Source organism: Andrena cerasifolii, chromosome 14, assembly GCF_050908995.1.
Source record: "Andrena cerasifolii isolate SP2316 chromosome 14, iyAndCera1_principal, whole genome shotgun sequence".
Classification (NCBI taxonomy): domain Eukaryota; kingdom Metazoa; phylum Arthropoda; class Insecta; order Hymenoptera; family Andrenidae; genus Andrena; species Andrena cerasifolii.
In genome coordinates this window covers 3,785,298-4,068,321 of record NC_135131.1, presented here as the reverse complement: position 1 = coordinate 4,068,321, position 283,024 = coordinate 3,785,298, and the positions used below count along the sequence as shown (strand labels likewise).

General features: G+C 41.5%; 1 protein-coding gene across 1 annotated transcript; it reads left to right on the top strand.

The window, feature by feature from the left end:
• Nucleotides 1–84,780: 84,780 nt before the first annotated feature.
• Nucleotides 84,781–281,290, top strand: LOC143376532 (uncharacterized). Its single transcript, XM_076827009.1, has 6 exons — nt 84,781–85,438; nt 184,234–184,442; nt 190,805–190,940; nt 210,578–210,711; nt 267,103–267,349; nt 277,399–281,290. Exons 1-6 carry the CDS (start codon nt 85,387–85,389, stop codon nt 277,482–277,484), a joined length of 864 nt encoding a protein of 287 aa, XP_076683124.1. The 5' UTR covers nt 84,781–85,386; the 3' UTR covers nt 277,485–281,290.
• Nucleotides 281,291–283,024: the final 1,734 nt, after the last annotated feature.

Sequence of the window (283,024 nt, the reverse complement as noted above, 5' to 3'; positions counted from 1 at the left end):
GGAACAAAAGGAGTGTACTGCGTTTATGTATTTAGGGGAGGCGTTATTATTACATATGTTGCGAAGCGTCAGAATGGTCTAACTGTGGCTAGGGACCATGAAACTGGCAATACAATTTGGTAGCATGTTTGTAACGCTGCTTGCTGTTATGAAATAGGTTATAATAATATTGCATGATAGTATAAACGATTATGATTAATATGTCTACATTATTGTCAACAATGGGATGGTTTAAACGTGAGTAGAGACGATGAAACTGGCAATACAATTTGGTTACATGTTTCTAATGCTGTTTGCTGTTGAAATTAAAAAGGATATAATAATATTGCATTCCAAGAACATATTAATTTGTGGTATAACAAAGAAGGTGGCGATTCTTCGTGTAAAAATAAATGCAAAATGTGCAATGAGATTTTTTGATAAGTGATTTTAATTTCCAGATATTCGATTGTGAAGATTTATTGGGCGCGTCGAGTACGTATGGCTGACTAATGTGTCTGACCAGTGAATGTTGTTTCCACTTTTGTGCTGGTATATGCATAAGTACATATAACACAGTGTCTTCCAATCTTTTTTGAGTCGCGAATAAGGTAAAGGAAACGCATTAAAAATGGGAATTTCAGAATATAATTCTAACTTAATAACATTTAATTATCTTAATGCATATATTAAATATACTTAAAGATATTTAATATATTTAATTAGCTTATTTAGTGTGATCAGAGCTTCTTCTTTTTATCATAAATGAAAAATCAGGGCTATATCATTAATAGAATAGGGCAATGTTACCATATTAAAATAAATAAATGCTAAGAATCGTCAAGTAAAAATAACTCCGAAAACACTGTTTGGGAACCACTGTGATAACAAATGTTAGAGTTTAAATAATACAACAGACTTGTAAGGAATCAGTGCTATCCTTTATGTAAAACATTCAATGTGGATTCGCCAAGTTGAATACATACTCCATGCCAGTCGAACGCACAAGTAGATACAGCAAGTACTAGCCAGACATGTTAGTAAAGATGTATTCTACTACTTGTCAGTCGAACGCTTACCCGACGAATATTCACGACCGATTTTCTTAAAGAGGAGAGCTCCTATGAAAACATGTTACTCCACAATTTTTGTTTATTTTTGGAGAAAGAATCGCCACCCTTTTTGTTGTACTGCGAACTAAGCCCCACCTGAAGTAAATATAGATTTTTTCAATTATCTGTAAGGAGACTGGGAAGCTTTCTATAACTATCTAGTAAACTTAATATCGTAATGCATGTTCAGTTAGTACAATTATCTGGAATAAGCCACTGCATGTGGTACGCCGAGTTCAAATGCAGAGTTCTTGTTATAGGATATCCGCGTGCCTCAATCTCTAGCATATTCGAAATACCATTCGGTAACGATATGCAAAACCCACCGCTGCTACTGATTGGTGGTGAAATCAAGCACATCGAAAATGTTATCTGCACTTGGTAGTGTATGGTTACATTGTATTTCAGTGTATTGAAAATTAATTATAGTATTTACAACGGGCACATGAACGCAACAACTAATGCTCACACTTATGGAAAAGCCATGGAGAATTGGAATAAATGTTAGAATTCAATCTTTCTCAATATAACACGAACTATCATTAGAATTTGTATCTCACAATACAAAATAACCGTGTTATGCGAGGGTCACTTGTACTTAGGGTTGCCAACCGTACTATAATATATGTATAGTATTGTACTATATTTTTTCTAGTGTACTGCATACTGTTAGAAAAGGATATAGTACGTAAAAATACAATATTTCAGACGCTACCCTAAAATTCTACAATTTTTACTTAATACTTATTCCATGGCAACATCAATTCTTTAATTTGCGAATTTAAACTTTAAACTTTCGGATGCGACTTAAAAAAAGGGTTGTCTATGATCCGTTTGTCAAAATTTATATAAACTAATTTCATACTTCTATCAATTGATACTCTATACAACAAACGCGATCACTTTCAAAGTAGCATCCCCTTGTTTGCACAAAAAATCTCCAACAGATGAAATGTATCTTACGGTATGCGGTTCACAGCCCACGTCAGAACTATCTCGACGCATCGTCAACTTGATCTTCAACCCCCAGAAAATATTTTGCACAAACATGCCCCAGCATTGAGAGCACCTGCGAAGGTAGTGGAATAAGAAGACATTCAAGTATCGTCTATTTAAAAATACCGCGGCACTGCTACATGTTCTTTCTGAGAAGAGAACTGCCGTTGCTTTATTTTCGGACGCTGTAGACACGGCTGTATGAAGTGGGTTAGAGCTGCGAAGGGGGTGGATCGGGGTTCGCCGTTTCCCTCAGCACAAGTAGATTCCCCCTGGTGGTCTGTCATCCGGTCCACCGAGAGGATCGTCGCAATTAGAGCGTCGGTTGCCACCGATAGAAAACCGGGTCGGTCCTTTCGAGGTTAGGGAACAGCTACGTTTCGGTGCCACGGGCGGATAACGATAAAAGAAGGGGGCCAACTCGTAGACAATGCGAAACGATTTCCATCCCCGTGCTACAGGCTGGCCTCACCTCGTGGCTCCAGGAATTCGGTCGTTCCGAATTCATTCAGTAAGGAAGGCAGGCCTGGGGTTGGGGGAACGAGGAATGGGTAGACGGACGAGCACACAGGGACATGTAGATGGGCGGGCAGAAGTGCATCAATAATGCAGCAGGGCTAAGCACTTTTGCGACAACGTTGACAACGTATGTCTTCGCAATTCCCCGCATTTTATCTATTACAAAAGCTTCGTGCTGTTCCTTCCTACATATATAATCAAATAATCTGTGTTTATTATTAATACTAATACTAAATCTCGTTGGAACACTGAAACGGGAGAATCTTCGTTAATTAATCAAGGAGTCTAAATTTAATTGCCATTATGTGCGTGTGTAACCATAAATGGGACTTTTCACCAGCGAACTAATTGCGCAGATACAACCACCGCAAATTATTCCCTCTAAAATTATTTATATTTCGCAGGCGACTTTGAACCCGACTGCGCATATTTCGCGTAAGCAGCGGGTATGCTTCATCCCCATAATAAGGGATATACATCTCGAGGCGTGCCCTGTACCCAGCCCACGTACCAAATCCTCTGTATGCAGTCGTACTCCCGCAGCAACGGAAGGAGAAGGAAAGGCAGACGTAACGTTCGATGTGAACTCGTCAAAGTGCCAAATCCCCGCGGGTACAGAGGCCGAGGGGAGAGAGAAAGAGGGAATTGTGTGTGCCACGGTCCCGTAGATTCGATCAATGGGAACAACGCGACGTCGGTTCGCCGCTTCATCGGCGACGTGATCAAGCTTCGTTTCTCATCCCTCTCTGTACGTAGCCTCCCATTTTCTGTCTCGTTTCTCCGCGCGACTCCGCTCGTCTTTCTCTCGCCCGCCACTCTCCACGCTCCCTTGAACCGTCAATCTTCCAGCAACGACCCGGGGAGAGGCTTCCTTTTGCGCCCGCTCATAGAAGCAGCCGAGAACGATGTACGAGTCATTTGCTCGTCCGTATATATATATCCTGACCGGGGTCGGCTCCGTCGCTAATATATTCGACCGAGCCGAAAGTGACCGGAACCGGGAAGGGAGGAGGAAATTCGGCGCGCTGGCGGGCTTGTATTTAATCACGGCACCTGCTGTAACCCGCCGGATGTCCCTCGTTCTGAGGGAATTGGAGCAGAAGGGTGACTGAAATGTAATGGGAAAATTCGAAGACTTTTTGTTTCTGAGGAGCGCTGCGGAAGCTCGAGGAGTTTCGAATTGAAATCCGCTGGAAGGATAGGGGCGACGGTTGTTGGAGCCACTTCGTGCACGTAAATCACTGCACGCGGTATTGCACGGTGCACGTGGGTCATCAACACGTGACACATGCAGGTCATTTCCGACTTCTTTCACGGAACGGCCAGGCCTCCATGTCGAGCTTCAGAGGAACATAGAAGGGGGCGAAAAGGGTCGCTACTTGGTGGCTTGTGTTATGCTATCTACGAGCTGAAAATCTTGCGCTGGGCCATAGATGTGGCAAATTAAAAAACGTACTGGGTAAGTGCACCAAATCGCGCGGAATTAAAGGGTGATAAATATGTTTGTATTTAATTGGTTTAAAGAAAAAGAATAAAAAACAAGACAAGCAGAAATCGGGATCTTGAAGCAGTGCACGTATCGCCTACCTGAGAATTATTGATTAATTCAAGTATTTATGAGCTTTTAAGGGGAATCCTATTTTTTGGGCTAAAAATATAGAGGAATTTTAGATTTTTTTTAAGACACTAGCGATTCGAATAATCTGAAATTTGGACCATGCTTTTATGCGTCTTTGAAGAAGTTGTAATTTTTTTTATTAATTTTTAATAATAAGTATAGAAATTATGCATGATCTACCATCACGCCGCCGTTGTTCGCTAATGTGCACAATATTAACCCCGTTTCATTTTTCTATTTATACTTGTTATTAAAAATATGGTCCAAGTTTCAGATGAATAAAATCACTAGTTTCTTAAAACAAAATCCCCAATTTTACTATGTTTTTAGCCCAAAGAATAGAATTCCCCCTTCTAAGGTTATATTCACAGGTGCGTTTATTATTTTTAACCATATAAATATTTATTAGCCTTTTCCCAATCTGCAAGACACAAAAAATCGGTTTTCATTAACAGAAATGTTGGAATCAATTTTATTGCTTGAGTATGTCATTGATTAGGTACTGCCAGTACATATTTCATGCGTTCATAGAATTTTTAAACTTACCTTCTTCCAATAAAATTGACAGGGTTCGATAAATTTTTCCCCTAAAATGTTTCTCCGGCAGGGGATATTACGAGTGGCGATATTACGTGCTGGGCGATATTAAATCTGGTACTTGGAAAATAGTTTGCAACGTGTGATATTTATATAAGCTGCCCTTGGGTGGATCGTGGAATTTACGAGTAATTTAAGGAGCACGGCCATGTGAACCAGTCTGTACATATATTTGGAGAAGCCAGACCGAAGGAGTGTCATCGTTAGAAACGGGAACACGGGGTGAGACGAAGACAGCGAGCGGGGCTGGAAAAAGGAAGCACGGGGCGGGAAAGAGACAGAATCCGGGCGATCTTCGAATTCTGTTCTCGATTCAGCTCGCAGAGAAAGAGGAGAAGGAGCGCTGGAAGTCTGTCGCAGCGAGTAGTGTGTCATCAAGTTCAGCTCGGTCGATTCACGACCCTATCACCGAGCTTTTCGTAGCTACGGAAAAACACAGGTAGAGAACCCTTTGACCGGTCTTCCTCCTTCGAAAATTACGGACTACTATTTTCTCTCTCGTCCCTCCCCCCACTCGTTCTTCTCCTTTCCGTTCCGTTTCCACTCTTTCATTATCATTCGTCTTCCTTTCTCGTGGAAAAGCACACATCACCCCCGGTTCCTGCCGGCTCGACTGCGCTATTCGATGCTGTGCGTGAAACGTTACTTCTGGCGAAGGAATGGAGACGGTGAAATGCCATTTGTGTTCGTTAACCTTACACGTAGAATATTGCCTCAACGCTTCACTCATTTCCAGAACAAGTAGGTTGTTGCATTTTCTTTCAAAGGGAACTAGGGTAAACTTTGTATCGCGCGCAAGTAAAGTGGAAAGTAAATTGGCCCAGAAGGAGCCCCAGAGCCCTGCCTTCCAAAATAATAATTATGATTTCATCCGAACGATATATTTCTTTTTGTTTCCCATAATTTTCAAACCACACGCGCCTAAATTTTTTCTGTACACGACACCTGGTCCATTCTCCTCAAATCCACCACCGCTCATCACCCGCAATCCCAGATTCCCCAGGAAAAAACGTTTCCCTAATAAAAACAACAGAAGCTCGAACCACTCGCGACTCGTTACGCCGTGTATCATATCGCGTGCAATTTATTCCACAGCGTAACAACGTCTGCCATTTCTATGAAAACCCTTTAACCTTTTCAACCTGGGGGCCGTGTATCTGTTCATTCTGTCTGGCTGCGGGGCGGGAGGGGGTTAATTGAGAGGAGCTTCCGTTTGATCCGAGAAACTTAGGATACGCAAAACGGCGGCTATTGACAGCCGCGGCTCCCCCGCTGCGCGGAGCACAAAGCTGGTCCCAGCTTTTGTGATTCTTACGGTCCTTTGCAGCCGAAGTCCCGCGCGATCGGGCTTCTGTGTTACGGCGTATCGTCAATTAATTTTTGTTGCCGGGTCCTTTTTCTAGCTGGAAGGCCGGCGTCGCTGCATGCCGAACGGGAAAACCCGACGTCGAGGGAAAACGAGCGCGGGCCGAGCGGAGGCAGCCGCGCCAATATCGGATTTTGATATTTAGGGGGAAGGGAGCTGTGTCCATAGACATCTCGAGACAGGAATTTATTACGCGAACGGCAGCCGTATCTGTTGCGGCGGGGCGTTTCCAACGGAGCCCGGGAACAATCGACTAATTTAATTACTTCAAAGTGGCTACTCGTACGGTTCAATCGAACGGGCGCGGCCGATATTTAAATCAGTCCGCGAGCCCACTTCGGCTCGCTTTATTGTTATTTCCCATCGATCGACAGGTACGTTTATAATTCACGGACGCACCGCTTAAACGGCGAATATCGATGTTCCGTCTGCCATGGAAATTGTTCTTGGCTGAGGCACCGCCTTCGTCACATCCTCGCCGCTACCTAAGGCCCGACGCGAGTCGTCCTTAGAGTTTGAGGGACGCAAGGGAGAGCCTGCAAGCGTAATGCCAAGTGGCTTTTTAGCTGCAGGGAGTAATTGAAGAGGTAACTGGTTTCTCATATATTTAAATGCTCGATACGAAAGTAACGGAATGGAGCGTTCTAAATACTAGACATTTGAGGATCGCTGAAGGCTTGGCAGAGATAGATGAACGAGCTCTGCGTGAGTCGAGCAGAATGCGAAATATTAAGGGGATGAACGTACAATACAAGTAACCACCCCCTTATGTAAGAAGAACGTAATATAGTTGAAGAGTCCTTGTAGAAAACACTGTAAGTGGCAAATTCAAAGTGGTAAAATCAAAGTTTCCGGGAGAGCGAAAAAACCTCCCTAAGCTTAATTTATTTACGAAATTTGATTTATTTTGATTGCTGAATATGCTTCAGTGTACGATAACCCAAATGCTTCACAAATTTTTCTACTTTTTGTATTAATATATTACAAAAGAAAATTGCGTTAGTATAATGCATAATTTTCTATTTTTTTGCGTTAATATATTACAAAGGGAAATAGCATTAAAATTCTATATTATAGTATCTTCTTTTTTTTCAATTTTGCCACTTAGTGTTTTCTACAAGGTCTCCTCAGTTGTTTAGTTCAGGTTGCTTCGAAGAATAATCTCCCCGAGGCACATGAAATTAAGAATAACGCAACCACCTGGCGAACAAAGGAATATGCAAATATACATAATGACTGCTTGTAATCATTCAATCTCTAAATGCAGTTCACTCTGTTTAGTATATTTCTCTCGCACGCCACCTAATGATCGCACGGGGTAGAAATAAAACAAAGAGCCAGTCGGCCAACCCACAGAGGCAACTGCAGCTGTAAAGCGGCCTCGAGTACACACCGTTAGGGGGATCCTCTTTCAAGGGGGAATAACTATGAGAAACCCATGCTGTGTGTACGTAGCAGGTGGCTATACCATCTTCGAAGGGGTGAGAGTTCACTGTTCTGCCTTGCAGAGAGCTCACCGGGCCATTGTAGGAGCAACGAACCGGCCAACCGGGGGCAAAGACGCCAGGCGCCTACTTGCTGCCTCGATCTCACCAATCATTTGCGCATTCAAGCAGCTACACGGGAACCCAGTGGTTCTCCAGCGTCTCGCATGACCGACCTAATTCACCCACTAGCGGATCTGGCGATATTATTATTTCGGGGCCGTCGCCGGAACATCGGATCGACGCGCCCCCGGAAACGTATTCATAGGGGTGGTTTCCTATCGCGCTCAAGGATCCCCCTCCCACAGACGTTCCTGGAATTCCATCAGCGCGACTTGTGATTTTAATGCCCCGGCCACCTCCTGTTTGGCGTTAGGCTCCATATTCCTTGCAATTGAGGACCTTCCAACAAGGGGGTGCAGCTCCATTTTTTACAGGTTTCGAGTTATGACGTGTAAAAAATAATTCGATATCGTTTGCCGCGTGTTTGATGCAAATCCGATAACAAATGAGCGATTTATTGCAATTTTTTAATTTTGCACCCATTACTGTTGTGCGCAAAACGAATGCTCCAGATTTGAACGATTCATCAAAAATAGAAATAGAAACTTATCAACTCAATAACTGGGTAGTACTTATTGCGTGGAAATGTATATTTCTCAATTTGTTCTTTTAATGTTAAGTCAAAGCAATAATTTTGTAAACCGTTTTTTCTTATTTACTCGAAGTTGGTGAAGATGGAGCTGCACCCCTGCTGCTGCAAGGTCCTCAGTTCAGGGTTACATGTAACAGCAAAGGAACCTGTTTTCGCTGAATCTCACATTTTATACCGTGGGGATGTTTTTAAGTCAGTTTCATTTCAGATCTTTTGTTACTGTGTTGTAAGTATATCGTATATGGGATACATCATAAATACAGTGAGTGAATCATAGAGTGAAGGGTTTGAAATGTTGAGTTGTTGGTAGTTTGAGGAATGTTTTAAAGATGTTGGGAAAATAGGGTGAGTGTAATTATGTAAGTTCTTAATAGCAGTCTCTTCATTTTGTACGAAATACTTTTGGTGAAATTCTGTGTGCATTTTACTGTGCTCAAAGCAGAATAATGAATTTATATATGTGCAATTGGAAGATTGGATGTTTCGAAAAAATTTCAAGTGCAAGTGCCTTTACGTTGAATAAATTATTTCTACAAAGAAATCAGAATGAAGGGAGCGTATTTCACAGTCCTGGTGAAGATAAATCGATGATCGAATCAAGGGGAGACCGATGTGGAGCGAGATGTTTCATATTCGTGATGAAGATTGTTGAAAGAATTTTCAATTCCATTCGCAATAGGAGGCCGAAAAACTGCTACTTCTTTACGTAACCATCGCCGCTTTTAAAGCCATGGAAACTCGTTGTAATTAACACACGTTATAATGCAAGATCATATAACCCGCAGTAATTCAATCACGTAGTTTCCTGCATACCTGAAACTGTGCATAACACACCGTTTATATGCATTTAGCAATGAAATTGTTACGTAATATTGATACTTACAGGATTTAATTAATAACGTCAGTAATAGATTATAAGCTAATGTTTAGGCAACGATTTTAATACAATATTATTACACAGCAGTGAATCACTTGTGTTAATAATACGTCGATAACATTTATTATTTATTTTTCTACACCAAAATTATTCAGCAACATTCATAACGAAACATTTCCACGTGTATAAATAATGAAAGTCGATTTATCTTCTGCTGGGCGCATGAAACACTAGGTCAGTCTAAAAAGGGATTGAATTATTAAAAAGACATTTCATACGAATAAAAAGAATTAGCTTCTGGGTGATGATATTTCGTTTACGTGGCAGAGTATTTCTCAAACGATAACGTTCCAGAAAACGTTTCAAGTTCGGTAATTTTAATTAGGGGAATAAAAAGGGGAACAAGTACGCGTAAAAATGACACTCCATGTGATGCAAATGGAATTTCAATCCTGTGCTCAGCAGAGTGTTAAATAATGTGCTCACGGTCATCTCGAGTCAGGGAATCGAGAGCAAGGGGTGAGATACATGTTCCCTCTCACGCGTGTAATCGTGGCCCGAGAACAAGCACCTGTGTTACTAGACTACGCTACTTACTACGCACAAGGCGATAATAAACTTGAGGCCTGTTTCAGTGAAACCGGTAATTCCGTGTAGGAGACTTAATCGCAGGGAAGCACGCGTTCTCCAACGAACCCTCCCATAACTAAGGTACCACGCGTAAATCCATTTACGATCTCTGCTTTGAAGAACCACGAATCGCTGTGCAAAATTACTGTGTCCCATAATAAATTTCCATTTTATCAAATTACTGTCTCTATTAGTGTAGTTCAGAGGGTTATTTCTTGGGGTGTAGAGTAATTTTCATCGCACACTTGTCGTTGTGGAGATACAGAGGTATATTTATTTATTACTTCGATTCTGTGATTCCGTGCTTGATTTTATTTCGACGTTATCTGTGACCAGGTACACCGAGTACTTTAGGAATATCGTTACTTGAAACTCGCAGAGTTAGATACAGTCCTATTCATTGAAACTCAGATTACGCATTCTGGTTTGTTAGTTATAATTTTTTGTTACAATCTTCCTTCTGCTGTTTTTATTCCTGTATCGTCGACGCTGAGATATAATAAAGATGCAAGAAATAATCGACACAGTATTCACTTCTCTATAATAGTGGAGTAACGAGATAGCCAATTAATTCTTGAAAATTATTTGAACTACCTACTGAAGCCATTCTCAAATTATTGTTTGGTAATTAATATGTTTACAATTTAATCCTCGTTATTCTATACTCGCATGCCTACATCAATAATTACCGACAAACAGAGACTCTACGTATAACAGAATGCTACTGGATTTCATCAAATAGGAAAGAAATAACAAAAATCAAAACATATACGCTGGAAACACTTGCGTCTTCTTAAAAATCCTGATTCTATTAACTAGAACAGTTTGTACCTATCTCTAATAAAAAAAAGTATCCAAATTCCAAACCAGTCACAGGTATTTCACTATATTCTTCCACGACTCCATAACGATCATTTCAAAAGGGACTAAATAATCAGAAAATATTCCAAAGTCACGTCGAAGCCTTCCATTAATTTCACCATTTCGAATGATGACACCTCAGTGCCTGGTTACCCGGTTTCAAAGAGCAAACGACACGGACCGCTGAGCCTTATTGAGCGCGGCAAGAATATACTTGAAGTGGGTGTAGAGCACAAGACATTAAATTACTGTGAGAAAAAGTCACGGAACATTCTGCGCGCATAATGATCTCCGGCGTTTCGCGCGATCGTTGCTGCTCGGAAGTCGGATGAAAATCGAGGCTCACACGCCGTGTTCCGCGGGGTCGCGCGTTTTAAAAATTTACGCCACAATAACTTTCTTAATACCTTTGCCAGCGGTAGGAGCACGGAACGGAGACCGTTCCCTTCTTTTTCATTCGAATTCTTTACGGCGGCGTTACAATGCATCCGCGCGAAGTAAATCCGTGTCAGTTATCGCATTTCGCGCGGCGGCGACGTAAATGAATGTGGGCCAAGATGACGAACGAGGCAAGATGACGAATCGCGATCTTTTCATCCACCGTGATAACCGCGCTACGATTCGGCGAAACAACGTCAATGGAAAACCGGGCCAAGTGGAATTTTAACGTGGGCAATTTTAATACCGAAGACGCCAGGATCGCTGGCAAGGGGCAGGGAGCGTCTTAAATATTTCTAAACGTATCCATTTGTAAAGGTCCGAGGTGAGGGATGCAATTTACGGAGGGAGGAAGAATGTAATTTCATGTAAACAGGGGTGGTTCTTCAGAGTAAAAAATTGGTGCATTTCGGGTGTCCTTTTCCAATTGATTGTTGTTTAAACATATTTAAATATTTATAATTCAATAATAACTTACATCGTTGTATTCACGAGGGTTCATAGAATAATTTGCCTGAACATGCAACCGAATATCTATTACTGTTTGAACACAAAAGATGTTCAAAGTTGAAAATTTGCATTTTTTTCAAAATCGAATTTCTCGAAAACTGAGGGTGATGACGATAAACGGTTTGCGGTTTCGATTTCAGCGTACAACAATCCATAAGAAACGGCTATTTATTATTACAGAACAGGAAAAAAGTTCAATTTTGTTGGACATTGTTACTTCTTCCTTACTTCCTTCCTATATTTATTTTTTCTAATGTTATTTCTACTTATTTCCAATTATTTTTTGCTGGATAAAATACTTTTATATACGTCCAGGAAAAAACGATTGACATAATTAGCTTAGCTGGAATCGCATTTTAAACCACTGTGAGAGGTGCAAAAAATTAAATTACTTTATTAGTAACAGTGACTTCTGAAATCAACTTAACACAGCTTAATTAATAAACTGGTAATTATAACCGATACCATGGAGAGACAAGAAAAAACAAAGTGCACGAAAACTAATCAGATTCTTCCTTAAAAACGTGAACATATATCACGCATTAGGTGCATTAAAAATTGATGAGATTATACTTGGGAATGTTCCCCTGTCCGCCGTGGGAACGCCGCCTCCTACCAACATTAGAATCGAAACTTTTTAACAGGTTCGAGCTATTCACCTTTCAGCTCCACGCGAATGAAATCCTCGCGAAACTCAGACTTCGTTTTCACCGTCGACGGGGAATCCGTGGAGGACTTTATTTTAATAATTGAACGAACTATCCCGCCGCTGGGTAGCCGAGTCCCAGCGAACCCGCGAGCCCTCTTCATCCGCCCCGTACAGAATGAAATAAGACACCGACAGTCGAGGGCCGTTGATCGATCGTTCGACGATCGGCTCGCTCGCGTAACGCAGACAAACGCCGGGCGCGAAAGTGTTGCTGAATAGCGAATAGCGAGAGATTCCCGCAAGTACCACCCTCGGAGCAATACTCGGAAGGTCGGGCTTCATTACGGAAGTTCAAACATTAAGACCTCACTCGATTGACTCCAGCTTCCGCAAGTTCGTTCTCCCCGATTTTCCCACCCCTTCTTTCCACGCTCATCGGATTCATCAGGTCGCGCCCCGAGGACGGATTACAACGCGTTACATTCGAATAACCGCGAAAACTTTCGAATCGTTACGGTAACGGGATGTTCAAGTGTTGCACGGCGAGCCCGGCGCGACCTATGGAGCTGAAATAACGAGACGTTGCTGAACATGCTCGCTATAATCATGCATTTCGAAAAGCGTCTTTCGCAGATTATGCTAAGTTTTAAGTAGTCTTACTCAATGGAGTGTGGTTTTTTAATGAGCGCCATGGAAATGTAGTTGAGAGCTCCAGTTAGTGTTTCGAGGGTCCCGGCCATCGGAGTTGGAATTCGCAAAAAAATTATCTATGTTACGTTTTGTGACATGTGGCAGGGTGCGTGATATAGGTCGTTATAAAAGAGCATGTGTAATTTTGCACCAGCATTTTTGGATGTTTTAAATTGCAGCATGTAATGAAGCATTAGAGTATGCATGGGGCGCTTAATCCTCCCTCTGGTCGTTAGCATACTGATAAAATGTTAATATGTCCCTCATTACGTCAGGCTTGCAAATTATTCGTAAATTATTAATTACGAAGCTCGATAATTTCAATAAATATGAGCGGACCGGGTGGGATACGAAGCGCGGGGAAAAAGATGAATGAAATAATTATTGGAGTAATTAGAAAGCGGACAATTATTTCAAGTGGTTACCTTAAATTTCTGTTTTCGTGCCACTGTGTACTGCGTACTATCTATTTCTGGATTCATTAACATTGCTAGTCGTTTATATGGGGAAGTCATGAAATAACAAGGGAATATTTAATTAAGTAGACTCCTTTAAATATTAAATCATCACTCGAATGACTTCCTAAGTAATTATTCGGTACTGAAGATAATTGCCTACCACCTGCTGCAAAATTAACACCTGTAATTAGTGCTTGCAAGAGAATGCGAGAAGTGTGAACACGTAAATATTTATGTAATAAATATCTAATTCGTTCATCTTTACATTACACACTGTCGTAGACGAATGTTAACGAGCCCGTTTCACCAATGCGCAATGGGAGCCGAAGAAAGATAGCAAACAGTGACGCACGTAGCAAGAATTTTGCGGAAAAAATTTTCGAGGGGCCAGGCGCGTGCAGGAATTGCCTCGCGGACCACGTTGAAATATGCATCGCGACTGTAATCATTCACCGGCGCTTTTATTACACATTTTTAAACAAACGCGTATGCGACGCTCGCCCTGATACTTTGCAAATAAAGTGGATATTTCAAACGTTCGTAGCTGTGACGGGACAATCGCAATTTTTGGTCGGAGGATTCGATTCCATTTTAAATGAATTACATTTAAAATTCGTCCGTATAAAATGACATGCGCACCCCCACCGAGAAGACATTCACACGGACGCCCGACGGCCCTATACCTATTAATTTTCAGCGGGATGCACGGCGAAATTTATTGTATCGCTGCACCCCCAGACAATCCGTTCCAAGTGATCATTTCGCGCAAATTGAAACGGCCAGTGGCACCGTCGCCGTTCCGTTTCCGCTGCTGTTTCACGCGAGCACGCGCGATTAATAAAATATCGATGGAACAGACGGAGATATCTGAATAAAGAGCTCTCCTAGCTTCACAATCCGCGCGCTCGTACGCGAATGCGCCGTAAGTAGCGCGGATCGCGAAACGCAACGATGAGCTGGAAATAGTGACGAACAGTGATTCCGTCTTGATCAACGATTTTACACCGAATCAAATTGATATTTCGTGCTCAATGCAGGGGCGGATTTGTGTGTGGACTAAGTGGACCGCAGGGAGCGAGCCCAGAGTTTGCCCAGATGGGGACATTTTTGGACAAAAGAAATTGGAAAAGGTTTAAACACAGAGTTTCGTGGCAACTTTAAAAAAAACTCACTTTTTTATGTACAACCATAGAACGGCTAATGAAACAGAAAAATAGGGCAAAGAAAGTGAGAAGGAAAATCTTTTCTTCATCATCATCTTAATCAGATGATATCTAAGTGAAATGTCTTTCAAGAATTAATTTATATTGTTTTATGTCATAGAGTTTAAATTTTCGGTTTTATTTTTTCAGTAATTCTTTCAAGTTAATTATAGTTTACTATTTTTTTTATGATATTCCCTTTATTTCATGTTATTGACTAAGATAATAAATATTTTTTTAGAAACAAGTTTCCCTAACCTTTTGATCAAGTCTCCCCTTCAGTGGGGGATACTTGTGCAGAGCGTCACTGCCAGAAAATGTTTAAATTCAATCATTACAATTAGTTTTCAGCTGTGAAATTTGTACAAGTATTTTGAGAATACTCTAAGAATCACAACTTAAATAATTGAATACAAACAAAGCAAACCATTATTATTATTTTAATAAAACAGCAAAACTGTGATTAACTATCCCACCTTTCCTCTACAGTTATATACTAACAATACAAACCTTACCAATGATATTTTTTACAAAATACAAATTAAAGCACCGACTTTAGAACCTGATGCGACTTTAGAATTTCATTAGCCGTAATTTCAGAACAAAATTTGCAGATTTCCACCACTATTGCGCTGATAGACTCAGTTAACCTCTGAGCTTTCATTCCCGACAGATTGGGACTACCTGCATCGCTCGTCACCCTCACCGCAAATAAAAAAGCACGCGACTCCAAGTCCCCCGACTTGACGCATGCCAAAGAGCCCACCCCCTACGACCATACGCCACTAAACTGGATCTACGACACCGTACCCTCGAAACAAAAGATCGGCAAGTATTAATTTTCCACCAGAGCATAAATCCAAACAGCCAGCAACCTCAGCGGGTACCGCAACGGTAACATCAATCGCGGAAGCTTCTAGACATGCCCCACGATCGTTCGGAGCCGTGATTACAGTCGCGCTCATATACGCGCAGATATCATACGGACACATGCGATGCCCATCTGCGAACGGGGGCACCGTAGAAGCGTGCAAACAATCGCGCGCGGGCCTGCGGGTAGCTACGGCCGCGACTAACGGTAAATACCAGCTACCGAATCAGCTGTAGCCGAAATTTCCGGGAGTTTTAAAACCCTTTCAACGTACCGGTTAGCCACAATGTTTACAATACAAGTATCCACGGGGATAGGGAGCGAACTAAGCACAGGGTGGGCAACGGTATCGGGGCGGCTAAAAACTAGGGCGGGGGAGGGTAGAGTCAGTCGATGCGGCGCCATCGAAAATTGTGCATTCACACGGCCAACGGCGTGCATCGGTACCGTTCAATGGTCGCCCGGCTGAGTTTTCAACGGCGGGGAATAACGATTCGCGGTATAACGTATAATTAACATCCGGCAGCGTCATTAAGCCAACCCTCGGTGTGTTTTAAACGCCCTCGGAGCGCTAACGCGATGCAACCGCTTAATACCCCGCCGCCCTAGCCACCCCCGTTCTGCCCTTCGCTATCTAAGCTGGCGATTTATGTCCCCCGAGCTTTTATTTCGGCCGGCAGAAGCAATTGCGATTGGTATCGGTGCGCGCACCGTGCTTCGATATCCTTCGTGTTGGTGTTTTTCAGAACCTTCGCGATCGTCAGTCGAGTAATTTCGGATTTATCGGTTCGCGAGGGTGGTTGTATTGCTTGTGGTGAGGGGCATGCGGAGATGGATTAAGGAGCTAAGAACTTGAGCTAACGTTGCTGGTAGAACGAGCATGTGGATGGCTTATTCCACAAATTTTGTATGTCAACTTTTAGTGAAAGAGTTTTTATACGACACAAATAGTTGGTGGTTGTTTCTTTTTGGTGTGTGAAAAACAAATTTATATCTACTTCAAAAATAATATTTCTGTTCGTCATAATATGTACCTGGGTACCATTCCTACCTATCAACCTGTTTTTCTTGAAAACGCTGAACGTGAACATACAATATTTGTGCACGAAGCCCACGATATGTTTCCTTCTTCTTGCAGTATGTCATTTAAGGGGTTAGACCACGTTGGCCAGGTCAAGAAATATCGCATCTTTGGGAATTTATTTCTAAGTGACAAAAACACATTTATCGATAAAAATGTTTCAATGAAGATAGGGACATCTTTGGATAATATATACAATTTTTTTTTTAAATATCAAATCATTCCGAAATCTTTAAATGCGTTTTTCTCGAAACCACGTTTTCCGAAACGGTGTAAGCTGTAATATGAGGAAAACTCTAAGGATTTTTATACAATTTTGGACAGATGTTCTTAAATATATTCTCTATCGTCCGAACGTTAATTTTTTCGATATTTTAATTTTTATCTCACTCATGCGTAAATAAAGTCCATTTTCTTACACACAAAAATGAGCTTTTTGCGTCAAAGTGTAGCTATTTTGTTATTTTTCAACCAATCGAAAAAATTGACGGTCGGACGATAGACAATACATTTAAGAACATCTGTGCAAAATTTTATAAAAATCCATATAGTTTTACTCAAATTACAGCGTACACCGTTTCGGAAAACGCATTTAAAGTTTTCTGAATGTTTTGATATTTAAAAATAAAATTGTATATATTATCCAAAGATGTCCCTATCTTCATTGAAACATTTTTATCGATAAAAGTGTTTTTGCCACTTAGAAATAAATTCCCAAAGACGCGATATTTCTTGACCAGGCCAACGTGGTCTAAACCCTTAAGAGTACTGTCGAAGTGTGAGCAGAGAAGAAGAAGCAAAACGACTTCTTCTGAACAAAATACCGTTACAGGATTCTTACGTGCTCAGTGGAAGTATCTCAGAGAGAAAGGAGCAGGCTAGGTTAGAAGATCTGTAGCACAAACAGTAAATAAATTCACACGAAAAGAATAGAATAACAAAGAATGAATATACGAAGTAGTCATGTAAGAAGAAGAGTGTGATGAAGAGGAAGAAAGTAGAGTAAGGGCCTTTTCACACGAGACACTTCAGCTGATCATCACTGGTCTCCCACAGTTCCTATCTTTCTAGTAGGAAGATAGAAAGTTTCTACCTAAACTATCAACCTATTAGGGGTATGCGGGTACCCGAAATTACTGGAGACGATTTGCGACTGAGCCGATTCGATTTTCTTGCTTAAAAATACTCTTAAACCCCAAAACTTTTAAACTGTAATTTTGCAGTGTGATCAGACGTAAGAAATGTTTAAGCAAGAAGATCGTCTCCCGAATCGCAAATTCGGTCCCGTAATTTCGGTTACCCGCACACATCTACTATCTATCTCTCTACACAACCTTGACCCACTTAATTCAATCTTGACCCACTATTCCAGCTACCCCTTCCACCCCACGCAATCAAACGAGTGCAAACTTAAATTACCCCACAAAATTCACGCGCAACGTGCCCAAGACACCGTCGACTTGTACCCTCCCTTAAAGAACACGCGCAACGTCGAAGCCGCACGGCCAGAAGGCGCGCGCAGACCTGACCGCGCGCACGGCATTATTGGTTATCAGTAACAAAGCGCAGGGTCACGGGGGTTCCGACGGTAAATCTGTCGGGCAGTTTGAAAATTGAAAGCTTATCGATTTTGCATACGCGCCCGGCCAATTATACCCGCCCGAAATCGTATACTCTCGCCCCGTAATGCGAGGGGCTGGGGAGGAGGGGTGGGTGGCGGGAGCGGGCAGCCGGCGACGTGCTGTTATCGCGCCACATAAAACGACTGCGCAACTACTCGTCGCTCGAATCGTCGGTTGACAAATGGGCCGCGAGTCGCGGCGAATGACAAATCGAAGCTGCAGATTCCAGCACGTGGGGAGGCGAAATTACGGCTGCGATCCCACCGCCGCCAAACGGATCCGCGCCTGTAATGCTTCTCTGTCGGCCGCTCCAAGTGAGCCGTTCGCCCCCACCGAGCTCAGAACCTGTTGGTGAGGGGCTGCCGCTTTATCAATCTATCTGTAGCTTCCGGTAATCTTGGAGAACGCGGCCCGACGTCCGATAAATTCGACCGTGATTCACCGTTACTAGCGTCGAACCCGCTCAGGGTTGCTGCTCGCTCGTGCGCCACATCGCGACCTCCCCTCAATGATATCCTTTTTTTATTCTCCACGTTTTTGTTTTGTTATTTTTATACCGCGCGTTGACTGGCTGGTGGTCGGTCAGTCGATATACCGGTATAACGATTTCTGTGCCCTCGCGCGCCTGTTTGCACGGTGTGCAAAACAATCGTAGTGGGACACCCGACGGACGTGATGAGAATGGATAAATACCTACCACAATGTGTCGCGATACTGGGATATGGGACCAGAATGTGGAAAATTATTGAGAAGGGGAGGATTGATGGTGTGGGTGGTGGAACGCTGTTTTTCTGCGTTCACGGGGAACCAGGGATGCACTGGTGTCAGATGAAGGATTTTGGGAAGTGGAGTGGCGCTTTCTGAATCCCCCGTTTGGAAGTTGGGATCTTGAAGTGAGATTCGCTTTGGTGGTTGAAGTTTGGATTTTTGGAAAGTGTCAAAATTCGGATTTTTTTACATATTTTCATAGATTGATGCTTTAGAAATATTATAAATCAAGTCCGATGTAAAAATTTGGAAGCTTGACGAAGTTATTGACATTTGAGTGAAATAACCTAGCTAGCACGGGGTGGCGCAGAGCGGCGGCACTACCGATCGCAGCAGAATTACATTTTTCATTACGGTGGCCCTAAAAACTCGCGCTACGTTCCACCAATTCACTTCCAATTTTGCATGCAGAATTGGAATAAGATTCCACATCGATCTACGGCGCCTTTTTTTATTCCGATTCCCCGTTTATTATTTATAAAGAAAAAACTTTGACTTTTCCCTTAGAAAAATCTATCCTTATCCTTTGATCTCACCATTTCTTTATTTTTTAAATTTTTCAAAATCGGCGCCGTAGATCGTTAGCTATTAACATATTTTATAAAAAAAAATTACTGTTTTTGATTTCAGACACGACATACAGCTTTTTTCACGGCCACCGTATAGCCGTCTAAAATCCAGAGAGTTTCGGATATGTATCCATAACTTCCGAAAAACAATAGTTTTTTAACTGAAAAAGTTAGTAGTTCATAATACTATGTAAACATATAACCGAAACGGTAAATCTTCATCAAGCCGTTGACTTGTAAAAATATAAAAAAAATGTACACATTCTCCGAGCGTTCAAACGGGTATACCACCCTGAGTGTTCACTGCACTGGTCCTTCTACTTGCAGTACTTAATTTCCCCTAAAATATTCCGTGCTTAAGATTATATATATAAAGATCATACTTTCAATACGTTCATCCCACTATATAATACTTTCATACACCTACACAAGACGCTTACCACGTTTCACCTGGCAAACCACCACAATCACAGCCCACCAAGCCACTGAATAAAATATCACAGATAAACAATCGTTCAGGAGATCATGTTAAAGAAGAAAAACTACAAGACAGTACGTCCGCGTGTCCCGTAAAGCCCATCCACTAGTACGTGAGCGTGCAATAAACGTTCAGCGATACATTTAGTGTCTCCTAAAATAAGATACAGCTAAATGCTCCGGTGGTCGACGTTAACGATAGTCTTATAAAGATAGAAGGCATCTAACGCGTATAGCTTATAGAGCACCTCCTATATTTAGTTTTCACGCGGGACTCGCGTTTTCCGGCTAAAATTTCCTCGCCCAAGCTATCCTTCACGGGCCGGGGTAAAAATAAGACGCGAACGTCACCCCTTTCGCGCGACGAGTGCTCAGAACGGCCGTCCCCGAGCACCGTCAACGTGAATTACGAGGCCCCTAATTCGTCCTGGCGGCCGTGAATCTCGCCCCCTCGTCCCGGGGTTAAAGAGTGTGATCCCCGGGAATCACGGTCGCGCGTCATTGCGGTCTGCCGCGTCTCTTCAGAACCAGGGAGAGGTGGTGCAGCGCGTAGGCGGGGGGTGCCAGAACGGGCGAAAGGTGACGGATCCTGGAACGAGGAAACAGCCTGAAAATGTGTCTCCCCCCGCTCGACTTCCGCTCGGATAGAGTCCCGGAACTCGGCAAGTAAGGCAGGTAGCCGGGAGTAACTTATCGCCTAATAAATTCCAGCCATTAGACTGCGGGAAGTAATGGATGTACCATTTGCACCCTCCAGTACGCTTCGTGGTAGGTAGCTCCGAGGGTGCGAGGGGGCCGGGCGAGCACAGAGGAGGGCCGTTGTGCCAGCTTCCTCTAGCCTAGACGAATTCCAGATATCGATTTAAAGTTTGGCGTTACTCGGTTACCGCATACATTTAGGCAAAGACTCGATTAGAGGTAGCAGCAGCAGCAGCAGCACCCCCAGCTATCCCCGGCGTTTCTGGCGCGTTTATCGCGCCGGCCGCGGAGGAAGTCTGCGCGCTGGGAACGCGGTTACCTGTTATCGCTCTCGCGGTAACACGATTTTCGAATTGAATCGGGAATCGATACGGCCAGTAAATCAGAAAAGGAATCCGCGGACAATTTTCACGACTATTTTATGCGGCCTCAAACGTCCCCGCCGATAAGGGGATGACGGATAACCGAGCAGAGGCTGCGAGCCAGGTAACAAGATACACCGGCGTCCATAAGTCTCGGATCACGCATTGTTTTATTGCGTTACATAAAATCGTCGGCGGCGGAGGGGGTAGGCGAACAAATTTGCGGCTGCATTCGTTCCCCCGGAGTCATGGAGGACGGCAATGTCTCATGTGTAAGATTCATGTTACCGGTATGAGGCCTTGCAGTCGCGTTGGTGATTACTTTGAATGTGGCAGCTGATGGTAGTGTTGAACCGAGGTTGCTAATTGGGGGAGACCGGGGCTAGATGTGACAGTGGCAGGTTGTTACAAAGCTGTTTTTTTGCTACACGTTGTCGTTTCATTTCTTACTGAAACGCGACTATTCCATACTCTACAATGTTCAAACTGTGTATTCTAATTTTTGAGACTCAATTGCACTGATACCTTTCGTACGGTAACTGTTTAAAAATCGGCCGGGTCCATTGGACCCAGTGGGACTACTGCGGAACTTTAGAGAAGTTTGACCACGAAGGGTTAATTTAATCTTGGGAGAGTACACAGAGCTTAGGGAGCTTTAACGAGTACTATTGAATCTATAATGATATCAGTGCAAATCCAGCTAGCTTCTGCAAGAGGTCTTACTACACTGCTATTCAAACCTGTTCAATGAAAGTTGAAAGAAAATTGTAATCAATGCGGTAAACGTGTATGTACGTCCTGCTACGTACACTGTTATGACACAGCCCATCGAACGAGCTCGAACGATCGCGTTGCCTGTTTACTCGCAAGATCCGTCAGTGAAGGAGGCCTCCTCGACCTTACGTCGCGAACTTTCGAGGGGGCACTCGAGAGTGTCTTTGCAGTTACACGTAACGATCGGTCGCCATCGTCTCTTGGCCACCGTTACTGCATAAGGACCTTCGCGGGGAAGTTGCGCAACGGAGATCATCTTAAAGAGTGATAAAGATGAAAACTTTTTGGCTAATGATGCGACCTCTTTGGAACGACGACCAGGCAAGTGGAAAGTAGACGAGTATGTTCGGAGAGCCCGTCGAATGGGCTAATAGTGGAAGTCTTTCGAATAACGAGGGCTACTTACAGATTCGATATCCGCCGAGGTAATTACCACCACCGATTTCACTGCGATGAAAGCACGATACAGCGACGATGAGACATTTTTCCTGTAAACAGCTCTGAGCATCTGCCTCGCCGCGGTGCAATTACGTCTTTGTGAGCGAATATTCAAGTTAAAAACAGGAACACGACAACCATGGACGGATGGGAGAAGCTCCGATGCGAAACAGAGGGGAAATTCTGTTCAGGATAAACAGTGGAGCAAATGGCAAGTAGAAGTGTCATTGAAATTGATGTTTCAAATTAATTATTTTATTTGCGTTAAATGAAAGGCAAGTACTCGTCTTCAATGATTGTGTAGCGTCTAATAGTTACTAAGGTGATAATAGTTACTAGAGTTTCCCCCCTAAACTGCAGGTTGTTAAAAAGCGTTACTCTTTTTATAAAGTAATAATTGGTTGGCAAGGAATAATTAATTATGAAAACGTTGTATTTTGTCAGTTTTTTCATGGCTGCATATCAGTTCCTTGTTTATATAAATAATGTAAATTTGAAGTTTGCTAATTGAGTTTATTGTAACTAAATGAATATTAAAAACTGGCAAAATAACAGCCAAAATTGATGTAAAGAGTGTGTTATTGAATATGTCTTGTGTGTAACTTTCAGTGGAGAAAAGTTATAGAGAATTTTGGGAAAGCAGGTGAATTAAAAAAATACCATTTTTTTAGGGTGTAGGTATCAATGAAATTGGTCAGAAGTTTGGATACGAGCTATATTCCTTAGATTCAGTACATGAATCTTATTGTGAATTTCCAAATGCAACGAAAGGTGCCAGGCAATTAAAAGTTTCGACATTGACATTAATTTCACAGTGTCCATAACTAAAGAGTCCCTGTAGAAAATACTGTCAGTGCCAAAACTCAAATTCTATACTATAGTCCTATCTACTATTAACACGTAGAATATTTTCCGATAAAATTTGTTTTTAATTTTGGCACTTACAGTGTTTTCTACAGGGACTCTTCAATTATCAATTATTATATAACTAAATATATACTATATAACTAAATATAGTATAATAATTGATAATTAAAGTAAATATATACTAAATATAGTATAATAATTGATAATTGAAGGGTCAACAATATATTTCAAAGAGCCTTCGTAAGATCCACAATTTTTAAATTTTGAGAAGTCCTTCGAGATACGTTTATATATCACTAAAGACTGCAACGTATTGAAGTTTCAGTGAAATCCGAAATGTTACTCCAAAAACTGCCCGATCACGCGCGAATGACCCAAATACCTAGCAGCACGGTTTGCGCCAGCCAATCCTACACACTTCCTCTGTGAACTATCAACAACCACAAATCTCTCCATCCTTTGCCAAAGGAATTTCGACTCGTCGGCTATTCAATGGCGCAAACACCATTCACAATAAATTCCCCCAGTTACCGCAACGTTAACGTGGTTATACGATTATTTAAAAACGCCAAACGGCCGGTGGCGAAGCAGAGCGACCGGTTCCGTTCCACGATCACGAAGCACACTTCTTTCCGCTCGAATCGTCGTCTTCCTCTAAAGTGCATATATATAACTAAACGGCCGAGCAGTGGGCCGTTGGAACAATGGCAAGTCCAAAGGAGCAGGGAATTTCAAACGATAAGCGTTTCCACGCACAGCGGACCGTTTTACGTCCGTTTCTATGAACTCCTATTTTACGGGCAAGCTCGGGGTCTTTGGGAATGATCGCGCGGCAAAATTTCTTTTGATATTTAACGTCCGCGGGAGCGCGGCTGCCCGACAAGTCTGCTTGCCAAAGCAAACGCCCCGCAGACTGTATTGACAAACGAAATCTTTCGGTCCACAACGAAGAATTCACTCGGCACGGTCGAGAATCCTCGGCGAATCACGCCTCCGCTTTTAAACTGAGACGAACGTCCGCGCCTCTGATTTCTCCTGTATCGATGTACGCGCATAGAAGCCTGAGAGCATCGCACGGGGGTGCCGTTTGTACATATCGGCAGAGCAGGGGGAGCACGGTATCGAAATAGTTGGCGATGCTCTAAAAGCCATCAGCTACACGTGTAGGAGGCGTTTGGGTTGGGTTGTCCGCACCATTCTCGCTGTATCTTCTCATCATACGTGCCAATAGGTAACTCCTGTCTCCCCGACTCTCTTTCTTTCCCCTCATGGCCCGGGCTGTACGCGCTGCTCGCTCCCTCTCCCTCCGAGCACATACATATATACCGGTCATGGGGTGTACCAGCCCGCTGGATTTTACGATCCCGGGTTTTATGGTTATATTTATTGCGTCGGGCTTCTACGGGGCTCGTAGAACGTTTTCCCTGGGAGCGATTGCGACGTAAGTAGTCGATAAACCAATTCTCAATGAGCGAAGGAAACTCTTGTACACCGCGGTTATGTTTGTACCCTCGCTAAACCCAGACCTAGCCGCTCCGCTGTACGACCGCGCACGTACGATCGCGCGCTCTCGTATGTACCTTGCCTTCTTTCTTTTCCTTTTTTTTTTTTTTTTTACACAAGCGCGAGTGTGGTGGCTGCGTGCAGGGAGCCATAGGGCGTGTATCGTCGCGGAACGAGAATAATTGCGTGGATGCGCCGCGACGACAGGTCTCTTAATATCGATTTTGCGATGCAGCAGCCGCGGGACCGCTGGGAATCGCAAGTCCCGCCCGCGTCGATCGATTCTCGTCAACCTGTACCCTACAGGTCATTTGTGCTTTCATGAGCGCCACGGTCGTGCTTACACGACCCCCGGGAGTCTTTCAAACTTGGACTGCGCATTCGAACCGCGCCAGTGATCTTTCAGTGCGGCGTGTATCTGGGTCATTTGTATGCATGCGTCACCATTTGCTTCATTATACCGGGCCTCGGATATGCAGGCCTCCTCCCGCGTGCGCTCACGTCTTCAGGTAACGTTTAGACATCCCCACGAACGTGGTCGAGCATCTTCGTGCCTGTGTTTCTGAATCCGAGTACTTTTGCGCTGCCTTATCTGACAATAAGCGAGCAGGGTATTTCTCGTGCACCCTAGTTAATAGTTTGTTATGATAAGACTGCCGTAAAGTTGGTGGAGGGTTTGTTAAGTAATAATGATTGAAGGAAGTAAGGATTTTTTAATTGACACGTGTGAGGCTAATGAAATTCCTGAAATGCAATGAAGTGTAATCGACGTGGATGCGGAAGGTTCTGAAGGGACACGTCGTTGTATAAAAGGGTCTTTAATTTCTTCTAATCTTAGTATTAATTTAATCCTATTAGCGGAACTACAATTCCCCCTGGATGCTGCGAGTAGCGTGGATTCTAAAGATTAACCAAGTTTAAATTTTCATAAATGCAAACATTTCATCCATTTCCACGCTCCAAGCACTCTGAATCCAAACTTCGTTGTTCGAGTATTCCAAAAGTTCTAATGCCATCGTCGCTCTAATTCAACGCTATAAATTCTAATTAGGTACCCGTTTAAAAATAGTGAATACGCGACACACTGACGCACACCTTGATCTTAAATTCCCATCCTCACCCATTCGAGGCCTGCATTGACACCTACCAACATCTCGCAGACAATAACATTAACTCAGCAACGAGTCTTTAACAGTTTCCGCTGAAAGACGCCTCAGATAATTCGCTGGTACACAGCAGTCTTGAGAATTCCTCGAAGGATTACTTGGAAATATCCGAAATAGTTTCACTGCCACCCCCTAGGGTTAGCCACGGTTGCTGGGTTCGCTGCATGAATATTGGAAGCTCATCGTGTAATTAGACAAAAGCTCTGCGTGCCTACTCCGTGCCCGCAAAAAAGAAGAGCCGCAGTTACGCCACACGCGGAATGGCGTTTCAGTGAAACGGTTCCACCTGTGCGACTATAATTTTGTAACGCGTAAGTTCCCCTGTGAACCTGCCGCGTGTCCTCGTCAAAAATCACGGTAAACCACCGTGGATCACCTATGTGTCCCAGTTTCCATTCTCTCGACGCGGTAAGCTCTCTCTCGAGCCCCGCCGTCGAGAGTTCGTGAAACCGAAGGCACCCCGAAGTCTCGCCCTTCGAGCTGGATAAGTGGGTATTAGGAAAGTCTGCGGGGAGGGAGGGGTTGAACAATAACGTGGATCGGTTAACTTAATAATGGACATTAGAGCGTTACACTGGCAGGGAAGAGGAGTAGCCACAGGTTCACTCCGAAACTTGCTTCTCGTGATGTGGGTGATTTGCTTCCAACATTTTCTCCGAGCACTTTGAGAAGTCGACTTTGCTCGACTAATGAAGACGTGCTCTTTCCCTTCCTCTGTCTCGCCCCTACCTCCCCCTCCGGGTTGCCCCTACATCCCGGCTTTGCTCCCCCCGTGTGCCGCGATGCGATCTCGACTCTCTTTGAATTTAGCTGTACCTGATGAAAAAGCCTCGGAAGCACGGCGTGATTTTCCTGGCGTTTGCTTTCGATGATCTCGTTTGCCGGATCTGGGCTGCATTCGGCTCGGGTGGGGTAGACACGTTTGGGTTCGCTGAGTTACATTGGATGCGTTCCATATGCGCGAGCGTTCGTAAGTCACGCGGTGCATGGTAATAGGTGAATGGGGAATCGAAATCATTAAAGGGTAACACCACGATGATAGGCTAAAAATGGTAGGATAACTTTGGAGGTGATTTTAAAGAAATTGATGGGTTTTAGTAAAAATGTAACGTAAGGTTCTTATGATATGTATAATGAAGAACAAAAAATTTTTTTCAGATTTTTCCTCACAGCCGATACGTATTTTCTATTTGTTTCATTCCGCGGTGAAATTTTTCATGTCCACATTGTTCTGCCCTCCTTAGTTAAAATGTCCTATCTAGTAGTTTGAAACATCCGAGACAACTGAAGTTTTATCATTTTCTTTGTGCCCTCCTCGTAAAAAAGTAAATAAATTTAGACTGTTTCTATATCTCTACGAAGCACGTAGGGTTTTCTAACTTTGCTAATTTTAACATTTCTTGAAAAATGATAAAATTCTAGGTAGGACATTTTAATTAAAGAGGCTAGCGTTGGAGATAGAACAAACAGACAAAAAGTTTTGTCAAAAGATTTCGAAAAAATATTGACTTTTGAAGGAATGGCGATCAATTGAATTTGCTCATCATCTTAAATTTTCTAGCACAAAAAAAAACGATTATAGAGATCAGTATATGCAAGGGGAAAATAATTTCAGACCGTTCAGGAATTAAAAGATTGCATCGAGCGAAACTGGATATCATTAAGCCGAAAATGTGTTAAAAATTTATGTATACATCTGTACCAGAGCGTTTAATATTAGTTACACAAGCAAAAGGTGGAGGTACAAAATATTGAAATAATATTTTTCTATAGGTATTAAGTGTTTTAAGAGAATTGTGTTATCTTTTTGACGCACCGAGTTTTCGCTATTTTTCAATAAGTTGTAAAATCAAATATTCTTTTTGTAATACATGTATTCAAGTCCATTGAAATAATTTGTTATTGTTACTAAACAATATAAACGTCAAAAACAATATATTGTCATGCAATATATTGTTTCAAAAGTTACAAAAACTTGTATTTATATAGTGTGCTATCTTTTTATCGCGGAGTATATATGAAAACGATGGAGCATCAGAAACATCTGAATATATAACGCAGAAAACGTTTGTGTGTTTGTCTGTCGCCTAAAAACTTTCGAACGGTAAACTCTGGGTCCCGAAATGTGTCCCAGCTCATTATGCCTAGCTAATCCAGATGAATGTGACTATTTTCACCCCAAAAATAAACGAATAAAATTTTTTTTTTATAAAATCAGAAATTAAATTTCGGGCGAAGCCGAGTAGTAAAGCTAGCAACCTACAACCGAAGAATCAACTTGCATTTTATATTAAAAATCTTACGAACAAATATGCAGAATTACCTCGGTAATCTGAAACTGTATTACATTTCTTAAAACGAGTGAGTGTCTAATGGCTACTGACTCGTCGACTGCAGCGTTCATAATGCCCTGAAACTGAGCGACACATGCCGCGAATGGTTAAATATTCCAAACCCACAGTGCCTACACTACCTACCCTGCGTCGGGTGGATTAATTTCGTTTTTTTTTTTCGACACGTCACACCTGAGTTGTACTGCACTATCCAAATGAAGTACACCAACTCCAAGCTCGTAAGCCCGATGATTGATTACATTCCCCGAAATATGATGCTCCATTAATCAGGAACAACGTGTCCCGATAATTCGATAGCTCGCGCGGTAGATTACACAGCTTTGTTCGGCAGGAAGAATATAATTGACGGTGTAGGGGTCGCGTCGATACACGCGCGATAAAAGTAAAGTAATTAACAAGACGGGACAATGGCGTGATAGCGAAATCATTATAGTCACGGGGGAAATACGAGACGACAAAGGACGGAGAAATGCAATTAGCTTAATTCAACTTTAATTAATGTAATGCGTATCGGGGAGGAGGGGGAGGGGGATGGAATCGGGGTAACTTAATGAGGTAAGTACGCCTTAAACTCGCGCGACACGCAACTACTGTTCGTGACAGACAGACGGCGTCTGATAAACCGGAAGCCTGGCTTCAGACAGCAGACTGTTTTGCATGCTTCCGATAACACTTTTTGTCCATTAACGTGATTAAACGTCACGCTGTATTACCGCGCCGGTGTTTTCTAAATATGCCCCCGCCGTCCCGCGGGCGTGCACGTGATCGCGTTTCGCCGTCGGCTTCAGGGATGAGTATCGTTATGATATGACAGAGGAAGATGAAATGCGTCCAATTTATCTCGTAATTTCTGTCAGCAATTTTATCTGACACGCAGGCCCTTCGTTTATTTGAATCGAGTACAGCAAGTGTCAAATTTCGAGCCTTTTTAATAATTCAGATATTGACGCCATTAAAAATGGTATAATAAATCGTTAGAGAAGTTCGAAAACATCTTTCTCATTTGTATGCTTAAGGCTTAAGGTATTGTAATTATTTTATGCTATTTCAGTGAAATTAATTACCTATATATATTCTTTAATTTTTGGTAACTTTAAAAATACACCCCGCTTTTGTGTTTAACTTTAAATTTTAGTATCATGTGTGACAGGAGCGTAGCTAGGATTTCATTCAGGGATGGAGAATAAATAGTGAAACGGATTTTTTTTATTTTGCAATAAATTAATTTAATTTTGGGCGAACTACTAATTTATTTATTTTATTGCCTGCGCCGGGGGGAGGGCAAGCGCTCAACCCTATCTCACCTTCGCTACGCTCATCATATGTTGGCGTACAATTAAGAATTCGAATAGATTATTTATTTCATCGTGAAATACAGATACTTTTGTGGCCTGATGTATTTCAGGTATCTCTAACTACAATAAACAATCCGTAGGACATATATAACGTCTTCCTTCTGTCCTGTGCAACTTTTACCGGGTAAACTCTTGTTTTATTTCGACGGATCCGAAGCTGCTTCGGATAATAATTAAATTCGGACGGTAATTAAAGCCGTTATTGGACTGGTTCGTATTTTTCGCTGAAAAGCAATCATAAACAAACTGGGCACAGTAGAGTATTTCTGTAAATGCGAAGGGAAAATAATGGAATGCATCACAACTAGACTTTAATTACGCGAGATTCCATTTATCTGATTGTAAGTGCTCAATTGTACGTTTCCCAGCAACCTCGGCTCCAAAAGCGAATACTCCACAGTACACGTGCATCCATCGATATAAATTACTTTGTAACAACTTTTAGAGTTACAAACGATTTGATTCCCTGCTGGCGATCAAAATTAGTTATACTTCGCTTGTTAATACTTTAATACCGAAGCTTTATTTAACAACTAAAATTGCCCATTATATTTTGTGTTTAATAATATTTTAATTGACAAAACAGACGACGTAATTTATGTCCCTTTAAAATAAAAATTTCACTTACTTTCGCAAAGCTGAAAACAGTTTTTACTGCATCCGTGTGTTATTTCAATTTAAACTGGTAGTGTTTACTAAAAGTTACTAGATAAACACACCTAGTCTTCCCCGCTGAAAAATTAGTTTTGATATTTGTCATTATGCATCTAAGAAGAACTCGGTACTTAATCCTCTAATTAGCTCTGACAAATTTAACGCTCCTTCTCATTACTTCATCTTTTAATTACTTGATACTTCTATTTAATCATTTGATACTTCTACTTTAAATGTTGTTACTTCGCAGAAGAATCGTCAGATAGAACAGCAACTTTCTTTATGAAATTTATTGTACGTAACGTTTGTTATTTTGCTAAAAAGAAATGATTTATACCTGAATCATCCCTTTAAATCAGGAATATCCCTAATAATATACAAATCGAAATGGCCCCATGTTTACGTATTGCATTGTATATTTCACTTAGAATAACTCTCGCCTTGGTGTGATCATTACCGCCCCAAGGAACTGGTATTGTCAACATTCATAATGCAGCGCATTAATCGCAAGTGTGCCTTAAGGTGGAGCACGATAAGGCAGCTGGTAGCTGAGACCTCCCTCAGTATCCGTGCAGAGTTAATTAGCCACATTATTACCAACATTTACACCAGCAAATGCCTCTATCTAGATTTCAATAACCCTCTCGACACGCATCTTTGTATTACAAGAACATAATCTCCTCCCAACGCTCGCTATCCAAACCTATAACCGGAACCCGTTATCACGCCAGTTAATGTAACACTATAATTAACCTAATGGACAAAGATGATGGGGTGTTCAGATTCGCTTATTGAAATTGTTGTTGATATCCCTATATTATACGCACCTCGGAGACTGGACGGCATTGTTAGCGCTGCAATCTCGGCAGCTCGATCTCTTTCAGCAAAGTGTGACGTGCACACAAGCTGTCAGTGAGCTGGGATCGAAAAGCTTGCAAGCTAAGGACCAGACGATGGAAAATCCTACACATGAATTAGAATACGTCCGTTGTAATATATTTACGATAAAGAGGGTATCTGCATCCTTATTCTCAAAATAATGGTTTCATAAAGTTAGCAGCTCATAGGGGATGAGACCCTATTGACAGCACAGAATATTGTCTGAAAAAAAAATTGCTAGGTTTGAAGGGACGATAATATGACTGACACATCATTTTTTTCAAAATTGGAAATCATCGATGCTTTTTTAAATGGGGTAAATATATTCTGATTTCCTTGAATTATTAGTAGGTTATGGGTATATCAGATTGGTAAGATGACCTACGCTTAAAAACCAAAATGATTCAAAGTTTGAAGTTATGGAAGCCATTTAAGATTTACGGGGTTATACCTATTATCTAAAATATTATCTAATATATTAATGTATCCTGTGATTAACGGATGGAATTTCCGAAATATTAATTTAAAAAAAATTCGGCTATTAAAAGTGGAAATCCTGATTTTTGCAAGAAAAAATTAGGATTTCCACTTTAAATAACCGCCAATTCGGTTTAAATTATTATTTCGGAAATTCCCTCCGTTAATCAGAGGACACATTAATGTACTAACGAAATCTTTTTTGTTTTTTGATTTTAGAAAATCTGCTTCCGAATGGCAGTGCACTGCGTAAAACCAAATTTTTAAAAAGGCTTCTTGGATGTGGGTTGTTACTTTATTATAAGCGTAAATATTTTTCTACGAAAAAATTGCCAAATATTCTTTAAATGTTGCTCTTTTAAGAGCAAAAAGTTCTGTAAAAATATATAACTCGCAAACATTAGCCTCTTTTCGGCCGCCTGACTAGGTATAACCCCTTAAGTGGACCTCATTCTGTCCCCCTTTCTGTAAAGTATGGTTTAACCGTTACCTAGCAATGTGAAAAAAATGTGACAAAGCGCTTTCGCTGCGCAGACAGCACCGTCCCTGCAAGGATGTCGAGAGTGGAGTTCTCATTTACAAATTGGATTCCATTGGCCGTGGAAATCGCAGCTTCAATGTCTTTCCCGGCGCGGAGGTGGAAACACTTTTCAAAATTCCAGTGCGATTCAACATAATTTGATTGTGCGTTGTTCTAACAGTTTGCCAGCAGTCTACGGCCCCATAAAAGCTTTTGTAGGGCAATGGGTCCAGTTCGTCATATAATTTACGTAATTGCCGTCTGCTTTGCAGAAAGCGCGGGACAGATTACAACTTCGCCCACGAACATTGCCAGACGGTATTGTCTAACTTCGGAGGGCACTCCGCTACAGGGTGGAATCTTTGACGATAATTGTGTAGTAACCTGTACCGACGCCAATTAATTTCGTTGGTAATTTGTAAGGAGTGTATCATCCACTTTGTGCGAGCTGTTCTTCTAATGGAGATTAAATTCGATGCGGGATTTAGTTGCAAGAGAGTCGCAGGATGTGAACTGAACTAATTGTAGGTAGGCAAAAAGCTAAATGCACGGAAATGTTTCACCCCCTAGGTCCCTTCGTTTCAAACGATACTGTGCCAGCAGAAGGGCATAATACATCTAAGTATTGTATTTGTATGAAATACATCGAGGACGCAACGACGGAGCATGTCACACACAGATATTAAAGTAGATGAAGTAGGGATTGCCATTAGAAAAACATTTCTGCTCTCTCATCCTTCCATTTGAATAATTGACTCGCCTTCGTACAACAGTCAGGAAATGGTTCATCGACCGAAAACGACAGGGGCAGAAATTCAGTCTTTCATTAACATACAGGGTGGGCCAATAAGAATTACCACCTTGACTATCTTCGAGATCACGAGTAAGAGAAAAATCAACCTACCTATTCCACCTACAAAAAAAATCGTTATGTCCATTTAATGGCCCTTCTTGTACCAAACAATTTTCATTCGAAAAAATGTTCTCTTACTTCCACTGTCCCGGAGATGTTCGAGCTGGTATTTTTATTGGTCCATCCTGTATTCGTCATTGAGGAATTAATAAGATTAAGTTGCACAAATGAAACGTGATGTGAGTGACCGAAAATGTATTCGCGAACTAAACGGAGCTACTCCAGACATCTGGCGCAAGCTTCTATCCTTTCACGATGCAAGTTGCGTAGATTAAAAGAAAATGTACATCTGCGGTGAAAGTACACCGGGACAAAAGAATACTTTCATGCTGTGCGATGGCGTGCACGATGAACGGTACACGAACTCTGCCTGACGTCCATCAGATAGCAGGCAAGTACACCAGGAAAACATGTTCCGCCGTAATTCCTACGGCCCTCTAATTTGTCTGAGGTAGTAGAGAAATTAGATTAAGTGATTACTCCAAGTGCCCAACAGAATACTCCCGTCTATGGGCAGGTACCGACTAAATATAGATTGATGAACCTAAAATTACTTAATTTCGCGCTACTAGCTTCGGACAAATGAATACGAAAGTTTAAACGAGGCAGCACGCGAAACTAACAGCCCGATAAATCATAAATGCATAAACAGTTCGAGCAGATTCTAACACGTCGAGAGCCACGCGATTCTCCCACGTTCTGTGTTCATTCACACTGATTCGAACATGTGTTATGGAAAATAAAATTACCACGTGGTCAAATGGTGCATTTAACAGGCTACATTATTCCTCGCGGCAGTAATATTATTCAGAAGGTGGTGAATCCGAAGGCTCGTTTATTGCAAATATTTTGAAGAGAAATTGTAATTACAGGCAGGCAAAGTGTTAATCAAGAAATTTCATATCACTGTCCAACAGCCATTTTGAACGGTAGCATTCTATAGCCGTTTCTTGTTGTAGACTTTTGTGCGCTGAAAACGAATCCGCAAACCGTTTGTCGTCATCACCCTCAGTTTTCGAGTAATTAGATTTTGAAAAGAAATGCAAATTTTCAACTTTGAACATCTTTGGTGTTCAAACAGTAATAGTTATTCGGTTGCATCTTTCGTCAAATTATTCTATGAACCCTTGTGAATACAACGATATAAGTTATTATTGAATTATAAATATTTAAATATGTTTAAACAACGATCAAATGGGAAAGGATACCCCAAATGCACCTATTTTTACAGATATCTTTCAATATATTTTAAAAACTAAGGGTCTACGAGAAAATCTGACTATTCCACGCGATGCAGCAGACATTTTTCCTCAGGAAACCATCAGCAGAAGTGGTAAAACACCTTTTGTTTTCAATACAGAAACGAAAGAGTTTGGCAAAACGTGCGGCGCGGACAATAGTAGTCACGCGCGTTACGCGATTGTGTGACGTTGTGCGGCCCACACGCCATTGATTACCACCATCGGCGCCGCACGTTTTGCCAAACTCTTTCGTTTCTGTATTGTAAACAAAAAGTGTTTTACCACTTCTGCTGATGGTTTCCGGAGGCAAAATGTCTGCTGCATCGCGTGGAGTAGTCAGATTTCCTCCTAGTTTATAATTCAATAATAGCTTATATTGTTGTGTTCGCGAGGGTTCATAGAATAATTTGACGGAACAAGCAACCGAATAAATATTACTACTTGAACACAAAAGATGTTCAAAGTAGAAAATTTGCATTTTTCTTTTCAAAGTCGAATTTCTCGAAAACTGATGGAGATAACGACAAACGGTTTACGGATTCGTTTTTAGCGCACAAAAATCCATAAGAAGCGGCTATTGAATGTTACCGAACAAAAAAAAAGTTCAATTTTGTTGGACAGTATAATTCAGAGGTTGAAACGGTTCGGAAAATAACTGTTTCATACTGTTATATGTATACCTATCGCTTCTAACTGAAGCAGTTATGAAGACCCGATATTCTGAATAACTGTTAGAGGGAACCGAAATGTCTGACTATATCGATTTCGGTTCTACAGAGCCGATATTATATCGGTTCCATTACAGTAATGTATGCATCGGTTCCGAGAGTTTAGGTACTGTATAATAACCGATATATAACCGTTATGGAACCGATTTAAAATCCGTTCTGTAGACCGATATAGGCCAGAACCTTATTCACTCGTAACTGTTTCAAGATTACTTCGGTTCTTATAACCGTTTCGAGAACCGAAACCGCTATAAAAACCATTTTCAACCCCTGCTTCATATTCTGCATAGATTCCTGGGAAGAAATCAATTCCTCCGCCATCCACGACCGTATAATAACACCCCAAATCCCCTTTCATAGGCCGATCGTTTATCCTATTCCTCACAAACAGCCCGGTTCTCCGCGATTGTTCGTCCCTCACGTGCCGTTGCCGGCCAAGTAGGGGGCAGCAAAAAAGCCGCGGTAACGTCGGACCTCGTGTAGCTGCAATTCTATCGGACCGAAATTCGCGTAAGTCGTCCGGCAGTTTCATCCAGGCTCCGCTGGAATCTCCCAGGAGTATCCTTTCCACCCCGATGCCGCGCCAGCCCCCGCCGCCGCGCGCTGGATGTTTGTGGTTTGTTAGAAGGACGTAACAAATAAGGTAATCTTCCACACATATAGCCGGTTTGTTGAGGTCGGGTGCCGCGCTGACTCTAAAACAGCAACCGAGGAAACTCTTTTTCCTTGTCTCTTCGCCCTCCCTGCCGCCCCTTAGCTGGCTGCCGGTTGAAGCCGAGCGACCGAGAAACCGAGCGACCTGGCGGACGCTGGAAGGTGCACGCCGGCCCGGGGGCCACGCGTCTACGTGTGTGCACGTGCACCAACACTTCGGGATTGCGGGGTAAAGCGTGACGCGGCTGGGGGGGGTTGGGGAAGAAAGCAGCGCGCGGGGCTGCGGGTGAAGTAGTTAAGGCGGAGCCAGGGGGTGTGGGGTGTCAGGCGTGCAGAGAGAGAATCGTCAGGTTCATGCATGCAAGAGAGAGCCGTCGGCTATACGTGGCCGGAAAACTGGAAACACAGCCCCTATATTCTCCGCATTTCTTCATTACGGGATCATACGCGGGGGCACCGAGTGGACGTGAGCGTCCGCGCAAGCGGACGAGGCGCGTGTGTCGTTAGGCAGCTGGAGGAATTTTCAGCAAGAGCGACGCGCAACCCCGCGGTTCACCGGTCAAAGCTTAACGGCGTTTTCATCGCTGCCAGTGCACCGAGTCCGCGCGATTCTGCCAGCTCGAGTTTTTCCATCCGTTATGCGCGCGCCCGCGTATTGAAATAGACACGCGAGGAACGCATCGCGCGATTACTGTCGCTCTTTTCAGCCGGCCGGGGATGCGACTCGAGGAACGACTCGCGGAACTTGTGGTTGATGGGTGTTCGACGCGGGTGAGAGGGGTGGTTCGTTTAACGAGGAACGCGCTGTAGCCGAAGGTGCAAGTGGAGGGCAGCTGGACGACTTTCGGTTAGACTACTTTGCAACGGAAGTGGGTTCATAGGGCAGGGAAAGTGGAGGCATCAGCTTGTTGCTTCTTTCAATCTTTGCATGGGAAAATTAAAAATTATTGGTTAATTTAGTTCGTAGCATAAACGAGGCTAGGTAGCTTTAGGACTAATTTCGCCTATCCAAATTTAAATGGCTCTCATTTAAGGGGTAATTCATATTATTGCTTATGGTTTGTCTGGGATAAGAAAAAATCGTTTGTCACGCAAATTTCGTGTCGCCATCTGCAGCAGCTCACCACGCTGAAAAATTATTTTTTACTTTTCAGTGCATTTTTATTTTTTGAAGTCGGATTTAATTTTTTCTTTATTACTGAATACGTAATCATATATTCGGCGAAAAATAGTGTCCTGCAGTAGACACTGTTATTAATGTCACATTGTTGTTACATTCCTTTCGTTTCGCTAGATGCCCATTCCGAATTCCGTCATATATCACTTTCAATAACACCTGAGGCACTACGCAACACATATTGAAGAATAAGTATCATAATTCTCTGGTGGGCGAGCAAACGAGTATAAGTGAAATTAACCTTAAGCTGAAACAGCTTCTCCTCTGTTCTGTTTTGTCAATGGAAATTAAAGATAAAAGTGTCTTTTAACATATACATACGTCATCAAACCTTACGTCCAAAATTTAACACCTGATCTTACATGCCACTTTAAATGTTCCAAGTGTCTCCGTACAAAACTAACATTTCTGACTGGTGCTAGTTTTCCCGCCCACCAGAGAATTATCAGATTACTTTGACAAAACCTACCATTAAAAGAGTCCACCGAAGTGACAGAGAAGCAATTGGTGCATTCGCCACCTAGCTACAAACCATTAGGGACCCTTTACAGTGCTATCACGCTTCGCGCCATAGCGAGGCGGTTTTCAGCTGTTGCGGAGGCAATCTTCCGCAGCTATGGGATCGATTTTCGAGGGCCAAGGACGTCGGCGATCGCGGAGCCGGAGAAAAGTCCTCCGACCGCGGACGTGCGGGGATCTATTCCGGGATTTGCCAAGGGACGATCCTGGATCGGGGACAACAATTACCGTGTTACGGTGTCGCTGCCTCGCGCTAAACGACCGTGGCTCGTTAGGAATCCGCAGTTGGCTTCGCCCCTACGTGCGAATTTGCTCGATAAAGTGCGAACGTACTTTATACAGGAGATGTCCCCAGGCTTTCGCCGGGTTCGCCCCCCCACAGCGGGGCCAACGTGTCTCTACGTGGCGCGGGTATTAAGCGGGCCTCGGTTATCATCCTTTCGCAAAGGAGGGGACTGCCGTACGACCGCGATGTCACAGATTTACGCGCGAGAACCCGGCCCTCCGCGGCCGTTCCGTCAAATATTGCATCCCCTCGAGAGGGGGTGGAAGGAAGCGCAGACGTGCCGATCAGGTGACGGCTGGCAGGGAAAAAATTCGGCGGGCAGGGGCGAGCCGTGGCGCGCGAGTTTACGGTTGGCCTGGAAAAAAAGCGGCCGTCTTGATCGATTTTTCGCGGATGCACGCGTCAACTATATTCCCCGCTGAGCGGAGCGCGGCCTGCACGCTCGGAGAAACCGGGCGAGAGGGAATTTTTTCGCGGGGAAAGTTACTTGGGCGTGTTTTATTGGCAGTCCAAGGCGAAGACGGGTACGGCGCTCGCCCGGTTGGCTCGCTCGTCGATGAGCACTTGGGTTTGATCGTGCGCCCAGTTTTGCGTGTGAATGGTTAATGGGTTTGGGGGATTAATTGATCGTTCTGAAGTGAATTGTGGCGTAGGTGTGTAATCTGGGCTGGGTAAGGAGATCGTGGCTTGAAGGTATGGTTCGGTATGAAAGTGGACGGTTTGATTGATATTTTCGTTGGTGTTGAAGGTAAAAGGGTCGTAGTTTATGGGAGATTGTATTTTTTTGGGAACTAGCATGATGCCAGCGCTGCGCTACGGTAGAATAATTAAAACGAATTATTTGTGTGAATATAGATAAATAGGTGAGGGAAGAGATATATAGATATTGTATTTTGAATAGGTATGCTACATTAGGGTAGTCAAGAGATGGATTCATGTTATTAGGAATAAGATTCGCTGAGAGTTTCTAAAAAATTATTTATTCTCTTTACGCCTAAAACTCAAGAAGTACCTACATACTGATTTCGCGATATCTGAACGTATTCTTTTCAATTGACGCTTTCATAAATACAAAAATACCCCTTTTCTCCGCATGTTCACCATTTCGACACAAATAAATGTTCATGGGTATCCATATGTACTTCTTTAATTTTAGGCATGTAGAAAATAAAATTTTTTGTTTTTTTTTGTATGGTTCAAACTGTAGGTATAGCTGCGAGGTTAAACACCGCGAAAAACGTCGCTCGACAAGATGTTAAAGTACGAAAAAAAATACAACTTTTTCCGTCGAGAGTTTTACAATAATATTTTCTTCATATTGAATTTTCCATTTACTTCATTATCTCAACAAAAAAAAATTGAGGAAAATGCCTATAACTTTGTTTCGTCGAAGGTAACCAAACCCCTTAAGATGAATTAAATTCTGGATTTGCTTCTCAGCAAAACTATCTAAACCACTAATTTACAATACATTTATCCACATCTATTTTCACCGATTTCTTCCCCAACAATAAATCAGAAGCGCTACGTATCGAATACCTACCCAAGTAGAGTAGCAAGCACCGAAAAAAAACAATTAATAACAAATTGCCTGCATCGAGTAAATACGATACAGATTAGCTCTATCAGATTTTCAATAAAACACCTGACTGTTCTTTTCATTTAAATACTGTGTCTGTTTGACTTTGATACACCCACCTCACAGCTCCTACCGATTTAAAACAACGCAATCGCTTGAGGGTTAAAGATTCAATAAATCGGTCTGATTGAATGGTAATCCCACGGCATGCCTATAGCTGTGGTTTGGAGGAGTGGGAGACGCGGATTGATGAAAATTTTTATTGAAATTTCAAGTAAGGCTGTATCCATCCCCTTCGATTGCACCCACGCGAGCCTTAATCCAGGTCGTGCTGGAAAACTGTATTTCTGCCTACCATACGCCGCGATTCCGGCGCTACTTCTAGACCCTCGTTTCCATGCAAGAACATGTGGCGAAATATATTACTGATCTAAAAAAATATTCCTCCTTTCGCATCTATGGTTCCGAAATGAGATTGACATTATTTTAAACCTACCGTGATCGAAAACTCGCCAGCTAAATAATAATTAGAACCGAGCAGGAACAGTGAATAATAATAACGCTTTTATTAATATTTCATCAAAATCCTCCGCGCTGCAAACTAAAATATTAATAGAATTAAACTTAATTCGGGCGGACGTAACTTTAAATTGGCCAATTTAATAAATATGTTGCCCGTTCTGAAAATTTGATAAGAACACACGAGCGTTAATACAGACAATTACTGAAGCAGCTGTAATCAAATGTGACTCTGCCAAATGAATATAGATACCGGGACTTATCGCGAAGCTAGAGTCACCGTAACCCGAAAAGCAGGGGGAAACAGGTTAAACGAAAGTCTTCCTTGTTCCTGAAAGGGGATTGTAATATCACGGGACGTCGTGCTGAATTCAGCGTTTGAATAAACACGGATTAAACATGAGAAGGAAATGAGGAGGTTTCCCTCTTCTGTCTTTCATACTTTAATCAAAGGGTATCGCTCGTGACAAAGAGATTTTAATAACCCTGCCCAAGAAGCGCCGGCGTTACCTCTTAACGACCGCCAATGATATGGGAGGTGGCAGGGAGAAGGGAGGGAGAACGATTTTGAAGCGCGAGTAAATTGCAGCTTCGTGGAGGCAGCCATAAATCTCCTTCGAAGTGAAAAGAATCGGAAGGGGGATCCCGCGGAAAGTCGGAATAAACGAGGAAACGCGAGAACTAGAAGAACCAGCGGAACGGCGCACGAAAAGCTGGCAGATGCATCAATAGATATCAAAAATAGCTTACCGAGAGGCAAGTATCTATCAACTGCAACTAGATCGGGGGGCTATCGTCGGAGATCGATCGTAGTTCCTAGTTCTTGTTGAAGCTCTTCTGAAGGACCACTTCGATCGCTGGAACTTCTAACTACCTTCCATCAAATTATCAAGATATTGTTTCTGAGAGCGGAGCGATCCGCGGGATTGCCAATCACGCGACACATTTAATCGAGATACATAATACGCCAAAGACGAGGAGGAGGGTGTACTGTTCGTGTTCCGACGAGCCCGGGTCATTCGAATATAATATTCCGGCGAAAATCACCCCCGGAGCGTTACTGTAATAACTGGCCTGAAAATTATTAGCCGAGCGTGGAAAAATGACCGGCGCAAGGTTTAATTAAAACATTCGCGGAGATTCGCTCGATCGTCGAATGGTTTTATCCGTTTTCATTAATGCGCCGTATTTTCGCGCTCGCCGACGAGAAGCGCGAAGAAAATTCACAGGGCTTCTGCTGAAGTAATAATGAGATTACCATTAATTGGGTACTTTGCATTAAATTTTATCGGGCGCACGATGAACTGGCCTCGCTTGTGTGTTATCGACACAATTTAAACACCACGGAACTGGGCTAAACGTCTGCGTATAATCGACTGTGTGCATAATCAAAATAATACGCGAAAGGCGCGCTAGGTTTATTAACGCGAGTCGATGGAAGCACTTTGACGAACAATTACGTTGCCAAAGCACCGGTGAATTAAAATAGCTAAATAATTAAAGTTTCTGCCGGCGGTGGGGAACAATGTGGCAGAACGGCACGTTCCGTGAATCACGTTAGCCACCGGATGATGTTGCGCCTTTGAAAGTTTAATAATTCATTCCATTACCTATTTACATCGACCTTATATTTATTTTCTTCTACTAGCCTGGTAGTTCTCCAAAGGTTCCATTAGACGGGATTTACTTACGCCACGCTTTTTATTTACCCGCTGCAGGTCTTTCACGCATAAAATGTGTCCCTGTGAAAACGTTTTAAGCGTCGTTCCGGTCGAAATAGACTTCGCCCGAAATTAGTTCGGAGTACCATCCCTTAGCTGCGAGTGAAAAAGTAAGAGAAAATTATTTTCCCAGGCACTCGCCGCGTTCTACGCCAACACCCCTCATAAATCCAGCCCCCAACACCCTTAATGGAAGTAATTATATTTAACAAGACTCAAAATCAGCGCCTTTATTCATGCAAATTCCCCGCCGCGGGTGTTATTGATTATTTAAAAATAGTTCCGCCACAATGTACACACAGGCCTCGAGTTGCGTTTCACGTTTAAGGCGCTGGCATTTTCTCTGCCACTCTGCAGAAATCTTAGCTCAACGATTTCAATATTAATTATGTAAAATAGCAGGGAATTAAAAAGTTTTCTATATAAGTGCCTGAAATAGCGTTAATGGCGACGGCGGGGGATTTAATTAGATTAAAAATATATTTCCCCAGAGATAACAAACCTTTTAAGAGCATGTAGGTGGAATTTCACCCTCGTTCTACGTGCCCTTAATTTTTTGGATTTTATACTGCTCTCCCTTTTCGTATTATTGTTTACTGAATTCTCGAACCCTGCTCTAAATAGTAATAAATGGTGGAACGAGAGATAATACAGTATTCTAAAATAAGATGAACACACCTATCGCCTCTGCATACTCAATTGCGAATTTACAAAAATAATTCTTCCACACCACCCAGTGCAAAAGTTCTGTTGTCTTTTTGTCGTCGAAATGTCTGTCTTCACCATACCTACTTGTACTTTCACCAGAAAACTGGGCAAACATCACAAATAGCCAAGGAAAATACTTTAATTCAGAAAAACTGAAACATATTTTGACTTCTAATAAAGACTTTAGGTCAACAAAGCGAACCTGTGACCTAATCAATCTTGAAAAACGTTACACTAACATTTAAGCATCTAACACCCCCGAAATTTAGATTCTGATTTAAAAAAAAAATATTTCTTGCGAAAATAGTCACATTCATCTGGATCAGCCAGGCACAATGAGCTGAGGCACATTTCCTGACCCAAGAGTTTACTATTCTAAATTTTTTAGGCGACAGAAAAACAAACAAACGTATAAACTTTCTGCTCGATATATTAAATTAAAATATGCAAGGGTTTATTTTCCTAGACATTCCTCTGTACTACTCTGCAGCACCAAAAGCAGCAGAGGTACTTCATACTTCATTGCTAAATACCACCCCGCACACGATACCCAACATCCACACAGCGCGACACACCTCGTAACCCCATAATGCACAGCAATATCCTTTTTTTTTTAAGTTTCTCAGCCCGATACGTTCGATGCGTGCAGGGGGTGCCAGTTACGTCCCCAACGACAGAGGGAGAAGAAAACGTCCGCCGTCCGGATTATCCGTGGAAATAATTAGCGCGGTCGATCACTGTGTCCACTTGCCGGGTGAGAAATAAGTAAACCTATAAAAATACCATTATCCGAGTGGCGCAAGTGCGACGGTTCGCACACAACGGCCAGCAGGAAGGGTGGAAAACGAGAGTGAGGGGTAGAGCGTGATGTAGGGACGGCGGGCGAGCATGAGGGCGGGGGGAGGAGGGGAAGGGGGGCTGCAAAGCAAGGAGTAGCACCGTTAATGAATTTCGAACCTGGAAGCGCTCTGTTCCTTATATCCTGGAGACTCTCATTACGTGAGAAGCTTTAAGAATCCCTGGTACTCGTAATTTACGGCGATTCTGGGAGACAGAAAGGGTGCTAGAACTGAAACGTACTCACGGCGACGTTGGAACCGTTCGTTCCCGGTTCAACGTCTTTCTAGACACAATGATAATCCATTAATCATTCTCCCGGAGCGACATGGAATTTTGGATGGCTCGTGGGCTCAGCCTGCTAACGGAAGCCTGCGCGGAACGTGAAATAGTCCTACCGCGAGTTCCCATGCGGGGGATAGAAGGATGCGTGACACAAGGTGCGGTTCCGCGATGAGGCAAAAATATCGTGTCTCAGTCTCATACGAGACTTTAATCTCGCGAGACAATTATTTCACTATTTTAGCATTTTTTAATTAATTTGTCATATCTTCAAAAATCTCATCTCTCGCGACTATCTCCGTTATTTACATTTAGTTGTTGCTGAGATTTTCGTCTCATGACAGAAATGTCTTTATGTAATATCTATAGAGCGGTAGTTGGAAAACAGTTTAGGTAAAATTAATTTTTGTACTTGTGTTTTGTGTGGAATGAATATTATTTGTTGTAGCTAGTGTCTTTGTAGTAAATAGTGCGATGCAAAGTGCATTTTGCATTTGGAATAATGAAGTGTTTCCAGTAGTTTTGTGGTAATAGTCAGCTTCAAATCACAGTTCAGGGGAAGAATTGATTTCTGATAGTTGATGTTTATTAAAATTGTTAATTCTCAGGTTTCTACATAAAGTTGGATTAGTTTGTCGGTTTAATTCTCTTATCACGGTGTAATGGAGCCCCTCGTGCTGCGCGGGAAACGTAACTTTACGCTTCTCTTCGAAGGGCGGAAGGAAGTGTGATTTAAAAATTTATATGAAATTGCTATTAAACTTGCACATGCTTCTGAGGTTCCTGTTACTCTAGAGTCTGGATCCTCCTCTCTGACAAGAGTTTTTGTGAGACCGGATCCATGGAATGTTATAGGAAGAAATAGTTCCTGTCACATCGGTTGGAAAACGCGTTTAATCGCGGAAGGTCCACTTCCCCTTGCTCTCTCACATAGCATCTACAACGTTGTAGTGTGTACCTACGCTCATCGGATAACTGAAACGATACAAATTCCTCGGTGATTATTTAAAACATATTTCGAGGTCGTCAAAATCGGTGAGGAATACCTAAAGTAAATAATTATCCCAATTATCAAGCACTATTGCGCATTTAAATCTCTAAAATATAATTTAATATGTACTCATCGTTAGGGTGTATAGAAAACCCGACTTTTGAAAAAATCAGTTTTCGAATTCCAGTACTCCCCAAAAACCGGTTTTCGAATTTTTGCAGAAGAAAAAAATATAATTGAAACAGTAAAAAATAATTATACTTATTTCAAAATTTTTCAGCTTCTTAATATTTAGGGAATTACAGAAATATAGGAAAATAAAATGTACCGTATCCGAAACCAAGCAACAAAAATCCGTATTAAATATAAATAATAAATCTTTATTTCATTTAGTATTTTTCTCCCGAAAATATGAACTCATGAAGATTAGTTTTACAGTAAACTGTTACCAACTGCAATATGCTTGACGTTTTTAATTAAAGAATTAATGAATTTTTACATATTAATTCCAGTAAAACCCGGGTTTTGAAATGCGGCAAACCCTACACACCATCTTTATCCAGTAAGATTCTTTCAATTTAATGTTACGCTGGCAAGTAGATATGCTATTTTATGCTAAAATACACTACATAAAAAAGTGTTTTTACTGCGACTGAAAACGGGGACGCCTCACGCAATTTCATAATAAATACATTTGAAACACTACGAGCAAAAGATGTTTGAAATTTCTTGCGTGACACGTCATCTGGTCAAGCGAATACATTCGTTGCAACCCTCCGAAGCGTATTAGAACGTTTACTGCTGAGGCTAGAACATACGTGGAACTACATCCCATTTATGAATGCACGTGTATACCTCTGCCATTTGAACATCGCACGTCGGAAGTCAGAGTCCTAAACTTTAATTGCTCGCACCCTGAAAACGAAGCTTCACATTGTGAAGCGAGTAAGTACGTACTTTTCGATTTCTCTTGGCGCGTGAAATTCCCATGCTTCGTCTTCTCCCATATTTCTGAGACTCGTGCTACAGTATATTTATATCTCTTACTGCATCCCTTTATGACTACTCAAAAAATTGTTTCGAGTGAAATTTCCACAGACGAACAATAGTACTTTGAGGGTGTACAAATTTATTAGTAATTCAAGTTATACTATACAGGCTTATATAATTCAGAAGAGTTTAAAGGTACCCATATCAGGCGAAAGATCTGTTTTTACGATGAAATTTAAGAGGCAAGTATTCTGAAGTATTGAATGCCTTCGTAGGAAATTCTTTTGAAAAGTTACATAAAACATTTTGTACAGCAGCGTGCTGCACACGGTGTCTAATAAAGGCACGTACGTGTATAAGATTTCTCGCGCAATATCCGTCAGCAAATTACAAAGAGTTCAAACATTTCCACCCCATCGGAGGGCAAATAAACCGGCCCCAGTATTTAAGGAGCAAACATATCCACCGAAAGTGTCCATACGCTACAGAAGAAGACGAACGATGTTCACTTTCTGTCCCGCCTTTCCTTGCCTTTTCCGTTACGAACTTCGTTTGTGTATTATTGCATTGAAGGCAATGCGCAGGACTTCATCGCAGATTCCATTTACCTATTAGAGAAGGCTCCTTTCTAAAGCAGGCTGCTAATAAAAAATTTCTTTACCCTCTGCTTTCTGATCTCAGTCGTACTTTCCCCGGTCGTGTATTATTTTCCTCGGTGAAAGACCTTGTGGCCAATATTTCAGCATTCCCTTTGCCTCGGCGCAGAGAAAGGGCGAGGAAAAGAAACCCCTGACTATTGTAAACAGTTTAACAACGATAGTAGTGCGATTCAAAGTATGATTTTTATTGCCGACCTTTCTCCGTGGGTTTAGGAAAAGTTCCTCCACAATGAACAGCTATTTCAGCGAGTATCGTTTTTAAATCGTGGCGCAGCTGGGGGGAATGTATGATTTTTAATGAAAATATCGGCAGAGGGTGGAGCTTTCCGTACAATTTGGTTGTCGCGAACTCGAAATTGAAAACTGGTCGAGCACCGAGGTATTTCATTGTACTTGAACAGGGAATTTCAGATGAGCGCTGTTCAGCTGCAAAATTTCAACTACATTATAGTACGCGTTCATTGAAATTAAGTCACGCGAAAAGGTACACGTGAAAATCGTACAAAATAATTCGATTATGCTACATTTTATACAAAAAACAAATCCCTCGATTAGGTACCCAATCGACTGAAATTTAAGCCGACAAGCGGTAAACCCAGGTTCCGAAGTATTTAATGCTTAATCGTAAGTGAACTTTCTTTTGGTCCAACCGTTCGCAGCGGTTATCGAGCTCGTATTTATTTCGTTTAATGCGCGCGATACGTTGCGTTTGAGTTGCAACAATATTCTTACTAACGGTGTAGGGTTTATCACCACCGTGTCATTTAGCGCGCAAATGGAAGGCAGTGTACGTACGTTACAGTTTAAAACGCACCACCGAAACATATATGTAGTTTAAAAGAGCAGAGGTCTGGCTCGCCTGACTCAACTTCATTGCTGACAGCGTAGCAATTCACCGTAGCCGCTTGCATAAAATTTCGAAATTAACGCGTTGACTGCCGCGCTGCTGCCTAGGGATCTACGCGAATTTTCGTTAAACCGATGTACCAATCCCGCAGGACTCGCAGGGTATATTAAACTTTTCAAGACTGCTATGCTCGTCGTTCTGTATGATTAAACGAGAAATCGATGTTATTAGAAACCGCTGGCCCCTTCAGGAATACTTACCTATGTGGAATTTACTCTGAAACTCGCGACAGAATTGCTTTCGAAACAATAGCGCACCGTAGAATCCATCAAGTCTTATCATTTTTTAATGGAACCATCGTAAATACATAATATTTCAATGTTTCTAGTAATCGTGCCACATTTTCATGCGTACTTCAGGGGGAACAACACCTTGAAGCCCGGAAGAAAGTGCAATTTTTTTTAATTTTATGTTGGATATCCATACTTCGTAGGGAAGTCTTTGATGTGGGGTTTAAATGTGCATGTAGTGGACAGTATTTTAGAATTTTTGTGTGACAAAATATACAGTTTTAATCAAGTTATAGAGGTTCACGTCGTGTTCATCTGAAAAAAGAAGGAGAGCATTTTTTAATCTATATTAATATAGTTACAGTTAAGATTTTGAGATTTTACCTGCACCATGTGAAAAAATGACGTTTCGAGAAAAACGCGTTCAAAATTTTCATCTATAGAGGCCGAGCCTCTGCGCTCCCTACAAGATGCCTATGTAGAAGCTAAAATAATTGAAATTTTTCCATAAAAATTGAACAGTACATTGTTGAGGGAATGTACTTTCATAGTAGAAAATAGAGTCACTTTTATGATTTTTATTTAGTATAAAGAAACGTCATATTTAAAAATCAAGATATACATCTCGCTGTATATAAATTAAGCTGTACTTTCCTGAAAAAAATTTGATATCTTAAAAAACGGTCTGGGTTAGGTCTGAGTTAGGTCTGGCCCCTTCTCTCAAAGCCTCTTCATAGTTAGGTACAACATTTGCGATACCGAAAATGTCTCAGAGATTAGTGGACCGATTTGAATAAAATTTTGCACGAATACTCTCAAGACTATAATATAGTACTTATCGACACGATTTATCGATTACTGCCTTTTTTCTGTTTATTAAGAACAGAAGACGAAAGCTTATATAAAAAATCACATGTTTGACTTTGAGTAGCTGTCATTTTTGAAAAATTAAATTTCTCCAAAATCGGCGCCGACAAATACTACCTTCTTCCTTCCTCAAAATTTCAACCGAATGAAGCTAACTAATATTATCGTTCTTTACTCAAATACCTCGCACACAATCATAGTAAATTAAACTCGTTTATTCAAACCAAAACCACGTCGAAGCCCCACAAACTCTCGAAATTGGCAGGTATTTTCGATTAAGAAACCCCCTATTCACCGCACATAGACGCAATAAGCACGAAACACGGGAATTAACATAATTTTTGCCACCCCCAGCCCCACGAACGATTACCATATTCGAAGCCAGGTGAATTCGGTTTACAGCAAATCACGACGTGACTGTATCCCGTAATCAAATGAAATGCTCTAGCCCCGAAGCTCCGCGGCTGTTCCTCCTCGCCTCTGACCCGCGCGTCGCGTCGCCCGCGGAGATCGTTGTACTTCCGATCGGTTCGGGATGCTCGCGATAGTAAATTCGCCATTTAGCAAGTTCTCAACCGATGAATATTCTGTCACGTGACTGTATAATGGGATACACGCGGATTCACAGGGCACCGCTCTCCACCGCCGCCCTTATTGTAGCCGCCGCTCCATTTCTATCCGGGCTCTTGCCGAGTCTCTCCAGCTGCAGCAACGCGGGGCTCCGCAGCCACCCTGCGGAGTCCCGATTCACGGAATTATTTGCGGGACAGGGGCTGTTGCGCGTACACCGAGCGCGACAGGAATCGATAAAGTTCCTATTTACCTGGATCGCAAATTATACCGAGGCTATTATACCAGACAATGTCTTCCTCTTTGGGCTCTTGACTTGTCCGCGCGGATGTATCGATCTCCACGTAAATAACGAGGCGAACTAGCGAGCATTGACAATGTCGTAAGCACCCATGGCTACGGCGCAACTACGAGAAACCTGTCGAGGCATCCTTTGCCACGAACGAGGATTTTATTATTCTAATTGCAAGAAGGAAGCAGGAAATGAGGCTTTCTAATAGCACAGTGGCCCCCCTATTATCGTTCTGCTTCCTGTTTCGATCGAAAGGGAGGTAGGGGCAAAATGGGGACGTTAAGGGTGAAGTCTCATAACGAGATCATTCGAATAAATATTTATTCGCTATTCTCGAATAACTTCATTTTATTCGAAATTTCTATTCGAAGATTATTCGAATAACTTCATTCTATTCGAAATTTGTATTCGAAGATTATTCGAATAATGATTTATTCGAAATAATAATTCATTCGAACAATGCCAAAGTCTGGTCTTATTGTGTATGCAGCGGAACGGCTTGAAAACTGCAATTTCAACCTGAATTTCCGCTGCAGTAGGTATCCGAGGGCGTCGCACCCTCTGGACAGCTGCGGACGCAGGCCAGAGGAGCTTTCAACTCTGGGACAACAAATTGCTTCGTCTAACGTAACAAACAGGTTGCGCGGCAGCAACGTGTCGCCCGTCCCGCCCCTTGCAATGCCCCAGGGTGCTGGTTGCGCGGCAGCAGAAAAAATTATCGCCTCGAAGTGGCCGGCCCCTCGAACCTACCTGTGCATCATGCAATACGAATATCGGGCACGCAATATGAAACGTATAGTGCCTGTGTAAATCATTGGGCGCGGGGCCCCAGCATCTAGACGCGCCTGTTCCGCGTCACCAGCGGCCATTTGTCGTTCGAGAGGGACTTTGAACGGGCGATTCGTTTAACATCGAGTCAACAGCAGATAAAGCCTGGATCGATCGCGCCGTAATGGTCGATCGGAATCCAATGCCGCGTATCCCCGCATTAGCTTTTTGTTTCTAACGAAGGGTGACCGATCCCGCTCTCCGGAGGACGGCCAACAATCTCGTTTATTTTTTTCCATTTCCACGGGAGAACACGCACCCCCTCACTGCCCTTCTGGCTGGGGAAAAGACACGGTTCTATGGGATAGAATTTTTCAGGGCAGCAGGAAGGAGGAACACAAGTGAGGGGCTGAAACGAATTTTACTGACAACATTACTTTACGAGAATATCATTTTATTTTTCAGATCCATCGATGGTTAACCTTCGCTCTGTGTACTAATAGTTTAACGTTAACCGTGTACAGGGGTGTAATCACACCCCACGCATTTTCAGTCCAAAGTGTACAGAAAAAACTGTAGCTGTTTAAGTATTTGTGAAGTTTTATTAATTTTTAAGGAGATAAGTGTAGGAGGAATTATAACATTTAATTTAAAATACAAGAATTTAAAAGTTGTATATCGCGACTAAACGTATGTAATACCTTAAATTACTGTAAAGATGTGCAATGTATGAAATAATGAAAATGGAGAAAATGTGTGAATAAAGGATGTAAGATAAGTATTTATTTTATTTAAATAATAGGAGTAAATGTGTTGATGGCTTTACCTATACTTTGGTAACTCTTCTGTTCGTTCAGATGAGGTACTGTACGAGTTTGTACCAGAGATGGGGAAAATTTTTATTTAAATAAAATTTCGAATAACGAATAAAAGTTAAAAAAAATTATTCGTCACTCGTTCCTTAGCCCGAGTTAACTTTACTCGACACATGAAGAATAATTTTTTTAACTTTTATTCGTTATTCGAAATTGTATTCAAATAAATATTTCCCCCATCTCTGGTTTGTACAATGTATTTTTATTGATTTTTCTTTGATTCAAGGATGTATCAATTCAAGACTCTCTGAGCAATTTTTATCTCCATTACTAGAAGCGCACACTTGATTATGTTTAATGAACGCAGACCCATCAATTCGATCCATACACGAAATTGTATGCATTACCTTATTAATAATATGACCATATTAAATCAATCAAATAATAAATTCATTAAAGTAAGAAAATTTCGTTTCACCAATTAACGTAAATGATATGTATTTCCCAATTACAGACTTACGTGTACACAATAGTGAGATAAACTTAGCTCCCATCACAATTTGCCAATACTGCAATGCACATATTAAATTAATGTACCTAATGCATGAATTCAATTCGATAGAACCTGAGTATCGAGGCAAATACTTTACGGTATACTCCGAAACGCGTATTTGTAATTCATAATTGTATAAGAGAAGGGAATGAATATTTAGCTGCAACGTGCCGTCATTATTTTAATCCTTTTACCAAGCCCCGCCTGAGTTCAGTTCGTTCTGCTCTTCTCTTTGTCTCTTTGTATCATAAACAGGCCGGTCTAATTTACGAGGATCACCTGGAGTACTTTCGATTTATAACTCGAGTAAATCCCATCATCGGCGAAATGAGCGGCGACGAAACGGTGGCCCCCTTTCTTCCCCGTTACTTGGCGGAGCGGGCGAAGAAACTGAGACCCTTTGGCAGAACTTATGAATAATGAGGCAGTCGCTCGTTTCAATAAACGCTTACCTCGTCGGCAGTAGTTTTTTAGCCTCCAAAAAGACGGGAAACTTTGTCCCTCCTGTAAACGCAATAGACCTTGGAGACACGGTCCCACCTTCCCAGCTCTGTCGTCAGTTGCACGCGCCGTTCTCGACATTAAAAAGATATTACGCGTCGTTTCACTTCTAATTGTGCTTCGCTCGGCGACAGACAAGCAATTCCGCTCGTATCGCCGTTATGGGCGTTGATTATTCCTCTGTCCCCGATGGGACACGCGCATTTTTACAATCGACCCTCTCACGCTGCCATCTACCTGGCTGGTTGAGTGACATTTACGATGTACTTCGACAGATCGAGACGTAGTTCCTCTTGGTTTCAAACATTAGGTTTCGTCCTTAAAGCCGAGAATCCACCGGGAAGCTAAGCTAAGCTATGCTATGCGATGCTACGTTTTAACGTGGCTTCTGGTGGAAACGGTTCCATAAGAATGTAATGAAGCTAATTTTTTTTAAAATTTAGCATGGCATAACGTAGCTTAGCTTAGCTTCCCGGTGGATTCCCAGCTTAACCCCTTAAGGGGGTACACGGATATTAGACAGCTAAAATGAGCGCTTCCTTTTGGGTTGGATCGAAGGACGACTAATAATTCATAACATTCGCACGTTTTGCAATACTATATTGTGGATATAGCACGCATTTTAAGACCAGGAAACTGTTTATGCAAAATAACACTGTATAGGTATCTCTAGATTGTTATTACTAAATTTTACATAGGTTTATATGAAAATCGGGACTTTCAGCCCTACCCTACCCTGCCCCCTTAACGCCCAGTGTTGCACCGGTGCCACACTCGTTTTAAAATTGCGTAAAATTCTATCGCCTGTTTATGTTTAACTTTTCTTAGCAACCAACAATAATTTTCCCGGTGTTAAAGTAGATTTCAATGTTTCCGGATTAGAACATCAAATATTCTCTTAAAAAAATTTCCATTTCAAAACAACCAGGTACAACATATACATCAATCTCACAAATTTGAAATAACAGTTCAAGGGTCTGGGCGTTAAAGGGTTAAATTGCGTAAGGCTGTTTGGGGGATTGGAGAGGAGGTCGCGAATTTCTTACGTTTTCTTAGAAAAGGAAGAGAGAGTGAGGTAGCGCCTTACGTAATTTTTTTTAACTTAATTTTCAGTATGGGTAACCTCAGTGCTGGATTAACCAATAAGCTAAATAAGCACGTGCTTAGAACGTCAGGAGAAAGGGGGGACTATAAAATTTTTCTGAATTTTAAAATCTAACTTTTGCTGGAAACGCTCTTTAAATTTGAATTTCTTTTTAATTTGGGTAAATGCACTAAAAATTCTAGAATTTTTATTTTGATGCTTGGCCGGTAATGGGTTAAATAGGACGTAATTTCGAACTCGAAACTTTCGGGAATAAAGCTGTTTTATGCAGTGCTCATCAAACTATGAAATAAACGTCTCTCCACCGTGGTAGGTTCTCTAAGAGGTACTTAGAGGTACTTATTACACGACTGGCATTCAAGAATATAATAATATGTACTTTATGCGAAGCTACCATTGATACCACGCAACGTAATTCATGGACTAAGTAGTACAAATCAATCATTAAGGGGACTAGGCAGTCCTCGCAAATCAAGTACTTTTTGCGAATTAATTACAAGCAGATGAAAGCAAGCACAGACTTTTCCTTTTATACAATGTTTATTACCATCACGTAGAGCAAAAAAATATTTTTTTTGTCTACGTATCTATTTTCCAAATGGCGCCACACAAGCTTGATTATCCAGTGGTTTAGAAAAAGTGTCTTTGGTTTTGCCCTGATATGGAGCTTAAAAATAAAGATACAACAGTTTTCTTGGAATATGTTTCTCCTAGAACTGGTAATTTTAGAGGAGATCTCGGAAAAAAGAATTCAATCAAAATTATTAAAATAGCGACTAGGAGAAGGCGATTTCTTTAAGAAATGTCGATTTTTGGGGTGCACAGATAGCATATTTTTTATCTCGGAAACTAGAGCTTTTACACTTTAAGCTGAGGTACACTTGAGAAAAGAATATATTTCGAACACGCTGCAAAAATTTGAAGTCGATCCGAACCTCGGTTTTTTCGCAATCAGGGCAAAACCGCAGGAATAACGCCTACACATCAGACAACTGTAGCGCCGTCATATGCATGTATATATTATACAAAAAATATTTTACAGTTCACAGTATTAATAAACATTACCCCAAAGTACTAGTAACAATTTGTATTTACCTCCTTGAAATTAATTCGCAAAAAGATACTTTTGTCGAACGTAGTTGTCACGCTGGCTCCATTCGACCCCAAGCCAATTTTCAATCGGCTGGTTTTTAAAAACTATCCGTTAAATTAAGTCGCAGAAATTCTGTAATAAATTTTCATCGTCGAAAATGAATATTTAAAGAATCATCAGGTTTAAACAGTAGTACCATTTTCAATAATACCTCAAAGATATTTTAATACCTCAAAGTGAAATTATGAGCAAATTTGACCCAGTGCAACAACCGAAGGTCAATGAACCGGGTGCTTTAAATATGGTGTCATAAAACATCCAATCAGATTCCACGTCTTAAACTTAGAGAAAATGTTCGAATAAACATGAGGCAATAATTCTTCCCTGTCTATTGGATTACAGCAAACGCTTGAGGTTATTGCATTAGCTCGTAGTAGGTGTACGATGCGGCCTCCATTGGCAGCCGCACACGCGTTCAAACACTCCCAGCTGTATTGCATGCATTCTCTATGCGTTCCTGCAATTCCTGAGGAGTTTGTCGCGAAGCTGCACATAGTTTCTATATCTCCTTAAAGATTGCTTAACGGAGTCCTGGCTGCGCCATGAAGTGTCTGCATCTTTGAGACAGAAATTGAGTAACCCTTTAGCCAGATTTTCCCTCGCCTCGCGCAACTGCACGGAGCACAATTAACAAAACAATCAACAACAAACCAATACCCAGGAAAGCTTCACAGATTACATCCAATTACTTCCCCGATCACACCATCTACCCCGTGGAGTGGCTGAAGTTTTCCACACATCGCGGCGCAATTCCAAAGATCTTCGCGGTCGCGAAACAGAAGGAGCAGTTTACACGACACGGGAACCTTTTCTACCGAACACTTTGTAAACCTTTTGCCAAGGTTGCCGGCGTTACGGTTCAAGGTGTACCAAGCGAGCGCGTCGCGGAAGCGAGGAACCCTCCTTTTTGCTTTACAACCGGCGTGGATACGCCGGGTACTTCCTGCGAGGCAGCCTCCTTTCAGCCAGACACGCGTATCGCGTTTACGCGGCGAGAACTCGCGGCCCAGAAAAGGGATAGATAGTCGAAACAGTCTCGACTCCAATCACAAACGACGAGGAACGAGAGGGGCAGAGGGGGGAGGGTGGAGCAGGAAAAATACGCGGCCGATGCAACCGTGACGGGAAAGTTTCGCGGTAGGGAAATCGCTGGGATGGGCATCAAGTTCCCAGGAGCAGTGGCTTTTTTGCGATGCGGGTAATATTTTAGCATGCTATTCCGCTCATAGTTGCCGCGGAAACTTTCTGTCATACTCCAGAGAGGACTTCAACGATGGGGGAGGTCGCGATTCTCGGGGATGCGCTTTACTCCGTAAGCCGAGGCTGAATCGAACGGAACGCCGGGCTGGTCCATGGTACCCGTGCTCGTTTCGTCCACGCGAAAGTTGCTGGTTAGTTTACAAAGTAGCGAGGTGTATGGATCGCTGAGAAGCACGATTCATTACAGTGATTCGGATGTTATGTACGAGGTGTGTAAAATTTTTGCGCAAAGACCACCACGGTGGGATTCCACGCGTTTGAATCGGTGGACATTTGTAAAAAAAATAGCTGCTATATGGGCTAGATATTCGCAGCCAAATTTCTTTTATTTTAAAGTGTTCTGGCCGGGAGGGTAAAAAGCGAAGAATGAACTATGTTGTAAAAATGTACCCTTTGACACTTTTCACCTTCCCAGTGAGTGGTCCGTCGGAAAAGATTTTTTTTTTAAGATTTTGCCACCGACTATATGTGCGATAAAAAAGTTCAAAAAAATTCTGAGTATTACTTTAAACATATCTTAATATGCAGGTAAAATGCTGCATAGTATAAACTTATAGTTTTTGTTAAATAAATTCCCGAAGGGGTTATACCTAATCAGGCGACAAAAAAGAGGCGAATATTTGTGAATTTTTTTTGAAGAAGCAGAAGCATATAATTTTACCAAACTTTTTGCGTTTCAAAGAGCAATATTTAAAGAACATTTGGTAATTTTTTCGTAGAAAAATATTTATGTTTATAATAAAGTAACAAACGACATCCAAGAAGCCTTTTTAAAAATTTGGTTTTGCGGTGAGCACTGCCATTTGGAACCACGTTATCTAAAATCAAAAAACAAAAAAGATTTCGTTAGTATATTAATGTATCCTCTGATTAACGGAGGGAATTTCCGAAAGATTAATTTAAAATAAAGTGGCGGCTATTTAAAGTTGAAATCCTGATTTTTTCGCGTGATTTTTTCGTTTTCTTTAATTGTTCCTCTTTGCACAGCGGAAGAAGTGTGAATAATATATATCACAGATGTCTGCGAACACGGTAATTTATCATAGAGTTTACTAGAAATACGCAAATATTTGCAAACTGCTCATTCGCTCTCAAGCTGAGAGTAATCTTATTTTCTTGCATCGCGTTCTCACTTTTACCATGCGCATATGTACGCATGTACGTCGATGCATTATTCCCTAACACAAAAACCACCAGAAGGAAAGAAAGGGTGTGTGGGCGACACAGATGGAAGAAAAAAATGTGCATTAACGTTGACAGCGAAATATCACGGCTAAAAGGAAACTAAACTTTGGCTGAAAATAGCAGTACCCTTCTCTGCCATTTTCCCCCTTTATAAACTTAAAAATGCTGACATATCGGCACAGTGGTGCATTTTATTAACAACGTTAACCACAAATTAAAGGCAGAAATTCATAATTCAGATAAATGTAAAGAAAACCTAAAAAAAAATTCTTTTTAAAAGCTATACCACAAAAAATTAATCTCATCTTTTGTAACATTAAAAAACTATAAAATGTGTGGCAATATTTTTGAAGTACACTCTTGTATTATTCGTTAATTGTTTAACACAACTGTGCCATGTACAACTGTATCAAATTCACTAAATTATAATTCTCCTCTTTCCACTACTTCATTAAAAAGCGTCACATTTATATTTCGTTACATTACATCCATATAAATGGAACACATCATACGTACCGTAGATGGGAAGTGGTAAAATTATCATTCCATTGCGTTAATGAATATTTCCCGCTGGATGTAAATACGCATTAATTAGTTAAATGAAATAATACCTAAGCATTCAAACAAAGGGGGGTGTAACTTCATCAACATTAAGAATCATCCCTACTTCCCTACTGACATATAAAAGTGAAACGTTGTCTGTTTTTTTGTCCTTCTCTAGCGCTTAAACGGCTGAACGGATTTCAATGAAATTTCGAATATATATTACATACGTCCTAGATTAGATTATAGGCTATTTTCAGGCTTTTTTATTTCGAAAACATCATAAATTATTTCCTTTCCTTTCCAATTCCCCAACGGCTCTTTAGGCTACGTTGTAGAGCAGCAGTTAATGCTGAACCTCGCCTACTCGCCATTGTAATTTCAATTTTAGTTTTAAATTTTAATTGTAATGGTGCAATAAAGACATTTAAAAATAATAACAATAAATAATTCCCGTGTGAAACCGGGTAACGGGTCAGCTGGTTAAAAATATAGTGGGAAACAAATCAGAAATGTGATCGGCGCTTCAAGTACAGTATTCCTCAATGGCAGTTAGTCAAGAATACGCGACGCGGTTGCAGAGGAGAAAAGGGGAAACGGCAGAGTTTGAAACGGTATTTCGCAGCGTCCTGTCACACATGTAACACGTCGCAAGATAAATCGACGAGCAGTGGCGACGTGTTTATGCTCGATTTACGTCGATCCGGGCCAGCACTTTTCAGCGAAACTGCAATTTTCAGTTTCCGCCGAGAACCAATTCGCGCGATCCGCGGGAGAAAAGCGGTCGCTGCTGCCCTCCGCGTCCCTTATTCGCAAATTTCCCCCGCTCGCGGCTCCTAACAAATCGCCGTGCCGATTATACGTTTCGTTCTGGCCTCCGTACACTTCGGAAGTTTGCGCGCGGTTAAATATTTCAACGGGCACGCTCGAAAAAAAAGAGGAGGAAAAACTGCCCGCCTCGAGAAAGTTCAAGTAACGACGGGAGAAGGAAACCGAGACGAGGAGGAAAACAAATGGAAAAAGTTTCTAGCCCGGTCTGATTAACGGGAAATATGTCACGGTCGGAAGTTGTCCTGGGTGGAAGAAAATCAATCAGCGGCGACCAATGACCCTCTCGTGTGTGATCCTTTAATTCAAATATGTAGATAATTATTCAACGGGCATAGTCTTTCGATAACTTGCGTTGCGAGGAAATTTTCAGACGACCCTAGTAGCATTTGTGGTTGGCCCACAGTATCCCCAAGTTGGGAATTAGTTGGCCATCAAAATGCCAACAATAAATGCTACTAGGGGATACATGGTGTAGGTGTGTAGATATATGCACGCGGGGTGTTTTCGGGGAAGGGTTAGAAACTTTTGGGGCTAATAATAATCGTCTAAGAAAATATCCTGCGCCACGATTTTATCTAAAGTAAAAAAACACCATTGTAATATTATAGCACAGTGATATAAGTATTTCTCAATTTTTAATGCCTTTTTGACCAAGTTAAACGGAATCGTTTAACTTAAAAATGATTTTAAGTATATATATGTTTTGTCCAAACTGTCTTGATTTCTGCAGTCAAAGTTTTGATAGAATAAATAAAAAATTGCTAATGATCTTGAATTAGATATTGAAAGAAATGATTTTCGAAATAAGGAGTCAGGAGTTTCATCAAATTATCACCTTCATCCCATCTAAGAAAATCATTCCTTTTTTATTTCTTTTTATTGTACTGATCTGTAAATTCTTTATTGCTCCATAAACAGAAAGCACGTTACATTTAAAGAGATTAATTAAGTTGCTCAAGTATTTAAAATTTGCTGAAGGTGAATTGGAATTTTCTGTGTTACATAATGTGAAAAGCTTGCTCATACGATAAAACTTCAAGAACCGGACACGTCTATGTTATGAATAAATCAATGTTCGCAAACGTCTCTTGTAACAGAGATTGATCGTGTGTATACTGCTGGTAGTCTCCAAAGGCCCATTAAAAATTTTGTAACAATTTCTTGGAAAATCCCTTAAGCAAAACACGGGTGCACTGGCTACGCGATAGGTTAAATCCCCCAAGACGGCGCACAAGAGAAACTTTAGTGTCGTTTATGGGCCTGGTTGTTATTAGTACTCGTATTACCAAATCGCCGCCAAACACTCTGTTCGTGCGTGCAAGTTGCTCGAGCTTACCTAATTTGGGCTTCTCCCAGAGTAATTATACTAAGGACTATTAAGACACCGAGAATTTATGGCTTCGACAAGGCAACACACTTGATAAGTAGCCTTGCATTAAAATATTCATCTGTACGTATTCCCTTTTTAAAATAGTGGACGTGAAGTGAAGGGTTTATAAAACAGCTTCGAGTTATCCAGCTTACTAATTTATTAATTAAACGATTTCAATTCCATAGTTTCCAGATATTGCAACACCTATGGGATTTTAATAAAATTCGGCATACAATTTATCACTAATGCAAACATAAAGTGTTTTGTCATCCTATTCAAAGACACTTTTATTTTTCTCAAGGAAAAGCTTAGCTACTAGAGTGATTACTTCAGAAATGAACTTACTATATTAGGGGGTCTTCAAGATTTTCTCGCATACCCTAGAAAAACAATCCTTCGATAACACTACAACTTCTCTTCGTTGAAAACAAATACCTTATTAGACACCACCAAACTGTTAAGAGTCAGCAATTGAATTCCTCGACAATCCTACTATCTTTTACACCTAATGCTACCAACCACTATACTAGTGTATTTCCAATTCTATTCAATCCTGCTAAAGAAAAGTAACTTCAGCGACATTACCCCTGAGATAAAGTATCCTCTTCCGTTTGATAGATACGCACATCGAACAGGTTATACCACGAGGAATGGGAGAATCTTTGTCGAGTGTACTTAATCGTGAATCCGTATTCATATATCAATCACACGCGAGCGGAGAGCTCCGTGTTCACTTAGCAGAAAGAACTGCGCGGAGAGGCGTTTGGAAATAAAGTTCATTTAACTACCCGCCTCTTTCCATAATTAAAAGGGTTGCGCGGTAAGAGGCCAGGGCCATTGTCCAGCGTCACGGAGGAGGTTGCCGTGAGGAATATTACTTTCCCATTGAAATATCTGTTAAACATTCAGCGTGAAACGCCCACCATTTTTTACTCCCCGACCGAGGTAACGGTAAGTACGCTTTATTTAATTCCTCCCCGTGCGCTGGCTTTAACAATACCATTGAATTTCTATCCCTTTCACGAAAGGAATTATGGGAACACCTGCCACGTAACTGGAGCTGCGCTCTTTCCTAGTCAGAGTTGCGCGGAACTGAAATTCGACTGGAGGCGCTGCTTAGGGGAGTAAAGTTTTAACAATTATTGAAGGACCAGTTTTATCCATCCAGCCAGTTTCTTAATAAACTTTGCCTTTTCAAGCTTCACGGCAATGTAGTTGTATAAATACTTGTGTCAGTTAGAGGATCGGGCAGAACGGGTGAAAGCTTTGAAACTCTTTGAGGGGTTAAGACTGTTGAAAGCGAGGGAGTAGTTTGACTTGTTTAGGGGTTTCGAAAATGAGATGGGAAATTGTGATAGTATCCATATATCAAATTCAGCTTGAAGTATCTTGTTGCTCTTGCTGGGTGGGACTATTATGGTAGATGAGTCAAGATTTTATCACTACTCTGGATATTTTTTCTAAACCTGCAGAGTGGTTTAGGTACTCAGTTTACTGAACCCACCAGGTTTTTTCTTTAGTACTATCTGGTACATTCAGATACCTCTGTGTTGTTGAATACTCCCGCACATCATCAGAACGGGAGTAATGTTCACAATTCAGAAGTTGAAACTAAAATTAGAATTCTGATTTTATTAAAACGTCACAGAACAACAAGTTATACGTGCTCTGTGTGTTTAAACCCATCAGCTATAGTTTCCATAGTTCCCTCATCCCTTATTATTATTATCCTCATTACTTCACCACACTCCAATGCAACTATTAAAACCTAACATTGCCATTGTTTACAGAACAATTTTCTCACTTCCAATTTCACTAAATCTATCAAGACCTGACCCAGACCCTCTCAATTAATATCGAATGCAAAAGAATTAATATTGTGTAATGTAATTATTGGAGAAATTAAATTAAACGTGTCCGCATCTCAAATCAGACACTAATGAAACAGCGAACGATATAGCAGTAACTAGAAGACGTGTCTGCAAATTATTAAACGGTCCACGCGGAATATCCTAAGAACCACTCGAGTTCAAACATTTGGATGGGCCGCAGGATGAATTAGAGTCCCCATTTGCTCGCGAAAATCGAAGGAGGCCACGGTCCTCGCGGTCAGGAGGCACGCAGGTGCAGACCGTACGTGTATTCCGTGGATCTGGCAATAAAACAGTGGGTATTATCTCTTCGTTCGTATTGCCGCGATTATTATTTGTAACGGGCTTAAACGGGAGCGCGCGACACGCCGCGAAAATAGCATTGCTCGAAACGAGGAGACGTAAATCCACCGTCGTTCAGTTTCCATTACACAGTATTATTCTATCGCGCCAAAGTAACTATGATACGTCCAATACGCGACACTGCAACTCACAGACATTGCTCGAGCAAAAATCGCGTCTGCTCCAAAAAAAAGACGTGCTACACTTTTTGCACTTCACAGTGAATAAATTTTGTAAACTCGTGTTAGATTCTACGATACCATATTTGAGGGTATTATACAAAATATCAAAAACAGATTAAAAAATTCTTTTGTATAATATAAGAGTGCAAATACCAAAACGATTTATTTTTGTTTACGTTGTATTTACTGGGCTTTTTTTTTAAATAGATTAGAGGACGAGATTTTGGTTAGCTTTCGAAGGATCAAAATAGAATGACCCCTTCGCAAGATTACTAATGTCGTCTATCATATGACGTGACAAACATGCTTCATTGGGTCTGTGGGGGATTAATTAATTTTTTAATAGAGTGTGGGATCGTGTCAGGGAGTGGCAATGCTAGGTTATTTAATTCTTTCATTAATGTACGTGAATATGAATGCTAACTACGTTTCTGAAAATTCTGAATAATAAGGACTATTGGCAAAATTTAATTATTTAGGAACAATACTGAATATTTCATATGGTACAATATTACTATTCCAATATAACGCATTTAATTTAATTCTGTCCTGTGTCACTGCTGAGCTCTCAAAAAAAAAATCCAACAATATGAGACCTATAAAACTTCTCTATTCTACTTCCTGAAAACAAGCAACTAGCTGCTTAAAAAAATGAAGTACGACGATTGAGACTGAAACAGGATTTTCATCCTAAAATAAAATTTACTTTTAACATCTATAATTATAATTACACATGGCCTTTGGCACGAGACAATTTTGCAGCTGTTGAATTCTTCCTACTTTCCTATTTCCTTCAAAGCCACGTCGCCTCCGCAAAGTGAACATATCTGGAGTACCGGTCGTAAGCCGCAGAAGTGTCTCCAGTGAAAAGGCCCTTATTGATTAAATCGGAGTAGTATAGCTTTACACCTCGAACCGGCACTTGCGTTCACAACGAGCAAACACCTATTCGCACGTAGCATTGCAAAGTATTCTACATTGACTCGCGCAGCTCGGGGCCCGTGTATCTGCGCGGCGAAGTTGAGGTTTATGCGACGGCTCCGCGGGAAGTTTGATGAAGAAGGGCGTGCCGAACCTCGCGATTCGTCCGCCGTAGGGCCGTGTTATTCCACTCGATAAAACTTGCGCAATAAAATTTATACGTTCATAAGACGTGACTTTAAATTTCACAGGCGGCCCCGTAAAAACCCACTACGCCGTAGAAGAAAGGGGATTAAGTATTTACCTGGCGGAACAGCATCCCCGTTGGAAATTGTAAAGCCCCGCGGGCTATATCGAACACCCCCGCCGATCTCTAGTTGCATACAGTTTTACGAGGGTAATCGATTTGCGCCGCGGTTCTCCGCCAAGATTCCTTCCGCACTTTTACGGTGGACACGAGTTTAACGAAGTTGTCTGCCGCGTCGTTCGTACACGCCTGACAGCCACGTTTATTCCATTGGGCTCGCTCTAGCGAGCATTACCAGCGGTGTCTAATAGAATCCAACCAGAATGTGACAAACAGGATTCCTCTGAGCAGCCTAATTAACAAATTATTCCCAATTGCTTACTTCTCAAATTCTGTGAAACCTCCTACTTTAGGGTTACACTTCATCCGCATTAGGTAAGATGTGTTCAGCTAATGCAATTTAAGTGGATAAGGTCTGATTTGGACAGTCCAGTTCAGAAATATAGGTTGCACGGAGCAGATCAGTCGCGTCTAGTTGATTAATCGACCGAATCACGTCTGGGTTAACTGAATGAGTCTATTAAATCTGAACTCACAGTCAACGTAGGCTAGGTCGATTAGACGCGTTGCTTAAGTCACGCAGATCGGCCACTCAGGTTTGTTTACCCGATTACTTTTACTTACCAGGGACGATCGGCGAATGACACACGCCAATTTTTATGCAGCTTTGCTCGATTGCTTGCTGGACCAATCTGAGAACTTCGTCGTATTCGGTTCTTGCTAGTTTTGCGCTTTAAGGGGACTAGGCAGTCGTTTTCCGCGAAAGAACCACTTTCTTTTTAAGTTATTTGTAAAAAAAAAAGAATGAAAGGGAATGCAGATGTATCCTTTTACCCAATGTTTATTATCATCATTGGTAGAGATTAAAAAGGGAGAGAAAACGTAAACGCGTTATAATTGCATAAGTAAAAAGGCTGATTTAGATAAAAGGGGTGTGTTTCTCCCTTAAGGGGAGGTTCCGCTCTAAAAATCGATTTTTTTTCATTTTTTGAACGTTCAACCGTTTAGGAATATTTGTTTAAAAGGATTTTTTTTTTCAAATTCGTAAAATTCCTGAATTTATAGGCATTTGTGTAGCAGCAAATGCATGGGCCACTCGGCACTCACGTAAAACTTTAAACGCGTTTTTCTCGAAACAGTGTACTCAAAATCGGTGGAACCTGTATCTCTAAAAGTTATTATCCGATTCGACTGAAACTTTTTTTATTTTGAAGAATATACTTCTGGCTCGTGGATAGACCAGTAAAATTTAAACAGAACTGTAAATTTATCATTTTTAAAGGCGTTGGAAGAACGAAAAATGTAGGGAAAAAATGATTTCAAACTTCAAGTGTAGTTATTTTCTCAAAAAATTTAATTCTTGTAATTTTTTCTGGTCTAGTCCACGAGCGAGTTTAATGCCCTTTAATAATCTGGCATTGTTTTTTATTTCAGACCAATGGTTAAGGTGCTACAATTTCCACCGATTTGGATGAATTTTTTGACGCCCCAAATTTAACGACTCCCCAGTGATCCTCTGCAATGATTAATTATAGAACAAAAAATATATTTCTATAACTTAAGACATCCTTAATACAATGCAAAAAGGTTCATTAAATTAAACGTAGTAGTTTTCCTTTAATTAATTCCTAAAGATCGCTTCTTTGTATGGGTTCCAGACCGGAATACGGCGAAGTTTTTAGGCTGGGTCCACAAACATTCGAGCAAAGTTGCATGAAAATCGGCGTGTGTCACTCACTGACATGATCTTCCCTTGTTAGAGGCTGGATAGGGGTCCATGAAGTCGACGAAAGTTAACTTACTCTCCGATCCAGCTTGTTTCAGATGGATCCTTTCGGTTTGATAGAACGTATTTCGCCACACACTCGTGTAACGCTTGACCCTGCAGGCGTGAACAAAGTCGGAGGGAAAGAAAGGGCCTGCGTCGCGGTCGTGCGGAGTTGACCGCGAGCGGGCTGTATCAGCGTGAAAATGAAATTTCGTTGGGTGTTTATTCCGTTGGGTCACTGAGAAACACGAGTCCCTGTGAAGAACGCAGTGAAGGCGGCCGCGCATTTGAAATTCGACCAGCCAGGTAGGGCTTTTGCTAAAGCGACTCCCACGAAAGAGCAGGCAGCATCAAATGTCATTCCCCAAAGGCTATTTACGCCATTAAACGGTGTAAACCACGAACGGGCAAGCACGCCAGTCGTTCGGGTTAATTTTGAATGTATCCACATTGCCTCAGCAGCTCTCTCCACTTCTTCCTACGTGTCCTCAATTAGTCTGGAACCATGCACGACGAACATTCATGTTTCAAAACCGGCAGGCTAGCCTGGACGCACACGGTGTTCCTGGAAGAATGTGTCTAAGAATGACGGGGCTCGGATTCAATCGAGCTGCGTTGTGTAAAAGGCGAATAGATACACTTTGCATACAGAATTTTTGGAACATAGACGTTTCCATACTGCGCCGCGTTCAGAATCGAAGAAGGAAATTTGAATAGCTGGAGAATGGGCTGAAGGTGAGTAAAATCTTTGGAGAATATCTTGAAACTGATATAATTAAGAATATATATGTTATTTTGTTTCTATATTATTTTCAGGTATTTAAGTGGGTAGTATTTAGAGGTGGACGTGCTTAGGAGTAAGTAAAGAACGCATTCCCTTAGTATTTTTGAAGGAATTAATCTCTGAAGAGGTGTGCTTTAAAAAGCACAATATAATACAAGTACTTACTTAGATATATGATTTTTTGCAAGTTGAAAAATTCTTATGTCGATAATTAAGGAGGTGAAATGGTAAACGATCTAATTGCTATAAACATAAAAAAGATTTTTTTAGCGGAAAAGGATGTGAATTCCATGCAGAATACGGTGGCAAAAGTTATAGGTAAATGCTAGAATAATTTATTTTGTTAGGGCTATCCGAAGATAGAGCTGAAATCGTTTGCCAATTTTCGCTGTGGTGAGAAACGATGATAGTGCCAGTAATCTTTACGGCCCTCATCCCTTTATTTCTCTCCAAATCTGTGAAGGTGGTGTACGCTGAAAGTCCATAGCGATAAAGGATCGAGTTGAGATAAACGATGTAAGTGCCGAACTGAACAGACATGAGTTTTTGTTTCTACAGAGAATTGTCACTGCTAGCACTTACATCATTTATCATTTCCACTGTTCAATTATCTTTGTATCGTCTTTACTTATTTCGTGGGTACACAGTTGTACTGTTGAACGCAAGAAGAGTCTCAGTGTCAAAAGTCAATTTCGAGAAAAGTATCTATAAACATTACGAAGTTAGATATTTTTTATACACAGTGAAGTTGTTCTAAAACTATCTATAATGTTTACAAATTTGATACATCTCCTTTGCAGTTGCATTATTATAATCGGAATTGAGTAATAAATTAATCAGCGAAATTAATTTTAGATAAAAAATTTACCACATCTCTGTGAATTTTAAAGATACGGCAATGAAATTTGGAGGGCATATTTAGGAGAAAAAAATGAGGAATCTAATTATGCGTTTTATGCAAAAAGTGCCTGAGTGTACCGAGGCCGTTGTTGCATCCAACGGTACAATTCAAAGTGCCGTTCTTCAAAAATCTGCAGCCGCTGAGTAATGAAAATTACGGAATGGTTAAATTTCCTATTCGCAAAATACACCCCAAGCAGATCAACTGCATCTAAAATTAAACCACGGTTCTATTTGACCGTGATGCTACAGTTTCCAAGGCTCAAAGAAAACAAGAGACAAACAAGAGGTGCCGCTGAGCGTATTTCATAGAGATGAAACAGAGGTACTATAAAATGGAGAGTTTCCAATTCAGCAGGCACCTTTGTACACCGATTAATTCGATAATTCCAGCAGGGAAACTAGAACGACCCCCCGAAGGATACATACGACAGGCAACGGCTACAGTGATTTTCGCCCATGTTTCTGTTTCTTTTCCCCACCAGCAATAAGCTGAATTTATTATTCCTCTGTCACGTTCCATTTGGAGGCCTCACAAAAGGGCTCGATTGCAATTTATTACACGTCTGAACGTTTCATGATCGCTACTTATCAATTACTCTCAATTGAAACGCAATTGAGGCACGAACAAACGCTTTGTCTCGCAGAAATGATAACATTAATCATTTACTGGCCTGGGAAATTAGTGTATGGAAATTCACGGACCTCGCGCTCGAGTTTTTGACAATACGCCTGTGCTCTATTCTTTGGTGCGCAGGGGAGGTGGGTTAGGGGGTGGGATTATCCCCGCGATCGTCACAAAGCGAATTAATTATTATTTACTTGAACGATATAGCATAATTTATATTTATTTCCATTACGGTAACTCGACGGTGATCGTATCGTATTAAGGCTGCCCCATTGTTCTCTGGACGTATTAATTGTTTCGGTTTTGCTCAGTCCACAGGCCACGTCCTGCTGGCTGATAATCGTGCTGAAGTTATTATACACTGACCGGTTAATTGCAGCCGGCTTGCGCGGCCTTGTTTTAAAGCGACCAGCGTTGAAGAAAATTCGATGCTCGCCTTGGATATTCGCTGCCATTAGGGGGACGTTTTTCGTCACAATGGGAAATCGAGGGGCGGGGGGACACCGCGAGCCGAGATGGGGAAGCCCCAGAGCCTTAAAGTCGCCGACTGTTCCGCAAACTTCATTTCGCGTCGCGTTGGGAAAAAGTATGTGAAATGCTGGAATGCGAGTCACGATATTCCTTCTGGATTCAACGACAGTTTCGTCTGGCATGTCCACGGGACGCGGGTTCCTTCGTCGAATGGAGAGAGGACGGGGCCGCATCTTCCTCCTCTTATTGTCTCACGGCTACCTCGAGAAACCTGCGAAACGATAACTGGAAATGAGGAATCCATGCATTGTAGACACCGAGAATATTTTATATCGACTATCGCTACCTTTAAAAGGTTTCTGTATGTGCGATCTCGTTGGCAGTCTTCGCGAAGGAAGCTGAACTAGTTCCGATGAATTTAAATTCAAACTAATAATTTTTAGCTCACCCAAACTCCATAAGTAATGCAGAAAATTGGTAACAACAGACGTATTTGTCCATGAGCTCTCCGGTCTTTGTGCCTTGCACCCACTACTGTAAAACACAAACAGTCCACGACTTTCTTTTAAGAAGTTACGCCACCCTGAGCCGCGAAAAACAGCACCAACTTAGACGACTTTTTTATGATACCATGAGGTTGGAAATTGTTTCTATACTTTCAGGGTTTACGATTTCAAGTCAAAATGTTAACGTTTTTAATTAAAATAACGAATTTTTAGAAAATCGATCTCAATTTCCTTTAGAATTCCGGGGCCTAAATTAGGACACCTCCGGGGGACGAAAGATTGACCCAAAAAATAGCCTCTTCTTGGTCCCACGATTTTGGAACTGAATTTTATGCGAAACGGTACCTTATGATGCGACATCAATCACACGAAATTTTCAAGTTCAGGAGACAATTAGTTTCTGAGATATGGGTTGAAAGCGGTTGGGAAGCGTATGGGTTGACGCGTTAACGAATTTTCACTTCTTTGTCCTTCCATATCTCGGAAACTAATTGCCACCTCAACTCGAAAATTTGTTGTGATTGATGTCTCATCATAAGGTATCATATGGCACAAAATTCAGTTGCAAAATCGTGGGACCAAAAAGAGGCTAAAAAAGGCCCCATTTTTGGGTCACTCTTTGGAATTCGCGCAGTTTCAATACGGTGATCGCTCTAACAGACCACGGAGTGATATCAAAGTAATTGCGTATAAGAAACTACAAGATATGCCCGAAAAAGTGTTACAACTTCGAATTCGAAATAATATTCTAAGAGTAACATGCTATCATACTGAAGTCTGTAAAGACTCGCCGTGCTCGAAAATCTTCTTCTCCTTCGCAAACGCACAAACACCCAACCTGTTACTTGCAAGTCTCTCAGAATACTGACGTATACTAATGCAACATTTGCCACCAGTTGACACTGAAAATGCAGCCATAGGAATCGAGAAATGCAAGGGGACGAAATTAGGCGCGGGGACGAAATTTGGGCCCTTTACTCTACCTACTGAAAATGTTCACGTCTGGCACTTAACATGCTTTACCATTCCAGTCTCACACATGACAATCCCCGTGGCAACATGTATCTACGAATTGCCTTTGCACTTCGCGTGATCGTCTGCCCACGTTTACTTAAACGTCACGTAACTTCTCCCAACGCGCAGCAACGGAAATTCTTTATTTGTATCTTGCCGTGAACACGTTTTCGCGTGCGGCCGGAGCGTTTCCCCTAAAAATGGGAAATCCACGTAGTCCCATGAGCTGGCGGGGGCGCCGTAAGTGCCCCGAAGTCTGGGAAACCGTTCTGCAAACTTCGTTTCGCCTCGCGGGGGTAGAGAGCGCCGCGGAAAGTGTGCAAGATCGGCGAATCCGAGTCACGATATTCCCAAGGGGATCGTGGTGGGTCCGTGTTAGATATACCCGCGCCGCCCGCAATGAGGGAAATGAGGTTTGAGTTGATTCTTTTCGCATTCGGATTCCGACCAGACGCGTAGTCGCCGTGCTGGCCCGCGTGGCCATTATTATCGACCCCCACTTGCCCCCTGCGACTACACTCAATTCGTAACGAAGGATAAGGTGCCTATTATTCTCACATGAAAATTTGTGGCTCTCATTTGCTGCGAGCTGGAGAACCTGGGGGTCTATCTACCTCCCCTGATTTATGAATCGCAAGCTTTTATTTGGAAGGAGAGCCAACTCGATTCGACGACATTGGAGCTTCCGTGTTCAAAGGTAAGTAGTTCTCTACTTCGTACAGGTTCCCAGAAAACGACCATGATCGGCGAAACACTGTGGCAGCATGGGATCTCAGATTGAAAGGGTTTTCATTCGTTTTGGATGCTGTGCTTCAGGGGTGTAGCTAGGTTTTTAATCAGCCAGGGGCAATAAATAGTGAAACTGAATTTTGAAATTATGCACGCGAATTACTTCACAATTTAATTTATTTTTATTTTGTAAGAAATTAATTTAATTGTGCCAAGAAAAGGGAGAGGGTAATGGTGCTTTCAATTCGACTTTCCTATATTATTCTTAGATATAAATAATGGGGCACAGTTTCCGAAAAATGCTGCATATTTAGCGCGGTTTAGTCATCGCGCGTAGTACTTTACTGCGCTGTAATAAATGCGCGAAACACTTCTTTTGTGACGCCTTGGCAATAGAACTCTGTCGCCATTCTTCCCCGTGCGTCTGGCGCAAACAATTAACGTCGTTACGCGCATTTCGCGTAGTTCGGTCCACTTTACACGCAAGCACACCGATACGACGATTGTGGAAACTTCCATTTAATCCGGAGCCCCGCAATTGTATAAGTTAAATCCAACGCGACCCGCCACTGTATCGTTAGTCATTTTGATCTACTTTTTAATATTTCACCCGCGTGCGCGTGGAAAACACGAGCCGCGCATTCACGTCCAGTATTCGCTAAATACAATCCTGAAACCATCAAAAAATAAAATTCCACAAAACCGAGCGCTATTTTGCTCGCAGCGAGGAACCTTTGCGCGATAAAACAACAAAGCATGATCCGAACAGAAGTAAATAATTCCTCTCTGTCCCGCCCTATAACGATGCATATTCATCCTCAGCTAAAGGAGCGTCTCAACCAGCGTTCGCAAACTCTCGCGAACAGTATGAGAATTGAATTTCCTGTTCCTCAACTGTTCGTAAAAAAAACAAAACCCAAACAAACTTTTCTCGGCTTCCTCGGATGTTCAATTAAATATGCTAAAAGTTTCAAAACGATTCGTTGAAGCATTTCTTTGAAAAAATACACAAATATCACCGAGTTACAGGAGTCTCCCCGCTTAAGGAGTGATGCATCAAAGGAATCAGAGGATATACTAATATACTAACGAAATCTTTTTGGTTTTTTGATTTTAGATAATCTGGTTTCGAATGGCAGTGGTCAACCCAAAACAACTTTTTAAAAAGACTTCTTGGATGTCGGTTGTAATTTTATTATAAACGTAAATATTTTTCATCAAGAAAATTACTAAGTTTTCTTTAAATGTTGCTCTTTAAAGTGCAAAAAGTTCTGTAAAAATATATGCTTCCGCTTTTTCAAAAAAATTCAGATATTCGCCACTTTGCAGCCTCCTAACTAGATATAATCCCTTAAGGGGGGAATCCTATTCTTTGGACTAGAAGCATAGCAAAATTAAGGATTTTTTTTTAAGAAACCAGCGATCCGATTAATCTGAAATTTGGAGAATGTTTTGATGCATCTTTGAAGAAGCTTCAGTTTTTTTTTTATTAATTTTTAACCATAAATATAGTAGTTATACATGATCGACCATCACGCCGCGCAAAATTCGCCGGCCGTTGGTGTGCTTGATATTTATCTACCAGGTAATCTGAAACAGAAAAATGAAACGGCGTTTTATTTTATACATGTATAGCTTGAAATTGATGAACCAGCAAAAAATAAAAAAAATTAATGAGCAGCGTGGAGAGTTTTCAAACCGAAAGGTCGGAACCTTTAATTTTTGCAATCCAATTTTGCGCCAATTTTCTTATCTAACAAAAGAAGTATAGAACTTAGCGGTATTCTGGTCCATCAAATTGAAGCTGCATATGTACAAAGTAAAACGCCGTTTCATATTTCTCTTTCAGATTACCTAGACGGTAAATATCATGCATATCAGCGGACGACGAGTTATGCGCGGCGTGATGCATAGCTCCTACATTTATTATTAAAAATGAATAAAAAAAGAACTCCAACTTCTTCAAGGATGCCTAAAAACATGGTCCAAATTTCAGATGAATCGAAATGCTAGTTTGTTAAAAAAAAAATCCTAAATTTTGCTAGGTTGTTAGCCCATAAAGTAGGATTCCCCCTTAACAAAGTCACGCTTCCAGTAAGATTCTTCTGATTAAAATGAGACCAAGCAACCAACTGATTCCTCAAGAAACTCATAGACTAATGTAGCAGAATATTTGAAACTGTTCGAATATTTGAAAAGATCGAGTAGTAGTAAAAATTTTGCGAACTCCTCGCGAGCATTGTTTGCGAACAGTGTTAGTGAACTCTTTGCTAGTGAGGACGCACCTTACAATGGAATTCCTGTAACACTGAGTTGAGTTGTGATAATGATTTTCGGAGCTTGATTAGTTTCACGAGCCTTGAGACCAAAAGTGTTCTTCTACTTGATAATATGCTTCCCCGCTAAGTAAAAGCATTCCAACACTTGAAGTTATGCGAGGAAGGAAATTAGCTTCACAACTCTCGCGGCGATCAGTGCTGTCAGCAGCCTGCCACCAAAGTCTATTACCCGAATACAATCGCTCCACACGTTTCACGCCCGAGTCCCAGCGATATGAAAGATATGATCGACACGTGAAGTCGTTATAAGTTATCAGAGTCGCCAGCGCAGCGGTCACGAAACCGTTTGAACGCACTCTATCGCGGCGCGCCAGAAGTAAATTTCCCTCTGTTGCAGAAGGTTTCCGCGCTGTGAATTTCGATGCGATTTTAACAGAATTCGAGCCCCTCTGGGCTAGAGGGTTTGAATAGCATCCTATCGCTGCGTTGACAGTGCAGCATAGAAACTTTGTAACCGACATTGTTTTATCTTCCTTCGAATACCGGTAATTGAAAGTCAATTTCCACGGTAACGAGTCAGGCCGCGGCGAGGTCTCTCTCGCCCTCTTTTTCTCTCTTTTTTTTTTTCATGCCATTGGCCTGTGTGCGAACTGTTTTCACCGTCGAAAAGAGCACACGGTTTTTTTCACCGTGCCTCCCTCTTTATCTCCATCGTCGAGTAACCGTTTTTGTAAAAGCCCCGGCGGAGCATCGCGATAACTGGAGAAATTATCCGGGCCCGTGCGAGCAAAGCTTTCCGAACGGCGTGTTTCAGATTCAACGCTGGATAAAGTGTCCATTCATTCTCGCGAAACCCGCTCCCGGAAAATACACACAGCCGCGGAGGGAGGAAAAGAAAGAAGAAAAAAAAAAGGGAAACGTTGGAAACGTGGACGCGGAGCAGAGGAACGGAGATACACCCAGCCGCGATCGTCGAATGGCGATCCGTAGTTCCTTATCGTCGGGGGAGGGAATGCGTTTCCTTTCGATATCTCGGTCGGAGGATCTAGCTACTTCACGCCAACGGTGCCAAGGGAACGACGGCGAAACTACGACGGATCCGTAGCGCGTTTCCTGATTTCTATCGCCGGGCGCAATTTACGAGACAGAGGGGCAGGGGGAGGGGCGGTGGGGAAGGGCGAGCGGGTAATTTCTATGGGCGCGCACCTTTCGGACGTCGGCGCGTAAACGTCGGATAATCGGCACCCTTTCGGTAGCGATCCGCGCTGAATGTTCTTTCGGGACACCTCGGCGGAGTATACCACTGCTAGATCCGTGTTTGTGATAGATTGGAAGCGTAAGGCGAACGTTCGATCGAAAGGGAGGAAGTTCTTGGGCACAGCTGAGTCAATTACTGTTTATTGAAAGCGGGATGGCAGATTGTGAGGGCGATGGGAGTAAGAGATTTGTAGGTTGGTGATTGGACATAGAGACGAATTTGGGGGTGGCTGCGTCGATGGGGGGAATGGTTTGCAATTATTACAAATGACAATCTTTGGGGAGCAGTTGAAGGGTCAGGGAGAAATGTCCATTTTTCGTGATTTTGGGATTTATAAGTTAAAAAAATCGGGATAAAAAGTATCTTGTATAGTGTATGTTATTCCTGGTCCTAGACTTCAGGTCCTAAATTTCAGAAAGATCCGTTGCGTAGTTGCGAAGTGATTGAGTAGCAAACATCCAAACACACTTCCGCATTTTAATAAATCTCTTCGCAACTACGCAACGGATCTTTCTGAAATTTAGGATCTGAAATATAATTATTAGTAGGATTTTGTATACTGATTAAAAGCAGGTAATGCCCAGTCTGCACTGGAACAAAACACGGATAGCCCGCACTCTTTGCCTAAGCATAAACTTCTGTCGTCAAGATGAAACAAATAATCCCGAAAAGGGAATGCCCATTCCCCATTCAGTAATTGAAGGAAACGCGAATATTATCTGATATTTTTTATCGAACCATCTAGATACAATGGGTGAGTAATCTCATCACCATTAAAAGAAAAAGTCGTGACAGTAACAGAAAAAAAGGAAAAGTTCGGACTTCCCAGCAGAGCATACACAGAACTTCTGCCTATTTCAAAAGAAAATACAAAGGCCTCATAGTCTTAAAAAAATTTTGCGATCCTAAGGCTCAGCTATTTTATGAGACGCTCTCTCGTGCATAACAAGAAAGTGAGAAATAAGATATCTGACAATTAATAAAATGTGTGGCTTCCCTTGCTTTCATAATAATAGAAGTGGAAATTTCTTTCAGTTTGCTGCCCTGTTCAAACTTGAAAGAATATTAAAACAATGTAAAACAATTATTTTTTGTTTATTTTTTTCTGCTGCTTAATTAGGGTACAAGCTTCGTGTCACGAAGCTTGTTTCTTTACTGGTAGACTAAAGTACCTATTGGAACTTAATTTTCTCGACAAAGCTGTTTCGTGACATTTTCTGTTTTCCCCCTCACCCTTTATTTGGCTTGCTGGTATCCGGAATTCCTTAATGGCAGAGTAACTACTACTGTTTTGCAATGTAGCGAACAGCGTGCTTTAAAGCTGGTAATTGTATAGGTCCAATAGATTTTAAATATGAGCTGTCCGTGGAAAGAAATGGGATTTGGTGTAATAAATCTTGTCAGACTTTTTAAACATTATTAATTGAAGAATTGCTACTTCTATAAATATCCACACGCATCCGGCAAAGCGGAAATAGAATGTTAACGAAGAGGTTAAACTCGCGAGATACCGTGCAATGAATGGGTAGTTGAACCGTGTACTCGATATAAAACGTCTATATACCTTTTTCTCGATTTACTTTCACGCTAAACTGCTCATAGCATAAGCGCCCCCTTTGAAATATAATCAGCAAACACGTATTCGTTTTGCGATTAGAAGAAAGATATTCCTCAGTGGAGGCTTTATACGTCCTGCAACGTGCCATTGGACGTGCGGGTAATGAGTATGTAAATTCTCGCGGCAACGCTTTAAGTGAAATACGTGGTATCGTCCCGTTGGAAAATCTACAGCGTCTAGATGATAATATCTGCAATTCTCGAGCGAGAAAATTTAAGGGGGCGCTCGCAAGAATGTTTATTGAGAAACCATGACCACGTTTGGCGGATATTTGGGGATGCGTGTAGGAATGCAACTACAGTCGAGTAACGCGCAAAAATTATTCGCGCTTGCGACGGTAGAAGTCGTGGAAGTGCATCTGCTAGCTGAAAAGCTTCTGTAACTTCTGACGTAGAAGCAAGTGTCGCGGATGGAACTTTCACAGCGTTCAATAGCAATTGTATACGTGCAGGCGTGTAAAGGGCGAGTCACCCAGCATTCAAATCTAAAGTGTTCTGATGAAAAGTGTCAGATAAGGCCCGTCCATCATTGTAAGAGGCTTACACCGAACCTTAGCGGTCTGCGAAGTCATCGAAATAATCCTATCGCGGTGTGTCTTTGGCCCTCCGAACGGAATCACGGTATTCTTCTCTTCGAGGTCTACAGTTGTAGCCAGCGTCTGATAAATATGTATTTAACAAAGTCAATGCGCGAATGTGTAATTCTTACGTTTCGCGAAGTGTGATGATTTTATCGAACGGTATTCGAATTTTCCCGTAGCTAAACTGTTTAAAATTTTGCACACTGTAAAGATACAAATACAATATCTCGCTTGAGAGAATTATTAAAGTGACGATATGCAACCGGTTTCAATGTGTCTAATAAGAATGTAATTACACCCAAAAACTGCATTCGTCGTCTCTTGACTCGATTCTGCTCTCCTAGATGCTAACTGGAGGACTTAATGAAAAAAAGTATTGTTTCAAACAATAAAGTAAAGTAAGAAATAACTAACAACCACTGCCACCAATGAAATGAGTAATAACTTGCACTGGTGGTCGATTGGTATCGCGTGACTAAATTGGACAGTGTACGAAAACAATGACCACAATAATATGGTTGTTAGGTACACGGTACGAATGCATAGTACGCCTCCAGCGATTCACTTTCATTCGTCGTGAATAGAGAGGTTAATTAACACATCAATAATTCGCCGAGTACCTACGTCAGGTTCTAGTGTTAGGTAGTGGGTGTACACCCAGTATATACGCACTGGTTTATGCCGCGGAGAATGTGCATCTTTGAACGACTTTATCGGTTCGGCGCCGCAGTAGCTGACGCCATACTGCCGCCGCGGAATGTCTAGAAAGAGCGAGAGAGGCAAACCCTTGATACTACCTCGAAACACTCGTTAATCTCGCTGATCCAGAGGCAGGGACGAGGAACTGGGAAGGAGGACTGTAACCTCTCGCAAGAAACCCTCTCGAAGACCCTCGCCCCTAAGAAAAGCAAATAGGTACACTCGTACGAACGGAGGACGTGATCCGATCGCTTCCCTTGATCTAACAATGCCTCTGAGAACGCATATGTCACATGCATTTAGAGGCTTTATGAAATTTTAATGGGCCACAACCTTTATCGTTACGATGTCCGCTGCTCTTATACGCTATTAGTCGGGAGGAGTGTAACGTCTGATTGCAGTGCCCACAGGTTTCGATTTCTGTAACAGTTCAGGGCTAATGAGGAACAGTTTCTCTAGTTAATCGGGGAATTAGAAGTAGGCGGGTTTGGTGATTTGCCGCCCCTAGGCTAACAAGTCTCTGCCGTCCTTTCCGCGAAATATCATCAAATGTATTAATTTAAAATTTCAAAATTAATTCAATATGGCAACGCATATATGAGTTATTCCTAATTTGCTACGTGAAAAAAGGGAATGATATTTGAAGTTGTCGCAAGCCTTTGTGTTTAAACCTTATCCAATTTCTTTCGCCTAAAATTTGTCGCTTCCCAAAATTTGCTTAAGGGGAGATTTTCGTGTAAAACCCCCCGAAATTTACGCTTTTTTTTAACAGGAGTTACATCGTCGAAGGGGTGACAAGATTCCACAATAATAAATAATGAGGATCGACATAAAAAAATATTTTCTGCAAGTTTAAAGTTTCCTCCTTATATCCCAAAAGAGTTTAATCCAATATGACCAACAGTTTTTTCAAAAAAAATTCTTAAATATATTGGAAGATGATACTGTGACTATTTTTGCGCAAAGGGTTCTTTTTCAAATGCATTCAAGTTTCACCAGCAACCGGTCACTTTCGTCCTCCTTTTACCCAACCTTTTACCCAGTTTCCTTTCATTTCGTGCCAAAATCTTCTGCAGCGATTAAAAATTCTATCCCTCATTGACAACACATCCATTCCCCAAAAGTAATGCCGAAATCTCATTAAACGATTCGTTCGCTCCGAATGCCCCCCGTCATTAAAACAGACCGACCGAAAATAACAATGGGAATCTATCAAACCCTTGGACTAGCTATGCCATGGCATTGTGGTCGTAATTCGATCGACCTTCCACATTGATATTATGCGCCTGGAAAACCTATTTACCAGCACCGAGACCACCAGCTTGCGGCTGTGTTTACAGTCCAAGGAGATTGTGTGTCCCCTATGTCTACCTCTTCTAAGGAAACGCGAAAGTTTGCACAGTTCGTTCGAGCGAAAGGGTGGAGGATGGACGTGGCTGCTTGGCCGCCTACAATAGGCGCCTAACAATGAGTTTACCGGCGGCAGACGAGAGACAATTTCGAGTAAACTTACAGAACGATGGCATTCGTTATCCCAGTTATGAACCGCCGCCGTTGCTGCTCCTTACGTACATAGAGGCGGCAGGGGGGGTAGGGGGGGGGCATTGATCTGCAAAACCGTAAGAGATAGCAATAGCGTAATGGGCTGATGATTTAAGATCGCAATTAGGTAAAGTGGAGGGTTTCGTGGAAGTTGAGCGTTCCCTGGGCAAGTGTCCCCCGGTGTTTTCGCGAAGGCACTAATTATCCTCGCCCGGGACGGTTTTTCCTTTTTACCGCGCGACGACTGGTCGATTTTTCTAACGAGCTTCTCTTCGCCTCTACCTTCACGAAAACGTCAGTTCGCTGGGCATAGCTGAAGACGCGTATCTGACTGTGAGCGCGCGAGGCTGAGCGAAGGCATTCTACCCTTTCCTGGCCTAAGTAGAGGGCGCGTTTGCTGCGTTACCCCTTACCGCGAAGAGGGCTGAGGATTAAAAGGTACGCTTGTGGGTTTACATTGGGAAGTAGATAGCTTCAGATGGGTTCCTTTAAAATAGTTCTACGAAATATTTGCTCGGGCTTTGAACTATGATGATTAAGTTAGTCTTAAGTGTTGTAGATCGTATTCCCTTTGGAACAGAGACCTCGCGCTAACCAGTGTTCCAGCAACCATTACTTTCCTTAAGCCTCGAGCAATGAAGATACATCCCTTCAGTTTTTGATCCCCGGTTGACGTGCACTTCACGAAGGAAGCGACGGGAAGGGACGTGGGTACGAGGACGAACTGAAACTGAGTGGGGAAAAAAATCTGAAGGGGAAATGATGCGAATGAGGGAAAGAGAGGGATAGGAGAACGGATAGGGGGGGGATGGTAGGGAAGTTGAAATAAGGCCGAATGGAGAAAGAGAGGGTCGTTTGAAGCGGTTTTTTCCGGGTGTACGTTGGTACAGAGCAACACGTCGCTCGTTGTGTGCTGGGAATACCGACCCTTACACGATTAATCACTGCCATCCACGTAGCCCTGCTCCCTGCACAGAAAGAAACGAGAAAAGCTCGCGAGAAGAGAGAAAGAGGAAAGGAAAGGGGAAACGGGTGGACTATATATATTTCGACTCGTATACCACTGACACTTTGGACAGGAGATGCTTTATTGCCAAGCGAGTGCGGTTCAGTCGCATTTTCGTACTGGACTAGCTGGATAAAGCGCGAACGTTTACCGGTCCACTGAGAAACACGAGCTGGCGTTAGTGAAAGACGTGAAACGATCAAGGAAAGCAGGAGTACCTGAATATTTCTGGTATCATGTGTTCCCATCTCTATTCTTCGCTCGGAACACTGTCCCCTGGCCTCCTTCTATTTTTTTCTTATCGTCAGATTGCAGTGGTATAATGCCTCGCGCCAAAAAATCTTTCTCCTCTAAAAGTTAGGGATGCGTATAGATACTATAATAGCAGTGCAATGCTTTTTTCTGACATCGGTATCTCTTCATTCTTTTACCTTGTATAGCAATCTGCAAATATCACATTTGTCATAGTACAGTCCTGACTCTAGTTTAAGGAAATATTAATGCCTCGCTATAATGGGGAAGCTGACTGCAACTTGTTCCCACCCGTGACGCCACCAGCGCATGCGCCACCTGTCATCGGTGTTTTAGGTGTATTTAAATTATCTTATTCTACTTCTTAATTTCTATTTCTATAATGATAATTAATATTGTTATTATTATTAGCTATTATTAATTACGTACATAGATATAAAAAATAAATTTGCATCGTTTAGGTTATAAAGACGGCAAACCTGGTAAAAGAAACAAGATATAAGAAGTCAACTTTAGCATGAAAAATCTTCAAACGTTTTATAATATTTTATAATTTTCACCTTCTGTTTTAATTTCAATTTCGAAATCAACAGTGGGCAAAGGTACATGGGCTAGTGGCGCCCTCTGTGCTGAGCTTGTTTCCCCAGCGACAGTTATAATCTCTACTTAGTTACTATAATAAGGAAGGATGGCAACATTAAACGTGTCTATTATATTTGACGTGCTCGAGTTAGACGCGGCGCTCGTTCCCTTTTACCAGATGGCACTTCAAATGATCAAAAGCTCGATCGACTATGCGCGAAGATTCTGCAGTATCTATAAATTCCCTTCCACTGTTACATTTGCCTCGTTTTGAAAAATATAGCGGGAATGCTCCGCACGGAATCCTCGTTGCCGAGAGAGGGAAATGAAGTCTCCCCTTTGACGTAGCGTAACGATGAGGAACAAGGGAGGCTTTAAAAGCTTGCCGAAACAATTTTCAGGATGAGGCTGACGACGATAAATCGTAAGCACGGTACAGAGGAACACCGTAAAAAGAAAACAGTCCCCCGTGCATTTGTTATTCCGGCGTCGTATGCCAGGTATATCTATAAAACTCGGTACGTCGAAGGAGCCACGTCACTTTCAAAAGTGTTGTCGCATTTTCCGTGGCTCCCGACGTTAGAAAGTACATAAATTCGTGAGTGCTCAACGCATGTTTAATACTTGCGCCGGCGTTCCGATGTGACGGCAACAGCTCGGGCGAATATAGTTTTTTATATTATGCGCATGACAAAGATGTAACGACGTCGGAGAATTACACGCTGGGAGTTTTCCTTACTTTAATTTAAATTAACCTTCGATGCTGTTCTAGGTCCTCTCTTACCGATTCAACTTTAATTATTTCATCAATTTCTAATTGATGAAATAATTAAAAACACGGACATACGTATGTCTTATTACTATACTAGACCTGTGAGTGTTTGAATTTCGATAAGTTGTAGCTCAAAGTTTTTAATTGTATCGTTATTATAAATTTTATTGTTAAAAGATGAAGGTTACTTTATCTCTAAAATGTCTTTGGTTAGATTACAATTAATTCTTTTTGCGTCTTCTATTTCCCTTCCTTATTACAGTAAATTCTCGTTGTACGCTCGTTTCGACTATGCGTTGTAAGCTCGGTAGCTATCCCCAACATTTTTTGGCATACTCCGGTCGGAATTATTATTACGAGAATTTACTGTAGTGAGATAAGTAAGAGTGGCTACCGTCGACTATCTTCCCCTGCGTTATTTATGCGTAACAAAATATTGGATGAAAATATATCCACACAAACATTCCTGCTGAGAAGTTTTCGCTCGTATCCATAGCTAAGATCAGCTGAAACACACGAACTGCTGAAAAATACTCGTGTCAGAGGAATGTACGCACCCGCGTACATGTGATTCCTACTGAATTGTTTCCACTGGTACTGATTGCGCGAACCGCGGTAAAATATACGAATATTCTGTAATACATGCGCGCGGGAATTTACTACCATGTTACGGTATCGCTTGAGGCTCCCGAATAAAAAAGGGAGTTCGCGATATTGGATAGTTAGAATGCGGAGTTAACAACGAGATACATTTTAACGACCCCACTCCCGCAGCAGAAGGAATCCTATAAAGAAAAAGTGTGCAAAACAAGGAACGAACGTTCGCTTAATGATATTCTCGATAATATTCAGCAAACAAACATTGCGCACCATTGTCTTGCCATAGTAAGCATACTCGTGTGAGCAAAACATCGTTGAAAACCCTGTTACGGATACGAAGTGCGCAGTAAGGGGTGTTTCTGAAGAAGAGCATGTGCTGAGGAAGTTATTCATGCTGTCTAACAAATACATATTTGTTTTAAAAAAGAACATAAAACAATACGAGAGGAATCAGAGAATACACTCTAAGAAATTACATCCATACGCTCCTACCCTTCCTAAATTGTTCGAACTGGAAGACCTATTTAATTTAAAATTATCTGCTTAAATTTCTGCTTGATTTTAATGGACGTTATATGCTTCCGAACTCCCGACACTTTTTTTCTAGAATTCAGCGTATCACTTCTATTCAATCCTCCGTATTGCAATTTATAATAAAGTATATACGAGAGGAGTTCCATCTCTTCGCCGCAGCGGACGAAAATAAATATGAGAAATAAGAAGAGCGAGAGGACGGGCAGAAAGAGAGAAACCGGACAGCTGCTGAAGTGCGTAACGGTGCGTCGTTCAATATTTCTGGCGAGACGATCCTCCGCGGCTTTTTACATATCGCCCTCTTTTTGCCGGGGGTCGGTTGCCGACTCTCGATATTCCTCGACGGGTCGTGGGGCCAGCGCATAAGTTACGCTCTCGAGCGCGTTACGCGACGTAGGTAACGCGCGGCATTTCTCTTCAGGCTCGCGGCGACCAACGCCAGACACGAACTTCCCTCGCGTCCGCCGCTGTAAAGCGCACGGCCATTGTAGCATTCGTAATAACATAAAGTATAGCCGCATTCGCGGCGAGAAGAAGCGCGGCGAAAAGAAGAAATAAGTAGCGTACGATAATTCAGACGTCTTTGTTTCCTATCTTCATGAAAGCACCGCTGCTGACCCGTGTCCTCCACCGGCGAAGAAACACCCCCTCCCGTTCTTTCGGTCCGTCTGCCCTATTAAAGCGGGAGCTCGCGAATTTCAGCGGCGCTAGGGTGGACACCAGACCGCCCCTGAATCGCCGTGAACGAGGAAGGAGGGCGGTTTTATATATTCGAGACGAGACGACGATGCGAATAAACGACGTAGCGGTAACGAATGATGTCTTAGTAATATTTCAGCGGGACCTCGCTGCCTTTTGCTCGCTCCGCACCCCCCGTTGCCGTCCCTCCCCCCTTTTTTCTCCTCTTAGCGCTTCCGGGGTCGAGATTCACGAGACACGAAAAAAGAAGAGGAGGGACGGGGAAATAAAGAAAGGCGACAAAGGCTGAGCGAAAGAACGGGTCAGGGGAAGATACCTTGGGATCGCGGATGTGCCCTCGTAAAGGCAGCCCGCCCGGCTCACCTTCTCGCGATATTCGTAATGGATGCGCGCGTATTTAAGCCGGCAATTGTTCGGCGAAATTTCGAGGGTCTGGGAAAAGAAGTGGACGCGTGCTTGGACGTTTGGCTGATGGAAGGGAGATTAAAGTGAGGTGGGTGAATTGATGGGGCAAGGGGCAGTGGCGGATTTGAAGGAAAAGGCACGGGCGGCAGACGGTCTGAGGGACCCATTTTTCGGGGAAATGAAGAGGTAATTTAGTAAAAACGTGCTTAAGTGTAGGTAGTGTATAGTTTGGAGAAAATCATAATTTGTTGTTGAAGATCGTTGGGCCCTTTTGGACAAGTGCTCATTCGCCACTCGTTAAAGGGAAATTCTATTTTTTGGGGCTAAAAACGTGGCAAAAGTTGGGATTTTTTTTAAGAAGCTAGCGATTCCATTTATCTGAAATTTGGGTCATGTTTGTATGCATTTTTGAAGAAGTTGCATTTTTTTTATTATTTTTTACTGATAAATATAGAAGAATTCAATTTGACGAAACAGAATATGATGTTGTTCTACGCATGCATCTCTCCGTAACAAAAATTAGGTGATCCAAAATTACTCCGTGTGCATAAGGCGATAAACGTTCACATATATTTTAAGAATATTTTTAGTTTAGTACCGGAGGGTACCCTTAATGATTTACCACGACACAGAAACGCGAACCTTACTATATATTTCTTTTAAAAGCTACTATTTTCCGAACGCTTTTTTTCACACTTTACAATATCTCGAAACTGTTCTTCGATTGGATAATCCTTCAGAATGTGTACTAATATTATTTTTAGAAGTACAATGGTTCTCTTTGCTATTATTTCCAGTTATACGGTGCTCATTGGTTCTTACGAGCTGGCTCTTTTGTCATCTTTTTCCAAACGAATTATTATTTCACGTTTCGCTTCCACTTCTGAAATAATACATTTCGGGGCAGCGCTTCAGGCTATTCCTTTACTCGATAATATCGTTCGGTTGAACGGTGTTTACATTTTATAGCCGAGGTTCTTCAGGCTAGTTCTTATTGTTAGATGTACATTCAAACGAACGAAAAGTGGATTGTGTGTTTTACAAACGAGAATACGAAAATTCCCTGTTAGTGTCCGTGTACGCTTTCATTCCGATCATTTGGCTTCTTTCTGCGACGTCCGCGAATTTAAAATGTTTTCGTCTGTAAGTTCTTAATAACCTGCGTACCAAGAATCGTCTGACCAGTAAGCCAGTATTTCTACTTGGCGCATGTAAGTTTTATTATAGGTACTATCAGAGTTCACCAACTCAAGAAAAAACATAGGGTAAACTCGGGTAAATCCATTTATCACACCAACTTCAATTGACTGATTCTTTTAGTCTGCCAGTTTTATTTTAAAGAAATTGGCTCTGGCAACTTCGAGTTGCAGGCGAATTGAAAAAGTATCACGGAGTAACCACTATCACGGACTAAGCCGAGTTTACCCTACCTACTGAAAGCGGTTGGCGTAAAAAAGGTAAGACTTGCTATAGAAGACATTCTTTATCCTACAAACGACATTAGATATTTTTCAATCAACTCCCTTCCAGGTACAGGAACTGTACTTCCACTACAATTCCTCCCATTCCTCTCAACCACCCCCACGAGTCCCCAGAAGCTCGCGTCTATGAACTACACACGCCGTGTATACTCCCCGCCAGACAAAACTCATCATCACAAGTTAATTGCCCATAGGGGTTCACTTTCCATCGAAAGATTACCCGCATGAGCAGTGTTACCCGTCGCCCTTCGGCGGAGCATCCCAGAAAACCGGTGGAACGGACTCGAAACGCGGCAGCGCGGTCGCCGCCCGCGACTATCATGCACGGTTAGTTTATTCGCCTATAAATTTCACGGGCCGTAAATCGCGTATAAACGTAATCGTTGAACAGACGAGATACAGGGTCGTGAAGCCCGTTACTCATCTCGCCTCTTAGATTTCCTAACTGTCGCCGGGGCGACGTCCACCCCACAGCTTCCGCGGGGCTCGCGGAACCGTGTTGTCGATGCACCCCCGAGCGAGAACAGAAGGGTAGAGGGGTCAGCGTATGTTGTGCCCACGCAGATCGACACCCCGGCGCCTACGAGCAGGTCGCGAGCGTTGCGAGAGACGGGCAAGGGTGAGCGAGCCGCGCGCACCAGATACCGCGGCGTACGTACACAATGTGTTTGCGGTCTGCCGCGTATGGGGTTGAACAGGTCTGGTCGTCAGGGACGTGCAGACGCCAGGAAATATAAGGTCGTGGCGCGGGAGGAAGAGGCCGAGGCCCCCGACAATGGCCCTAATGCGACCGAATGATGATACGTAACAAACCTTATTCAACAAAAAGTTTCGGTCGGCAAATTGAATCCGGAGGGCTCGGACTCTCTCTCCCTTCCCCTCTACCTGTCTCTCTCTCTCTCTCTCTCTCCCTTTTCTCTCGCGTGCCTCGTCTCACCGCCGAAAGGAGGTGTGGAATAAGATCGCGACGCGGCCCCGTTGATCGTGTGCGTGCAGCGGGGGCGAGAGTGGCGATAGCCGAGAGAAACGAGCGCGCGCGCGGGAAAGAGAGGGAGCGAGAGCGAGACGGCGCCGGGGGTGAGAAAGAGTAGCACGATCTTTCGAATGGTTCGGGCGAAGATCAGTGGTGGGGCTTGCGAGGGCGGTCTGCGCACGCGCGGCTCGCGGCGGAACTGCTTCGCGCGGCGACGCTCAGTCTCGTCTGTCGCAATCCAGTGCAGATATACGTGCAATTATCCTGTCAACAGTGCTTAAAATCTCTTCTGGTGCTCGTGTCGGTAGCTCCGCATACGGTGATCGATAACGTTCGCCGCTCGAACGATACGGGATCGATCGTATTCCTCGCTAGCGCCTACCCCTAGACGGCCTAGCACCGCTGGAGAATCGCGTGCCTTTCGCGCGGCCACGTGAAGGGAAAAATTTTCAAACGTCCTCTCCGGTCCCGTGGCTCGCACGGCGATTCGAATCGCCGCCGTCGTCGGCAGCCAGCCAGCTCCCGGTCCGCCAGTTTCGTGGTCGCGATCAGTCGGGTACTGTGCGCCGTCCGGGGCGAGAGTTTGACGTTACGCTCGGAGCCCGACGTGCGGGCTGACACTCCACTCAGCCAGCAAGGGATGATGTGTTGACCAGCGACCCGCGTGTACGATGACTGTCAGGTGAAGTTGGATGCAAACCAGTTCTTCAGTACTCCGATGTGTCATCGACGCTTTCGACGTTACTCTCGCCATTAGCCTGGAGACACGGTCGCGAGTGGTGTGTGACAGTGCGCCGACGATAGACCTGCGACCAAACGACGAACAGCAACGTTCACCTGCCGGCTCGAGATGACTCGCCACCTGTGGCTAAGAGCAGCGTTCGCATTCCTCGTGATATCAGGTAAGCTGCTCGCGAGACGTTGCTCCAACCGTCACAGCGGTTCGGGACCCTGAAGGAAGAGCGGAGCGCGTGGGCTTGCGGCGCGTGTTGACGCCGTGGGACGCGGATAATCGCTCGTAATGCGACCGAATGACGGAATCCGCCGGACCCCCTTCGCGTGTCGGATGAAGCATCGCCGGTTAACACCGCGCCGTTCCCCCGTTGCGTTCTTCTTACCCGCGTCCGTCCGGCATCTAGCCAACAAGTCGCGAGGCGCTCCGCTTCCACGGCGCGGAGTCGGTCAGCTGGTGGCCCGAAAGAAGCGTGCAGCGACGAGTGACGCGAGAATAAAGTGGCGGAAAAGTGTGTCCCGCGTAGAGTCCCCCGCTGTTTGCTTGTGCTGTCGCGTGGATCCCTCTTTCATCGTTACGCCTCAAGCGTGAAAACGGAGACAAAAGGAATGCTAAGCAAAGAAATATCTTCTTCTCCCCCTGAAACCGAGCGTGCAAGAGAGTTACGGAGGAGAATGTTAAAAAGCGACTGTTTTGTGCCTCCGTTGTTGTCGCGACAGCATCACTCCAACTTGCGGAATCAGGCACATGGGTTGGTTATGCGCGTACATTTCAGCAGAGTGAACGTGGGCTTGCTAACGAAATTTTAGAAGGCAGCCCCCGCTTGCTTGTCAGGGTAGAGAATCCACCTACCAACCTCGTCTTCGCCGTGTATGCTCGTGCTACTTAAAGTGCACTCATTCGTCCACGAACTTCCTAACGCGGTAGTAGCGCACGGCAATAACAGTCTATCCTATTCCGTCACCGTGCCGCGTCCAAAGCATCGGAACGTACACCGCTGCGTATCAACCGATACACGTTAGACCTATCCTCTGGCGCACCTAAATTGCCATTCACTTGGCAGCGCGAAATCGTTTGACGCTCCTGCTGGAGGGATTCGAGTAATAATCACGAAATTGCCAAAGGAAATTGGTGCGTACATCCAGGGTCCGTGCAGCGCGAGTTCTTTGGGGATGCAAACCGATTTCATTCCCTCTTGGAGCGATTTACGCGTAACGGGCGCTCTTTGTCGTGGCCCGATATCGGAGCCTGCCGTCTTCCCTCTCACAAAAGCGAAATATCCCCGGTCGGGCGGACGGATTCTAACGAGTTTCTCAGTAATTAAGAAGCTATTGCGTCGCACTTATCGCCTCCTCTCTATCGGCGATCGTTGGACGAACGATATTCCCCTCTCTCTGCCCCTTCGCTCCCTCTCTGTGCGCCGGGGTGTTGGCTCGTTTGCCTTTGGGCGGAAATTTAAATCGCCGGGAAGAACGGGCGTCCCTTGACGGGCGGATTCCCTTTTCCCGCGCCCCGATATCCCGGCTTGATTACACTCACGAAACTCCGTTGTCACTCCTAGGCAAACTCATTTGATTCCGGGTCTGCTTTTTCGACGACTCCTCCGTGTGTCCCGGCTCGGGCTTGGTGTACGCTGGCGCACAGACGATGGGCGCAAGCTTGGCCGAGCTTTTCACGGTACGCGGATACTCCAAGCCGGGGGGATTCCGCGCTCAGGGCTTGTACATTGTTAAGACCGGATACTTGACTAAGCTACAGGAGAGTCACTTTTGACTACGTCGGTCGAGTGTAATCTCCGCGGTTGACTTGCGCACGGAGCGAGAGGAACGATTTACGACGCATTAACGGGTCTTGGGTTTCCACGCTCGCAAACTTCCCAGAGAGACTTAACCGGGGCGTACGTGTGCCGTACAGTAGGGACTCTCTTCGCCGACGAGGCTGCTCGCAAGCTACATACTCCGACGCGTGCATCGGTCGGCGAAACTTCTATCGGGATCAATAATAATCGGGGGATCCAGCGGCAGATAGCTGGGTAGGATGCGACCCGTGTCCGCGTAGGAGCATCGAGGCGTTGTCATTCTTATCGAACTGGACATCGGCAACTGTATCGCCCCGGCGGGGTTCATCCCTGCTCCAAGCAACTCGGCCATAATTAGTAGTAAGCCGACGTGTACAGTGGCAACTTTACTGCTGATGTGTAGATTTAGAGTAGGTGGGTACTGCTGCCATTGGGATCGGTTGTATTTGAAGCGTGGTCTATGCTGAGCAAGCGCTCATATTGGTAATCCTGCAAATTCGGATGGACATTCCCGGCGATATAGACGCGGGGTCTTTAGCGGTTGGGTATTCTTCACTCGAGCAAATTTCGTTTAAGTGAAGTGATTGAGGTGAATATATTGTTTCTTGCGGTGGTAATGAAATGAATGGAGGTTAAGCCTCGTTCAGATTAGTCAAGTTACTTGACTTCAAGTCGCTTAGATTCAAGTAACTGCTTTACCAATTTTTCAAATTTCTTTCAAGTTTCAAGCGAAGTAGAGAGTCTTTCAACTTTAATTGCCTTGAAATACAACTTGACTAATGTGAACGTAAGTATAAGCGTGAACTTGTATTCACTTGAAGTAAAGTCACTTCCCATTTTTTTAAATTCTTAGAAATGTATGAGAAGTATAATATTTTACGGAGTAACGAAGGAGACCATCTCCTTTGACACTATTTTAGGTAGCTACCTGCTTCGAGTAACCTTGAAAGTAACTTAAAGACAGCTGACATTACTGAACACAAACTTGAAGTCAGTATACTTGAAGTCAAGTAAGACGACTAATGTGAACGAGGCTTTAAGTCTATGAAGCCTTTCAGTGTTTGCAAAAGTCCCTTTCCATGGGAAGAGAAGTAATAATTGATTAATTATATACGATGACAAATCTAGAAATACCTCGAAACAGTGAATTTTTAAAAATTCTAGGTATAGTAGCCCAAGCTTAACGATACTCCTTGAATTTTTAGAAACACGCGCACTTGCGAAATTACCACATAGAAAGAATAGAAATTCTTTTTTCTAATTTTAATTTTTGTCCCTTAAAGACGGCAGACAAAAGCATCGATCGTTCGTCTTAATTTCATTGTAATTAGTACAGCGGTCGTTACTCTGAAGCAGTAAGCGCGAAGCTGCTGTCACGATCAGTGATAATCGAGATATTACGTTTCGGTGGGGTGAAGAAACGTTACGAGCGAGGTAACTCACCGTGATAAATCACGAGCATGTTTTTGTTACGAGAACTTTGAGTATAATTAGAGGTAGCCGTGTCTTTGCGCGCATTACTCCGGTCGTGCGCCCCCCACTTGCGTATTTTTCTTTGTCGGGGCATTGTTTACGCATAAAAAGCGTGCAAAAAACTGGACCAGCTCCTTTGATGCTCTTAATTTATTCTCTGTCATTGTCCCCAACGACCGTATCTTCAAGGGTTGTTTATTTCTCGCGAGCAAGAAATATATTCTGGTACCGCAAACTGGGGGAACATTGGCATGTTTTTGGAACATTTTGCTATACATATAATGTAAAAATCAACATTTTTAAATTTGGTTTAGGTATCCTACTATAATACTGCATCATTTGTGATTGCGCTACAAGTGTGGAAATGCATAAAATTTGTTTCCTTTTCCTTTTTAATAGATGTTAAGTAGATGCCAATGTCACCCCGCACTGCCAACGTTCCCCCAGTCTACGGTAATTACCGTACCGTCGATCATACACTCTTTACCGCGCTCCTTAGAGCCTCCATACGGGTTCCATTTACCGCGAATAAATGTAAACGACGTCGAGTAATAGCGCTTTCCCTTCATTCTCGCGGATATAAAGCTGTACAAAGGGGCAATACGTCCACGTTCCTCGCGTCATTAATAATCCGTCCATTTCCCTAGCAGTTAGAAACTCTTGGAATGCCATTAATTTTTTTTTTTGAAACGTCCATGCCCCGACCGACTACTACACGGCGCAATAATATGCACGAGAGCTTCAAGCTTATTTGCAGACGAGAAAAGGAAGAAGCTCGGGAAATGTTTCATCGCGAAAGTTGGGAATAGTTTGCTCGTTAAGTACATCGGATGTACCCGGCTGTTTTGCTCCGTTCGACAGAGACGCGAACGATATACAAATCATTCCCCTAATCGATTCTCCGTTCGTTCAATCCCTGCGGAACTTCCCCTCCTCCCCGGCGTGTTTAAACGGGATCCACTCGGCGCTCTCGAGGAATATACGTATTATACTTTGTCCAGGTGCGAGTTGATTAGGAATATAATTCACGGCGCGATACGGAATGACGCGGTGCGATGGGGATCGATAGCGGGGCTGAGAACAGGGCAAATACGCATGGCTGAGGATGGGATAGACGCGTAAAATAAAGCATGTTAACGCGGCAGCCGGGCGAGCTGTAACGAGGGAAGATTAGTTGAGACTGGTGGAAACGAATCCTCCCATCGCGGCGGAGGGTAGTCGAGTGGCTCCGAGTGAGAGCGGTATCGTGCCCTGTCAATCTTTGATCGTAAAAGTACAAGTTATCTTGTTAAGCCCGAGAGAATATTCCCGTCCAATAACTAGGAAACTCCTCTTTGAAAGTTGACGGAATGGAGGGCCGGATCCCGCTGAAGATTAAGGGCAGCCTTTTTTTCTAAGGGTAAACGTTCGCTCTAGCCCAGCGACCAAACGAGTTGAAACGAATGCCCTCCGTCGTGTGTACGAGCATTCGAAAGGATAGGAGGGGGGGGGGGGGGGGGGCCCGTAGGACGAAGAAAGCAAACGTAGAGGCTGAAAGAGAAGCCGCCGGAGGTGGAGGGCCTACGCCAGTGTCTTTCGAGTAGACGGCGTGACTGTCGACCGGAACCCCGGGGGGCTGTAATTTCATCTCGCATTAGCTAGGGAAAGTCCCCGCGGGATACGATGAATGCGTCTCACGGTTCGCGGACTTCTACGGGGCAACGGAAAAGGGGGAGTGGGGGAAAAAAAGAACATGCGGACTCTGAATGAACTCGCGGCTTTCTCGGATTTCCATTGCGGCGTAAATGCGCGTCTCCGCGGTCTGCATAGCGACCATCGCCACGGCGACGGCGACCACCGCCACGGCGATGCGACGAAAAGAAGACGTCGCACGTAAGGGAGCTCTCACGCGCCTCCAGCCGCCAGACTTTTGTCAATTTTCGCCGTTATTCCCGCGGGGACGGCCTTCGCGATAAAGGACGCGCGCCTGGAGGAGAGACACGGATTTTGGGTTGGTGAATGGACCAAGGGGTAGCGGGAGTGGATACATAGAACTGTACTGCAATGAGCCTTCGGGGACCCGTGCCAGGTAAACGTCTTGGGTCTGTCGAAGCTCCTCTCAGAAGAGACACTCGCAGCTAACGATCGAATCTTTGTACGGGTATAGGGCGACTCAGGGCCGTTGCTCGAGCAATTAGATAGGCGAGGAATCCTGGCTGTGAATTACGCCGTTCTATGTAGAACGTGCCCCATCCTCCCCTTGGATCGCGTAATTGGTCGGTTAACATGCAAGTAAATGGACAGTTCTTTTTATGGGGCAATTTCGTCGTAAATCTGTTAGATTTTGTACGCGAAGGGCATTCCTTCCTTTTTGCAGGGGCTAGACAAATCATATTGCGCTGCCTTGTTGCCGTTATTCTAAACACGATATTCTTCTGTTTTATCGTTGCGGGTGCACTCGTGATAACGTGGGGATTATTTCAGATATTTCGTGGATTTTAGTTTTTGGATCTGGGTTTGCATTTCGCTCGATGAAGACACTTTTATTGCGAATATGTTAGTCGTGTTTGTTGCACACCCCGTGCAAAATTTTGTGATTTTTTGCAAGTTCAATGGACAGCCAAAGTACGATTTATAACACGTAGGGAATACAATCACGGTCATTATTTACTATCCCGGGATTGCGGGACTTTTTAAAGTCTATCCCGGGATTGCGGGACTTTTTAAAGTCTATCCCGGGATTGCGGGATTAGGTAATAGAGCATTTCAGGAATTAAAATGATTTATTATGTGCTAAAATTCGAAATCTTTATTTAAAGTAAACAAACATGCTTTCTATCATTAGTCTCAAATATCAACTAAAATCATTTTCAACAATATAAAATGTAGAGCAATGAAGAATAATAAAGTCTGAAGAAGTAGGTGATATCAGTAGAAAATTATGAAGATTTTGTGAAATGCGAACGAAGAAATAGTAAAGCACCTAAAGTTCATACCTACAATGACTAGACAAGTTGCGATTTGCAATCCGCGCGATTTTGAAATTGCAAAAGGTGAGAGTATCATTGTAAAAATAAATATAGTTTAGTTAGTTATATGCGACTTAATATTATTATTTAAATAAATCATTATTATTATTGTCCTTATTATTTTGAAATAACTATGTTAATTTATTCTGTTTATTTTTATATCTGTCAGGTGTTCATAAAGTGATTCACAATTTTTTAAGAAATCCCGAAATTCTCGGGATTAGTTAGTTTGAAATCCAAAAAACAGCCAGGATCGCGGGATCCCGGAATATCGTATCCCGGGATTGTATTCCCTAATAACACGTTAACATCCCTTCAGATTTTTCAGAAAAATAAATCATGATTTATCTTGTGTTTGTTGAGGAACATACTTCAAAATGAATATTTCCCGTGTTATATTAGCTTGAAAACCTCCCCGGATTCAGATTAAATAGACACGAATCACAGAAACCTCCAATTCAGGATATCTGCAGGTAGAAAAAAAGTTTCCCAATCAATTGGCAATCACATCACGAAAGTTATTTGCTCCTAAAACATTTTATTCCACTCCGTCATATAGGTATTCCAATTAAATTTTAGCAACTCAAAATGACTTGTTCCGAAACTACCGAATCTATTTTAATATTTAACATTCTCGCAGCATCGCTCAGGATCCTCAATGAAAACATTTTCAATTATGAATCAGTACCCTGTTTTCAGCTTTTATTATACAAAAGCGTGGCTAAAACTTCTTTGTCCATCCGCAGTGGTGGTCACCAGAAAGTTAAATTTATTTCTTTACGCATACGTGTAAATAATGATCGGCTTTGCATGTCATGTTGGCATCCCCAGCCTATTTTCAGGACCCCCATATTACATCTGACATGTACCGTGGTGCAGCCTTCTTTTCTGGCTGAACCGTGGTGCATTTTTTCGCTGTCCGCATTTTAGATCTTCTTTTAACTTCCCCCGTGCGCCTTCCTCCGCGCGCGTGCCACGGTATAAGAAATCGTTGGCGGCTGTTTCGAATGAAAATGCACGTGCGAACACGCGGCGGCCGCAAGTGGATGCGAGAGGGCCGTTAAAGAGAAGCCTCTGAAAACGAAGTAAAAGGGGAGATTGCCGCGTAATTTTAGAAACGTCCGTAAACGCAAGTAGACGCCATACGCTGAGGGCGAAGATGGTTTAATAATATACACGAATGTCCAACTGGCGCGAATGCGATAATAAACGATTTGACGTGTACGAGCGTGCCCGCTGATGCGATACGACATTCCTAGCCAACAGTGATAGGTTATTATCATTGGAATCTCTAAATAACAGGAAACTGTACTTAGGATTCGACTGGGGCACGTAGGACCACCGATACCTTCGTACCTACGAGATTTCTATTCATTTAACGTCAGTGTACTTACTTATTGTTAGAAGTACATTCTCGAACCCTGCAGGTACTCTTTCTGAATTTCGAAGCCAGCTTGTATAATCCAAGTACTTTGGATGTATATTGAATGAAATGTCACTTATGAATAGCATTCGAATCCCATGAAGTGAAACATGACATTCAATACATATTGAACTTAATCCCATCCTTACTTGCAGTCCCTCAATGAGGAAGTACCTACGTGACTCATTATTCCACTCACATATCTTAACAGTTCCATCTCTCCATACTTCAACTGACATTTTAGTAGAATGCGGTTTACAACATTTAACTACACCCATAATCATCCACCTGAAAAAATGGTAGTCCAGGCAATGGCGCACCCAGAAGGGAAGCCAGGGTGCCCTATCACCCAAAGAAGGGGCTTTGTAAAACGAAAGGAAAACTTGATTTACAGTAAATCCCCGTTATGAGCCCGTTTTTGCCTCCCGCTGACAGCCCGGCGACTATCCCCACCATTTCTTGGAATCCTACGGACGAGAGTGGGGGAACCCGGGAACGAGCGAGAGGCTCTTTCGTTTCCTCTCGCTCGCCCTTGTGTTTCCCCACTCGCGCCACTGGCCGCGCGGAATCATGTCCGCAACCCACTATGAGCCCGCCGCCAGCCCCGTTCGTCGAGCTCATAACGGGGATTTACTGTATTCTTCAAATAAATCTTGATAATTACCTAATAACTATTGAATTTGCTTTAAAAATATTTTTATCTGTTCAACTCAGCTCCCCCAAAGATTAAATCCTCAGTGCGCCACTGCACCCACGGTCCACCACACAATAAATAGCAAAAAGGCGCCGCAGGAGAAGTTAAATAGTACAAGCTTTCCCCCCGTCACCTCGCTTTCTTCGCGACGTAAAAATCGAATACCACTTTTCGCTCGTTTCACCGTGTAGATTCACTCCTGCGAAGTATGCGTTTATGGAGCCCCCCTGTACATTCGCCAGAACGATCGCGGTTTATTTCCTCGATCGGAGATGTTTGTCCGCCGGTTCACGGCACGGCGGCGGTTTTTGGGACCGCGAAAGAGAGAATATATTTCCCCCCGCGTCAAGAGCAGCGGTCCACGGCTCGGCCGTGCTTGGATATTGCCCCGCGATCCGCATTCCCGTAGCATTTTACCGCATTACGAGCTCACCTACATGTGTAATGGGTGTTCCGCTTGTAAAAATGCTCCATACACGGAACTTTAAGTCCGCGGTTTATTGCCGCGGCACCCTCTAAGAACACGGCCACGCGAGCGAGAGAGAGAGAGAGAGAAAGAGCGACCGCTGCCCGCCGAATGTCAGGGATAGTTCCAAACTCGGCATCGCAGTTGCCGCAGAAGTGTAGCGTGATATTTCTGCGATATAGCCGGCCACCGTTGCTGCCCGTTTTATTAGGATACTTTAGCGCAGGCCTGTCCAGGGATTTGCTCGCACGAGCAGCTGCGTGTTGCTCTTCGCTCTCGGAGACATTGAGTCAGGCCCAAGAGCGAAAGGTCTTCTCGGTGGGGGAACCTGCGAATGACACTATCTCCACTCTTTCACGGCTGCCGATCTTGCCGTCGCTCTTGCCTTCGCTCGCAACCACCCGCGGCTGCTCTTCGAGGGCAAGAGCAAAAGTTGGACAGGCCCAGAGTTCGGAGGGAGTCGGCTCCAATGATGGAGGGGGAAACACCTACAGGAATGGTGGTTGTGTGTGTGTCACTGACGCAGCGCAGCTGTGATGCCAGATCGGGGACGGGTTCCCTCGAGAATTTCCCCCACCTCGCGCACACTACGCCGGAGCTGCGTGTCCGTGAGTTGGACTCCGAAGCGCCGAGCTCATGGACACGCTGCTCCGGCGTAGTATGCGCGAGGTGGGGGAAATTCTCGAGGGAACCCGTCCCCGATCTGACATCGCAGAGGCGCAGTTCATGCACACATAACCACCGCTCCTGTTGGTGTTTCCCCCTCCATCATTGGAGCCGACTCCCTCCGAACTCTGGACAGGCCTGCTTTAGCGAATTCTGGCGAGGGGCCACGTTTCGCGCGGACCCCGTGGCGCGCTGCGTTTCCTCGCCAGAGGGAGCTCTCGCTCGGCGATGCTTCTGCCGTGAAATTTCAGAGAGAAAGAATTGCCGGAGCAGATTTTTCGGCCGCTGAAAGTCAGACGGAAGTCTGAATGAAAGAGTTTTCGGCGGAATTTTTTCCGACAGTCGGAAAGTAAACTGTCGTTTGATGTAACGTAACGCTCCGCGGTTGAGGGTAATTATTAATCATTTCTCGACTATGCTCTTTGCTGGCGAACAGGGAGATTGGAATACTCGGTGTATGTATTCATTGTTTTGTCTGTAATTCGAGTGGAGTTCGGTGTGTTGCATGGTTTCCTTGTCTCTTTCCCGTTTGTGTATGTAGTTAGAAGGAAATGCAATCGATCTGATCACGTACTTCACCCTCTATATTTGACACACCCTCTTACTAAGGGATACAATGTTCCCAGCACGCTTAAAGGGGTATGTACTCTGGTTCGATTGCCTGTTCTCAACGCTATTTTCGGGAATTTATTTAAGGAAGACTATAAGTTTATATTGTATGGCGTTTTGCCCGCATAGTAAAGTATGTTTGAAGTGAAACTCAGAATTCTTTTCAGCGTTTTCATTGAAAATTTACAGAGTTATAGTCGATGACGTAAGCCTCCATAAAAAATTGTACCCGTCACATGAAATTAAAAAACCAAAGCTTATTTTCATCCTTAGAAGTGTGACTATAATCAGTACCTGGGTCATTCCAAAATACCAAAAAATTACAGAAAGACGGCAGTTTCAACAAAAACGGTTGATATTTAAAGAAAATTTTTGTCTATTTTGGCCTGCAAACATTGTTTACTTTTAACAAAGCTGGAGGCACGAAACCCTGCACGCGAAACCCCCACTGGATCCGTCCAGCATTTTCTGAGAAGTCACTGCGTCCCTCTTAAGAAATGTCGTTTTGAGAAAAACGCTTTTGAAGTTCTTACAGACAATAGTGCCGCAGAGGGTGCGGGAGCTTTGCACCTTTATAACTCCGGCAATTGTAGCAATTTCGTCGAAATACTCTGCAGCTACATTTTTGGGATGAAAAGCTATAAGAGAATAAACAAAAATTGAATTTTTCCACCCATGAAACGGGAATGTCCCGTTAACTTATTTTATCGTTGCACGGCAGCAAAAATAGGGGTGGGACCTTGGAGGGCGCATCGTTCGACAGCGATTCGTTGAAAAGAAGTGGCATTAAAGGTCGGAGCGAAGCAATTAACCCGAGACCAACGTTTCATGCCCAGTTTGAAACCGTTCCGAGACAATGCCAGCGCAGCTAGCGTAGCCAGCGACGGGAGCGGCACTGATTCTTCTTTCTCCAGGGGCGGGGATGGCTGGGGGAAAGGAAATATCGCGGTTGTTGCGGTAAAGCATGCCCTGCTCTGACGTTATCAAAATTCCATCCATCTTCCTCCGTTCCGTGCGGCCCGGCCGAGTCTCTTTTGTTCTCGTTTCGCGGCTGGAACACAACGGGAACGGTGTTCCCACGCCTCCTTCGAGGAGATACGAGGGCGGGCGGCGATGAGAAACTCTGGCGCATAATTCGGCAGGAAATCCCGCGCGCCGGAGAAAACCGCCCCGTGACGTTCGAACACCCAGAGGTTTTCTTACCATCTACGCGCGTTAATTAATCCCCTTCCAATTAGGCGCCACGCCCTTCTTGCTCCGACGAAATCCCGAAGCGCGAAAGCTAATGACTACACGTGCACTTAACACCGTAGGGGCGAGCGTGAATTCGAAACGGGACCATCTTCCGCGGCGACACCGTTTACTTAGTTCCGTCCTCTGCGATCGCAATAAACCGCGGGTTAGAAGTTTTGACAGCGGAGGTTTCGCGATAGAGCGCTCCAAGCGACGCGCGCGATAAGAAGCCGCTGTGCGATTAGACAGGGCGACGGTTTTCGTTTTAACCTCCCCGAGACAGGGAAAAGGCTTCTCTGCGGCATCTGGAAGAAATTTCTGTGCCTCCGTGGAACATGCAAATGGGCTGGTAACTTGGAAATCTATTAGATAGAAGTGCCAAGGTGAAAATTAAAGAAAATCTGAAACTGGAAAAATACACCTCAAGTGATGCTAATAACGTAATTATTCTTAAACACCCCCTCGGAAAAATAATAAGTTTTCAGGACATCGTGAATATTTACTAAACTGTGGAAGATAGAAAGAAGCTAAATTCCATTATTCTATTGTTTCTTATGTCCTATAAAGCGGCGATAATGAATTTGCGAAAATAATAATTTTCTTCGAAAATTTATTCCCACGAACCGTCACTCTTTTTTCAATAATTCTTTATCACCGCATTGTAGGATATCGAAAGCCATAAAACTTTGAATTGAACTTCTTTTTGATTTTTTTTTGGTTTCGCAGAGAGTCACAATAATATGAACACTCGCAATTTCTTTGAGGGGGTGTTTTCACCCTTATTGCCGAATGCAAAAATAGTTGGAGTATTAGCATCACTTGAGCTACATTTCTGCAAAGTTTCAGACTGTTGTTTCGAATTCTCGAGTTGCCGAACACCCCTTGTAAGTAATTTTTAGGGCACGTAAGTTTGAAGGTTGGAGTAATGATTCCTTTGAAGGTTTTGAAGAAATGGTAACTGATAACACATTTGAATCATCCTCATGTGTGCAGTTATCTGCCTCTCGCTCTAGTCTCTCTCGTTCGAGTGGTGCAGGAATTTATAGAAGTGCTTGGGGTAACTCTGTTCTGATTGCCACTACTGGTACAACTCTTGATGTTATATGAAAAAAGGTTAACCTAGTAGTAGTAGTGTAGGATATCCATCACTGGAACATTGCACTGGAAATTTCACTTTGGAGCCTGCTCAGTACCGAGCAAAGAACCCGGGGAACGGGAATTCTAGTGGGAATTTAGTTTGTTTCGTAATAGCACAGCCCGTATATTCTCTTAGCAATTGTCAAGTCCTTACAGAAGCAAGTCCGTAGTTAACGAATTTTCTTTAACCCCAACGCAGAGTTTATGTCGCTCGGTGGGTTGTAGTAGCCGATGTTTGTTCTCCTAACGTGGAACGTATATTGCTCTTTTATCGCCCGCTTACAAATGGCTCCAAACTTGCGCAGCTGGTTGGGAAGGGGCAGACGTCAAGAGCTGGGGAGCCTCGAGGGTGCTTATGGCAATTAGTATTATGAAAGATTTGTGGGCGTGCGCATAATGAAATGGAGGGAAGATGTTCGCAGCCTTTTCCTCCCTCTCGGTTTTATTTAGGGAAGAATGCTAGTTCGCATTGTAATTGAAACAATTTGCGACGGTGCAAGCACAACAGGGGACCTCGGTTCTCCAAATTCATGGATGTGTAGTTTTATCAGGTCGTAAAATATTATGCTGAAACGATGAAGTGATTTAAAGTTCTACTTTTTACTTTCGGTACAGATTTATTATGGAATTTATATTTATAATTCGTTTACAGTACATATATCTTTCCAATCGATATATTAACGATATGTTAACTAGAACTTGAGGAGCGATTGAAATCTGATGAATCTTCAATTGCGATCGAATGTGTAGGAAATCAAATCAGCTTCTCCTTAAGCTTCCAATTTTCATGATCTCATAGCCGTGTAAAGAAGGGGATAAATTTAATCACAGAAAATGTTAAGAGATCTTAAAATCGCGTAACTTATGAATTCCAATATTTCTTTTATAGATAATTTCACAGTTATTTTTATAGATATTTAAAGATATTTTAGGTTTCAATCTTAAATTACTCAAGTCGTATATTCACTGCGTATGCCACTTTAAAATAAATAGCAAATATATTTTCTGGGCACACTGTACCACGCGTAATATATTAATTCACATTTGGAAGGAAAGATCTTGCGCTTATATACGCACATATGCGCGTTCAAAGACGTGTGGCTGCAATTGCGTAAGGATTGCTCGAAATACAGCATATGTATATCTCGTTCGAGTATCGAAGTGTGTTACGGCTGAGAGCCAGCAGATGCCGATCGTAGACTTCAAAGCCAGTTTTGATTTATAATAGCGTACAACGTTTTAGGGGTGAATAACTTCGGCGTGAACGAAAAAAAAAACCGAATAGACACTCATGTACATACATTCCTGAAGGCGTTTTAAGGAAATAGAAAAAGAACTGAAATTCTAATCATCATTTCGAGAATTTGTCAACGAGAAAGCCACTTATAATAATGCTATGGACAGTTCTATTTCCAGTCGTTCTTGTTCAATTTAAATAGTTAATTATGATTTTCAGACTTTAAGATTTGCGGAATATATAGGCCGGTTTTTCCCAAACATTTTTGAGTCGCGATCCCCTTTAATAATATTCAAATAACCTGCAACCCCGTTTTTTACTTTTTTAGTTTAATATTACACGAAAAGACATTACGGAATTTCTACCCTATGTAATGGACTTTTCGCCTCGTACGTAGCAAAGAAAACACTTCGCGAGCCACTTGGGGGTCGCGACTCACAGGTTGAGAATCACTGGTATAGTGATCCAAATATCCTGAACTTTATGATCTCGGAGTGGTGTTTATTTCAGTTTCCAAATTGTGATATCATTGCTTCTGTTCACTGCTTGTGAATCAGTCAAAGTAATCAGTACTGTCTTCGCTTCCATAAAATCTGTGCGCACCATATGTTACCCTTGCGTTTCGGTATACCTTTAATTATCTCCACACGAAGAAGTTTCATACCCTATCAGAAATACCTATTTACACACCGATATTACCCGGAACGCGTTCACTGGCCATTATTGTATTATACAGGTATTCCTCAAACCGTTGATAGCAGGCTATGAAGGCTTAAAGTCTGGAGAATTTGAACTCGGTGAAGCTTTGTTTTCACGCAACTTACGATGAATAGAAGGTAATGCTGGAAAATTTGGTTTCACTGAAAATCGCTCGGCGCTCATTCCCAAGCCAAGCTAGTCTGTTAACTCCCTAACATATTTTTACGCGTCCCTGTATATTCAGCTGAAAATGAATGGGCCCTGGTAAGTTGAAATCCTTCATTCATCCAAAAGGTCACCACCCCCACCGGGTAAAACACAAGCTCCGTTTGCGAGAAATCGCTGCCCGAATGTTCTCGGTGCATAAATCGTTAGGGGGATGAAACGCGCTTAGAGCGATTCGCGTGACTATTTAATCCAGATCGCGACACCTTTCTCCACCGAGGGTAATTGATTTTCCGTGCTGCCTCGACACCCAACGATCCATTGAACTTTTTTACGCCGCCCGGTGCCTCCGCATCGATCAGGCCCGCGCTCCGCAGCGGGGGAGGACTTCTTACCGCGAGTCGAGGCGATTTTTGCTCGACCCCCATCCTGCTTTCAGACACAAAACAGAAACACGGGTGGGCGATGGGAGGGGATGTCGAAAGAGTGGCCAGGACGATGGGTTACGAAGGAGGAGGGGCGGCCGTGGGGGGGGGGGGGGAGATGAAAAGAATAATTAAAAAAAGAATGAAAGGGTCGACCTCGTTCCCTTGTAAATCGTACCACTCTTCGAGATAGGCTCGCTCGCGAGAGGAATTCGCAGAATTTGCCCTGTGCGCTGTGCTAACGTAGATTATAAAGTATGCAAATATGCGCGAGATGGGCGAGAGCGGGGGCGGGGGCAGGGCGTTGGGGAAGCGGGTAGGAGAGGGACGGCGGGAATGGGTGAGATTACAAGTATGACAAGGACCGGTGGAAAGGGGAGGTGAAAGTGGAGGAATAGCAAGTGGTGTAAATCCAATTTGCGCAACATCGGGGATTACAGCATTTCATTCATTAGCCCTTATTAGGCTGCATTATGCAAAAATGAGTCAAACTGCGTGGCCGGCCGGAAACTAGCGCACGCCCCCGTTTTCTCGTCTCGAACGTCGCCCCGCGTCTCGTCACGCCGTTTCCCATGCGGGGATCAACGATACCGCTATCGTTCCACGAAACGCTTCGGGAAAGCTGAGGGACACCCTTTCGCGTCTATTCTTAATTTGGAGGTTACGGCGGGCTTCGCGCAGATGTAGGTGCTCGGGCACCGTTTGTGGAATGTTTTTAAGACGCGTTCTTTCAGTGGTGAGATTTGGAGCTGGATTTAGCATCGATGGAGCTTTAACAAGTAGTTGGTCTTTTTCCCCCAATTACAGGCACTCTTTTGCTCCTCCATTTCTATTTACGAATCGGGGCTGTATTGTCTCTGATTTCTCTGAGATTTCTACGATTAACAGCTGCTTCTTGCGTCATTTTGATAATAATTGTGATTTAAAGAATAGTTCGAAGTGGTCCATAAGTCATTGCAATCGTAGAAAAACTTTCACTTCTATTGAATCTGTGATTTATAATCTCTGTGGCTCGTTGGAGTCCAGTAAGAAACACTGTTAGGTACATTTGCTAAAGGAAAAGTAAATATATTACGGTAAGAAGTTTCAAGAGCTCGTGTCTGAATTCTCTAAAATCACACAACTGCTGAATAAAAAGCTTTCCCCTCGTTAACGCGCGAAAACCTAGTTAAGCACTGCAGATACCTTCATACGTTTGGAAAAGAAGTCTGAAATTACAAGCAGTAACGTAGCTAATTCCAAAATGAGCGTACAGCGCGAGGCAACCTTAAATAATCGGAAAGCCATTTTTAAATAAACCATCAAAGCAACTTGCAAGTCTGCCCTCTCAAGTATCACATTCATTAACCTGCTAACTAATTCAAATCACCTGTCATTAAGTAGAATAAACTTAACACGCCCAAATAGGAGGAATAAAAACGTCTACTTTGTCAAAGATAGCCACTTCTGGACGATATAATTAGAGAAACAATTAAGTACATATAGTCGCAACTCTCATCAATATCTGCCAAGTAAATCTCACTTTACATACACGAGGTGTCACGCTTTAAGGCTTTAAGCACACGGTATATCCTAGGATCGGAGTGCTGGAATTTGTTGTCGAACGTGACGTCTTCATATCTGACGTTTCACCCGCTTTAGGGGCGCGTCTTCTTTGCGCCTAGATATATTTCAAAGGATATTAGATATTTTGCGGAGATAGCGGCATACAAACGACGCTGCTACGGCGCACGTAGGAAAATCCTATGCAATCGCAGGACCGATCGTTTCCCAAGAGGGTAAGAGGACGACGACTTCGACCTCATTCCGTGCATACCGCGAATCGTACTTTGTTCCCGGTGTAGTCGATCCTCGCCGCTGCGAATTGGCCCAATTCGAAAAAAGCTGCGCGCTTAGCAGCCACACGATTTCTAGCACGTTGTATAATAAGCACACGCGCGGTTCGCATTTTTTTATTGCGGGGTAGATCGCCAGGAACAAAGCGTCCGAATATCTCTAACGATTTTAAAGATGCGACGGAGGAATGTAAGGAATATAATTTAGGTGGTTGGTTAAGGACAGTTCAATTTCTGTTTTATTACTGAGCAGGTAGAATATTAGGCATTCTGTAACCGAGGGCCGTGTATCATTTCTGGCTGCAGCAATAAAATGGCGGGGCAGCTCAATATACTTATACTGAAATGATAAATGTGCGCGTAATGCGCGGGGTGCCCCGCAAAATTGGCCTGGGTTGTACCTTTGAAACAGTTGGAGATAAAGAAGGAAGCAGTAAAGCAATATTACATCATTTCAAATGGGGTAGGTACTGTAAACTGGGGGAACATTGCTATGCTTTTGGAACATTTTGCTATATAATATAAAAATTAACGTTTTTACATTTGCTTTAAGTATCCTATCATAACATTGAATCTTTTGCGAATGCGCTACAAGTGTCAAAATGCATAAAATTTGTGTCCTTATTCTTCTTTAATATCATATAATTCTTCATTCACATCATAATATATAAATAGCATTAAATAGTTAAAGTTTTACCACATCTGAACTTACATTAACACTTAAATTTGTTTTTTTTTTTATGTTCAATGTAATTTATTTTTTATTTTTTTATTTTCTAATTAACATTGTTAAATTTCGTTTAGGTATTCTATTATAACATTGCATCGTTTGTGATGGTAATAAAAGTGTGAAAATGTATAAAATTTATTTCCTTTTTCTTTTTAATAGATGTTAAATACCTGCCGATGTAACTCAGTAACCGGATAACTTTGGCACATCATAATATATAAATAGCACTAAAAAGTTAAAGTTTTACCACATCTGAACTTACATTAACACTTAAATTTGTTTGTTTTTATGTTCAATATACTTTATTTTTTTATTTTTTAATTAACATTTTTAAATTTGGTTTAGGTATTCTATTATAACATTGCATCGTTTGTGATGGTAATACAAGTGTGAAAATGTATAAAATTTCTTTCCTTTTCCTTTTTAATAGATATTAAGTATATGCCAATGTTACCCCGTACTGCCAATGTTCCCCTAGTCTACAGTACTTCCTTTTAGCGAGATTCTATACTTGCACTATAATACTTCGTGCAGTATTCAATTCTTCGCATTAAAACATGGAGGTACTTGTATGTAACATAAGCCAATTAATTCCATACATATTTTAACTTCAGATTTGTAAATGGCACTCAAGTCACGAGTTATTATTGGAAAATAAATTGGAGGAGTCATTGCCAAGTGTACGGAGCCTAAAATCTCATACGAGGTACTAATCCGCTGTCAGTTATTTATTTTGTCAGGCGAAAATCGAAGCCTCGTGTACAGAGGCAGCACTGTTCGTCGATGTACCGGGTGTCGCACAGATTTCAGTTCTACGGTCAGAGGAAGAAACGAAGTGGCCGCTGCTGGGAAAGCAGCGGAGCATTAGCTTCTTTTCCCGGACACTCTCGCGGAATGACTACTTAGAATCTGAACACGGTCTCCTCTAGTTGCGAGCAGAAAGCATCGATCTCATCGGGCGGCAGCTCGCGTTTACTGAGTGAATTCCTTCGCAACGTTTGCGTTAATTACTTCTTAGAGTTCACGGGATACTGGGTAACGAGTTCGCAGCAAAAAGCATGCATTTAAAAGCAACGGTTCGGGCTGCGGGAAATGCTAAAAAAGCTATTAATTAAGTTGAATGGAGGCGAGAAATGGAAGTACACTGTCGACGGCGTTACTTGTTGGCAGTGTGAAGTGGCAACTGCTAAGAACGTTAATCTCTCGATTTAAATCTTAAATCCATGGGCCGTTTCATCCGCTGAACGAAAGTGCGCCAGAAATGGGCATAATAATTATAGAGACGGAGTCTAGACTAAAGTCACTTCTTTTAATTGGGACTATCATTTAATTTACAGTTCTTACAGTTCGCGAGTTGTCACAGAAAGTCGAAAACTAGCTGGATTAGCCTTTGAGTGAGTTTTCTACATATCCCCAAAGTTTCATAGTTTTTTTTTCGAATTTCCAGGTTGGAGAACCTCCCTTATTAATTTTGTAGTAACTACAATCTAAGTTGTACCATAATTCGACATGTGCAGCACAACACTCACACGCTGGCTAATTTACGAGTCGTGATTTGAAATACATACGCCTTGGGGCCATTTAAAAGTTTGAAAAAATCTGTTTTCACATTTAACTATCTTCTACAAACTCCAATCGCTGTTATTCCAATAGCGTATTTTTCATACTTTCTTTATTCGTCGACGACCATCGAACTTTTTAAATTTTTCATTACTCCTCTGGTAATTAATGTTTTAATTGAAGTAAGAAATGGTCCAATAGACGCTAAGACAAATTGAAACGCGGGGAAGGAATGGTTTAATGGCGTGCACCGAATATCATCGCCTGCAATTAGAGGAAGAGGTAGTTTCGCTGGAGAGGAATAGGTGTCTATTTATAAAGGGACGATGTACCGACAGAAATATATATTTCCCAGTTCGTTACACGATGAAACGGGATTTCGGGGGACAAGAAAGTACGGGGCGATTTTTAACCGTTCCAGATGTGCCAGTGTGTTCCAGCCGACACGCCCTGATTACTTATGCTCTTCCGGGCAAACAGCAAGGCGGCAAGTCCAATCGGGAATGATTTAACGTCCCGCGCATAAAAACAGACGGTTTACATAAGTACGTCGTTGTCATTCGCGGCAGAGTAGGGAAATTTTTTTAGATCCCCTTCGGGCTGCCTCGGACACGAGTGGTTCCTCATTAAGATTCTTGTTTTAATACTGAATAAAATAGTCTTGGCTGGCTCCGCGTACACAATCGCGAGATAACCCTTTACATTCAACTCATAAACATCCCTCGCTGGTTATGCTGTTATTGGATCTGAATTTTGAATTCGCGAAAGACGCGCCGAGAAATGTTTTTGTGAGAATAACGACGGGCACCGCTATGTTCCAGGGGAATGTGAAGATTTGGAGAATACGGGTCGTTGGGCTCAAAATCTAGCACTTGAAGGCTTAATTTTATATTGAAACTCGTGGAGACGCGAAGAAAACGATCTTTATTATTAGATAAATACAGGGATCGAAAAAGTCCTGGACTGCTTATTTTTTAAAAAAATTCTGTTAGAACTTATATGTTTCGTTTAAGAAAATATCTGTTCCTGTGGAATTTTTCTCATGGAACAGATATTTTAGAATCTCTATAATTAAAGTTCCATGGAAACAGTTACATTAGAACATTTATTAAAAAAGTTTCCATAAGATAAAGAAAAGTACCAAGCTATTAGGTACTAGTTTTATTTGACAATATAATATAATATTCTTCGTGTTTATTTAATAAAAGGTATGAAAATCATAGCATAAGTAATTAATAGTTTCATAAGAAGTATTGAGCAGAAATGAGAACTTGTCAAGAATAATACCTAAATAATATTTTTTTATAACTTACATGAACCAAATTACACAAAAATTCTATATCTGCGTAGAAATTGCCTACGTAGGTAAATATTACAAATAAATACCACATTCAGAATATTAATTCAACTGTAATAATTATTTATTATTGTTGTAGTGCTGTTCGTCGAATAGTATTCAGTATTTCTTACAACGATTGAAATCTTTCTTAATATGAATGAACAAAATATCTGTTCCTGTTATAGAGAAATTTTTATTTTGATATTTTATAAGTTCCACTCCAACTGGAACTTTTATTTTCAAGAACTTTATCAGTGCTCGTGGGAACTTATAATGTGAGAACATTTTTATGAAAGCTCCACGCTCCATGTTTCAAATACAACCTATTATAAAGTTCCCGAACTCCGTCGAACCCTGGATAAATATTCGAATCCATATTGTTAGTGCAAGATGTGTGAAACTTGCGTATTAAAAAATTCTCGTAAAAGTAAAATTACGTACATGAACCTAGAAAATATCATATGCACCAACCTAACATGAAATACGAAGCCAAAGTGACCTCCAGCTCGTTCCAAATTCGATTCAAGAACAACGCCATTTCACGACTGCCACGGGATTCGAGGAATAAATGAGATTCGCTGTTAAAACAAAAAACTTGGTATGAACAATGGTTGTTCAACCGCTAAAGACACGAAGAACGCTGCTCGAAACGCTTTCCTGCATACACCCCTTTTGTTCCGCGAGCCCCGTGACATATGTGTCGAGCCCTTGGGGCCCTTTCTGAATCACAGCTGTAGTGCTAACGGCGGGCTGAAGGCACCGGGTTACAGTCCGCGTAATATTCAAATGCTGGATCTCGAGTAGAGTTCCCTTTATTGTTAGCCCGGGCTGAATATTTTATCGGTTTTTCGAGCGGCAGAAAGTTTTGCGGTGACATTCACTCCGCAAACACTCGAACCTACTTGCTCCGCTCCGGCTGTCTATGTTTTAACGAGATAAACGAATTTTTTCGCCGCAGACAGAGGCCTGGATCAACTGGTTGTATGTTTGTTCTAGAGGCTCGTTTGTCACGACGCCCACGTAATCGCTACTGAAGGGTTCGATCAGTGCCTCTTCTTTCGGAAAACGAGAACAGAAGTTCGCCTTCGCTCCGGAGCGATCACTGTAAATCAGAGACCGACCTTTTCTACGGCTTCTAAAAATATCATAGACGTTCTAAAGGGCTGGGGGGGTTGAAGTGCTCCCGTCTACGAGTAGTCGACGTCCTGCGGCGCTTATCCTCATAAATACGTCGTCACGATTTGTGAAAGCATGGCCGTTTTTAGGGGATTCGATTCTGTCACGAATTTTCATTGCACGGCCCTCGTTGCTCGACGAAGACGCGAACGGGTAATTGCATTCGCGGAATACTTTCGCGCGCGAGTAGTTTGCGCATCAATTTTCGTCTCGCAGTCGCGCGATTGATGCGAGAACAGGTGCGCTCATGGATACCATAAATTCTTTAGATTGCGCCGGGAATAAAATTGCAGAAGGAACGGTGCGCTCGAGTCGTCAGATTAAAACGAATATTGAATGGAATACGGAGGACGGTATTAAGTCGTGTAGAACTTGGCATGTCATCTACACTGTGCACGTTTTTAGTAAACTACTACCCCTTCATTTCCCTGAACAAATGCCCTCCTAAGAACGTTTGAGCCTCTTTCCTTAAATCCGCCACTGTTTTCATCCTGTCATGATTTTGATCATTTTACGTGTAAATCAATGTTCGTGGACGTCGCGAACGGTGCATTAATTTCGTTTATTTATTTAATCTATTGCACTCCATTTAATACCAAACATTAAGCGCGATACACGTTGAAACACACATACGCGAAAACGAAACACCTACACATTGGTGAAGTTTTATTCATCATCGCAGATTTTAATTGAATTTGCTTTGACCAATATTTGTACCGACTTTTCAATGCTTCCGGTGCATTGTTTCCCGACACCCATCCGTAATGAAACATAAAATGCGCGCTGTTATATTCGCAGCGCCAGAAAATTGTAGGTATCGATCGCGAGCGACGAGATGATTTTATGAACGGTCGCTTGAAACGTTAGAACGTGCGTTTTGTGCCGTTTCCAATTTTCATCGCGCATAATTACGAGTGCCGAAAAAAATTCTTCCCCGCGCTTCACAAAAGGAACTGTAATTAACCTTGTTCATTATTGCCGGGTTCATATTTCGTCCGTTGCCTTCTAACGCGCCTAATAAGACTGCACGACTGTGTGTCAATAGTGTGGCGGCGTTGTAAGCGAAAGTACGGTCTTAAATAAATTATACAACACTATTTTAGTGGCCGTGAATATCGCAAAGTGAGTTCCATGAAACGTAACATCGTTTTCGTTCCGCGTCATTGCGTTTTTTATATTAAATTGCACTCGATGTTTGATGTGTATGTATGCAGCAGTTACGTGTACACCATTCCACATAAAATTGGAGTGTTCACACTGTCTGTGTGTACTTAATAGTCTGGCGCAATGAGCCCCTGGCTAGATAAAATAAACGAAGTCCGAATGAGTACTTTAGAAGTAACGAAATATTAATTATCTTTAGGATTGCATTTTCCGCGACTGTCATTTGATAATGGAGATATGTTAATATCATTTCCTAATCATTTTTATTCTGTGGTCAGAGAAATAGCCTAGTTCTGTCATCTTCTCTTCACGACTACTTTCTAACAAGGAGAGTATTTTAGGTGTCCGCCTCCGATCTTTTTGATTTTTGGATATGTTATAGAGGACCGAAAAATAAGAAATACGTATTTTTTTATTTTTCCCCGTTTTCATATTTGGGGGGTGAAAACTGCGTTCAAAGTTAGGGTTGAAAAATCATTTTTGTGGATTTTTGAAAATCTGGTGAGTCAGTCATATTTCGCATCCAAAGACACAAAATTCGTCCATTGACACTATTCCCCTATCTCTAATAGTTCTCGAGATATTCCACAAAAATGATTTTTCAACCCTAACTTTGAACGCAGCTTTCACCCCCCAAATATGAAAACGGGGGAAAATAAAAAAACACGTATTTCTTATTTTTCGGTCCTCTATAACATATCCAAAAATCAAAATGATCGGAGGCGGACACCTAAAATACTCTCCTTGTAAGTTGTGGACACTTCATCTGCATTTGTATCAACGTTCGATGGCCAGTGTTTGTTAGCCCTGGATCCCTAAAGTGTTCGACAAGTTTGCTGACAAGTTTCGTCTAGCAGACCCTAGCAGCTGTTTCTAAAATATATTATTCATCGCTGTGATCACTTTCCATTCCAAACTCAAAAGTGGTGCCCGTTCGTTTATTAATCAGGAGTGTTCCTTTGCTCTATCAGCACCTTAGTATGCACAGAGAATTTCGAAATTGAACTGGGAAGCACAACTTGTAAAAAGCTTGTGCTTTGAGATTTAAAACGCTCTTAACAGTACTCCAAATTGCACACATTCAGATTCAGTGTTCAACTTCGATTCAGATCATCACGCTTCAGTTTAGCAAGTGAGAGTATTTATGCAATTTCTGAGCAGCTCTTAGTTCACTGTTAACTCAATTTCACCCTAACAACTCTCGTACTCCTGTTAAAGCAAACACTGTTTCTGAAACGCCGTGTAGGTATCGCTACAATATTCAGCCCTCAAATCTCTTGCTTGGATCCAACAGCAGTCACAGTCGCCAACCTCTCCCGCATCCATTGCAAACTGAACAGGACCCTGAATCTCTTGAAACGCGCACCTTCTTACTCTGGATCCTTTTATTTTCTAGCTAAATATTAGTATTAAGTATTCCACACGTGCAATCACTATGAAGAAGCATTTAACCAGATTACGTCCACTCGAGCAACCCATTTTCTCGTGACGTGTCTTTGCTAAAAGCGCCAGATGCGAGCGTACACTTGGTGGTTCCGTTAAGCGAAGGTTTTTGGGCGTCGTAGCTCATATAGAAAACGGTATGGAAGTACAGACAGGGGACAGGGTGAACGGGATGGTGGGACGCGACAAATCAAGCACTAATTGCATCTGCATTATAGTGCATCCGGCGCCAGCTTGAGCAAGTACAACAATTACGGACTTATCGTCCTGCAGCACGGCGACTCCGCGCAAGATCGATCAGTGCAAATACCAAGGCGAGCTGGATAGGGAGAGGAATTCCCGATGGATTAGCTCGGGTCTCGTAAGGTGTTAGTATGCTTTCAGTCACGGACAAGGCGCGTTCGAAATTTCGAACGTTCATTAACGAGCCTTTTGCGCCCGTTACCGGCTGTCCGCCCGTACTAATTACTCTTTCATATTCTGCCAGACACCTACCGATGGCCGCTGACGCGAATTTCCAGACACCCCCTGTCTGAAAACCCCAATGTAAATGCTTAACGAAATGGGCCTTGTGAACAGACAGAATAAATCATCGAGAGCCTCGAATTAAAACGTAACAGCTTGAACGCCAGTGGCAAATATTTGTTTAACAGTGTCTTTCTGGCACAGGCAGCGCACTATGCTTGCCGAATCTCAAATTGACTTTTCGTTCCCACTATGTTTTCGCTGTTGTTTCGCCGACACCTTCTGTTTCGATTGAAAATTTGATTGAAAAAAAAAAGAGCAAACATGCGACCACCATTGAAACCCGAATAGTGCAGGCAGAATATAGAGATAGAGTATAGAGTAACAAAAGATGTTTCTATCTCTTTGAACTGGGTAGTCTGTACAATCGCGCGCCCTCTACCACAAATTCTCTCCAGAAGTCTGCTATTAAAATGCCGTTCAGATAGAAAAAAAGCGGTAACATTTAGCGATATCTTTGTTTCGTAGGAACAACATAGGGAGAAGATTGTACTTTTACACGCAATAGTTTATTTAGAACGAAGGTAAATATAACAAAATAAATGTCGTTCGGCAGATCGAGTTTAACTGCACTCGTGAATATGTATTACGCGTTCACACCACTTGTAGGTTAGACTTGCTCTTGGGGCCTTACGAAAGACCACGACGCAACAACAGCGCCACACACGTGTCACGCCACAAAACTAAAACCTCAAGACTCGACGGCGCCACCGTCTAAAACAATAAGCAGCGCCACCGCTGCAGCGGAGTTATACATAACCATAGCTTTAGCAATTCTTGTGCAGCGTAGATACACGGAGAAGGGACGAGCCGCGTATTGGCCATCTTTATGCATTCCTGAAGCTCTTGATGGAACGATAGCGCAGCGTCTTAGTAACGAGGTTTCACTGTCCAAGCTCGGCTTATTAATTATTCCTTCGGCACTTTATTGCCCGGCGCAAGCTTTCTTGGCGCGGGCTAGTTTCAGCCAGTTGCAGTTGCGCCTCGCCTATGAATGTAGATGGCTGGTCTCTGTGAGTTGTGTACCGGCTCACCTGAATAATGCGAGAGGGAGCGTAAAAGAGCGTGTCGTACGCAACGTACACAAGGGGCCAAGCCAGCAAAGTACTCACATCACGGCAATCAAATGGCCAACATTTTCGCCGGCACTTTAGCTCGGCTAGCTGAGTGCCTTAACAATGGACCCGATAAACGGATATCCTTGCTGTGTACTTGTATCTATCCTGCGTCAACACCGCGCCCCTTTCGCCGGGATAAATTCGTTCTTAGTGGCCTTTACGGTCAGTCACTTGGCGAAATGGTGTTTACGCGGGCTGCTAATTAAATACTTCGCAGCACGAGCCTCGTAGCGTCTTGTTCCACCCCCGGTGGACTATGAAATTTTTATTGCTCCTCCATTTACTGCGCCACGGGAGTGTGCTTTGTTAAGCAACGCTGCTTTTCGGGGAATAATTGCTATCGTTCATGGACTCTTGGAGTTTCCAGGCGAACTCCGAGGTTTCTGATGGTGTGCCTGATTTTTAGATAGGATTTCGTAGATGGGTGGGAAGATTTTTCAATATATTTGCTCGTATTTTGGTGCTCCTGTTAAAGTAACCCTTGTGGGTTGTGTGTAACGATTCAAAGTGGGAGCAATTATGCTACCAAATGAACTAGCTTGATAGCGTCGGGTTGCTGTAGATGTACTTTAGGTGTCATGTTTTCGGTTACGCTAACGCGTAAAGGGATCTGCACAAGGATTATTTCCTTACCTTGTTTGGCCCAGCCCTCTGTGCTCGTGTAGTACAAACGTACACGCGGCTATAATATTATTACATCTCACTCAAAGGGCGCCGTTACGTTACAAACGCACGTTAGGGGATGTTCGCGGCGAACCTTTAATCCTTCCACACAAAGCGATGCGCATGGGGTAAACAAGGGAAGACAAACACTCGAACTACGTAACCAAAATTGAATCGGCGATTTATACTCCCCCGTGTATTTCTAAGGATTGGATGCGCCACACCGCGAAGCTGATATTTCCAACGACAAGCTAATCGCTTCAGGCCACCGCGTAGCTTTTTTTTTTAATAACACGGTCACTAGATACATCACTCTGTCTTTTGTAGTCGAGGTGCCGAGCAAACTGAATATTCATTCCTGCAACGCTTTGAGATTTAGTATCTGATAAATGCAGGGTTTGAAGAAGCGTGCTTGGCAACGCCGTTTTCCGTTTCAAATGCGGACAAAGAAGCTGTTGCTATAACGGGAAACTGATGATATGGAATTGTGAAGTCAGCTAACAGATAAATACGGAAGGATGAAAAAGAAAATAGAAAAAAAAATGTGCAGCAGCAGTAAAGCAGATTTATTGGTCGGACGATATTTTGCAATTACCTGCTCCGTTTCACCGTGCCGGTGTTTTTTCAGCACTCATTAACGTTTACTCGTTCTTCACCTGATTCCGATATTATAAGCTTTCATTTCATTGAGTGTAACGATGCGAACACGTTCGTTTTGTAGCGCTTCGAACGTTGGAATTCCACCAATGTATTCGTATTGCTGCGGTGAACGCAAAATGAAGTGGCTACTCTACGCCACTTCCACATTCATCCAATGTCAAGTGCTCCGCCTGTTTAAGAGATGAAGATCGGGTGTACGCAGCTTTGCACAAAGCCATGGGAGATAAAATGGTGGGGCCCTTGCTGAATTCGGTGGTGGGAATGTCCCATCAGTGGTCTTGAGCGGCCGTTTGACTTTGTTCCCATTTCTATAGCATATTCCTAGCATGGAAATGGTGTATTACCATGTTAGAACTCATTTAGATGGTTGGAATACCTCGTTCCATTACGCTGGTAACAGTAGCACTTGAAACGTTCTCGTACGAACAATACTATTTAGCAATAAAGTAGTGAAACGTTTCGGATGGCATTTATAGGAAGCAATTGAGCAGTGCAAAATATGAGAAGCGGTTGTTTGCAATAATTATAATGCAGTGCCGCGCACGTATTATCCTTGCAATTGAAGCTTCGAATTCTGTTTGTATAAATATTAGGCGCGCGAATTGCTCGCAGCTGAACCGGAGCTTGTTCTTTAAAACCCATTAAGAGTTATTTACGATTACACAAATTCAGCGTGATTAATCGGGTAGAAACGATTCTCCGAGCTCGTTCGAGTAATTAACGAGCAACTCCATGGGATTCTGCCGAATGTAAAAATTATGAACAACGTGGTTCACGTAATACTTGTGCACCGAAATGGTGCAATAATTTACGAGGCTCTTCATCCTTTTTTGTTTACATTCATACAGGGTGTACCGCTGGAAATTATCACCGCGATATCGCGGTGCACCATGTAAATAATAATTTTCGGATATTGTTGCTTATCAAGAACAGTAAAAAATATATCAAAGCTTTGGGAAACTTACTATGAAGGTATATTTACAAATACACGCCAAACACTTACAAAGTTCCTTGCTATTATCGCTAGTACTTCCACGAAGAAGGTACCTATGTATTTAGAATTGCGCAACCGAGTAATTTCTCTTAATGCAAGGCCCTAGCCGGCGAAGAACACGATAGGTGATCAATGAAGGGATCCCTCGAAGGGCGAGGAAAACTCTTCTCCACTCGTCCCTCAATTTCCATTCCTTATTTTCCCTTTTGATGGGAAGGATCCATCGTGGATCCTTGATGTATGGCGGGAGGTGCACAAGGGGCCCAGGGAGCCTGGTAATGATTACACGAGCAAAACGTGACGAGCCGGCCAGCGTGAAAGAGAGAGAATCACTCTCTCCGGTTGATTAATTAAAACCAACATCGTATTCCCGAGAAATCAAATGTTAGCGCACGAGGAGGGATCAATAAAGCAAATCCCGGCATCTGCTTTTCCCGCATGATGCAATTTGGCTGACGGGAAGAAGAGTTCTCCCCCGAATTTCCTCGTGCAGTTTTCACAAAGCGGGAGAGCCCGGTGTGTATCCACGCGATCGGCAAATCTCTGCCCGTGAGAGAAGCGGTCATATTCTTATTGTTAGAGCTCCCGCTTGTTGCCCGCGCACACGTACAAACGCAGGCGGTATCCTTGTAATAGGACTATCCCTCGGGAGACGGTCCTCCGCTAAGCACGGTGAAAAAAGCTTTTCATGGGTCAACTATAGTCGCGGATCGTGTCTGATTGCTTCCGCGCTTATAGGAAAATGCCATTCGCCCGTTAAGTGGCTATAAATATTTAAGCGCGGCAATTTTAGGGGAACCGCGCTAACACATCTACTTGAGCTTAATTGCGCGACTATCTGCTACGGTGGAAATTCGTTCAAATAGAGATTGTATAATTGAAATTTGATATTAGTAGTTGGAATGGAACTAGCTCTTTCTTTAAAGTGCACTGGAGCCTCGATAGACCTATGTCTGCATAATTCAAGCTCGTATTATAAAGAAGCGTTTGACCCCGTTCTTTTCTAGATAGCTTTTTGTTTGACGAGGCGATTGGGATCCTACTTATTTCAGATTATCGAGGTTCCACCGTTCAAGTTGTGCTCCAGGTTGAAGCAGAAGTGACATTCTTTCGATAGATACCATCAATGAATAGACTTTACTATTCTGTGAGCATAGATAATCTGTTCGCCAATAACCGAGCGTCATTACTCGCAGATTTGGATATTTTTATATGACGCATCACTGATTTTCAACTACTGTACGGCACGAATAGGGGATATCCTGTTTCCTATCATATTTCAATCAGGATGCATCGTGTTGACCGCTTTCCTGGAATTAGGTACTCCATTCAGATGGGTGTCTTGAAGCAAGTGGGTGCAAGCAGCTTCCTACAAGTCGGAGAATCCAACGTTTATTCGCGCGCCAGGCTTCTTCCTGTTCGCAAAAGACTTTGCCCCTATGTGCTGCGCTGGCACAAGCTCGTACATAGAATTTTGTAGGCCCTCTTGGGGGATGAAGTTTTCGTTAAGCGAGAGGTGGAACTCCGCCTCGAAGCCAACTCCATTTCAGGCGCCCGAAGGTATAAGTCGAAGAAGAACGTGTTGGTGATGAGATTAGGCCGTTTTCCCAGCCGCGAGTTGAGTCGTACATACATATTCGATACCATTCGTGCTGCTTGAAGAACACCTGGGAATATGTGGCGCTTCACTGACGCCTGCAGGCGATTTTGTCATCTATTTCTTTCACCTTTGCTACCGTGATAGGTATAAAGCCAATTGTGTATATTCGTTTCGGGTTACGAGCTTAAACAACTTGATTCTCCTCTCCTGCATTCCATGAATAGATTCATTGCTGTTAAATATGATTTACTTTCGGCTTTCTTTACTGTATGATCAGAGAATCACAATTTTCGGTGTCTCTAGACGTGAATTTTATATGATAGCCTTTGATATACTCCAGCATTTTGTACGTGATAAATCTAAGCTGTGAATCTGGGGATGAATGAGTATTTAATGTATGAGTACAGGTTTGTGGGTGTCATAGTAGTTGTGTTATTATTATTATGTTATCACATCATCACATCATCATATCATCATATCATCATATCATCATATCATCACATCATAACATCATCACATCATCACATCATCACATCATCGCATCATCACATCATCACATCATCACATCATCAAATCATCACATCATCACATCATCACATCATCACATCATCACATCATCATATCATCATATCATCATATCATCATATCATCATATCATCATATCATCATATCATCATATCATCATATCATCATATCATCATATCATCATATCATCATATCATCATATCATCATATCATCATATCATCATATCATCATATCATCATATCATCATATCATCATATCATCATATCATCATATCATCATATCATCATATCATCATATCATCATATCATCATATCATCGTATCATCGTATCATCGTATCATCGTATCATCATATCATCATATCATCATATCATCGTATCATCGTATCATCGTATCATCATATCATCATATCATCACATCATCATATTATCATATGATTATTTTACCGAGTTTTTAAAGAAATTTCGTGATAATGGTGGACGTTCCGCAGTATTTTTCGATAAAGTTCCTTATTTGTTCGAAAATTTTGTATTGTTAACTCTGGTATGTTATTGTGAACTCTGGTATTCTCATGCAGGCGGAAAAAGTGTGCCAGCGATATATTATGATCTCGAGCTTGACTGCGTTTGCGACTTATTTTTAGATGTATAAAGCAGAATTTAATTATTACGCATCCATTTGGTGTCACAGAGGGAAAGACTTATTCTCTAAGCTTCTCCTCAGTGACTTCTGTGTTTTTGAATACAAAGCACGCTCTACTTACTTTGTTCACCATACTTAAAAGCAGATGAACAAAGATTTGTTTGCTTCTGTTTCCACTGCGGATATAAAGATAATTATCGAGTTTTCGTTTCATGCCACGAGAACGACCTCCTGGCTTTTCTACATATATGTATGTTTGGTTCAGGAGTCAAAGACGGAATCCACATTCTCGGTCAGGATTGTCTTTCACTTTTATTGGAATAATATATTTAGAATATGTATATTGCGAATATTTAATGTATCTTTTTACGACACGCAGGCCAAGGTGTAGCTTGTGTCTTTTTTGTTCTTTTTTTTTAATTAAAGTGCTCCGGATTGTTATGGTCGTCAAAGGAACCGATCGACAGTTAGTCGTGGTCTGAACACGGAGTAACAACAACCGTCGCGATATTTTTCCAAACCATCCTTTTACATTACATTTAATTATATTCAATATAAGTTCATACAAATTAAGTGTATTTCATTTAGAAGCCCAAGACGTGATTAGGACTAGAAAAGTAGTTTTTCTACAACCTCGTTTGTTGTACTACAATGAAAAAGTTTGCAATTATATTCATTATAAATATGAAGTTCGATGCGAAGTTCACGTTTCACCACACAGGACCACACGTTTCATATCTGCTTCTTCTAAAAAAATTGTAACAGAAGAAAAAACTGTCGCTTGTACCCGTCATTCAAATATTCAGCCATTTGTCATTTATTCATTAATATGACACATAAGCCGATATTATTTAACAAACGATTTCCTCGCGAGCACATTCTAATAGTCAATATAACTTAGCCTCAATTTGTAACATAATTAAATTCATTGTCAGCTTTCCTCGTGGTGACATAATCTTGACTTTATTGAACTAAGTATTTTAAGTGGCCCCGTCGTTTATCTTCTCCGTGGTGTGGTATTAATTTTAATACGAATTTAGTTTGTATTAAAATCTCCGCTATATGTGTGCTGATGGTCGATATTTCAAGTTAAGGCTATAATTCTCCGATAAACGTTCAAACACGAGAGCTTCGTGCTTCATCGAAACAGGAACTGTGGCTCTTATCCTGTAGGCATTTCCTCCCCGAATTGCAAAACCCGATAAAATTTCATATTCTGTTAAATCGACAAGTGGAATTTAAAAATTCTTTTCGCAACATGGATACTCGTGTCTACGTTTCTTCAGCGTCCGACTTTACAGTTTTAGGAATATCCTATTAAACGCACTACTTTCTTGTCATGCGTGTAAGGAGTTTTCCTGACTTCTGTTTTTATGATTGCGTTCCTTCATATTTCCGTTTGAGTGATTACAGAAGGTATACCATGAATGTAAATGAAATACTACTTTAAAAAAATATTGCGAAGCCTAGAAAATCTAAGGATTGGTGAATTTTTTCTTTTTCAATTCGTAAGAATGTCTTGGCACTAATTCTACTTCCCTAATATAAAATGAAAGATGGATCGCGTATAAAAAGGCGCGTCTTTGAAAAAGTTAGAAACTGGTTAAAAAAATGTATTGGGCGTGGTTCTGACACATGAATTCGGCGCACTCAGATTGACAAAATTCGTTAAAAAAGTGTCGCGATATTGATATTGACGTTGAAATTCGAGACCGATTTTTCTATACCTATATATTTTTGATTCCACAAAAGGGTAACGTTCAAAAGCAATTATATATCGCGAAGGGACCAATTTTTCACAGAAAATTGATGAATTCAGCTTATTACGCAAAACGGAAAATACAATAACCCCATGAAGTTGCAGTACCCCACCTTCGTAATTGCATTCGTGTAATAATTATAAACCCGCTTGTTGTATGCACATTTTTAAAAGCAGCTTACATTAACCGTAACAAAATTACGAATTACCTACATTTACGCAGGTGAAGGAAGTTTGAAACAGAAAGCGAAAAAAGCTTTTACGCAGTTTTGAATATTCGGATGGGATAATATGACATTAATTATGGTCCTGGGAGGAAAGTGTGGCATAGTTAATTTGTTTCACGCGGTACGACAAAAAAAAATTTGGCCCGCCCAAACGTATGTATGTACATACATATTATGGCGCAGGCATGAAACGTGCATTGAAATTATTCAGAATTTCAAGTGTCGTAAATTTACATTTCGCGCAGGATTCTTTGCCCGTAATTCCCTGTAGATGAAAGAAGAGTTGCAAGGATTCGCATCAGTCATCTTTTTTTCTACAAAACCTGACGTTTTAAAGTATCGAAGACTCTCTTGAGTTATTCTTGGGGTAGGCTCGAAACGCTTTATCGGTAACATCTTTATTATTTTACTGAAAACTGAAACAATAACAAGATGAAAGTATAAGGAGTTACAATAGTGAACATTTATGGACTTAGCACAGTTCTGAACTGGATGCTGTATATATTTTTGCAACAAACAGGTAAGTAATGATATAAGAGTGGAGAAATAAATTGGTCCAATTGTTTCGCTTTTCTTTCCCTTCGCCTTTATTACGTCCTATTTATGAAGCCGCTTAATCGTATTCTTTTGTGTAAACGAAAATGAAAACAGTTCCATTCGGAGTTAATCAGCAGCAATTTACTTAAGTGGAATAGGTTCGAGGAAAGAATTAACTGCCCTTAAAAGAGGAAAATGCAGGGAGGAAGTCAAAATACGCCGGAAAAAACAAATCTGTTAAGGCTGTGTTTAATTCACTTCATATATCAATTATACATAGCGCCTACAACTTTCATGGACAAATTAAGTTAAATAGCGATCGATTGTGCCATCTGCACATACACGGGTATTTTGTGAATTTTCGAAGTCGACTTTCTCGGAAATAATTTATTTCTCATTTACAACTTATTTTTAAATGAGAAATCACTCGCCCATTCGGTTATATTAAGAATCTATCCACATTGTTTGGATTAAGTGGTTATACCCAGTCAGACGGCCGAAACAGGCGAATGTTCGTGAATTTTTTTTGAAAAGACGAAAGCATATGTTTTCTCAGAACTCTTTGCACTTAAAAGAGCAACATTTAAAGAACATTTGGTAATTTTTTCGTAGAAAAATATTTACGTTTATAATAAAATAACAACCCCCATCCAAGAAGCCTTTTTAAAAATTTGGTTTTGCATTAAGCACTGCCATTCGGAACCAGATTATCTAAAATTAAAAAACAAAAAAGGTTTCGCTAGTATATTAATATCGCCTGTGATTAACGGAGGGAATTTCCGAAATATTAATTTAAAACAAAATGGCGGCTATTTAAAGTTGAAGCCCTGATTTTTTTGTGCAAAAATCACGCGAAAAAAAACAGGATTTCAATTTGAAATAGCCACCATTTTGTTTTAAATTAATATTTCGGAAATTCCCTCCGTTAATCACAGGCGATATTAATATACTAGCGAAACCTTTTTTGTTTTTGAATTTTAGATAATCTGGTCTCGAATGGCAGTGCTCAACGCAAAAGCAAATTTTTAAAAAGGCTTCTTGGATGTGGGTTGTTAATTTATTATATACGTAAATATTTTTCCACGACAAAATTACTTAATGTTCTTTAAATGTTGTTCTTTGAAGTGCAAAAAGTTTTATCAAAATATGTGCTTCGGCTTTTTAAAAAAAAATTCACAAACATTCGCCTCTTTTCGACCGCCTGACTATAACCCCTTAATAAAGGTATATCCATACTTCATGATTAACATTTATTTAAACTATTTGCATGGACCTACCTTGGAATTCAAACTTTTTTTTGACAATCTGAGTTCCATTTTATACCCGTGTTTGAAGGAACCATTTATTCTGATCTTATCGTTACCCCCATAACGAAACCGGTACACGTATTTCTTGTAACCTTTCCGAGAGATTTTCCATTTCCATACAAATGGCCGATACCTTGGATAATATTTCAAAAAAATGGCCCTTCTATCAACCTTACCTTCTGTCGTTTTAATTCCTTCAGCTACGTTAACCAGAGTTATTTGTCGTGCAATGACCGTTCGGCTCCTTTCCCCCGTCTTATCTGCGCCCGTCGAAAGAGGAAAAGTTTCAGTCTTAGAAGGATCCCTTTGATGGCTCCTTGATTTCTTTCTTACTTATTTGATAAGAAACCGATGGGACGGTCGAACAGTTAACTCGTAAAACCGGAACATTTCGTTTGAACGTTGAGGACGACGATGTCCCACTCTATTCAATTTTTTACTGCAGGAATTTCTCGTACCAATATCAACCCTAGTGCCACCAGGATCACTAGCTGACATAATTTTCATGTGCTGCTGATGATGAACTCGAAAGAATGTGGTAAATCTTGGAAGCAATATATGCTTGAAATTGTTCATAAATTTTAAAAAATGTTTATAAGTAACTACTCGGTACGTTAAATGTGATTCACATGTATTTATATAATATAATTTGAATTTCGACCGTAAAAATTGCTCTAATTAGAAGAGACGATTTCGGCGCACTGGTTCGGTCTATTAAATAATTAAATAAAAGCTATTTTGCAATTTTGAGAATTTTTATCAAATTCCAGCGTTTCGGTCAGTGATTATAACCATTCTCAAGGAAAGTTAGATAAAAGGAAAGAAATACTACGTATGCGTTTATACAAGAAAATTTTCCTTTTAAATAATTATCACTTCATTGCTGTCACTGTTCAACCAACTCGTGCGTCGCACGTTACCAGCAATGAACGTGATATTTGTTTAAAAGAAAATTTTTTTTGTATAAAAGCATACACAGTATTTTTTTCCTTCTACCTAACTTTCCTTGAGAATGGTCATAATCACTGACCGAAACGTTGGAATTCGATAAAAATTCTCAAAATTGCAAAATAGCTTTTATTTAATTATTTAATAGACCGAACCAGTGCGCCGAAATCATCTCTTCTAATTATCACATGTATTTACGTTTAACAATGTCAAACATTATTCTCTAGCAAATATTCATGCTAATATTATTTGTTCTTTAGATCATTAGAAAGTAAATTTGTATGCATTATTACCCCGCAAAATCAGCTGTGGACTCTGTTTCATGATCCGAAAACCCACTTCCACGCGAGCATCTCCTCTAAAGTAGAAAACACATACAGCTAGAAGGGAAATGGAATTGGAGATTGAACATTTCTTCATAACAGTATCCATTTCAAAACCATATCTTTCTTTATCCCTTCAAAGTGTATCACGATAACATTTAAAGCCCTGCCCTTTTGCTTCGAGGCAGAATATACTAATCCTTGTAACTCTTACCCTCAGAAGAACATGAATAAAAAATAACCTGGATGATTACTTGCTAAATAATTCGACTTTTAAGGTTCGAAAGAAAGTCAGGGATATTAAAAGCCACAAGTCTCTAGAAACGTTCAAAACTTTCGAGGCTTCTAAAACATCCATGCCTTTCATGTACACTGTCGCTCGTAAGTATCAGGGCACCTGCTGTATTTTGTACAGATCGAATGCTTTCCACTTTGCTTTCAATTTATAGTACCAAATAAAATAAAAGTTCTCAGAGTTCTCCAATAAATTTCTGACTTTCCCCACAATTATGCCACACAGAGTAGGTGTTCTAATAATTATTTATCCACGCTCCAGGGCTTCTCACAGTTTCCAAACACTTTTAATTCCCTATAACACTAAGAAATCTTCATCTATTCATTTTTATTGATCTTAAACGTTCAAACATTTTGTCTGCCCAGGTACACTATTCTGACTCGTGGCATTGCAAATTCTTCGGCGAAAATGATAATAGAATCGATGATTGTTTGGATAGTGCGACCCTTTCAGCATGGCCTGGCTGTTTGCAAGAAAGTTAATTAACGGAAGTGGCGAGTCTTAAGAATCCTTTATTATCCATCTCCATGGGCCGTTATTAAAGCTAAGGACATCGTAAGTAATACTCTTACGCCGCGTTTCGACGCAACATTTTTTTCCGCGACCGTAATCCGCACGGCCATCCAAGGTTTGCGTGTGCAGGTTAATCGGCTTATGCTGAGTCGATTATCGTCGTTACAGCTTAGTACCGCAAAGTATATTCCCCTTGGTTACACCTCGATCGGTCAATTACGTTGCATTTTAATTCCGCTCTTTCAATCTGCGAACGTTATCGCCTGGAGAAAATCCACGCGTTGGCGAACGCTACCGGTGCATGATATCATACGTCTACCAGGGACTCGTTTTCCAATTTGCATTGTTCGAATGCGTTTTCATAAATTGATCTGGGGCAACCACTTTTTTCCATGGACTTAGCTGCAGGGATGCACATACATATTTAGCAGTGTGATTTACATAGTAATAATAATAATTCTTTATTGCACAGTGGACGTAAGTAAGAGGAGGATATAAAAAAAATAAATACATATAAGAAAACAAGAAAAAGAAAAATAATGGAGTTGGAAATTATATAGTACATGTAAAAGTAGAAGTGGAGTGCAGAAGGCGAGGTACAGCTGTCAAATGTTGTTAACATAACCACTTAAAACTAACACTAACAGCATATGCAAAAAATAGATGTTGATAACCAAATAATGTAAGGACTGAAGTCACGTGTAGTAGTATAATAAATCGTGTAGGGGCCTGTGTTAATTTTTCGAATAGGGTTAACAATTTTCGATTAACGGAATAGGGTTAACAATTTTTGAGACTCACGGAATAGGGTTAACAATTTTTGAGACTCACGGAATAGGGTTAACAATTTTTGAGACTCACGGAATTGTGGAATTGGAAATCGTAGAGTAGACTTTGCGTCCCTTCAATTTACTTTTACAAGTGTTTTGTTCACGCGTCTTGAAATGCATAAGAAAGTGGCGACAATAGAAATACATAGTTCTATTTAAAAAAATTGCATTAATATTAACGTATCTGTAAATAATAGCTCAAACGTAAATCCGAACCTTCTATTAAGTTTCCCCCATCAAATAAAATCAAACAGCTTTCATATGAAACATTTCTTTGCTTTTTCAATAGTTAGAAAAATAATAGCGTGTGTATGAACAAACCGGACACACTGTATATGTATTGATAATTATTATTCTACATAAAAATAAAGCTACAATTGAATTTTTTCTTCCTGACTTTTAATGGCTTGTAAATTACTAAAGAAAATATTCATCAAATATTCATTTCCATATTGTACATAAATCTTAAAGGGAAAGGGACATTAGTAGCTACACGTTTAGTAGAATTATTAATATTTAAATTCAGAGTTGTTCCCACTTACCTGTACACTTTCATGCAATTGCTTTTTCTCCATGTCCTTTCGTTTTGTTTTCCATGTTCCATCTTCTACGACTTGGCATCGCTTGCTGTGATGTCAAATATCCTGGAGGTACAATGTTTCCCGAGTACAAATATCAATAAGTATAGGTTTCGTATCGAGAATGCCTCGCGTATGTTTGACTGGCAGCATGGACGTAGATTTCACCATCGTTGCAGAAAGTAGCTTAAATCAAGCAGAGATGCATAGGGCAGTGGTGAAAAACTGCTGTTACCCGATTTCTGTTTCTGAAAGATCGATCGTTGTCCCGTGTTTCCACGCCCGTGTACATACGTCTCTGACCTTGCAATTTTTAATAGAACTTTTCAATTCCCTCCCAGGCGCGTTCCTGCCGTCTCTGGCACAGCCATCCTTCAGGGTTTCAGTGTTATGGTACCCGTGTGCAGATTTTGGATGGCTGGGCGATCTAAGGCGTACACTGAAACTCGTAATATATTCATAAAACTCGTGGCTTGCCTTCTTCCCCATTCGCTATGATCTCCAAGATGGAACAGACTTTCGTCCCTAGGTAGCAACTTGGCTTTTTGCTGCGCGCTACGTGACAAGTGGTACATCTCTTATTCTAAGACCTGTCTATATTACATGATTCACGGAGCGAGTTCTTGCTCTTCCTACGCGAGGGATAGTGCAGAAGTAATTGTCCAAGCGAATTGTAAATGTGATGAAAGAAAGATATGTACGAGAGCAACGTGCAAATTGTAATTGCTGTGCGTGCAATAGGAATTTTGGGGTGAAAGAATTAACTAATTGATTCGCAGAATCAACGTTGGATTATGCATCATTGATTTAGTGGTCGGCTACTAAGAGCAATAGAAGTATCGAGCTTATAAATGAGTTCCATTTCTCATAGGTTATGCACATATTATGAAGTAAAATACTACAGAACGAAACTCTTTCAATTCAGATAGAAAAAGTATTATACGTATTTACATACAGTATTTATTCGCTAAGAACTCACGCTGTGGCCTTCACGTTAAGAGCTCGGCACTATCCACATTACTTCTGGCTCACTCCTGTCCCGAAAAGACGAGAGCGAGGTGGAACAAAGGCCGAGTCAGAGTGACTGAAAGCGAGCGATGAACGGTACGAGACAAATGACACGTTGACACTGTGTCTCGTTCGGACGCCTGATACTCCGTCCTTTGCGTGCGCGACGGGAAAGAAAGAAGCGAGTAACTATCGCTCGGAATTGTGCGCCCTCTACGTTAAATGCTCACCGCCGGTCGCGAGCTCTTAGCGAATAAACACTGTATTTACACAGTTTAATATTGATTCGTCGATTCTCGATTAAAATATGAAGTCAGAAATTCTTGAACTTGAAATAGGAAACCTATTTTCCCTAAAAAAATTGAAAATGCGGTAGTTGTAATTTATATATTTTGTATCTATCTACACTTGTAACTAAAATCTATGCCCCAGAATATAATCGAAAAGGAGCACCTCATCAAATTAACCTTCAATCAATGTTTATCTGCGCAGCAAGTGTCCACCGAAGAAACTCCTGTTGAACAAACAATTTACCACCATTCGCTCGCAAACTTCCAAACCTGTAAAGTCATCCCGTCGACTGCACAATCTCCTCAAAGGATCGAAAAAGGAAAGCGTAGCGTCGACCTAAATAAAGCATAAGCAATGCGCTGCTTATTCCTGAGCCCCCTCTATCGCTTTTTCCCGTTTCATTGGCCACCGCGGCGAGGAGAAGTTGGTGTCCAAGAACCGTGGAATTTTAAGGAGGTCGGTACCGAAGTTGAATTTAAATTGGAAGCTTCCCCGCCCCCGCGGCGAAAAAAGCGCTCATATCGGGCCACGAGTCGCGCGCTCTCAAAAAAACCTGCACGTTCTTCTCTACCCCCGGTGGCCGCGCGGAAGGGATCGTCGATCATCCGGCTCGAATTTACGCGCGCGCTTCATACGTCATAATACGTCGACGTTCGACGATCCTGCTGTATTATCACAAAAACAGGTCTCTCGTCGCATCGTCGCCCCCGAAGACGGGGAATGGAAGTTGTCGTGGGAACCTAGCTGGTATCGCTCAAGGGGCGAGCATTTGGCTTCCTCGCGTTTCCTCGCGCCTCCCTGGGAAGATTCTGGACGCAAGGAATCGCGTAACGTATATCTCCTCTCCTCGCGCCATAATCCCAGATCAGCCCAGAAATACGATCTCCTTCCGCCATTCTTCTCATCTTTGCCGCGACTCGACGATACACGCCGTCGTTTCTCGTGATTTAAGCGATTCATAAAAATACCGACCAGGCGATATTTTTTCGTTTGTTCCACCGTCAATCCTTAAGCCCGGTATTATGCGTGCTCGGCCAACCTGGCCCTGCTACCTGTTTCGTGTTCCAACGTTTCGTTAGCTTCAAACGCTTCACCGACCCTCCGTAGGGTCGTAGATTTATTAAACAGGGTCTCGCTGGATTTATGGGTGAACGTGTCTTCGATGAACACGGGTTTCTGTAGTCTCTGTTGATGAAGTGTAGTATTTCTAAAAGGAGACTTGATGAGGACAGTGTTCGCTCTAATAGGGTACTAGCTTCGTAGAAATCTATAACTCGCTGCAAATACAAATTCTAGGAAGTCTTAAGCTTTGCAGGATTTAAACTTGAACACACTCCACCCTTGCATTTAATTTTCATATAATTTAGAATGATAAGTCCACGTGAATAGTCAGACTACAGTCACGTGACAGACTAGGCTTCTCGAAATGTGACAGAAATTTGACTACCAAACCCCAATGGACAGTTCGAAACACTATTTTCCTGCTTAGCACTCTGGCTCCTCCAGCTTCTATCTCCAACGCTACCAAAGATCACGCTTTTTACCTGTTTACACTGTATTTCATCTTGCGCCGCGTCCCCTTTCTGTTCCACTTGTCTGTTGGCTCATTTACCGCGAACGGCATCAGAGATTTATCTGTCTGTCTACGTTTTTTCCCTCGTCCCCTCTGGCTCGGGGTTCAGAGCCGCGGTTCAGGCGCTCCCTGGCACCAGGAGGCTGATCGATCGAAAATTTTCGAGAACTCCCGACGTCGACGAGCACGCCGGAGGTGTGCTTAATATTCTTTCAGGAAGAACCGCGACGTATCTCCGACCGGTGGAACCGTTTTTGCCCTTCGGAACATTCATCAGATCGTTTCGTGTTACGTGCATCGTGGATGGAAGGGAGATAGCGTGCGCACGAGCGTCCCTTTGCCTCGGGAACGAGTGGAGAAAGAAACGGTGACTGGCCCCTGAAAGGGGGGTAGACGAATGGTTGTTTATCGCCGTTGAAAATATTCCAGTATCCGGCTCGGGGAGGGCTGCGGATAAATGCGACTGGCGGACGGGCTCAACCCTCTTCCGACCCAGCTACACCGGATTTCCGATGCGCTAAGGGCGGAGTTTAATGCGCGGTGGCTCTCCAAGCGGACGCGGAAATAATTCAACCGAGATTGTGACAGACATACGTACCTGTCATTCGATTCTGCATTACAGGCAGGATTTTACGCGGCCCGACGCGCTCCGAGGATACTTTACGAGCGGTAACCTCATTACCCTCTGCTTTTACGACAGCGTAGGAGTCGCTGTGTAGACAGTGAGATACATTATTGCTCGAAGAAACTATCTATTTAATATATCGATGAGCTGCTTTCGATTGCTATTACTTGCGAGTTAAGGGGGTACAGGATTGTTGAAATCTCGAAAATTCGATTTCTTTATTTCTACTAATTCTGAAAGTGCTATCTTTTGTGAACATTTACAACAAAGTTCCATGAGGAAATTCGAATAATTACGGGAATTATAGCGCTGAACGTAACTGAGTGCACCGCCGAGTAAGGGACTTAAGTTTGAAGCCGTTCATCTCGGAACTACATTTTTAAACGCCGTACATCACCGTGTACATCATAACTTTTGAACGAATGAATATTTTCACTTGAAATTTTAACTGGAGGTATAGAATTCCTTTCTCTATAACGTGGATTTTCCGCCTCAACATTGGATGTTTGTACAATGTTTTATAAACGGTTAAAGACGATTTGCTTCCGTAAAAATATGGGGAAAAATTTATTCGTTTGTAACTTTCACAATTTTTGTTTAAATTCGCCTGTCAAGTTCCATGCTGTAGATTTCGGTGTAGAAATTACTCACCCCGAAAGCATTTTGCTTTCAGGTGATTGGTTCACCTGATATTACGTATACCAACTACGTTTGCGCACTACGCAGGACCATCTTCACCGCTTAATAACGTCAACAAATTTGAACGCACCGACAATTTTTTTTTGTTGCAATTACTCAGAAACGCGTCCATGATAAACTGTGGAAAGTACGGGTGTAATGATTACTTAGTACCTAAGCAACCCGACACAAAAGGAAAAATCGATTTTACGTGTGCAATAGTCCTGTACCCCCTTAATCGTTGGGGTGTGAATTGATATTTTTCTTTCTAATTAGTCTCACATAAAAAATAGATGTTGGAGTCTAAAAATTTTCAATCGCGAGTGGAAAAAAGCAAGGCGTGCAAAGATTGGAATCGTGAGAAAGTGCTTACAATATCGCCTACCTGCGCAATACTGATTAACTCATGTGTTTTAAGAGATTCTTTTTATAGGGATTATGTTTAAGGATTAAAGAAATGCAAATACAAAATATTTATACCAGGAATTGAAAAAGTTCTGGAACTCCTATTTTTATAAAAATACACAAAAGTAGGTAAATATTACAAATAAATAATAATTATTTATTATCTAATATTCAGTATTTGTTACAACGATTGAGAACTTTTTAAATCTTCATGAACAAAATATCTGTTCCTGTTATAGAAATTTTTATTTCCATATTTTATAAGTTCCATTCCAACTAGAATTTTTATTTTCAAGAACTGTTGCTTTATCAGTTCTCATGGGAATTTATAATGTGAGAACATTTTTAAAAAAAAGTTCCACGTTCCATGTTTCAAATAGAACGTATTAAAAAATTCCAGAACTCTTTCGAGCACTGATATATAAAATTATTTATGTCATTCGTGCATTCATACGCTTTTTAAACTTATCTTCTCCCAATGTGAAGTAAAATCGTCAGGATTCAGTGAATGTTTACACTATCAAGATTTACTTAAAACTTATTATCAGTCCATTCCCATCACATGTCAGCACTGACTTCAGGAGATATTACGAGTGACGATATTACGCACTAGGTACGTATTAGGTGCACTTAGCCTATATTCCCCCCTGATAAACGCGAACCTTGAAGCAGAGAAAGAGTAATTGTATTTTTCTTCCCTTTGTCTTGTGCAGAAACATTTTTCCCTTCCGCAATCCGGGCACCCCTGTCCCCTTCTCAATCGCGTATCGAGACTTCGCCGGCTAACTTAGTAGCATGTGGAAAGTACAGAGAAGGAACTCGATAAAGACAAAAGGAAGAATCAAGACAACAAAGGGGGGAAGATTACGCACGAGTTAAACGACCCGTGAAAAACGAGAACGCAATTCCTCCCCTGGACCTACACTGTCGCCGATGATAGGGAGGGGAAACGATGTTGACGTTCGGGCGACGAATTCCTCAGAACGAAGCACTCCTTGGTTTGATAGCGGGCCGCCGTATATTAGCCGAATTCGATTTAACGGATCGTCTCCCCTTCCGTTTCCGGCCGCGGACAAAATCCCCGAAAATCCCTGGTGGAAAGCAGGCTTTGAACGATGAGGACGGTAGAGGGGAGAACAGAGAAAGTGGGGCCGGGCACAGTGGGAGAGACGAGGGGGTTGAAAACATCGGCGATAGAAAAAAAAAGGGGGGTGCGCTACGTGGCCGTCAGTAAACACGCCGGTGTTCCCTTTTTCCTCTTTCTCCCTAGCCCTTTATCTGCCTTCTTCTTCCTCCTACAATGCGCACCTCCTCCCTTCTCACATGTTCCAGGCGCACATGCACGAGCACGCGCACACATGCACGCGATCATTGAGGCTCTCTTCGCTCCTGTTCACTATTCCTAGAGAACTTTTTCCCAATATAGAAATAGCTCCCGTGCGGGGGCGTGGCGGAGCGCGATACGTCGCGCAGGAAGAGAAATCGTCCTTTCGTAGCAACCACCAGCCACCCTTCGTCTCCATCCAGGGGTGCCCTTGCCGGGCGGCAGAAATTTTCTTGTTCCCCCGCCGGCGCTGGCAAATAAACAATGAAGTCGCGTATTTATGTCGGGCCAGGGGTCGATCGCGATCTCAACCCGTGCCGCGTTTTATAAATCGAAGAGCGAAACAACGACACCGCGCGGGTGGCCCCTGTGCTTCTGGGATTTAAGTGCGCGGCCTCGATTTCCATTCTGCCCCATGGGGTAATGTATTCCCGTATAATTTGTGCCATTTCAAGTGAAGCGTGCTTCTGTTTAATATTTCTTCGGGGATCTGCCAGTGTCTGGCGATCGAATGCCTCTGAAGGCATATGAAGCTTGGACAAGCTGGATTATTGAGCCGATGATCCTTCTTCACACTTTACATACCAGAAGCCTATTAATCGACTTCGACGACCCGCGAGTGGTAGATGAAGTTAAGCAGGTTAAGTGCTGTATTCCACATAGCGAATATTGCATCCATTGGTGAGAGCTTTTATCTAAATCCTTGCTGTTCCCCACTAACAGCTACTCGACTAGTTGCTACTTCTGCAATCGCATTATTGATCAATAATTTTGCTGTAGCACTTAACACATCACAAGTTTATTTGCTTCTGTTTAATGATTCACGTGTCGAGTTGCCAGGGTTGAACTTACGAGGGAAGATCCCCAATCCGGAAATTCATAAAATTATAAAACTTTAGGAATGTATTACGCAATCTTTTTGCTGCCCAAATTCACGGGATGGAATTTTAAGGGGGTGAGATTTTGCGTTATAACTCGCGACCTGTAGGAAATAGAAAGAAACTTCTCAGAGAGAAGTTACTTCTTTTAATTGGGACTATTATTTGGTAACACACAATTCGCGAGTTATAACACAAAATCGGAAAATAGTCGGAGTTTCAGGGGTCAGTTTCGCCCCTTGGAGTGAACTTGGGCAACAAAAAAAAATTGCGTAATATATGTCTATATATCCTCTACGTATCCGCAAAGTTTTATCATTTTTGGAATTTCCGGGTTGGGGATCTTCCCTTGTTAGTCCATTTAAGTTTCCCTCGGGTCTCTGACACTGAACTACCTCTTCATGTTCTAATTTGGGGTAGAGCACATATTTCCTAACTTTATTAACCTCCAGCCGTCATAAATCGAGGAAAAACTTCTGTTTGGTCACGTGCACTTCGTAGTACTTAACCCCACCACGGGCCCCGGGTCTTTTTCGACCCAATAGCTTTCTCGCTTTATTAAAAACTTTTCTAGTTCTCGGAGAAATATAAGAAAGCTGTTGATACGCGTGTTACCCGTTTCTTGGCGTTATGGTAAATGTGCAATTGAACCGAATGCCGTGGTACGATTAAATACCCTCTAGTGGATTATTGTTTTTAAGGAATGTATTCGGGGCGAGGTAATGGTAGGTAGTCGTAAATAAAGCACTCGTTTGCCGTGGAGCCCGGCACTTGGTCACACTTTTAAAGCGGAGAAGAAGAAGGCTCAGCGTTTGTCTTCCCTAGTTACGTCTCTCCGTGTGGATTTAGTCCATTAGGAGGCATTATGTTTATTTGGCCCAGGCTATTTAGGAGACAGATAATATAGCGTCCGAATTAGCGACGGATAGAATAAGTTGCAGCGTTATTAAGGCGAGTTAAACGTAATGCGCAGTTCCGGGCTGCTGCTAATTAAAATTAAAAGGCAAACTTAATACCCCTTTCCCGTGCTTCTTTTTCTGAAATGGGAGAACCAGCACGCGTGGAGAAATTTCGTTTAACTTAAATGGATTCGTTTTTATGCGATAAGTGGTGTTCTGTTTGAGAAATTAAATTAAATAAGGGTGGGGCAGGAACGGTTTAACTTTTTATTGTTCCATTTTTCAAGAGCTGCATTCGCCTAATTTAATACTATCCGCAACAGCAGGATCTTACAATCGGGTTGGGATGGTAATGATACTTCAAATATTTGAACTGAAACTTAATTTTATACTTACCTACGCGATGTTTGGTTAACCCTTCGTGGCCACACTTCTGTAAAGTTCCGCGGTGGTCACACTCGGTTCGATGGACCCGGCAGATTTTTAAACAATTACCGTACGAACTGCATCAGTCCACTCGAGTCCCAAAAATTATAATACACACTTTGAACATTGTAGAAGATGGAATAGTCGCGTTTTAGTAAGAAATGGAAAACACGTTTAATTTAGAGAAATAACTATTTATTATTATTATAATGATTTTTATTATTATTAAATGATTATTATTATTTTATTCATAAGAAAGTTAACAATGAAAGGGATTGAATCTAGTCTTCTCCCGGTCCTCTCTATAGTCAAATGCTATTATCTAAAAAATGGTTGGAAGCACGAAAAATGATATATACAATAATTGTAGAAAATTAAATACTCTTTTAATATTATTTCAACAAAATTTCGACAGGACTCACTATTTTTTAGAAATTCTTTACATCCAAACCATCGATGAATTCTAAACTTTAAGGCCTGGTCGGCACCCCTTCCTGTCTTCCGATTGCAATAATCTTTTTTACAGACTATTGTTTTATAAAATGGCACCGTTTTAAGGGGGGAGAGAGAAAAGAAATACAACAAAAAAAATTCGACACGTATAAATAAGGGCCACCCTAATACACACATATAACTTGAGGGGGAAAAATATTGTCACAGCCATACGCATTAAATTTTATTCTAGCAAATTTCTCGAATTAGAGTAGAATAAAAAAATTTCATTTTTTCGATAAAATTTACGCGTTGGTCACACATGGGTCCGTACGACCCACGCTCAAAAACGATGTTTTTGTAAAGGCTGCTGCCACTCACCAGCGGATTTTCGGATTCAAAAACTGACGGTCTCTACCGGAAGAGGAAACCTGAAATTTCCGTAAAATGTCAGGTCAATGCCATTTCAAAGCCAGGAACTTATCAGCATCAAGCTTCAATGTTGAAAAGAGGGTCTATTGAATCCGGTGTGACCATGAAGGCTTAAATTTCATTTAACCTGGGCATATGTGATAGACGCTATTCATAGACGTCGAGCTATTTTCACATCGATATTCGGGACAACGATATTGGCATTTCATTAAAATGTTGCCTAAACGTTTTCGCTAGTTTACCATCCATTGGCCGTTATCGATTACCGTGGTTATCAGTGGCATGGAAGTTTATGTAGTTGAAGTAACGTAGCTCAATTGTGTCGAGTTTGTAACTTAATAATTAACACTGTCTCACGTCTTCTATAAATGGATTGGACATTCAGAATTATACGTCTAAATATTTCCATTACATCACATTCTATGAAGAATTAATAAGAGCATGAGTTATTTGACTTGCAAAGATACCATAGCCACGCGCATATAGTTTCTAAAACTTTTTAGTTTTTTGATTTCCGAAGAACCGTTTCGTCGGAAAACTGTCAGCAATGTCAGTGGAATTTTTTTGCAACCCTAAGTTACTGGTCCTGTACAGCTCATAAATCTGCTTTAAATAAATTTAAAAAAAGATATTCCTATAACTTAAGTATCCAGTAAAAAGTCATGAAAGTTTAAAAAAGATTCATTACGCAGTTTGCTTTTAATAAATTACCAAAGATACCTTTACTTTTCGGGCCATTACAGTGGCGTCTCCCCTTAACGAAATTATATTTTTCCTACATGGATATGCCAAAAAGGAGTTAACTTCTTTGCGAATAGAAGTTATTGCTAATAAATACACACATTACTCAGCCCGAATATTTTACGGCGCACATAAACAAGCAGCGTAGCACGATCTCCTCAAAAAGAACACTGTGCGAGCACCTAAACTTTTTAGCTCCTTGACTACCATACTAGGGATTTTCGGGATAACCTTGCACCAGTCTGGTTCCCATGGGTACCCAGCCTTTAAACTCCTCCATTTTTTACACGACCATGGCTCCTGTACAAAGTCTAAAAGAGTCAGCATCTTTTTTTTTAAACGAAGAGTAAGCCGTATAAGCCTCAAGTATATTGTCTGAACCTCGGTTTTTTTTCCAGATATTCCGTGATATCGCAGAGTTTCTGGTCCTCGTGAATAATGGTCGTGAAATTCCTCACGAGCGACGCTGAAAATCCATAGATTATTTTCTAACCATCTGTCATGAAACTGCAGATTAATTAAACCGATCCATAAATCATTTAGCACCTCGACGCTGACAACAGTATAAATACTGCCATTCATATTACGAGTCCGATAAATATTATAAAAATAATTTACCGAGCATTAACACTATCCTTCCACAATCTTGCCATAGAAATGTACAACAAACCCTAACAATAATCCCGAAGCACAGCAAACCACTCTTTAAATAATTGAAGATCGAAGCTCATCGGATCGTTTTGCGAAACGCTTTTCTTTCAATTTCACAGCTGCTTGTGAAACAAATTATTAAATATCAGTCTGCTCTCCTCGCGACAAAGTCTCGCGAGCTTCTCCTTCAAATTATTCGAGCAACGTCCAACGGCGGGTGGAAATATGCTCCCCGCGAAATAATGCCCGCGGCGAAATTCAACGGTCGAAAGTTCATCAACCATGTAAATCATCCCCCGCGCAGCTGGCGAAGCGTAAACGCGGGCAGAATAGCTTGGCAACTCGATCTTGTTCAATTTTTTGTCCCCTCATTACCGCGGTCACAATAGACCCGGGGCACGAGCCGGGGCTGTTGTGAGACTGTCGCACAAAGGGCAGGAGCGTGGCGCCTCTGTCACAACTTAAACGGCTGTCATTCCTCGGAGGGTTTTGGAGGGGGGAGGGGTGTTGCGAGGAGAAAAAAAAGTTTGAGAAGGGGTCGTGACAATATTGTGCTCCGAGTTCATAGGTCTAGGGGGGCCGACGGTCCTTCCAGCTAGCTATTTGTTTGACGTGTCTGAGGTTTGTATCTTCAAAGGGTCAAGCGCGCGCGCCCTCTCGCCTCCTCGTCGCCGTTCCCGTTTCGGCCGCGTATGGGCCCATATGGCGCGGAATGTATAAATAACGCGGTTCCTTCTATTGTGGGACAAGCAGCACCCCCGTGAACGCAACGGCGCCCGGAAGGGGCGGCGGGGCGCTAGGTACGTGAGATGGGCCAGCGGCAGATGAAAAACGGGGGCGGTTGCCTGAAGAAAAGCACACTTCGCGTCGGTATGCTTGACACGGAGGCAGAAATGAGAATGAAAACGTGATACTGCGTGCGGGGAAAATTGGTACGGGCCATGGAGCCGCGGCAAGTGTCTGCGGGGCGGTGGTGATGGCTGCGGAATGATGATACATCGGCGCCGTGGAAAGGAGCGGCGCACGGGAAATGCGAGAATCATCGTGGAATAGGTGGAAATAGTTTTGCAATCGACAGTAGTCGACGGATGAAACTGCCTCGGGACTCTGGCGAGAAAGAGGCGGGAAAACGTGGACGGGAAGGGACTGGCAAAAAGGGCTGGGACCCGTTTCGTTCTTGAATGTCTTTGCCGATAGTTGCGCGGATAGAACTGCGTTCCCCCCTGCCGCGTTTGAGATTGGGAACCGGGTTGGCGCTCCAGCAAAACGTTGCTTCTTAGCTAACAAGGGAGGAGCCCTCAAAGGAGATCACGGTTTAATTTCCTCCTCGTGTCGCGTTGTTGCTTCTTCTTCGATCGGTCGCTGCTTGGCGCGCCGCGACAGATAAGCCGCGTGTGCTCGCGGTGATGAATATCGACGGGGATCGGCGGCGCTCGTCATCGGGGGACGCCGTCCGCGGCATTTGCATTCTTACGGCTGGAGTCAGACTCGAACTGAGCGTATGGATATTAGCGGGTAGAATATGAATGGTTATATGAATACGCCGGGCCGTGCCGGGGATCGTAAATCACTGGTGAAACCGAGCTGGAGAGTCGTCTCTGGGAAACTCGCACTTTATCATGGGGAATAACGAAGACACAAACGATCTGCCCGCCAGGAAGAATTAACGTTGACAGGCTCTTCTTCCAGCCGAGCACGATTATCTCTGCCAACTCCTTGAGAATCCAGGATTATGAATTAATTATCACCGAGGAATGGCGAGCCGTTGACGAATGGGCTGGACGGTTTCTCGATGACAAACAGGGAATAATCGCCGTAGTTAGCGAGAGGAAGCGAACGTTTCGTTAAATTGATCGTTTCGCCCGCGTACGGACGCGCCGGGGCCTCATTAAAAATTTTCAACGCTGTTGTCGGCCGTCAAACGGCGATTCTGATACCCGACGGATTTTTTAATTGGCGAGTTCCATCTCGTCGAAATGTTTGCAGCATACAGCTTCCATTTGATACGAGTTTATTTATGATTTCGATGATTTCATAAATGGTACTGCAAATAAACTTTATAGTCGACGACCGGGGGAAGTCGGAAATTTTAATACCTAAACTAGTTTGTAATGAATATATCATGCATCGTTATAATTAACATAAAAATCCCTGGGATTGAATAAGAGGAATTTTTGTTTCATGCTATCAGACTGCGTCTAAAAAGCGACGAAAGAAAGCGTTATCTGAATAAGATTATTGCATTCGGACAACAGGAAAGGGTGCCGACCAGGCCTTAAAGTTTAGAATTCATCAATGGTTTGAATTTGAAGAATTTCTCAAAAATGGTAAGCCCTATCGAAATTTTGTTGAAATAATATTAAAAGCAGCATTTAATTTTCTACAATTACTGTATATATAATTTTTTCGTGCTTCCAACCGTTTTTTAGATAATCACGTTTGAATATAGAGAGGACCGCACTGCGCGCGCATAGACAATACGTCACGCCGTACAGGTGAGATCCGCGAACTGCGGACCTCTCTATATTCAAACGTGATTATCTAAAAAACGGTTGGAAGCACGAAAAAATTATATATACAGTAATTGTAGAAAATTAAATGCTGCTTTTAATATTATTTCAACAAAATTTCGATAGCGCTTACCATTTTTGAGAAATTCTTCAAATTCAAACCATTGATGAATTCTAAACTTTAAGGCCTGGTCGGCACCCTTTCCTGTTGTCCGATTGCAATAATCTTTTTCAGGGATTATTTTTTTTATGAAATGACACCGTTTTAAAGGGGGTGGGAGAAAAGAAATACAACAAAAAAATTTTCAACACGTATAAATAAGGGCCACCCTAATGTGAGCCTCCCAGTTATGTCGAAGTTGATAGAAAAAAGTGGCGTGTCACCGAAGGGTTAAGGTGGTAGACTTAAGTGACTTACCCTGTATATCTCACCCAATGTTAGTAAAAGATGTGGAAATTTCTTGAGATAGACCACGCGATTCCATTCTTGTCAACGATATGATACATATACGACGGTACGGTTCGTGGCACACGGATAGTCCATATTTTAAAGCGTTAAAGCCTCTTCCTTCTTCTCGAAATTATAGCGAAGAGTGTCCCGGTAATATGATCAGCTGTGCCGTATGACAGTGCCATTTTTCTTGTTGGCCAATTGCAGGTCACGTACATGCTGCAACGCGAGCCTCTCTTATCCACGTACGTACGTATCGCACGTACATTTTTGGCACGGCTGAGAACACCCTCGCGTCGTCGTCCTGCTTACGAAGAGACACGTACACGCCCTACACGTGGACTACATCTTCTTCGCAACTCAGGCTTCCTCCTTTGAAAGGAGACGCTCCCGTCCTCCTGGACAAATTTCAGCGTGATTCACGGTGATACCGGTGCTAGGGACATTTTTCATTTCGCTACGGTCATCCTGCACCTCGAGCCCCTCCATACGTGAAACCAGTGCTCCTTGTTTTCAAGTTCTCCTACAAAGTGCCCTCATTTCTCACACAAGTTTTTCGTCGGGGTGTAATAAGTTGTTGCTTTGTTAGCGGCGCTCCGGCAGCTTCGCGCGACTTTCAGTGAAATTGGCCCCTGGCAGGAAATCGAGATGTTGATGTGTTTTTTGACAAATGGCTTCACTCCTTGACAAGTCGAAAACTGCAGAAGCCAAAATTCGAAACTCGAGGCAGTGCAAACAAACGAGCATATGATTTAAGGCTAACGTTTCCCACTGATTGTGGTGATTTTTATTTCAAGCAGACTAGGGAGGCTTGTGTCTATTAGACAGCATTATCATCGAAAGGGTGAATCGTGGAATGTGCATCGTATTCCTATCCGCTTCATATTTTACTGTGGGACTCTAATTGGCATGGTATTATTCCAGCTCATTACGGGGGTCCAAGTTGACTTAGAACTATTAAAGTTTGTTAAGAGAGTCTAAGCTGACTTACGATTGTTCAAAGTTCCAAAGAGGTTCCAGGGTACCCTGAGAGGGATCGTTGATTCAATGCTAGTTGAATAGGTGGAAAGTGCACGACAGATCTTACGGCGAAAGTGCGAGCTTCGAGTCATGGGTATAATAAACTGTGGAACGGGTAGGGCACACAACAGAATTTCTCTGAAAAATTAAGTTCACTGTCTCGACTATTCCGTGTGTTGCATACGTAGCTGCGCATAAGAACGAAACAGATTTGAATAATTCCTGACGGAAATAGTTAAAAGTTATAAAAAGTGCATGCAATAGCTAGATCTGAGAATTGACTCTATCAAGGAGCTTTGGATAATAAAGCTTTTCAGTTTAAACAATTAATCAGAGAAATATAAGCAAAGTTATGAGAGAGATCACAGAAATTAGATTATTCTGAAATTGAAACCATTTCCTCCATCGTCGAAAATAATATTAAACTGATATTCATTTTCTGCTCTACCAAGCAGCAATTTCATGCTTCAGGAACCAAAGCCTAGTATCAATGAAAATAGATTCGTGATACTCCACTATTTCCTTTCGCGCGTATCTCCTATTGAAGTGCACCTGCAATACCGCCGCAAATGCCAGTAATTAACTAAAGAGACTAGCGTACGGTGGCATTACCGATGGAAAATACAATCACGAGTGGATTCTACGTTTGCCTCGTGGATTTTTCCAACTGCTTTGAACGATATCGAGAGGGCGAAACGAGTCAGTCGGCGTGCAAATAGACGCTCTCCATGGGTGGCGTAACAGCCGATTCACGCAATGCAAATGAAAATCTTATGCTGCGGCCGGTGCGTCGGTAGAGTGTGTACGCCAAGTACGATTCCGAGAGCGATGGCTGCGTTAAACGTGGCCGAAGTGGGGCCGACACCCGATGAAAACGAAGCGGGCGCTTGTGTCCTAACGCAAGCCCTGTTGACATTGCATTAGCCCCGGAATAATTATTCGCGTATCGATCATCGTGTCGATTGTAATTGGTTTCGACGTGACCAGCCGACCTATCGGCTACTTAAATTGTACCGAATCGCGTGCACGACATCCCATGAAGGATGGATTCACCTCTATTCCATCCAATAAACTGCTGCATTTTGTGGCTGTCAATTGAGAATTCACCATCAGTTTGAATAATCAGACGGAACATCGGAATTATACATGGTCACTTTGGGCCGCTATATTAATTACGTGAAATTTCTAGCTCACCTGTCACGCGAGCATTTCTTTTCCGAATCGAATATGTACCCACGCTAATTTTAAGTAGAATGGTTTCGCTGACTTTTGATGAAAATCACGTGGCTTAAGATTTTCGTAATTTCTCTTGTGAGAATATGGTACTCCTCGAGTCTGTCACTTGTGTTCTGTGATGCTTCGTAAACCGTATGATAACACGAGGCATTGAGAGCAACAACGGACGAAGCCACATTTTTTTGGAAATTTAGTTAGTAGCAATAATGTATTCCAATAGGCTGTACTAATCATATAAAATAGGAAAAATTAATTATTTTTCAATGTGGGTTAGTCCGTTGTTGCTCTCAATGCCTCACATATCAGGGTGTTAAAGGGATGAGGCAAATTAGTTGCCTCGAGATTTTAATGAACGTAGTTGTTCGAGAGGAACAATGTTTTATTTTCATTATTTTCGAAACAGTTTGGGAATAATAAAGCTGAATGTGATTTTTAATTTTATTCAAAATATTTAACAATACGAATGGCGAGTAAGAAAAAGTAAAAGAAGTAAGCGAGTTAACTACAGAGAATCAAGATATTTCGCTTGTTGATACTGTACCATACACGTGTATGCACAGTCGTGCCTCTGTTTTTCACTTACTAGTATTCCATCGGAATTTCGAATTAATGCTAATGAACCACGTATTTAATAATTGCAATTACGACGCCAATGGTGCTCGTAAAGTGATTGTTATCGCAGAGGATCGTACGATTAATAAATATATTTCGATATTTGTTACGTGCTGCGAGTACCTACCGTCGTTCTTTCTACTCCCGGTGAAAACGCTTGAACGTGTGTTCGTGCTTTCAGTAGCTTTCCACTTAATTCGAATTTACTTAATTTGAGCACTCGCGTGACTTTCGTGGATTTATTAATAAATAAAGTTGGAGTTTGGGGTTTGATAAAGAATGTTTGCATAGAAACGATTGAATTGTTGATGTACGAAGGGAAAGGGAATTTTAAAGGGCAGTTAATCGTATCTAGATTAGCCGAGTAATAACTGTAATAAATTGAATTGATATTGGGAAGTTGTTACGGAAAGAAACTTAAACTTTCCTCGTTTTATCCATAATTATCCACGAGCCGATCATTTTGATGAAGGAAATAATGTTCACAAAACGTATAAACATTCTTGGCTACTATTAGTAAATTATTTCGTCTAAGAACGGAACTCTATTAGGGTAACATAGCATTCTTACTATTTCAAGTTTATAAAAACTATTATTTAATGCATCGCTATCAAATTTACATAGCATGATTGATAAAATGATTTTTGTGCAACTTATTTTGGCCAAGACAGTGAGTTACACATTTTTGCAATATTTTCCTAGTAATAATAATAATAATAGAGGTACAAGTGATAACATATTTAATGTTCGAGTTTTGCAATAAATGTTTCCAGTATTGTACATTATTTTGCCCTAAAGCACCAAACAGAAATGCTAACAGAAAAATCTCGAAAATATTAAAATTCCTTTGTACATCCTTTCATTTATTTTTCCACGTATCTGGAAACAAAATAGATATTTACCTTTGCTGCATTCATTCACCACTTACAATGCTTATACATAACTTTTTAAGTCAAAGAAATTTGTGTACCTTTAAGGTAGTTCCTAACCAACTGTGTTAGTAAAATTGGAGTTGGGTAATAAACGATAAATATAAAGTAGTATGATACTATAAAAATAATAATATACATATATAATGTATATATAATAATGTACAAGGGTTTCTTGTATTCGAAATTAGTTTTGAACGAAATTTAAAAGAATTCTTGAATTTAGTAAAATATACAGGAACTACCTTAACGTCTCGTTTTTTAAGCGCACTTCCACTGTGATAAAGAATTGGAAAATTCGACTAAAAGGATACAATGTTACGTGGCATACAAATTGAAGCGAGTCGCGGGATTAATCTATGGTAACCGTACCTACGTTACAATATGATGGGTGATACGATCTATCTTACGAAATTACACGCTAATTTCTCCGCTAATACGCGTAGCATGGCAAATCTCGTCAGCAATGTATTGTATTAAATCCCACATTGCCAGTATTATCTGTAAACAGCAATCGTGCTTCATAGTCATCGAAAACGACAGTTTAATTAATAATCTCTGTTGTACGGTTATCAGGCAATGCGCATCGATTGGCGCAAAGCATTAACCACTGCGTTCAGCCGGAACGATTGAATGATCTTCGATCAGAATCATTTCACGTTAACTGTACATTTATCTGCTTTCTTCGGTAAGAGACAGAAACTCATCGCATGCTCCTGCGAGTCTCTGTTTATAAATATTTCATATTCCTCAAAGTGGCCAGGCAGTTTCAGATTCCATAAGGTAGAAACCGAGATACACCTGGCTCTTTTTTATTTTATTCACCATCGCTCTGCATTTTCGATTCACCTATCTCCAGAGTCTGAAGAAACTTGTGCAAGTTCGTCTTCGTTATTTATTTGCATATAAGACTTGACGTGTAAAAAAAATTGTTCGCAATTTTCCAAGAGCACCTACATCAAAGACACTTCATAGCTCTTCAGTTTCTCGAATTACGTACCTTGACATTATTCAGGGTTCGAAAGTTCCATCTGGAGCACTGAACGCGATTGCAACTTACCCTGAAACGGGCGTCATCAATTTTACGATTTTACGTAGAAAATTTTTAGACGCTGCGAATGGATGCTCCCCTAAATTAAAAAAAAATTCCAGATATCACGCAAAGTAATAGCACTGCTGCCGGGTCGGTTGCAGAAATTTCAACCATTGAATAAAGATTTCAGTTGATAATCAGATGTAGACATTCCCCAAATAAATAGGTTCCCTTGCAGGCTGGAATGAAGGTAACGACGCAGTCAGGTGAATGGCAGGAAATCGGCTATTTTTCGATAGGACGTCACGTCGACGGGGTAGGAGAAACTATTCCGCGGAATTCCAAACCGGGATTATTACATCAGCGCCATGACAGTGCGCCGGATTCTTTCCCCTCGACATTCAATCTATCCTGCAGAATAATCAGATTTCGTATTCGCGGTCTTGAATTATAATTCAATCTCCTTGCGAAAATAAGGATTTTCGATTCTGGATCAGGGGCAATTGGGAGCCGCTGTAACGTGCAGCATGCCATCTTTGACACTACATTCCATGCGAAAGGCGCTATTGAAGTTTTATTGGTGATATTTCCAATATTTCGAGGAAGATGTTCAACTTGAGTAGTTTGAGTAGAACAAACTTTCATTTTTTAAATTGTACAACTAACCGCTTCGTAATTTTTATGGAATCAATTTATATGTAGAGGAGACCGGGGCTACTTGATACGTTTTTCAGTTTTCAAGGCTTTTCATTTCTGTTTGAATTAATTACTTGATAACAAATATGCTAAAATATACTTTGGTCCTTCGTCTTTAATATATAGTAAGCGGAAACTTGAGAAAATACATGCAAAATGGATGAAAAAATGTTATTTTGACGATCAATTTGGATGTATCAAAACTATTTACTTTTTCTCTATTTAAACGAAAATAGTTTTAAAAAAACGATTGTTAACGTCAATGTACACTTTGTATTTCTTTATATGAAAAAAAAAATCATAAAGGTTATTCTACTTTCCGACCTGTCCAAGGATTCTAACCCCTTAAGCCAGTTATTTTAGGAGATTGGGGCAACAGAGCTTTAGGCATTGTGAAGCTACAAAAGCGGTATAAAGAAGATACACTTGTCGCTAAATTATTGTGCAAGCAAGTACAAGGGGACTTTTTGAACTATCTAGTCGCTCGCACCGCCATCGGAAGAATTGTCTGTCGGGCGAGGCTTTGTTGAAACCGCGAGTCGAGCGGGAGATTTTTCCTTTCGCGAAGTTTCTCGCAGCCAAGCGAGAGTGTCTTGCATAACAAGGGAAAACTTTGTACGTGAAGCAGTGGATAAGATCCGAAAGGAGCAACTTCTAGTGGCCTTTAAATCTTGCCAATAGAGTCATTAAATGTAACTCTTGTGAAGAGGCCACTGCTGCTTGGCTTGGAAGCTTGTGAAATGTAACTTCTAAGTTCCCAGTCATACGCGTTAAAGTCTCGAAACTTCGCGGCCGAGCAGGAGTGGATTGGTAATTTGGCTTCTGCGTACAAGCTGTAGCAAATAGAATGTAAATAGAAGTGGCATTCACTTATATTGAATCGCAGGCCTTTCGATGGAATTTCAGGTCCTTTCAGGCAACAGAGCTGAACACTTCATTCTAGTATGTACGTTCGAAGTTTGACCGTATAGTGACTGTCAATCTCCGCGTATTTCAGGTCCACATTCCCTTTTTCGAGCCACCCTCGACTATTCTCGTATTGGATTATCGGTAGCGAAGCGAGCTACCACCATTCATATTGGCTAAAAAGGACTACTTTCACAGCATCAACGAGGTATCGATCGTCTGTACGTAAATCCGCCGTTCCAACGTTCATCTATGGAGAAACTGTGGTTTATATAGTACGTGTTAAATGAACGAAAAAAGAAATAGTCACACGTGCATAATGCCTAAACTATTTTCTGACTTCTAAAGCCAGTGGAGTTAAATTTTGATACTTAAAGGGTTATACATAGTGAGGAGGCTGAAAAGAGGCGAATGTTTGGGAATTTTTTTTAAAAAAACTGATGCATATAATTTTACAAAACTTTTTGCACTTAAAAGAACAATATTTAAAGAATATTTGGTAATTTTTTGTAGAAAAATATTTACGTCTATAATAAAAATACGACATCCAAGAAGGTTTTTTAAAAAGGGTGAGCTAGATGTCTCAAAAACTATTGCACCAATCTTTCTGAATTTTTGTGGGCTTATTTTTTATATAAAAATAGTCAAAAAAGTCACAAACATTCGCCACTTTGCGGCCGCCTGACTAGTTATAACTCCTTAACGTTTCGTTATGATATCTTCAGTGGCGGATTTAACAGGGCGGATGATGAGCAGTTGCCGTCTGGGCCCCTGCCCAGAAGGTTCCACAGGGCCCCATCCTTAAAAAAAATTATGATTTCATCTGAACTATTTTTTTCTGTACTACTACATTGACCTGGTTTTCAGTAAACTATCTCTTCATTTCCCCGAAAAAGGGCCCATTCCCAGAAGGCCCCCTAGGGCCCTATCTTCAAAAAAAAAAATATGATTCTAACCAAACATTATTATATATTTTTCTGTACTACTGCACTTAGTCCGTTTTTAATCAATTACCTCTTCATTTTCCCGGAAAAATGGGCCCCTGAGAAGGTTTGCAACCTGGGCCTTTCTCCTTAAATCCGCCACTGTATGTCCTCCAGTTGAATTATTAAGTTTCCCAAAGAAATTCACTGTTCTCCTTATTTTCGTTGCATATTTCTATATCAGGCTGTAATAATACTTGAGAATCGAATAGCAATGAAATATCCAATATCTCAATCGAATTCCAATAACAAGTTATATTTAGTATCAAAGTTGCTTGTATAGCTACGTTCACAAATATATTTTTCAAGTTTCTTTCGACCACCGCTGCAGAGCGATGGATCAAGAGATATACACAGGTCGTTACACAAAACTTTCTGTAGCACGATAAAATACAACGACCGTTGCAAGCTTTCCCGATACCACAGTAGGTTTCCTAATCTCGTAACTCTTGCTTCTTTCTGTACGTAAATGGAAGGGAATTAAAAACTATCTAACAGCAGAAATAACGGAACGCAAACGCTTCCCCGCGGCGTTTCCTTTTGCCTGCTTGCTTGTTACGCGCTAACCCAATAGTTTCGCCATCCGTAAATCCCATAAATACGTGTATTCCGCTGTGGTTTGGGAACTTTAATTTCCCTCTAAACGATACAATTCTACGCGCAAATATTTGTTTAGCACCGATGCAGCGATTCCCTATTCTCCACCGCGGCTGGATCAAGTATTATTAAACAAGAAAATTGACTACCTAAGCGGCTTCCGCCCCGTAATATAGGTACGAGCCAAGTGTAAACGAACCATTTCCGTTTCCTCGTACGGCTAGTTATCTTTCGGCTAGAGAACTAAACACTTTGTTTAATAAAATGTCTCGTATATTTTGCACGGTGCCCCATTAACCCTCCGTAGTCACAGCTTCTTATAATCACAAATTGGTCACATGGGGTTCCCAGTGCCATTTTTGAGTTACCACTTTCGTATTTTTCAGGCTTTCAACTTTTCAGTGATAATTTTACATTCGTAATACATATACAATCTTTCTCTAATAGAGTCTTTTTCTAGAAATGTAAATTTCGATGTGTTGAAATTTGTATTTCAGAAAATAGTTGTGGATAAAAGCGATTTTTTTGGTTAAAATTCATCAAATTCTTAAATTCTATTATTAAGGTCTAAACATTTAGAAAATATTGGCGAAAACATATGCTGGAGCAAGTCACGCAATTTTATTATTACAGTGCAAAAATAAAAAATAATTCAACATGTTTCTAGTTGATTGTTCAAACAGTGCGGCTGTTCTAGATAATTTTCTTTAAACACACATTTGATTAATAATCGTATAGCAGTGACATTTTTATTACTTTCTTCCGTTATTACGTAACTGAAATTACTAAGGAGAGCATGGAGGAAAGTTCGTCATTAAATTGTCATTTCTGCTCAGTTTACCCCCAGTCGTGGACAGAAACCAGTGTTGAGGAAGCAGTTCTGAACGCTTTTCACGTTTCTAACAAGGAATGCTCGAAAGTCTGCGGCATTCTCGTTAAAACTCGGCCAGGTTTGTTCGTTTCAGTGGCCAAGTACTTGCACCGAGCGCCGGGAATATTTCGATGGCCGAGATAATTAACTAATAAACTGGAGTCTGCGGCGCGGTGCGGGCAAGCCTGGCAAGTGTACAGTGAAAACGCGGTTTATTTGCTCTACATCTTGTGAACTCGGCCGTTTACCGATGAGGTTGCGATCCGTCTCTTCCATCGCGGCTCCCTGCCCATCCCGTTCACCCGTGCTGGCAAAAATTCGCGTAAAAAGAGCACCCGACACGAATCGCCGCGATAAACGAGCAGAAAATTTTTAACGATCTTACCCTCGCGTTTCCTCGAACGAGCTCGGATTTTATATCGCGCTTGCTCCCTGAATAAAATCGGCGTAATTCGTGGTACAACGAAGTTAGAGGATGAGTTTTTCGTGATAAAAACAGCGAGATGAAGTTATCTCGCTCGATGCTTTTTGTTTTGAAGAGTAGTAAGGCTGACAATGGTGGCTCTATAGTATTCCGTACGAAGCTATAGTTATGTTTGTGGAAGTAATCTGGCATACTCAATAATTTGAAGAGTCCTAAGTTCTAAAAAGTCCAACTGGATGGCTACGAGATTTAGAAGCATTTATACGTTAAGGATAAATTTTACAATAAAAATTTAAAACTACTTAGGATTCAATGTGAACATTGAAATTAAACAATATCGCACGAATCATGAATAGTATTAAGGCCGGTATTCATAGTCGCTACTTATTCTTAAGCAACTGCTTAAGCATTCGGCAGCCTTTGCTAGCTGCTAGGTTAGTAGAGGATCCCGCATGCGTAAGCATTTGCTTAAGAATAAGTAGCGACTATGAATACCGGCCTGCGTAACTCATAATTAGTAGTCGCGTTAAACACGATCCTCCACCTAAACACTTGAATCTCCAATCACATTTTCCAGTTTCCAGTTAATAATTTTCACATTGCTGACTTTGGAGGACCGCAATATGCAAATCTTTGGGTAATCATCGTTGCGCCCTCCACGCACCGCAGGAAATTCTGCGCAAAGGCGAGGATTCAAAGCACGAGGACCTGTTTCCAATCTTGCCAGAGGAAAATATGATTCCAGTATCATCGCGAGAGGCCGAAGACCTAGCAAACGGGCGAAGCCAAGAGGTAAAGTCAAGATTTCCTGGCCCCATAAAAGGAACGTAAACATCATAAAGATGGGGATGGGCAAGAAAAGGTAACGAGCATAGAGCTGCTGGCTGAATTTCTGCCTAGTCGAAAGAACAACGTCGTCGGAATGGCGTAATTAGGGGAGAAGATCGGCTTCGGTGCGCCGGAAGGGAGGTCGATTCCGCAGGCGATCCTGAAGCGTCTCTGTTCAAACTTTCGAGGTCTCTCAGCGCTCGCTCGGTAACTACTGATGGGAAGCGGAAGAGAGGCGAACGATCTCCTTCCGTCCTGGTCAATTTATCAGCAGGAGACTTCGTTATTCCCACTATATTGCCACGCCACAAGCACAGCCTTCCCCCCTGTGGAAGACGCATGCTTCTAAAGCAGATCAACGTGCTCGCACCCCTGTTCATAGGAACTTGGGGATCGAGGAAAGAAGTGGCGCGCTGGAAGGGCAGCGAGCTTTGTCCAAGCGGGTAGAAGCTGTCCCGCGACTTCTGTGTCGCGGCCGAGAACAAAGGGACGTCAGCGATACGCACGCTAAATTTATTTCGTCTCAGTAGAACCGTTTCGTAATTACGCTCGCTTCAGGTGGTACCATAAATGGGAATCTTTGGCGGGGACAGGTTTTATGTTAAACATTTTTGTGCCACGGTTTATGTCATCGTTGCTAGAGTAGGGGACTTTGGAATGACATGGGAGACCGCGGTGAGTGTCATGGGCAGATTTTAGTACGGTTATGTTAGAGACATTGTCACGTCGGTAGCCAGAGTAATGTCTCATTGTAGTCGGAATGGATTCGTTATTATCATGAGAGACTTAAACTCTAGTGGGCAGTTAATGGAAGCTATATACATGAAGGCGAACAGATGCATTCATTAAAACAATTTGAAACTTGAAGTCATAACACATATCCCTGATTTAGGCATGTGTTTAGGAATTCCATCGCTCAACAGTATTTTTTAGAATCTCAATTTCATAAGACACTTGGACATTTAAGATGGTGTTGTAAAGATATCTAGAATCTAGACTCTAGAGCAGAGTGTTGGAGCGAAGCTTGGAGCTGGAGCGCGGAGCAGTGGTCCTTATTTATACGTGTTGAAATTTTTCTTGCATTTCTTTGCTCTCACCCCCCTACAACGGTGCCATTTCATAAAGAAATAATCCCTGAAAAAAATTATTGCAATCGGACAACAGGAAAGGGTGCCGACCAGGCCTTAAAGTTTAGAATTCATCAATGGTTTGAATTTGAAGAATTTCTCAAAAATGGTAAGCGCTATCGAAATTTTGTTGAAATAATATTAAAAGCAGCATTCAATTTTCTACAATTACTGTATATATCATTTTTTCGTGCTTCCAACCGTTTTTTAGATAATCACGTTTGAATATAGAGAGGTCCGCAGTTCGCGGGTCTCACCTGTACGGCGTGACGTGTTGCCTATGCGCGCGTAGTGCGGTCCTCTCTATATTCAAACGCTATTTGAATTTTCTTTTGTTTTATAAGAGCAGACGAATGAGTTTCTTTAATAAATACCAATTCGCAATTTTTCATGATTGAAAGGGAGGCATAGTACTTTCCTTGCCCGAAAATTAAGCATCCTTTATGATTTTTTCTCTATATGGAAATGAAAAGCTAGAAAGATGGGGTTTGTTGCAAATGAAAGATCACTGTTTGAAAGTATTGAAAGAATTTTTTATTTAAAAAAAAGCAGCTGGACCGGAGCAGGAGCGGAGCAGGAGCGGAGCTGGATCAAGTATTTTGAAGTCGGAGGGGAGCAAATAAAAAATTGGTCTGCTCCAAACCCCTACTCTAGAGTATTACCTATGATACCTACAGTTTTCCAAGATTCCTTCAGATTCTCCATGTTACAGTTGAAAATTGCATTAACAGCTCTAAAACGCGTTACACCTTTCGTTAAAAGCTATTCAGACCCACTGCCACCAATGGAAACTATTCTCCCCCGTCTGCACTGGAAACTGCACCCTTTGACGGTGCAGTGGCTCGCGAGCCTATCACTCCCCTGATCTTGGGGTAAGACCTCTTGGTGTAATCGCTCGGCAAAACTTCTCTGTAAGGTCGTAAAAGCATCCCGAAGAGGAGGGTGCAGAGTTAACAGATTTACATGGCAAGCCCGGGCGGCTACAATGCTGAATTCAGTCGCGGCGTTTACCCGCGATGCCGCGAATAGAAAGTACTTTGTTTTAAACGTTGCCGCGAGCGGTTCACTCGGTGCAAAGCGGTTCCCGCACTGTTTCGCGGCATATATTACAGCCGGGACGAGAAAAAGGAGGAAAAATATCGCCGCGGCGTTACGGGAAAAGTACAAAACGCAGGGCCGAGGGAGCAGGAAATTCCATTCGTGGAATAGGTCGCAGGCTTTCCTCGCGAACTGGTCCATTGTTCCCTTTTAATCGGAGGATTCAAACGAGCTCTGGATGCCGACTATGGACCAGAGGTGTTGTTCGCGATACGGTTGTCGATGATTCATGCGCTAACTGCGCCGCGATTTTAGACACAGTTGAGAGGGAAACTTTAGAATGGAGACGAGGATTTCTTTAAAAAGAAATCATCTTTCTCGAATTCAGCTGTAGATGAGGAAGAGGAAGATTAGATTGGGAGACGAAGAAGAATCTTGTATTCTGGGCGAAATGTTTTTCCGCGGAAGATCGTTAAAGTTTCAGCCAATTAGATCGCGCGGGGTTCTCTATGAAGAGAGCACTTCCCTCACTTGTCTCCCCTCTTTGCGCATGGGAGGGCACAAAGCTGTGTAAAGGACTGGGGAGGAACTTCGTGGGGACATGTAAAGCTAATATTTTTCTCCGTACCAAGTGTATTTCCTTAGGATGTAACTTTTTTAATAGCGCAAAGAAATTTTCTTTGTTCCTGTACAAACAATAGTACTAGATTGTACCAGCAGTTGCTTTTGAAAAATATAGAGATGTTACGTGACACAGCTAATTTCTACTATCGTAGAAGTATAAACGCACAAGCTGTATAACAATGTTTTCGCAGCTGCTTCTATAGTAACATATAGTACGAAAGAAATCAGAAGATTTTTATATAAAAAACCAGCCCACAAAATTTCAGAAAGATTGGTGCAGTAATTCTTTTAGATATCTTGCTCAACGTTTTTAAAAAGGCTAAGAAGCAAGAGGATGTCGTTGTATTTTTAATATAAACGTAAATATTTTTCTACAAAAAAATTACCAAATGTTCTTCAAACGTTGCTCTTTTAAGTGCAAAAAATTCTGTAAAAATATATGCTTCAGCTTTTTCAAAATAAATTCGCCTCTCTTCGGCCTCCCGACTAGGCATAACCCCTTAATTCTTATGATGTTAACAAACTTTGCGTCAAAGAACAAGTCTCAGCTTCAATGCATCTCTTTGTAATTAAATGCAAAAGGAATGCTTCATTTTCGACAAAAACGACTGTCTAGTACCCGATGAAAAATTCATCTCAGGCCCCCATGAACCCCTCCTTGCCCCAAGACCAACTTTCGCGGCGCGTATCTTTCAGCCCTAGGCTGCTTGGAAAATTTGCTTTCCCTCTTGCGTTAGAGCATGTCGCGTGCTTGCACACCACGCGTCAAGTGCCCTCTCTCGCGTGTGCACACACGTATGCGTGCACTCTGGTCGGACACGGTGTGGCCGCGTCCCATGCAACACTCGTCGTCCTCCCATTGGATCGTTATAACCTTCTCTCCCCCTGCTTAGAGCAACACGCGAGCTCGTTAATTGCTACATTTTCCCCCGCGAAATTACATTATTGCGACAGCTGTCGTGTAACGCTCCCGTGTTTCCCTACATACAATTCTCGGTTCCTGAGGCGTGCCTGGATGCGCCGCGTCCTCGAAGCCGCGACTCGACAAGAACAGACGGCCATTTAACTCCTCCATGCCCATTCATTCGGCATAATCCCGAGATGACCCCGCGTATCTTTATCACGCGCCGCTGTTTGTCGACGAAATATTGTCGCTCGTAAGGGATGCACCAAGTTCATCGCTGCTTATGCTAATCGCGAGGAGGACGTTCGTCATGGTCGCGAAACCGCTGCCTCGCGTCTGGTGTACGCTTAAGCCGCGTATCCACCTGTGCCTTCGCCCCGAACGGGCGCGCACCGATTGTTTGCTCGTTCGGTGCTCGGCGAACGCATTGGTTCGACTCGGAATGACGAGTGCGGATACAATGTATGGACCGATATCGAGGCGACTGCGAACCGAGCGTTCGCCGAGCCGTTCGGGCCGATCCGCTTGCTGGCGGTCCATCAAAGCGTGCATTCGCGTCCGAGTGGACGCCGCAAATTTCACTAAAGTCCCTTGAGATATTCCAGAAACATGAATTGTTGTGGAATGCAAGAAACCCGCTTTATTTTGATATTTTAAAAAAGGACGACGCGTGGTGTATAATTGGACAAGAGATCGGAACGGACGTGGAAGATTGTAAGAGGAAATTGGAGAGTTTAAAAAGTTCGTACAGACGGGAAAAGGGGGAAAATTAAGATAAGCACCACAATTGGACGAGGTAAATAATATTAAACACTTCTAAGAGAGAGTGGGGGAATAACTCGCGCCGAGTACCGAACGCGCGTCGCACGAGCAAAAAACCGGTGCGCGCCCGATGCACATTCGGGGCGAATGCATAGGTGAATACACGGCTTTACACGCAGACATGCCCGCGTTAATTGTTTCGATATTTTTTTTTAGTGCAGTATGTCCTGTGCTGAAATATGGATTTTTAAAGCTTTCACGGCCTGAGTGATATCATTTGAAGGGTCTGGATCACGGTGTAATAGACAGGTGTTCCGATTCTGTAAAAGGTATTTTACCCCAGCGATTTTGTGTGCCGATTTCTGTTTAGTTCCCATGGCCGCCGCGAGAGGCGTCGTGACTTAGAAGGCATATACATGTGTTAATGAGATTGTGGTAGTAGAGATTTTAATGGTATTACTGGGCTTGCCAGAAAAATCCTGCGCGTAATGGAGGGGGAACAAGCCACGCATGCGCGTGATGACGCTGTCAGTTGACTGAACCTTGGCGTCGATTGGTTTGACGTCACGGGGTTCCCCTTCCACTACGAGTAGGAATTCCATACCAGGCCTGTATATATATATATATGTAAATGCCTTTACAACAGCCACGAAATCTGCCGGCCGCTAGAAGAACTAGGAACTGTCACACATTCTGGACAGGAGTCGGAACACCTCTCTATTACACCGTGGTCTGGATGAAATATCGTTTCGATTTTTCGTCACCATTGCTGCTAGCTTCAAGAGGGGGTTTTGGGTGGAGTTACACTAAAAAGCTTTGTTTGTTATTGGAATCAAGTTCAATGTTAACGATATCCATTAATTCGATATATCTAATTCATTTCCTAACACCGTAGAAGTAACCATACAAGGTTTCTCTAGCTTTACCGGACGTGCTCTGAAGCTCGGCTTTGAGCACTCAAGACACTGACGAGAAAATGATTAGGGTTAGAATGTTCCTCGTTAGGATGATCAGTGGGGAGGTACCCAGATCGATCCTTTCTTCGACTTCGACTGCGATCTTATAAATTCTCAGGGCCAAAGACGTATTTACCTATAGCTGAATATTTCAGAATTATTTTTATAAGATTTTTAATTTCACTAATATTTGTAATATTTCAGTTATTTGCATTGAAGTTGATAAGATTTGGTTATTTCATATTTTATTAATTATTTGATTCGGAGGTGAAAAATTTCCCTCTTATGCTTTGATTTATTTAATTTTTAATTTTTCAGTGAAAATTATATTTACAGTTAATTATTTAATGTTAATAAATAATGTTATTTCTGTTGTATATTTTCAAGATATATGTCTTATCAGACTCATTAACTAATTTCTGCAAGTTCCCTAAGTAACAAGTGAACAGGAAATATTGCTGGTGCAAGCGATCAAAGGGCCGAATGCAATTTGTTTCCTTGTTAGGCCGTTAGTAACGATTCATTTGCAGAAACGGGACGTTTAATTAATAAGGGCGTTAATTAGCGAGGATAAAGACAATTATTGTCGAACAGGTCGTAGTAGACAATGCGACGTGTTTTCATATTTAATTGAATGCCCGTGATGTTGCGCAGAGGGTTTCTTAAGAAACAAAGGGACCGAAACTATCCCTAGGCTAGACGTTCAGGCATGAGTAATTAAGCAGTACGCTATTCGTAATAACATTGTGCATCGAAACGTTTAACCGCAGTACGAGTGCTGCTCTAATACGATGTTATTAGGAGCAGTTAATTGCATAGTACGTACACTGGATATTAGAATGGGAATCGAGCTAAACGTGCCTGAATATTAACCAAAACGGGAGATTATTGACTCCGATGCAGTTGATTAGTGTATCCCTATATTAATGTAACGTTGATGAGTTATACCCACAATCGACCAAATATTTATGCATTAATCTAATCAAGGGACGTACACCCTGTAGTGCCATTTCAGGGGAATCGAAAACAACATCCACGCGTCGATAAGGTCATTCTTAAGGGTGCATTTCACCCAAGACACTCGTTTTTGAAGGTGATATTTGGAAATTAATTGTGAAAAATCTATCGCACCTACAGGTCAGGGGTTTTGCACACATATTTAGCAGTGTTTGAGCTATCAACAAAAATTTTTGGAATGCATTATATTGAAAATTGTACGAGTCACATGCTGAAGCGCAGGTCATGTTATCAAACACATCGGGCGCACGAATTGCGGCCGTCCTAGTCATCTGAAATGAAAGTACCAAAGATTTTATAATCATTAAAAAAAAAATAGAACTTTTGGGTGTGATACTCCCTTAAGGTAGGTTGTCCTATACGCGACTGGAATTTCAAAGTCGATTTTCTTGAAAATGAAGCGCGATATCAAAAAAAGTTACTGTTTCTTTCCGACTTATAATAAGTAAATAAGTCGAGAAAAAAGAATAAAATTTGTTGATATTGCGCTTCATTTTCGAAAAAATGGGCTTTGAATATCTTGACGTTGCGTCCAGTCGTGTATAGGAAAACCTGCCTTTACGCGGCTAATTTACCGTTTGCGGTCTGTAACCTGCATTTATACTTTAATAAATAACGATCTTTTGAATTGATAAATAAACGTACCTTTTACCAATATATCACCGTTGCCTCTGGGCTTTGCATTTTCATTTTATTCTCCAAAGCAAGATAAAACATCATGCGAAAATATATTTGAAAAATGGCTTTGCGATTTGGGATTATGGCAGCTTTGTCAGTAACAGAAATGCGTTTTATTTGTTATATTTTTCGGCGTATTTTAATGATTAATTAAATCATATATAATACCGTCAAAGACCCAGTTCCTGATCACTTAAGAGTAACTACCGCGGGTTTTTAAACGTGTAAAGGGAAAACTTAATAAAATTTTAAAGGTTTTTTTTGTTATTTCAGTAAATCTATGTTTTATCTTTAATTTGGTACTTATTAAAAGAAGTGCACACATAATAATAATTATTTTATAATTTAACTTTGAAAGTGAAAAATGCAAAGGGAGCAGCTTCTGATCACCTTCATACGTTTTACTATGAGCTATCAAATTTTGCGTATAAATATCAAAATACTTCATAATTATTTAGTAATTTGTTAGAATAAATTTGTATCACAATAAGCTCATTATTTGGTTTATTTTCCTAAACTGATCAGGAATTGGGTTCTGATCAGGAACTGGGTCCTTGACGGTAATATCGCTTTTTCGTTGCATTTCTTATACCCATTTTGGGTTTCACAAACTCAACAATTAGTATCTAAAATAAACATTTACATTTCCTATTTCCAAAGTCAGAGGCAATCTCGTTATACGGACAAAGAAATGAGAGAGAAAAACATTTAATCGGTGCACCTTCGGCCTCGATCCACCTGATGCATATCCACTCTATCCAAACTTCGTTTGAGAAACTTTTTTACACATTAAGTACGTTACGAGTAATTCGCGGCTGTCAAGTCAGCTACGTCGCGTTCTCTATTACATTACACCCTCCCCCATCCCTGTTCGTTAATTGCCGCATTTTGCTCGCGAAATCGAATTACCGTGGCAACTGATGCGACTAACTTGCGCGTTACATGTGCATATATGCCCGCTCTTCGTGGAAATTATTGCCCGCCGCAAATGCGATTTAAGAGAGGCCGAGGAAAACTGCGCGACGAATTTTTTTTTTTTTTTTTCGTCGGGCAGTTCCAAACGTGCCGGCGTTTCCAAAACAGTGAACTCAACAGGTCACATATCACTGTGAAAAGTGAACTGCTTTCATCGTAAGCAGATCTAGTAGATCAATTCATTAATTAATCATAATGCTGGAACGACGTACTCATTGAATATTCAAAGTTGCTGTATGTGCAGATAGAATGAAATTGCCATAGCCATTGATTAACTGATATGTGATGTAATTGATTATCAGTTAATTAATTCCCGGAATCTGTTAGCAGATTGACTACACAGGCTGTCCCAAAATTGACATTGCATTAGATGTCACAACAAATTTCTAGAAGTCCAACTTCCATTCCATTATATTTACAAAATTAATTCAGATATTTATTTAATTTAAAAAAAATATTTTTTCTTAATATATCTTAATATATAAAGCAGAAAGCTTTTATTTGTGTGTTTTTATGTTGCCTAAAAACTTTCGAACGATAAACTCTTGGATCACGAAACGGGTGCCTCAGCTCATTATGCCTGACTAATTCCAGATGAATGTGACCATTTTCACAAAGAAATTTTGTTTTTTTATAAAATCAGAATTTAAATTTCTGGCGAATCCGAGTAATAATGCTAGTAATCTATAAATTTATTGAAGTTTCATATTTAAATATGGAGATATCAAGCAGCCAGCTACACATATACGCATAATTATAAGCTTTGAGAATATTGAAAAATCTTTAGAACCCGCAAAAGCTGGGAGACTACATATTTTAGAAAAAAATAAATGCTGTGATTTCAGAGCACTCTGATGAAGTAAAACCAAACCTGCACCTCGAAAAAAAATACCAACGTTCAGCAAACAAGAAATATACATAATTGGTAATTATCGAGAAGCCTGAAGAAGTCATATTTTTTTTAAAAGAAATACTTCATTACAAATTAACAGAAACGAATTCCAGTTTCCCTGTACGTACATCGAGCTAAACGTTACGACAAATCTCAGCTCGTCGCGATATTTAATATTCCGCTTTGAAAAGGCCTTCTTTCTACTCGAACGAGCTCCCGCGGAACAGTCCGTTGATTCTGCAGAGAACGCCAATAAACGCACAGCGACCGGGGTGCGCCGATCCTTGACGAAGAATCACAGTTCGCGTTTGCTGGTTGCTTGAGCAAGCATCGCGTGGAGCCGCCGTCAATCGCCAGCTGCAATACGGATAAGGACAATATCGGCGGAGTGTGCGCGTACCGCTGAGCAGCCGGGTTGATCGAGGAGTTTGAAAGAAGGGGTTGAACGTTGAGGGGACAGGCGGTGGGAAATGACGGAGGCTCCGGGGCTTGTTCTTGCCTTTCACCCGACGGTAATTTATACACGCGCAGCCTGTACGCCGCGGCTGAGGGAAGCTCGCGAGCATCCATCGGGCTGCACAGTGGATCTATCCGCGCGGAGGATGAGGGCGCCTCCGCTAGCCCTCCCCTGCTCGAGTGAGAAGCTGAGCCCGTCTCGAGCGGGGGTTTGAATTACACGACTCGGCCGTTATTTTGTTTACCCCTTTCCGCCGTTTTAATTCGGAACGTGCAGCCTTTTAAAGTTTCGAAACCGCGGAAATTGTACTGTCGCACTTGAGGCCGGCGCTCCGCGAGCGGAGGGAACAGTGATACACCGTGTAATAGGGAAATTCGGAGGGCCATTCGGGGGTGGATAACGGGAAAGCCAGCCGGGGGTATGGCAGTTTTTCCAACTGCACCCTCGACCCGCTGTAACAGACCCGCAAGGGGAAGTTAATTCCCGCTCTACGAGGCGGTGACTACGGATAGATCCACGGGCGATGTGTAACTGCTCATGAAGTGTGCCCACAGACCTCATCAAACCGTTCCCTCTTCATCTCCCGCACGCCTCGGCCCGCCCGGCCCCGACGGTTTTCTTTCTCGTCGCTTTCAATGCTACACTCTATCGAGTTTTATTTGCCGAGGACGCTGTCCTAAAACATGAATAAATACTCTCTCTCTCTCTCTCCTCCCCCGCGCCCCATCGGGTCCCATGCGCTGCTCCGGGCCGGTGTAGTTTACGGTACGAGCCGGGTAACTGAAACTCGTTCAAAGTTTTTTTTAGAGTGCAGATAGAGGACGTTTCTTTAAGGGTACGGTTACGCTGCCGCGAATCTCCCCGAGCTCCTATGGACACTTTAACGTAATTAACGAAGATTCGTTGGGCTAACTTTGTTACAGGGGTTTGCGCGGATGTATTTGTACGAGATTTACTTCTTTCGGGAAGCTTTATCTCGTGCGGGGATTGCTCGTGTAATATAAATAGGAATCTTTTAAAGCGCTAGAAATAGAATAATTTGAGAATCTTGTGCGAAGATGTTGGATAAATTGTTTCCAACGAAGTTAGTGGAATATCTATCTCCAAATTCGGGAATACTATCTTCGTGGGGAATGGAAATGAAAGCGTGGAAAATCGCTGTTCTTGGACTAAAAATTTCATCGTATCAGAATTTACATTTCTAGAAGAAGACCATTAGAGCATAATTGAAGGCTTTGCAGGAAGAGGGGTGCAACTGCATCTGTTTGTAAACATAAAAGAATAACATTGTTCTTGCGTGTGCTCGTCATCATCTGTGGAAATATCCTCATCCGCAGTCAACAGACATTTGAAAGCCTTCTAAGAAGGCTGTTTATAAGGTGGGATGTACTGTGCCCGGATAGAAAGAAGTCGGTTGAAACGTCACAGGGGCAAGAGGGGTTCTTCGCTCGCATTGGCTCCCGCCGCCCGTGTCCCGTTTGCTTACTTTGTATTCGTCGACGTTGTCGCGCCGGCCAATAGGGATATGCTATTCGGATCTGATATTCGGACCCTAGAGTTTCTCGACCGACTTCTTTCCATCTGGGCACAGTAGTCGCGCGTTCGTCTTGCACAAAACGGTAAATGGGTGCAGGTTGAAAATTTGCAATGAATCGCTCATTTTTTATCGGATTTGCAATAAACTTAATATTACACATATTAAAGAGAAATGTTTGCTCTATAAGAGCTCTTCGTGGGATTTACCGGAAAAACATTTTTTTGTCCCGTGCATACGTTCAAACTAGGCAAAAAATTCTGAAACTTCGTTTCCTGCGTTTCATCTTGATAAAATAGTATCATAATGGACGAAAAAAAAATTGAGTCCTTGATTCAAAAACTAGAAACGTCAAGCGTTAAAATGCGTTTTTTAAATATTCGTGGCGATCATTTTTCGCAAAGAGATACAGCCATTCCATCGCTTAAACTTACAAAAATCTCAAACCTTTTTGTTTGAGTATAATAATTTGGCCACCCACTGTAGGTTTCACAGCCTTAAAGGGCGATTGAGCAGGACTGAACCATACCGTTGTTCTTGTTTCGAGTCACTCTACAGACCCACAGAGCTGCGGTCCAATCAGCGAGTCCGGGTTCGCGGTGTTCCTTTGTAATACCAATACGCGGAATTCTGGTATATCCTAATTACTGATGTAGAACGTTCAGCGGACGATACTTACCTGCACTACATAATCTTCCCGGATTAATATGCACGAGCTACTAATTTAAATGACGACGAATTACGGTGGATCGGATATCCTAATATGTACTAATCATCTAGTACACGTATCACGACCGCAGCCGTACCACATTGTACCAACATTCGCTTGTTTGAGCTAAATGCACGCCCAGCTCGATAACGCGCGAGGAATCGGTAACACGCACGTAATGGCGGGATATCTTACCCCCGCTATTAAGACGTCAATAATTGCCATTTATAGCAAACAGAATTGCTGGCTTCACTCAGCACACCGTCATTCACCGTACGATTTAATACTCGCGCAAACGATTTTTCGATCCCACCCTCTGCCTTACTTTCTCGCCGACAGTTGCGTCACGTGTCGTACGAACAGCCTCGCAACTAGAGCTGTCTATAGTTGTCTAACAAGTCTCGGCTTCGACAAAGGATCACATTTTTTGATACGATTTGACCTGGAATCGGGAAACCAGAACGCGGGGAGTTTCGTCGGGAAAATTTGATCTCGCCGATTCCCTTATAATTCGGCACGGGAGCGTAATAGAGAAGCGCTACCGCCGGTACACTCGAGTCAACGATTACAACTCCGAAGTGGAATAAAGGGAAGGACGTCGCCGCCCAGCCGCGAGTTCGCTCAGCCAGTTTCTGCTTTTAAACTACGCGAAACTATTGTATTTTCTTATGATCAACGAACTAGATGCAGCCGCCTCGCCCGCTTTGTTCCTTTTTCTCCTGCATCCGAGGACGTCTCCCCACTGCGTCATCCAAGCAGCTGGGGCCACTTGGATAACTTCTTAAATGTTGATCTTAGCAAAAATTCATTCAGATTGTTCAGAATTTCTTTGCAACTGCCGAGTAGCTGTAATTGGAGAAAGATCGCGTTGGAAATTTTCCTCGGGAGAATAGGGAACTCTAGATTACGACATAGGGATTCTTCGTAACGAAAGACAAACATGTGCACCGTGTGGTTAGGTTCTGTTCCTCGGAATTACCATTTTTCTGTACTTTTACTTTATTCGCTATTCAGCAGTATTATCATCTCAAGGTTGCTAACAGGACATCCTCGCCATACTTAACTTTAAGCTGTACACAATACAATATTTCGTTGAAAACTTACCAGCGTAACTCGCTTTGACAGATAAATACCAGATCGCTAGCCTCCCAAGTTATTACACTCCACCCACCCGAATTTATACTTCTGTGCAACCGCAGGGGAACTCTAAATGTGATCTATCGGCCTTGGAAGGCATCGAAGCATCATCAATTGGAGTGGCGCATTGCATGGGCCCCTTTGAATTATGCAACATTCGTGTGAACCAATTTCCGCTAAAATCAATGTTTACAGAGTTATCTAAGTGCGTGCATCCAGTCCGTGGATGGGCCACGTTTCTACAGGATGCGGTGTTCTGTATAGGAAACAGACAAGTGTGTGCTTACGCTCGCGCGTTATGGTTACCTCGCAAAACAACGTAACTCAAGAAAATGCAAGGCAGCAGGGGTGGAATACGCTTCGCGACGAAGCGGCACATACTTGGCAACGTTAGGCGGTGCCTTTCTTCGACGGGAACATGCCATTTTTCTTCCACGTCCGACCGTTGTTCGTCCTTTTAATTGAGTCCTTTTTTTCGTCTAAGTGCTGTATATCAAAACGTCGACTAGGTATCCAGAGTACACACCGTGGAAATTGGGGAGCAACGGGCAGCGCCGCAAAGAAACGAGCTGCTGGTAAATTATCGCTCCGGTGTGATCCGAAGTGTATTTCGTTGCGGAGCTGGTGGACTCTGCTGAGGAAATATTTCTCAAGTTTACCAGTGGTCGAGGTATGTCGTTTGTCAGACACGAATTTCCGTGGTTCCTTTCATTACTACTTGACCGATTGAATATGTATAACGTTGCGGCTTGTTTGTGGAACGTCCTAGAGTCTAGACGCAGAGGATGCCGCTCGTTATTATACGCAATGATTTTATTGTATTTCCTTGCGGAATGTTCATTTACCTTATAAGGGAAAATCTCGAACTCGGAAATTTAAAAAATTCTGAAACTTTGTGAATATGTAGGGGATTTACTTCTGATCACAACGCAATTTTTGTTTGCTAACCAAATTCACTCGAAGGGGGTGTAATTCACTCCTGAAAATTCGGCTACTTTCCTATTTTGTGTTACAACTCGGGAACTGTAAGGGATAGAAAAAAGTCTCAAGACAAAAGTTACTGCTTTTAATTGGATCTATTATTTAATAAAAAATTATTTTACAGTTCACGAGTTATAACACAAAATCGGAAAATAGCCGGATTTTCAGGGTCAATTACATCTACTTAGAGTGAATTTGGGCAGCACACAAAAATTGCGTTGTAATCAGAAGGAATTCCCTACATGTTCACAAATTTTCAGAATTTTTTGAATTTCTGGGTTTGAAATGTTCCCTTGTTAAGCAATTGCAATTTATTTTTCACTTGTTTTGTGGTGGCTTAGTCCGTTCAGGAATGTATAGGAGGTCTCATTGCCTTATGTCTCCTGTCCTCGAAACTGTCGCCAACATCACGCGAGAGAGAAAGACATGTGCGAGCTGGTGCGAGTGAGAGGTGTACACCGGCGCATGCGCATTGCGAGCAATTGGGAGTCCCTTGTTCTACCTCTCTCGCTCGCACCATCGAGAAAGTATCACTTTCTCTCTCGCACGATGTTGGCGACAGTTTCGAGCTCTCAATGAGACCTCCATGTCTATATGCTCTAAGGTTATTGTTCGATCATTTTCGGCTAACATCAGACTATACCACGGACAATCACAGACAATACTATATATTCAATTGCTTGAAGTTATCCCGTAATGTAATCGGTAATGTCTCGGTAAAGTTATCCAGTAATGTCCAGGTACCCGGGTACCCGACGGGTCAAAAAGTAACAGCTCTACATCAGAGTCCCATCGCCCGAGGCTCTTTTTTCGCCTACACATTCGGCATTCGGCGAGCAACTATTTACATGCGTGGATCTAGCGATGCAGGCAAATGTTCGCTATCCGCCGATTATCAAATGTTTGCGCGAGCTTCTGTACGAATGTTCGCAGTTGCTGATCACGAGTCCGAACGCTGATCATTTGCCGAATAAACACAAAGTGTAGAGATACACGTGAATACTATGCCCAACAGTTTGTCTAATTCCGAATATTTAGTCGGAGGTTTAGAATTAACCGAACACGTTAGCGTTATGACACCGGAAGAGGTCTACTTCGAAATAAATGAATTTCCCACAAACTAAAGTATTTAACTAGCAGAAATAATAATATACCGAAACTGCACTGAAATCAGCCTCGCTTAAATACAGCGAAATTCTATCATTGAACGTGCAGTCGACTAAAATCCCAGCACCAGCCACACATTGCTCATCGAGAAAGAATCGCGGTGGACGCGGCATCGGTCCATTTCACCTACAATCTTAATAACTCATCGATTGTAACATTAAACGGCGTCGGAGCGTAAAATCGTTTATCGGGCCAGCTCGCTACACGATTAAACTCGTTTCGAGCTTTATACACCTGGAAAGAATTAGCTTAAAAGGGGATGCGTTTAAAGGGTTACTAACTCTATCACGTAACGCCATTACTCGCATAATTTACGATGACCAGGCTCACCAGCTGAACGGTCCCGTGTGATACGTGCTAATTCCACTCGCAACACGCGATGCAAAAAAAAAGCTCCCGTTACTTTAGCGCGCGCAACTCCGTTAATTGTGCTGCATTATACAATTGAAGCCGGGCTTCGTTATAATTTCCTTTTGGCAGGTTAGATGATCGCGGCAGAAATTAGCGCGGCGCGTCTGCGGCGGCAGAGGGACACGGGACGCGGACCGGTGTAAATCATTGCTTTCATTCTAATTGGACTGTCTGGTTGTCCCGATTCAATTTGTATGTGGGGGTACACGTTCACGCCGCTGCAATGTTCTGTCGCGGGATACACTTGAAATGCTCGAAAGGGGTCGATTTTAATGGAACAACGCGCACAAAGGTGTCCAACCGGCGCGAACTAAGGTTTGCCGCGCGCTCGCGGAAACAAAGGAACTTGCGCACTATTCCACCCACGGTCGAATTCGTATAAACACGCGCTTTCATGTGGGCTGCTTGCTTTCCGAATGGTGCAAGTGTAAAAACTGTTCGTTCTGCGGAGGCTGGAAGCCCGTTTTTGTTTAGCATTTATAGCGTACAATGCAAGTTTAGCAAATGGGGTGTATTTTTGGTTCGATTGGGAATTGAAAAAGAATTGTGAAAGAAGGAATTGAATCGCACCAGGTGTGTTTCTGTTTTATTTTTAATTAACGAACAGATTCCCATGAGACAACTACACGCGCTTGTTGCGTTATTGTCATTTTTAAACGATTTTATTCAGCTTCGATCCTCTGGTTTTGTTTGTTTGTATGTTTGTATGTGTGGTTCAAATCTGGCAACTAGAATTTCACCCACTTCCAACTATACAATTGTCTTGAAACTTTGCAGGCGTGCGTAGTTTGGATGACAATATTTAAAAATAAATAAATAATGAGTAAATACAACCCTAATCACAAAGCCAAACCACTTGAAATCAGCCACTTGCGTTCTTTAGGAAAACGACAAAAAGCCGCTGCGTTCGGGTCGCTAGTCGCATCGCAATTTGAAATTAAATAAAAGATATTTGTAAAGAAGTCTGAGTTGCGAAATGTATATCCATAAACACTAAAAACTAGAAAATAAAAAAAAAATATATATATATAAGAAAGAAAATTTATGTTAAACGATTTTATTAAAAATGCACTAAAGACTAAAAAATAATTTTTTTTGTATTACAGTTTCGCTGGTGTTTTTTCACTTTAAATAAAATCGTGGAGCAAGATGTTTCATAACAGAATATGAATCAATTTAATACTAATTTAAGCGTCGAAATGAATTCGTTGCGAGATACCCTGCCGCACGTTTTTATTTAAAGTGAAAAAACACCATCGAAATTGTAGTACAAGAAAATAATTATTTGTTAGATTTTAGGGCATTTTTAATAAAATCGTTTAACATAACATTTTTTTTATATATTTTTTACCTATTATAGTTTAAATTACTATTACATAATATCGGTGAATGGGTGTGAAAATGTGAGACAATTCGAAAACAAGTAAGCGACCGAGTGTGCTAACATGAACGAGCAAAGTGGTTCGTGTAATTCGAAAGAGTGACATCAGTGGAACGAGTGTTGGGAAATCGTTTGCAAAATTCGTTTCATTCATCGTTGAGTGGAAAAGCGAGAATATCAGAAAGAAACACAGTTTTCCGAGCACATATGATTTAAATTCCATTACAAAGGTACTGAACCTTATTTCCACATTTATTAATCTTGTAAGTGGTTTTCTCGCTGCCGTTCTTTTCACAAACTACTTGTCGCAATTAATAACTATTATACTCCTAGCGTAACATTGAACATTAATGCCAGCGAAGTTTAATGCACAATACATTATTTAATAATACTTTTACAATACTAACAACAATACTATTTTACAATACAATGTTTAAGGTTAAGCTTATTAACAGTTCCCACTGCTCCTTCGCCCTTACTCTAATTTTACAATTTATATATATTATACTTTCCATTTAGGGAGTCATAAAGTCGTAATAATAATAATAATAATAATAATAATAATAATAATAATAATACATGTGGATAAATTGTACTTCAACGAAAGAACGTAATTGGTCCGAAGGCTTGGAAGTTTCAATAAAACTCTCAGTGGAACCGAAACTCGGGATGATCTAATACAATAAGTTTGATTAAGTATCACGAGGGACTTGATTGTTCGACGAAGAAACTGTCTCTTGTCGGTGGGTCTCCATGTCAACGTAACCGATGATCCTTTATTATCGTTGACGTAGGGTTTATCAACGTCCTAGTAAGAGGTTTCTTGCCGCTTCCCAAAGTTTTCGAGAATGCTTCCTTGGGGAAGGGGTGGTCGAAATGGTTGCTTGAATGTCCCCGAAAAGTGTCACAATGAAATATCGTATCACAGAAAAGGACCGCGCATGAGTTTATACGTCGAACATATGAGTATCTACTTAATTACTACAACGAATAAAATAGTGTATCAACCAATTTTGTCGAATATCTAAGGTTACGCTGCAAAACAGTCGTACGACTGAACACTGAACCTCGCATTTGCACTATTTCTTCCCTCGTTCTGTGCAATAAAGACGTTTAATAATAATAATAATAATAATAATATATTAAAATATTCTTCACTTCCATCTTTATTGGTAAAGAAATATTTTTTCCTTTGTTCTGTGCAATAAACATTTAATAATAATAATAATAATAATAATAATAATCATATATTAAAATATTCTTCATTTTCACTTTTATAGATAAAGAAATATTTTTCTTTATTTACTATTATATATCGTTAAGCTTTAAATGGTAGAACTACTTTGCGTTTATCACAAGTAAAATAGTATACCCAGAATTTTGTCAGACATATCAAAACAGTTTTGGTATCCCACTTTACTGGCGAAGAAATATTTTTCTAAGAATTCAACGTAATTCGTGGCCCGATTATCGCGCGTACCGCGCCTCGTTCAATACAAATTTCCTATCACCGCCCTTATTATCATCTTCGCGATACCCGAGCACGCGGAAACGAACGCCCGCAGCAGCGTAGTTTTTATCTTGGCGGCGGAAACAGCGACATAACCTTCGGTCTCTGTAGAGAACATCTGCGGGGAGGCTCGACGAAAGCCACTTGAATGCAGGAAAAAAAGGCATAAGGGACATAAACGCGCTCCGCAGCGCGGCGTGTCCCTGGACTATGAAGTTTAAGTTTAATGAACGTTAATGACCCTCGGTGTCGTGAAAAATGTGTGGTTCTTGGGTTTCGCGCCATTCTTCTTCCTCTTTGCATACAACGCCGACGCCACTTTATCACGGCCCTAGAACGCGAAACACGTACAGTTGGGAATAATATCGTTTCCCCCCCAGCGAAACGAGTGCCAATTGAATCTGAACCACTGATAAGTGGCGATAGCGGGCTGCTTCCTCCTCCTCTGCGAGCCATTAATGCCGATGTCGTAATACACGGCTATTAACGGACAAAGTGTCCGATTAAAACCGGCCACGCGAAGAATTACGAGCCCTATCTTTCGCGTATCTCCATTTTTCCCCTATAACTGTTATTATGCACTTGGAATCAGTTTCAGGCGATTTGCAGTGCTTCACCAATTTATTCTATGGCCCTCTTCTGCTATATTAGGGGTCGTCCTTAAATTACGTAAGGGTTTTTGGGGAGGTAGTGTCTTAGGTAATATTTTTTAACCTAATTCTCAATATAAGTGGCCTAAACGACGATGTTCCATCGCACACACATTGGATAATTTTGTCTTAAAACGTGGAAAAAATTGTCGCATAGAAGCTCGGCGCAACGACGACCTTACGAGATCAGAACACAGGAGCAGGAGGTGCAGAGTGGATTCCTGAGGACGAGGTGGATGCTGATGAAAGCGCAGAAAATTCACTCCCCATTGTAGAATCAGTTGGGGATTTGATCCAAAATCCACGGCCAAGCGACGAACCTTAAGTGGCTACGTGGCTATTTCGGGGTCAAAAAATCGATATTTTTTCCATAGTTTATGATAGCCACAAGTCTTAGAAGTATTTTAAAAGAAATTAATTTGAAAAATTGGAAAAATTGCGGGAGTTACAGCGTAAAAAGTAACGGGCGGACCAATGCAGGTAAACGCGGCAGGCTTTAAAGCCGTTTTTCTCAAAACTATGTTTCTCAATACGGTGAACATCGTAACTCGAGAATAGATGGATATTTTTTGTTGAAATTTTAACTGAACCTACAAAACACTTTTCTCCACAATGTGGAACTCGCTCAATTAGATCGCATAACTTTAACAACATTTAAGACAACATTTATCACGAGATTACATCAGTAAAATTCATCAAAGTTGATATTTGTTGTGTAACTCCGTGAATTTTTATTAGAATTTTTCGACCGAGTTCCACATTATAGAGAAGAGTGTTTTGTAGGTTCAGTTAAAATTTCAACTAAAAATATTAATCCTTTCTCGACTTATGATGTTCCCCGTTTTAACACGTGTATTGCGCAGCGTCCACTTTGACGCTTTGTAATTCCTTCAGTTTTTAATATTTTTCAGGTTTCCTGCTCTTAAAATGCGTGTTACATCCACAATAAACTATTGTAAAACGTGAATTATGTATGAATTATTAATCGTCCGTCAATCCAGCCCAGAAGGAACCGTTCATTTTAGCCGTCCAATACCCGCGTACCCCCTTAATTCCATATAATTCTAATTGTTACTACAATTTCAGCTTTATTAATACAATTAATATATAAGTTTACTCGAGTATTCAGACATATTCCTAAAACGAGCGAATACAAATTCTATCATTAATGTTCCAGAAATATAATTTTAGTTTAAATTTCCCGAAACCGAGTTGAATGAAATAAAAATATAATTATATTATAAAATAAAAATATTACGTGAAGAGAGAAGTGGGGGTTGGAATATAAAATCCTACGAATTCTTATACTGGGGAAGAGAGGGTAAGAAATCGCCGAAATTACCCTTACGAAATTTAAGCACGGCGCCTTACTGACAAATAGAGTTTGTAACGGTAGAAAGTAAGCACGTCCGAGGAAATCTGCAAAGAAAGAGGTTCAAGCGCACTCTGAATTAGAACAGAGTTTCATTTAAGAATCATTGATCTCAGAATTCCGGAGTCCCCAGAGATAACCACGATTAACTGTGATTACTAGAGTCAATTTGCTTGCCTTACTATCCCCGATCAAAGTCGTCGTGAAATCGCTCCCTCAGCTTGCGATCTTTTCAATTTACAATAATATCCACACAAAAAATACACCGTCTCTGAATCCCAGAGCATCCTAGCACCCATCCTAATCTTCAGACCATACCGCATTTAAATTAACGCCAAACCGTTCGCTTATTTCGTCGGCTTTAGTAAGCAGCGCAGCTCCGCGCAAAGCTTTACACCGTTTGAAAATAATTTCACGGGTGAACCCGATATACCCTTCGAGGTTTAGAGTTATTCATGAGATTACCCGCGCATCGGATTACCCGCTGGCGGAGAATCACAATTCTGCTTCACATTTCCGTTTTATTTCCTCGCACGTTCGCGATTTGCATGTGGACAGGACGTGTCCCCCTCGATTCTTTGGAGGACCTGAGAGAGCCGTGGAAACTTTCCGCCCCCGACCCCGGCTTTTGTCAAGCCTGAAAGTTATTTTCAGACGTTGGCTCGTTGGAGAGGCGTCTATTGTCGGGCGAAAACATTCGGCGACAACGTTTTCATTAGCCGGTGCGTCCGGCGAGGGAGTCACTTTTTCGCGTCGCCTTTCGCCGGGGCGAGGGCGGTTGATTAACGATTGGATCGAGCTCCGCATGAGGCTGTCGACAGCGTTTGCGGTTTGCGCGTTTCCCGGCAAGTTGGCGCGACCCGAGCTCACCGACGTGGGGAACCAGCCAGCGTGAACGGGTTTGACTTCGAAGCCTTCTTCGCGAGCGCATCGAATCACCCGTGACTTTTGTTCGCGGCGTGAAAGCTCGCGCTTACGTACACGAGTGAGCACTGTCACCTGGAAACCGCCGAGAAGTCGGGAGACAACAGGGGTTTGGTCGGGGACAAGTTTCGTCGCGGGCGTGATTCAAACGGGCTGTCCTCGGAATTGCTCAAATCGTTTCTGTTGCTAGGGGATTCATCCAACGTTTTAGTTTGATTGAAGGGATGGTCCGAATGAGGCGTCTAGACGTTCTGAATTCTATTTCTTGTACGCATCGTTCATTTTCAATATCATGCCCGATCTCCCCTTCCTTGCCACGTACTTGCCTAGATTGCTAGCGGTGTTGATGCAGAGTTTCTTCAGGGAGGGAAGAAGTTAGGGGCACAAGCACGGTTCCAATATTTATTGCTTTCGAATGTGAATTTTCTGGAATATATTCGAAGCACTGAGAACGAAAACAAACTAACCCACATCGAGGAATTAATTTTCTCCTATTTTATACGATTAGTACAGCCTATTGGAACACGTTATGGCTACTAGGTAACTCAATTTCGCAAAGAATGCGGGTTAGTCCGTTTTTGCTCTCGATGCTGCATTTCATTTAATAGTACAGTCTTCCCCGGATTATCGAGAAATATTTGGGACCGGGGAATTCTCTGTAAACCGGGGCAGTGGAAGTAGGTAGTACCTGATAAACTGACCCTTGTTAGGGCCCACGCCCGAACTGTCTGACGAGGAGACTGATCGACGTAAACCGAGAGTGAGTGAAATAGCGCACCAGCGGAGACCCTCGGTCGACGGGGAATTGAGTCATTCAGTATTGAATATGAAACTTTTCATATTACTGATTACACCTTGATGAGAGTATTACCGATGGATTGGCGAGTTTATGTCGATGAAAATCAGTCCAAATACGAAGCAATTCGGTCTACTTTTTATTATGAAAACACGATTAGAGCTGCAGTTCCCCAGTTTGAGGGGAAAAGCACGCTTCTCGTGATTAACTCGCAACATTTCTCCTGCAATTATTATCGAATTAATTTGCCAATCCTCGTAATGCGAAATAGGTACTGAAGGCTGGATTTAAGCAATCTTCAGCGGACACTATACAATTTGGTGAAGTCGTTGATATTCTCCAGTTAAATTCTCGTCTGCAGTATTACATAGGGTGTGTAACGGGAAGAAGTCACTTTCCAGTGTGTGAATTACAACATTTAGTGAACGCAGTAACGTTCACTAAAAATGGACCGAATTACTTCGCGTTTGAACTCATTTTCATCGAGAAACCATAAAAAATCCATTGGCAATACACTCGTGAACATTTATCAAAAACACGAACGTTTCATTTTTCCACACTGGGTATTTTACCTGGCCGAATGGTTTTACTGCTCTCGGCAGTTAACGTGCGACCTACTCGGGACCAGAGGCCCTCGATCGCAAGGGGCCTTGCCGGTCCGGAACGGTAATAAAATTTGTAACATTTTTTAATTTCAAAAATACAGTATGTTTGGGGTTTTTTGATACTGCTATATCACGAATCTGTAGTCGGATTGTAAAAATATTTGGAGAACTTTCTTTTAGCGTTACCCAGAGCTGACGACGTAGACGTAGACAATTTTTGTATCGTGTTTTCTTTTTTTGTTACTTTTCTCCTTTTTTCGTGTTATTTTTTATTATTTTGGGTATTTCTCTGTTGTTTCAGGATTCTTTTTTCGTCGTATTTCTTGTGCTTTTTGAACAGAATGAATTTATAGTCGAACATACATACAAACACAGTCGTACACTAACACACACGTACGTATTTACACTTTAAATCATTTTTTAAGTAGTGTGCTTACTCGAAGCCCCGAAAGAGGCATTGCCGGTGCCCTGAAGGTTAAAAAAGGGAGGAGAAAATTAGAAAATGTGTAAATATTTCTGACATACCAATGGTGAGCCGCAGTAGCGTCTCTTGTGAAAAGGAGCAAAGTTATTCCTCGAGAGCTCAATTCGTGTGACACGAGTAGCTCGCAAAATTATCTGTCCTCCAGAGTACAAGGCTCTCGAATTATTCCCAGCGCTGTATTAATCCAGTAAATCAATTCGAACTAAAATAATTCACAAGAGACTGTAAAATAGTGTCTTGGAATCCATTTCTTTCGATGCAGTCAGTCGTGTGCCAAATCGATTTTGGAGGTCGAATTATCACCTCTCGGAGTTCCTTCATTGATCCGCGACACACAAGACCGTTCATACGTGTGGCGAAACCTCTTTGCAAGCTGTGCGCGGTTTCTTTCATTCCTCGTCTCATTGTCTCTACTTCCGACAAGAATTCTATTGTTCGAGACCTGTCAAAGACGCTCGAAGCGTTATTGTCGGAGATGGGCCAGAAATTCGTTCTACCCAAGGACACTTGGAGAACTCCAATAAAGCGCAGGAAAGTTTGTTTTTTTTTTGCCTCCAAGGAGTAGAAATTTACTTAACTATAGCAGCGAAAGTTTCGTACCAGGAAATTGATAAGACACGGTGCAGTTCGATAATTGGAACTATTGGAAGTCGTAGACACTTTCCTTATTGCAGTTTACTTCTTTACATCCCCGACTCTTGTTCTGCGTAACAAGATTTCCCTTAAGTTCGTAAGTTGAAGCTTGAAATTCGGAGGTTAAAGTCACGTTGCTACGTCGTAGATTCTTTAAACTTTCATACCTGCAATATCGATGTATCAATACTGTTGATTTATTCCACGCTGCTCCTTTGACGCTGCAGTGATCTACTGGGCAGTTTCAAAGTTGCGAGTGCCTTGTCTGCTCTTCATAAATGTCACTTTACCGAGAAAAAAAGTCGCACGATGTGATTCAGTTCGTTCTGTTTCTTAAGAGGTGCGTTTGAAAGACACCGTAAGCATAATGAATGAATACAAGGACTTGTTAAAAAGCAGGCCCCATCATGTCATCTTCTGCATCGGGAAACTGTCTCATAAAGCTCTAATTACACGGGCGCTGTTCTTTGTGCTGCTTTGCTCAGCAACGTCGCCTTTTTATTTTACAGCATTAACGAACCCGGCGTATTTTCGGCTTTCACACAATTACTATATTTTCTGGAGCTTTTGACAAGCGAACGCGCAACCAGCCATTTTCATTCGCAGCCGCCGATGTGTTCTTCCTCTTCCCTGCACCCATTTCCATCTCGTCCCTCTCTCTCTGTTTTCCTACCTTCCACCTTCAGCTTTCTGGTTTATTTTAACCGAGCCTCTGAATCTGTTTCAGGGATGATATCTGTGAAAATTTTCCGGTAATATCTGCTTCGCCATGTAACAGTTAAATGATCGAGTTGCTTTTATCGAACTTCGTTTTTATGGTATTTTTGCTGGCAAGTTAGTTCGCAAGCTCCCGTCGAGAAGTCTTTTAGATGAGGTTACGGTCAACTCGAGTGGAAGCTGACGAAGGATTTGTTTTATTTCAATTGTTGAATTAATTTCAAGATTTTTACGTCTCGATTCTTCTATAGGGTCTCGTTAGAATATTATTTAACGTGGTATATGGGGAGATTTAAAGTGTTCCACGAAATTCGTTATATTTGGAACTGTGGTATCCAATTCGTGTTCGTTAAGCAGGTTTATTAAGAGCTCCGCGATAAATGGATTGCTCGTTATGTCAATTATTTAATCAATGGCTCTATAATGTAGGTATTCTTGCATTTTAGTGAAATTATACGCACTATTGGATGCATTAAATTGTTTGAATATTTTATTTTCAATGATACAAGGTAGTTTGCCTGCGCTGGGGATACCCGCTGAACAAATCAAATATGCAGGGGTATTTCAGCCACTTTGACCATTGAATTTTTACCAGCTTAAATGCGTTTAATTAACAAATGAAAGGTTCTCAAAAATTCATAAATGCGTTGTACGATTAAACGGTGTGCTCTCGTTGATTATTCCGTCACTTGTGAAAGCGTGCGATAAACGATTCGCAATTTATCAAATGCAGGAGGAAATATAAATGCCAGGTGGCACTGAACATTCGTTAAAAATAACTTTCGAAGATCGCATTACAATATATTTCCCCTAATCATACGTGAAAATGGTTACTCCTATGAAAAAAGCTTATAGGACCTTTTTTGTAGAGAATTTACTAAGCTACATATTTCATAATAACTATTTTTGTCGTAGAACTGATAGATAACGAGATATTCGCCAAAACACTGACGTATTGTTTAAAATGACAAAATAAAGGCGCATACAAAAATTCAGCTTGCCGGGAATTTTTCCTTAGACAGATCCTAATTTCACTGGACTATACAGTGCAATATTGAAGAGCATCCTGATATCTGGAAGATATCACGCTATCGAACACATTAAAAGTACTCTCTACACGATTTTCTAATTTTATTGAGACATCACTGCTTTCCCATCCTTTATTACAAAATTGTCGAAAAACACTGTGGTGAAATGCAAGTGTCAAAGTGGTATTTCTATAACATTACTTCCACGCTTCACCTGTCACATTGGCATGACTGGTTCACTTTTAAAAATCCACTGATTCTCTGCTGCATAACCTGTAAAATTGCAGTATTCTTATTGCCCTTCGCGTTCGAGAGTTTCGTCGAACCACCACCGTATGTCTTGGTAAAAATAAAAAAATCGTGTCTATAAAGAATCGTAGCGACCTTTTGGCGCAGCCATTGTTGGCCGACTCGATCGAACCGCCAAACTTGCCGTAATAACTCAGGGAATTCGTTAACTTGTCCCGTGTTGCAGTGCTCGCGACACGGTACGAAAAGGCGTAGTTTTTCCGACGTGTGCACAGTGGTACGGTCACGATGCTAAATCTGTTTGTTACTTCCACTTGATTCACTGCAACTCACGTCGCCTTCAGCCCCCCGAAGCCGAAAGTTCAGTCCCGCGACACGACAATAAGTCGCTCGTATAGCATCGAGTTTCCTCAGGAGCGATCAAATTTTCTGCTGCTAACTCCGCGGAGCAGCAGAAAGGGAGAGGGGTTTTCTTCACGTGGATACCGGGGATGCCGAGGATCTGTATGATTCTCAACAGATTCGTCTCTGAAAATCCAAGATACAAGGGTTGTTTTGTAGTTCAGTTAGAATTTTCTGCTCGTGAAGAAAAGTATCTTATATCTGGGTCACGGTGATGGTTTTTATTTGTCGCTTCGATGAACATTTCTCTGTTGATGCTTGAAGCGAAGCAGACGCAGAAAATAGTTTCGCCAGTGAAGGATTAGTATCTGAATGTAAAAGTGAACTTTAAACACCGCACCTGAAATTCTTGTTAAAGAACAGGAGTATTGATTATTAAAGAATTTTCCGGCAGAGTTCGCGTGAGTTGCGGGAGATTCCACAGGCTCAAAGGGCTGGCGAATTAAAAGAGCATGAAAAATGGATTTCTCTTAAGCCAATGGGAATTATAAACGTGCTCTATTGTTTGCACTCGTTTTTGATGAATAATTCCTCAAGTGACTAATGATGTCTGACAGTGCACGCAATTCGTGTGACAATCTACAACGAATTACTTCACAATGAGACTTAGTGGTTGGACAGTGTTGGACCTTTAAATTGAAATAATGTGACTGCTCAATGATTGGTACTGTACAGGGATCGAAAAAGTTCTGGAATTCTCGTTTTTAAACAAATTTTAATAGAACTTATATGTTTCGTTTAAGAAAATATCTGTTCCTGTGGAATTTTTATTGAAAGAAATGTTACCCTTAGGAACTTCTTTAAAAAGTGTTCTCATGGAGCAGATATTTTAGAATCTCTATAATAAAAGTTCCAAAAGTTATATTAGAACGTTTATTAAAAAAACGTTCCCTAAGATAAAGAAAAGTACTAGACTATTAGGTACTAATTTTATTTAAATTTTATTTAACAATACGATATCATATTCTTTATATATTTATTTAATAAAAGGTATGAAAATCAATAACATAAGTAATTAATAGTTTTATAAGAAATATTGAACAGAAAAGAGAACTTGTCAAGAATAATAACTTGATAACATTTTTTTACAACTTACATGAACCGAAATACATAAAAATTCTACATATACTATCTACACACAAATTATCTACGTAGGTAAATATTACAAATAAATAACGCATTCAGCATATCAATGTAACTGTAATAATTATTTAATATTGTTGTAGTACAACGATTAAGAACCTTTTTAATATCGATGAACAAAATAACTGTTCCTGTTATAGAAAAACTTTTATTTTTATATTTTTGTAAGTTCTGTCCCACCTAAAACCTTTATTTTCAATAACTTCTCTTTATCGGTTCTCATGGGAATTTATATCGTGAGAACATTTTGGAAAAAAAAGTTCCACGGTGCATGTTTCAAATAGAACCTATCGAAAAGCTCCAGAACTCTTCGATCTGTGGTATTGTCTCCTACCTACGATTTTTCTAACGCAACTGTACGTAGAAAGCACGACCGTTGACCAACAAAGGCAATCCCATTTTCCCGGTGACAATGAAAACGAAACTATACATTCGAAAATTTTCATCCCCCTCCAACTCCAGCCTTAAACTTCATTATTAAAGTTAGACTCTCGAGTACGGTCTCTAGATTATCAATATCCTGCCATGTGAACAATTTTCTGACATACATAGCTTCTAACGAGAAACTCGCGCTGGAAACTTCGAGTTTCATAAAGATCTAAGACACGAAAATTCTAGAGGAAGTGCAGCATGTTTGGAATACTGTTGGTAATTTGGAATACCGAAGTATCTAATAAACTACTAACGCTATCTAATTTGTAACACCGTAGATAATAGGGGCTAATGTTAACTAATGACGTTTCTGAATCAACCGCCATTTGAACATTTTCGACTTAATCTGCAGAATAAGAAAACGTGAATCTGCAAAACTTTTTCAGCAAGTATTCAATCGTTTCAATCATGGTTAAAATATGTCGAAATTTTGGAGTTAATCACTTAATCTACTCATCTGCACGAGCCTTCTATGGTTGCCTGACAGTTTTGCGATAATTTCGGGAATACAAAGTGTGACATTAAATTTTAGGTTGCAGTGCCATGTTGCTAATTCGGAATACCGAAGGTGAAAGTAATTCGGAATATTCCAAAGCTTAGCAATGCTTTTATTTCACGGGTAACGGCTACCGCCGCGTCGATTTGGGCCAGCGCTGGTCATTTATTAAACAATTTTCAAACGATTTTAATCAGCTTCGATCCTCTGCTTGTTTATATGTATTTATATTTGTTTGGTTTAAATCTAGAGACTCAATTTTAACCCACTTCCAGCTATCCAATAGACTTGAAACTTTGCAGGCGTGCGTACTTTAGGTGACAATAAACAATTATGAAAAATAACCCCAAGTGGATTAAAAAATTACCCAGTCATCAATAAATATAAACCATAACCGCAAATCCACTCTGCTTGAAATCAGCCTATAACCACAAATAAAACTTAGACACTAAAGAGTAAGTAATAAAAAAATATATAAAAAAACTTAAGTTAAACGATTTTATTTAAAATACACTAAATTTTTTAGTTTTTACGGAATTTTAAATAAAATCGTTTAACCTAAATATTACTTTTTATGTATTTTATTTACCTACGATTGTTCCTATATTGTGATTTTTCAGCCTGATTAGATCACAAAGAAAATTTAATTATCTACATGTTTTTTTTCAAGTTTATAAAGTGAAGGCAAATTGGCATAACGGTATTCCAAATTACCTGCACCTTAACGAAATCGATACTTCCTGTCATTTTTCATTTAGATCAAAGTGTCAGTTGCTTTTTGTTTTTTTTTTATTATTACTGAGAGTTTAAAATATAAAAGTTTATTAATTTTCCTATGATTAATTTTCCCCGCAGTTTTATCTGTTCCCATCCTCTGCTGTAATTTTTTATTCGTCTTAAACAAACTGGTACTCCAAATATACTGCGCTTCCTCTACTCAAGCAGAATTTAAAGTCCCATAACCCAATGCCAAAGTTGCTTTCCACCGAGCCGGGAACCCTTTGATTAATGAAATTGTTCTGCTAAGGAAACGCGCTCTTACGTCACTTTAAACACTTGACGCGCAGCAGTCTAATAAAGCATAGGCGCCAGTGCCGCATCCGTTCGCATACACGTTTATTTACGGTGCATCAGGTGCATTCAGACTCGTGAAATATATCGCGGAAAGAAGGGGACGGGCAATATTCTTCTCTGCTGGTTCCTGCGAGGGGAATTTTGCAATTCTGATCACCGCTTGTGGCTGCGCCTACCGTTTAATTCGCGCGAGCTCGCAGCTGCAATGCCACTGCGGAGTGGCGCGTACTTGCGCGGCAGAAAAATGAAACTTATGCCCGCATCCACGGATTTCATGAATCCTTCTACGTTAATCACTCGTCGAAACGCTTTATGCATCTGTTCTTCAGTATCCTTCTTCACCTAAACCATTCCTTACCAGTAGACCATTATGCAAGATAGACTGTTACCATTATCTACATTCAAAATTAACATTGTTAAAACGATGCCGTCTCCCACAAGAACGTGTCGCTAGTAGCCACGGCCTTGTATCATACTTTAAGGGGTTACCGCAGTCAGTAAGGTCAGAAAAAGAACGATTCTTTGGGAATTTATTTCAGAAAGTACACGCAGTACATTTTTATGCAAAGGTTTTTGTATTCAAATGAGGAACACTTTAACAGGTTATTATATTACGTTTTGGTGTAAAAGTATTTGTTTATTGCAAAATTACAGCTGATTAAACTAAACAGTGTCAAGCGATTATCAACAACAGCGGAGACTGAACCATTGCGTATTAGTTCATTAAACGTACTTTTTGGCTATATAGATTTTTTTTAAATCTAATGATTCCTTTCGTAGGTAGGAGTGACACATTCTTGTGGGACAGACTGTAGTTACATTTTACCTCATATTTGAGTCTAACAAGTGGTGCAAGATCGATTCACCCTTTCTTCGCTCGTTTTCTCCGCAAGAACGCACGATTTCGCTCGTCTTCTTGCACGCGTCCACGACTTCCTTCGCTCTTTTTAGAGCTACTTGTTCACACCTTTTTTTCCTCGATCTATCGAGCACCGCCGACAAAAGAGAATGATGTGCCCCTAGTCCGGGCCGCCACTTTTTCTTTAACGTGCGTAGAACTACGTCGATCTTCGTCGCACGCATGTAAGACATCGCGCCCTCTTTCCTAACGCCAGTTACTCACACCATTCTTGCCCGTCGATCACACGAAAACACCTGCTTACTGCAATTCAAGCCTCGTTTGACAGCTCATCTCAACTCCGCGTGGACAACTACCTCGGTCCTTCTTTCGAACACCTAAATCGTCACTCGTCCTTCTCCCACGCCTCAATTTCTTCGCCCTTCTCCCTCACGCGCGTCTGAGATTTCGCTCGTTCTTTTTCTAGCGGCAGCCAGTCACGCGTTCTCTGCCCATCGAACGCCAATAAAAAGCCTGTTTACCGTTTCTCGAGCCTCGTTTGACAGCTCATTTCATCTCCGCGCGGACAGCTACGTTCGCCCTCCCGCCCCTCCTCCTCTCGCGCGTCTGTAACCTCGTCTGTCTTCGTTTTGGAGCTAGTTGTTCACACCTTTTTTCCTGGGTTGCAAAAACACCGATAAAGAGTACGTACCGCCGTGTCTAGCCTCCGGCTACGCTTTTTCTTACTGCACGCACCTGTGACTGGTCTTTGTTTCTTTTTTTTTTTTTTGCCAGTTGTTCACACCTTTTTTGCCCTCGGTTTTTCAAGAACCGATAGAAGAAGTGGCCTGAGCTCGCGTAACTATTTTCCCTTTCCCACGCATATAACTGCTTCTGTTCTTCTGCGTGCGCTCGATTTCTGCTAAATAGTGTTCCTTTCGTGTACACACCCCTAATAGCCAGGGTCGATGGAGTAAATTTCTCCTGAGTGTGGAGTTAGGGGAGTACGAATTGACAGATGAAATTTCAACTGCCCGAAACAGTAGTACGCAAGCAAAGAATAAAAAAATGGTATAATGCCTTCCAAATTCTCGTATATGGAATTTCGCACACTCCACACAACTCACGACGGCCCTGCCAATAGGGGATATTATACATTTCTCTTTGTGGGATGTGTTATTAATCGTTTGTTGGAGGTTAATTACACGATTGAAAAATATGATACTGTTCATCACGTCCATACAGGCAAAAATCAAAACGTTGAACTGAGTTAGAAGTTTATAATTATAATCTCTGATTTAATCATGGGCGTAGTAGAGAGGGGGCAGGGGTTTGCGCTTGCCTCCCTCCCCCCCCTGACATAGGAAAATAAATAAATTAATCGTTCGTTCAAAATTAAATTAGCCCAACTTATGGGGCAAAATCGAAAAAAGAACAGGTTTTTTTATTCTTAAATTAAGTAGTCCTTAAGTAAGTCCCGTTCGGACTTTTCAATTATATTTCTGTTATTTTGTGTTGTTTATGAAAACATTTAATAAATACCGTTTTCATTACCCAATTCGGTTTATGATTTAAAAAGTTATGGACCTTGAACCTTAAGTATGCGGTTTTGGACAGGTTTCCCCTACATAAATTGTAACAACAAAAATTGTTCCACTATTTATTGCCCCCCGAATGAAACCCTAGCTACGCCCATGGATTTAATCCCATATAGCTTGATTTATAAAGCTGCCTTCGTATTTAGCAATGTACTTATATACGTACCTATAGCTATGTATAAAGATAGAGCTAAAATTAAACGTAATAAATCCATTAATTGCTGGAGTAATTTATAGCAAACTGGTATCCAGCACTTGATGCAATACTCGATTTACTTGGATATAATTATCTCATAACGAAGTCAATCAGCTAACCCGTATTCTTATTCATTGTTTCCTTTCGGCGATATCGATCGTCGTGCTTTGCAGTATTTACTGAATTTTTCGTATACCCATTCTCAGTAAAGCGTGGCAGTGAATAAATGAAGAATCTCTGTTCGAGAGAGTAGTTTTATCGTTTTAAAACACAATTTAGGTGAACTGAGTGCAAACGTTCTGAGTACGTAATGATTGCAATTCGTGGCAACGATTGTAGATTATCGTCCATGGGTAATAAACGAATACGTACATTGTTATTCCTGCAGTGAGATTTATTTTAATCGCGACACAGTCATAAACCCTTGAAATCCCGCGTGATTATTGGCACAAGTTCCATATTCAATTTTATTTCGCAATAAAATGTTCATGAAACGAAATCAACCTGTTAAATTATATGTAATCTTTAATATCTTCTAATGACCTAAAAATTTCGACTGTCGAGCGTTGAATTTGGGGTTTTGTCGTGGGGTACAATAACTACATACACGAATAGGTACATAATGCTCCGATAAAGGAAAGTTTAATGATTATATCAGGAGAGTTTACAACCCAATCGTAATCCACTTGCAGTTTCATCTAAATTTTAAAAACTGCGATGAAAATTGCGACGCACTTGCAATTTCATAATATATTACAAACGGGAATAGAGTTACTCATAAAATTACTGTATTATGATTAAAGTTACTTACTGCTTGTTTGCCAATAATCGGTACATGAATTTAATTCATTATTGGTTGTTTGTAGATTAAACCAGAATTTCCTCAAAGCTGCTTTACGAATATTCGGTTTTATGCTCCTCATTCGATAGCATTAACTCGGTGAGTAGGATTCGTTTGTGACCGACTAGAATGGAAGAAACGCCTTGCAGAAAAAGAGCCAGCAGAACTTTGCAATTCTGATCGCAGCCCTTTGCGGTCACGAGTAGAGCTTAATTTGCCTAGAGTACGTTGGTGGGTGCGCTGTTCGCTGGAAATAACAGTATCCACTGGCAGACAGTCGTCTTCCTCTGATAGAGTGGTAGCAGAATTCTGTGACTTGTGACACAGCATTACTTTCAAAGGACGTAATCAACTCATACCACGTTTTTTGTGTTCTACATGGAGAAATTGTTTAGGTAATTCTAGTTGCTTCTGTAATGTGTTACACAATAGCAATGTCATTTGCATATCTTTTCCTGAGCTATAACCCTTCGTTGACACTGGGTGTGAGCCACCCATAAGCTGATTTCGACGCTCTGTACCTTCTATATGTAAAATAAATACCTTTTTTCCAAAGCAGACTTACAAACTATTTTTTCTCTCAAAATAGTATATCTGAAGAACAACTCTGTAGATTTTTAGCTTCTAATATTGGAATTTGTAAAAGTTACAATTTTTTAAAGATTATCTTCGTTGTTTCTCGACACATGGTAATCTAGATTTTTTTTTACAAAAACTGTGATGAAATTTCAATCAAAAATCTATTGGAATACATTCTACAGACCTTAAAATTGACCCATGATTTTTTTCATAACGATTGGATTCTTCAGATAAGAATGGCAGTCGTTCAAAAGTTGTTCTGGGTGTGCGCCACCCAGGTATGTCAAAGTTGATCGAAAAAAGAGGTGTGTCAACGAAGGGTTAAACCATAACACGAGCCCTTCTTATTTAAAGATTACACTCTTCGTTAAGTGAACGTTGATTACACGGTTATTATAGTCTACATGAGAAAGTATGTTTCTTTTTTATAGTCTGTTTAACATTAGCAGTAAAGCATTTAATATTTAACAAAGTTACCTAAGTAAGTGATGCCATCTGAATTGTTGGGAAGGAGAATATAATTCACTACAAAAAGTTGTATGAAACATTCAAAGACCAATTTCCAGAATCAATTTGTTTACATACCTTATTAAAAAAAATTCAATGTCGCTGGAAAGCAAACAGAACAAGTTCTCCCCTTTCACTCTAACAAACAACTGACAAGAATATATACAAATTTTGAAACGTAACACCATCCATCTCGTAACACTCAAAAACAGACGTTTCATATATTTTACCATTTTAAAGAATAAAACGAATCCATTAATTATGGTGGGATTTCTATAAGCGCCCAGACTGCTAGTTTAAGCGAGTAAATCCAAGGATCCTAATACATTCAGCGAGTTCAACGAACTCGCGTGAATGGGAGCCGGGGTAGTTTTTGTCTTGGATTACGCATTCCTCCCGAGGACGCGATATTAAGCAGTGAAGTAGGTTTTTCTCGCAGTAATTAGATATAGGTAAGACGCTGTCGAGCCAGTGCTTTCGGCTTTAAAAGTGAGACTGGTCCGCAGTGTTAAATGCAGGCAGCCTCTATATTTATATCGAGTAATGCAGCGAGGAACTAGCGGAAGGCGAACGGAGATTGAGAACATTGCAATCCTCAAAAGCAGTCCCCAGAAACTTTCAGCATACACCATACACCTGCCTACGTTTTCCAGAATTCCTTTCAATTCCAAATGAAAGGTGGGGCGAGGGGGGGAGAAAGCTCTTCCAACTTCGCAGCTTTTGGCCTTTGTGAGCGAAGAATTTTCGTTTTACTTCCTTTATCCCTGTTCTTGCGACGACAAACGTCGCTAGACACTTTTGCGCGAAGGTCGATGAAAATCTTAGAACCCGCCTCGAGTTCGACACGTCTTTAGCGTCTTACTTTGTCAAATGTGAATGGAAATTGACGAGCTTTTGTTCCTTTATGAGAGGTAGATGCGAATTGAAGATGTAATAAAGGGACAGATATGGGGGGGCCAAATTTTGTCTGTGAAAATTTCATCTGGGGGGCGTAAAAGAAATTGTGGGGTAACTCAATAGGTACCGGTGTATATCACTTTTCTTTTTCGGTGAGTTGAATGAATTGAATTGCCCAGGTCGATTTAACGAATTTTCAAAGCCGATTCTGCCACGCACAAAGGGATATTTGTGAGAGCTTGATGTTTCCATTTTTTAGCTACTTTTTCATAAATAATCACACCTTCAGCGGTGGCGCTACCAGTAGCAGGCAATCCTGGCTTTTCCGATGAGCAGCTATAACGCTGGTAACGCATTGAATCTTCGCAGGGTGGCAGAAAATCCACCGGCACGGGATCGATAAAGTATTATACAATGCATTTATAATGGAGCTGTCCCGATTATGCAGCATCGACAGCGACCTCCGTCATTCATCATTGAGAATACATTTGATAACACGCTTTCCAGACAAGCCTAGTATCGATTACGCTTGTACCATGAATTTATAATCTAGCCTATGTTTTCACCAGAGTTGTCTCAATTCCTCCTAACCTCCACTCAAACTTCGTACACCTGTTACCTGCAACTTTCAGATAAGAATTACACACAAGCCTAGCGAGAGTAGATAGTTCATCTTTTGTCGCAAGATTTTCCCATTGATTTTGGAAAACAGTCAGCCTCGAAATCTTTAAATATCATTCACTTGCAGAAATTTCTTTTTCACGTCTATCTTCTTATTATTTATTAATTATTGTGTGATCTTGTCAACCTTCGTTCGTAGATATAGCTCCTGTTGACGTGACGTGTAGCACTTGTTACAGTCATCCGATTGCAAAAAAAAAGAATAATTTCCTAAAGTTAGATATTTTACGCTGAGATTGAACCTAACTTTGACGAAAAAATTGATCAATTAAAAAAATTATACCGTTTGAAGAAAAAGTTACCTTTTTCCTCAGATAAATGTACTTTACATCGATGAGAGAAGTATTATAAATATAAACTAAAATAAGAATTTTAGGTTCAGTTCCAGCGTAAACTATCCAACTTTAAGAAATTTGTCTTCTTTTTGCAATCGGATGACTGCGACAGGTGCTACATTGTCGACGAGGTTAACAAGATTCCACAATAATTAATAACTAATAAGATGGACCAACATAAAAACAATCCTTGCAATTTTAAAGATGCCTCCTTATATCCCAAAAGCGTTTAACCCAATATTACCAATAATTTTTTTTTAAACAAATTCATAAATATTAGTTACTTTTGGAGCTGTTAGGCTGTTACACGAGATTCCCTCTCAAGCAACATTGTAAATCTGATTTGGACGATTCGAGTTTCACCTGGAACAAAGGAGCTCACTCCTAGGGCCCAACAACAGCCACAGCTCCTTAAATCATTTACAACACCGTAACCATAGGCGTACATTGAACTCAGGGTGACACAGCGCAGCGTGTACTACGTTTTCTAAAGAGGCAGTTTCTGCTTCAGTATCCACTCAGTATTTATGGTATCAGGTAGAAATTAGCACGGTTACTCTATACATCCTCCGAGGTTCTACGCTGCGAGGCAACCGAAGCAGAAGCTCCCCCTGTGCAGAGCGTAGAGCACGCTGCGTTGCGCCCCCCCCCCCCCCGCGTTCAATGCCCGCCTACGCTAAGTCTTCCCACGCGCCCTTTCGAAACGGGAGATTCACACGGCCCTGTAACCGCGCGAAATAATACGTCCGCTGAAACATCAAAAACCAGTGTTTTTCGCCGTTTCTCGAGGGGCACAGTCAGCCCGCGGAACTTCGTCCCCATTCGGGGCTCGGTGACACCCACCTACTTCCGCGTAGCCGGAAGCTAGCACGTAATAAGAGGTCTCATCCTGCAGCGACATCAAGGAGCAGCAAAAAGCCCCGGCTCTGTTTTAATATGAATGGCGTATACAGTTCAATTCCTTCGGGCTTTAATAGTTCGAATCGTCGATAATCCGAGTGAACGGAACGTCAGCAAAAAAAAAAACGGCAAAAAGGGGTGCATATATACGTTGGCTCGAGGGGGTGGTCGTCGGGGGGGGTTTGTGTGTATATGTGGGGCGGGAGGGGGTGGGTGGGAATGAAGGAGGAGAAGTAGGAAGAAGGGTACGTTGATCGAGGTTAGGGCAAAAGGGGGTAGATGGATGGCATGAGAAGCGAGAAGAAAAATTGTGCCCCGGTGTGTGTGTCCGTGTGTTTGTAAAGGTGCGTTTGTGTGCGCGCACCGTTACGGAAGAGGGAGATAGAGCGGTGGGTTAGGTTGGCGGAAGCGGGAGGAATTGTCATTCGGTGGAATTGCAATTTCTCGCTGACGCGTGCTGTGCAACCTCCGGCGCGAGGAGTAAAAGCGGACTAATGATGCACACTAGACTTAATGCTCCGTTCCTGTTCTCATTTCCCACAAAGGTGCGAGCTGCCTGCGGGATGTCAGCCTGGAAATAGTTCCGGAGGCAGTGCAACGTGGTCAGAAGGCGATGCTGCGCTGCCATTACGATCTCGAGGAGGCGCCCCTTTACTCTCTCAAGTGGTACCGTGGCAGGCATGAGTTCTACCGTTTCACGCCCAGCGAGGACCCCGCCACGAAAACCTTCAACATTTCCGGGATCTACGTTGACGTAAGTTTCCATGCTCCTTTTTCGCGGCCGCTGGGACAGAAATACGGCGGAGATTCTGTTCTGCAGGATTATACGGGCCGCGGCAGAATGGATGGTACAAGCCGGCAGGAATAAAATTCGTTCATCCGTGGCTCAGTTTTTGGGGGAAATCGATTTTTAAAAATCGCTAAACACGCATGCACTACTAGAGTGGCCCTTATTTTCAACATGTGATTCCGTTTGGTATCACCCCCTAGTATGGTTCGATTTCATGAAAATATAGTCCCTGAAACAGATTATTGCAATCGGACAACAGGAAGGGGTGCCGATCAGGTCTTAAAGTTTAGAATTCATCAATGGTTTGGAGCAAAGAATTTCTCGAAAATGGTAAGCCGTATCGAAATTTTGTTCAAATAATATTAAAAGCAGCATTCAATTTTCTACAATTACTGTATATATAATTTTATCGTGCTTCCAATCGTTTTTTAGATAATCACGTTTGAATATAGAGAGGTCCGCACTGCGTTATGAGAAAAAGGAACCTGCAGACATGAATATATTTCCAAATTATTTTTACAGTTGTGTTTGGTTAATCAAAAGACAACTATCCCACATCAAGGCCAACTGAAAATTCAAATTTAAATTTTCTCCTATATAGTATCGCTCCGCCCTAGTGGATAGTACATGGTATTTACCTAATACGAAAAACAAATAACTTGTGCCTGCTATAAACAAAATATACGAACTCTGGAGATGCTCACTAAAATTATTAGAATTAAATAGTCCCTGTAGAAAGCACTGTAACTGCCAAAAAACAAATTCTATACTGTAGTATTACCACTGGCACGTAAAACATTTTCTGATAATTTTTTTTTTATTTAGGCAGTTACAGTGTTTTCTACACGAACTCTTCAATTATGTATCGCATTAATTATACGTGCCAAGCAATTCTGGGAGCTGAAATAATAATTGAAAAGAGTAGTAAGGCGTTCCCAATGGAGTCACAGAATTTTCCAATCTTTACCACACGAAATATGGGACCCATGATAATGATATGAAGTCCCTCCCTACATGCTTGCTCTTTTCCCTCGCTATATGCATCTCGCCGCGCGTCGTGGCGGTCGCTGTTCGCTAACAGTACACTTGACCGTTTGTAATCACTATGAAACACAGCTTTTATCATCGTTCACTCATTTCCGGGCAACCAGTTTCACGGAATGACAATTCTGGCGGAGATCGATGCGAGCGATCCAAACTCGCGCGCACGTTTACGCAACGGTTTTGGGTCTGTTGTTTCGAGGTCGAGCGAACGATCTGCAAACGCCGTGCATGCCGCTTTTACGTTTATCGTTTCGGTGCATATGCGACTGTCCTCTGCTGCACTCGCTAACTGAGAGAAATGTGCAGTGGCCACGTCACGCAGCGCGAGCCGAAAAACACTGCTGAAAAGCAGACGGAGAAGATACCACTGGATCATCTCGTTCGATACAGATACCAAGAGATAACTTTGATAACGGCGAGCTCTAACTTTTTACTTACCCAACCGCATGCTTTTTACTTGTTTAGAGTGTCCACGCTTGTTTATAGTTGGCTTCATCTATTTTTTATGGGGAAAAAGTAAAAAGTAAAAAGAGGTCCATGAAATTGTTTTCGACAGGCTTTAGTTGTTTTAGTGGTTATCGCAAAATTGCAACTGTTAATTCGTTGCTTAGTGCCCCCTTCTAGTTAAAAGTTACTTGATTTCGATCATTGATAAGTGTGAGTTAAATATACATGCATACCGTCTTATCGTGCTATATGAATATAATAGAATATTGACTATAATACAAAAAAGATATACATATTCTGCTGGAAATAGTTTGAGGATTATTCAGGCAAATGTGGTAGCTTAAATCTAACCTTTAAAAGCATTATTTATCTTACTTATAAATAAGTAGTTTGAAGGAGACTTAGTGAACAATTTTGTTCCATGATACTTAGAAGCATTCAATTTCAGTGGAACATACTACAAGCTTGAAAATGTCACTTGTAATATTTGAGAGGTAGTTATTTCACAGTTCCTGACTGTAAAGTATAAAATACATTAGTAGCTAATCGTTTACAGAAATTTAAATAGTTTAACCCCGAAAAATCAAGCATACACTATTTCTTTCATTCCTGACAGAATGTTTTTCCTCCAGAATTAGATATTCATCTCATTTCCCGTTTAAAAGATCCTCGAATTATTCGAATTATTCCACATATTATTACTTTTCCTTGGGATACTTAAAGAGAATCTATAATTAATTCCTTTCACTTTAATAAATCACTGTTCCTTCTGGAATTAAACTCCAAAAAACGTTGTAACACTTTCAAAATTCAGTTTAAACGTCAACAGCAGTGTACAATAAAATCTATGAACAAAGTTATGGCACGAGGACGGAAGCTCGCGTAATACCAACATCCATTCGCTGATAACTTAATAACGTTGATAAAAAAGAAAGTCGAAAGTGCTCGTAATGAACAGTTTTTCCATACCTTTAGCCAAACGTTCATCCACGTTGTATCGCGTGCACTCCACGCACATAAATCCAGCGGAGACAGAAAGCTTGCTTTTGTTTCGCGTTTCTTCCGCCCTCGTTAAAGGTAGCCTTCCATCTTTTCCCCTTTGCTGTCCCCTCCTCCTGTTTACCCCGTGCATCGTTATTTAAATCTCGCTAATTATGCATATTTCGCTTTGCCCAGTTCGATGAAACGATCCACTCTCCCTGTTCTCCCAGGGGATGCCCTCGGCTCCACCTTTAACCGCTATCTTGCTCTCAGTGTCTGAGCTTTCGCGCTTGCTTCATCGAGCCAATTTACTCGAGTGCTGGGTAATTCCTGATAAAATGACGATTTTCTCGAGTGGTGTTCTCGGGGCTGGCCAGCCGGGGGAAACGTTTAGTAAAAAAAAAAAAAGAAAGCATCCCCTTTGTCTCGACGCGCGCTGCGTCGATATTAACATTTCGCTGGCTGAAGTTCGCGAGCATCCTTTTCCTTCGGCGCACCTAGCTGGGGCCTGGATACTTGCGAAATGCAGGGGACAAGAATGGAGTAGCTTGGTACCTAATCGAGAGCACGCTGTAACATGTTAATTTTGTCAAGAAGGCTGAATTTCAAGGAACTCTTTGGCTCGTGGGGAATAAATATACGAAGCATAGTATGATAAATATAATTAACTTTTTGAAGCCACTTTTATAAGAATTATCTGAGTTGTATAGATTGCAATAAAGCGAGGGCCACATTTAATATGTGCTTTCAGTGGCGTTACATTCAGTAAGTTTAAATGGAAGATAGAGTATCTGTGAGCCAGCATTTTTCACTGCATCATGATATCACTTTCAAGTAATCTTTAATTGAAAAACTTTCTGCCCAGCAGTGAATAGCCCTTGAAAGACCTTTTCTGAATGGTTCACGTGTATTCAATGTGGCACGTTGCACATGTGGAAGTATGGCTTTAAAATTTTAAAGTCTCTTCGCGGCCGCGCCTTAATACGAATTTATTACACGCTCGAATTTATCGCGCGTAGTTCTCGTGCCTACGAATAACAAGAATTAAAGGCGCGCTAACGGTGTGCAAAAATGCTCTGTCCACAAGTAGGTATGATGGAAATGGCACGTACCTATTCTAAAAGTAGCCAGCATCCCAAACCGCGACAGATAATGCGACGTCCTAATTGCAACGCGCAAACGGAATTGTCGTCCAATTCGTGATTCACTGTAAATAATAAGCTTTGTGCGACCATTCCGATTGTCCAATGCCGGCTGCCGTACCGTGCATTCGTTAATAATGATTTGTGTTTTAATGATCGATGGGTACCTACGTGCTCGTTCGTTCGATTAGGTATTACGCGGAATAGGGAGCAAAGGGACTCCGTAATTGGATTAATACATATAATGATACGAATCGTATTACTTTGTGGCAATCCGTAGGCTTCAGATTGCTTAAGTATAGCCATATTTCGATTGAATTCTAAGTTAACGAAAAGAGTATCAATCGCAAAATTTAGATTATTGCGGCTAATATCTTTGAAGTAAATCGCAGTATGGAAATTTTGTTTCATGTGGAGGTTGGTGTCATTTAAAAAATTATATTTTTTTTTAAAAAAAAAGCCTGTAGGTTATACCATGTTTTCTTAATTTGCAAAAATCTGTTTTCTAATGATACACGTGTAAATTAATTTGAAGCGCGGCGATAGACGGGTCTAACTGCGAGCTGCGTCTGACTGCATACTGACTGTTTCTACTTGCTCGTCTTGCGTAGTGCGAAAATAGAGATTTAAAGAGGCATGGTACAATTTTGGGGGTTCAAAATGATCTACATGTTATTTTCTTTAAAAGATTTGATTTGATTTTACAATATTTTCCTCGAATAGCAGACAATTTTATACCTCGTTTAGATTTAGAGATATTAGCTTGGAATGTTCTTTTATTTCACTGACTGTAGGACATCTGACACTATCAAGAGTTCTGAAGTTAAATGTTATTTGATATTAATAATTTATACAGGAGTAATGTTATTGTAAAATCGAGGATTTAGCGAAGGGAAGGTTTCTGAATAATAAAGTGGCACCTATCAGGACCCTAAAAAATTGTTCGAATCTCATGGTTCATGCATGTTAGATAATAGTGCACGACCTGCATGCTCGGAAGCGCAATAGGGGATTTCTTGAATTGATATCTACAGTCTGCAAGTCAAATTTCAAATGGGCTTCAATAAAACATGCTCAAGAGATTTAAAGTCAATTCTTTCTAGCCCCTGTATATTTCACTTGCATCAGGTCAAATAACTTTGACTTTAAGTAGCCCTTACATTTCATTGTGGAATATATATCGAGCCGCATGCGTGTTTCTGAAAATACCGAAGCTCAAACTGCACAAACGGAGACTCGACTAGCATTTCTGTATAAAGAAGCTAACTTGAATAAATAATTGAACGGCACACGTCATTGCGAAGCATATATTTGATGAACTTAAAGAACCAATTTCTTTTCAAATCTTCCACATAGACGCGTTCAGACCAGACCTGGGCAAATTTTATTTGAAATTAAAATAAGAAATAGCTGTTTGAAATAATATTTCGTTATTTATAATACAGTTATTTGAAAATATAGAAAATATTGATTTATTTGAATTGATATCAATTTGAAATAACGAACTATTTTATTATTTTTTTGTTTCAAATCATCGTCATGATAATACAACTGAAAGATTTTATTCCAAGAAATTTGTACAGCGGTTTCCTCAAAAATTCATCAGGAAGAGATTTTTGTTTGGAACCATCTAACACAGTTTCGAAAGAAAATAATCGTTCTACTGGTGAGGAAAATAGAATTATTCCTCAGGAAAACATCCTTTATTATCGGATTATCAGAAAAGTAATCACGATACGATTGAAATACATAAGTTAAACCTATCGAATGAGTCTTATTTCATTATTTTATTATCTTATTAGATACAAGATAATTATTTTCAAAATTATTTCCAGAAATAAAATAACACAATTGTACTTCGAAGGGGAAATAATTGTGAAATAAAGTAACCTATTATTGGAAATAATATTTAATTATTGAAATTATATTTAATTATTGAAATTATATTTGAAATATTATTATTAAGTTACCAGATAAATGTCGTTTCAAAAATGCCCAGGTCAGGTTCAAACCTTAAGATACAGATCTCACGCAAATATTCCTGCAATTCAATTCTTTCAAAAATAAAGTATATAAAACAATTCAACACTGAAAAAGCCCATTCAACAATCAAAATAGTGTTACAATAATCCTAGAATTTAAATTAAATTTTCCACTTTCGATATTCAAAGCACTATTCGTAGACCACATGAAATATCTGATCAAATACAACTATCCACAGCATTCATTCTAGTACCCCAATACTATTTCGAATTACTGGTCTACACACTCTCCCACCAAATTCAGAAAAGCATCCCAAGTCGCCCGACAAATTCATTCCACCGTTCTCCGTCAACTTGAGACCGCCAGCTACACCATACTGCGACCGAATGAATATCCCCCTCGATTAACATCAACCCACTGTCTCCGTAAACCCGTGCAGACAATCGTCGGCTGGAGTTTTCCCAGTCTTTGTGGGACCAGGAAAGAAGGCAATGGACCGCGTGCTCGCTTAATTCCGCGCAAACAGTGCAGCGACGCGGGGATATATTCGCTGGTCAGCCGCGGCCATGCGGAATTTAATTCGAATTATAACCGTGCCGGGTAAATCGAGTTATCGTTAATCGACGAGCAGGGCTCCGCCGTCTCTCAGGCCGTGCACGATAACGCGTGTCGTCGCGGCTGATACCCATTTGCATTCATTTTGCACACCATCGTCGTCCTCTGTTTCAGGTTGCCAACTCGAACAAGAGCCAGGTAACGCTGCGGGATGTCGACTTCGGTCTCTCGGGTACATTCAGCTGCGAAGTTACGGCGGACGCGCCGACCTTCTCCACGGCCTCAGTCTCGAAGAATCTCACGGTAGTGTGTAAGTACACGATTTTCTGACGTCGCACAGTACAGACCCCCGACTGCCCTTCCCAACTGGCATCCCCATTCCTTCTCGCTGCACGCGATTCGCGCGCGCGTGTGGCATCGTAGGTCACCGCGTTTCACCGAGCTACAGGGCGATCCACTCGCTTGGACCGAAACGCACCGTATTACAGCGTGCACAATGCAGGATCGCGTCAGAGGATCACTTCGAGTCTATAGAGTGATTTGTGACCACAGAGCGTGCCGCGATTACTGTATGCTGGTGAGAAGCTTTTATGGGAAGGGGCTTTCCACTACTCATTATAAGAACACAATAGCGAGGGTTTACACCGAGGTTTGTGAGTATTGGGGGATCTACTCTGCGTGAGGTAATTGTTGAAAACGTTGCAAATTTATTGCAGTTTTAATTTAGTCGGAAGTTTCAGGGGACTAGGCAGTCAGATTTGGTAAAAATGTAACTCCTGGGGGAATTAATTACAAGGACATGAATATAAATTGTGACTAGTACTTTTGGGTAATATTTGTTAATACTATAAACTTTTTAAAAAATTGCGATAAATATACATAGCGTGATGTGTGTTTTTTGTTATTTTGCAGTGATTGCAAAAAAACCGAGGTTCGGATTGAATTTTTGCAGCAAGTTCAAAATATATTCCCTTCTGGACTGAACCGCAACATTAAAATGTACAAACTCTAGTTTCCGAAATAAATAAAAATAGGCATCTTCGCGCCTCGAAAATCGATTTTATCAGAATAAAAAAAAATTGAAAAAAAATTAAAACCGACTTAAAAAAAAGTAAAAATGCACTAAAAAGTACAAAATAATTTTTTCCCGTATTTAATCTACGACTCTCAATTTTTTAATGTCGGCGCCTCATCATTTCCACTGTGTAAATCTGGGCGTCGATTTAAAAAATTGAGAGTCGTAGATTAAATAAGGGGAAAAATTATTTTTTACTTTTTACTTTTCCCGTTATCCGATCGGGCTCAAACTTTACATAGATTTTTTTTATTATTTGGAACTATTCTCGGGGATGCCGCGAAGAAAGTTCAAAAGTCGAAAATAAGAGCCACCGGTAGACCGGGGGCGGTAGTAAGACTGCATGGAGTCGATAGTAGCACAAATTTAACTTTACGAAATTAAAATATTCATTGATTTTAATTATAATAATAAATGAAAAAAGTAAAAACTGTATAACCAAATTACGTGGTGTCGCTATTGTGGCAGAAATAGAAAACGTTTTGGCTGATGCATTCTTCATGCGATGAACCCTTACATTCAGTACATTGCACCCATTTTTCATTTGATTTGCTTAACCCTTTCGTGATCTTTTTTCCCACAACCGTGGAAAATCGCTCATTTTCAACTACAAATTTTATCATATCAAAATTTACATTTCTAGAAAAAAACTATCACACCATGATTGTATAAGTATTCCGAACGTACAATTATCACTGAAAAAGTTAAAAGATTCAAAAATACGAATATGGTAACTCAAAAAATGACGCTGGGGTACAGTGAACCCCGTGTGACCAACTTGTCATTATAAGAAGGTGTGACCACGAAGGGGTAAAAGTGATAAGTAACGATCAGTATTACTTTAAAAATGGCCAGATTAAATATTAAAAAATAGAGAAAACACGTACTTGCAAAGGGAGTATTTATATTACAATTTTAAATCAGTAAAGAAATGTTACTTCAGGGTATCGAAAAGTTATTTTCTTCACTATGCATGTCTATTCTGTATCTATACTGCTAGGATATGGATGTGTGTATTCGAAACGTCATTCTTCATCATATGTCCAAAATTTGTGTTAATATCTGTCATATATTTTGAGATATTTACCGTATTACAATCGCCCCCGATCTACCCTACGCGGGATTGGAACTTTTTACGTAGCTAGGAGTGTTCGGAAATTCATTAGCTACGTAGCGGCCCGATAGCAGCATCGGGCCGTTAACGCCACGCACATTTCCACGCGCAGCCATCCCCTGGCGCATCCCTAGTCTGTCTTGAATCCGTGCGAATTTCCGCGGAGCAGCGTGCAACTAGACTGGGAAAGTTTCTCCTTGTCGACGTCATTAACTGCCTCGCGTTTGATCCGAGCAAGTTGCGTGCCCCGAACCTGTGCATTGGCTTCGTTGTCACGAAACGGTTCCCGTACACGCCCGGCAGATGTACATACGTACGTGGGTGCACGCGTCGGGGAACTGGCGCTCGCGTAAATTCGTCGAGTGTTTCTAATTTCCTCGAGTGCGCCGCCCCCAGACATCAAAGGAACGCTTCTGGGGTTAATCAGTGCACGGCGCGCGATCACGAGTACGTTTACGCGTTTTCCAAATACGCCGTGTAAATTAGCGTAACAACCCTGTTTCTTTCCGCTGGCGGCTGGTTTCGCGGGGGAGCACCCGCGCTGCTCGACGGTGGATTAAAATGTTGCTGGTTTCAGGTGTAGCTGCTGCTGCCCGTAGAGTTGACGACACGTTCGCCTGCTCTTTTTAAGCTCTAACTTTATGTGTCAGCACGCCTTCATAGCTTCATAAGCGTTGGTTCAGAAGAGATTAGGAGTATGGTTGATGTGGTTGGTACTAATTACGGTTGCTCTTACAGACTTATCTAGTAAGACTACTTTTCTGTTTGCTACTTGTCGTGGGTAACAAGGGGTGGGCAGAGTTGAAGGCCATTCGAGTATTCAGAACAGTGTTACTATTGAGCTTTAGGTCTCTCCATGCTAGACTTGCAATTTATATTCGAAGAAATCGAGTTTGAAATATAATTGAGTTGAGATTTTTAATATTAACAATGGACACTTGATGAATGGGGAGATTTTGCTAATGTCAAGTGGAGAAAGTCTAATGGGAAAGAGTGCGCGATATCTCTTAAAAGTTTGAAGCCAGAGCCACTCGAGCCAGCTAGGCCTTGGCAAGCCAGGTGAACTTTTAGAAACCGTCAAGCTTCACTTGTTGGTATCAAGCAGCAATCGGGCTCGGAATCAGTGAAAATTCAATTAGAGTTCGGAAACGCAATCATGCTTCTGCATTACCGTACTTATTGTTAGTTATAGAAAGAGTCTCAGAAGTTGAAGGAGCAGCTGGGTTCCCAGTTCGCATCAGTAATCGGTATAGCTGCATCATAGTTATCTTCCTCTTTCTATAGTAAGCACAATTAAAATCCAAATGAGTTTCTCACTTTAGGTGGGCCTTGAAGCAAACCTATACGACACACTTATAAATATTCAGGAGCCTCGGCCGCTGAGGAGCTACACGTCGCGTCGTGGCCTTAAAACATCCGTGAAGTTTAGAAGTTTCGGTTTACTCACCCTCGGTAGGAAATTGGCGCGTCCTCAGGTCGAACAGAATTTAGGTTTCATCAATTGACAATCGTTTAGCCCAAGTAGCGAATTCGATATAATGCAAATCATGGCCTGTTTATCGGTTCATTATTCCGTTGAATATATTCATTGGCGAATGAAGACTTCGCCAATTGCATCGGGCAGGGCTTCGAATAATTTAGACGGATGATATCCACGAAAGTGGTCCCTTATGCAATTTTGATTGCCCCTAACACACTGCGCCCGGTTTGTGTGGGGCATGCACGCGTGATATAGCGTCAAATAGCGTTCAGGTATTATGCCGAGGGAAACAATGAGAAGGGAATGTCTTTAAGCTCCGGAGCTTAGGCTGGACAGCACTGGTTTAGACGTAGAATACCCAAGTCCATGGTCATTAATATCCTCGTAGTGGATTCAACGGGGATCTTTCATCGGAGTCGGATCGCGTTCTGGACTTAACACAAAAGTTATAGGCCATTTGTGGCTTTCACGCCACTGGTTCTTAACAGTTAATACTGGATGAAGCTTCCAACTTTCAGCTGTGCCTTTTTCAAGTTGCAGCCTGATATTTCATTCACATTAAAGTTCACTTTCATCGGGGATGCGATGACGCTTTGATATTAGTGTATTATATTGCAATTAATTTTAGGTACGTGTGAATTAATACACAGAGTGGGTCACCTGACATTATCATCTTGATTTACGTCAGTAAAGTTACATGGTTTCAAGGGAGACAAGGTTTCAGAGTAATTCTTTCTGAAGCTGACATTTGATTCTTTAAAGGGGAACATATGTTTTAACCGGATTGTAGTACATTACTGTCGTACTACACCCCGAATACTAAAGGTACATAGGGTAAATGTCCCTATTACTGCCACTTCATTTACTTTACTTAATAAACACGCAACGTATGAAGAATAGTGTAAAAAAGAATTTATCATAAAGTCGGGACTGTTCTTATTATTACAGTACATTCTTTATACGTCTATTCTTTATACGTTACGTTTTTTTTTTAAGTGAGATGAATAAAGTGGCAGTAATAGGGACACTGTCAGTAAATGGGACATCTACCCTACTACTTAGTATCAATGTGTCAATAGATTCGCGATGCTGACAAATTCAGAAAAAAATTCAATATGGAATGAGACACCTCATATCTAAAAGCTTCAGCATTAACTGTAAAATAAAGGTTGAAGTAGTTATTTCAGGAGCCACGCAGGTTCGTGACCAATATATGTAGAAAGCGTTCAATGAAAGTTAACACGTTGCTAAACTTCGTCCTAATCATTTTTCCTTAATTTATTTATTTAATGTTGCATCAGCTTATATCTTTTACCGACCACTATTGCAACCATTACATTACATTATTGAACGGTGTTGTAACGAGTATTGACTAATCGTGCTTACATTGTGCATATTGGGTGCCATGTGTGTTTTAAGGAAGATCATTTAACTTTCTAATCACGTTGTAAGAGGTTAGCTGAAATATAGGGTTTGTTCATTATTTGTCTTCACTGATTGCAGTTTGCTGTCCTTAGCTACTCAAGCATAAGTGAGAAATTTGATATTCATTCGTTTCCAAGTAACTAAAATATTACTCGAACGCGAAGGAGCCAATTTTAGTTATTCCTGTCTTTGGAAGTAGAATGGAATTTCGAAAAAGTTTCACCTAGAACCGCGGCATTTTGACACCGACGTTTCATTAATTTGTAAAAGCTCGCTAACCATGCGCCAATTTATTCACTGTAGAAGTTTAGCCGGAACTTCAAATCCGAGAAGTTGATGGAGGTGAAACTTTCCGGAGAATGTTGCATACGTAAATATTTGAAGGAACTTTCGTACAAACGAATACTCGAAGACGAAGAACAGATGAAGTTTTAAAGACGATGGATGCGAGACAATACAAGTACAAAGCACAAGCTATTTTCAGCGTTTCAGACAAAGGCTTCAGGCTCGTCGCGTTCAAACGAACTTTACAGTTGAATTACCATTAAACATATATTCAAAATGCTTTCCAAGATTTATAATCAGGAATGCTCTACCGCCTTAGTTTCCAAAAACTTTCAAATATTTAACTACCTTCGTTTCTAGTTATTCATTCATAAATTCGCTTTCGAACATTGATAGGCACAAAACTTTGTCGACAGAAGCGACAGCTAGGGTTGCTATTATTGCCAAACATTATTACGGGACGTTTGAGTGCTAAATAAATAAAACATTAAAAAACGTGGGTAGGTACTAGTTTACTTTACTGTGATAAAAATCAATAAAGCATCCCTGGCCGCGTCGCACAGTCCATTTCTTCACGCAGAGTTTATGGAGAAAACGGGACAAAAAATCTCCGTACGGATTCTCTATCACAAATTAATGCGATATAGCCGCGTTGACATGATTCTTGATGTTATGAACACAAGAAAAGGTAAACACGTCACTATAATAATGCGCGTGTCTCACGCTCGTGCCAATGCCAGCGTGTCAAGCCGATCGCATAGCGCTGTCGAATCGTGCAGCGCTGTGTCCCTTCGGTCGTCATCGCGCACCGTTGCCACGACAAAGCGAATTCCTTTCGGGCATCGCTTCCAGAAAATACGCAACGAGGCGTGACATTCTTTCCTTTCGAATAACTAAAACTATTCAAATTACACCACTGCATCAACACATTTGTCAAAACTTTGCGCTGCTCAAAGTGTTAACGCAGCATTGACACGTAAAAGACACTCGCAATGCGGAGTATGCTGTCGCTGTACTATTAGAGAAGTCAGACAACATCTCAAGCCGCGAGAGCAATTCCTCCCTGCGTTCAACCGAAGCTCTACGAATCCAGCTCGTTCGTACGAATGGATTAACCACGTCAGATTTTGCCTCGATTCCCGATAATAACTATACACCGAGCAGTTCTCGGCACCATCTCTTAAATCCGTGCTATCAAAGCTAATCCAAAGGTTTGCCTCTCCCCGTTGGAAATGGCCCTGATGCTTTTTCTCGCTGCGCCTTTTATAAGAGAGGTCGAAGTCGAGTTTCGTTTGCCGCTTCGAGATCGAGCCCTGGTAAATGATCTCAGGAATCTGCTATTTAGGATGAGCAGTTCCGATACTGGAATCGAGTCTTCCGCCCGCACATATTCGTTTACGTAAACCACCAACGGTCTTCCTTCCCTTCGCTCCTCATATTCGGTCAATTGTTGCGCCAAAACTGTTCTATAGTTTTCTATCAGACGGCGCGCAGGTCCTGAGAATAGGTATGCACGATCTCGATCGCGACGGCCGTGGCTATTTGCAGAGAGCTCGATCAGATAGCGCGAATGTAATTCGAAATCGATGGGAACGTTGTCCGATAGGCATTCGTGAGGATCACTGCGAACTCACCTCGTGAAAGGGGAATTTTAACGTACCCTTTCAAGCGAAACTGGATCTATAACGTTTTTAATTCTACGCGTACACATGATTCAGTGGATTTCATTGTTTCGGTCGCTTCTAAGGTAGAAGTTCGTGTTTTTCATAGAACTAATATTCAGGTAGACACGTTTTGTGACCGATGTGTTACCAGTAGAAATTTCTTCCTTAGTAACAAAGGATCCCCTTGTGTAATGTTTATTTTAATAAACATCACAATCGATCACTTTTTTCCCTCGATGTCCCGGATTTTGTTCGCACTAGAATATGTAGTAAATCTCGTTTAATTAGGGGGGGTTTAAGTCATCATTTTGTCGATTTCGAATGAGTTTAAAAAATACATGGCCTTGATTTTTGCGGTTTTGCATGTTTTCGTGAAAATGGGTTGTACTTATGAATTTTTATCTCGGAAACTATTTGTTGTAGTTAGTCGATTCCTTCTTTATTCTAATCTAGAAGGATCGGCTTTCCTGAGTAATTTTTTTCTGGTTAATGGAAAAATTTACATTTTCAGGAGATGTAATACAGTGACTTAGGTACCTACAGTCATTAAACACTTAAGTATTTAATCTTGCTTTCTACCTGCCATTTATCTGGCGACTTTGTAATATACCTTTTGGAAAAAAGTCGCTCCTTGCGGTTGGAGAGGAGCATGGATACCTTTGACGTTGTCGACAATATCCACTTCTTTCCATTTAAGTGGTCCTTCAGACTCCTCGAAAGGTAATAGTCTGTTGATGCAACATGGGGGAAGTAGGTTGGGCTGAATCATCTGTTACCAGGCAGATTCCTCTAGTTTGCCCAATGCTCGTTTTACCGCATGTGGTCGTGCGTTATCCTAGTGGAAGGGAGCTCACCTTTTGTGCAGTAATGCTGGCTATTCTGTTCCCAATGCTGATTCCAATCGGTTCAGTTGTTCACAGTAGACCTCTCTGGCGATCGTTCAGCTGTAACTGTAGCATCTCAAAGTTTATAACTTCTTGCGTATCCCATTAAACACTCAGCAGGATCTTCCGTATGTGAATGTTTAGCTTTGTGATGCGCAAGTCCGCTTCTATGCAGCTATTATTTTCCGCGGTCCCTGCTGCAATATCTGTCTCCTCTTCCCTATCATAATCCCATGTAAAAGCATTTTTCACGCGAAACAGACGAAGGGAACGCATTAATTAACAATCCTTCGGTTCAGATCTTCTTCAGATCATTTAGGTACTAATTATTCGACTGGATGGTGGAGTAACTAAATCGTTTGTTGCACCTTCTTTGACAATTTAATGACGACACTAAGAAACTATAGAAAGTTAGAATAGTGCAATAATTTGTTTCACAGACAATTTTATTATTCTACAAATTCGCAATACGCTGTGCACAATCCCCGGAATTGCTTAATGTCAGCCCACGAATTGTAGCAACAGAGATATTAGTGACAATCGCGGCAGCTACACACAGTACTACTTATTTCTGAAAATAAGGAATGCAAGGTACTGTAATAGAATGCGCAGTGGTTGCCAGCAGCCACCTCAGAATCTCCGTAATCTAGCAATTCGCTGGGTCCCACTACAGTGATTTCGTGAAACGCAGCGAACCTCAATGAGAAGGCAGCTTTACGGGAATGTAAAAAGGAGATAGAATAATAAGAAATGTTTGAGGCACGCTGCAGTTGCTCGGTAATTGAAGTGGAAGCAAGTATTCGTCTTATTTAACATTGTTAAAATATACAAGAGTATTGAATATTCTTCTTTAATTGGATCACTTGAGTAGTTTAAGCGACAGCTATTAATAACCATTAAAATCAATGTTTACTACTTCAGAGACCACAAATTTATGTCAACCTTCATTCTGAGTACAGGGGTGCAAACACATCTTAAGCTAATAAATAAAAACATAAATAAAAAGTTGCCCAATGTAAACTTTCCAAAGTATTCTTTGGAACGCCATCTTTGATATGTTTCACACAATTTGATAAAAAAAACTTATTTTTCTTTAATTTATACACAACCTTGTAACTGTCTTATTCTAAATTAAACGTTTTAATTATTTTTACACTTCTTAAAAATCAAGAGAATTTGACAAATACTTGCGCAGTCCAAGTTTTTTTCTGAACATTTTGCACTGAAAATGCCTGTACACGGTTAACGTTAAACTATTTGTACACAGAGTGAAGGTTAAATCAAGAAATTAAGTTGTTGCTATCTTAACTAACTATCTTCCTTATTATACACTAAATTTTTTTTTGACGTTCTTCTTCCACTTAAATCTTTCAATATGTATATTATCTACCTATATCTCTCACATTCTTCATTTAAATCTTTAATAGAACTTAATTTGGAAATATGTACCTGAATTTATGTACTTTCGAATGAACACAAATTTGGCCACTGCAACTGAATATCTCTGTACTTAAACAACTATTACATAACTACATAACTGAAGGCTAAACGTGCATAATATAATAGTCATTTTGTATTTCATAACGTTTCATCGCACCAATATTGTGTCACGCGAATCAGGGTGCATTATGGATAATACGCGAGACTGTTTCGGATACCGTATCGTGGGGTTTATAAATTTGGCGCATCAGTAGTTTGAAACGCGTTTATTTGACCGAACGTTACCATTCATCCGGGAGAGTAGCTTAAAGAAATAAGAACCAGGGAATTTATGATAATTCTAATGCCACTTCTTGGTCGCTTCTTCGAATGGCCCATGAATTTCAAGTGTATTCGCCGCGAATACGAGAACATTACCGCGGGAAATATCCCGCTACATACGCTCAGAATTCTCATGCAGCGTTTCCACGCCGCGACATGTGGAACAGCATTTTTATCTCGGATTTCGGCATACTCCGTAAACAATTACGCAAAATTGATTTCGCCGAATTCATTTCACTTCAGCGCGACGTATTCGGTATATCCGTCGTGAATTAAATCGCGCGCGATTCTCGCAATTCGGAAAGTTATCCCTTTTTGCGCGAAAATATCCAGCGCGTTCGTACAGAAAAAGCAAACAGAGAAGATTGAAAATACTCGATCGTTAAGGGGTTATACCTAATAGTCAGGCGGCCGAAAAAAGGCGAATGTTTGTGAATTTTTTCTGAAAAAGCGGAAGCATGTATTTTTACAGAACTTTTTGCACTTAAATGAGCAACATTTAAAGAACGTTTAGTAATTTTTTTCGTTGCTCACGGAATTGCAAAAAGTTCTGTAAAAATATAGGCATCCGCTTTTTAAAAAAAATTGGCAAACTTTCGCCTCTTTTCGGCCGCCTGACTACTTAGGTATAACCCCTCAAGTCAGAAAAAAACACTTTTGCCGAGCTTCTCGTTTCACGACTGATACTTACACCTCTGGATAAAGTTTTGCAATTATTCCGTGAGTTAAATAAATAAATATGTAATGAAATAAGAACGTTGATATCGTCGCTGAATGTGTTAACTTGGAATCAGGAGAAAATTTGTCATACTTTCAATTTCAAACTTTTGCTCAACAATATTGCACAGTTAGCATCAGAATGGTACGATATTTGTTAAAGATATATAATAATTACCCAGTAGAAAATCACACTTGATAGGATTATTGAATAGCCTTGAAAGGATTCGCGCAGACAAGAATTTTTTTTCGATTCAGTATATAAGTAAAGATGCCGTAAATTAACATTTTTACTGACTCATAACCCGTTCTTATACGAGTGCTGAAAGTTGAGGCAAGAGCAAGAAGATCGATGATCGATTAGTGCTTAAGAGGAAATAATACGAAGTTCCGTAATGAATTCGTTATAAGTACTTTAACGATCCCGGGAATCAGCAAGCATGCAAGAAAAGGGGTAGTGCAGCGAGATACCACCCCTTGCGTGCACGTCTGAACTTTAATCAATTCTCATAGTTACAGTTTTGAAGTTCTTATTTCTCCCTAGCATGAAGAACGAAGGAAAAGTTAAGTGTTTCCAAAGAATGCATTCAATCACTCCGTTCTGTCAAAATTAACACTTATACTTAAAATTTCTTCTTATACTCCCGAAATTATCTTACATATTATGCACTCTTATTTACTTGTTATTCATCGCCACTGATACGTGGTATTAAATGCAATATTTTATTGTACTAGGTTGGAAGTTTAATATCGACCTTCGTTCCGCCCCCCTTAAAAATTTGCCTACCCTACTTCGAAAAAAATTATAAACTCATTTCCCGTAAAACTTTGTTTCAAATATGCGTTGATAGCAGGAGTATAACGAACAGCGAACGGAAAATCAATTTTCGATGTGATTTCGTTGCCTCGCAACGTTGTCCCTTGGTTACCTGAAACTGCGCGATGAATAAAGAACAATATTTCGAGGCAAAAAAAAAAGTGGAGAATTTGGTTAATGCAGTTCGGTCACGCAGCTGCAACTTCGCCCTCTGGCGAGATGAGATCAGCCTTGGTTATTCTCGTAGTGAGTTAATTACATCAACTAATTGGTTTATAAATTTTTATACATCACCTGTGTTTTTCAATGCTGTTTTAATATTGCAACTTTTCCATGAGCTTTCCGATTTCATTTAAAAGTTCTAGAGTATTACGAAACAGTTACAGTTTTTAATTCTGCAGTATTGTTTTTTTGCTGCCTTGTTGTCCTGTTTTCGCTTTTTAATGTTCGTATTTTTTAACGAGTGGTATATTGCATTCTCTGAATTTAATATATGATATTTCTATAGTTTTGCCAGTAAGCTGATAGATGAGGATTTGAGAGCAAAAATGGACCAACTATATTTTGGAAAAATGTACATTTTTTCAAAATATTTTAATGTTGGAAAAATTATTTTCTCCCCAAAATATTTCAATATTGGAAAAATTATTTTTTCCCCAAATATTTAAATATTGGAAAACTTTTTCCAAAATATTTGAATATTGGAAAAATTATTTTTTCCCCAAAATATTTGATTATTAGAAAAATTAACTTTTTCCAAAATATTTTAATACTGGAAAAATTAATTTTTTCCAAAATATTTGAATACTGGAAAATTAATTTTTTCCAAAATATTTTAATACTGGAAAAATTAATTTTCCCCAAAATATTTGAATATTAGAAAAATTAACTTTTTCCAAAATATTTTAATACTGGAAAAATTAATTTTTTCCAAAATATTTGAATACTGAAACATTAATTTTTTCCAAAATATTTGAATACTGAAAAATTTAATTTTTTCCAAAATATTTGAATACTGAAAAGATTAATTTTTTTCCAAAATATTTGAATATTGGAAAAATTAATTTCTTTGCGATGTGGGTTAGTCCATTTTTGCTCTCAGAGCCTCATATTATGTATATTTCTGGTTCAGTGAAAATTAGGTAATGACTAAGCAATCAGTTCCCCCGAATTGGCAATTTTTGTTATTAGACTCGGCGGAGATGAAAGAGTTCTTGTTCACGGCACGCATAGGCACCGTCGGGCCAATTTTGAAATCGAGCTCCGATAAGCGAGCCGCAAGATTGATGATCGAATGATACGCGATGCCTGTCGAAATCCCCGCCAACCGTAGGCCATTTAAATTCGCGGGATTCATGGGTCGTTCGTATCCAGCAATATTACGCGGAGCGCGGACGAATTCGTCCGTATAAAACACTTTGAAAGTGACACAAATTAGCTGAAACGCGGCGTCCCTCCCCACCCGCCGTCCGTGGCGGAGCGATAATGTCGCAGTGTGCACGTGAAATTCGGTTGGCGATAGACGAAACGACCGTGTATAAATCGCCCTGTATGCAGTTGACGCGCGTGTTCGTGCAATTTGAACGAAATAAATGAATATCGCCGGGGCGATACGGAACGTTCTTCCAAAAGTTTGCCACCGCGGTTTAATTTATATTTAATTTATCTGAACGAATTCACCGAGACTTTTTCGTAGGGAAATGAATAGTTCAATTTGGGGGAGGCTGGAGCGCGACTGGCGCCGCGCAGCAATGGTACACTGTAATTCGTTCGTTCTGTGATGTATTCTTTGCAGTATATCAGGAAGATAAATGGAAAATATAAGCTGTTTGAATATCAGCTTCGTTTTTTAGCTAATCCATACCTCTAAATTTCCATGCTGATATATCCATTGCGGAGATATTTCACCGACACAAAATTTGGGAAAATTCTGGCGAATTTAAGAGAAACAGGAATCCAAAATTCTTCAATTCAAAATTCCTATACATTTAAAACTTTCGTTATTTTGTAGAAACCACCTTGGATCTCCCCTAACTGCAAGCATACAGCTAAAGTTCACGGAAGGGGCATTTAAAAATCGCAATCATCAGAAGAATCGCCAAAAAACTTTTCATACAAGCTCTTGCCCTAGCATCTTGCAGAATAACGAGAAAATTACGTTCGTATCATCAGCTTACTCCCCGTCGTTGTTCTTAACAAGCTTTTTCATTCTTTTATCTCAAATGCTGAAAAATCGCGCGAACCGTCTCGGGGTTGTACGCGATAGTAGGTACCATATATTAATATGTATATGCGTATTACCACGCGAGCCACTTCGTGGTAAACGAGTTTTCCGTTCGCTGCCAGGAATTATCTTATCCCAAGGAACTACTGGCATTTCGAAGCTGAGCGCAGGAGACACGGTGCTGCGCAGCTTCGATGAGGCTCGTAATGATCGACGTTGGAATAATATCCTCGGGACACGTTCTTTATTAGCGGCACTTGCAGATAGAGGTGGAGTTTTTCGCGGGACGGGCGTAAGAGACTATTCCCCGCGCCAGACCGGATATGAATTTCATATTTTACGATAATACCGCGGGATGTTCTTAAAGTAAACGAATCTTGGCCTGCCGCAGTTTTCACGTAGTCGGAGAAAAATCGCACTTACTCGTGGATTCCATGGTACGCCGGCGAGACGACCTATATATCGATTCCTATCTGAACTCCTCCGTTCACCTCGTCGTAAATATTGGAGATTGAAAAACCGGCCTCGCAGCTTAAAATCGTAACGCGCCGTTTAATCTCTGTGCTTACCTGGACAGGCATGCGTAATTGTTTACGCATATGTATTTTGTATGGCATAGGAGAATCTGAGTGATAAGCTCGTTTCTGAATAAAATAGGAGGATTTGTTTGTTGATCCGCGAAATTAGGAATATTCAGAGAAATGAAGTAGAACAGTGGATTAGAATACTAGGGGCGATTTTGTCGAAGAGCTTTAAATTAAACAAACGTGGAGAGTTATTTGCAAGTTGTAACGATAATGTGAAATAACATTGTTCACGTTAGAAATATATAGGAGAGCAGAAATGAGTTTTAATATGAAAATAGGATGTTTGCGTCAGCTGTTGAGAATAAGCTCGATGAACCGAAGTAAAAATATTTTCCACATCCGGGATTTTGTATCTAGAATTAATGCTAAAGTAAATATTTTGTTCTGCCGATAGCGATTTTTATATTTCACTCAATCGCGATTTAAGAAGCCTGTCGTTTGCCAGTGGTCTACTGGTTAAAATTGAAAACAGCTATTCGGCTTGTAAAATATTTTCTGAATAACACGAAATCGTTTAACGGTCAACAGACTGTTTATCAACGTTTATAAATCGATTACAGTGTGAACGTTTCGACGAATTGGAAATAAATAGGTTTCAGCTCTATTCGTTTCATTTTTAGTACAAAGTGAAGTTCATTCTGATAACTGGAACAGATAATAGAATTAAGAAGAATAATTAATCCGGAAGAATTGAGAAAGAAAATGCAATCGAACGAAGCGAAACGAGTTGGAAATGGACAATATTTTGAGGATGTAGCGGATGGAAAATATACAGTGCCAGAATTGAGCGCGAAACATCACCGGGAATTAATAAATTCGGTAAAACGTGCTTGTATGCAGATACTGGTGATAGAAGTTCGTTTGTTTCAGTGAGGGTTGATCAACATCGCGATGCTGGTTCCATTAGCTTGAACAGAGTAATTGGACACTGTCAATTCAAGAGTGTAATTCTCCCCGTAAACAGGGACTAACGATTTTGCTTCGAATTCATGGAAATGGGGCATTTACGACCGCTGCATTTTCCTGCAGGCGTCTAACCGGAAATCGAGACTCTACAGGATGATTAAAAACTAGTGCGCAAAATTGCCAAGTATTAACATCTGAAACTTCAGTGAAGGATCTTCATAAATACTTATTTCTTTATATTTACAAGGCTTTGTGGAATTTTCTTTAACATTCACTCTCGTTTATACATCGAGTTAGAGATTATTAGTTAATATTTTTGTCAAAAATATGTCGACGTTAAGCGTCATTCGCTTTGGAACGTTATCTTTTGAAGGGTCTTCTCGTGTTACGTGCAGAAGCGAGCTATAGGCTTCTTCATAATTTAAACAATAAGGTTAATTGAGAATGTTAAATAGGCCTGCTGATAAACTTGTACACCTTCGCAAAGCTTTTACTGATCTGAGTAACTCGAATTTGGAGCAGTTTTCATTAATAGAACTTGTCTTGAGCGGTTGGAGAAGCTAGGCGCAGATGTGGTTGACCTATATCACTGAAGTGTGAGGAATGAGAGAAAGCAAGGAGAAGCAGCGTGCCTATGGTCAGACGCATTAACCAGTCGATGTGATCGCTGCCTATACCTCTGTGTACTGTGCCATAAATGTGTTATAGTCACAATTATTTCAAATAATAATTATTCAGATTAACTAAAGCTGGGGGAAATAGAGTTTCGAAATAGATATTTTATTTCTTCCAGTGATACAGGATTTGACGAATACACTTTTTCTGGAACTAGTAATTACATAAAGAACTAATATTTCAAATATATATTTTAATACTAACTAATACAGATACTATTGTAAAATGAGTATTTCATTGAAATATAAGAAAATAGTATTAAAAATAATAATATTTCAAACAATACCTATTTAGTATTTCAAATAATGACTGACTGACTAATAACAAAAAAAAATTGTTTAAACATACATACTGCATTCAGAAATACTTGCACGAAATATTTACCCAAATATATATAAATTCTTAAGAAGGTAACGAGTGACATTTTGAAGATCCGTTTGGTTTTGAAATTTATATCTCCTATTTTCGATCCCCTATTTCCTATATTCGAATCCGAGTATAAATAGTAAATAGCATTTCCTCGCGATTTAAGCATTTAATGAAAGAGTATTTTCAAACACTTACTGCTTATAGAAATATTTCAATTTTTAGTATTTTGCCACAAACTATATTTCCCCCGCCCTGAGATTAATAAATACATCAGGAATTATTTTCAGGCTTCTTTAGTTCTGCCTTGATTTATAATTTTTCTTACAAGTAGCACGAACTTGTCTATTCTATCCAACCATAGAAGCTTTCCTTCTGCTTAGTACTGTTATATCTGCTATAAACTAACACGTAAAGGGACCAACGTATCAGCAGCCACTCTCGAACTGTAGGTGCCTGCTCTCAAACATTTTCCTCCCCCTTCATCAGTCCCATTGCCCCGAAATACTTCCACCTACACTTCTGGAGCACCCTGTACATACGTGTGACGCGTTCATTTCGCCGATTGTCGAAAATGCCGCTTGACCTGGATAAATTTCGTTTCGCTTTGGTCGTTTGGAAAAGTTCGATCTTTCACGCGACCCATTGAAGTTCCCACCCGCCCGTCGCTCCATGGCGCCCCCTGATCGTTGCGCCACCTCCTATCGTGGAAATTCGTTTTCACAGGGAAAATGTCAGATGATGTTTGCAGCTTGTGTAGAAAATGGCAGCCGGCTAGGCGGTGGCTGTAGCGCAACGAAGTTCCCGGCGCCATTCATAGACGGAAGGACGATAACATAACTGAAATTCGATTAGTCGTTCTATCGTTTCGCGAATCACCGGTTTATCACTGGCAGGCCGAGAGGGTAAACGGTTATTTCCCTCGCTTCACTTCGCGGTAATCGCTTCCAGTTTCAGCTCCACGGGCCGCGTCAGATAAGTGAGCGCGCGGCGAAGGGCAGCCATGCTCTTCGCGCCACTGTCGCGGGCTCGTTCGATTGCGAAATTAAATGTGATAACGGCTGTCCTAATTCCTGCGCTCGTTAGGCCCGCTCCTCGGAGTGGCGCGTGAATCACGAAATGCCAATTAACAGCGCGGTGGAGTGAACCGCGCCAGTGCCACATTTTTTTCTCGAATTAGGCGGGGCCAGGACACTTCTCCGTGCCTTGTATCGCCGTCGCGATAACAGTCTGCAAAAATTGAAACCGCTTGTAAATCGGTTTGCTAGGTTTTTTGTATTAGTAATAGGCGTTCGAAGAAGGAGAGTTTTTATTCTATAGTAATAATAATGTGACACAGATTTTTTATTTTTTGGTGTAACTTCAAAACTACTTAACCGATTTTGATAATTCTCTTTTCGTGACCTAAGTGGATTTAAGAAATGCTGATAGACTAAATGCAATAAATTGCATGAAAATCGGTCCAGTAGTTACGGGGAAATTCGCGGTAACCTCGGGTAAGTCCGTGATAGTTTTAGAATTTGTATATTAACTGCTAACAGGTTAACAGAATTTTACTAAGTATATTTAATTGAAAATATACGAAATTAAATTTTCACGGCATAGTCTGGTTACTCCGTGATAGCTCGGGTAACTCCGTGATAGGTCTCGCTAGTCCGATATATGATAACAAGTTAAAGGAAACACCTTTTTTCTGAAATTGTCGAAAAATGGACTGTGAAACGAAATGATAAAAGACTGATCGGTGTTCTTCGGTATGAGAAATTTTCACGATTGATTTGCCTGATAATTTCTGATTTTTCTATATTGAAATCGATATGTTGGAAATATTTATATTCAACACCAGTTTTTCGAGCGTTCACTCGTACCTACACAGATTCCAGGCTTTTTGATTGTTCAAACATGCAGTCAGATATTTTTCATAGAGACATGCAGAGAAAATATTTCGGTTAAATGCAAATAATGAAAACAACAATGAAAGGAGCAGCTATACGGTTGTGAACGCCGCTCAATTCTTGTTTTTATTTCTACAACAGAACTGGTAGCATTTATCGTCGCGATTTCCCCGAGCCATTTACGTTATGCTTCCAAACACTTGCGCGACTTATATCGTTAATATTTTGCAACAATACTTCGACCTACTTTATACCATTATTCCGATTGCCCCGAAAGATTTGTCGGCAGCGGTTGAAAGTCCAATATAGTTAATGGAAAGTCGAACGCATGTGGTTGAACCAAGGAAGGTCTCGTTTATTTCAGATCAATCGATTTAAAACTCTGCTCCGTCTTCTTTTTCACTCTAAAAACTTCTCCAACGGTAACAGGGACTGGCATATTGTCGCACAGAACACAGCAGAGATTGAAATGAAATTTGACGTTACAGAGAGCTTTAATTATATTAGGGTTTACCTTATTCGTTCAGATGTCCAGTGGCAGTAACTAAACCCCAGAAATTACGTTTTGTGAAGCCAGTGGTGCCCACGGTGATCGCCACCACAACTGCAAACATGTGTGTTGTGTTACGTAACCACAAACTAGTGCCTGGGCAATCACAGTTTCAAAATACACTTATAATCATTCGAAGCAATTTTACTCTCTCGTTGCACGAATAATAAAGATGTTCCTTTTGAGTTAGTACAAGCAATCATTCTATGCAATGATGGTAATTCCGAGCCACGAATGCGTTATTACTCCCTTCAGATTTAATCAGCACTTAAATAATTAAATTGTGCAATAAGTAAATATTGCACTTTCTGAAGAATATTTGCTGCGCGTGAAAGTAGTAGAATTTCATGCCACGTAATTTCACTTGGACCTCGCATTCCAGCAAAAATATTTGTTACTTTTACATGTTCTACTTGATAGGAAAATAGGAAAGTTCGAGATAAACGATAAATCGTAAACGAGCAGTTTGCACACAATGAATTATTATAGTTTTGAGTAATTAAATTGCCAAGGGATGCTTCCGTCGCTGTATACAAAGCGGGTGAAGTTCTTTGCTCTCAGGAGGAACTCTGCACAATCTGATTACGTAAAACTTTAACAATTTATGGGAGAAAAGGGACACCCTTGCGATGCACGGTATTCTTTAAATTTTTGCCACTTTGCCGTGTAGGCTATACAGGAATAAAGAACAATTTGTCCTTGAACTTCACGATCAGGACGAATTTTGTGAATTTAGATAGATTGATTTTTGAAAGTCGTAAGAAATATACATATATTCTTAAATGATAGTGTCAGTTAAGAAATCTTAATTTCTATATTTGCATGCACGGGGAAAAAGTCAGCTTGTCAGTCTAAAAAAAAAATAAAACAATCACACCGCCGAAATAAATAAAAGAAAAATAAACGATCACCATTACTAAAATTCTCATGTCTTTAAGTAACACACAAGGGGTGTAACAGAAATAATGCAGCACAGTCCGACAAGTTTTTTGAACCTTAATGGAATATTTCCGGCTATTTTCCGATTTTCCGTTATAACTGGCGAACTTTAAGATCTGCAAGTTACCAAATGATAGTCCTAACTAAAAGAAGTAACTTTTGTCTTGAAACTTTTTTTTTATCTCCTACAGACTGCGAGTTACGAAATAAAATCTGAAAATAGCCGAATTTTCGGGGGTTAATCTCACCCCCTTAGAATGAATTTGGGCAGCAAACAAAAATTGCGTTGTAATCAGGAGGAGATCAATGTGTCAGATTTTTTTGAATTTTCGGGTTCGGGATGTTTCCTTGTAAGTCCCCACCTTAAGAACCCACCCTTAGATTATCCCACATAAAATCGCTTCATCTCTGTGTATAAGCGAGCCACCTAATTCGTATCCCAGTCGCTTGAATATTCGATAAGTTGAAGGGCGAATCTGGAAAATAGCACGATTGTGTCACTTACGTCGACTGGAGGGTGGCGCGAGCGACCGACACGTAGGCAACGAGTACAAGAGACATCCATGGAATTATTATGTTTCAGCTTTACCCGAAGGCACGCCCATTATCGTACCGGAACGTGAACGTTACGACCCAGGAGACACTTTGAGGGCAAATTGTAGCTTGCCACCCTCAAAGCCACCGGCTCATCTCTCATTCACACTAAACAACGTGGCGGTAAGTGATACCTATAATCCATGCGTCATTATCGAATCCACTGTTAGAAGGAGCCACGAAATTAATGGTGTAAGCGTGTTTCCACGTCGAGCCGAGGCTCTAATTGTTTGTTTCGAAGGGGCAAACATAGTGATTAAGGGTAAAATAAAAAAATATCGCCCTCGGCACGGACAATTGCGTAAGAAATTTTGATAATTGCAATAATACTGACAATGTTAATAATAAATTCAGTTAGATCATCAAAGGACAACCTTTTTAATATATTCCATTGATGGATCCACAAATTGCTGAATATTCACGTGGATTGTATTCGTTAGGATAGAGACGCAGCTTTCACAGCTTTTACGATAATTAAATTGCGTGGAAAGGGTAGAATTTTTCGAGAACAGTATCCCCTGCGAAAATCTTTTGCTCAACTCTGTGAAAAATTGATTATATTTAGATCGCAAGGAGAGAAACACCGAACTTTCTTTCTCTTTTAATTATTCATCGATGCAGTGTTTCGTGTAAAGAATCTAAGCGAGATATAAATAGAATAGGGTGGAATAAAATGCGCATAAAAACGCAGTCGAGCTTGCAAAATCAATGCTTCTAAAATCTCGCTTTTATTTCGCCGCCGATCGCGGTGCTCGCCTCTGCGAGCCGAAAAATTTACTCTTCCCAACGGTTTTCCATTTTATCCAAATCAATTTTCAACGACGCTATCGGGCGCGCCCCGTGCCGCGCGCGCGTGCACGTATACGCGCCCGACATAATTGCACGATATACGAGAGAGCCGTGGAAGTTATCGCAGCATGAAAGTTTGAGGAGCCGCTGTATAAAAGTTAAGGAGGTTAAGCAAAGAAGAGAACTTTCCCTCTTGAAAAATCTTTCCCAGTGCGGACTCTGCGGGTCTGTGTACATTAGCCAGTGTCTCCTTTCGCGGCGGATTTGTTTCTCATAATTTTTCAATTTCCCTCCATCTGAATGATTATCCGCAGAGAGGATTCCCGTCCCGATGCTCCGGGCGCAGCTTTTTGCTCCCCCGCCGAACAACTGGCCTACAGCCTCGTCGCACACATTGAATTAAGAACCGGCAGAAATGTTCTGTAACTAAATTTTTCTGCCGGCAGAGAAGTCACGAACGCGGCCGTTGGCGATGCATTACCCAAAATCCCCGAGGATGCCAGCGTAGGATCTCATTATCCGATATGGCTAAATACCCGTATACCTGGAAAATGGAATGCTCCCCGCATTCAGATCGTCCGCTGAAATTTTGTTTGACTAACTGCGAGCCGAGCAGCGTTTTATGAAAGCCTCGCTTTGCCCCGCGCACCTATTTCGGATATAATGCGTTTCTACGGGAAATATTTGTCGATTCACGTGCAACTTCAGCGCGTTGAAATGCAGTGACATGCGGGGAGGGGGGGCAAAAAAGTGATCCACCTAATGGCAAGGATATTTCGCGAGATGTGTAGTTTGCGTGCTGGGCGAGTAAATCCGTGGAAAAATAATTTTCGTTGCATTCGAGGCTGAAATCACGTTGTTGTACGGAAATGTTACGGGCAATTCTTTGAGCTTTGTTGATGTGTTACATGCGTACTCAAATTGGTACATAATACTGAACATGTATGAAGGAAGTTCCAGTCTAAACATAACTGATTTATTTCGCCCATGTAAAGTAGTAAGTCGATCAGTCGTAGCTCTCATTTGCCTAACCCACTGACTTATCCTATTTCACCTATATTTAATTTAACTCGCAGACTATCAGAGATAATATACTATATCACTAGGGATTGCAAATCGGTAAATCGGTTTGAAGCTTTTTTCACTGATAACGTAGTAGATATCGACGGAATTATGCGCTACATATTTTTACCGGTAAATATCGAGAAATACGTAATTTATCGAATTCCCGGTAAAAATTTTGCGAATCACCGGTAAAAATTGTATGTATAGCAATGTGGCGCATATATATATATAGCGCATAATTCCGTCGATATCTACTACTTTATCAATGAAAAAAAACTTCAAACCGATTTACCGATTTGCGATCCCTATATATCGCTGTTAGCGTACTGAGTTCAAAATATGCAGAAACTATATCCACAACTGAATTCAAGCCAAATCTTTCGAATTTACCTCCATCGTGTAACCCGAACTGCGTAATTTGTCCGAGCTACCTGACCCAACTAGTCCACTCCAAATTGTCGAGCTTGCATAACATTGTTAGTGCAGGCATTACGCAATATTATAAATGTACCAATAAGCTTTGAAATATGTACGCGCCTCTGCCAAATTTATTTGATCGAAACTCAATTTAAGAATCACTGCCGTGCTATCTTCTGGGACCGTGGAATAAAGTGGATCGCATTTTATTTGAAAATTCACGTAAGACAGCAGGAATTGCATTCTTATTTTATCAAATTCCGTTACACGACCGTGGATTTTCAACGAGGAAATTTCAACCAGGGAGGGTTTCCTATTTTCTTTAACGTGCGCCATTGCAATAGACCTCGCGCGATGTACGGCTATAGGGAAACTTGGGGTTGGTTCTTCATACAATGAGATGCAGAAAATTAGTAATATGCATATACTACGCGCGCAAAGGAACGCCATCTCGTAGGGGGCTGCGATGCTGGATTGCGAGAATATCGGTCTGATGGTTTCTTATCGTTAACGTCGTTTCGAGACATTTGTCGAATTCAGGGAGAACGCTTCAGTGGTCGCAAGAAACACGCTCGCGTTGTAGAATGGCTCTTAATCAAGCGTACTTGCCTCGACGAAGAATACCTAATTTGTTACAGAGGGTTTATTCATTCTGCTTTTCACAGTCAGTATTTTATTAGTGACGGCAAAATCTCGTCACAGAGAACAAGTTTTGTAGCAGAGTTTTTTTTATTAAGAATGCAAGAGTTTGAAAGCCATGATTGTAATGTGTTAACTGTGCAGGCTGATCCATTTAAATCGGAACTACTGTGGTGGCATCGAAATACATATGTACATTTAAAAGAAAAGTTGAATGATTTCGAGAGAGGGGTATGATTAATATTATTTTAAATTTTCTCTAGTTTTTGTTTCTTAAGCCTAAAATGGAGCTGTAAGACTTGGTAGTTTTAATAATTGTATAATGTAAAAGTTGTTCTATAGGTTGGTAATTTTATGCAAAATAAATATCACAAATTGTGGGATCGGTATTGTGTTTAACTATTTTTTTTTATCATTTTGAGGCCCCAAATTGATGGCATTGGTTTTCCTCTAGATGAAGCTTCGTAGGAGAAATTATTACAAACATTAATGTAGAAATTATTAAATTTCGCAATGCTAAAATTAAACTTAAAATGTCTCCTAAACTGATTTCTGGCATATGATGTGACATGTTACGTTCATTTCACTCATTAAATTAACATACGATGAAATATGCATCCCCTACATTCCACTTAAGCACTCGCGAACCATTGTAGAGTGTTTACTTGCACTTTTACGCAAAATTATCATTAGCCACGGGAAAGCAACTTTTAATGACGAAACTTCTCTGCGCGTACCAAATTATTACTTTTAGCCGTACTTTCGGTTTTCTGGATTTTACAGTTAGTAACGAGGTTCCTGACGCACAAATTACTAGCAGCTCACCCGGAATCAATAACGAGACCGTGTAAACTTACGTGGCCGGGAAAAAATTAGAAGATTAGAAGTAGAATCTAACCGTTCCACAAATACTGCAAAATCTCTACAAGTTTATAGCCCACATAACACAGTTCGACAAAATTTGAGTTTTTTTCGGACTTGTAACATTCAATAGACGATTCTTATAGGTTTTCGTGCGCTTAAAACGAATCCGCAAGCCGTTTGTCGTCATCACCCTCAGTTTTTGAGAAATTCTGAACATTTAATTATGTTGAATCAACGATCAAAGGGAAAAGGATACCCGAAATGCACCAATTTTTGCAGATATTTTTCAATTTATTTCCAAAACTAAGGGTCTAGCAGGAAATCTGACTATTCCACGAGATGCAGCAGACAATTTTCCATCGGGAAGCATCAACAGAAGTGGTAAGTCACGTTTTGTTTTCAATACAGAAGCGAAATAGTTTAGCAAAACATACGGCGCTGACAGTGGTAGTCAATGGCGCGTGGGGCTCTCAGGGTCAGAGAATCGCGTAACGCGCGTGACTCCACTGTCAGCGCCGCATGTTTTGCTAAACTATTTCGCTTCTGTATTGAAAACAAAACGTGACTTACCACTTCTGTTGATGCTTTCCGAAGGAAAAATGTCTGCCGCGTCGCGTGGAGTATTCAGATTTTCTCCTAGACCCCTAGTTTTGGAAATAAATTAAGATAAATTAAGATCGTTGTTTAAACATATTTAAATGTTCATAATGTACTAATAATTTATGTCAGTGTATTTGGGAGGATTCATAGAATAATTTAACGGAACAAACAACGAAATAACTATTACTGTTTTAACACAAAAAATGTTCAAACTTGAAACTTTGCAGTTTTTTTCCAAAATCGAATTTCTTAAAAGCTGAGGGTGACGACAACAAACGGTTTGCGGATTCGTTTTCAACGCACGAAAACCTATAAGAAACGATTATTGAATGTTACAAGTCCAGATGGCGTTCGAACTGTGCGATTAAACCACTCTTCGACATTCTTACTCCACTAAAATGCCTAATGCCTTTTAGAATTTTATGCATTAATTCCAGCGGCGATTACACGTTGCACGCAGAGATCCACGAACGCCTAGAAAAATCTGTAGGACATCGCACCATATAATTTAAACGAAACGGAGCTTGCAGCGAGCAGGGGGTTAAGATAACCCCCACCTCGCTTCAGTATGTGATATTTATGGGTTCATAAACGTTGTACGTGCGCGATTGAGAGGAGCCATGTTAAATGACAGCTATCGCGAGCCTGATAGTCCCCCTTATCGCCGTGGCCGCGCGCAAAATGACGAAATGACGCATTCCCGCTGCGACGGTAAACGCGCATTTTTACAGAATCGTAAAACAGCATGGAAGTAGGTACGCCCAGACCGTCGGGTCAAGGAGAAGAGCCGCTATAACATTTCCCATATCGAGGTGTTACGAGAGGCCGTGCCTGTATGTTTATCAGAAACGAGAGAAGCCATAAGGCAAATACTGCTCCTAGCTCCTCGTCAAGCGTCGACAATGGCCGGCCGGTCCCCGCAATTTTTATTTCCGCTTCTTCTTTCGCTCCATGTCGATCTGTCCACTTCTTCGCGCACACAGACCGCTTGCAGCGCGTGTGTAGCTCGAGTGTCACGCTTGGTTGCTCCAACTTTCGCTCAGCACTTGAGCGTACATGAATACCATCGAATCTGTTTGAAGAGATTTTTATGAAATAGAGGCCGCGCGGCGTACATCTGTCGGAAAACAGATAGAGTTTTTTCAAAGAGCGAAATATGCTTCCGGGTCTGCAGTTTTGGGAATCATGCTGCGAGCCTCCCAGAATTTTATTCTTTTATCAAAATACAGCCTCGCGTTGCAAACAGTGTGCGTAGATCCTTTTAGAAATATGTCCCTGTTTTTTTTAGTTAGTAAAACACTGCCCGGGTGGTAGAGTTTCATCTAGATCGTTCAGTGATTAAGTTTCAACTTATTTCATTGTGTATTTAACTGAGGAATTTTTGCACCTTCTTGGGAATAATATTCGGTAATTGATCTGTAGATTTATTTATAACTTAATATTTTTTAAAAGGGGATCACTTATTTTCACTGGAACTTCATGTACCTACGGGGAAGTTTAAAATTGATATACCATTGAACTAAAAATATGAAGAGGATTTAATCTCTCCTTTGAGATGCACGTGAAGGCTTTCTAGAATGTCCGTCGCGTAAAGGATCCCATCGAGCCATAGATATAAAAAAGCAATTTTGTAGCTACTGCTGATAGTTCCCAAGAAAGCAGCTTGTAACACTTCATATGAGATACTACATATAGACATTCTTATTTTTAATAACAGCACCGTTCAAGTATCCTTGCTGCTTTACTTTTTAAACTCCCAATGGATAGTTCCCCCATATTTGGCGAGAAAGATGTAGAAAATACTGGGAACAAATCCTCTGTCTTAAATATTACCTGAGACATGTGTACTTTTGTATAAAACAAAGCAACTCAAAGAATACAAGTGAAGGGTGAAACGTTGCTCTTAAATTATTGATAACATTCTCAGTGCATACATGTTACCAATGCACGCGAAATCTATATATTTCAGTGTTCAAAGAAAAATACCTACAAAATTTAAATGTGCAAAAAGAAAGTTGGATTTCTTAATGGGGTCTCACATAAAAATATTTTTAAGGGTGGGCAACCGAGTAATCTTTGGAAATTTATTAAAAGCAAACTACTTAATGAATCTTTTTAAAACTTACAGAAGTTCTTATTAGATATTTAAGCTATGGGAATATATTTTTTTAAATTTATTTAAAGCAGATGTATAAGTTATACACGACCAGTAAATTAGCCCTTCAAAACATTTCCACTGACATGGTTGACAGTTGTCCGACGAAACGGTTCTTCGGAAATCAAAAAACCAAAACGTTTTAAAAGTTACACGCGGGTAGCTATGGCACGATGAGACTTTGAAATTTTTGAAAAATGAGAAAATGGCCAATCTATGAAAAAAAATTGTGAAAATTTGTTCTAAAAAAATTAACCTCTTTGGTTGGAAAAGAAATAGAAGAAAACGAAAACTTTATTAAGTAGTTTGCTTTTAATAAATTTCCAAAGACACCTTTAATTTTCGGAAAATTACCCTGTTGTCACCCCTTAAGTACATTTTACTTGGAAACGAGACTTTAAGCAGGGTATCACATTTTAACTAGTTGCTTTGGTGGGCAATTGAATATTGTTCGAATTTATATTAACATCGTTGCGGTCTACACGCTTTTTAGTCCATATTCCACTGAAGCAGCCTTTGTTTCCATTGTTGCTCGCTTACGGGTGAGTTGTTAAATCCGCATACCGCAGTCTTCGTTTCACCGTCACGCATATATTTCTCAATAACGTAGGCGGTATCTGTTGTTCCGGTGAGTTTGATTTCGTATTCATGCAGAATATTTTTGTATTCATACGCGTCCCGTGACGCTGTCGAATCCCAAAGTGGCAAATTGCCGAGCACCGCAACTTTCCGCCGGCTTTCTTGTTAAGCAGATTATTTCTGACTCGTTGTCAGCGGCAGCATTGACCGGAAGCTAGGAATATGGACTTTCTGCGATTTAACTTGTCGGGATCGCCGCGGGGATTAGAGCGATACATCTCGTCTCTCGATATGTATATTTATCGCCGGCTTCCCCTGAAAAATAAATGCATAATTGCATCGAAAGTCAAGGAAATTGCATTTCCTTTAGGACAGTTTTTTGAAACTTTCCAATTTTAAGTAAGCGAGTACATGTTGTGTCGGTCCGAAGAGAATTAGTCACATTGAGCGCAAATGCTGTGGAATGCATGTTGGTTGTAGCAGAAGGCTTTCTTTCTCAGGCTGAATGCATAATTTCAATTTGCATTTAAAATTTAATTTTCCCGCCACGTAAAGAATATCTGAGGGCGTTGGGCCCCGATGTTTTTCACGCGCATAATTTCGAACATGTTACTCCAAGTTGCATTGGAGAAAATAGAACGATTAGTTGAGAGTGGCAAACAGTTATATGCAGCTGAGTGTGCAAGGAACTTTGTCCTTGATATTATAGGGAGCGTCTACTTTATATCAGTATTCCTACAATATATGACGTACGTAATGGACCTAATATCTTAATCGAGTTCACGTCACACAGCCTAAGATACCGGCACTTGGGTATTAATATTACAGACGAGGTACAAGATAGCCCCAACACCTCATGGGAGTTCCTGTCACGAGATCTGAAATATCGACTTCGTGAAACTTCAACGGTTTTGTCGCGAAGTCTGCGTTACACAACGGTGACGCCGTGAGCAATATTCAAATTAATTACAGAAGCCCGGAAAGTCAATAAAAGTGCAACATTCTTACGCTACGCATGTCCCATTCACACTTCACAATCCATACATTACAGCCTACACTTCACAGCTCATACTTCACAGTCTACACGTCACAACTTACAAATCACAAATCACAAATCACAAATCACAAATCACAAATCACAAATCACAAATCACAAATCACAAATCACAAATCACAAATCACAAATCACAAATCACAAATCACAAATCACAAATCATAAATCACAAATCACAAATCACAAATCACAAATCACAAATCACAAATCACAAATCACAATCCATTAATCATTACAAAATAGATCACAATCCGTGTCTCCCAAAAATTTAGCGCCTCACGAAAACGCCAAGAGCAGGTGCAAAACTTTATTACACTGAAAATCACTTTTCTCGGAACTTTTATTAGTGAAAAATCTTTGACCTTTCGTTGTCTATGTCGCACTAAAATGACACCTCGTTACGACGATGAAGTTGTTAATATCATTGAAATAAATAGTTTTATTCCACATATAGATAAAGAAGAATTTCTTACGATGCAACATAGGCAGTGTATGTATGCAGACATAATAAGTTGACTTAAATCTGTGAGGTATCCACTGGCTGTTACGAGATTATACTTGATGCAAGACACGAGTTGTACAGTGTGGCAAAAGGGCGGAAGGAAATTTGGACATTGCTAACCGAATTTCGATAACCAAGTAACGACGGGTTGCGTGAAACTGTTCCCCAGCATCCTTGGGGTATAATTGATTTAAAACTCGTGGCAACTTTTACCAATCAAATGCACGGCCCGCGGGTGGAAAGATCGAGGTAGCAGCTGCACAGAAGGGCGGGAAGGTGAAAACTTTATTGGATCGTAAGTTGCCACCTGAAGGTACCGGCGACCGATGTCCGTGCACTCCACGACTTCCCAGGGAGACCTCGCCAGCGTATTTTCTTTCCCTTGTTCGTGCAGGTGAACCACCGAGGCTTTGTTGTTCTTGCGGCCCCGTGAAGTACGGCGGACATTATAAAGCACAAAAGCGACAGTGCTGGGAATTCGCGAGGAAACGAAACGGTTTTTCCTGCCGCGGAAGATTCCTGGCCAGGAAATTGAAGGAATTATGAAACTCGAGGAGTACGACGTACATGTCCTGATAAGTAATACCTGTACGTTAATTTCTTTTGTTGCTCGGGTTCGCTGTAAGGGGATAAAGTCGAGTGAAGAAAAGGGAGTTATTTTTCATTTTCATCTTGCTAATCACTAAGCGAGCATCCTTCGTTTCTAGAGATAACGCGTATCAAATATTAAGGCTTGATATAAGTACTTTATTTCACCCTGCTTTTTGGAGCCCGTGGATTAAAAAAAAAAAAGATTATATCGTACGTAGTCAGGGATTATTCCATAATTATTAAATATGGAGGAGGAAAGCAGATATCAGTTCGCTAGTTGAATCATGCATAATGGGAAATGTAAGAGAATATTATACAGAGGGAAGGTATTTATTTATAATTAATTCCACGAACAATAAACAAATTTGAAAATGGAAAACGTGTACTTTCATTTAAGAAATATTGTTATCGTATTGTATTGTTACTAAATTATTACTCTGAAAGGACAGTATTTTTAAACATACAGAATTCTTTGGTTTAAATGTGTGCGATGAAAGTTATTCCTTACTTTCACAATGGTCCTTTACTTCACAGACTAACTGTTATCCTATTTTCTGAAATAATTCTTACATTAATTGATCACCACTGTGTCTTCCTTCATTACACTTTTCTTTGTATTTAAATATCCAATGCCAGAAATCAGAGAGAAACGCTGAAAGGAAAGTTACGCGAAAGCAGTGCGATACGTGTAATTTTTATCCGAAATTTGATCTGGATCAGGCCAGATCGAGGAAGTTCATTTCCATGTTGTATCGACGACTCAGCGAGCAACGAACTACACTCGTATTCAGACGAGAATCGTTCAATCGCATTGTTCTTACGAGCTACCGAAATGGCTCAGGCCGGCTACTTTTGCTAGACAAAAGGAGTAATATCCTTGAGAACACGTAATAGAAAGTCATATTACCCGAGATCACAGTTTGCACTTAGATCTTTCAACTTCTTGCCAGGATATCGATCGACGCGCCAATATTTACTTTTTTCATACTTTGCTAAAGGTTCAATCGAAATATCGATTCGTACTCAATGAGTCAAGTGTAAACTATTCATAAAATAGCAGGATAAAAGATTCGCAAAGTAACGCAAGTCTTTTAATATACCGTAGTAAACCTGGGAGGACTTCTGGGATCTTCATTCACCGCATTTATTTTTAATCTCGTTTCTCGTTCCCTTTGTTCAATTATTCATCACCCCCGACAGCTTGTAAATTGTGTTACATTAAAAGTTAGAGTAACAGGAGAGATAAATATTATTACTTACTACTTAACGAATTAACTCAATAAATACTGTTTTTGAATTTCACGTTTTTCATTCTTATCGCTTTTGGCATAACTTTCAGTGAAGCATTATATTTTCTTTATATAGCAATAATTCGGTACAACATTCGAATACTTTCACTGCGTTGCCATTCTATTGCAACGATTATCGAGACTCGTCAATGCTCAATTTCAATTACCAATTGCAAGCCATAAAAATACTTATTTCGCTTCTACTTTTCCCCATAGATCCTAAAAACTTACTTTACTCCAACTCAATCAAATTCAAGTTCAAGAGGTGCCCCAACAGACTCCAGAACTCAAATACCTTCTCCGTCGAAGTCATCACCATAGGTCCATATAAATATCTGTTGACGCCGTGTTTATATTTATGTCCACCGCGGCGTTCGCGCTGCCTACTCTTTTAGACGGTGTCGCCATCTAATCGTGTTTTTAGTTTTATGGCGTACCACGTGCGTGGCGCTGCGGTAGTCTAACCTGTACGTAAAACACGTGGTAATCATAAGGGTGGTTAAGCTAAACCAATCGAACGATAATTCTTTTGGTATTGCTTCCTTTTGTATGAAATAAACCATTGTATGTAAAAATACAATCGTTATTCCTACGTCTTTGATTTATTATTCGCATGACTTGGTTTACTATTCGTTCTGCGAAGTAGATTTCACGTGCAACAGCTACTTGCTGTTCGGTGAAGGGGATCAGTGACTCGAAATCTACGGCTAAAGCAGTTTTAGGGGCGTATAGTGTATAGTGTACTAGTAATTGTTGACGAGTCCGGGGGGGGTAGCAGGGGAAAATGAATATCTGACGAAACGCTGGCAACTGTGCGTGCGCGATAATGATCCGATTCAGGCACGTCGAATTGGATGAACCCGCAAACACGTGTTTATCACCTGCAGGCGCAATAACGATGCATGGACGACGCTGCGAATCGATTGCCGCATCATCATTCCGTTTCTTGCATTAATTGAGTAGCAAGTCCCAATTAACTGCACGGCCATAATAAACAGAGGAGCGGTCCGATAGTCTTCAAAGGATCAACAAGAAAGGAGGTCGATAGGGAATGATGATTTTAGCTGCCATTTGGAAAAGAAAATTTTCTGCAGATGTGCTAAGCTTCAACATGGTGCTTCAGACCAATCTTTGACTGTTTTCACTCGTATAATTCTGAAGAATCTGAAAAAAAGAGTCACATTTTCACATTTGCACTTTATCATTTCTTTCAAAAGGACTATACTTAATACGTGTCTTTAAATCTCATACAAATTTTCTTTCCTCTTTGTTACATATAGCATTTAAAGAAGAGAATAGTTATTAAACTCTGCTATACCTTTATACCATACCTCTACCATATCTTTTACGCCCACGTCTACAGTACTCAAAAAGTTTCCACGAATCGACAATATAAAACAAAATTTTGCCGCTCGCGGCTTCATTTTTCGAAGAAAGCAATCTCGAATCACAGAAACGGAGAACGAACGAACGCCGTGTATTCTGGATGCAGAGATTCCCCGTTTGGAATTACACGCCCCCGTGACCAAAAAGTTTTGCGTTTCGCTACGTCCGCGGAACAATTTCTTCAGCAGTCCAGGTGAATTTGCACGGGACCCTCGTACGCGGCAGCAGGTTGGTTTCCCATTCGATTCTTTATCGAACAGAAAGTGATCGGCGAGTGGGATCGTAGCCGGTCCGGGCTCGCTGGGAAGGAGCCGGCGAGAAGAAAAGGGGAAAGATGCGCGCCAACGTCGAAATGAATTCCCCGTGATTTACGGCAGTGCCGCGTGCAGAGGAATGGCCGAGATTATAGCATTCTGACACTACTTTCATTCTCCATGGTAAATAGACGGGTGTCTAAAGTGATAACGCAAAGGGATTTTCCTCGACGGTGGACGGTTCTTTATCCCGCCGGCCAGAGTTCCGCCGGCGCGACACCCGTGCACAAGCAACGGCCCACTTTCCCGCGTGGCTTCGACATAATGAAATGCATCGTCTTTTGAGGGGTATAATCCAATGCAGATTAAAACCCCGACTGCACGCCCTGCCGTCGTTCCTTCGCCTCCGCGATACAAATTGCAGAGCAGCGCCCGGAAGAAGAGAAAAGGGGTGTCGAGGCTAATCCGACGCGGAGCTCGTCACGACTTTATGGGCGAAGCTGACTGAGTGGAGAGGCATCCTTAGCAGGAAAAATCGAGGTCGACGGAGCAGTTTCTCCGTTTTCTCCTTCCCCTTGCTGGTTCTTCTTCTTTTTCCTGCTCCGTCTTTTTTTTATCAACCCCAGAATGCAACCAGTTACGTACGCCTCTTTGCGGTGTCATCGAATCCACCAAGGAAGTTTGTAGCGTGCAGACGGAGAACGGAGAAATCGGGTAACGACCTGGCCCTAACCACCTACCCAAATTAACCCATCAACTCTCTACTTTCTCTCCTTCTCTCCCTGCCTCTCTCTCTCTCTCTCTACTCTCCTCTTCTCCAGTCTGTTTCGCTTGATTCTCGGCTTCCCACCAGCATCCCCTCTCTGTCTCCTCTATCCGCTCCTCTTTCTTCACGGAGTCTCATTCATTAAGTCTCAAGAACGGTCTCGCAATCTCTATAGGGTCGTCACTAGACGCGTACACGACGTGCCGTTTGTTCTCCACTGAAACTCGAGATGTCCTCCTCGGATAACACGACCAGACCGTCGCCGCTCATACAAATGCGCGCGCCTCGTACGTACGGGGCCGTATCGTTGCCGGAGTGAACAGCGCTACGTCAACGACGTAATAAAGTCACCCCCGCGAATCCAGATAATGAAAGTTTACACACATCCGCGGCCCGCGGCCGTGACGAGGGGGGCCGCGGCCCCATCACCCTGCCCGCTCAGCATCTTCATCGGTCAGTTTTGTTGCGAGGCACGATCGATCGTCGCGGGAACACAGGGCCAGTCCCTGGCCGCCCTCTTTGTTCGCCCCGCGTGCACGCGTACACACCCCGGAACACCGAATTTCAACGTGTCCGGGCACAGACAACGTAATCACGTTGTTTGCTTGCTCGTTCTGTCATTCGAACACGAAAGGTGGGCGGACTCCAATCAACGCCTGGCTACCTTTGACTCTCTCTCGTTCAATCCCATGTTTATGAGGTTTCTTTGAACGCGCGGGGTTAAACCGCCCGCCGTCCATGGGGTCAGATAACAGAGAGGAGCTGGTGATTGATTTCTGTATGAATATACTGTGAGCGAATACGAACTGCCATCCGGAATAAGTCGTTACGTTTATTAATTTCTGCAGAAACCGTTTCGTATGGAATACGTTGTACTCGGTGTGGCTGGTCAAGCAGACGCATTTTAATTTTTTTATCGCTGATATTTTCTGAGGTATCAAGGTGATTTTGAGGTTTTTGAATGGTTGAACATCGACTCAAGGTCAGTTTGTTATAGGACACTGAATTCGTATTTTTATCGACTGCAACACACTACCTACTATCAAAAATGTGCGGTGCCATTTGAAAAACTTAAGGTCATCGCCAAATGCAATATACTTCGTATGAAAGAATTTGGGCCCAAATCAATAAATAACGAGTTATTTCAGATGACAGTTCTTATTGATTCAGGGGTCAGAGAGAAAATTTGATTTCGGTGGCCCCGATGGGTAAATTATAATGAAAATAACAGTTGCACCGTCGCATATTAATAATTCCTAGTGTTTTTTCCTAGGCTATATTTTTCACTAAGCAACATTACTCTTTTTGTAAATTAATAATTAGTTAGCAAGGAGGAATTATTCAAAAAAATATAATTTCAGTTTGTACACAGTTTAAAATTTTACGGGTTTTAACTTAAAATATAGTAATTGAGATTATTTCAACTAAACAAATATTATAAATCGGCTCTACAATCGCCAAACAGTGTGCAGATGAATCTTTCGGTTTATCAGGGAGGGTTTTATCATCCGGTGCTCGAAGGACGTTCAGGTTAATCCTTAACACTGTAAATTCTACTAACAGTTGGATAGCATCTAGTCTGTGCAACTTTTTACATTGATCTAATAGAATGCTGAAAGATAGTAGTAGTGTGGTAATAGGTACCTATAATCCTGCACAGGAAAACAGTTTCATTTGATGCAAAAGCTGAAGAATTTCTGAAACGTTAAATATTGGTTAAGTATCACAAAAACAGGAAATTTACTTCAAAGATCTCAACGACTTATCACCATCCTAAATATCTCCGAAAGTAAAAGCGCGAAAGGAAAGGTGGCCTGTCAGCAGAAACACCAATCGAAATTTATTCCCATTTCAATTTCGCGGAATGAAGAGATTTCGCAGTGGTCATTGATTTCTGCCCTACAGCTCTTTCAAACGTCACTCGAGTATGACGGAGGGTTATGATCGTCGTTGAATTACCCATTTTTCACTGAAACCGTATACTCATAATAAAATTTGAGAAGAATACATACTGCTTTTCGCTTGCACACCTGAGTATCACGTTTCGGACGGATCAAAGCAGAAATTCAACTCAGAGTAATCTAACCCGTGCTTCGTTCGCACAGCTTGAAAGCAACTGAACTAACGTGTGCCGTACACTTTTCGCGCTAAAACGTCGTGTACAAAGGACGCGGCCACTTTTTTCTGATCCAAGTAATTGAGTGATTCATGAGGAAACGCGGACGCAGTTTGCTGTCATGAAAATCTCGCCAGCAGTAGGTAGAAGTTAAGTAAGTGGTACTCGGGGCAAATGCGCTTAAAGGTACAAGCTCTTGCATGCGTTACGCTTACGAGAAAAGGTCCCCAGGCGTGACTCGTACTCTTGAATTAGGTCCTGCAGTAGTACAGCATTCGCTCTCTTGATTACAAAATAATATAACCGTGGCTTTAGGTATCTACTGATATTATCTATAAGTGATAAAATATTATTTTAATTTAGATTGAGACTTGAAGCAAGTACCAGGCCCGTGTGGAGACACTGTGCAGCAATAATCAGGGACAGAAATTCTGCGAGTGTATAAAACCAATTTGAGAACGTCGCGTTACCGTCGGGGACCTCTTCTTGTTAGCGACGTAGACAGCTATTTAAATATTTGCTTTGGGGAGACGGAGTGTAGACATTTTGGATAACTCAATTGGTCACAGCACTCGTTTGCTCTTCTTTTCTCTCCACCTAAGAGAACCCCTTCTTACCACATTTTTCACTGACAGTACATTACAGTAATCAAGACAGTATCAAGTAATCAAGGCTTCACTAATTTCTGGTATGGTTATTCTAATTTTGCTTCTTCTGCTTTGTATTCATTTTGTCTCTGGCCTTTTGTTAGCGGGCTTCCTATTAAATACCTACCGAGATTATTGCTTGAATAACTTGTGACTCTTATGAGACTAGAATAATAATTATAATAGAACAAATGGATTAGTATGAAAAGTGAAAAAAATGCTTTTAAATGCTTTTAAAGCCGCAGTATAAGAAAATAATATTTCTACATTGAGCATCCTCGATTAAGATACATCATTCAGTTAACCTTTTCTGAATGCTATATAACAAATTCATGATTCTTTTTTAAAAAAACGAGGGTGGTCTTCTAAGTGTGTTGAATGCTCCTACCTATTAAGTTATACTCATTATCCCTCTATATCCACATCTTTTAACCCTTAGCTGAAACCTTTCCACATCCCTAATAAATTTAAAGTTATTACACCGGTGGATTAAAATCAAACACCCGGTACACGTTATCGCAATTCTCTGGCAACACTGCTTCAAAGCTAAGACCTAGAAACTTGAAGGTATTTAATCAGGTTACGTATAGTATAACAATTTAATCGGTGCATAAATTTAATTCTCTGTCATACCAATGCACATAATGTTTCAGTATTTAATGATGCATGTTGACAATCAACATTGAATATTTACGTGTATCTCGCATAGAGTACAATATCAGGCGGCGGTGTACAACTGTTGTTTTGCAAATCTCCGCAAACCGCTGGACGTTCCGCGTAACACAGATATTCCGTGGGAATTATTACCACGACCCGTGAATGTAGGACGGAAATTAGATACCCGGCGTACATTGGGCTGTGATCTACGTGGTCCCTACGAAAACATCGTGTGGGCAAAAACTGCACAAAAAATTAAGATGCTGGTGAAAGAGGCACTCTTATGTTGCGCCAACACTTGCAATCCCCACGTATCTAACTTGTGTGTTTTCCATTGTTTTTCCAATGAAGTTCAATTGTAAAATTGTAGATTAAGCTTCGTTTTGGTGGAAAGTTTTTTTTAGATCTGCTAAATGCATTATTTTTTAATCTTTTGATGTTATTAAGCTTTCTATAAACGGAATTAATTTGCCTAGTCATGCCCTGTACAATATATTTAGCAAGATAAGTGACTCTTCATCCTGTAATGGTAGTGGAGAGTTAGAACCCCCTTGTTCGTGTATTATTATAAGAGAATTATTCACTACGCATTTCTAGTCTGCCAATCCCATATATCCTCTTATAATTTCTACTCCAGCCGAAAACTCACTACATTCCGAGTACCTATTCACTACACGTCTCTAGTCTGCCAATCCCATTTATCCTCTTATAATTTCTCCTCCGATCCAAAATTCTCTCAGCATCAGCTGAGCCCAATATGATCTCAACCTTTGCATCACCAATTTCAACTCGTACACTGAAGAAGAACGTCCTCAATTTTACCTTGGCTTATCACCTCATCCATACTCTAAAACCCTTCAAAAATCCCGTGCAATTTCCTAGCCACGTCTGTTCCAGTTCACTTCGGCACCAGATCTGTTCGGTCTTGCAATCAGTCTGATTCTACTTCAATTCCAAATCCGTTCAGTCCAAAGTTCGGTTCTAAAATAGTAGATTGGGTGCGCATGTACCTCTCGCCCAAGCAAGCATTTCGTGAACGAGCATTTGTAAAACCTTGAATAAAAGGTAATTACATATTATCCCTGCGTCTCAGACATATAATTCCTTGCTACTGGTGCAAAACAGTTTTGTAGCTCTCGTAGTTATTTCGGACATATTCGTGTAATTTCTAATTCTATCCAACGTTCCACCAGTGCAATCTCTGCCAAGTGATTATATCTGAAACCCTGGGTATGAGCCACACATGTGCCTCGCGTGGAGAGGCCCTAAAGCGTATCAGAATCTTCCATGCGCAGCTTGCTCGTACGTTGAGCTTGAATATTCCTGAATAGAGGAGTTGACACGGTGAACGATGTAAATGGCACAGAAATCAGAAATTATTTTTTCAGTGGAACGGGATGTAAATTCCACGCTGAATGCGGTGGTAAACGCTGTAAGGGTTAAGGTGAAATCAGACGGTTCGTGGCTCTGTCAGCCGGCTCGCCTCGTCTAGCTCGTCAAGTCGGATTGGCGAGCCCGACTCGACAAGCCATGACCGATCAGACGGCGCGTGGATCGCCGATCCACGATCCAGGCTCGCGGAGCCACGAGCCGTCTGATTTTACCTTTAGAATAATTTATTTTAGTCGCAAGACAGAGCTGAAGTAAGTGCCAAAATCCACGAAAGCTTGTTTCTTGTTTATACCGAGACTGTTCAATTCTGGCAATTACATTGTTTATCATTTTAATTCCTAAATTGCTGGCAGAATGCCACTTGGAAATATAAGCTCTGTTAAGAACTGTTTAATTCCATTCCCAAGTGCAACGCAGCCATTTCCTTCCTACTGCCTCTACCAAGCTTACCTTGCCATCTGTAGCCGTTTTATGGACATTTGAAGTCACGTGATCTGGCTCTCGGAGAAGTATGAGATAAACGAGTGATAGCCCCTTAAATTGGCGAAACGTTCGTTTTCAATTGTCATGCATTATTGACGGTGCTGACTTTTAATCTCCTCCGAAAGAGCTATAAATTTCGTTTCTCAGTGGATCGGTCCAATGCCTTCCCTAATACGATACACTATTATTCTCGGGACGCTAGCACACGTCGGCTCTCAGCCCGATCAATCAATCTGGCGAAGGAAAAACTAAATCCAGGGGAAACGAATGGGGGGGCTCACTAAATAACAGTCAGGCGTCTCTCCCTGAGCCGCTGTTTAACATCGCCTCGTTCGAGTGATAATTACATTGAACGTGATAAAAACTCAGCGTGCTGGTTCAGCAGAATCTTTAATATATTTGATTACTCTTCTTTATGCAATTCCAATAATCGATGCGGCTCATCTTTAGTCAATCATTTCAGAATGTTAATCATGAGCTGCTTGGTTCAGTGAATTACTGGTACCGTAAACTGGGGGAACATTGGCAATTAATTAACATGTATTAAAGAAGGAAGAGATCAATTTTTTTTTGCATTTTCACATGTGTAGTGCAATCACAAAAGATGCGATGTTGTAATAGGATACTTAAAGCAACTGTAAAAATAGTAATTGTTATACTGTAGAATAAAATGTTACAAAAGCCTGCCAATTGTTCTCCCAGTTTACGGTAACTCTCCTAACTATCTAGTATAACCTATTTAACGCCCTGAATTACTACTTTGCTTGATTTAGGTAGGTACAGGAAATCTGTAGTAAAAATGTATCTAATGTTAAAAATACTATCTGCTATTCAAGTTCGGAGAAAGTATAAGGTCGGTGAAGTTCGCTTTATTGAATCAGAGTCTCTATGATAAGTAGAAATATATTACGTTTTTTAATTAAACTACTTCCCCTAGCTATCTATGACTTTTCATAATAAAAAAAAAATATTACCATACACCTAACATCACCTAACAGTGAGCGAATTAACTTTCACGCCGACTTAATATAGGGTGAAACTATACAATACGCCCCACTTTTAAAGAAAGATCTATAAAATCAATATTTTTTAATAATTCTTTAATTTTTTGTGTAAACACTTTAAGTGTCCATTACTCTTCACAACTACGCTGGAATTGTGAAGAAAATATAACAGGAAACAACCGCCAATAATCATTTTCCTGAACGTTACATGGGGCGTTTTGTAACACAGTCGTCAGGTAAAACGCCCCACCTAAGTGACAAAACGCCTCGACATAAATAAGTAATTACTTTTTATTATTTTTAACAAAATGTTATAGAATATATATTATAAAAGATATTATTAACAAAAATAGAACACTATTTAACAAAATTTTTAAAAAAATTCCTTTCTTTCAAGCGTCAATTTTCTTTTTTTTTAGACTTTCCTGTTTGTAGGTGCCTTCATAGTGTCCTTGAAGGCATACATAGTATAAATTCTGTTACTTTCATCAACTCCCGTTGTGTTACTTTTTACCTTACACATTTACGTGACATTCCTGTTATCAACGGAAAAAAAGGAAATACGTTATTCGTGAACAATATGATTTTGAGGTGGGGCGTATTGTAAATTCTTTGCTGGGGCGTATTGTAAATTCTGGAGTACAAAACGCTCCGGCTTAAATCTAGCAACAACGTAGTGAAAAAAGTTTCGGGCAATAAACATTCGAAACATATGAATTTATCGCAAAAACAATAGTGACTTTGAAAATTGAATTTCTCTCGTACTCGTCGCGAATTGCCCGAAAGCAGAAAATATAAATTCTGGTATATTTTTGTAAAAGCCGTAATATTTTTTCGTATTATTATTGCGGCAGTTGTGGGCGACTGTGGCAAGTTCGAATCTGACGATAGCGTCGATGCGTTCTTATTTGTGTGCGTAAAACAATGCTGGGGCGTTTTGTCAGATGGAGCGTATTACCTAGTTTTACCCTAACAAAAATAAAATTCCACAACACGATTGGTATCTAAACTACTAAATAGATTAGTAAGCTAAAACCTTGGCAATAGAACTACATACCTTAATTCAAAGAGCTTTCAAGTAATTCCCACTTAGCAGCTTAACTTATTAACCTATCAGTCAAATATTTCCCTACTCCCTATCATTTACAAAGCTTCGTTACAATCAACATGTAACGCATGGTCCACCTCTCGAACCTGACACCTCAATGAACCTCCCCTAAATACCTCTTCTCAGAACCTCCTGGCTATCATTCCCCTCGTACCATTACAAGAGATTTCCCACAGCGCGGTACCACTCTGAGGAAACGGGTCCTAATTTCTGTCGCGCGAAAAGACTGTATAAAGGTATCAGGTAAGGTACCGCGTATAATCCGAGGAATCGAGCGTTCCGCAACGCCGCGAGCCAGCTTCCTAGCCCGGCTTTCCCTCCTGATTAAGCTCCCAGTTGCCGTGTGGATCGATGGAATCGCAATCACCTGATCTCGTATTCAACGTTCGCGATCCCGACATACGGTCTCGTGCGTCAGCCCACGACCTGTGCGCGGCTCGTACACCTCTGCCGCTGGCCCCGGCGTAGTTAAGCACGCGGGGCCGTGTTCGAGCGTGTTGGTGGGCGGCGCCGGGTAGCTATTACAATTTACACGCGGTTATGTGTAGCTAAACGAAGCAGCGGGCCTGCTAATTGTGGTTAAGTTTAATTCGCGCCGACGGGTGCGCGGCCGGCAAGAGGGAACAGAGGAGCGGGAAAGAGCGTCCCATTTCACGTGTACTTCTACCACTGGCGTCCGCTCCCATCGTTGTTCCCTGTACCCTGTCGCTGCATTCTGCGCGCGTGCTACGTGCATGCATAAACCCCCGCGGGACGGTACAGCCCGCGTTTATGTTTCCACCTTCACCAATACCGCGAGATTATTGGCCAATAATGTGGAGGAAAAGCGGCATGCGCCTACAATCACCGGCCAGATTCTGCTAGCCTGGCTTTAGTCTGCCGATGGACCGCTGCTATTGTGGGCCGGCTGCATGGACGTGGAGCGCGCACCGAGCGCGTGCAAAACGAAAGAAAAAGGCAGGAGACGGGGCTGGGGACGGGAAGATGCGGGGAGGGATAGCCACTTACTAAATTGTCGATAGACAAGCACGATCACTCAGCGTCAAATTACCGCGGCACGTGATGGAATGGACGCCCATAGATGCAGATGGATCCTATTGTTCCTCCGGGGAAGGTCCTCTAAAGCCGAGGGGGACAAGCATTCGGACCTTTCCCTCGTCTCCCCCATTACCTGCTTCTCCCTGCTGAAACCACCGCTGTAGGTTCCTTCGTCCATCTCCGCCCGCCCTGCCCTGGTCGCCTCTCGTTCCTTGACTTTACCGCCTGTTCCGCCTCAGCCTTGTCGCGTTCTTCGTTTCGTTAGTGTACCCGCGTCAATTTCTCCAGCAATTTGGGGCTATCTGAACCCGCGAGGATTTGTGTCCGGCATCCGCGCGGCTAACAGTAGTAGCGCTGGCCTAACGTCTTGGGCTGGCAATCTTACTTTATTGGACGCCTCTGGTTCGGTTTTATTGAGTCCGTGGGTGTCGACCAGGTTGCAGGATTTTCAAAAAATTTGCCGTTGCTCGCCTTATCTAATTATCCGTTGAAAATTCTATATGCAGAGGTGTCTAAAATTCAACCACAGGGATATCAGTTTTTCGACTCTCATAATATTCTTCTTTCCCTTAATCACAGTTTTATCGTAAATCTTACGCAACTATTTTTGCTAATTCAGTTTCCCTAGTGTTTGTCCACAAATTGAGTAAAGAATTACTCAAACTAAATCGCACCAACTCTCCTCCCCAATTCAATCTGCAGCTCTCAATGCACGACCTAGCATTTGTCCTGGCTGCAATAATGAACTATCAATCTTTCATCAAACATATCCAATCACACTATCGTGTTTCTCGCTAATGATCGCCAAGTCAATGCCCTGTTATCGAGGAACACCTTATGCAGAAGTATACGCCGGGTTGACCCGGAAATGCGACAAAGGGGACGGGATACACGGCCACCTTTGTTGAAAGGAATGGCGAGCCAAAACCAGCGGTAAATTGAAGCTGATACCGTACAATCAATTCAAACGGTTGATGAGTTTATCGGGTAGCTTAGTTGTTACTGGGTACTTGCCGCCCCATGCCGAAATGCAGGATATACAAGAGGGTTGCGAGCCAGGGACTAGTGCCACGTCCGTCGCCCGTGGCGTTACATCCAACGGAATTGCCTTGCGGTGAAGAAAGGGCTTGCTGGATCTGCGTTATTCGTGAACCTTAGCAGCGTATCTCTGACGTCTTGTAAATGATAGATGACGGCCGGTTCGTTAGCGACGGGGAAAACTCGCCCTGATGACGACGACAACTTAAGGATTCCCTGTACGCATGGAGAATGCATCGTGCCTGATCCTTGAGCGGAATGTCATCAAGGCGTTGAATAAGAGCGTCACAATACGCGTCGCTTTGCATTTGCATTAGTGACAGTTGAAAGTATGGGGCGATAGAAAATTGACGAGATTTCAACAGCAGAGGGAGACGAACTAGTTTGGTGTTGAAGAAGAAATATTGAGTTAATAAATTCTCTTATTAGCAGACTGCTAATTGGGTTTGAGGAGTGTTTAGAACTAACGTTTCATTATTTCCAATAAATCTCCTGCGATTTCTTAAACGTAAATAATCACGATTAGTACCTAGTATCACTAGTGTTCCTGATTTCTCGATATTTTTTGTTTCTCGAGAAATCGGAAGTCAGATCATACTTCTTGAGAATTTTCGAGAATTCTCGAGAAATTGAAAAAAATATTACAAAATTATTTTAGAGAAAAACAGTATTTCTCGAGAAATGAGAAATAAGCAATTATACAGTTTCTCGAGAAATTCTCGAGAAGGAGCACTAAGTATCACTAAACATTAAGGTGCGCAACGCAAGTCATGAAAAATGGGCTTGCTCCTACCGCTCTATTCCAAATTTTTAAGCTCGAGAACTTATCTTTATGTCAGCCCTAACACGCAAGGGATGGAAGCAAGACGTGGAACAACTCAATTTGTCTTCTGCCCAGTTCCCTGCACCCTCGGGATCAAGAGAGATATTTAAATATTATTAAACACCTGAGTGATTGAAATAGAGTTCTTACAACGTTACAGAATATTTTTCACAGCATATTGATTAAACAGAAGATACTTTCTATAAACGTTCCAATCTTCTGTAATCGCGTTCCGTGCCTGAAAGCTATCGTCAAGTTTCCGAAACCAGGGGCAGTAAATCGAATAATGGAAATTTTACTGCCTCGCGCTACCGACATCGTCGCCGTCGCCTGGATAAAAGTGGACATCTCGAGAGGGGGGACTTGATTTTTTCGCGGGTAACTGAAAAATCGTAATTCCTCAAGTTTCCCAAACTCAGCGGGAACTCGGTGAATTTACTGCGAGTTACGGACGACAGGATAATACCAGTTTTTTCCTTCCACCACGAAACGTAATCCCGTCGGGCTACGGCATCACCAAGAAAGTGCGCAGCTGGCGCGTCTGGTGTTTTGAAAATTCACTGCCACTAAGGCTCCTCTAATTTCATGCCGTAAGTAACATAATCTGTTCATTTGTCAGCAGAAACGGTGGATCAGTGCGTGACTGAAAGTTCAAATTGCTTCCAGCGATAAGGGTGTAAACATTTACGCGTGAATAACGGGGTGAATAATTATTATGGTAACGAAAAGGTTTCATATTTCATGCTGATTTCAGTGCCTCGATTCTTGACGCGCACCTTCTTCAGGAAGATTGCCCTTTGTACAAAATTATTGCTATCGTGAAAGCAAAGAGTAACATAGTGGTGAAACGTTAAATATTATAATAAATTTACTGCTTTTCAGAACTGTATAAAAAAATTGATTCTAATAAAACAGAAATCAATTTTTGCGATCAATTCCAATGAAACATTGCATACAAATTCTTACGTATTATTTTACAATATCAATTTGTTCAGTGCTCCAACAATTTATGTTAAAAGATTTGTTACAATTGACGATCCAAAGTTATAATGAAAATGATTTATGACACTATGCATCACTTGATTAATAAACAGTAGTAAAAATGATTACTTGAATAATTCACAATTACTGCCAGTTTATTTATTTTACTTAAAGAAAACGTAACGTTTAAAGAATAGTGTACAATAATAATGCGAAGAAGAACAGTCCGAATTAAATAATAAAGTTTCCTTGTACACTGTTCTTTATACGTTACCGTTTTATTAAGTAAAATAAATCAATTGGCAGTAACAGGGACACTATCAGCATTTGGGACGGCTACCCTACCTAAAAAGCATCGATTACTGTCAATAACAATTTCTTGCGTGCAGGCTACTTAATTACTCGTAATAAGCCGCGCTTTGCTCGAGTCAATTAATAACGGCGCTACAAGAAAGCTTTATTTAAACGGAACAAGTGTCTCCCGCTTTTGCGTACAACGTGATAGTCGCTAATTATCTTCCTCTTCAACCCCCGGTACATTAACGTGCATTGCAAAAGAACAGTCCTCGAGTTCAGGTTATTACACGTTGTTGCCAGAGTAAGGAAAGGGAGGAAAAGTATGAAGTATTCTAATGAGAGCACCGTTGTAGCTGCAAGTGTTGCTGGTATTTTAAATAATTTTTAATCCAGCTGGCATCTTCGCGGAAGAAATAGAAAACTTCAAGTGTTCATTTGAAATATGTTTCGACGGTGTCCAATTGCCACAGTTTCCTCGATACTGAAAAGGGATTAATTTTTGGAGCGTGCAGTGTAATTATTTCAGCGCAGTGCTGATACCGTGTGGAGGATAATTAAGCTCCCCGGTAGTTCACGTGCTTCAAAATTGTATTATACCAAAACTCTAGACTTGGCTGTCGTTGCGATATATGTACTAGATGTAACGCTATTTCCTTTGCCGCATACAAATTGGATGGCGATGTGCATGTCGGCATAATCATAGAGTTTCCATTACTTTCGTTACGATTTCCTTGCACATAGTACTCCGAAACTTCGGTACCACAGCCAAACGTTACGCCTGCCGGGAACACACCCTAGTACCTGCTTCCACATTTTTCTGCGAATAGAAGCGCAGACTGCTGCGTTTGATTTTTGCATTGGCGGGAATTACAGGAAATTAAGTGGTTTAAGTAAGGACCGAGAAATATTGTGGGATAACGTATATTAAAGTACAAATACAAAGGCGACGTTGTAGGACGCACAGAGGAAATTTGTAAAAAATTTCGAAGGTCCACTTGACTCTGATATATTGGCACAGTTTGTGCATGAAGTTTACAAATTTCCCTCTTGTTTACGATTTTCACACAATTTTACTTTATTCGGAAGGTTGTACCATTTTTTAATAAAATTGTAAAGGCTTTTATCGTGGCATGTACAGTTTTTAAACTTGGAGAAGTTATTTTTCAGGTGACTTAGTTTTAGCGCTCTCGGAAATCACGTCACAATACACAGAAGCTTAAAAAACGGAATAAATGGATAACGTTTGACGCCGAGTTTCGACACACTGTATCTGTATGTTGTGACACAGGTCTAATTCAGACCCAACAAACTTGGATTTAATTTATTCACTATGTAACTCGAGTAACGTGGTGGCCCAACTGACCTATCGCAGACCTAATACGACACAGTCGCCCTATAAAGGTGATCTATTTAAATAAGTGATGCAGATGACATAGCCGATATATCTAACCTACTTGGTAACAAAATGCTTTGCACTGTAGGGGAGACTGAGGCAAAGTGAACCTCGGGGTAAAATGAGTTTTCTTAATTTATTCTTTAACAATAGAATATATATACAAATTATGCACATTCAATAATTATGCACATTCAGATATCGAAAAATGGAAATTTATTTAAAAAATTAAAAATGAAGTTTTACAGAGTTCCAATAGGTTTTCTTTTCAATCTAGCTTTTTTGGATAAATGAGTCTATTTCCACACATTTTTATTGAAAGGGAAAAATTTTATTCGACTTCAAACTTTTTTCGCGTCACTTTGCCCCGGTCTCCCCTACACTTAATAGAGATTTAATATTTCAAAACCTAACGGTATTCTAGCTTTTCAATCCAGATCTGCATAATTGACCATTTCCAAAAGTATAATTATTATACTTAAACGAATATGAATAATTTTCGGAATTTTTTTAGGAGTTTTATTTAAAAACATAAAACAGAATACTTATTACAAATGATTTATTTAGTCCATACAGTGCACGAAAAAATTTATTTACTATAATATTTGTATTAAATTATTTATGATTTTTGAGGTTTCTAATGAACACATTTACGAGCTTCATCTAATCCAGAATTTTTGGCGAAGACTCTGGTCCCAGTGTTCCTGTAGTGCCTCGTTAGAACGACACCGTGCAAGTAATCAAACATCAAATGGACCGCTATAATTCCCATAGAGGCGTATTAATTGCTTCCATAAATCTAGGCATTAATGCACGGCAGCGCGACTAATTGCGCGAAAGACCGTGCACTGTTTGAGATCGTGTTGCGGAATACTCCTGCCGAGCAACCTCAAGGAATCTAACGTCCGCTCGGTACCCGCATAGTTCGAGACGCCTCCAATCCCCGCGCACACTGGCGCACAGCGCTGTCTTCTCCACGGGCACGGTCCGAGAGTCTGAAATCAATTTAACTTTCCGCCAGGTGTGTTGTTATTCGTTAAAACCGCGACCAACTACCCAAGAATATGCAATTTATATTTTTCATAATTCAAACTGTCGCAACCTGCGTGAAATGGAATCCAGTGCCTTTAACTTTCCGCAGTCTCGAACGTCGCCCGTTAGAATCTCCTGAATACTCGTCCATAAATTAATTGGAAAAGAGATGGCGCTTCCTTGTACGCCATCTCGCAGTCTTTACACACTTAGAGTTCTACGTTTATCCGTTCCACTTTGTACGAGGCGTGCTTCGGGCTGGGGATATTTGGGAACTCATTTCTTTGAAAGAAATTTCTTCGGAAAGCAAGGGACGTTGAAGTTTCTTAAAAGAAATGGATTTCTTTGTGAGAATTGGGACTCGCGGGGAGGAAGGGACAACTCCTTGCGAGAAGTTCCCGATGCGAAAATCAATTGTTGCGTTCGGGGATCGTATCTGGCGCAAGTGTGCACGTGAAATATTCAATCAGGCATAATGCGACATTTGCGCCCTACCCCTCATCGCCCGCGCCCTCCCTCATGCACCTAGATTTCAATTCTGTCAACTATTCCACGGATGACAGCTAACTGCGATATATCCAGGTCAGCTGTGCGCGCCCAACCGTGAAATATTTAAAATGTGGAACGTTTTCAACGATCCAGGACATTTTCTGGGAAAATAATTAGCGGGCCGGGCACATGTCACATGTACCGTGCAATCCGGAACGTCTGGCCACATCGACCAGACAGCGCTAGCAACTATGTAACAGCGCTGTAAAATTAATACTGCGGCTTTGGGAGAATTCTGCACTTCATGATTGCGCGGTTAGGTGAATGAACAGTGTGTTTTGTGAGAATGACAAATGTTCCCGGCTGGGGGGGAAGAGATCGAGTGCATGGTAACGTTTTAAGCATCAGTTGCAAGAGAAGAGGAGAGCTTTCACGCATAACGGCAGTAGTATGTGACGTGCGTATGAAGTCTTCAAGAATGCATAATTGAAAATCAAGAGTTAAGGCCAGTACCCGGTTTAACGGGTGACCGATGAGCAGTTACCGCCTGGGCCCCTGCCCAGAAAGTCCCCAGGGCCTTATTTTCACAAAAAATTATGATGTTCTCCGCACACTGTAGTATTACACTTATTACGTTTTTAGTAAACTGCCTCTTCATTCTCCTGAAAAAATGGGCCCCTCAGAACGTGTGCCACCTGGGCCTTTTCCCTTAAATCGGCCACTGGTTAAGGCAGACGTGAAAAATTTGCTAGAGTGTCGAGACCAGAGCGCCACAGTATAAAGTGGAAGCTTAATTGAAATTGCTGAATAAAATTCCAACGAATCACCCAATATATATTACAACAAGCTGCATTACTCTACTGGTACATTTTTCACGGAACTTGTACCTCGCGTGACAAAAGAAAAGCAGAAGAGAATAATGAGACAATAAAGAGGGGGCAGAGAAAAGGTGTCTTTATCACGAGTTACCCGCTGCAAGCAGACAACGTCTTATTACGAGAAGGACGGGGATTTGTGAAGTTGACCAGGTGACGGAGCCCGGGATGGAGAATCGCCGGGGAGCAGAGCAGAGGGATGGGAGGGTAGCAGCCACTGAGGAAGTTCCAATGCAGCGAAGAAGAGGGAACGCGAAGAAAAGCGGCAGTCTCCGGAGTTTGTTTGCCTCGGAGCATAAAGCGTCACGGTGAAACACATCGAGGGGCAGAGATAGAATGTCGCTTAAGCGTTGCCGTGACCAATGGCCCGGAATGCCTTTTCCGGTATCGGGGCAAACGGCGCGTTACACGCCGATGCCGAGTTACACGTACTCGTAATTTTTCGTCCGGGACGAGGGAAATCGCGGTGCCGCTCGGATAACGCGTTTCTTCCTTCCTCTCGGTTGAATAATCGAGCCGCCATTATCGCGAACTTTTCTCCTACGACTGGTGATCCGGCCCCGTGATCAACGTCACCGACGCAGTCGTCGTTCTGGCAGCGAGGACGTCTTCCTGCGTCATTGCTCGATTCTTTACGACCCGCTCCACGTCCTCGCGAGCCTGAGGATTTCAATTGGGGGACGTCGTCGCGGTGACAACCGTCATAGATGGCGCCACTGCGGTGGCTGCGTCAAGTGGACAGAAAACGGAACATATGTATACGTGCAGGTACATACATGCAAAAGCGTTTATTGCCGTGGGATGCAGCGTAATTGACAAATGGACGATTCCTTGAGATACATAACATAGCGAGTCGACGGTGCGGGATACAGTTTGGATATCGGAGCCACAGCTTCCAAGGGAAAAGACTTCGGAAGGAGTTTAAAGTAGGACACTCAAGATTGCTTTCGTTAAAGCTACACCTTAGACCTCTGAACGATAAATTTCACGACACTGTAATGGTATGAAACGATCGAGCCATCCAAGCTTTAGCAATCAATTCTGGTTCTCTGTCCCCGCCGACTGACCAACGAGAGGGTATGTCGTTCGGAACCATCGATTCTATAAAGTTTAGTCGCCAATATTTCAAACGCGTGCATCTGCACGGCCATTTTAAAATTGCCCAGGCACGAGGAGCATCGCTGAGCGCTGGATCTGGGTCAAGTCTTTGTAGGATATACAGACTGACCGAGCCACGTTGAACTTGATAACTGGTATGGTGAGAAATTGTCGGATTCGGGGGAACAGTTTCGCTGCTATCTGAGAATTATTAACTGTGGGAACTGAAAAATTAGAGATTCCTTTAAGTGAACAATTTCAACATTTAACACTGTCTACGCTCAAAGTCCCGTCACTTTTAATTCGGGAATTACTTTCCCACCTTCCACCAAGCGGGTAAATGCAAAGGGTTGCTCCGGCAAACGCTCCTTAATCATTTGATCGATAGTGGTTTCATGTCTTGAGACTTGTTTACGCGAGACAACGTTGGAATATAGACAGAGGATCAAGTTATATCGTGCGTAGATCTCGAGATCCCAGCTGCATCACGGATCAAGGGGTTCTTTAGCCTCGCGGGCGGAATTGGGGAAAATTGGCGGGTGCGCGCGACGACGGAGGAGCGAGCGGTGTCGATACGAAAATTAATTGAGCACCAGAGAATTGAAAGTAAACTTCTCCCGCTGGGGATAGATCCCGGATATAGCAGCGGGGTACGTTTAATACACGGCGGCGATGCGAACGGCTCTGGGACGCAATGGCTGCCGGCGGGTTTACGATGGAGCGACGGTAATGGATGCGATCGTTTGTTCTGCGACGCGACGTGTCCTCGTTTTTGTTGTAATTTTATACGTTTAATGGCGGCGCGGGCGCGAGCCGGGCCGAACTTCGAAAAAAATACGCTGCGATTGTTTCTCAGACGGTGATTTATTCATTTTTTAAAAGAATCATGACGGCGCACCCTGGGCCGTTCGTGGTAAAAGACCCGCGTAACGTTAAACGGTGCTCGTCCTTCCATTCATCTTTTGATCGCCTGAGTTTTGCCCGTCGATTTTCATATTTTCTGGGGCATCGGGGAATGCTTTCTCTGCCGATGTGCTTCGTGCCTACTTGGTACAGAGAGCGGGAGAAATATTCAGACCTTTGTAGTGCGTGCTGAGAAAGTTCCTGTGCTGTTAGGTGACGAATGAAGTGGAACGCAATTTAAATCAGTTTACTGTCTTTAAGGTTTCTTCGCGCAACTTTGCGAGCTACTGTTCTTTCTCCTTCGCCTGTAGTCGACCGAGTAAATGATTTGAGTTACTTTGATCGAATCACGAGAAATACCGTGACATAACGCTTTCGAATGTTTCTTGTCTGCAGCCTCTCAAGCTGCGTCAATGCGAGATATTGGTGGAAAGATTCAGTGATAACAATTTAGGAAAGCTTCGTGATCTGTACATTGCGAGTAACATTCAAACCTCTGCGAGCAAGAATCCGACAAAATATTTCCCTCTGCGAATTAGACGACTTTTGTATCCTCCAATACTTTTCATAGTTCTTTACCACTATTCCACGGAAAGGAAGCACTGTTTTTGAATCAGCGTCGCTGAAAGGAACGAGTAGGATAATTGTGGGAGAGCTGCCGCACCGGGAGAGACGCCGCACTTTCGATATTTCAGGGTTGTTTGTAATAAAATACAGCACTGTTGATTTTATAGCTAAGGATTCATAATTTTTCATGGTGTTACTTTTGTAATTCGTTAAAGGGACTTTGTGGAATATTTCGTAGTCTATCCCGGGCATTTAAAACATTTAAACGCTGTTTCTAATGTTTAAAATACAAAGATAGTGTTTCATTTATCAAATTATTTACTTTTTAATGACAAATCTCATAATCCAAACATATTAAATTGGTAACATTTTATTTTTATCGCTTGTGTAATGAATGGGGAAGAAAGAAGAAAAGACAATTAAATTTCGAAAAACAGAAGTAATATCTGTGACTACTTATTTTCCAATTTTATTGTATTTTATAACTGTATAAAATAAAAATTTCTGTCATTTTATATTCTTTTACTATTTTTTTAAATAAAAAGTTAAAATTAACAAGTTCAAATGAAAAATAAAGTGCTAAAAAAATGCTGATTTTAGTTTCAAATTTTTTAAGGGTGGCAAATATTAAAATTTTGATTCCCTTCGATACAATTAGTAATCCGAGACGTTCAACTAACAAAATCTACCCTCGGAAAAATTTTCCATCGCAAAATATGGACACGGTGACAATTTTGCCCAACGTGCGGCACCTATCCTATAATTATCCTATAATAACTGTCCTTTAATTAATTTCCATGACGTGATCGCTGTTGCATAATGCTCTCTATTCGCGTTTTTCTCGTCAAGACCGTTCGAAACTCCGGAGGAACGTCAACGCGGCGAACGAAGAAAATGGTCGTTTCTTACTCGCTGGCTCGAATCCTCAGAGAAATTCCTCACGCTGCATATTATTTATTGTAACTGCTTCGTGCCATAGCCGTCCTGCCTGTGTTATAAACGATGCTATATAACATGGAAGCACCGTGACGTATCGGGAGACATATTTACCGAGGTGGATCCCATTCGGACTATTTACTCGACAACTCTCGGCAGAAGCCCGTAGTACCTGTATATAAAGTCAGCCTTACAAATGTTTAAACACGGCAGAGGCGGAAGGGCCTCCTGCTATGAAATATTATATTTCTATTATACTGGGTGTTTGATATCCTCGCGAATATTTGCAGCGTCACGATCAAATGCTCCACGCGATTCACATGATTCGAGACGCTTATGTATGGCATACACGAGTTCAATGGAACCTTTTCTTTTGAAATTTTATTCTCGAGTGAGCCAAATGACTGCGAGAGATCGGTGAGCTTTTATAGGGGACGTTTCGTAGTAGTTGTAATCGGGGCGCGGAAATATATTCTGGATGAATTGCAATAAACGAATGTTCTGGAACGAAGGATACTTCGCAGATACGCGTTATGTAAGAAACATAGAATTTGTAGAGAGGTTATAATTCCCGCCCGGCAATTAGTTCGGAGACCAATCGCGCGATGGCGTCGCGGAATAGCATTTATTAGTGATCCTCTAGGTAGTGATCGGAAAAAGTGTTCCGCGCTTTCTATTGGTCGACACAATTGGGGTCTAAAGCGGATGTAGAGAGAGCAAAAGACTGTAAAAAAGAAAGAGACAGAAATACTGACAGAAAGAGAGAGAAATACTGATAGAAAGAGACAGATAAACGTTTAGGTTATGTTATTCCCGGTTTTGCTCCAAAATGGCTCCGGTTATGCAGATCACTTCCTAGAGGATCACTAGTATTTATGTTACCATATTGTGGGTCTTGGTCAATCGCCGGTTTATGAGAATCGCGCGTCGCGATTGTTCCTGCTTCTTCGTTGGACGGCGTCGCCCAAGTATTGTTTAAGACGCGTCATATTATATCACAGATGATTTCGTTTATTTTTTATTCGCCAATCAAGTTACCATTTTTATTTCTGCATTATACTATTTCTCTGTCTCAGTGTTACTTTATATTTAATTAAAACATATCCTCGCATTTACATATTGCGTCGACAGAAATTATTCGTTTCCCTTTTCTAATAAGACATACGAAATTCAAATTTAGTGAAATAATAAACTGTGATACGAAGCAAGTTTATTTCTAACAATTTGAACCTCATATAAACCCAGTACCGCGAAAAATAATTTTGTCCAGCCAGCATGTAGTATACTCGAACCACTGTGCCACCGTAATGAAAAATATCGTTCCGTTGCGCCCCGTGCTACCTGGGTTGTTCCACTCAAATGCCTATGACTTCGTCAATTTCCCTAACTTTTACGTCGGGCTTGATTTATAATATTTCTAAAACATCAATCTATGAAAATATGTAAAAAATCCGATATTTGAAACTTTCAAACGGTTATACCCCCTTAAGGGTAATATTTGGATATGAAGCAAGAAATTAAAAGAAGTTTCTAATTACTTAGTTGATTATTTTAATTACTTATTTACTGATTTCTTTGTTGAGTAATAATAATAATAATCTTTCATAGAGTAAGTTCATGATCTGCATGATAAAACAAAACTATGCAAACCTTCGTGACTGAAATACACCTCGCACCAAGCTTCTTGAAGATTTAAATTGCTGAACCTGTGTACCTTTCGAACTACTTCTACCTTAATTCATGCATACCTATTACATTCGACCGATTAACGCCAATGTTAAGTCACAGACTCAACGAAACACCCCTCTTGTGATTTATCGAAACACCTGCCAGTAAATTGAATTTACTCCAACAAATACAGCAATTACCCAGTAGGCGAATAACCCAGCCTCGCGTAGTCTATTGGATCGGTGGCAGAGCGAAATCACAACTTCGCTCAATCTTTCGCCCCGCAACATCAGCCGCGTATAATGCACCGCCCTCGCTGATTTATGGTGTATTAATCCAGAGGCACGCCACGATAATGGTATGACAAACGATTTCTGTCAGCGAGGGTAGGCCGAAATACGCTTCGATCCATCGACGAAAGGCCCGGCCCGGGTATGGATCATTCGCAAGCCGTGCCCGTTTACGGATCGCCCGAACGAGAAATGCCAGCTGACAGGGCCCCGAGTTCGTTTTCGACCCGCGTCTGGGAACGGATCCCCTCGCCGTCCTCTTTCCAAATTCCGACATACTTCTTCTTCGTGGCTGAAATATATCTTGCAACGGGTAAGCTTCGCAATCACGCGGGAGCTAGTATCTTGATTCGAATAAATCTCCTGTAACTCGAGGATTCTGCGAGCGCGGCGGAGGTCTTTTCTGTGACAAGTACACACGTAATGGGAAAAGCTTTACGGCGGGGCCTCCGGATACGCAGTATATCCGCGGCGTCGGCCATGAATTCCAAACAAGCACGGATCTCAGGTACGGATAACGTAATTACGGGCTCCACCTACGCCCGCCCAGCTCGCTTTATAACGCCGGCGAATTTAGAGCGCGCCGCGCGCGAGAGAGTCGGGGCTGCCGCGTTTCCCATTCCGCGGCCGGGCAAAAATTTTTATCGCGGCGAAATCAAGCGGAATACGCGCGCAGAGATTTGAATCGGTTCCGCGGGTACGCGCCGCTTCGCTGGTATAGTACTCGTGAAAATTGACATTTTGTTCGACGTATGCACTTGCACGGCGACGGCGGGACGAGCGCCGTCGCCTGGCGGTTTCACATACGCGGCAGGTTAACGGATCGCGCCGGGAAAAATCTACGGTTGATGTTTCTGTACCGGCAGTCGTGCCGCGGCGAATCTGACGTTTCGGCCACTGATCGACGGTTCGATCCTTCCTGGCATCGATTTAGCTCAACTCGCCTGGGGAGGAGACTTGTGAACGTTACTCTTAACTTTCGTGTGGGAAATGTAATGGTAAATGGGAAATGTGATGGAAAATGTAATACTATTCGTGGCGTGCGGTTTCAGTGCTCTTGGGTGATGAGCTTTTTGATAGTAGTTTGGTAGGAGTTTATTAGGTCATCCCATATGTCCGCGCAGCGTTGTGATTATATACTTCGTGGTACTTTTTTTCAACACAGCGATTAGTGGTTGATTCATATTAGTATGTACCTATTAGAATAATACAAACAAGTAGCTGGTGAACATATATCGGGCCAGCGAAAACTGTCGCGGAGTTACCAGAGCTATCACGGAGTAGCCAGAGTATGTCGTGACAATTTAATTTTGTATATTTTTAATTAAATATACTTAGTAAATTTCTGTTAACCTATTATCTGTTTGTATGATGTCTGACCTATCATTATATCCTAGACTCTCTTTCAGAATATGTCAATATTAGCTGGTAATAGGCAAATTCTAAAACTATCGGGGACTTACCCGAGTTTACCCTAGAGGTTTTCAAGTTATCAAGTATGTTGAAACCGATAGGTAATGTTTATAGAAACGTCACCTAAATTTATATCTATATCTATATATCTATATTATTATATAAAGAGAGAGCCGATTTTTATGTTCGCGCAAAACTCAGGACCTATTGAACCGACCTTCCTCAAACTTAAACACGTTATTCCTGCATACTGTAGGATGGACATAGGCTATGTAGCATGGCTCAGAAACGCGTTATTAACATGTAATTTATGTCTAAACATTTCATGTGTACGGCTGTTTCGCAGACCACGTGACCCGTTTATACGACAGTCTACTTCGCGCGCGCATGCGCATATTCGACCCGCGCGATACCTCGCCCGCAGCAGTACCGTGATATCACCACCAGATGGCAAAGCTTTTCACGCGCTTTCTTGCTAGAAAAGTGGATTACCGCGGACATATATGTTAGAATGATCGTATGGTTACAAATTGCTGTTGCAGATTTATGTGTACCCCGTGTGGATGTTACTACGCCCCGGGTGTGATCAAATTTGTCAAGATCATCCACTCCTGCTCGACGTATGCAATACTAGCTTTTGCTACTCAGTTTCACCCGAAATTTAGATTCTGTTTTTATAAAAAAGTTGTTTTTTATTTATTTATCTTTTTTGTGAAAATAGCCCACGTTCATCTGGATATTAGGTAGATATATTGAGCTGGGGCAAATATCGTGAACCCTGAGTTGTTTACCTTTCGAATGTTTTGCGGCGACAGACAAACACACAAACACTTTCTGCTTTATATATTAAGATACACTGGTAAATCCTGGACTTATAAGAGTGAATGTTACCGAAAGGTTTGCATTGAACTGGTTCACAACGAAACTCTTCTATCGAATATATTTGCTTAAGAGATGTGAGTCAGTACATCTCATTCAAAACAGCCCATAAGTCTCGTTCACATTAGTGAAGTCACTTGACTTCAAGTAACTTGAAACTACTTTACTAATGTAAACCTGTTATTTACTTGATTGGAAATATCCTTTCAAGTTTCTTTCAACTTTCAAGCGAAGTAGAGATTCTTTCAACATTTACTTGCCTCGAAATACAACGAAATGAACGTGGCCTTACATACGTTTGTTTCGTTGGGAAGGAAATCCTTCGCCATAGTCTCCGCTTGTTAACTTTAACAGCGAAGACAATAAAGTACTTTAGAGGCCCTCGTAACTCGCCAAATTCAAACTCAAGTCACCATGTAGTCATTTCTTTCTAAGCTTCATATATTCGATCAAAGCAGACTCCATGAATTTATTGCACTCTTTCCAGCAATTAAGCAGCTGTACAATTTTATTGTGAGTTAATAAATACCACGGATTTTAGAAGCCAAAAGTCTCGACCTTATTTTTAAATGAGCATACTATAGAAAACCGAGCGTTGAGAAGGGATTATGTAATAAACGGTTTGAGACGGGGATCGCGCCCTTTTCCCTCAGTAAATCCTTCATAAACCTATTTCACTCGACGTCAGCAAATTTCGTTGCAGTGGATGTACAGGAATTAGACGTTGCTTCGCTGGGACCGACTGGCGGCGTCTCCGCAAATCGTATACGGGGATCGCTGGTAACCACAAGTTAAATCCTCCCTATCGGCAAAGGCCCTATCCTTCGAGTCTTTGAACTTCGCAAGTAAGAGCATTCGGTATTGGTTTCGACGTCGAGAACTTTGTCATCGAATAAGTAATCAACGTGACCCAGATAATACGGTCCTATTGTGGATTCGTTGTAAGTTCGCCACGCGATCGCAAATTAACCGCTCTCGAGCGGTACCTAATCAACATTAAACAACTCCGTGGAAAATAGCTGTTATTTCCCTCGCGAGCACAGGGAAATTTTATCGATTACGTTTTCAGCGTCGAAGGCAGCGAGAATTTCAACCACTGAACTCGATCGTCGTCGTCCTAATTGTCATCTGCTCTGTATTAATGAAACATTCACTTTGCGATTTTCAAGGAAGATGGATAATAGAAGACAGTATACTTTTCATATCACACGTTTAACCCTCCGTGCTCACACCTTCGTATAATCACAAATTGGTCACGTGTGCCATTTTTAAGTTACCATCTCCGAATTTTTGAATCTTTCAATTTTTTTTAGTGATATCGTAATACTCATACAATCATGATCTAATAGTTATTTTTTCTAGAAATGTAAACTGCAAAACTTCTGAAAGAGAATTAAAAGCTTTATAAAACCCAGTTACCGTTGAATTTATTTAACTAACAAACAAAAACCTACATAACATTAAACAAGCCAACGCACTTTTAAAGCCAACAAAAAGGTACCACTTTTGAATATCAATTAAAAAAATCTAATATTTTGTGGGGGCACCATTTGCTTTTAGGACAACCTAAAAAGTTCCTAAACGTGGTAACTTCTTTGTCGGCCCCAAAAATGTGTTACCCCGATCAATGTCATACAACAGTTTTGTTTGTGAGTTAAATAAATGCAACTTTAGCTGGGTTTTATACAGCTTTAAATTCTCCATCAGAATATGCATATTAAACATACCACAATCCCAGTGTATGCTGAAAAATAACAAAAATAGAACAAATCGAAAAAGTGGTAACTTTTTATCCGCTAGTGTACATATTTAAATTTCGAAACGAATTCCAAGTCCATGCAATACCGCCTATTACAATGATTAACCACCTCGAATCTCTGTATCGATATGTCGCGAGTCTCGAGTAATCACAAACCCTTCAAAATTCTAGCTTATAATGCCTCTACACGGTTCCTATACCGCGCACGTCGGCCCAACGATCGTGCACATCGAACTTTACCGTTCGCCGTCTGTTTGCGCCACGCACCTGCATTTCCAATGCAAATGGCAGGCGGGGGACGCGGCCGCGGCGAAAGAAAGTTGGTGTACCAGGCGTTATAAACTACCCTTGATGCGATGTATCCGTCCAAACGATACTTATTTAAATCCCTTAATCTCCTATGCTGCTGGTGCCATTCTTACGCAGCGTTCTTCGCGGGAACAGCGGAAAGGAAAAACCCACGGCGGGGGAGGGTGAGGGCTCGTAAATCGGAAACGAGAAGCGCCAGAAAGCGCGCTTCTTCGTCGCTGCTTTTTCAACCGTGCCTCGCGCCCAGAGCCCCCGAGTTGCTCTTTACAGGGATGCATACATTATACTTTTTGCCCCTGCTTTCGTTACAACCAGGCCGGAAAAATAAAACGGCGATACCCCTGTTGGTTTCGGGGGCGTCGTTCGACAGCCAGTCACGTTCCCCTCTCGATGTATCGCCAACTCGATACCCACGAATGACGCCCTGATTGGTGGCGTTTTCCAACCAGCGAAAATTAATTTCATGCGAATGATGCGTGCCCATCGATTTTTTCGGTACCGTGGTTTATAACCTGTGCGGAGGAACGGCGGATCTCTTTTTTAAACAGTTTTATTCAGCTTTTTATGTTCGTGGCCAGAAGGGTTCGAATGACACTGTTCAAATATTCATGTAATTATGAATTTTAATTTTATGACTATTCCGAGAGAGCTGTTATAAAATATAGTGTAATAACTAAAACTTTTGTTCCACGTATTTTTGTGTAAATAAGATACTTTTATTATTTTCAAAGTAGAAAAAAGCGCTAGTTAAACAGGGGCATTTATTCTACTCTGAAAAAAGTTAAAGTTGTGACAAGCACGAATTCCTGGAAATGTTGTGGGGGTAGATAGATCTGAAGTTGAAACCTTAAATCGTTTGGTGAAAATAAGCGCTTTCTCTCCTATATTTATTTTGGTTTCCAATTTTTAATTAATTAAAAAAAAATCGTAAATTTTATATTTTAGTCTAAAGTATCTGTTCAAAGGTATGTGATCATCCAGAACTGTTAAAACTGAAACCTTACAACAGTACAAAACCGGAATAGATATGATTTAATAGTTAAAATTGCGATATATAACTCTTATTTATAAAAGTTAACGGTTTCATTCGACTCCTGGTGGCCGGGGATCTGGGTTTGATAGCGTCGGGTCTGTTGATGACCGTGGGTATTGATAATTTATAAAAAAAATGTAAAAAAAAAATTAAAACCGACTTCAAAAAATAAAAATGCACTAAAAAGTGAAAAATAATTTTTTCCCTTTTGTAATCGACGACTCTTACATTTCTCAAGTCGGCGCCAAATTTATACAGTGCAAATGAGGCGCCGACTTAAAAAATATGATAGTCGTAGATTAAATAAAAATTATTTTTCACTTTTTAGTGCATTTCTATGTTTTCGAAGTTGGTTTTAATTTATTTTTTAATTTTTTTATTTTTAACTTTTCAGTTTTATATATATTGACTCAAAATGCTGAGAAGATATGCGCGCACGTACATAAAATAATAATAATTAGGTGAAAATAGTATTATTAACCAGAACTGGCAAACTATTGGGCCAATATTGATGCAGTATGGGAAAAAAAGATTATCAAAATCGGGCCATATGCTGGGCAGTTATGCGGGGACAAACATAAAAAAAATACACACGAGTCGAATCTGTAACATCCTCCTTTTTGAAGTCGGTTAAAAATGTAAAAAAACTTGTAATTAGTATTAGTGCCTATTTGTATGTGATGGAGTCGTCAGTGTGGTTGTTTTAAAATATTTTCACGCTTGGATGATTAATTGAATTGAACCAGATTATGAGTGCTTGAGAAGTGTCAGTAGTAGAAATTGGGACAAACAGAGATTTCTGATCGTGAGGTTAAAATCAATGTTTTCGATACTTCGCTGATACTCTAAAATATCAAGTTAAAATGTGATTTAGTAAATAATTATGTTTAACAGTGTATAATTCATTGAATGACCATACTGCATTAGCTCTGCGTATTTCACGAAGGGTGTACCTATTTTACTTAAAAAGAAATGTTTATTTGAATATTTGAACGTCACGAAGTAACCACAGCGAGATAGTCTAAAATTTATACCTACATTTAAATAGCGAATAGCTCTGCAAATTACAGAATTAAATCAGCCCCGGCGTTATATTGTCCGCAATATTCGTAGAATTGCCTGCAATTTGAATATTCTAATCAAGTTTTAAAATTCACGCTTTCGCGATTCGATTCGATACCTCGTTTGCCGTAACTGCGGCAAAAATGTCCGGGTCGAACGTTGATCGTACGGTAATGCAAGTAATTTAGTTCTTATGTTTAATTCATGCCCGTGATTTAGTTTCTCCGTTTAATCAATGCGGGTGGTTTAATTTCTGTAATTAATATAACGATACCGGGCAAACATGTGATGCTAATCGCAGCTTGACAAACGTACACGATGCCACGTGAGATTTTATTTGCCTATTTATTTAGCCGAAACGCGGCTTACAACATTGACAAAACGTTTTCGACATCCTAATTTATCTCGACGCCGGCAAAAATGTATTAAATATATCCTCTGAAACAAACTGCTAGCTGTATATTAATTTAATGAAAGCTAACTACACAGTTACGTCCTCGCAGTTTTCCAGAATATAATTAAACAGTGATGTAAAATTATTTTGCCATACTTTAACCTCCATTACATTTGGAACAACAATTTTCTGGATCAAGAGTGCTCAATGCTTAATGGAAGAAGTTATTACGAAATATTTCTTTACATTCTCAGCCTCGTATTTACTCTTTTGTACGATCGAAGTAACCTTGATATTAAATATTCATACAGAAAAGGTGCAAAGAATATTCATAAATGTCACCCGACTCAAGTCTCACTCGATGTGCTCTGCTGAATGGAGCACACTTCCCATGAAGCATATTTTAAACTTTCCAGCCGACTTCGCCAGAAATTATTTAAAATCCAAACTAACAAAATACCATGCCGAAAATGGATTTCATAATTTTCATTGTGCCGAAGAATTTATTAGGAGAAGAGACCTCCTTTACAAATCATTTTCATTCAAAACAATATTGAACGATCAACAAATTCCAGGAATGATTAAAATCCAAGTGCGATTTTACACGTAGGTACTTAAAAAACTTAAAAAATGCTTAAAAAAAACTTGGTAAAGCAGTACTATCAAAGTAACCACTTAGGTGACCCAGCTTCCATTAACAATCACATTTATCATCGTATCGCAATTAGACTGGTATTCGCGAAACATTCTCCGTGCTTAATAATATAATGCGCGTCACCGAAAATGGCCCGAATTAATATCCCGAAATTGCGTTCTCCGCGTGAGTGTAATCCACCCACCCGATTAGCGCGAAGTAAAAACAAGGGAGACAAACGAATGTGGAAATGGTAGGTTCATGAGAGGTGTTCCTAATTTTCCAGGTGTCGTGGGTTCAGCGTGCCCGGTGAAGTAACGACGACTGTCATTGCAGGATCATCGATCAGATGCATACACAAGAGACACGCGACGTCGGAGAGAAACTGCAAACGCTTGCCCAGGACGTTCGACCTGTTTCGAATGGTATCCCGTGCGTTTCGAGGTCATATTCACCATGATTTATTGTATTCGCGTGCGCAGCCACGTATGCATAGGCGCGTCAATCTGTGGAATCGTTGGATCAGACCTGCTTCATAGATTATCGATGGAACGCGCATATGCCCGCTAAACAGCGTGGAATTTGAGCGAAGTTAGAAGCGTGGGCGATTACGCGGTGGTTGAAGAAAAACGGCCGAACGATTAGCTGGCGAATTAATTTCGAAGATATCTTTCGAATTCTCTAACTTTCCTGCTGTAAAACCTGTGGGAGGAAAGGGAAATAGGTCGGTTAGTTAGCTCTGCCTCTGACTCTTGGGTAGGAGGCTTGTGCAGTTTTTTCGAAGAGTTTTTAGTGGCCTCGTAGACACCAAGAATTATTTTCAAGTTTCAAGCTGCTTTGCGCAATTTGCGTATTTATTATTGAGGGATGAAGAGAAGTCGTTAACTCGGTGGTAGAACTGAGCAAGTCCACTTTTTTTCAGAAGTGAGATTTTTGCTATTTAGCAAATGCCGCATTACCTTTTAGTGGAGACCAGAATATCATTTTTTGAAAATGTCGACCTGGTCGGTTTAACCAACCAGCCAAGGAAATATTAATTCACTGATGGTTGTAAGCAGAATGTATCTTCTTCTGTGAAAGTGGATTAAACAAATGGCTGATTAGATAACAAATTAGCAAATCCTTTTTCTTACATTTGCTATCATCTCCAATAAAGTTTTCTATAAAAGCACACGCTGGAAGGCAAACTCTCAAATTTTACCTCATATTTAAATTTAAGTACCAAAGCCTCAGGTTGTAAACTTTCACAAAACTTTTAAATTTCTCTCTGCACTATAAGTCAGTACCTATGTCTAGCCACGTTTCGAAACCTTAAGGGGTGTTTCTATTGAGACGGCTGAAAGAATCTTAAATTTTTCTGGAATTCAAAAATAAATCAAGCACCTATCCTTTTGCAAGATTGTAGCTTTATCCTATTACCTTTTAAGATTATAAAAAAATTGTAAGTAAAAATATCCATTTACAGCGAAAAACATCCTTCCGGATGCCAGACTTGATATAAGCAATAATTGCAAAAAAATATATAAATAAAAACACAAAATTAAGGATACGTGCAACGCTTTCCGTTTTGAATTCCCCCAAAATTAAGATTTTTTCGCCCGACACACTAGGAAGACCCCTGAAAACACTGACGACGAGTCTTTCACCCCCATTGAATTCCACAGCAAGAATAATATGGCAACTGAACCGATTCGTTATTTAAACCCTCCCCCTGCACTCCACCCACGTTGTGTCTGCAGTTTCCATCGAGAGTACCGGCAGACTCATCTTCGAAGCAGCCGCACTGACAAGGAAAAAGAAATGGATAGGATCCAAATACGTTTCTCCTCCCTCTTATCTAGCCCCGGCCAGAATGGTGCCTCAGCCCCGTGTATTTAAGTCGGTTTAATTGAGATTTCGTTGCCGAAATCGCCCGACAAATTGCAGAGAGCCACGGGAATTTCGAGGCACGGCCATCCCGAACAAAGTAAAGTCCAGACACGTCGGTCGATTCTCTGCCGCGAGCCCCGGTGAAAGGGAGAATGGCAGAATCTTATAGGATCGATTCGGTGTTCGAGCATCGGCTTTCAGTTTCTTTCTTCTCGTAGCTGCACAACGGTGGCTTCGTTTCTCTCCCCGTTTCTCGCTGCCTTCTAGACAATCACTGCTTTTTCCCTGCCTTGACCCACACCCTCCCAATCCCGCCGCTGCCCTCCATGCCACCTATCCCTCTTTCAACGGGCGTAAGCGCCCTTAAATACCTGCTAAATCTCGGCGAGGCCAGGAAATCATGGAACGAGAGGAGCCGTGTTGGAAAAGGAAGAGGGAAAGGCAACTTCTGCGCGAGATGCCATCGTTCTTTTTGTCGTGAGCCAGTGTAGGTGACTGACGTTGCTTCGTGTGCACGCGCACCTCTACACCCACCCCGCCCTGTTACGATCTGAATTTGCATCAGCGTCTCCCTCGGCGAAATTTCGAGCCTTCCAGTGATCTAGGCGTACACAGCCGAGGGCGAAAGCCTATGCACCTGTATAAATTTTAACGGTTATAAGAAGCGCGGTAGTTTCGGTAGTTCGCATGGGTGTATGCAGACTTTTGTGATTTACCGTTGGGGTGTTTTTATGGTTTCGTCGAGGAGGTCGGACTTTTTGTGGGAAATAATCTTCTGCGGCGTGATGTAGCATCCATTGTATGATTTTTGTTTTGCTGCTTGATCAGTTACTTAGGTGGAGTATGTGTTCAAGCTTCTAGATCGGGTTCTGGTCCCTGAAGGAGGGCTCTTTCTTTAGTTTAAAGTAAACACTTTAGGGGTCCATGAGCTATAGGTGCTTTCCATTTGAAAAGAACCAGTGGAGGAGCTTAAGCAATACTTGTATAAGGTATTGTGATACTTATGCGTTCAGAAAGGCTGGCATACAGCTAGCCGTGTAGTTGGAAATATTTATATGGGTTGTACCTATTTTAAGTGTGTCAGAGTTGCTGGGTTCCAAGCTCAGTAAGGGACATTTTAGATAAGCTCTGTTGCGATAAGCTGAAGTCTAATTTGCTGATAGAGAATGGTGATGAAGTATTAATGATTTTAATGGAAGAGTAACTACAGTTAATTGCAAAGTAAAAAATAAGAAAGTAAGCTCCTTTGATACTATTGCTCACCAATACTTGATAAACACTTCAAAAGTATCAGAACAGAGGAGTCAATGAAGCAGTCGCTCACTTCTCTGCACAATAATTTTGATTGCAAATACTAATAGAAAAGCAAGATGGAGAACCCATACCATATTCTAGATCCAAATCTTAGCTACAAACAATTTCACTGTACATGTAATGGGGTGGCAGCTAGAGCTAACAACTTGATCGATCGTATGCAGCAGTAATCGAAGAACAATTAAAGAGTCCTTGTACAAAATGCTGTAAGTGCATTTCATAAAAAAATAGTCCCCGAAAAAGTGTACTGCAGTCGGACAACAGGAAAGGATGCCGACCAGGCCTTCAAGTTTAGAATTCATCAATTTGTTTGGATTTAAAGAATTTCTCGAAAATGGTAAGCCCCATCGAAATTTTGTTCAAAGAATATTAAAAGAGCACTCAATTTTCTACAATTACTGTATATATAATTTTTTTGTGCTTCAAACTATTTTTTAGATAATAGCGTTTGAACATAAAGAGGTCCACGCTACGCGGGTACCACCTCTAGGTACCACCTCTCTATATTCAAACGTGATTATCTAAAAAACGATTGGAAGCACGAAAAAATGATATATACAGTAATTGTAGAAAATTGAATGCTCTTCTAATATTATTTGACGAAAAATTCGATTGGGCTTACCATTTTTGAGAAATTCTTTAAATCCAAACCGTTAATGAATTCTAAATTGTAAGACCTGGTCAGCACCCTTTCCTGTTGTCCGATTGCAATAATCTTATTCAGGAAGGTTTCATTCACTAAATGGAACCATACTAGAGAATGAGAGTAATAGAAATCACCTGCTGAAAATGGGGGCTACCATAATCTCGTATCTATGCATCCACTACTACTTACTATGGTGCGTTCGGCACATAGCTGGGTAGCGCCCCGTTACTTAGGCTATTTGCAAAGTTCGGAGCGAAGTAGTATCGCAGAGTCGGCGTTGGGGGAATCGGTAACCCGGCTGGTCAGTGCGCAGAGGACCCACAGATCTTGGGTTCGAATCCCCATCGCCCGGGACTCCTTTTTCCCACCTTCAACAATGGGGAAGATGACTGCAACTTTTCCCACCCGTGACGCCACCAGCACACGTGCCACTTGTCAAGGGTGTGTTATAAAACATTAATATGTAACTACCAACTTCATAAATTCCACAAACGAAAAATTCGCGCCCAAACCATTCACACATGCGCACTCATGCAAAACCGCGGTACATGCGCTAGTGGCGCCTTCTGCGCCGAGCTTTGCGGTATCTTCCCCATTGCCTAATACTAACACTGTACACCTACGTATATTCTACTTCGTTAAAATAGCAGAAATTTAAAAATAAAGTTCAAAGAAACCTCTCAACTAGACTATTCCAACCATCAATCACAGGTGCACAATTCCGACTCGTGCTAAACATCGCAGAAAGTAACGAGCAGAGTAAGTATCGCTCGTAAGGTGTTGCCGCACGGGGATGAACATTCGCGCGCAGCGGAAAGTATGTGGCTACATAAATCTCTGTTTCATGCACGAGGGGACGCGGAAAGGTGGGAACGCACTCGTCGCGGCTACATGTCACAGCTCTACGATTGTCGGGTAATAACGTGTCCAATAACGTTAAAACAATATCAGGGAAGTGTCGCGTCGCCGCACCGGCGTCAGGGCTGTATTTCATCGCGGCGGTTAGCCAGAAAACCGCCGTAAGACACTTCAAAGGTGTCAAAAGGGTTGACGTTCGCGCCGCGGAATAACGGTCAAAAGTATCCCGTTTTCGGGCGGCGGCAGCCACGCGCATAAATTCGCGGAACAAACTGCCATTGCAGGGGTTTCGCATGGCTACGCCCTTAGGTGCAATGCATAGCGCGACTGCAGTATACACTCAAGTGAAAGCCCACGCGGCGCTACGTGCACGTACAGGGTGTACCGAAGTTTTTCTGCCAACCCTGCCACGACCAGGGTCGAGGAGAGAAATCTTCTGCGAATTATGAACGATGGACTGTATTCTATTCGAAGCTCAAGGTGCTGTTCCGGTCTAGAGCCCATCAAATAGGTGATCTTTAGGAATTAATTAAAGGAAAACTGCTAAATATAATTTAATGGGACTTTTTGCATTGTATTAAGGATGTCTTAAAATATAGAAATATATTTTTTGTTTTATAAATAACCATTGCAGACGGCGCTGGGGATGCGTTAAAGTAGAGGCGTCAAAAAATTCATCCAAAACGGTGGAACCTGTAGCACTTACACCATGCGTATGAAATAAAAAGCAATGCTAGGTTATTAAAGGGTATGAAACTCGGTCGTGGACTTAGCAGTAAAAATTACAAAAAATTACAGTTTTTTTTAGAAAATAACGACACTTGAAGTTTGAAATCAATATTTCCCTATATTTTTCGTCCTTTCAACAACTTTATACATTACAAATTTTCAATTTTTTTTTCAATTTTACTCTCCACGAGCCAGAAGTATATTCTTCGAAATAAAAAAAGTTTCAGTCGAATCGGATAATAACTTTTCGAGAAAAACGCGTTTAGAGACTTTAAAGTTATACATAAGCGCCGAGTGGCCAGGTGTTACTCGTGCATTTGCCGCTACTGAAATGCCTATCAGTTCGAGAATTTTACGAATATCGAAAAATCATTTTAATCGCGAATTCTTAAAACGTTGAACAATTCGAAAAATGAAATGAAAAAAAAGTCGATTTTTTAGACCGGAACCTCCCCTTAAACGGGGGTAGCTCTGATTTCAATGGGTTTAACATTGGCAAATGCGAAACCTGACATTTCGGTGAAACGTGAAATTCACAACTCCACGGGAAGTTCATGACAGTTTTGTTTAAATTGCTGGGCCACGAGGGCGAATGCAAAGTTGCGACGTTGCGGCTCGCGTTGTGTATTGACGTTTGTTAGGTAACTTCTAGCTACAAACAGTCTGTGTGGCTGGCGGTTGAAGTTAATGCGACTGGGGTATGAATCAATTTTACGAACGCGGTAGCGTAACGAAAAAAATGACAACGTTACTGTTGTGTAATTTAGTGAACCCTACGTTTTTTTTATTTAATAATTAATGGGGCTGTTTGTTATGATAGAGTGACGCGGCGAGGTTGATACAGATGTTTTAGAGTTAGGGGAATGACATGTGTTACACGTATTTCCATGGAGTACTTTTTTTTTTAAAGAATTAGTGAATTCAATGAAAAATTTAAAACATTGTAGTAACATTTCTTTAGGCTGCCAGTACAAGACATGAGTATGGGCGTAGTCAAGGTGGGCCAGGGGTTGGCCTCCTCCCTTCTCCTGGCACAGGAAAAAATAAGAAATTAGTCCTTTGTCCAAAATGAAATTAAGTTGTTACAAAATAAAAATAAACTAAATTCTGAAGTAATTCTGCATTGTGTATAGATTTTGTTGTCTATCTAATTATATGTAAGATGTAATAACAATTCTTTTTCACTATTTATTGCCCCTCCCCGAATGAAAATCACTATTTATTACCTTTGTCAGAATGAAATCCTGGCTACGCCCCTGGACATGAGATTAGTCTGCCTGTTTCGAGCTGAGTACGTCTATTAATGTTTTCTAAGTGAAACCATTAACCCTACAACGATTCTCGGTATTTAACCCTCGTCAGACGGCATAGGTACAATTGTAACTTTTGCGTTTTTAAATTGCGATAACTTTTCTCGAGAAAACGGGGAGGGCTGAAGTTTCGTAACATCTCTAAATTTTTGGTTTAGATTATATAGACCAAATTTCAGAAAAATATCTCAACCCCCATCCGAGATAGGGGGTCGAGTTGAGGGTTGCATCCATAACAGCGGCATAGGCACAATGGCGCCCCTATATATTTTGTATGATGATAATACAAGAAAAAAGGAATGCGATATTTTTTAATAATAATGTTATTTTATTATAAAAAAGTAAAAAATAGATAATTTACATTATAAAATAAAATTTGGGATTTTTTTTATTAATTTTCATTGAGTCTAAATGTTATCAATTTATCGTACAAATTATACCGACAGTGAGAATATTCATATAAAATATGTGAGGGTGCAATTGCGCCTCTGCCGTCTGTTAACGTTGTAAAATTCTGCCGTCTGACGAGGGTTAAGTAGGTAAATACAAAAATAAAACTATCAGATGATTGGGTCTATTGACTGAAATATGATGAATCCGAAGTAGATTATCCATGCATCCCCGTATCACCACAGGATTTACAAAACAGAGAGATGCAAAATTTTCACCTAAATAATAATTCCAAACAGCAAACAAAGTACCAACAGTAAACTTTGTATCCGATAATCGAAGTTTCAGTAAAAAATCAAAACACAAACAACCCATGTATGATACAATTATTTCGCAACTGTTGATCGGGGCCGTGATAAATCCACTCAAATTCCATGGTACACGAGGGTGGTCCACGTTTTTTAATTCCTGTCATAGTAGGATTCCCTGAATTTCTATACCACGCTACATGAAATTATGCGATGGTGACCTACATCTTCATCCGTCAAATAAATTCACTGCAAATAAACCCTTTTATCCGACAGATCCTCTTTTATTCAACCCCTTCAAATAAAGATCGAAAACCTTTGCGGAAGGGAAAAAAAGTCGAAGACCTTCAACGAGGAATGAAAGAAGAATTACCTCTCTCTCGATTTTTCGTGCGGATAAGCCTGTTGTCTGTACAGTACCCCGCTTTCCCAATACAGTATACCATGATCAAAGATTAACCGAAGGATTGCACGACACCCTGTATGACGGATGTGCCAAGCGCAAGTCAGCCTCTGACCCAGCCTTACCTGGCACACGTAGGTGTACAATGTAGCTGCGGCTATAGGTGTGTTTACGTGTACACTCTTGCACTTCGCCGTGGTGCAACATCGTATACTGCATCGTTCGCCGACAATCGCCGTCCCAGGGCGAGGAATGCGCGACGCTGGTGTCGTCCTTGTCGCGATCTGGTAATCCCGCCGCTGCTTCCCAACGACCTCCACCCCTTTGAGCTTCTCATCGCCACTCCCAAGTTCCAGCAGCCTTCGACGAATACAGAAAGCAACCCCTACACCGTGCCGTCCCGGAAAACGCGTTTTCTCGGTTTTCTCTAATTGAACGGAGCGCCGAGGATTTAACCTCTCCGCTAGGTACACCTTGTTTGCCTTCAAGCCTACGCGACCCGCGTCCTCAACTTCGTGTTCCCAGCCAAGTTGCTCATGATCCTCGTTCATACTCGTCCTCCTGCCGGCGTGCGAATCAACGGAACGGTGTAACGAGGTCTTACAGCGCCAAAAATTACTTCGCTGTGGGACAACGGCGTAAACCAGGATTGTTGAATTGGCTGTGTACCTACTGTGTTTGTCTGGGGACCGGGGAGGGTCCTTAATACCTGCAGAGAGGCTTGAGGGCTCTTTAGGGTTCCTTGAAATTGAAATATAATACAGTTTACGTGAAATTAGGGGGAGTTTAAGCAGCCCCCATTTTGCTAATTTAGAATATTTTTGAGTTGACAATTTTTAATCGTTTTTAAGACACCGGGGTCTATAATTGAAATTTTATACCCGAAACTATTAATCACGCAGTGTTCGTTCTTTTTTTTTATTTTAATTTAACAGGCCTGGCATTTCTAAATAAATTTGCGTTTACACCGAAATTTATTTACGTAATATAAGAATTACGAACAGGTGCTAGTTTTTGAAATATCGGTTCAGGGTCTTGTTTTCAATGTGACTGAATTTCTTCAAGCCTTTTCTACAAACTGAAACTGTATAGGGTGATTATTTTAAAATTCCCCACACAACGAGCTGTTAAATGTAATATGCTGCTATATTATTTGAGTTATATCTACAAACAAAATCGACAGGTTCCATAGTGGCTTCAACAATGCTGTTTGCACCTGCTACTTACAGAACAGTTTTATTAACTCACGCTTGGCCAATGAGACTTTTTCCTTCACTATTTCTTTGACACGAGGACAGCAAAAGTGGCATTGCTCGATGGAAACCACGAGGAGGTGGTGGGTTCTTTCATCGGGAGAAGAGAAAGACGATACGAAAATAATACAGCGTAGGTAGGATTATTTCGAGTGCACTTGCTCTATCGAAAAATATGTTATATTTTAATTTTTCCTGAAAATATACATCTCCGCGATAATTCACTAATTGTTTTCGAAAACAAATATATATATATATTTAAAAACTATATATATATATTCACGTTTGTATATTTTCAGGAAAAATTAAAATATAACATATTTTTCGATACAGCAAGTGCACTCGAAATAATATATATATATTATTATATATATATATATCTGCTGCGTGGATATTTAAAATAGACTATACAGCATCCGATTTCTCATAATCTGTGGTCGATGGTAATCGTTCTCACTTTCACCCTCCTTCCGCATTGCATTCCGAAAACGACCTCTGAAGGAGCGAAAATTTATTTATCGACTGTGTGGGATCTACCCCACGAGAAGGGGATAAGCATCGGCGTTGCTCAGCCATTAATCATTGGAATTGTATCCTTTTTTTTTCTCCTTAGACCCGACCGTGGGTGAGAATTGCATAATTTTTCAAGCGAGAAAATCCGAGCGCCAGCGCCTGCAACGTGTCTGTGCGCGTACGTTTGTCTGGTCTGACGTGAATTTGACAAATTGTTAAATACAAGGAATATATGCGTACACTCTGTGGAAATGAATTTCCTCGCGTTTCCCGATGGAACGAAATTCGCGGATGGAATTAAAGTAATCACTTCCGTGTCATCGCGACGATGATTAATTGATCGAATTCTCAGCGCGTTATTATGAAAAATTCAAATTCAGACACTGCTTGCAGTGTGGGCGATACGTATTCAAGGAAATTTCATTTTTAGATTATCGAGTGGTTAGAGTCTACATATACTTGTACAAAGTGGAATTTAGATGTCAGTGCGTACCCCTTATCGCGTGGGGTATTTCAATTCCTGGATACAGGTCTTTTTAACCCTCGGTTGTCACAACTATTTTTTCGAACGTGCAGTGGCGCACGAGAGAAAGTTTACAAATTTAAAATCGCATAACTTTTTTAGAATCGGTCCAACCGACATGAGCTCTCCTTTTTAGAAGCTAGGGGGATTAGTTTGCTAAGCGAAGGTCGAAAATCACTGATTTCAGGAATTTTGCGATTTTCGAACTTATTCTGCGATCTTTAAACTTTTATAGCTCAGAGCAACGTTAACCGATTTTGATGAAATTTTAGGCACGTATACAACTTACTTCAATCTACAAACGGGTTTTTTGAATTTTCATTACAGGCTTACAAAGAAAAGTTTAAAAAAACATATACTATTTTTTTTTTTGCTATTCCGACCAATTTAATTTTTTTTCAAAACGACGAAACACGTCAGTTAGCAAACTAATCTATCTAGCTTCTGAAAAAAACTCATGTCGTTTGGATCAACTCTAAAAAAGTTATGCGGTTTTGAAAGTTGTCAACTTTCTTTTGTCCGCCACTGTAGTTGTCACATTGCCAATTTCCAATTAGCTGCTGTTTAAAAACAATCTGTTAAGTTAAGTCGCAAAAATTCTGAGATACATTTGGAATATTGTAGAATATATGTTCAACGTTGAAAATTAACATTTAAAGTATCACCATGTTTAAACAGTAATAATTTTCAATGATTCAACTCAAAGTCAAATTGTGGGTAATTTTGACCCAGTGTGGCAACCCAGGGTTAAAGTATACAAAGAAAAACACGTCTTGTTTGATAAAGGTCAGAATTTTTAATAATAAAACTCCACGTACCATTAATGAACATACAAATATGGTAAAGAACTTCATAAAGAACTTCAGAAAAGTAAAAAAATTACGACAAGTACACCAAATCAAATAAATCACAAAAAATAGAAGATAATAATAATTACAAAATAAAAAAAAGATAATAAAAGAAAATTCAAATCAAATAACTCTCACGCCCAAATTCATACATTCCTTAATTTAAAATAATCGCGCACTAGTCAAATCATGCAAGCGTACCACCTTGTTAGTAACAACCCAATAATTAGATCTCGAAGCTGTTTACATTTCAAATGCAATTTAATACAATATTCATTCTATTACGTGATCTTGCATTCTGAACATATTTTTCTTAATGAACATTACGGGTTTCCCTCGAGTCGCGCGGAACAGTGGAATTTAATTTAAGTTTTTCCTGCACGAGGTATTCCAAGGTATATTTCAAATGAATAAAGTGGAATTTGACACGAATCGCGTGGGCAAGTCGGGAGTGTTGTTTCCCGCCCAACTAGCTACGAACACTCCCTTCAGGGGTTTCACGGGGATGGCTTCTTTCGATTGTCAATGATCAAAAGGTCCCCACAGATCTGATTTCACGATGGCAACCCTGATTCCTCGTCGCAGGATGTCGCTCCTGACCAAACATTTTCAACTAATTACTTTCGGTTTCGTTACATTTGTGGGGTTTCCTCCACGTTGCTGCTTCTGTCTCCTACTTCTTGTAACATTAAAATTCATCAACGGGACGATTTTTTTTTTAATTGTACGTAGAAGTTTAAATTGCTTTTAAAAAAACTACAGTTTAATTAAATTGCACGGCGTGCTCAGCAAATAATTTGAAATAACTGGAAGTAAAACACTGTTTGATATACGGGGTGTTCCATTTATAATATAAATATTGAATATCTGCATTTATATTGGGGATGCGACAAAAATGGAAGAGAAAGTTGTAGAATGCTGAAAAATGTTACTTTAAAATGGGCTTGTGAATTAAAATAAAATATTTTTTAGATACAAATTAACCAACATTAGACAGTATTAGAAATGATGTAAAAGCGTGTGGTACTGACATTAAAAGTTTGACGTTGATTTTTCAGTCATTGTCACTTGGATGCTCAATTTTTTCCAACCCTCGAATTCTCTTGTTTCAAATATTTCATAAAGAATTTCTGTAGAATTCATAGAGTATTCTTATAAATATTTCAAATTGATCAGTACGCTATACAAAAATGTTCCGACAGAGAAACATAGTTAACTGCTCAGAATTGTAGAATTTTTTAAAATTTAAACGGAACCGTGCAAAGCTTTGTGCAAATTTGCTCCACGCAAATAGGCTCTATAGCAAAGTAAGAGTTTACTTTGGGATGTATTTGCAAAAAGTAGAAGTAGAGAGAGTGAAATTCTCCTAAATCCCGTGTGCCGGAAAACATTCAGACCGCTGTTCCAATTTTCTGTAAACACTAATCTTTGAAACTTTGTCACAATATCAACGCGAAATGTTCGGTATATTAAACACATTAAAACACACTCATCGAAAATCATTTCGGAACTTCATAAAAACGATATTTACATTAATTTCGTCGATAGTAATTAACAATCTGCATGGTCCATTACTCAATTACAGTAGAGCAATAAATTAATACATAAAATCTGGTTCGTTAAATCGTATTTAAAAATACTTTCCCTCCGACGTGTATAATTTTAATTATTCGTTTAATTCACATGGTTCTTAGCGAAATTACGAGTAATGTGTTGGAAAAATCTATGTTTATTTTCCATTGAATTTTCGCGTAAACAGATTTCCCGCCAAAACGGAAAACTCTTTCGCCCGTGCCCCTTTTATTTTTAGCTTTCATTTATTCCCTTTCTGGTTTCTGGAGATTAAATCCCATTACAGCCTCTAAATTCTTTCCCCTTATCCCCGAGAAGAATTCTGCGTGCGAAATACGAGACAGTAACTCTCCCCGTTCGTTTCCGTGTTTTCGCGTAATTCCCTTTTTCATTTCCACGTTCACACGAATTTATGAAGAACGTTCATCGAAATAATAATGAATTACGCGACATAGGGGGTGCGTTCGTTACATTTAAAAACCCGTTACTCATCTTTCGCGGGCACGACAGAAATGTCTGGACATTTGTTCTTATAGCCGGCACGCTAGCACAGCCGTACATTACTCCACGTGACAACGCAACATTGATTCATGCGTCGAATCGCTTTTTAAGCGCTGTTTGTCAAAAGAGTCGTCGCCGAACGCGCCACGCGAATGTGTTAAATTTCTATTACCCATCGAACGTTTTGTAAATGATGCCACGTGATCGATACGAATCATGTTTTAATATAAATGCAGGTATTTGCAGAATTTTGTCAGGTAATTGATAAAAGTTTAACAACAGTTTGAATTAACATATTAGAATCTCATTGCGGGGCTTGTGGTTCTGTATATGAAGGGCTGATAATCACAGTTCGACAAAATTTGACTTTTTTTCGGACTTGTCACATTCAATAGCCGTTTCTTAAAGGTTTCCATGCACCCTCAGTTTTTGAGAAATTCAATTTTTAAGAAAACTGCAAATTTTCAACTTTGAACATTTTTTGTTTCGAAACAATAGTAGTTATTCGGTTGCTTGTTCCTTCACATTATTCTATGAACCCTCCCAAATACAATGACATAAGTTATTAGTGCATTATGAACATTTAAATATGTTTAAACAACGATCAAAGGGAAAAGAACACACGAAATGCAACCATTTTTGCAGATATCTTCCAATTTATTTCCAAAACTAAGGGTCTAGGAGAAATTCTGATTATTCCACGCGATGCGGCAGACAATTTTCCTTCGGAAAGCATCAACAGAAGTGGTAAGTCACGTTTTGTTTTCAATACAGAAGCGAAATAGTTTAGCAAAACATGCGGCGCTGACAGTGGTACTCACGCGCGTTACGCGATCCTCCGAACCTGAGAGCCCCACGCGGCATTGACTACCACTGTCGGCGCCGCACGTTTTGCCAAACTCTTTCATTTCTGTATTGAAAACAAAACGTGACTTACCACTTCTGCTGATGCTTTCCGAAGGAAAAATGTCTGCTGCATCGCGTGGGGTAGTCAGATTCTCTCCTAGACCCTTAGTTTTGGAAATAAATGGGAAAATATCTGCAAAAATGGGTGCATTTCGGGTGGTCTTTTCCCTTTGATCGTTGTTTAAACATATCTAAATGCTCATAATGCACTAATAACTTATATCGTTGTATTCGGGAGAGTTCATAGAATGATTTAACGGAACAAGCAACGAAATAACTATTACTGTTTTAACACAAAAGATGTAAAAGTTGAAACTTTGCAGTTTTTTTTTCAAAATCGAATTTCTTAAAAGCTGAGGGTGATGGCAACAAACGGTTTGCGGATTCGTATTCAACGCTCGAAAACCTATAAGAAACGGTTATATTGAATGTTACAAGTCTAGATGGCTGTCGAACTGTGTAATCACAGTGGTGTGTAAGTTCAAATTTTGGTAATTTGCTCCCTTGCCCAAAATTTGCCAGCCGAGGCGAGAGCCTACTTAGCCTGTACACAAACCCGCGCCTGGGTAGAGCAAATAATTCGTTAACGCGTCGTAAATGGAACTAATCAGCTGCTAAAGGTCGTCAGAAACCGCTGATGTACGCGCGGGTGCAGCGATTTTTCGCGAAGCAGCCAGTATTTTTTCCCCCGTTGGAAAGTTTTAAGTAAATCTTGCCCGATCCACTTGCGATTCAGCTCGCCGTGGGCCGCTCGACCGTATAACTTACTTTCGACGCCATCACCAGTTCTTAGAACGATAATGATCCATTAAGAAACTCGGAACTCGAGAATTCCAGCGAATACTCCGGGTTAGCTAGAGCGACGCTTTCTCACAAGCGTGGGGTGTAGAGAGGAATGAAGAGCGGGGAGAGAAAAAAAAAACGTTAATCGGGAGAGCACGGGGCCGGAAACGGTGAAGTCTTTCGACTTTTCATCGAACTGGAAGGAGTCGTCTTTGTGCTTAACGGAGGGTGCCAGCGTGCGGTAGCGAAGGGTGGGAAAGGGATGAAGGCTCGGGGGCGAGCGAGACGAAGGGTTCGCTTCCCGATTCCAGATGAACGGATTTCGTTAAAAGCAGATTTACATTTCCTCGTCTCTCTCTCTCTCTCTCTCTCTCTCTCTCTCTCTCTCTGTTTCACCTGCCGTCCTCTTCCTCGCGCAAACGCTCCCTGGACCGTTCGTGCGCTGCGGAGTCGCGCGCCTCCCATTTCGTCTCCTTCCGCGTTCGAGTTCCGCAATGAATTTACGCTTGATTTCTCGTAGGTGGATTCCTCCGCGAAACATCAGCCGCAGCAGCATCCGCAACAGAAGTGGGATCGCAACGAGGCAGCGTCCCATGCTGATCAGCGGGAGAATCTTCAGTGGATCGAGATCAGGGTGAACCTTCAGCCGCTCCATTACTCCAACGGCCAGCTGAATCTCCGATGCAGCGCCCAGATTCCCGGCATATATTCGGCGATAAGCGAGGTGCAGCTCGGCGCCGGACTGCGTGAACCCGTGCCAGAGAGAGGTAACCGGAATTTTCTGCTGACTTCGGACCGGGTCTCGATTGTACAATGCCACACGCCTCGAAACTGTGCCGTTTTTTAGGCGTAACGACGTGACACCGCGGCGCAAATGGATGATGAAAAAAAGTCGTTGGGGATGTTGTAGCAAAGACAAAAGCCGAGAGGGTGGAACGAATAATACGAGGGACATACGCGTGCTTTTGTCTGAAGTTTTGATGGTGACTCGTCGCGGTGTACCTACAAAGGTACCTGTTGGAATGGATCGGTATTTGCAAACGGTTCCTTTTAGAATGAAAGTAATTTAGTGGTCTATATTGCGAGAAATGCTTCAAGTTTCAAGTGTTTTTCCACAAGGGACGTTCGGTAAACCCGAAATTCAGAAAATTATGAAACTTGGTGCGCAAGTAAGTAGAGTAGTTCATCCGTAATGCAACCCTGTTTTTGTTGGTGCCATAGTGCAGTTTTTGGGGGTGAAATCATCCCTTGAAGAGGAATATTTTCGCTCCACCCTAACGTACTGTCTTGCTTGAATAATTGAAAGCTGTGTAAACTTTATATTAATCGTAATTTAAATATTGCTTTAAGAAACCATTTTATTAATGGAAACTGTTAAAATGGACTTCAAATTGGATAATAGAGGTTTTACTTGTTTACAAGAAACCATATGTGACACATAAACTATTTATATGTATGCAAAGAGATTATCCAGAGGTATTTCGGCATATATTTACAAAATACAGAAACTTAATTTTATGGGTCGGTGGTGGGGGTAACTTGAAAAATATGGATTTTCGAGGATTATTTTTACGCAGTTTTGTAGATATCAACAAAGGATGCAACTTTTGATTAAACTCCCTTTTGATGTCTCTCAGCGTTCTTGAGATATTTAACGGAATTGAAAATTCTGCATTTTTTTCAAGGGATGATTTCATCCCCAAAAACTGCTATGGCACCAACAACCAATATGATTGCCTTACTGACGAACTACTTTCCTTGCATACATTTGTCCCAAATTTTTGGAAAACATTCTCGACACATGAACCACTGTAAAAATGTAAAAAAATCGGAGAAACTGTCCCCATACGACAAACTGCAAACGCCTAAACACTAGGGTGCCAAGGCTCCTAAACCCCGACACACGCTGGGGTAGTTACCCCAACGCCGTGGAGCCCAGTCCACGGAACAAATCCCATCGAAAGGGGTCGCGATGAAATTTTGCATAAATTCCGACTACCATTTTCTATTTCGTTTCGCCACGGCGGTTGGCACACCTGCCTCCCGACGAGCCCGCTTGCGGCCAGCCCGTGTACGCTGCGGGTAATAGTTGCACGCTCGGGCTACCTAGCCGGAGGATTAGCCGGTCGGTCGCACAGGTTAATAAATTTCGAGAGTTAGGGTCCACCCACTCGAATTCGGAAAGGAAGCCTCCGGTGCACGCTGCGCTCGCTTCCTGCACGCGACGTCGACGAGATTTAATTGACCGGCCAGGGGTAGAGCCTCGTCCCCCATTACCTACCCACATCCTCGCCCATTCCACCCCCTCCATTCTTTCCATAGGCTGTGATGCCGCTTCCCCGGGCGGGTATAACCAGCCGGAATTCCTGTCGCGACTAACTTGACGTCTTATGACGACGCATGGCTATTTTCCGTGGCACGACGGCGTTGCGACGTGACGTGACTTGTGACGTGAGCTTGGGACGTCAGCAGGCAACAGGGGAGCACGTTCCGTTAATTAGTACGAATTCTTGCAGGGGGAGGCGGGTGAATTTGATAAACAAAGATGGACAATTGATGAATGTTTGGATTATGTGCTTCGATTGGGAGGAAGCTTTAAAGCAATTTTGAGCGATGTGTTAATTAAGGTCTGAGTGGATGCTGGATGCTGATTAAGGGGACTAGGCAGTCAAATCGCTCGAAGATCAAGTATTTTTTGCGAATTAATTACAAAGGGATTAAAGCAAGACTTTTCCTTTTACACAATGTCATATACAGGTATATATTATTAAAAAAAAAATTTTTTACAGATTACACTATTAATAAACGTTACCCAAAAGCACTGGTCACATTTTTTAATCATCTCCTTGTAATTAATTCGCAAATAAATACTTGATCTTCCAGCGATTTGACTGTGTCGTTCCGTTAAGTGACTTGACTAATTTTTTTTTTTAAAGAATTTGTAGGTATTTTGAGAAGTTTTTGAAATGATAGGGAACTCAGGAATGGTGTAATATCAACTTTTCATTTTGTCACACTGAATAATATTATTATCGCTTGTGATCCGCAGTTGTTCGTTATGGATTTAATAAATAGTAATTTTGGCTCCTAGTACATTGGAACTGGGGAGGAAGCTCATTTGCATGATTCAAGTAGGGGGATCGTTTCCAAGTTGTCGCAAAATTACTTACTGCTACATCTCAAAATTGCTGGACACCGTGTTTGTGCTGCTTTAATCCATTAACTGGCATTCAATTGTGTTGTTCCGGGATAGACAATCAGCTATGCAGCGGTAAACCAGAGTTATTTGGGATAGGCAATCAACTATGCAGTGGTAAACCGAGATATCTCACGTGATACGAAGGGAAAGTACGTATGTGGGTCAATAGTAGCAGGATACTGCGTTATTGTGACTGGTGTACTGCCGAAAATCTGGGGCTACTTGCCCACCGACATGGCCAACCATGTAATGGAGGTGTAATGCTTCGAAGAAAAATGATAGCTCCCAGGATACTTATCTCCTATCTCTAAAACATATCTAATAACAACCAGCTATCCCTATTCTGCATCATTTCCCCCAAAATACGATTCGATGAATCGTCCCCGAGTTAAAATCATTTGGATGATAAATAGACCACAACGGAACATAAATATGGAAAGTAGAATCGAAGAATTTTATATACAAATGTTGCAAGAGAAAGAGGGTGCGTAGTTTTGCACTGCCTAGAACTTGCAATATTTATGCAACGCATTACTTATGAATTTTCCCAATACGCGATGTGTCAACACTGTGTCTCTCTCATATCTGTAAGCACAGTTCCATTCCCCTCGGAAAATATCAAATTGCCCGTCCCGATTCGGCAAGAGGGAGAATACCTACTTGCGGATCGCGAGTCGACGTGCAACGGCACGACGGGGACGAAACGTTGCGCCATGAACTCGAGCGAATCGAAATTACGTTACCGCGCAAAGGAACGAAGCTATCTTCGGAGACAGTCGCAACGACCCAGCATATTATACGGGGAAATCGTCTTCCCTTTCTAGCCCGCCTTCGCCGCGGCAAAAATCGGGCGTGCCCGCAGAAGTTGAGCGTCGAGCAACAGTGAAACTCTCTTCAGATTCTCCATCTTCTTTTCCAATAGAATCGGGGGCTACGTAAGACTCGGTCTCGTTGAGAAACTTGCTCCGTAAAAGATGTCGACCGTCGGGTTCTTGGCGTCATTCCGAAAGTTCGGCTCTCGGTCTAGCCCCGCTTCTCTCTTGACCCCCTTTAAACTCACCCTCCCATTCTCTTCCTCTTGCTTGCCGTCTTTCTCACGAGCCCTAACCGCCCCACGACGAGCCTTCATTCCACTGGTTCCGCGAATCTCTGCTGGAATCCCTGGACGCTGATCTCACGTGTACAACGGCCAACTGAAAGGGGAACAGAAGGGTTTCAGCGTCTTCAAATCTCTTTCTATGGGCCTTGAGGGTTGTACGATAAATCCTTAATGGTTTTCTGATCGGAGGCAACGCGCGTGAGTGTCTGTGCGCCCCCTGTGTGCAACTCCGGCTTCTAAGTGTTGCGTTGGGGATTTTTTTAGGATTCCTGAGCAAGGTACATAATTGGATATTGGATAGTTTCTACCGGTAGAATCCTTGGAAGAATGAAGGATACCATGGTATCCCACGTGTGACATTAGGGTGGCCCTTATTTATACGTGTCGAATTTTGTTTTCAATTTTTTTTTCAGCAGTTTGGAAACTAGGGTCACGAGTTTGTCTCGAGTCTAGCAGTCGCTAAGAGATGAGGCACAGTAATAAGGAACGGATGAGATCGTAGCGTAAGAAATTCGGGATGTTTACTGCCAGTGATTGATTCGCTCGGTTTACAAATGATCAAAGTAACCGAATGACTAAGCTAATACTACAAGAAGACAAAAGTTGAACTGTAACGACGTTGGTACACAACAATTTTCCAAGCATCACACTCTACCCTCTGCAATTATCATTGCGAGGAACCATCAGGGTGCACGATAGCATTAATTCCTCCCAAGCCACCCGTCAAACCTAACACTCCATCCGCACAAACGATCTCCATGAATTTACGTCACTAGCAACGTCCCCAAACAAAACTATCTTATCATTAAATTTTAAGCTGCCATTCCGCGGTCACCTCGCCGACAGTTCACCTCGTATTATCCCCACACCCGCTCGGCCCATCAGTAGCCGTGCATACATCCCCGAGTTCAGCCAATTGTAAGTTGGCGCGGTGGCTTGACGTATCTCAGGATCCCCGTGCTTATTTCGAGGGCGTATAGACGCGTCCAGCATCTCAGGCCATCCGATGAGTGGCACCCGTTATCAGACCTTCGCATGCCTGATCGTTCAGCCCGCCGACCCTCCCCCCGTCCCCATTTTGCAGCCGGTACGTCAACTACTTTGCGAAGGAAGCTCAGGGGCCAGTCTCTGTCCACCGCCGCCGTTGAAAACGATGACATCGACACCGCGTCGCTTATCGGCTGCATGGTCTCGCGCAGTGGAACACAGCCATCCAGGACAGCCCCTCGTGTAGCCAGATAGGGAAATATCCCGGCTCTATAGGCCACAGAGCGCGTCTCAATGGCCGTGGCGACGCGCGGTGCACTTACACGCTGCCTGAGAACACTATCCCGTGATTGATCGGCGATGCTTAGCGGCCCCGATTATCGGAAGTGTCTTCACGTCGATTATTTTGACCGATGACTAGGACGATATCGTCGGGGAATCACTTTTGCGGCGGCCGATCGAGCGTGAAGAAATCCTCGACGCGGTCATGCCGAAGAAAAATATATATATATAGAAGGAATTCCCTCGTTTGGCGGTATCCGACGTGGCAATCCAGGGCGTTTCTCTCGCGCGCGCCACGGGCGTTGTATTAGCTTGATGTTTTCGTGATAGATCGACCGGCTGACGGGTTTTATTGCGAAACGGAGTTGGGAGATGTATTAATTCGCGGTGTATTGGTCTCGTTGATCACAATTAAGTGGGTCATTTAAGTTCGAGACGATGGAACCGGTGGTACCTGATCCTCGTCGGAGCAGAGGCGGATTTAAGGAAAAAGGCCCCGGAGGCAAACGATCTAAGGGGCCCATTTTTCGGGAAAATGAAGAGGGGGTTTACTAAAAACGGGCTCAGTACAGTAGTACAGAAAAAGATATAGTTTGGATGGAATCATAATTTTTTTAAGGATGCGGCCCTGGGGGCCTTCTGGGCAGGGGCCCAAGCGGTAACTGCTCATCGGCCGTCCTGTTAAATCCGCCACTGTGTGATAGGGGAGGATTTGTGCTCGAGACTTTTTAACTGACCCAAATTGAAAATCTGAAAATTCAGTTGAGGGGTACATAAGTATTTTACATCATTATTCATATTTAAAAACATATCCCTACGTTTTTCGTCCTTTCAACGCGTTTAAAAAACACAAATTTTAAAATATTTGAAAATGTTAGGAGTTTCTTCACTACATAGAAGTGTATTCTTCAGAATAAAAAATTATTTATCGAATCGGATCATAGCTATCGCAATATTTATCCCACAGATTTGAAGAAACACTGTTTCAAGAAAAACCCATTTAAAGAACATTCGAAAAGAATCGATTTTTCGACCGGAACCTCTCCTTAATACCGAATTAAAATATTCTCGTGACACCTCGAGTATTAACATACCGTAACGAAAATATTTACCCCACGTCTGTGTCTAATAAAACCGTGGTTGAATGAAGGTTACGGTATAAATATGTAAGTCCGCAGCAATCGAAAAGTTGAACTTGAACTTTGTCGCGTCGTAAAGTCGAAATTTACACAGGGGTCATTGAAATTCCATCAACAACCGACGTAGCCGCCTAATGAAAGCGGACAAGGTCTATCCCAAAAGGGAAAGTGCAAAGTGAATGCAAAACAAGATAACGGGTGTTTGACGTGGCACTGTAGCACAGCAATGTATAAAATTACGAGTCTGGCCCATTCCGGGGACCTAGTATCCTGGCTTAATCCTGTGTAATTTGGAAAGTTATGCATTTAACACCGCCGACTAACGCCAGCTTTTTCGCAAGTTCCGCGTCTCGGAAAATCTCCGCCACGATGGGCGGCGCGCACACGCGCAACAATAACAACATCTTTTACCCCATATTCCGAGTAAATCGTTTCTGTAAAACTTTCGAGGACTCGTGTCACGAACTTTAGAATGCCGGCTCATGAAGTTGTCTGGAGAGTTTTTATATCAAGAACTCTCTGGATTTCCCTGCAGCTTAAGCCTCGTGGTCTCCTCAGAGGGCACGGTCACTTGAATTCCACTGGAAAGCTCTTTACTGGAAACCCATAGAGCGACGTTACAGGCTATTTCTACGCGTATATCACATTTCCATGCATTACGCCCAGAGTTTTCACGGTTCTTCTGGAATTTATCATTGATACGGCCTCTGTTTAAATACTTGAAATATATGTAATTCGACACATTCCGCGTCTCTCTAAAAAAATAGTATAAATATAGATTTCTATTGAAGGGTATGAGAGGAGGGAAATTGGTCCAATAATATTTCACGTGGAGCCAGAAGCGAAATTTGACATTAGCGTCATATTTTTCCCTTCCAATATGAAGCCAAAATGAAATTTTTGGAATAGCTTCTGTTCATCCCAGTAATCAAATTAATTCGTGAACTTTAAACGTTTTAATAACCTCTGTAATAGTCTTCTGCTTTCGTTTCGATTTTTTTATGGGTGATTTTTATGTTTTGAAAATAAATGTCTGATAAAGTTTAACTGTTATAGTAATACCCAAGTATACTAGATAGTTCAGAAATAAGTGGTCAAACTTTAGTAATGTACTCCACTTACACCCCCAAAGAGTATGACAAATATTGAGCCCAAATCTCCCCACTAATAAATATCTCTACATTTATAACTGAAAAAAGAAAAGAGACATTCTCTATGTATTATTATTATTATTATTATTATTATTATTATTATTATTATTATTATTCGTCTTTATTTGGAAAATACATGTAAATTCAGTAATATACTACAAATTAAAGTAAAAGGCGAGGCTGTAGTGTAGCTGCACTAACCATTATATAATTAAATCTAAGACTAAGCACAATTAAATGAGACACGAATTGAACGCGACTTGATCTCCATTACCCATGGACTGAGCCAAGAAGGTAATGGATGTCGCGCTGAGAATATTTCGAAGGATATTATGACCCATTTCCACCCCTCAGATGAATAGAATGCGTCCCCAAAGTTTGCCCATCGATTCGTTGTAGAATTCTAACTTTAAAGGAAATAAATTCGCGTTTCTGGAGCACTTTGGGCAAAGAGATGTCTAGAACGAGCGCGGGAGAATGGATATGTCGAAAAAGAGCGTGGCCCTCTGCTAATTCGAAAGCCGTCGGGCTCGATCCTTTTGGTCTATTTTCCATCAAACCCTCCCCGCCGCCGACGTTACAAGAATTCGTTCGGTTCCGCGTCCGTAGTAATTTCATTTCGTTCACACCAGGTCTTTCGCAGGCTGCTGGCGGGGTCCGTTGATTCGTACGTATTACTCCCTGGCCCGTGGTCGACAGAATTGTTTTTACGAAATTGACTTTTCCCTCGGCTGAAGGAACACAGCGCGAAGGAGGAAAATCTATTGGCGTCCCGTTTAATGGTGTCCCCTCGGCGAGACTTTCCACTCCGCTAGGGGATTTTATTAGGTTTCAGTATTCCGCCACGGTTTAATCTCATTACCGGGACAGATGACGGGAAAACAACTATCCGATGGAAATCGCCTTCGGATGATCTCTTGTCTCTATTAACACCCTGACGCGAGACGCGGAGAGCCTAGCTGGAAACATGTTTACCAGTAGCACGATCTGGTAGACAGAGTTCTTCTACCTTCCCTTACATTTGCAAATCGTTATTCGTTACATGAATGTCATTTGTCAGAAGTGTGCTTGTAAGGAAGAACCCGTTCTCTCACTCTTGACTGAAGGATTCCAAGAATTGGTAGGGATAGCGACCGAGCATACAAAGCATAGTCGAAATGAGCTTATAATGAGAATTTACTGTATCTTGAAAGGTTCCAGGCTTTAGAGAGATATTTAGTATTTAGTGGGATGAGAATATCTTTGGGTCTTTATTCGATGAGAAACTTAAATTTGAACTTCGAAATGGAGGATAAGCTGAGTGACAGACACCAATCAAAGGAGAAATTATCGATCAGCCTACTCTGAACAGAAGGCTGGTCATAACAAGATAGAAATAAATTTTGTTATGCTAAATTCCGGTTGTCATTTATAATTGTCGTTAACAAACATGCGATACCTAGCTTGACAATTTTTGATTCCTTAACGCAACAATGTCAGGCCTCACAAGACTAATCCGGGAAAACTGGGAATTTATTCCTAGGATATAAAGGATGTAGTATTAAATTCTTTATTATTGAAATTCATCCAAGGTGTGTGGTTAAAGATTTTAAAGCAGTGTAATAAGTTTTGCTTGTGTCTATTTCATAATAATTCATCATCATAATTTTGGACTACCATGAGCGCTCTGTATCTTGATACGATGATACTTTAAACCTGTATCTTCTGCATCGATTGTAGCGTCTGCTGGTATGGCGAGTACGCCAGATATTTGATTTTCCTATGCATCAAATTTGCAGTCGATAACGCGCAACATCCACTATGGAGATTAAAATTAGTCAATTATATCATTGCTACGGCTATCAGTAACGAGATACCTATATATCAAATTTCAAATCTGCTCAATAGACACGCGTTATTCTCGTATTACCGTATACCTTGCAGTTGAGATTCAGTGTTCCACGAAACGAATCCCTTTGCTGCGAGTAATTCGATTTATAGATCATGTGTATCAGAATTGACGAGTAGAGGCACATGGAAACGTGGAAACCTTAACAATGCTTATAACAGTACCATGTTATCATTATATAATGCATGCAGCTAATTGTATTTTGCTGCAACGAGAATTCACCGAAACCTACCGAATTTTGTACACCTACTGCGGTTCTATTATACGATCTAACATTTATGATAATTAAACGAGGACCTTGCATCAAGAGGGGTGCAGTTCCGTCTTTCTTCAAGTACATTAGAAAAATCTGTTTATAAAATTATTGCATTTATTTAACAATAAAAAGAGAACACTAAGTGAAAAAATATATTTTTCTCTCTATATTCAAACGCTGTTATCTAAAAATCGGTTGGAAGCACGAAAAAATTATATATACAGTAATTGTCGAAAATTGAATGCTCTTTTAATATTATTCGAACAAAATTTCGATAGGTCTTACCTTTTTTGAGAAATTTTTCAAATTCAAACCATTGATGAATTCTAAACTTTAAGGTCTGGACGGCACCCTTTTCTATTGTTCGATTGCAATAAACTTTTTCAGAGACTATTTTTTTATGAAATGGCACCTAGGGGGTGAGAGCAAAGAAATACAAAAAAAAATATATGGACACGTATAAATAAGGGCCACCCTAATGTTTATACGTACACATATATTAATTATAACTCCAATTGCATTCTCTTACTCAACCTTTACATAAAAATTCCATAGCCTTGCGAAATCCGGAGGAAAAGTTATTTATCTATAAAAATAAAAACAGAGACCATCCCCAAAGAAATTGTTCAGCAACCGTAGCACACATATCTCACAAGAGCCGCTCCCCTAGAGAAAAGTCTTTCGCCCCCATCTTCGCCATCCTCCGGAGCAAATAACTCGCAACGCTTCACGCGGCCCACCCTGTAGACGCACCAATCCCATCCCCGACGACAGGACAACATAATAATATCGTACGTAACCCGTGTATGTTACAGTGACCTCCGAGAACGGCAGCGAGGCCTCCACGGCCGCCTGTTTGACGATGCTGATGCTGTGCATGCTCCAGCTGCTTCTGAGATAGTCATGGCACGCCTGAGGCCACGGAAGGGGAGTTCATGGGCGTCGCACGATAAACAGCGCACTAGTCAAAGGGAGAGGCAGGAGGAAGGGGAAAGGGGGCAGTTCGAGGGGCAGTAGGACCGCAGGCGGGGAAGGCCAATAACGATATTGTTCGATCGGCATGAATATTACGTGTTTTTTAGCGTACTCGGTTCAGTTAGTTCGCGCGACGATCGCGAACGCCGCCGCTCTCGTTGTCACCCTGGATCGCGGGCCCTCGAACGAGGGTCGCGCAGAGCACCGACGCGTTTACCTCGACTACCGGAACCGATCGACGCGCGGAAGTTAGAGGAACGCGGGGCGAGTTGCTCGGGGCACGGCCAATTAATAGCGTTCGATTGTCGCGTCGCAATGCTCAAGCGATCTCGCGTCTGGTAAGTAACGAACGAACGGCTGATCAGTTTGAGGACGGGCCAGGTGGGGGTCCGGCTTTGAAGTGGTATCGACCTGTGCGCGCCGTGCCCGCGCGCGTTTCCCGCCTCAAAGGATCACCGTAACCTGCCACAGATTCTCTTTCGGTCCCATTGACGATCGCTGGAGGAACGTAGCGGGCGAGACAGAGAGAGAGAGCTCGATCGAGGAATGCAAAGTTCCACTTTAGCACGCGCCCCTCGTCCTTGGGCGCAGGGCTTTCCAATGTCCTGTCCTGATACTGTGCAAAGATGCGTATCGTGGCGCCCTCTGTGTCCCCGCCCCCCCTTTATTCAGCGCCATTGTTCGTGGGGCCAGGTGAAGGACCGAGGATCGATCCCTGCGATCTCGATGCGTAGCAGGCTAGTCAAGAGGCGCGCTCCGGACTACTCTTCTCCCCTCTTCTTCGTGCCCTATTGCGTAGGCGAGGAACGCCGAGCGCTTGCAACGATGCTTCCGGCGTGGGAATACCTGCGGGACAAGGTATCCGCGAGAAACCAGCGCGTACTTACTCATCCGTCGCGACCGTGGAGGAGGGTTCCTTTTGGGGAGACGTGTAATAATCAATAGGCGTGTGAGGATTCCTCACCGAGGAACGAGGAGCGTTAGTTTTAACTTGGCTCGTTACCAGGGGCGACTCACCTGATCGTCTGACACGCAGGGTGATGAGAGTATGTGTTCTACGTCTCGAAACTGAGGGCAGAGTCCTGGTGAACTCTTTGGTCGCAAGGTACAGTAGATTTCGTTGCGCTGCTGCTTCGAGTTCTGTCTTTAGAACGTCCACTTGGAATTTGCTACGACCATCGACTCTAGAATGTTCAAAGGACAAAGGGCTTTGAGTAGATACCAGGACTCGTGCCTGAGTTTGGAAAGTAGGGCGCGCTTGTACATTACGAACCCCATTTTTTAATCGCCATCCCAAGGCTAGCAGTAGAACAGGATGTTTCCTAGCAAACGCTGTACGGTCTCACGAATTTCGTACAATCTTTTCTAGAGTACGTTACCTTCCGTTTCCTTTCATTAAACGCGACGGCGATGGAAATGTGTCGAGTAATAACGTTAGGCAAACGAAACCCTATATAACGTTCAAAACTAGACGTAGGATAACGAAATCAAAGGAACGAGCGTAAGTTTAGTTGTAACTGTTATCGAGAGGTTTGTATTAAGTGGCGGTCGCCGATTATACAGAGCTGCGCGAACGGTCGCGCCAGACGCATCGAGGAAACAAGGCTTAAGAAGTATTTTCGCCAGGGCACGAGGTTATTTTCTTTGCGCTTCACCCGACACGTGTTTTCTCCAATATTTTCCTACTCGCCGGTGTATGAATTCTGTCAACAATCAAGCTTCTCGTGCGCTCAAACGTTTCGCAGAATACAGGAAGTTTACAGTAAATACACCCAGCTGGAAGATGAGAGATCGATACATCGTACGGCAAGCGAGGGAGGAAATTCGAGGCTAGGAAATAGAGGCACAGATATACACATTTCTCGCTCCCTTCCAGCCGCCCTCTCCCCTCATCCTTTTATTAGGAAAACTGTAAAACCGCCGAAGGATATATCGTGCGTCTATAAAACGGCCACGTGCCGCATGTTTCGCCTGCCACGGATAGAGAAACGGTTCGTATTATTCTGTTGCGGTACCCGAGGCGCCTTTTTACCTCCCAACACACGCAACTGGACGATACTTGGCAAACTCCGCGGGCGTTTACGTGGAACGTCGACGTAAAAGGGGAAGCCGGCACCCTGCGAGTTTCATCCACCCCGCGAGCAGGTGTATTGGCGACAGCTAAAGCTATGCGCGCCTGGTGTCAAACAAGACGAATTGCGCCGGGGGAATGTAAATTTTGGCTGCTTTGTGGGAATCAATGGACCTGGACAGCTGAAAGTGCCGCGAAATTGATGGCGACGGGACGTTGAAAGGTACTCGAAGGGGCAGGAGTCTTCCTCCTTTCTACGCGCCAGTTCGCAAACATTCTTGCGCGACTTTATGAGCGCCGCGCAGCTGGACGATGAAAGATAGCTTCGCAGTCGACCGTACAACGAACACGTGCTTATTTTGTTACAGCCGGGCGAGTTTCAGCCGAGCACTTACAAATGGAATTCATCCGGCAAATGCTACTTTTTATATTAACCGGCGGCGAGCGCGCGCTCCTCGCGGCGCGCTTCATTTCGTAAATTCCCTTCTCATTTGTGCAATTGTGTCTGTTGTCATCCACCACCGTATCGCCGGGTCCGTGGAGATTACAGGTATACATACAACGGCGCTGGGTTCCAGGTGGATCCCAGCGTGACCCGAATGTAGATGCTCCTCCGTGGAAAAGTAAGGAAAGAGCGGGGAATGAGTTGTTGCGAGCGTCAATGTTGCTTTCGGGAGTAGTCATTCTGAACAGTGAAACTGTTACCTAGGGTAACTCCGGTAGAGTTGGGCTGCGTTTTTAAAGTCGTCTGAAATTTAAATATTTTAGAAGTACTGTATATTAGACTTATCAGTTCGTGTAGTAAACATGTAATGACCATAACACAATATCTTTATAAATAGCTGCGGAAATAAGGAAATAAAACTTTGGGATGTGGCCCATCTCTCCCTTACTACTACGGATGAGTTGGACCACTTCGATACAATCAATCTAACGAAGGAACATCTGACGTACTTGACGGATAGTTTGAAAAATGCTTAAGGGAGAATCCTATTCTTTGGGCTTGAAACATGGCGAAATTGGGGATTTTTTTTATAAAAAGCCAGCGATTCGATTCATCTGAAATTTGGACGATGTTTTGACGCATCTTTGAAGAAGCTGCAGTTTTTTTTATAAGAATTTTTAACCATAAATATTGTAGTTATGCATGATCCACCATCACGCCGCGCAAAATTCGTCGTCCGTTGGTATGCATGATATTTATCTACCAGGTAATCTGAAACAGAAAAATGAAAGGGGATTTTATTTTTTACGTATGTAGATTGAAATTGGTGAACCACCAAAAATGAAAAAAAATTATTGATCAGTGTGGAGTTTGCAAACTGAAAGGTCTGAACCTTCAATTTTTGCAATGCAATTTTGCGCCAATTTTCTTATGTAACAAAAGAAGTATAGAATTTAGCGATATTCTGGTTCATCAAATTGAAGCTACATATGTACAAAGTAAAACGCCGTTTCATTTTTCTGTTTCAGATTACCTGGAAGGTAAATATCATGCACAACAGCGGACGACGAGTTTTGCGCGGCGTGATGCATAACTCCTACATTTATTATTAAAAATGAATAAAAAAAAAATGCAACTTCTTCAAGGATGCATGAATACATGGTCCAAATTTCAGATGAATCAGAATGCTAGTTTCTTAAAAAAAAATCCCAAATTTGCTATGTTTTTAGCCCGTAAAATGCGATTCCCCCTGAACTGATCCGCCTCTCCAGGCGGTCCTCTCTACCGGAATTACCCTAGTTTGCTGAAATACGAGTGAACGTATCATAATTCTTAAAACAATGTCACAACGACTTGATACAAGTATTTATAAGTTTGTCGAGAACATCAGGCATAACTTGCCAAGTTCAGCTTAATCCCTCGTTACGTGACTATTAAAAACCAAACACTCTACTATCCAAGCTTGACAAAGGAGCAAAAGGTGTTCCCAGTGAAATCGCAGCCTTCCGAGGCTACAATTGTACAGTTTCCGCCAGCAAACCGCATCTACTCTGCAAACGCGAGCACGCGCAATGGCTTGCCGTTCGGAATCGTTCTATCCGCGAGCCAGCATTCCCAGCGAACAAAGCTCGTTGCACGTTTTCTGCTTGCTTCATCAGGAGGAATCGGGGCTGCTGCCGGTCGGGCGACGATTCGCCAGGCGCCCCCGCATAAAACTGATACCCCCGAAAGTCGGGGGCGCGACAGGCTTTGGCCAGAAGCAATTCGAGTCAAGATCCGTGTACTCTCTAGACACGTCGAAGCTGCCAAAGTCTCGAAAGGAAGTCCGACGTCTGCGAGCCCAAAGTTTGAACGACGAATACCGTGGTGGTGCAGGTACACCACCTCGGGGATACCGTGTACTCTCCGAGCTTCCCCGGATGATTGTATATCCTGCTGCAGTTGCACCTACACCACTATTAGTCGCCGCGCAGTTTACGTGCGCCCCTGCGCGCCGGAACGACCCCCCCGTTTCTCGCACACAGACGCGACAAAGGAAACGACCTTTCAGTTAGCTGAAACGTCGTCGCCATAACAATTACCACCGCTTCCCCTGTGTCCTCTCGCCTCTTCAACCACTTCCACCGCTTCCACCACTTATCCCCTTCACCCCTCCCCTCTCTCTCTCTCGCGGATATCTCCCTCGCCGAGACCCTTCATCCTCCTCTGCCTATTTATCCATCTATTTTCCACTCTTCCGTTTGTCCCACCGTTGCTCCTTTTCCTTACCTCGCCACCTTCCCTACAGTTTGCCAGCGTCGCAGCTGCGAAGGGCCGACCGTGGTGGCGCCACCCTCCAAGCAGCACGCGCGGTTGGTGGCGCGAAACGACTTTGTCTGGCTTGGCTGGTTTAAGATAAACTTTGTTCCGGGCCACGCTTAATGTCCCTCCGCCCATCGAGCATACAGTCACTCGCGTCCCTGTGTATCTCGATCCCACGAATCCTCTTCTTTGAACCGCGCTGCCGGGCTGCGCCAGGAAAACCGCAACAGCCCCCAATGCTCCGGCCGCCACTCTAAACATCTTCAACGACATCGGCTGATACGTTCAGTTTGCGCGTCGTGTGTTAGACACGCGCGAGTCGTTCGCGCGACACGCATCGCTGCCTCCCCCGTTTTCACCGGGAAGTTTCCAACGGGAATAACTGTCGCGTTCAGCCTCTTTCTCGCATGGACGCTCAGGAAGCGACATTTTTGTCTTACCCCGACACCAGCTTCCAGCCGCCTCCGCGGTAGCTAGCTTCGGAAACCTGTGTCGCCTGTGGAGACAGGATCAGACACCTTCCACTCGTAACAGTAAATGGGAAACATGGCAGTCGTGCGTCCTGGATGATGGAGGGAACACGAACGTCACAGCGAGATTTTAGATGGCGAAAAGGCTGGATCTCAGGATCAGTGGTGGATTTAAGGAA

Bases quoted from the DNA above. Each gene is read 5' to 3' on its own strand.
- LOC143376532 (XM_076827009.1), top strand. From the start codon at position 85,387: ATGACTCGCCACCTGTGGCTAAGAGCAGCGTTCGCATTCCTCGTGATA. The intron at 184,443-190,804 runs GTAAGTTTCCAT...CCTCTGTTTCAG, and splicing joins TTTCCGGGATCTACGTTGAC to GTTGCCAACTCGAACAAGAG. The intron at 190,941-210,577 runs GTAAGTACACGA...ATTATGTTTCAG, and splicing joins GAAGAATCTCACGGTAGTGT to CTTTACCCGAAGGCACGCCC.